Source organism: Ambystoma mexicanum, chromosome 13 (genome assembly GCF_040938575.1).
Source record: "Ambystoma mexicanum isolate Mex_15411 chromosome 13, UKY_AmexF1_1, whole genome shotgun sequence".
Taxonomy (NCBI): Eukaryota; Metazoa; Chordata; class Amphibia; order Caudata; family Ambystomatidae; genus Ambystoma; species Ambystoma mexicanum.
In genome coordinates, this window is record NC_090938.1 from 644409042 (window position 1) to 644697399 (window position 288358).

At 48.0% G+C, this 288358-nt stretch overlaps 7 protein-coding genes and 2 long non-coding RNA genes across 17 annotated transcripts in view; 7 read left to right on the top strand and 2 right to left on the bottom strand.

Moving 5' to 3' along the window:
• Positions 1 to 89400: 89400 nt before the first annotated feature.
• On the bottom strand, positions 89401 to 220182 carry LOC138521640 (uncharacterized). The gene is made up of 2 exons (XR_011283086.1): positions 219965 to 220182; positions 89401 to 89576 (listed from the first exon to the last, which is right to left on the bottom strand). It is a non-coding gene; the product is annotated as an uncharacterized lncRNA (long non-coding RNA).
• On the top strand, positions 216994 to 221654 carry HOXB9 (homeobox B9). The gene is made up of 2 exons (XM_069634610.1): positions 216994 to 217766; positions 220622 to 221654. The coding sequence occupies exons 1-2, from the start codon at positions 217253 to 217255 to the stop codon at positions 220855 to 220857; spliced, it is 750 nt and encodes a 249-aa protein (XP_069490711.1). The 5' UTR covers positions 216994 to 217252; the 3' UTR covers positions 220858 to 221654.
• Positions 221655 to 231921: 10267 nt separating this feature from the next.
• HOXB8 (homeobox B8) lies at positions 231922 to 236964 on the top strand. 2 transcript variants are annotated; one of them, XM_069634612.1, is made up of 2 exons: positions 231922 to 232876; positions 235961 to 236964. In XM_069634612.1, exons 1-2 carry the CDS (start codon positions 232456 to 232458, stop codon positions 236269 to 236271), a joined length of 732 nt encoding a protein of 243 aa, XP_069490713.1. In that variant the 5' UTR covers positions 231922 to 232455; the 3' UTR covers positions 236272 to 236964. The 2 variants fall into 2 exon arrangements, with proteins under 2 accessions (XP_069490713.1, XP_069490712.1); XM_069634611.1 differs by having other exon boundaries at positions 231924 to 232876; positions 235958 to 236964.
• Positions 236965 to 240260: 3296 nt separating this feature from the next.
• On the top strand, positions 240261 to 245635 carry HOXB7 (homeobox B7). The gene is made up of 2 exons (XM_069634614.1): positions 240261 to 240810; positions 244687 to 245635. Exons 1-2 carry the CDS (start codon positions 240387 to 240389, stop codon positions 244926 to 244928), a joined length of 666 nt encoding a protein of 221 aa, XP_069490715.1. The 5' UTR covers positions 240261 to 240386; the 3' UTR covers positions 244929 to 245635.
• LOC138521639 (uncharacterized) lies at positions 243036 to 261621 on the bottom strand. The gene is made up of 2 exons (XR_011283085.1): positions 261512 to 261621; positions 243036 to 244168 (listed from the first exon to the last, which is right to left on the bottom strand). It is a non-coding gene; the product is annotated as an uncharacterized lncRNA (long non-coding RNA).
• Positions 249320 to 288358, top strand: part of HOXB3 (homeobox B3) — a 67458-nt gene continuing 28419 nt past the window's right edge. The window contains exons 1-2 of one of the 8 annotated variants that reach the window (XM_069634602.1): positions 249320 to 249757; positions 286815 to 286962. The gene's annotated coding sequence lies outside the window, so the exon portion shown is untranslated. Of the gene's footprint in view, positions 249758 to 261087; positions 261955 to 267802; positions 276535 to 282644; positions 286963 to 288358 lie in introns of those variants that run through there. The other 7 variants (XM_069634605.1, XM_069634601.1, XM_069634604.1 and 4 more) reach the window with 7 other exon arrangements.
• HOXB6 (homeobox B6) lies at positions 249764 to 257004 on the top strand. The gene is made up of 2 exons (XM_069634615.1): positions 249764 to 255134; positions 256238 to 257004. Exons 1-2 carry the CDS (start codon positions 254732 to 254734, stop codon positions 256498 to 256500), a joined length of 666 nt encoding a protein of 221 aa, XP_069490716.1. The 5' UTR covers positions 249764 to 254731; the 3' UTR covers positions 256501 to 257004.
• HOXB5 (homeobox B5) lies at positions 258401 to 260936 on the top strand. Its single transcript, XM_069634609.1, has 2 exons — positions 258401 to 259401; positions 259882 to 260936. Exons 1-2 carry the CDS (start codon positions 258843 to 258845, stop codon positions 260127 to 260129), a joined length of 807 nt encoding a protein of 268 aa, XP_069490710.1. The 5' UTR covers positions 258401 to 258842; the 3' UTR covers positions 260130 to 260936.
• On the top strand, positions 276685 to 282580 carry HOXB4 (homeobox B4). Its single transcript, XM_069634613.1, has 2 exons — positions 276685 to 280265; positions 281275 to 282580. Exons 1-2 carry the CDS (start codon positions 279869 to 279871, stop codon positions 281562 to 281564), a joined length of 687 nt encoding a protein of 228 aa, XP_069490714.1. The 5' UTR covers positions 276685 to 279868; the 3' UTR covers positions 281565 to 282580.

Sequence of the window (288358 nt, forward strand, 5' to 3'; positions counted from 1 at the left end):
CCCAACTCGGGATTAGATGTCCAGCTAGTTGGTGCCCTAGATGTGTTTCCTGAAGGAAAACTATTTTGGGGCCTAGCCTGTTTATGTATGCTATTATCTTTCTCTTCTTCATGTGGATACCCAAACCGCGTACATTCCAGCTCAATATTTTCAAGCCGTCAGTGTCTGGTCTAGCCATTATCTAGCCATTGATTATGACCATTTCCTTGGATGTGTAACCTAACTGTGTATTTAATAGTTGTAGTGTCGAAGGCTTGTGCGCTTTTCATTTTAACCTCAACTTTTTCATAACTAGTATCCCAAACCATCTGCCCATTCCCTCCCCCCTCCCTCATAGTTCCCCGATCTTTAACTATGCTTATTGATCCCACCCTTCCTCCTCCCAACATTTAACGTGCACCTGCTACAGGGGGGGCTGTAGCGACCACCATTGCCCGGACCTCTCATCGTCATTTCCAATATGACTGGTTCTCAGTTGTTACTCTCATACATGTCGGCACATGCGGGTGGAGCTAGCATATGTGATTGTTCTGTTTAGTCTTAATCTTCCCACATGTGGGCCACCCAATAGGGAGCCTTAGCTGTTTGGAGTCCCTTCTGAATCAGCACCATAGTAGCATTTTGTCTCCCGCATGTTTCATGAGTCTTCCTCGTTTCTAGGCCTCCCGGCAGGGGCAGGGATGTGTGTCTCGACAAAGTTTGCCGCCTCCTCAGGGAACGTAAAGAAGTATGTCTTGTTTTGATGCTGTATCTTAAGCCTTGCCGGATAGAGCATGGCGTATTTTACTTGGCGTTCGCGTAGTAGCTTCTTTACACCCGTGAACAGTTTCCTTTCCTGCTGTACCGCCATAGTGAAGTCTGGGAAGATGCGGATTATGTTGGCCTCCCACCTTAATTCCTGTTTCTCCCTGGCAGTTCTCAATATCAGATCTCTGTCTCTGTAGTTGAGCAGGCTTGCGATAATAGGCCTGGGATATGCCCCAGGCTTCGGTTTGGGTGCCAGTGATCTGTGTGCCCTTTCCCCGATGAACATTGCCGACCAGCCAGGGTCCCCCAGTAGGTTACGGAGGAGGTCTTCCACCGCCTTTTCTATTGACCCCTTTAGAGCTTCCTCTGGAACCCCGATAATGCGGATATTGTTCCGTCTAGACCTGGCCTCCAAATCCTCACACTTAGATTTCACTGTTCCCAGATCGATCGCCATTGTAGACACCGTGGTCTTCAAAGCCTCAAGTGCGTCTTCTGCTCCGGAAATTCTTGTCTCCGCCTCTGTAATACGTGCTGTTGTCTTGTCTAGCTTGGTTTTAATGGATGTAACCTCAGCTGTTATACCATCCAATTTGACATTGAGCGCGGCAAACCCCTGTTGCATAGCTTGGAAGACCGCTTGCGGATCCATCATGGCCGCTTGAGCCGCCGGTTGTTCACGTGGAGGCACGTCTTCAGACATCAAGGGTTGTGCTCCTTTGTCGAGTGCTTTCGTGAATCTTTCAATGGATCCCTTCACTTTCTTTTGACCAGGACGATTGGGCATTGTCTGTACGGAGTCTACTCCTCACCCCCCTCCTCTCGAGGCTCTGGGGATTGTCTAGTGCCCGCAACCCGCTTATGCGTGAAGCTTGTGGTATTTCCTCCAGGCTGATTTATGCAACCGCCGTGGCCAGAGAGCACGTTCCAGTTCCTGCCACCCCACCTATTAGTTGCCTTGTCCTCCGGTACTGGACCTATGTGTCCGCTGTGATCGCTGCGACCACGTTTAGCCCCCAACAGGGAGCATTCCCATCAGCTCCACAACTCCTCTGGCCCCCAATTCTTCTGTACCCTCTCAGCGTGTTGGGGTGTGATGTCTGTGATAGCGGTGAGCCAGGGAAAAAACACTGCAATGCCTTTCAGATCCGCAGCCCACACCGGAGTAATAGGCCCTTATCCTGCACGTGGGGCTGCTGGCTGTTGCAATACTCCCCCACCGCCAGTGACTTCCAGAGCGCCGCAGGCCCGCCGCCTCCGATGACCACCGCCTCCGAGGGCCACTGCCCACCAGCCCCCTCCAAATGTGCCTTAATGTCCGTGCCCAGTTATCGAGCGTCTGCACTCGAACCAGCCGTGGGGTGTCCCTTTGGGGGGTGGGGGGGGGGGGCCTTTCGTCGCCGAGTGTCCACGTTTATTGAAGGGATGTGGTATGGGGCACGCGCCAAGGCGCCTACATGCGTGGGTGGGAAGGGAGAGTACGGGTTTCCTCAGTGTCACCCGATGCGCGCTAGTGCGGGGAGGCCCAATCCCTCGATGCAGACCTCCCACGCGCCCCCGGCCAGACTGCAGACGCGTACCTCCGTTGGCCGCCGGGGAGCAGCAGTCCAGCCAGGCACCCGCGCCCTCCTACCTTGCGGGCCGCGGGCCCTGTCTCCAATCCTGCGGTTTGTCTCGTGCCCGGGCGGGGGTGGGAGGGGGAAGGCCAGCAGGCGCTCGACGGTCTCCGGCGCGCCCGCGTCCCCCACCCGACCCGCTGTGCCTTCTCCGCGTCCCCGGCAGCCCGCGCCACCGTCGCCGGGCTCCTTCCCTCTTCCAGCAGCGTTCTGAGCCGTATGATCTTTCTCACGGCGCGACTCTGTCAATTGAGCGAGTTTCGTCACGGGACTTCGCTTGCAGTTGGATGAGGTGTTGCTTTATAAGTTATTCACGTTTTTCATGCGAACCAAGTCGAATTATTCATCGTATTGGCTTCCAGGCCTTGGTCGTCGCAGGAGCTCACACGAGTGCGACCGTTCCGTCTCGTGCGCAACAGCGCCCCCCGAGGCCAGGTGGACTTTAATAGGTGCATGGGCAAGACCAGCCTTGGCCAGCTAGAGCAGGTACAGGAGGAGCTGTGCAGCAATCACGTGCAGCAGCACAGCGCCTGGCACCACAGTGTGAAGCGCTTCCACTTGTGGCTGTAGCAAGTCAACGTAAAGGGAGCCCTGGCCTGGGCTAGGTTCTTCTTGCATTCCAAGGGCAGCAAATAGTGTGCAAATTCTAAGGCTGCCGGAGCCAGGCCGTGAGGCTCGGTGGCGCTGGGCCATGGTGCAGGATGATCCTACTTTTCTGGAGAGGAGTTTGGAAGTGGAGGCAGTTGGACAGCCGGAATCTCGGATAGATGGAGAAGGTCTGAGTATCTGATCTGCCTCTGCCAAGCCGGTGCAATGAGGATCATTCTGCAGTGGTACAAGAATCAAGAAAGGAAATCAACATAGCCTTGTTCCTTTCCTTTTTGATGCTGAACAGAGAAACAATAGGGCTCCTAATCCAAACACAAGCGTATGACTCCATCATTGGTATCCTTTCTTAGACTTAACCACTTAAGGGGAGCATGGTCCATAACCAATCTGAATTATCGACCTGTCAGGTAGTATTTCAAATATGCTACAGCCCATTTGATGGCAAGGGCTTTCAATTCTAAAGTAGCACAGTTCTTTTCTCAGGCAATCCATTTTCTACTAATGTAGAGGATAGGATGTTCTATACCATCATGATTTTGTGATCATTTGTCATTTTTTTTGTTTGTTTCTTTTTTGTTTTATTGGTTTATTTTTAAACCTTAACAAGTTTGGCCTTTCCCAATCTCATCATACATCATTACATTTCTTACAAAAGAAAGGAAAAGAAAAAAACACAACATAAATAGATAAAACCTAAAGACTACAATCCAAAAACATCAAAAGGGTTTCAGCATTAACTTCTCCCCCCTCTCTACAGTGTCTTGTGGCAGACAAAACCTACATGACAGAGACGATCTTTCTATTTGTTTCTGTGCAGCCTGAACTTCTCTAGTTAAGTAAAGTTTCAACCTGAATCTCATGAATTGATCTCTATATCTTCTGCAGGGAAACTTAACCATATATTTCGGAATAGATCTCATCATCCTATATTCACCATTATGATACAACATCAGTTTACTTTGATTTCTTTTCTCTTGAGTTGTTATCTAATCATCACGTTGTAATTTCACTTTCGCAGCCAAAGCATTAGCGATTAGTTGTTCTACTTCACATTCAACTTCATCAAACATTTCATGCATTTCTCTTTCTGATAGTCTAATGGCCATTCCACACCTTTTCCTGGGACATCTACTAGAATTTCTAGTGGTGGAGCCAATTTTGCAATGAGCGATTTTCAGAACAGTGCTAGCGACTTTCAGAGGTTCACTGCATATAGCGACGGCAACCCCAACACAAACCAAATAAGTGCTAGGGGCAGTCCCCTCGGAAGACAGTGGACCCTTTTCCAAAAAATTCCCTCGAATATTTCCCAGATTTCCCATGGGAGGTTTAACTCTGTCTCTGCGCCATAGCAGAGAATCAGCACCACTTTCATGCAATAGAAAGTCAAGATAGGAACCATTCGAAATCTGCCATATTTGCCATGCAGAATCATACCCTGAGCGGCTAGATTTTTCACTTTTACTCTCAGGCCTGAAAACTACAGAGTCTCAATCAGACTCACTCACACTCCCAAATTCTTAATGGTTTCTATACACTCCAGATCTTCAATTTCAATTTTCGTTTTGAGGTTATGTTTTTGGTTCTTTTTGCCGACATTCAAGATCATAACTTTACATTCTTTAGCATTGGTCCACATATCATTGATCCTGATGTATTCCTGTAGGCAGGTGAGTCTCCTCTGCAGGTCTATAGGAGTTATGTCAATTAGGATCAAATCATCGGCGTATAGAACCCAAGGTATCGGGGTTCCATTAATCTTGGGAGAGTACGCTATAACATGATCCTGATATTTGCCTAAGTCCGATAAATACAGGTTGAACAGGGCTGCCGGTAAAGGGCAGCTCTGCTTAAGACCGCGATATGTCCTGATTTCTTCGGATATTCCACCTTGTTGGTTCAATCGAACTTGCATTGATGTTCCAGAGTAAAGCTCCTTTATGGGCTGGAGCAAATCTGCTGGACATTGCCAACGTTCGGGTTTTTCCTGCAGTCTTCCCTGCTGATACCATTAAAGGCCTGATACAAATCGACAAATGCTACATAGATTTGTATTTTTATTTTGATTGCCTGCAATTTCAGCAGGTTCAGCAGGAAAAGAATGAGCGAAGTTCCTATGCCCCTAATAAAGCCTGTCTGAAGGGGATCTAAAACTCCTGACTCATTTGCCCATCTAGTAAGCTGTGTCAGAACCGGAATAGCAAAGAGTTTGCCCAAGACATCTCAAGGGCGATAGGGAGATAGTTCTTGTGGATCGCCCTATTGCCTCTCTTGAAAATCAGCACTATCACAGCCTTCTTCCAGGAAAGGGGGACCTTCTTTTCCCTCATTATCCTCTGAAATAGTAAATAAACAAATTCAGTTCGCTGCTCCGGGTTTTGCTTCAATACACTATTTGTTAGGCCATCCGGCCATGGAGCTCTAAAAGTCCTCAATTTCATGATCAGCATTAGGATATCATCTTTATCAAAGTACCACGGCCAAGTCTCCCCATCTGATATTCCTGTCCCGATAGCAGGCAATGTAGTGGGGGTGTGGAGTGCACAAAAGTGTTCCACCCACTGTTCTTCAGCTTCAGCCACAATCTGCAAGGCTTTCTGGGTAGTGCCTATGGAGTTAATAAGTTCCCAGGTTAAACATGCATTTTTCTTGCACAAGGTTTTTAGCATGAGTTATGCCTCCTGCTGACATCTTACTTCTTTAAATGACAATTTTCAGTTGTTTTACTGCTGTCTCTGTTATTTTAGCCTCTGCTCTCTAATTATCACAGGGAGCTTCCTCAACTCATGCATCTCCCGTCTAAAGATTTTTCGGGCCTGCACCAAGTCTCTATTGTATCTGATTTTGTATATAGATTCGTGTTGGCTTTTGCTATGACTTTTTACCACAAATTGGGTCAATAGGGGCACGAAGTCCAGGTTTCAAGGTCCCGGGCTAACTCCTCTTTCCATTACTTCGTCAAATTCAAAACATCCTGAATCTTAAGGGATAGTCTGTTCCGGCTTTGGGATACATAAACCTCTCCCATCTGACCCTGATCTAAACTTTTGACCTTTCCTCCCCATGTTAAGGTCAGGAGTGAGTGGTCGCTTGACTCCTTTTGAGTAATATTGAAAGAAAGGATTCGTACAGGACGTTTGAAGAGACAAAGCAATAATCCAGAATGGTCTTGAGGCGGCCACTATGCCAGGTGCACTTGGCTGGTATGTCGCCTCTTGTCTGCCCATTCAGCATGTGTAGTTCTCTGGCTTTCATTTCCAATAACCACTTACTTGTTCTCCCTCCACTTACTGCAGCAAACTTTTCTATCAATCGTAAGGGGACACCACTATTGTCCAAAAGCTTTATGTTTAGATCACCCAATAATATGGTGTACAGATTCTCTGTTTCACCACGAGCAGCGTCTATCAAATTAGTGATACAGTTAACAAAGGTCTCACCCTGAACATTAAACGTGTTCCAGTATAAGTTAAATAATTGGACGCATCTCTTTGGGGACCCCGCCTCTTGGTCGATTTCCAGGATTAGCATCTGGACCCAGGGATTTGGCATGTAATTCTCTAGCATTCTGATTTCTCTGCCTGATTTAATCAAGGTTAGGAGACCTGAATAAGGTCTTCTGGTGAAGCCTTTTTTAGCAGAGTTCAAAAAGCATGTAACTCCATCACACACAGGAGCTTCCCTCAGCCAACACTCCTGAAAACACAGGATATTATAGGTGTTCAAGTCTCTCACCTTATTAATAAACAGAAGCATAAAACCCCTTGTTTTCCAACTTTCTATCAGAATCTCTTCCATGTTCGGTGTGCTTGCACTCTTTTTGTGAGTGCCATGTAAGAGTACCTTCAGCAACCATGAACAGTCCTGACCATGTTCTTCCTGGGGGAGACTCTTGAGTTGCTATTACTGATCGTCAGTCCATTTTTTAACAAGAAAATGTAACTGTCAAGGGACCGACCCTCTTTACTGATGTTTCAGAGGTTCCTTCTTCTTGGGGTTCGATGGATTCCACTCAATGGGTGGAAGGTTTTAGGACCCAGAGACTGAGGGCTTTCTTTAGAGTTCTATGCTCTTCAAACAGTAGACTTTTCTCACCCACAATCAGCCTGTTGAGTCTCCTATCAAGCCTATCTTCCTCTTTGAGTTCAAATCCTTGAGGTAGTAGCATTGCTGATGCCTCCGTCAGACTCTGTTGAACTAGGTTAGATCTCAAATGTAGGATTACCCGATTCATTCTTGTTTCTTTGACAAACTCAACCAGTAAAATGTCCTCCGATATGATATGATATTTTATTTATATCGCGCCTATACACGAGTGGTTCAAGATGCGACGAGGCGAGGGAGCAGAACAAGAGGGAACACAACAACAATCTTACTAGGCCCAGTGACATTGAGATTGTGCAAGTGCAGGGGAGAGGGAAGGGGAGAAGTGGCAGGGGAGGGGGAGGAGGAGCAAGTGCAAGACATAGGATCAAACATTGAAAACAAGAAGTACGGCCAGCAGGGGGCAGTGCAGGGGATTAAGTGCAGAAAAACAGGTAATAGATAAGTGCAAGTATGGGGGGTTGTAGGGTTGCAGATACAGCCCCAAGTGCAGGGTTGCCAGAGGGCAGAGCAGGCGTGCAACTGGGAGGACAGGAACCTGGGACTGTCGTTCAGAGGGTAGCCAGTCAACCAGTGAAGTATCAGACAGGAGATCAGTAAGATAGCGGAAGAGAGAAGGAGGAAGCAAAGAGGAAAGTCTTGAGCTGCTTCTGGAACTGGAGATGGTTCTACTCAAGTTTCAGAGAGGCAGGGAGGCTGTTCCAGAGGGAGGCACCAGCTGAAGAGAGAGCTCTGCCCCCAACTGGTTGCTTGGAAAAGCGACTGACCCCCAAGGAGTTGGAAGGGAAGAAGCTAAGTGCTTGAGTAGGAAGATACTTCAGAAGAGAAAGCTGGAGATATTTTGGTCCCAGGTCCCAGTAGGCCTTGTGGACAATGCAAAGGGTCTTGATTCTTTCAGCCACTGGGAGCCAATGGAGAGATGTCAGTGCTGGAGAGATATGATCCCTGGGATTGAGGCCAAGGACAAGTCTCGCAGTTCTGTTCTGGATGAGTTGCAGAGGACGGAGAGTAGAGGCAGGCAGATTTAAAAGGAGTCTGTTACAGTAGTCAAGCCTAGAGTGAACCAGAGCTCTAGATACAGTGAGCTTCTGGGGGAAGGAGAGGAAAGGAAGAATAGCTCTGAGGAGGTACAGTTGGTAGTTTGGCTTCTTAGAGACATCGGAAATATGAGGAGAGAAGGAAAGAGAGGAGTCAAAGATAACTCTGAGGTTCTTAGCCTCAGAGGTGGGAGCACAAGGAGGGCCAAGGGCGGCAGGTCAGAGAGTGGCGGGAAAGGGGGCTGTGGGGGTGCAGGTGTGCCGATGAGGAGGATCTCCACGTTGCTTGCATTCAGGCAGAGATCATTGGTGGTGCATCACTCTTGTATTGCAGTCAGACATTCCGAGAATGAGAGAGGGGGAAGAGGCAGCAGAGGGGAGCCTGAATGGTGAGCTAGGTGTCATCCGCATAGTACTGGAAATTGGAGCAGAGAGCAGCAATGCTGTGGGTGAGAGGTGCCAGGTATTGGTTGAACAACCAAGGAGAAAGGTTAGACCCCTGGGGAACACCACAGGTGGAGAGAGAGATAGAGGAGAGGAAGGACCCAAGTTGGATCTGGAAGGGTCGGTCAGAGAGGAAAGAAATCAGCCAGGCCAGAGCCTGATCAGTGATACCCAGGTTATCACAGAGCCGGTTTAGCAGGATGGCATGGTTGACTGTGTCAAAGGCAGAAGAGAGATCAAGTGGATGAGGACAGAGGGGAGATTAGACTCAAGGTTAGAGAACAGGTCTTCATAGATGTTCAGGAGAGCAATTTCCATGCTTCTGGCTGTTCTGAAGCCAGACTGATGATCATGGAGAAAACCAACAGATTCAGTGTGAAGATTAAGCTGGGAGATGGCCAGCTTTTCCACGAGTTTGCCCAGGAAGAGAGTGCTTGAGGGGAAGGTCACAGAGGCAAAATAGTGTTTGCACAAGTCAGCCAGGGCTGGAATGAGGGTGTCAATGTGGTCCTTGATGGTTTGGGAAGAGCAGGGATGTTATTGATCGTAGCTTAGAAATGTGGTGGAACAGAATCAAAGCGTTTCTTCTGTTTAAAATTAAGCCATCATTAGAGCTCAACAGGCGTTCCAACGAGAGGGTCACTCCAGCATTAGGCTTAGTCTGAGAATTTCTGTCAGCGTGAGCCAGCTCGTGTGACATTGCTGAGCCATGAATTATCTTTGCCGTCTCTAAACCTGTGGTGAAACACTTGTCCTTTTTGCGCCTAGGTTTGAAAACCATCAACAGGTTTTGTTTCCGATGTTAAGGCCAACAATACTTGGACCCCTATCTCTGGGCTGGAGTCTTGTTCAACTGACTCTACAAGGTTTGAGATTGGTTTCCTCTCCAATTACTCATTAGTTGATTCAACAAAATAAACTGAGTAATCTAAAGTGGTGTCTCTAGGATTATCAGAGTCCTGGGGGTCAACTAAACTCTGATCTGACTCCTCCTCAAATTATGGCTCTGCAACACTCTTTGCTTTTTGAACAGGAGAATTGTTCTTTGGTTTCCTATTTCTCTGAATCAAGTGAGCCCATGGGGGTGGCGAGGGCATTCTCAGGTTGCGTAGGAATCTTCTTCTGCACTAGATTTCTGGGACTTAGCTTGGGGTTTGTTTTTTGATTTTCTTGTTTGTTATGTGCCACAGGTTCTGATTGGTTTGAATCTCTCTCATGAATCAAAAAGATTTTGTTCACAGTGGAGCCACTTTTTCCTTGGGCAGCTGTTCCATTCTCTTTCATAAGATCTAATTGAGTATTGGCTACATCACCCACTTCAAGGACTTCACAAGGTGGTCTCTCGCATGTAGACTGCAAAGTTTGAACTGGGTCCAGAGACACTTTCAAGTTTGTTCCAGGCTTTATGCCAAGAGTTGAAACGGTTTTTGCTTTTGGATTGCACCTCGTGGGGCCATTCGTAGAAAAATCTGTACCAAGGAGTGGCACCACTGGCCTTGTTGGATCACGATCAGAATTGGAATCCCGTACAACTTGGCGCTTCTTTTTTCCAAATCATGATTATGATTTGCATAGAGCCATTTGTGCTATTCCAATATCACTTCCATCATTGAACTTAAATCGGTCCGCTCTTCCCTTGCCAGATCTAACAGGCGATTATGCCATTGCATAGATTGCTCAGCTTCTCCGTATAGTTTTGTTTGCACAGTGGTTGTAAATGATTCCAGATGGCTTATTTCAAAATGGGTCATGGCCAACAAGCTAGCTTGATCTTTAAAGTTCTCATGTATTGACTCATACAATTTCATAAAAGGCACCACAGAAATCGAAAGAGCAAACATTATATTGCCTTGTAGTTTGGCTATTGCGTTTTTCATTCCTTGATCACCTTGGGGCGTCACATTTGGAAAAAAGACTGACTTGTTCAAAGTCGAGTCCATGGAGGGTGATGAAGTAACAGGGAAGACCCCTTGGGTTCTCCACGGTGAGGCCGAATGAGTAGAACCTGAGGAGGTCGGATTGTGTCTCTCTGCATTTACTTCTTCTACTTCAGTTTCTCCAACACATTTGTGGAGCGTGCTTCAAGAGTATTTCAAATAGACTCAACCACAAGCAGCTTGTTCAGATATAATAGGTGAGGCCGTGCTCTTTTTTTCATAAGGGCTTTTAAATCCAAAGTGGCTTGAATCGCAACTATGTCTTTTGAGAGCTGCTGCGCCAATCTTGACGTGGAGGACTCTTTTCTGTCTCTCAGTTTGATTTTTTCATACTCGTCATACGTTGACACCCCGGGGGCCTCCCAATCTTCTCTCTCACGCCTGTAGATGGAGGGAGCGTGGGGGTCATGGAGCCTTCATCAACAAATAGAGGTCCCCTCATAGGGATTGTCAAACAGTTGCTATGTAGAGATTGTTGTGGGGCACTCTTGTCATGTATAGACACAATATTTAAGGTCTTTAGAGTCTGTAAATGAGTGGCCACCGATCGATCTCTCTCCCCTTTTGCTCTTCTCCGTACTTCTCAGAGGAGCACCATGTCGTTCAGTGTTGGGGGGAGGTATGATTTCCTCTACCCGCAGCATTTCTAAATCAGTAACATCTAGCTGCGGGAGAGATTGATTCAGTGGCAAATGGCAAGGAGTAAAGTTAACGGTCAATGTAGGAGAAAGAGGTGTCAGTCTCACCTCGTTATCGGGTTCGGCTTCTGATTCCAATATCCACCTAGTAAGCGGCAGAAGCTCCCGGAGTTTCAGTTGATGCTGTGTTTGAGGCCCTACTAGCTCCAACTTCAGTGGGGGGCACGCACACTTTAGAAGACTCAGTATTATCTCAGTATTGTAGAGAAAGGAATAGGGAAAAAATGGAGTGATGAGAAAAATTAAGAAATGGTAGGGGAAGTTAACAATAGGGAGCACGTTAGATCAAGGTCAGCATCCTCCAGCAGACCACTTCCGCTCTCTCACCTCTCTCCAAACAGCCACTGAGGAAATCTTTTGCCAAGCAAGCACAGCAGAGCACAGAGTCAACCACAGCAGACCACTTCGCTCGACCCCCGCCAATTTTGTGATAACACTGCCCCAAGACCAATATGTGAGGCATCAGTTTGTAAAATAAAAAACAGTCTATTGAAGTCTGACACCTTCAAAATGGGTTCCCTAAACTAAATTTGTTTTAACCGGTCAAAACATGTTTGATCTTCCGGACGCAATTTAAGTCTTTGGGGTTCTGCGTTTTGAAGCTTATCAGTAAGAGGAACAGAAATGGTAGAGAAGAGGCTTGAGAGAGGGTTAATCCGCAGGACAGGGCTCACTGAGGACGACATGATTATGTCTATGAGACAGAGCAGAGTTTGCACAGCGACAATGTACAGCCGGTTGCATAAATTATGAGAGAGTAAGAGACATGAGAGAGGGTGAATCTGCAGGAACAGGGCTCACTGAGGATGACATTATTATGTTTATTTGTCGGAGCCCCTACTACTTATGCCACAATCTGAAGTGGAAAGGAAGAAAGCCAAGAGGAAACCTACAACAAAATATGCTTGTAGACGGAATGCTACACTGAGGGCAAGTGAAACAAACAGACTTTAGCGGGATTTGCCCTTATGCTTGAGATGAGCCCATTTCTTCCCTTTGTATGTTGCTTACTAGGGAGGGCCAGTAACACAGGATTGGGAATATCCACATGAGTCCTCCTATTCGGCGAAGGGGTGCGAGAGTGGAAGATAGACAGGTAGCGAGCATTAGCTCAAATTAACTATGAAGAAATATAGCATGATTTAAACTGAAATAAAGAAATATGTGCAGATAGAGATGAGATATTACATCTAGAATGTATGTTTTGTTGTAGACACTTGGGAATACAACATTACATAAGAGCTGGGCACAATTTAGCCTAACTCCTGCCTAACTCCTGTCCTGAGGAAGGCCGGATCGTAATTGGAGCATCAAATGGCTCATTAAACCGGCTGAAACACGTGTCGACCATATATGTTGAAAGGAATAGAGACATTATTACGACCCAGGCGGTAATTACGCCAACTTTACCACCATGGTGTAAACTACGTTTACACCATGGTGGATGGCGGATTTACCGCCCCATTCCAAGGTGAGTGGGGCGGTAAATCCCCATTTCCCATTTTCCCTTCCCCATTCCCATTTTTGCCCCATAGGGCATAATGGGAGTGGGGAAGGCGCTAATTACGCCACCGTAAATTACGGTGGCGTAATTAGCATCATGGCAGGTTAGCGCCATGGATTTTAACGGCTGCTAAAAGCAGCCGTTAAAATCGGAATCAGGCGTTAAGGGTTCACGACGGCGTTAACCCTTAACGCCCGAGTTGTAATGAGGCCCATTGTGAAATAGGTGGAGGTGTGATTCATTTTGAGTAGTGGATGTTGGTTCTGAGCCCTAATGGTTAGAAATGGGATACTGACTAGTTGTGATTTTGTACACTGTAGTCCTATGTTCATTGATTTATTGTATTAGGTTGTATATGATGAATGCGTATTTCAATTGTTTTGATATGAGTGTCCATTTTGTACACATAGCATACAAGAAATTATCATAAATTCATATATTTTTGTATATCAAACCAGTTTTTTGCCTGAAAATGTTGTATGGCGTCTCTGTCTGACACAGTTGGTCTTGGTCTTTTTGTTCTGTTGAATTGCATTTATTAGCCTGGATGACCAAGATCGTACCAGGTACCCTAGTTTAGTTTCAATAGAATCTATTTACAATTGGTGCTTAGGCTTTGGCAGTTCCTAAATGCCCCCCTGTCAGGAAGAGGTATTGCTGAAAAGTAGCAACACATATACCAACATTACCGGTGCATGTACAATCAATAAAGTGAGAAGGGAGAAAAATAAACAGGGCCCAAGCATCAAAAGAAAATAAATACAATTATTTGCCATCATATAAATATATATGTATGAAACTTGCCTCAGTATAGTGTCCAATATTCCTACAAAGAATGTCTCTTGTTTACAGTAGCATAAACCTTTTCCATTGGTGTGGAACATGACGGCAATAATCGTTTGGAGTTACAAAGGTTACAAAGGGACCCCATATATGCTGACACTTAGTAAATGAGTCAGAAAGGGTTGCTGTAATCCTCTTCATGGCACAGATATACCAGATTTTGGCCCACCACATGATAAGGGAGGGAGCCTCTGTCTTTCTCCAATACTGGGCAATAGTTAGCTTAGCTGCAGTAAGTATTTGAGTAGCCAGTACTGAATGGAAGCCCAAGTTGTAAAGACCTCTTGGTTAACCACGTCCCCCAACAGAAGCACCAGGGGGTCAAAGGGGAGTTAAATGCCTATGATCTGGCGGATTAAGGTAACAACCGCCACCCAGTAGGGCTTAATGACAGGAAAATGCCACCAGATATGGGCCATCGATCTGATTACTGCACACCCTCTCCAGCAATGAGGGGAAACAGACGGATACATTATATGTAAGCGGTCTGGCGTAGGTTACCCACGGTAGAGAGTCTCATAAGTATTTTTCAATATAGTGGTACACATAGATGTCCTAGAGGCCCTATTCCAAATAGTTTTCCATGAAGTGTATGACATTGTACGACCCAGATCCCTCTCCCAGGTTTTCATGTACGTCTCTGACTCTTCACCCTCTTCCGTAGCCAACAACTTATATATTTTGGAGAACTTGTGGCAGGAAAGGCTAAGAGATACCAATTTCTCAAAAGGTTTTTGGTCCCTACCTCCCCTTCCCCTAGTCTCGGGGTGGGACACCCAATGTCTAAGCTGCACATAGTGAAACCTCTCAGATTCTGGCAATGCAAAGGTTGTCTTACATTGATCAAAGGTGAGAGGGATTCCTCCATCATACAATTGACCCAGGTCCCGAAGTCCCCCGCTCCCGCAATGGGAGAAGTCCCTATCAGTGAAACCAGGGGTGAACAGAGGATTGTGAAAGACCGGCCTCAGTGGAGAAGGATAGGTGATGAGTTGATGTTTACGATTCACCTTATCCTAGTAAGCCAATGTGGTTGGATTAGAGGACAGCAGAGAGTGCCTATGAGGCCAACAATGAGATGGGAGCAAGGTAGGGAAGCCAAGGGAACGCTGAGATATGCCTGCTCAAACTCCATCCAACGCTTAGACATTTGGGCATCTGAGAAATAGAGTATAACCGATATTTGTGCCACCAACAAATATTGATGTATTTTAGGCACCGCCATACCTCCCTGCCATTTTGAACGGGTAAGGACTCGCCTAGCTACACAGGGAGGTTTCCCCTGCCAGAAAAAGTCCCAGAGCTGAGACTACAAGGTTCCAATGGCACGATAGAGGAGCAATACCGGAAGAGCCAAGAAAGCGTAAAATAGTCTGGGTAGTACGTTCATCTTAATGGCAGTGCACCTACCAAACCAAGATATCTCAGTATTCTTCCATCGCTCCAAGTCTTGGTAAAGATCACGAAAGAGAGCCGGGTAATTATGCTGAATAAGAATGGCATGTGAGTGAGTAAAATAGACTCCCAAATATTTAAGCTTATTTTGCTCCCATCAAAATGGGTAAGCACCCTGCAAGGAGTTGAGGTCCGCTCAGGGCATCAAGATATTAAGGGCTGCTGATTTCATATAAATAAATATCGTACCTAAAAACCTCCCGGAAAACTTTGAGCTACCTAGTAACCGCTTCCAGAGTGGACCCAGGATCGATCATCAAAAAAAGGATATTGTCAGCACAAAGGGCCAATTTATGCATAGATCCACCAGTACAAATTCCTGCTATTAACAGATTATTTCTTACACTTGCAGTCAGGTGTTCAAGAGCCAAAGCGAAAAGGAATGGGGATAAGGGACAACCTTGGCGTGTACCTTGGTAAATGGGGATCGGGGCAAAAAGCCTGCGGTTCATTTTCATCGAATTAGCCAAAATAAGTTTGACTAAATTAGGGCCAAAACCAGAGGCCTTTAACACTGTAGCCAGATAGGACCAACTAATGCTATCAAAAGCTTTCATTGCGTCAAGTGAGAGGTGAGCCATCAGAACCTTCTTCCTATTACACCAATCCACTGCATTGATCACCCTCCGAATTTTGTCCTGAGCCTGGCGGTCAAGGATGAAACCGGATTGGTCCAGTCCTACTAGCTTATGAAGTAGGTGGGCAAAGCGGGAAGCTAAGACTTTAGAATAAATACGTGCATCCTAATTCAAGACCCCTATAGGTTGATACGCTGACCAATCTTGTGGGTCTTTTCAAGGTTTAAGCAAGAGAGTGAGATGAGAACCCACCATAGGACAGGTCAACGAACCAGTCGAAGAGAAATTGTTAAACAGTCGTGTAAGTGGTGGCACTATCTGAGCTGTAAACTTCTTATAGAAAGCTATGAAAAACCCATCGGGCCAGGTGACTTGCCCAAAGGAAAAGTTCAGATGGCTTGTGTGACTTCCTCCTGCTCAATCTGGTGCTAAAGTTGCTTTCTATCATCCTCTGTAAGTACGGAAAGAGCCAAGTGTTGTAAATGTCGCTGCTGCCGCTCAGGATCTAAATTTTCAGCCTGAAAAAAAGAGGTATAGTAGTCTGTGGGGATATTCAATTTAGTCCTCTCATCAGAACAGAGTTCACCCCCAGGAGCCATGAGACAGCTAATATAATTCCTTGATTGAAGACAGTGCAATTTCCATGCCAAGGCCCTGTCAGCCTTATTACTCTTTGAATACTAAAACTGTTAATAAGCAAAAGAGACTTAGTTGCCTACCCAGTGAGCAGAGTCTCCAGCTCCACTCTAATGTTCCTCAACTGGCGGTAGGTCCTCCGTGAGCCTGTTCGTTTATGCTCTTGCTCCGGAGCTTGGAACCATGCCTCAAGAGCAGAGACTTGTGTATGCAATAGTTTGTGATGTGCAGCGGACAGACTGATAAATTCACCCCCGATCATAGTTTTACATGCTTCCCACAATGCGCACAATGAAACCTTGCCTGTGTCATTAAGCTGGAAATATTGAATAATATGGTCCTTCACCTTCTCTGCTAAAAGGGGGTCCCGCAATAGTACATCATTAATATGCCAATGCAGGGGGTGAGGTAGATGAGCCTGTCCCACCGAGAACACAAGCGTAAACAGAACATGGTCTGAGTGAACCTTACTCCGTCTGGAAGCTTCAGAGACAGTATCCAACATCGAGAGGGGGAAAAACATATAAATCCTAGTGTGACAGCCGTGCACGTGGGACTAAAATGCGTAATCCCCGTCACCAGCGTGGAAATTATGCCATGAATCCTCTAAACCCAAGTCTCAAATCCTTTGAGAGAGGGAAGCTGCTGAATGGATATAGGCAGAGGAGGCTGGCGAGGTGCGGTCCCTTACCGGATCCATCATGGCATTAAAATAATCCCCAAGTAACAATTCCCCACCCGCAAACTGAGCTATCATTTAGAAGAGGCGGTCAAAAAAGGGACGTAGGTAGTCTTTGGGGCCATATATAGAAAAGAAGGTGACAGGGATCCCCCACAACCCCAGACAATGCCACATATTGCACACGCTTCTGGACAAATGGTGTTTTTGCATTTCATAATATTGCTATACCCCTTTGCTTGGTGCCTCCAGTAGCAAAACATTGGCGAGGTAATCTGCAAGAAGTCAGGTGCCATTCTTCTGATTCTTCAGATGGGTTTCTTGCAAAAGAACCACATCAGGATCATAGTGAGCAAGATGATGAAGTAACACTTTCCTCTTAAAGGGAGAATTAAGCCCCTGCATGTTCAAGGAGACAATCTTAACAGACTGTGACATGTATTACAAAGGAATACTTGAGATAGCTAACCCTGGAAACCATCTCGAACCACGCAATTCCACCACATTGCACCCAAAAACAGGTCCTCCCTCTAAAATGAAAGTACCTATCTCCCCTACCAAGAGGAGACCAGCAAAAAGGGCCACCCCGGAGGAACCCACAATAGCTACTTGTAGTATCTCACAGTAATCAGTCCCCGACCCCAGTGCTGCATGCATATATCTCCTTCTCTTCCAAAATATAAAAAAAATGTAACTGTTGAACAAGTGTGACTAAAGAAAGAAAAACAACCATGACCAATGCATGGAAAAAGCCAACATGGCTAGCGAGGCCCCAAAAGGAGGCCAAAATAACTTTAGTAATTTGTACCTAAAAGGAAATTTGATGTGTAAGTTAAGGGGGAATGTGGCCCCCAAGCAAAGGGTGGAGGAACAGCGGCAATTAAAAATCAAACCTATTAGGGACGGAAAGGTGCTGGTCCTCAAATGTCAGAATGATAGGTAGCATCAAGGCCCTCTCAAATGTGTCCCCTGGACAGTGAGACCTCAAGGAGGGTCTCCACCATAGCAAAATGTGTTAGCAGACGAGAGTCACCATGCGATCAAGTGGGGTTCTCCTCATGACGTAGTTCAAGAGATTTCTGCTGCTTTCGTCTTCGCCTTTCGAGGGTTGTAGGCTTGTGTGTTTATCTGGGGAGATCTGCAGCGCCTTGCTCATGGTCATGACCCTCCTCTGTAGAAAAGGAAGTTCTGAGCAGAGTATAGGTGTCTTCAAGTGAAGAAACTTGAAATGGAGCATTTTGATACTCAAAGAGGAGTTTAAAGGGGAACCCTCATCTGTAGGAAATACTGTGATCACATAACCAAGCAGTAACAGGGCGCATCCCTGCCTCCTCTGTAAAGTGAGTTGAGCTAAGTCCTGAAAAATGTACATTTTTGCACCCCTCAAGGAGTATTCAGACAGTCCTCTAGTCTTCTTGATAATATCCTCTTTCACATAAAAAATTGACTCTGGTGAGGTCGTCTGGGAGGAATCCCTTGCTCCTCTGATATGGGGAGAAGACCCGATGAGTGCGGTCAAGAACCATGTCTGCATCCATTGAGAGACCCAGAATCTCCCGGAAGAGATCCCGTACATATGATGCTAATTGGACATTTGGGACCTACTGTGGAACCCACTGCAGACGTACATATTTCTCCGTCTTTATCTATTCTCCCCATCTTCTATCTTCATCAGCATGAAAGCTTGCTGCTCCTCGAGGGAGATCAGACACTTCTCCATGCCCAATTGGTCGTTAGAGACTTCCATAACTGAGAATTCCATGTCGGTCAACATGGCCCCATTGATTCCATGCTCTTGCTGACATCAGATATGGCTCGGGTGAAGTCTGCTTTACATTCTAAGATGTCTTGTCTGAGTTCCGATAGCATCTCACTCTTTAGGGTCTGGAATAAAGAAGCAATATCTGCTTTTGTAGCTAGTGCTGGAGTCTCCTCTTGAACCGCCATTTCCTGTGAGATCCATGGAAGAACGGTCAGTGCCTGCATACGTTGGCCCGAGGTGGTCTAGAATTCCTTAATATCTATGGATTTAGACTTCTTCCACTTACTGGAGGACATATTTATTGTCAAAGAAAGGAAGGAGAGCAATCCCCAGCCTCAACGACACTATGTGGATAAGATCCACATGCTCTGTGAAGGAACAAGGCTGGGGGTCTCTATCCTCCAGTCTGAGAGTGCCCGAAGGAGGGAAGACACACAAAAATGGGCCCAGCAGCCCAATACCAGCATGTCAGTGAGGGGGCCCGCAGTGTGGAAGATGCGTCAAGCGGACTTGTGGAACAATATTAAAGAAAACCTCCAGCATCTGCTATAGGGTCTGCACTGGGCCTGCTAAAAGTGAGGGGGTTGCCCATAAGCGGGATTGTTCATATGTCACATTGAGTATCACTGTCTTCAACTGCACCAGCGCCTGAGCCCGTGCATTGAGCAAATTCCACCAAGCAGCTAAAGGGAGTCACACTGCCAGATGACATGGGTTTAATCGTATTGCTCCCTGCGGCTGCCTGTTAATTCGAGCTCATCAACAGGGGCACTGGTAACAGCTTCCAACCAGCATCATCCTTTTGCTTCCAGTCCATGTAGGGTCTCATAGCATAAGAATTAGGGTCAGAGCAACAGTGTGAGGACAATGTCTGTGTCCGCAGGAACTAATGTCTCCTCAGCGGTAACAATACAACCCCTGCCAGGCGCTCCTGAAGCAGTCCTTGCCCGATTCTGATGTGGCAGATGGGGGGTGTCTACCCAGGGAAACTCCAGTATGATGGGATGCTAACTTGCCACAATAAATGCTCCCAGCAGGGGAGCATGGGCCATTTCTAATATGATATTTTTATGACTTTTGGGAATCACAATTTGGGTTCTAGGTGTACCTGCTGAATCTACATTTCCTCTATGTAATAGTCCAGTTTTCAGAAAAGAAAATGGTCGTTCTTTTTCCTTCCTTCGTCCTCACTTATCACCTGATTAAAGGGTTCTGCTAACAGTGGATCATAATGTTGTGTAAACGCCAAACCAGGATTGACTTCATCTTATCCCTATGTGTTGAGTTTTAACACTGGTTCATGGTCTGCTTCCCCAAAACCCTGAGTTCCCTCTTTCAGTCTGATCGCTATTTTTAATTTATTTTGGTTTTGGAAACATAGCCTTCTCCAGTATTCCTTGGGCAATCCATTCACCAGCCTTAATTTGGTATGCTTTCTTCACATTATTTTGCATTAGTATTTTAACATCTCCTCTGTAGTCAGGGTTAATCACTCCTGTCAGTACGTCTAAGCCATAGTGCCAGGCTAGGCCTGACTTAGAGGCGAGTCAGATATAAGTACTCTTGGGAGGAATGAGGATTAAGTACGTGGGGATCAAGGCCCTGTCACATGGTTGAATTAATTCTCCTCTACTACTATGTATATTGCAACCTATGAACTGCTCAGTAGCTACAGTAGGTGTGGAGGCTCTTTTGCTGAGTTTCTCAAATGTAAGGTTTCCCCAATTTCTGACAATTGATTTACATCCCACTGCTAACACCATATATGAGGGGTTAGAAATGTGAGCCGGGCAACTTTGCGAAGGTTTTTCAAAAGATGCCATTTGATTAACTCTAAAGGTTGGATAAACGCCTCACTATTCCTACCCTGATGAGGATTTCCCTGCTTAAAATAAACTAAAGGAAACACTCTAAGAAAAGGGTTCTGTACCTCACACTTAAACATACACCAACTTAACAAGGTAATATATGGCAGTTCAGCAGCAACAAATGTAATAGTTAAACTCACATCATAACAACAGTTTCTTCTGATCTGGGTGAAATTCCCTTCCCATATTTCAAGCAGGATTTTGTTCAACAGTTCCAAAATTTTTAAGGAAATCCTGTCTCTTAACAAAGTTCCACTTAATTTCTCTTTTTGTTCCAACTTGATAACACAGTTCCAACTTGTATTAAACAAACAGTTTACAAGCATTCAATAAAGTTTTCCTCTTTTCACTTGTGACAAAGTTCTTGAAACAACTTCTTTTCATTAGTCTTAGTCAGGATATTTCTGCATCAGTTCACAAAACCACATGTTTGACAATATTAAATACTTCTGCAGCAGTTCACACAACACTTGCTTCAGTGATATTAATTTGTCAGGATGGTTCTGCATTAACACACAAAAATACTTGAGTGGTTCTTAAACTTATTCTTCAAGACCTTGACCCACACCACAGTACTACAATGGCTTCTACCTGGTCCACTCACCTGCCAGGCCTACTACGAAAAAGCTCTCTGCTCTGGTGTACTCTCCTGCCAGAACAGATCAAAATACTACAACGTTCTCTGACCATGTTGTACTCTCCTGCCAGGCCAGAATAAACTACTACTTGAAAGTACTTCTGTGGGAAAGGTTAAGCGCAAACAGGTTAGCAATGCCTTTTGCTCCATAACCTCAAGTATAAGAAACTCTTCAAGGGCACCAAGAGCCACACCTCGTGTTGTTTTTTACACACGTGTGATTGCCACACTCTGCAGCCTTCCTGCCACTCTTGTTTCTGCCCGTTCGCACTAACCAACTGCTGATAAGGATTCTGTTTCACTTTCACACTTCTTTGGCTTTGGCAATGTGGGTTTAGGCCATTTTCTCGTAGGACCTACTTTTCATATCGGCAATAGTTTTTACCAACACTGGAAGTCTCAAATGCTTTCTTCTGGCTTGGGCAATTCTGGTTCTTCCTTAATTGCCTGGGTATGTTTCTCTTTTGCCTTTGGCAATGATAGTTTGTCTTTTCTCCTATGGATATTGCCTTTTCTTTTTGCCGGCTTTTATTATGCCATACAATGTCATCTCCACACTCTTCTCGTATGATAATCAGGTTTATTTGGCTACCTGCGCCCTTTTAAATCAGCCTAGTTCACAACAGTAGAATTAACCTGCTTTACATTAGTTCGGTATTCAAAATGTTTCTTCTTCTTCAACAGTACTACCTTTACCACATTTCTGAGGTTAAGGCCCCTAGACTTGCCAGAGGGCAGTTAAGGAGCGCTCCGGGGTCACAATCAAAGAGCCAACACACCGGGTCTGGCGTGCATGTCCATTCGCCTCGCTGCCTCCAGGTCCTCTGTTTCTGTTTCCCCATGCAGTCCTCACCTTCGCGGCATCACGCAACCCGCATCTGTCACCAGCAGGGCTCTACTGGCTCCCACTACTCTCCAGTGCTCGCCTGCCACTGGTGCTTTTCTGACAATGGGGAAAACTATTAAATGGCATGCTTTCCGCTGCACAGACTCTGCAGCTGCGATCCTCACAAGGAGAGTCATCACTGTAAGGAAGGCATGGTACCAATAGTAAGACAGACAGACACAAGTGACTACAGTTCAATGGTGTTTATTGAATTTTAACAAGCGTGAGATAAACGCCTATCTAAACCTAAATCTACAGATGGGAGCAAGCTACGATCATTAAATAATAATAATGCAGTCTTCGTGGAGTCTGGTCAAAATAAAAGCGCCTATACTAAAGAAAACTATTAACAATCCCTACCGCTAAACATACATAATGTGGGGAAGTGTTCATGAAAAAGAAAAAAGTCTTCACAAAATGATATGTCAGGATGTTCGGGCCATTGGCCTCCCTTCCCCATGTTTTCAGCATGGCACAAGGCGGTTCACTCGAGCAAAGCACACACTCTGGCTTCTTCGGCACAAGGATGCAGTTCTATTACCAGCATCAGGGCCTCCTGTGCCCAAGTTTCTTTCCTTATTAAAAGTCTCTTGATTCAGAGGACCTGATGTTCAAAAACAAGACACAAAGCTCTTTTCTTATCAGTATTCAATCCGGGTGATTCACCCTGGATCCCCCTAAGCTGGGCTTAGGTCGCTTTTATATCACAATCGTTACTGTGGATCGCCCATTCCGGGCTCAGATCCCCCTTTTTACAATGTTCACAGAATATTCTTTCTCAGGTTACTCCCCGGATACCCCTCTGCCGGGCTCAGATCCTTCCTTTTACACAATTAGTCTCCCCCTCAGCCGGGCTCGGCTCACTTGCAGTTTGCATTAAACTATAGAAGACTATCAAATGTGCACAGTATTTAGCTAGACTCATTGCAGGACCACTTCAATCTCAAAATTCCCTTTTCAACAGTTGCCATTCAGTTGGATACCTAACAGAGACCTTCAAATGAGCACCCACATGGCGCCGGACCACTCGGTCTACGTTATCGTTCATTCACTCCTCTAGTTTTCAATTAGATTTGCATCACTCATCACATACATTTCAAACACTGTACTCTTTAGAGTTCTTCATACAATGTTGCCGCTTGCAAACCTGGTTCTAACACAGGCTGGTTTGCTATCAGTCTCTCTGACTCACCAGCTGTGCTGTCTTTACAGGTGCTGCTTTGTTGTAGGAACCAACGACAGTACCACAGCGGCAAACGCTCCTCCCCGCCTTGGTTATCGACAGAGGAGAGCCCCGGTTACCTCCAATACACAATGCAGAACTGTTCAGCTTTAGTTCACGGTCTTAGGTTTCTTACTTTCCAAGGTTCATGAAAGTAACGGTCAGCAAATGTCAAGGACACTTCCCTCTTTGCAACCCTCTCAGGTCTCACCGTCTTTCTCCTCGTATTTAACTGCCATCTTGGAACTGCTGTTTCCTTATGTGCGTGCTTTGCCTTGCTCAGAGTTTGCTTTCATGCGCCGCCTTTTATTCATGTGGGGAAGTGTGATGGAAGTCGAGTGTGTGGAATGATCAGTAATTGCCTGACCTTGCCTGATCATTGTATTGGGACATATCAGGTATACGTCTCAGGTATTTGTCAGTTTTCGCTCACGGTGAACTTTCTGTGAGAAAGTGTTTGTGTTGGGAAAGGTGTGGGGGTTTGAGTTTCTAGGTATCTTACCTGGTAGGGTGGGGAAAAGGTGTTACAAGTAAGGGGATACCACATCTCACCATCCAGTGTGCCACCTCCACTCCCCGAAACTCTCATCCAGATGATCCTCCCGCACTGGACCACCCCCAGTAACTGAGTCCAATTGCGAAGGCCATGTCCTGGCCACCTGGATGACAGATCCCCAGGGACTAGCAGGTGAGACACCTCCAGGTTTCTCACATCACCTCCAACGCTTCCTGCTGCGCAAGCTCTGAAGTTATGGTCCTGAGCATAAAAGACCCTCTCAGGACCTGCATCCAATATACACAGCACTGTGGTCCCGGCATCTCGGCTCACATCTGACTTCTGCTGCCACATGGAGTTAGGAAAACTACTCCACCTTCTGCTAATGCTCTTCCTCATGGCCTGTACCTGAGGGGGATTTGTATGCCTCCAAGTCCTTCTCAGGTGTGGGTCATTATTCCTAATAGACTGCAACTTGCAGTCTTGTGCCTCTGCAGACCTCTTCTTCATCCCAGTACTTTGGTACTTGTAGGACTTAGAGTCCAGAATATAGTAATTGGCTTTTCTAACAGTTTCAATAGGCTGTTAGAAGGTTAGGGTCTTTGGGGAAGTTATACAAGGGGGTTTCCCATTCTCCCTGCACAGCTCCCCCCATGTGATACTCACGAAGAACACCACCAGGATTAAAAAGCATCTGCCTTTCCCTGGCTACTTGAGAAGGGTCCCAGGCCAGGTTTCCGGGGTGAATCATCTCTGATTCATCACAGTATCTGGAGTACACTCTGGAACCCCGGAGGTGCGCAAGGCACTGGTTCTATTGCGCCTTTGTGTATCCTGGCCTGAATCTCCTGCAGCAGCTGGGAAATGTGTAGTTCTTGTCGCGTGACAGGAGGAATGCAGGGGCATCTGTCTTGAAATTTGAAAGCGTGCCTGTGCTGAAGAACATCCAGCACCCATTTGTCTGCGGAGATCTTTTGCCACTGATCAACAAAGTCTGATAGTCGGCCTCCCAGTCAGGTGCGAAAGTGGGGGCACGGGTCCTGGGAAGGTTTAGGCCTGCTTGGAAGTCTGTGTCCTGGATGGGGGGGTGATGGCGATGTTGGGTACTACTGCTGCATGCCTTGGAACTGTCATGCCTCTGGGGAGGTGGCGCGTCTGGAGTAGATGTAGATGTAGCCTCCATTGATTTCCCCTCCAAGTATTTCTCCACACGTAGGTTTTCGTTCTAGTTGTTTTGCAACATGGCTACCACCAGGGGTTTTTCTATCAGTTCTTCCCCGGCGGTCGGCGCGTTGCAACGTTCCTGGATTTTCTCCTTTGTTGCCAGCGCTCCCAGGTTATATCTCTTAGCGGTGCTCCGCTTCCTGTACTTTTATCATTTTTCCTCTTCTGTCTCTCTCTCGTACTTCTTCTCACTCCGTACCTGTGCTCTTCTAGCTTCCCGCTTTCGTTGTCATTTTCACCTTCGGAGTTCCTCTGCCGCAGCGTTCTGCTCTGCAACTCCTTGCTCGTCTCTGCTATCCTTCTTACCTGTTTTTTTTTCTCTCTCTCCCCTCGTGACTCGGATGTTTATCTGTTCACGCTCCAGGTGCTCTACCCCACAGCTTGCAGACGTCCTACTGCGCTTCTCGCTGGTGTGTTTATCTGCTCGCTTCTCCAGTCTTCAGTCCTGCGTTGCTTGTCTCTTTGACTATACCTGCGAGGGACCTTCTACCATCGTGTGACATCCCCTACCTCATCTTCTCATCTGCCATGGACCTATCATTTCAAGTTGGGGTTTTTTATGCTAGGAGGCTTTTTCCCAACGATATAAGGCTGCTTCGGAAGAGAGGCCGCAGGTCCACTTAGATTGTGGTCACTATGGCATCCTCCCGCGGCAGACCGTATCTCCACAAAAAAAAGGAGCAGCCAGTCAGAAGGAGGCAAAAAAAGGTAGAACAGACATCGGTGTCTTCAGGTGAAGAGCAAAGGGTGGAAAGGGAGACAGAGGGAGACATTGTTGACTATTGTGACAGGAATGACCCTTGTAAGCCTCCTGAGTGGTAGAGTGGGAGGGTTGATCAGAGGGGATGGTCCACTCCTTGGACGATCTGGAGACTCTCCCCTTTGGGGAACAAAAGGACGATGTTCTCTGTTGCAAGGTCTCCCAGAGAATGTGCAGTCTCTGTGTCGATCTTGATGGCCTGGAGGGTGTCATCTACCGCCTTCCCAAACAGGTTGTCCCCATCAAATAGCATGTCGATGACCTTGATCTACACGTCTGTGTGGAAATGAGTGGCCTTTAGCCAACCTTGGCATCTGAGGGCCACACCATTCCCCATCTGGCGGAAGCCCGAGTCCTCTCCTACTTGGAATAGCGCCAAGGCTTCAGTCTTTTTGTTATCATGGAAGAAGTCAAGGATGGGCCCCAGCTTGTGCCACTGCTCCCTGACGTACCTTGACAGGATGGCGAGGGTGTTGGTGGCCTTGATGGTAGAGGCTGCTCTGGTAATGATGCGCTTGCCAGGAGCATCAAGCTTTTTGCCTTCCTCCACTGGCGGCACCATGGATGATGAACATGGATTGGATGACCTCTGACATCACCGAGTCTGGCAAAGGCTGAGATCAGAGGCACCTTGGAGCCAAATCTGGAACCTGGTATTTCTTCTCCAGCCAGTCATGCTTGGCAGGCACGGTATTTGGAGCCTTCATGACTGTCATGCCATCCCCCCATATGTTGTCCAGCAATGGACCGATACAATGGTTTTCTTAGCGGATTCCGACTGCTGAAAAAGGAATCCCTCCTTCTTCTTCTCATCTGGCACCAGGTTGAACATTTTGGCAGCTCTTGATATTATCGGGTGAAAGGAGACGATTTCATCTGGGGGAGAGGCCCTGGCAGGCTCATCAACATCCAGGGCTTCCTCATCTGTGGGAACGTATTCATCAATTTCATCAGTGTGAGTACTGGCAGTGTCAGTGCCTGTGCCAGTGTAGGTGTGAAATGGCTCTTCCGCCATAGGGGGCAGTGCCCCTATCACTGGCCAAAGGGTAGCAGGTGACTTATGAGGCAGAGTCGACAGATGCAGAGGATGCCTTGAAGGACTCCTGACTAGACCAGGCACAGGGGCAGCGGGCAGCCGCTCCCGATCTCTGCCACCAACATATGCAGGTTGGTCAGGATGTTAAGGGACATGTCCCTTCTTACAAGAGCCAGTGTAATCGGTGCAGGAGGGGTAGGATCCGGGCTAGAGCCCCTTGCAGGGCTAAATGGCCAAAAAGGCCAATGGGTCTGTAACCTCCAGTAAGGCATAGGCAAAATGGGGTCAAGTTCCTCATGGTCACCTACCTCATCTAAATACATATCTTCTGGCTGGTCCTCTTTAGAGCTGGTGTAGATGGTTTGGGACCTTCTGAGGGGCCTCATAGGAGCCAGGGCAAAGAGCAGCACAGCTTTGGTGGGCCTGGGTAGAAAATCCAGAGCCGGAGGCAGGTCTCTCACCAGGTGAGAGCCCTTTGGAAAACAGGCTACAACAGGAGCCTGTGGATCCCGAATTGGGCTACCATCGTCGGTACTGTAGTTGGAACCGTTCACGGGGGCCTTGGAGGCAGAGAAACCTTGTGTATAGTGACCATTGATGAGGTAAAGATAACGGTCACTGACAATCCTGTTGTCGCTGATCAAAGACTTGTTTTTTTACTTCGTCAATGGGGTGCTCATTGACAAGGTGCTCGTCGACGGGCAGACGGTCCTGGTGGTCGAAGTTGTAATCAACGGGGCCCCTGTCGATGACGGAGGAACAAATGACAGAGTCTGTGATAGGTTCTTAGAAGATCTGCTCTTCGATGATCTGTGCTCTTGGACGGCATCAGCGATTTCCTTGCGGACAGAGGTGACCCACCAGCCGGTAACCTAACCATCGACGGTGACGCTGACTGACCCTTTCGAGAAACTGGTCCCACAGTCGCAGAGACCGTTGACGAGAATGCCGATGGAGCATGGGATTTCACCTTCTTTTGGATCTTCACAGAGGAAGCATCCTCAAAGGACCTTGATCTCGTCTTACTAGAGGGAGTATGCTCATGGGATCTGCTGGTCCTGGAAGAGGCATAACTGCGCTCAGAGGCCAGGTCAGATGCCTTCTCTTCCTCGATCCAAGCCACTAACCTCTGTTGGCGATCCTTCTTGGTCTTCAATGAAAAGGATTGGCATATGGAGCATCTGTTTACGTAATGGTCGGGGTGAAGACAATTAAGGCACTTGAGGTGCCGGTCCTCGACAAAGATGTTCTTGAGACCACAGCTTTCACAGGCCCTAAAGAGGCTTTTCTTCATGGCATCAGCCATGGTGGAGGTGTCGAGGTGTATGCTCAAACATGGGACTGTTGGTGCCGCAGGTTTGAGATCTGATGGAGGATTGAAGATCTTCGCCGACAATGGGTCCCCGCTGTCGGTTGTTGCCACGTGATAGTTAACAAAGAAGAGATGGAAGATTTCTTTAAAAAAACAGGGAAAACTCCTATCAATTTCGAGGAGTGAAGCACAAAGACTCCCAACACTAAAAACATGTGGTAAAATCTGAAGATGGCCGCCAGGGCTGGAGCTCAGGAGGAAGAGTGTCATTGGCTGGGGGCAATATGACCCAAAGGACATTGATAGGCTATAGAGGAGACAAGCAGTTTCAGTTTAAAGCTGAACTGCTTTCTTTTTACAGAGGATTCCCAGCCTGATGATGGAAATATTCATGAGCATGCGAATACATGCAAGACGCATGCTGGAGAAGTTTTCCTTTGTGGAAATGGCAGTCTTTAGTGTGGACTCCTGACAGCCTTTACCCATGTTTCACATATATGTAATTTGGTGTTTACTGTTGGTTCCGCCTTTACCTATGTTTCAGATATATGTTGCTTGGTGTTTACTGTGGGTTTACAGTATTTATTTTACTTTTCATTTTATATTGTGGGGATCTGTGGAACTCCAGCTAAAACTCCCCCTGTCGTTAAACCTATTCCCAGCCTGGCTACCAGCATTTGCAGCGAGTGTAATCTACAGCTTAGGGCTGGCCCATTACATCTCTTCCTGAGCTAACAATCAGGCCTGCCCTTTCCATCTATTGTCCCGGACTGTGTTTGCCTACACCCTGTCATTTCCATCTCCCCCTTCCCTGGGAACCACACCAAAACCAGTTCTTCCCTGTTGTGGGAATGGGTGGGCTCTAGAAGGATATTTGTCCTTCAACCTGTAATTAACCTCCCCTTTGTCATGTCACCATGCATGGGGGTGGGGATGAGGCAGTTTTTCCCACTTGTTGTCCTACTCCTTGTGATACTCCCTCCCCTTCTGACCACTAAGCCCTGGGAACAGCCAGAAACCAGTTCCACAAGCTGTGTTCCTGAGTATGGGCAGGCTCTGCAGGGGCGGAGCAACAGCCTTACAAGTGGACAGAGGACCTGGACTCGCTCTCTTCTTTGGCTGCTCGCTGTGTGGTGTACTGACTGTGGGGTTTGGGGGCAAAGAGGCCAAGCAGGTCCCTTTTCGCAGGTACCCTTGTTCCCTGTCTGCCCTTCTCCACCTCCCCAACCTGCTCTAGTTCTCCATTAGTAGGCCTACTGGCCTCTCTGCCCTTGCTTCTCCCTCTTTCTTTCCCTCTGTATCTCTCTCTCTCTCTCTGTCTGTCTATCTCTCTCTCTCTCTCTGTCCCTTTCTCTCTCCCCTTCTCTCTCCCTCATTCTCTCCTTCTTTCTCTTCCTCTTTCGCGCCCTCTTTCTCTCCCTTTCTCTGTCTTTAGAGCAGCCTCCCCACTCAGACTTATCCCACTCGACCCCTTCCCTTCCTCCCTTGGTATCCCTTCTCCCCCTGCATCCAAGGGAACTCCCCAAACCCCTGGCTCCCATGCAAGTGGGTGTGCCTAGCTTGTATGCTGAACATCAATGTCCCAGCTTGTGCCCACAGGCCAGTGGAGACATTCATCCATGTCCAGTGTGCCTAACGTTCTCTGCTGGCAGTAAGTCTACTTCTCTGCATGTACTAAATCTGTTCTGCAAAGACTTTGTTGTATTCATTAGTGTTCCAACTATTTGGTGTAGCCTGCCTGTTATTTCCAGAGGGAGTTACCTAGTACATCTGCGTACACAACTCACCCTCACAGGGTCTGATGATCCCCTGTCCCAAAACTGTGGCTCTGCCTGGGGTCTTCAACACGGCCTTCCCAATGATGGCCTGTCTCCCACGTCCACAATTTTCTGGTGCCTGTGACTCAGATCTAGAACCGGATCTAGGTCCCTGATCGCACAAAGAGCCCATTAGTGTCTGCACCTTCTCTGACTAAACTCACCCCTGCTCTGCGGCCTGCGCTCCTCTCCTCTGTACTTGTTATGCCTTCAGCAACAGCCATTTCTATGCACGTGGATTCTAACTTTTCCCCTTTTTCAGAATCTACGCACTAGAGCCCACAGTCCCAGGGATGAGGGAAACCTGCCCTGCAAGTTGCCTGATGTAGCAGTGCCTAGCTGCCTGTCGGCCAGATCAAATAGTAAGATAAGAACTGATGCACCAGTTTCACGCAGTGACATTGCCAACTTGCAGCTTGTGGGGAGGTCTCCTAGTCTCTGATGGGGATGGCAACATTGAGGGTAGGTCAGTGTACCCATCCAGTCCACCCAGGTCCCACTCCCACAGTGGCGAGGCGCTATTGCATTGCCACTGTCAGAGGAGGACCTGCACACCCACACAACATCACACAATCGTACTGGCAAATTGTATGGTGTAGCCAGTGCTGCAGATATGATTTTGTGGTGGGAGTATTTTACTCCCTATTTTTAAACTTGGAGAGTAAATGTGATTTCAAGAGAGTAAAAATGACTTTTCTCCTTTGCAAGAGAGTAAAATGTATGTGACATCCAGCCGACGTGTGCAACAAACTGTATGGAAACCATTAACATGCGGCAGATACACTTTGCATTATTTCTCTAAGGTCTGGCCATTTGATCTTTCCTGTATATATTTAAATGTTGAAAACCCAAAAACATAGCCAATTACATTGTAAAGCAAACATGAATTGTATTGTGTGTTTTGAGGTTAGATAGCATAATTGACTTTTGATGTTTAATGAAAGTCCTCATTAAGACTCCATGCTACATTATATACCTAATCTCATGGACAAATGGTTTTTTATATAGCGCTTTTGGCAAAGCGCTGTACATAGAACATATTTATCAGACTTATCACCAAACCGAAGTTATCAACCTCGAAAGGTTGAAAGGCTGAGATGGCCTTTCCGGGATTCGAACCTGCAACCTACAGAGCACACAGATTGCAGCAACGAGCGCTCAACCGGCTGAGCTATCTTATTGGCTGATATCCTTCAGAGGTCAACAGAGTATCGACTGAGGTATAATATTCACAGTGCCTAGATGCTGGACGAAGCATGTATGAAGCTCTAAATGAAGTTTAATACCTATCTGGATTATCACAGGGACAGGTTTTGCTGAGTTTCTATTTCCATTACAAATGTTACTTTCATTTGTTTGTTTTTTAACACCGCTTGCACTTCCTGGAGAGTCAGGTTTTGGATGTTTAATTGTAGTCTTGAGGATTTAAGAGGCTATAACACCTGTGATTGGTGTAATGACAATCACTCACCCATGAGCAAGGACTCTGTTGCCACTGACCATTTATTTATTTTTAATGTGATATAGTTTTATAAACAAAACCTTTACACATAATTCAACAGATATATACAATTAATCATTACTTAATACCAAAATTCATCATCTTAAAATATGATCATCTGAATAAACTCATAAAAAGAACATATTTCTTGTTCCATATAAATAAATAGATTACTATCTCTGAGATAAAGAAAGAGAACTTCTGAACAAATGAATGAATACATATCCACCAAACATACACAGGAATAAAGGATACATACACTCAACTCTTATTAATATCTTTTACTGCTTTAACTGAATAGATAAAGGCAAGTCCCTACCCCCAAGGTGAGAATTATTTCTGATCAAAACATCAATTCATAGACCTTATTGGATTAATAGGTCACTGTCACTCAATCTTTTGTCAACAATACACCATACTCTATATAGTGCTAGATGAAGACTTGCATTCAAGGTGTTTATACACATATACCAGAACTAATCTTCCTTAATGTAGTTCAGATTGTGGACATAGCTGCCATAATGCTTAATATATGATAAACCCATCTTTGGGCATAACATAAGAGTATGTCTGGCGGTTTCAAGTGAAGCACTGTTTTTATAAATCCGACAGAAACGTTCAGCTTTAGGTATTGCTCATTCAGGGCCAATCACCATCAACACCGGGAGATGATTAATACGTAGTAGCAATAGGAAGAATCTTAGTTTATCTGATGGGCACAGATTTAAATATCCTTGGGATTTTTTATATGTATATAATATATGAGAGATGAATCCATAACTACTCAATCTCTCTAGATGCTCATAGTTGTTTTGTCAGTCTCATAACTTCAAACGCTCCCCCAGCTGAAATTTCAGGTATTCAAAGTCTTTACTCCACTTAGGAGTCCACCCTATTGTCCTGAATAGTGTAGTCATTTCTACCATAAGCTTAGACTGTTTGTTCCCACTGATCTCTTCTCTCATAGTTGCCAACACCAAATTGGTAGAGTTCACATGTATTTTAATGAAGAGTTGCGCACTCTTCTTCAACACCATGCATTTCAGTGAAAACAAACCAAGTTCTAGTCTCAAAACTGCCATCGGTATACCTTGTGTTAATCCCAGAAGCTTCCGCCAAAACTTGTGCTCTATTATCTGGAGCCAATCTAAGTTAGTATTGACCAAGGCCTCTAGTCCATATATCATCATGGGCACCAGACATTGAATATATAATTTGCGTGCAGCCCAAATAAAATACCCGCTATGGTTTCGAGAGAATTGTCAGATCATAGCAGTTAATTGGGCAGCTTTTATTTTACGATTTTGGAAACAGGTTTCAAGGTTTCTTTTAGAATCAAATTCCACTCCCAGATATCTGTATGAATGAGTGTATTGGATTTCATGACCTCTAACAAGCATACAGGGGCGGCTGATTTTCCCATGGGAATGGAGAATTAATTCTGTTTTATTATGGTTTATTACTAAATCATTCAGTTCTGCATATTCCCACAGCTGATCCGCTGATCGTATTAGGCCACTGAAGGTATGGTCAAAAATGACCAGATCGTCCGCATATGCCATTACCAGACAATGCTGGGTGCCCAATTACGGAGGACAATTATGAGCAAATCAGGGATGTCTGATACAAACAAATTGTACAGTGTTGGTGCAGTAGCACATCCCTGCTTCACCCCCCTGAGTTGTTTCATGGGCCTGGTGATAGTTCCACTTCCATCTAGTCTCAGCTGCACTATAGTATTACAAAATAGAAGCTGTAAGTAATGGAGCAACCCATCAGGGCACGGCATTCCTTTCAACTTCCTCCACAGCTTCTCCCTATTTACGACATCAAAGGCCACCTTAAAATCGACGTATAAAGCGTACAGTGGTGGGTTATTAGGTTGAAGAGCTTTATCTCTTAGATTATTCATGATGAGCAAATGATGAGAGGTAGAGTATCCAGCTCTGAACCCACTTTGAAAATGGTCCAGAACCCCTATTCCTTCAGCCCAGATTTGCAATTCCTGCAATAATGAGGAAAACATTTTACCGGAGCAGTCCAACATAGACAATAGTCTATAATTTCCTGGATCCGATTTGTTCCCTTTTTTAAATACAGTCACTAATATTGCAGTTTGCCAAGTCTCGGAGATTCTTCCTTCAGTGAGGACCTTTTCAATTAGGATTTTCAGTAAGTTAGCCCAAAAGATAGGGCTATTTTTCATAACAGTATTTGCAAGGCCATTGGGTCCCGGTGCACAGGAAGCTTTGAGTTTAGAGATTTACTTACTGAGAATGGAGGAGGGACCTGCTTAACTGTAGGTGATGCTTCAATTATCTTCACCGTTTTTCCATTACGCTTCTCGAGGAACCCCACCCATTCCTCTGCATTTATGGGGTTGATTTGGTGGGTTACCCTACTCCCTCTCACCTCTCCAAGCAGTTCCCAGATGTTTTGGGTGTTTCTAAAGCAGATTACTTTAACAGTCTTTTGCCAGCATTCAAGTTTTTTTGTTCTTTTCCATTGTTTAGACCAGGACCTATATTGATTCTTCAATTCTCTTATCTTGATATGGGCTGCAATCATGGACCTAGTAGTGGTCCTTATTTTACGTATTTCACTTCTAAGCGTGCGTTTGGCATCTCTTATTACTTTATCATAGATCGGAATAGGACCCGGATCCCTGATAGTGTATAATGACTTTTTGGTAGCATACTTGCTCGTAAAGATACATATCCATCCCTCCATATCCTCGAGTGACATGGAATTGAATAGATTATAGTGCCTTGTATCCCAGTCTAAACTGTCCTGGTTTGCTCTTATGATGTTCTTTTCGGACCACACTAGTCGTGTGGCTGCTTGGTTAATTAGAGTGTTGCCAGTCAGTATAGCCTGGGATGGGCCAGTAATGTTATCAAAAGTCACCATCAGAGCTTCAAGATCGCTCCAGTCATTATCCAGAACTTTCATGTCTTTAACCAAAGATGTCACTTCGGCACTGGTACAGACATAATCAAGAGTGCAGCACGCTCCTCCAGCCCTCCAGGTATATTTCCCCGGACGGCCACTAAGTGTACACCCATTGATTTCAAGGTCCCAGCTTTTTGGGAAACAAAACCATCTCTCCCCCTCCTCATCACAATAGTTATGTTGCAAGAGCGGGAGCTGATGTAGTGATTTATTGTTGGTAGTTCCACCTCCCCCTTTGATTTGGCAGTTAAAGTCGCCGGCCAGTATAACAAAATTGCTTTTCGTTTCACTTCTCCATTCACTTAGCAATTCATGCAAAGTGTCTTGTATTTGTTCTCTGCCTGTCGCGCCATGGGGATTATATAAATTAACCAATAACAGTTTCACCCAATTATCGTTCATAGATATAACCACCTCCACAGCAGATACAATTGACTTTTCCACCCCAATCATTAGTCCTCCATAAGGTCTTCCAAACTGTCTCTTTTTTGCTAGAGTATGGTATAACATAGATCCATCAATTACAATGGGGGTGAGTAACAAGGTTTCTTGCAGCATAAAGAGATAATGTTCCATGATGAGTGGATGTTTGAAACCCTAGTATTCCAGGTCAGCAGTGAACAAGTTCAAGGTTTATTCATAACCAGGGGTAAGGCATCTGCTAACCACTTAAGGGTATTCTGTAAAAAACTCATTTGTACATGTTTCCCTGTAGTTAGTGTAGGCTTAACGTTTTTGTTATCCTTAAAGGACTTAGGCTTCATGGTAATCAACGGATCATCGTCCTCGGGGTTAACGTCCACCCCCAGCCCCACCTGGGCTAGGCTGTTCTTATGTTTCTGTATAAGTTGCGCAGAAGTCAAAACCTTACAATGTAGTGCAGTCACATTAGGGTTAGAGGTATGGAGAGGTTCTTCAAATGAAAAATCCAAGAGAATTACGGTATTAAATGCAATTTGGCTAGCACGGTCACCCGCGGCAGCCACTTGCCTTTAGTTTTCTGATTGAGGTTCTTCACTATACAGATCTTATTCTCCTCTCTGTTTTCCTCCCTTGACTCCGCCACACTTTCCAAGTCAGAGTCAATACTCTCTTGACTGCATCTTGAGGCATTCCTTTGGGGAGTAGAAAATTGATTGTCTTTAGTGGAGGAATTTTCAGAAGAGGCAGAATCTTGGCTGTCATTACTAACTATGGATATTTCATTAGATTTTTCCAGTAGAATCCAACTCGTTAGCGTCCCAGGGCCTTTTATTTGCCGTTTCTTGGCCTTGATGGCTCTTTTCCTAGCCTTTCTAGATTTTTGCTGTGGGTTGGCCGTATTTGGTAGCAGAGATGCCACCTCTACCGGCACATCTTCCATTGCTGCTCTCTTAGACATCCTTCGCTGTTTCTTAGTGAGGTATATTCTTTGTTCTTCAATAGGAATTACAGGTACCTAGATGTTTGCTGGGGCCTCAGGGGTCTCCTGTTCCTTCTCTTTAGAAGTCTCAGTTTCATACACCAGACCCGGATCGGGTAGATTGAGCTGTAATACTGTGTTCACATGAATTCTCCCACATAGTTTGAGGAGGATTTTTAAAGCAAACTGTATGGAGAATATAGATGCCTGAATATCTGCAATTGCAGCAGCATTCCACTGAGATAAATCATTTGTGGGATCTTCAGCTGGGTTATCCATATCCTCAGTGTCAATCCGCAGGTTAAGGGATTCAGACAAAGGACCAATACTTAAAGCAATAGAAGAGCTGTTTGCCGACTGGAGTACCTGCGCCTCTACCGTAATAGCTACCGCTTTCTGGGGTGACCCCATTGTGTTATTACCAGGGATTGCATTACTTGGGGTCGGCGCCATCGATCTCTGTATGGATAAGCAAGGATCTAGTAATGAGTTGTTGTCAATATCATCTTAAGTTGTCGAATACAGAGGTTGACTCCCATTATGCACAGAGGAATTGCCTCTTCAATAGGCTTGTTCTGATGTACTTGGGCAGTTTTTTTAAATAGAGCTGGGATAGTACCTCTTTCACTCTGATTTAATAATTTCCCCTTCTTTCATTTTGTTTAAATTCATATTTGTTTTTTTGGTGTTTCCTTTTCTCAGATTGTAATTTGTTTTTTCGCTACGTGCTTTTGGGGGCATATTCACTTTATGTATAGTATAAAGTACAAGCTCGACAAATTGAGAATTCTATGCCAAACAAGGTATTGCGTGAACTTGATACCCACCGCTGTTTACAAGCACTGGCCAGAAGAACAATCACATGGGGAAAAATGCACTTATATGTACAGCGGGTTAGGCACTGCAAGCTGAGTTGAATTGACAAGTAGGTACGCCCACCAGGAAAGGCCTCCCCTCAGCGATGTTCGCTACAGTGTAAGCGGGATCAAAGGGGATAATAATCCCCCGCACGTAGCAATACACACACCGAGAGAGGAAAGATCGTGACTCAGTTTCTCCGCTGCTCGCTACTCGCGTACTGCTCACAGGGTTCTGTCAACGGGGGGTGGAGCCTCCCCAGTCCTTTCCACAAGTGACCACAAAGGACCACTTGTCCACCCACTTCTCCACGCGCGCTCAGCGCACCAAATGGGTTGATGTAGTTTCTGCTGGCGAGCCCGGCGTTTTAGCTCCGCCTCCAAATCGATAACAACTGTAGAAATACTGCACAGCACCACAAAGGACCACTTGTCCACCCACTCCTCCGACCATTTATTGTAATGTACCCCATTGACTGCAAGGTTGAATGGATGTAAGTAAACAAGACTGTGCATACTCATCATTTTACACACTATTTTTATTAATAGAGCGTAAATTAAATTCTCAGTGTAACAATGATCTGCCTCTGCATGAGTATGCACACAGCACAGGAACTCTGAAAAATGCAATTGTGCAATAAAGGTTTACTTTCACTGAAATAAATATGCACAATGCTTCTGTTTGCTGGATTTGCATCTACACACAACACAGCAGAAGTTGAATGGAAAGAAACCATTCCTTTTATTACAGTGTGCAGTTTCTTTTTCTGAAAGGCTTTAGATTCTGTTTCACAGGCTTTTCTCCATGGGTTGAAAATACATTCACGCAGCTAGAAATCAAAAGAAGCGTTCTGGTTTCCGTAAAGTAACCTGACCTTTGCACTGCCCTCTGCTCGAAACATGTGTGTAAATGTACACAGGAAAATAATAAAGCTGTCTTGTAAATAAGATTTTCATGGGTATTTTCATTTTCCTTTCTCAAAGGCAGACTCATGAGAGTTTTCTCTGACTCTGCTTGTGCTTCTCCCACCATAATACATGTGGAGTCCCACAGGGCTCATGTACCGCACCTACTCTGTGTAACATCTTCACCCTCCCCCTCTTCAGCAACCTGGATCGCCGTGACATAGCTTACACAAACTATGCCGACGACACACAAGTCATACTCCCCCTAACCGGCATCTACTAACAAGTCGCTGCAGCCCTACCCAAAATCTACACAACCATCCAAACCTGGATGGCTGCCAATGCCCTCTGTCTAAATGGAGACAAAACAGAGATCCTTGTGGTAGGCACCAAAGAAACCCTCAACAAGCTCCCCCCCCAATATAGCACATTCACCATCGACAATACCACTATTACTGCATCCTCAGCAGTAAAATCTCTTGGAGTGTATCTTGACGCTTCCCTGTCCATGAAACGTCAAGTCAGTGCCATAGCCTCTTCCGCTGCCCTCTCCACTAAGATCATCAACACTGTTAAGCCATTCCTCTCAATCAAAAACCGCCTGTGAATTGCTAGAGCCACAGTAGGCTCCAAGCTTGATTACTGCAATGCTCTCTTCCTAGGCACTTCTGCCAAAACATCACTAAGCTCCAAGTTACCCAAAATAATGCCCTCAGAGCAGCTCTGAATATTCCTAAAAGGGAACATATCTCACAGGCAAGGAAAGATGCACACTTGCTGCCAATCAAAGAACGCATTCTCTTTAAAGCCATGGCTATTACACACAAATGCCTGTCTCTAAATGCCCCTCCAACCTTTCGGATAGAATCACCACCAACACTTCCGCCAGACCCATGAGAGCACACCTCTCTAATCTAATCTATGTTCCCACATTCAAAAGAACAAAAGCAGGAGGCTCCAGCTTTCAACACTTAGCCCCCAATAACTGGAATGCCCTCCCTACAGCACTCAGAAACGAAAAATCATACCCTTTCTTCTGCAAAATGCTGAAAACCAAACTGTTCAATTAAGTGTGTACTCTTGCCACCTTCATCTCTCTCCGACTTGATATGATGTTCTTTTGTAACCACAGAACATGCATATCTCGCTCTGCTTCTATTTTCTGTATGCAATGTTGTTGTAACTATGTAAACATGTACAAGTAAGGTTTTCTGTAACATCCGATGTGCGCTATATAAATTTAAATAAATTAAAACAATGTAAAAAAGCCTGGTACAAACCTTATCTGGGGGACTGGGTGTACCTTTCCCAATAATCTACTCAACTATTTCTAGCTTCCAGATCTCTGCCCCTAATTTGATTCAGTGTTTGCCTTTAACCCTGAGCGTTCCTTAGGCGAGGGGATCTCCTATCCATAACAAACTCACCTTCTAGGCCCATACTGGAGGATGAACAAGAGTAGTTTTGGCTCATTGCTCCCCTTAGGGACTGGTCCGCATGGAGCCTCATTTTAGAGCATGCTACCCATTGCTTGATTCAGTTTACTAGTACCAGGGCCACCTAGTCTGTAATAAACACATCTCGTAGACACTCACTAGGAGTGAACAAGGCCAGTAGAGGGCCCAACCTCACCCACTTACCCAGTTTGATTGTATCCTGGTCGTGAGAGCCGTGTATTTCTTTAGGGCCCTGAGAGTGGTCCTCTGGAGATTGTCTTTGCCTAGAACTCATTTGTGCAGAGTGCCTGATCTGACTGGCTGAATCTGAGTAATTTTCCAGGGACAACTTGAAATTGTATCTGCCACTCTTTTTGGAAGTGGACCAGAAACTTGGCATTACTGCGCCCCCTGTCCTGCAACAGTTTATCACCCAACCCCTTCCCTAGTTGTACATCTGTGAGTGCCTGTGAGCGATTGAGAGTGTGCAAGAGTAACCCTGGTTGACAGACTTAAATAGTAGGGACTCTGTGGTTCTGGCCTATGCCCTGTAGTGATTTCATTTTTTGTCCCAAGAAAATTGACAAGAAATTTTAGTTTATGTACGACATCTTTTTGCCTGTCAGAATGGGAAATTATGCAAGACAGGGAATGGGCCTTTCGCCTGATTCCTGTGTGGCACTCATGGCTACAGTGCATGGCCCAGATATTGTCAGATGGATGCCAGTATGGCATATACAGACCATGCGCCATATCCTACTGGGCTGGCTCCTAGAAGGCTCTGTTGATGAGACTCACCTATGTGTAGTGCATGAGGTACTTAAAAGTTAGAAAGGGAGCTCAGCAGTTAGGTAGTAGTCCCATGAAAGTGTGTCTGTGACCAACAAGAAGGGCTGAATCAACAAGTGACCCTAGAGAAAAAGCTAGAACAGCATAATATAGAGAAGATGAGAAATGATGCCAGTTATGGGTGTGAGCCCTGTGTGTTCCCAGTGTTACCTACAGTAACCCCTTCTGCCCCAGAAGAAGTCCTAGGGGTCATTACAAGGTAGGAGGTAACCATGCCGCTATTAGCTCTATTAGCGGCATGGCTACCCCCTTACCGGGTACTGGGTCCGAGTTCCTTGAATGAGGAATTACCGGGCCATTCCGACGCTGGAGGGCCCGGTAATTCCTCATTCAAGGAACCCATCCCCATTCCTATTCGAGCCCCCATAGGGCTCAATGGGAATGGGGAGGGTGCTAACAACGGGCCCGTTAATAACGGGCCCGTTGTTAGCACCCTGGTCTGCTCGCGGGACCTGCTAAGGGCGCCTAGTAAAGCCAGGCGTCCTTATCGGGTTCCCACGAGCAGACTCGTAATGGGGCGGTAAGGGGTTGACGGCTCCGGCACCTTTACTGGTGCCGTTAACCCCTTACCGCCTCACTCGTAATGACCCCCCTAGACATTTCTGCGCTTGCGCTCCCACCCAGCTATTCTGCTCCTTTGCCGCTACCTGCCCCTTGTGCATTTTTCACTGCTGAGTGACTCCATGTGCTTTCTGACCTTGCTGCACTTCCGGCACCTATATTATCCTCCACCCCTGAGGACCCTTCGCTGGCCAGCTAGACCGTGGCTACCAGGTCTACTGACCAGGTCACTGCTTCCCTGGTCCCTACTCTACCCCTAGTGCCAACCTCTAAACAGGTGTGAGCTCTTCAACGGTTGGAGGCGCGTATGTCAGACCTCTTCCCCCCTTGCGTACAAACTAGGAGACCAGATCCACCATTAAAAGGTAAGGGGAGGCGCACCCTGCCAATGAGCGATTTACAGTTAGCAAAGGATGTCCTGGCCCAAGCCCTGTCTTGCCTCAAAGTAAGGGAGGCTGATGTCAATAATAACCTGTTTGACAAGGCCAGGTAGTCTGACACAGACTCTTCCTCCTCTTCTTCTGAGGAAAGGGGGTGGTAGCACCCAAGAGGGCTGTGACTGCCCCTCAGTCATTCACCTTAGCCACGGTCCACCAGCCCTTATCCCCAGCGGAGATACTGAGCCTAAAGGGACAGTTTCCCAGCATTAAGAAGAGCCCTCAGGAGTTTGTAGTCATCTATGTCTCTTCTCTGGCTGACATGTGCCAGTTGCGGAGGACACTCCTGTCCTCAGACCATTTGGCCACCATTATGACCAAGGCTAACTGGACCACAGAAATGGATCTTCAAAATCTGCCGGAGAAGAAATTGCAAAAGCCATAGCAGAACTCTACCCTGCAGTCACTGATTTTTAAAGGTTCAAATCATGTAATCAGCATAAAAATGAGGATGTGGCTAAGTATCTCAAGAGGGTAAAGCAGGTCTTCTAGCAATACACTGGGATGGATGATCCTGCTACGACAGCTAGGCCCCTTATCATCACCCAGTTTGTAGAGGGTCTACTGCCAAAGGCCAGCAAAGACATCAAGCAGATGTGTGTGGGGTGGGTGAGCATGTCCTATTCCAGCATCTTGGCCCAAGCCAGGCCCTGCTAGAGCCAGGATAGAAGAGAGCAGAAGGACACTAAGAGAAAATCATGCAGCTGAAGTTTGCCACTCTGCAGATGCAGGCTGATTAGGCTGCTGCTGCTGCTATGCCTGCAACGCCACACCTGGATGAGGCTACCATCCAAATTGTGCATGCACCCTATGTGGGCCAGTATTGGGCTTCTAGAGGCCAGCATGGATTGGATTTTGCAGGGGAGGTAGAGGAAGAGGAAGGATCATTCGCCACTCCCAGATCGCCCCTGTGAAACCCCAATACTGGAGCTATCATAACCCTCAGTACATGCCTCATCCTGTCCCAGGCCACTGTCCACCCCCAGCCCGGTACCCATCCCAGTTAGGCCCCTCGTACACCAGGACCAGTGCGCCTATTGTAAGGAATGTGGCCACTGAAAGTACAACTGTCCTCAGCGGCTTCAGCATGAGCAGAACCAGGCCACAGTCCTGTCTGCTCAGGGCCAATCCCAGCTACCTGCCCCATACTCGCCTGGTCCCTTTCAGCTCCCTGATCAGACTAGAACACCAGATCAGAATGCTGGTTTTGGCCTACCACCCCAGTCTGGACAACCCCCACCGGATCCCAGACCAATGTCTCTCATCCCCCAGCCCGTAGTCAGAACAGCAACAAGGACAGAGTCCCTTACAGTTCCCTCAAGCTTCATGGGAACTCGACCCAGACGAAGTACCCCCGGCAACCCAACTCCTTGTCATTACCCCCCTTCCCATCTAGTGGCCCCTATGTGATAACCCAGGTAGGTAGGAAGCATGCCAGGATGCTGGTGGATACAGGAGCCACCTTCCACACACTGAGGCTGGGGAAGTTCCCGGATGCCCCAGTGTCTAGCCGGACTATCGCAGCTGCAGGAGTAGAGGGCATCCCCTCTAAGGTGCCCATCACCCTGCCCACTAGGATTGGTCTGGGTCCCCTGACTAGCACACAGGCCTTCATGTTGAGCGCATCCTCCCCTGAAAATCTGTTGGAGATGGATATCCTGTGAATGGTGGCTGTAGTGATCTTTTGCAAAAAGGGTTGAAGTGCTCTCTACGTCCCAGACAATCCTGATGAATTCTTCATGGAGAGCTGAAAATACAAGAGCCCATACTGAGGAATTCAGAAATCTCTGCCATACCTTCTCTGTCATGGTACTGATGATGGTGGATGAGAAGAAGCTGGCAGCAATGCAAGACACCTTGTGGGCCACTCAGAGCACGGAAGCAGGGCTGATCAAATCTGCTCAGCCCCTGCATGTTCAGGTGATCTCTGGGTCCTCCCTAGCCAGGATTTCCCAGTACCCTATGAAGCCTGACGCTGAAAGGGGACTGGTTCCTGTCATTAACATCTTGTTAAGACAGGACATCCTGGATGTGGCACAGTCCCATGCTAATACTGTCATCATGGCAGTGCAGAAGCCCAATTCTATCACTTATCGCCTGGTTCAAGACCTCAGACCCATTCACTTTATAGCAGAACCTCTGACAGTTGTCACCCCAAATCCGGCCACACTCTTAGCTGCCATCCCTGTGACTGCTTCCCACTTCAGTGCCATCAATCTTTGCAGTGGCTTCTTCAGTGTCCCTCTGCATCTGGACTCTTGGCATCTGTTTGACTATTTCTTTAAGGGAGTCCATAGGATTTGCAAAAAATGCTAATGGGGTATATCCATGCTCCTACATTGTTCTCCCAAATTCTCCACCAGTACCTCTCAGAAATAGTGCTGCCCGTTTCCAGCTAGCTTGTGATCTATGAGGACGATCTGCTGATCTGCTCTACAACAGAGGAACTGTGCACTCTTGACACGGTTCATCTGCTCACTGAGCTGGCTAGCAGGGGCTAAATGGCATCAGAGGCAAAGCTGCAGTTCTGCAAAACTCAGGTGAGGTATCTGGGGCATATCATTAGCATATCATTAGCATGGGTTGCAGGTCCCTGGATCCGGGGAGAGTGAAGGCTATGTTAGCCCTACCTCCCCCAGTGACTCAGAGCAACCTGCACTCCTTCCTAGGAATTGTAGGATACTTTCAGCAGTGGATATATGATTATGCCATCTTAGTACAACCACTGCAGAAGGCCATCCTGTCGGATCACCTAGACCCCGTGCCTTTGACCCCTGTGCAGAGGGAAGCCTTAGAATGAGTAAAAGCAGCTCTGTGTAGTGCACCTGCATTGGGCATGCCTGACTATGACAAACATGTTATCCTCTACTGTCAAGAGAGGAAAGGAATAGCTTCAGGGAAACTGCTTCAAGATCATTGTGGTGCACTGAGTCTTCTAGCCTACTACAGCACTCCACTTGCCCCCTTTGCTGATGCCCTACCCTCTTGTGTGTGCGCTGTTGCAAGCTCTGTGTCCCTGGTTCAGAAGAGTACGAATATTGTCCTGACAGTGAGCTTTGTGTCAGGGTACCCCACTCAAAGCATGCTCTCTTGACACAAAGCAGGGCCCAACATCTTTCTCCAGCCCGCAAACTGAGATATGAAGAGGCACTTTTCAACAGTAACATCACTGTAGAGAGGGCTCCTGGTTTCAACATCGCCTCCCTAGTGCCAGCGTGTGATGAGTGCCTCGAAGAACATGACTGTCTCCAGGAAGTACATCAGCAGGTCACCTTTTGCCCTGACCTGTCCAACACTCCAATCCCTGGGGTTCATAAGTCTGCCCAATGGAAAATGTCTGATGGGGCTCTGATACCAGGTTATACCATTGTGTTCTGGGATGAAGTAAACAACAACCTCAATGTTATAGAAACAGAGCACATATCTCGCCCTTGTTCTGCCTAAGTATCAAAGCTTGTGGCCCTCATCAGAGCCTGCATGCTGATCTCAGGGAAGCAGGTTAATATCTTGACTGACAGTAGGTATGCACTAGGTGTGTGCCTAGTTTTTGGCATGATCTGGCGGGAAAGGGGATATCTCACTTCGGCTGGGTCCCAATCAGGAATGCTTCCCATGTCGCGGCTCTTTTAGATGCTTTGATCCTACCTAACAAGATCTCAATCATGCATTGTAAAGCAGACCAGACCAGAACATCCTGGCAGTCAACAGGTAACAACTTGGCAGATCAAACTGGTAAATAGGCTGCCATAACCACTCCTGAGGGGACCCAAGACACAGCTCTCACACTCCCCAATTTGTCAGTACGTGATACTGTCACAGATCTGACAACATTGCTACACACACTGCAGGCTATCCTACGGACACAAGAGCTAGAGGAATTTAGAAGGATAGGGTGCACCCAGGATGCATTATGACTGTGGCACTGCCTGGAAGGGAAACCAGTGCCTACAACTTTTGTCCAGGACTACCTGATTCACCTGGCACATAACACAGCACACATGGGTAGCAATGACATCACTAGCTATATAAGGAGTACCTAGTTTGCCACTGGGGTGAGCGAGAGAGCGAAACACTTTGTTCAGCAGTGTCACATCTGCCAGTTTTATAACATTGGCAAGTTGGTGAAGTTTGCCCCTGGCTCCACCCCCTAGGCCCCTAATGCACCTGGCAGGTGATCCAAATAGATTTTATAACACTGCCACCAGTGGGTATGTACCGGTATGTTCTGGTCCTGGAAATGTTTAGTGGATATCTGGAGGGCTTCCCATGTATCTGTGATGATGCTATCACAGTGGCCTGAAGATTAATTAGGGAAATGTGTCCAAGGTGGCGAGTGGCCTTCTTTTTAGTGACAGAGTTCCACATTTTTGCGAACCATGTGATGACTTACATGTTTGAGGCTCTGGGGATTGACCAGAAGCTACATATACCATACAGAACACAAAGCTCGGGGGGAAATGGGAAGAAAGAATAGGGAGCTAAAAAAAAAAAAAAAAACCGGCAAAAGTGTGCACACAGACAGGACTAAATTGGCCAGACACGTTAGCCCTAGCCCTCATGTACATGCGAGGCATGCCCAGCCGCTTTGCTGGACTCTCTCCATTTGAGATCCTAACGGCAAGACCAATTCTGCTGCAGGCTGCAGCTCCTCCCTCTGTGAACAAGTTGCCTTTGGCACTGACTGATGATTATATTCTGGCGTATTTCAAACACCTTACTTTAGTCATGAGATTGATCTACCGACATATCAGCGAGGCACAACCTGTGCCAGGCCAGCAAAAACTATATTCAATACAGGAGGGAAACCTAGTGATGCTCAATGACCTTGCCTGTGCAAATAGCTTACAGTCCAGATGGAAGGGACCATTTACTGCCCTTATGACCACAGACACTGCTCTAAAGCTGCAAGGTTTAAAGTCCTGGGTTCATACCACCCATAACAAGAATGTGGGGCTCCCTTCTGCTCCTGAAGTAGAACTCCCAGCGTTGCCTACTACAAACCTGGGACCTTGTCCTCTATCTCACTCAGCCCAAGTGTATTACCGCCAGGGCTATTAGCCCTACTGCCAAACCCCGACGCTATTAGCGCCGGATCACGGGTTTGGCGGAACGGAAAGTCCCCACTCCCCATTGGGGCCATTTGGGAATTTTCCATTCCCCATCGAGCCCAATGGGGAATATTCAGCGCTATTACCGCCGGTGGTAATAGTGCCAGAAATTGCCAAAATTGCGCCAGATTTGCACCCAGCTCAGAGCTGGGGGTAAATCCGCCAAGCCCGTGATTTGGCGGATCCTTAAATGCAGCAGTAATAGCGTTACTGCCACATTTAAGGGTTACCGCCAAACTCGTGATGAGGCAGAGGGACTTGACCCAGTGGAATCCTGTTATAACCTGAGACCCAGGAATTAGCCTGGACCCTGTACTACCAAGGACAATGCACCCCTGAGCATGAATTCTATTTTCTCGAAAATCTGCCCTGAGCCCTGCTATTTGTAATACTTTTAATACTTTTGAATTTCAAGCTTTACATTTTTAATTAAAATTTTGAATTTTAAATTTGCTATTCTTGAACTTTAATAGTTTTGAGTTTTAATTTTGTAGTTGGATATTTTGTAATGTACATTTATTTTACTTTGTGTTTCAAAGTTTAGTTACTGGATTTTGGTTTAGAATTATCAATATCGATTTTTGATTTGTACATTTTTAGTTTTATATTTAGATGTATGCATTTTGTTGTTTTTCTTGATATCTCTTTCAAAGCTGATATTTTTTTTAATACAAATATTTTGAACTGGAACATTTGTGAAACACGATGTCTGGATACAGTGTGCCCATCTAACTTTGCATTATGTGCATTTATTTTTCATTTTCGGTTCCAGTGTATCAGCCTTGGCTTTAGTCTTTCCTCATTGCGCTATGCCATCGTTCCGCCTCTATGTACCAGCTTTTTGATTTCTTCCCTGCCTGCTTTCTTGTGAGATCTCTACTTTCCTCTAGATCTTTCATTTGCCCCCCAAAGAACTTGGAGGACAGAGAGACTCTGACTCATCTCCACAAGTTCTGCTCCAACCAGGTGTTTTTGCTCCCATTGGGTCCCCAAAGCCAATCTGTAATATCAAAAATCAGTCAGTTAATACTTGCTCTGCTTCCACTGCTGCTCCCTCCTGCATTAACGGACTACCAAGAGTACTCTTTCCTCCAGATCTGCCATTTGGTGGCATGCAAACTCAATCATACCAAATGCTGCGTCTGTGCCCATATGCCTCCCCATCAGGGCAGAGAGTTTCCATTTCAGGCCGTACCTGTCGGAATTTCAGATTTATTCTTTGGCCATTCAGGGAAGCCCAGTGCACGCCTGGAAAAAGCGGCTTTAACGGTGTGTTTGAAGGCCACTTTCCTTCCCTGTCTGCTTTGAGGTGGGAAAATCAACAAGGGGCAGAAGATGCGGGCACCATCACCAGATGCCAGTCCACAGTGTTCCGGTCACACGAGAGCCCCCTGGTTACAAAGAAACTGGCACAATCTAGCATGAACTGCCCTCTAAACACAGCTAAACAGATATCCTCTCCCTGTGAGAACCCTCCAACTAACTTTTCAACAATACAGACTCCTACACAACATTGCCTGCCAGGTATGGAAGCTATGCTCTCCTGAGTGACAGCCAACAGACACCTGGTTGGCACCTGAAGACCTCTTCTGGATCTGCGGCAGCAAAGCCTACAAGCAGCTGCCTCAACTCCGGAGTGGCAGCTGCACCCTAGGCCCTGTGGTGCCCGCCATCAGGGTCTCCAAAGAAACACCTCTCGGCAAGTTCCGAAATGCTGTGACCTACAACAAGCCTGAGACATAGTAAACAACTACACTCCTCTAACGGATGCACAGCTGTATGGCACTGCATTAGTGCCCGGATCGAGGTGTGACAATGGTCCCCAGCCCAGTTGATGTGGTCCCTTTCTGGACCAGAGGAGGCTGTGGAAATGACAGTCTCTATGGGTGGACCCCTGACAGCCTTTACCTTTGTTTCACATATATATGACTTGGTGTTGCAGTGGGTTTAGCCTTTCCATGTGGTTCAAATATATGCCACTTGGTGTTTACTGTGGGTTTACTGTATTTTTTTTACCTTTCATTTTATATAGTTGGGACCTGTGGTATTCAAGCCAAAAATCCCCCTTTCATTAAACCTGTTCCCAGCACAGCTATGGGCATTTGCAGCAAGTGTAATCTACAGTTTATGGCTGGCTGGCTCATTACATCTCTTCCTGAGCTAACAATCTGTCCTGTCTTTTTCATCTATTGTCCGTGACTGTGTTTGCCTACATGCTGTAATTTCCATCTCCCCCTTCCCTGGGAGCCATACAGAAACAGGTTTCCCCTGTTGTGGGGATGCGTGAGGATGGGCTCTGGAAGGACACTTGTCCATGCACCCTGTAATTAACCCCACCTTTGTCATGTCACAACGCATCATAGGGGTGGGTGTGAGGCAGTTTGCCCACTTGTTCTACACCCTATGATCCTCCCTCCCGTTCCGACCACTAAGTTATGGAAATAGCCAGAAACCAGTTCCACATGTTGTGTTCCTGGGTATGGGCATGGGTGGGCTCTGGAGGGGTGGAGCAACAGCCTTTGTGAAGTCATCATGAAGCAAGACACAGACAACAGATTCAAAGTTCAAACAGAAATTATTTATTAACTCAAATGTCAGGAGCCCAAGAGTTCAACTTAAATGTCTGTCTGTGTCCAACACCTATCCTTGCCCTCACATCTGAAGCTAAACAGGGTTTAGGGGTGTCAATAATAAAAGAAATAGTGATCAACCCAAAGTCCTGAGCCACTTCCAACTCTTAGCTTCCTTTTCAGCTCGCCTTCCACAAGCTCAAGAAGGTTCTACAAAAGTCTCAAGATTACCTTTCCCAGGTTAAAGGCAATGCAGTTCCACACAATCCTCAGGGTTCCCTTCCCCAATCTTCAGGCACCAAAGTTCAAAAAGAAAAGGGTCTTGAGGGTCCATCCTCAAGACAGCATTTGCAGTTCATCAAGTCTCAGTGTTCCCTTGCCCAAGACATCAACGTAGCAACTGGTATTTGTTTCAGTCTTTCAAAGTTCCACACAAATCTAGGTCAACGTGACCCTCCTTCTGGATTGCATCACCAGTTCACTTACAGTGTTTCTCCTCAGTTGGTTTCACAATGTGTCTGACTTTTACAATTTAGGCCTCACTGGTCTAGGCACATTTGTCAGACTCCATGGTCCACCCATAACTGGTCGCACAACCAGGAATCCTAGGCTCTTCACACAACACAGGTTCTTTTGTACTTGCCCATGTGTACAGATTCACATTCACTTAGTTTCTTTTTGTCGGCCTCTTGGCTCTATGTGCATTTTCACATTCTCCTGGCTTCTCCTGATTACCCTATTGGATTTGTCATAATCTGTCACACACCACTTGTCAGTCTTTGGCCTCGCCGCACTGTATCCAGTCATGAGGTTCACTTTGTGGTGGTCTTGTTCATGCATCACCTTACGGTTACACTCTTTCACACTTGTACACTTATCCGGAGATTGCTTTCAAATGGGCACTTTCCCTTTTGCCTTTCATCAGCGCTTTGCCAATAATGTTTTATTTAGTTCAGTGTTCAAGATGCTTAATTTTTCTTAGTTTCAAGTTTTCATTCAGTTCGGCATTCAAGATGCACATTTTGATTCCATTCCGAATTCAATATGCAAGTTTTCATTCATGTGGTACTTTGTTACTTATGCGCAGCCCCCTAGAAGTGCCTGGCATTGAGTGACGTTCCCCGACACTCACCGGTCTTCATTGTGTTCCTCTCTGGCGGCTCCTGTTACTTCCTTTGTGCTTCTCAGGTTGGTGGGCTAACCTCTACAAGCCCTGCTTTCTCTCCGGGTGCTTTCCAGCACATGCTGGCAGTGCTGCTTCCTCAGCATGGACGCAGACAGCATACATCCTTCTTTCTTGCTCACTCACAGCTTTAGCTGCTCTCTGTCTCCACCATGGAGGCTCCCACACCTGTGGCTGCCTAACGGCCCAGCTCCAGCTTGGCTCCACAGGTCCTCTGGGATGTCGGCCGGTGTCCTGGCTTCCTCTCAGGCCCCACCACAGCTGCCTCCTCATGAGAAGGGTCCCCTGCTGGTCTCTCCCACGCAGACCTCCCTGTTCTCTCTGCTGCTTTTTGGCTCTCCCTTTATACACTTGCAACCACTTGACAGGTTGCAGTTGTGGATTCTCAATAGGGCTTTCCTGACAATACTTAAAGGGTCATGCCTCACCTTAAAAGCACTCTACAGGCATGTTCTTCATTCCAGTACTAGACTGGTGAAATGAGGTTTTAGTGTTCATTACTCCCAGCCACCTCTTATCCATCCTAGTACTGCCAGAGGTAAAATGTGGGGAAAGGAGGGTTTCCAATAGCCTATAAAGGCCAGAGGAGGGTTAGGTTGATCTTCAATAGCGAAAGGGGGATACCATGTCTTGCCTGTGGGTGCCCCAATCACAATCCCCAAGGACCCTCCACCCAGGTGGTCCTCCCTTGCTTCTCCAGCCTCAGGGTCAGGATCCCAAAGCAATGGCCTTTCCCTGGCCACCTGAGAAGAGCATCCAGGGGGAGTAGAAATGAGGATACCCTCAGGTTCCTCACACCTTATAAGTGAACAGAGGATTTTGACTTGCTCTTTTTTGTCTGTCGGCAGTGTGGTGTGCTGACCGTGCAGGTTGGGGGAAGAGAAGCTAAGCAGGCTCCTTTTAGCAGATTCCCTTGTTCCCGGTATGTCTTTCTCAACATCCCCCAACCTGCTCTATTTCTCCACCAGAAGGCGTCCTGGCCTATCAGCCCCTGTAGCTCCCTCTTTCTCTCTCTCTCTTTCTGTCTGTCTCTCTCTCTCTCTCTCTCTCTGTCTCACTCTCTGTCTCTCTCTCTCTGTCCATTTCTCTCTTTCCCCTTCTATCTCCATCTTTCTCTTCCTCCCTTTCTCTATCTTTCCGGGCAGCATCCCCACTCAAACTTTTCCCTCTTCAACCCTCCCAGTCCTCCCTTGGTGTCCCTTCTCCCTGCATCCACAGGTGCTCCCCAAGCCCCCGAGTCCCATGTAAATGGGTGTGCCTAGCTTGTATGCCTACCATCAATGCCCTGCCTTGTGCACAAAGACCAGTGCAGACAATCATCCTGCTGATTTTGTTGGCCTTCCATTGAGAGTCTAAAACACCTTATTATAGAGTGTGGGCACTTAGAAATCTTTGGATGTGTATTTTTGGTCGCTTTCTGTACCACCATGCATACATTTTGACTGAATCCCTCTGGGAAAGGATTAATCAATGTAATTCAATAGCCCTTTTGTTTGCCTTGCTCTGATTTTTGTATAGATTGAGTCTAATGTATCTGTGAAATGGGTGAGAGTATGAAGCACTGTTAGCAGGTAACATGACGTAAACATGTACGATGACAAACATAATTAGGCACCCTTTGATCTTATAAACATATGTACTTTATTATGACGAATCTTTTTAATTTTGGCACCACGTCTGCTAGGTGTGGCCCAGGGAGTCTTGGTGGGCCACCTGTCAGGAGGCGGTCCCTCTACTTATATCCAGCCCAGGAGGACTGAAAACATTGAGCGCTCCCCTAATGTGGGGATCACCTGTTATTAGATGTGCCTGGGGGCAGTGACGGTGTTTTGGCCACCTGAGGGGTGGCAGTGCTTTCAGGCTTGTCAGGGGAGCGCCAGCATGAAGGCCCAGGCAGAGGCAGTAACGGGTGCTGAGCGGAGCGCCTCTCAAACCTAGGAGGGTTTTTTTTTCTATAGTAAAGGAACACTCTGTTACCACCTGTGAGGGTCCTTTGCTGTGAATATTTTTTTTCCTGTTTCGGGATCCCTGGCGTGGCTTCACGTGCCGGGGATTCTTTCTTTTATCCCCCACGGGGGTAACACAGGCCTAGGTTGTCAGGTGTATTCTGGCAGGTACAGGACTAGGGCATCAGGTGCATTCTGCTAGTTGCAAAGACATGGCAGGTACAGGCATAGGGCTTCAGGTGTATTCCGCTAGTTACAGAGACATGGCAGGTACAGGCATTGAACGGCAGGTGCATTGTGTTAGTTACAGAGATATGGCAGGTACAGGCTTTGAGCGGCAGGTGTATTCTGCTATTTACAGAGACATGGCAGGTACAGGCCTTGAGCAGCAGCTGAATTCTGCTAGTTACAGAGACATGGCAGGTACAGGCCTTGAGCAGCAGCTGAATTCTGCTAGTTACAGAGACATGGCAGGTACAGGTATAGGGCTCAGGTGCATTCTGCTAGTTACAGAGACATGGCAGGTACAGGCCTTGAGCAGCAGCTGAATTCTGCTAGTTACAGAGACATGGCAGGTACAGGCCTTGAGCAGCAGATGAATTCTGCTAGTTACAGAGACATGGCAGGTACAGGCCTTGAGCAGCAGCTGAATTCTGCTAGTTACAGAGACATGGCAGATACAGGCTTTGAGCGGCAGGTGTATTCTGCTAGTTACAGAGACTTGGCAGGTACAGGTCTAGGGCTCAAGTGCGTTCTGCTAGTTAGAGACTTGGCAGGTACAAGCTTGGGGTGTCAGGTGTATTTTGCTCGTTACGGAGACATTGCAGGTACCGGCCTTGAGCAGCAATTGCATTCTGCTAGTTAAAGATACATAGCGGGTACATGCTTTGGGCATCAGATGTAGCATGCTAGTTACAGACACAAGGCAGGTACAGGCCTTGGACGTCAGATGTATTTTTGCTGCTTGCATAGGCAGGTACATGCCTAGGGCATCAGGTGTATTCTGCTAGTTACAGAGACGTGGCACGTACAGGCCTACGGTGCCAGGTGCATTCTGCGAGTTACAGAGACATGGCAGGTACAGGCCTCGCACGGCAGGTGTATTCTGCTAGTTACTGAGGCCTTGAGCAGTAGGTGCATGCTGCTTGTTGCGTAGACATGGCAAATACAAGCTTTAGGCATCAGATGTATTCAGCTGGTTGCAGATACACTGCACTTTAGAGGCATTGGGCAGTAGATGTGTCCAGCTGATCAGATAGGTACTGCAGGTACAGGCCTTGAGCGACAGGTAGGTGTACTCTGCTGGTTACATGAATGCTCCCCGTACAGGCCCTGGAAGGCACTGATGTTCAGATGTTTATAGATGTAGGATTGCAAATACGAGAGATACTAGTCTCTGCTGTGAAAAGATATGCTGCACGTACAGAATTAAGTTTCTGGCTGCACAGCGTTTAACGTCTATGCCACCCTCTTACATCATCATAGCCTACATTTTGGAATTGTATGGGTTTTACTTAGCAGAGGACCCTGGTTTTATGGGAATTCTTTCACCGTTGTAAACACTCAACTTTGTCCCGCTGAATGCAGCTTTAGCAGAGATTAGGTCAGGAGACATATGTCCAAGTTTATGGCACGCTGTAAACGGGGCTACCTGAGTCCGCCTTCACCTCAAAGTGCGGACGTCGACGGTGATACTGCACAGACCCCGAGCCATAAAGTCTCGTTTGGAGCGCAGACGGGCCTGCGTGGGGTGGCGCAGCGAGCAAGGGCAGTCCTGCAAAGATAAACTGTTTCCCCGGGAGTTGCTGGCTGCAGAGGTACCGGGGCTGGGGAAACCTACACTCAAGAACCCGGGAGGATTTGTACAGACTAATTGCTGCAAAAGAAATGATGCGACGAAACAACCTCACTGCCAAGGCGCTCACGTCTGAGAGCAACCAAGATAGGGCGCATGCGCGCTGCCTGCCGGCAGCGCCAAGATGGAAAGTTACAAAAGGTAACTTAGAACTATCCAGTCTAGGAAGACGAGATAAATGTCCGACTGAAGTCATAGAGGCGCTAATCAACTACAGACCTTGGAGAGACGGTATGCCTTCTTACAGACACAGGGAGACGGATATGCCACCGGGCAGGTATGTATACCGAGAGAGCGTCACTTAACGGGAGAGATCTCACCTTGCAGACAAAGAGAGGTATCCACCAGCAGACACTGAATTAGACCTCACCATCTGCGAACACATAAAATCAAAGATCCCTAGCCACAGAAACAGAGGAGCAGACACCGCCGTCATAGATCGTTATCTACAGACATCTCTATCTGCAGACACAAACCAATGGACCATAAAACAGACCGAAGAACCTACACCTGCAGACAGAGAGAAGCAGACGTCACCCACTATCTACGGATCAGAACGGACATCCCTATCTTCCACGGACTCAGAAGAACAGACATCTTCATCTGCATGGCAATGCTCTCCAGTAGCAGACCCAAGAAGGGGAGAGATGGGTATCTGCAGACACACGGTGGCACAACTAACTTCATCGTGGAGAGATATTTCTGCAAGCACAGACGGATAGGTGGTAGAAGAGATCTCTTCCGACAGGCACAAGTCTCTATCAGCAGACACAGAGATCTCCACACATGCAGACCCAGAAGCAGAGACCTCAGTCCGCAGACAAGGGAACCCCACAGGCAAATCCAGGGATCTCCAGGTGCAGACATGGGAGCAGAGACCTCAGTCCGCAGACAAGGGAACTCCACAGGCAAATCCAGAGATCTCCAGGTGCAGACACGGGAGCAGGGACCTCAGTCCGCAGACAAGGGAACTCCACAGGTAAATCCAGGGATCTCCAGGTGCAGACCCAGAAGCAGAGACCTCAGTCCGCAGACAAGGGAACTCCACAGGCAAATCCAGGGATCTCCAGGTGCAGACACGGGAGCAGAAACCTCAGTCCGCAGACAAGGGAACTCCACAGGTAAATCCAGGGATCTCCAGGTGCAGACCCAGAAGCAGAGACCTCAGTCCGCAGACAAGGGAACTCCACAGGCAAATCCAGGGATCTTAAGGTGCAGACACGGGAGCAGAGACCTCAGTCCGCAGACAAGGGAACTCCACAGGCAAATCCAGAGATCTGCAGGTGCAGACACGGGAGCAGAGACCTCAGTCCGCAGACAAGGGAACTCCACAGGCAAATCCAGGGATCTCCAGGTGCAGACACGGGAGCAGAGACCTCAGTCCGCAGAAAAGGGAACTCCACAGGCAAATCCAGAGATCTCCAGGTGCAGACACGGGAGCAGAGACCTCAGTCCGCAGACAAGGGAACTCCACAGGTAAATCCAGGGATCTCCAGGTGCAGACCCAGAAGCAGAGACCTCAGTCCGCAGACAAGGGAACTCCACAGGCAAATCCAGGGATCTCCAGGTGCAGACACGGGAGCAGAGACCTCAGTCCGCAGACAAGGGACCTCCACAGGCAAATCCAGGGATCTCCAGGGGCAGACACGGGAGCAGAGACCTCAGTCCGCAGACAAGGGAACTCCACAGGTAAATCCAGGGATCTCCAGGTGCAGACACGGGAGCAGAGACCTCAGTCTGCAGACAGGGGAACTCCACAGGCAGATCCAGAGATCTCCAGGTGCAGACGCGGGAGCAGGGGCCCCAGTCTGCAGACAAGGGAACTCCACAGGCAGATCCAGGCATCTCCAGTTGCAGACACAGGAGCAGAGATCTCTGTCTGCGACAAGCAAACTCAACAGGCAGACCTGCAGATCTCCAGGTACAGACACCGGAACATAGATCTCAGTCTGCAGACAAGAGAACTCAACCGGAAAACCCCAATATCTCCACCTGCAGACACATGAGCAAAGATCTTAGTCTGCAGACAAGGAAACTCAATAGGCAGACCCGGAGATCTCCAAGTGCAGACACAGGAGAAGAGATCTCAGTCTACAGGCTAGGAAACTCAGCTGGCAGAGATCTCAGTCTGCAGACAAGGAAACTCAGCAGGCAGACCCAGAGATCTCCAGGTGCAGACATAACAATCTCCACACGCAGACACAGGAGCAGAGACCTCAGTCTGCAGACAAGGAAACTCAGCAGGCAGACCCGGAGAACTCCAGGCACAGACATAACAATCTCCAAATGCAGACACAGGAGCAGAGACCTCAGTCTGCAGAAAAGGAAACTCAGCAGGCAGACCCGGAGATCTCCAGGCGCAGACATAACAATCTCCAAATGCAAACACAGGAGCAGAGACCTCAGTCTGTTGACAAGGACACTCAACATGCAGACCCGGAGATATCCAGGCGCAGACATAACAATCTCCACATGCAGACACAGGAGCAGAGACCTCAGTCTGCAGACAAGGACACTCAACGGGCAGACCCGGAGATCTACAGGTGCAGACAAAACAATCTCCAAATGCAGACACAGGAGCAGAGACCTCAGTCTGCAGACAAGGACACTCAACGGGCAGACCCGGAGATCTCCAGGTGCAGACATAACAATCTCCACACGCATACACAGGAGCAGAGACCTCAGTCTGCAGACAAGGAAACTCAGCAGGCAGACCCGGCGATCTCCAGGTGCAGACATAACAATCTTCACACGCATACACAGGAGCAGAGACCTCAGTCTGCAGACAAGGAAACTCAGCAGGCAGACTCGGAGATATCCAGGTGCAGACATAACAATCTCCATACGCAGACACAGGAGCAGAGACCTCAGTCTGCAGACAAGGAAACTCAGCAGGCAGACCTGGAGAACTCCAGGCACAGACATAACAATCTCCAAATGCAGACACAGGAGCAGAGACCTCAGTCTGCAGAAAAGGAAACTCAGCAGGCAGACCCAGAGATCTCCAGGTGCAGACATAACAATCTCCAAATGCAAACACAGGAGCAGAGACCTAAGTCTGTTGACAAGGACACTCAACATGCAGACCCGGAGATATCCAGGTGCAGACATAACAATCTCCACATGCAGACACAGGAGCAGAGACCTCAGTCTGCAGACAAGGACACTCAACGGGCAGACACTGCCGACACCAAAGACAAATCTCCATCTGAAGACAGAGCTCTGTACTTGCATAGACATAGGTATGTATACACGTGCAAACACAGGAGCAGAGGTTACCGTGTAAAAACAACGAGTCCTCCACCAGCAGACACAGGATAATAGATCACCCTCTGCAGAGGCAAGGCTGTCCACCACAGAGGTCAGGACTGCGCCTCTGCAGACACGGAGGCACAGGTTCCCACCAGCAGGCCGAGAGGTCTCGTACTCGGATACAGGGGCGGGGTGCGTGCGTGGATCTGGGTGTCGAGCATCATCAACTCCCCAGACGGTCGGAACTTTGCATAGTACCTGTGCCGTGCTCATCTGTCAGCCTCCACGCTATGGTCTCTGGGGTAAGTAGCTGCCTGGGCACTCTTTCCGCTGCTCTCAGATATGGGCGACGTTGCTGGGTTGTGCGTCTGTTTTGGGGAAGCTGTCCTGATGTAGCATGCTTGCTCGCCGTGTGAACACAGCTCACTGAGTGCGACATGGATTAATCCCCTTCAGTGGGTGAGTGGTGGGTGGTGCCTTGCTGCAATGAGCCTTTACACGAGGTGCTGATGCCATGTCCTGGATCCCAGAGTGCACAGTCCACTTAATTCGCATACTTTCAGAAGTGGGCGACACAGTCCACTCAGCCCACCTTCTATTGTGTGTCCCTTTAAACATCGGTCGAGTTCGGGTAATAACAGTGGGTGGCGCATACCTCTCTCGACAAGCCATAGAATTGCAATACGTGCAATGTTCTAATCTTGGTAGGTGGGCAAGATGGATGCAGGCGTGACAAAGGCGTGTAGGTACAGCATCTGTCAGGCTAGCCCCCTTCAAACTTAAAGACACAGAATTGTGATCAACGAATCTCAAAAGAAAACACAGGAAATAACAGACAATGTAGTAAGGAATATCAGCGCTTGGAAGCCACCTGATCAATTCTTTGTGCTACATAAACAGATGAACCCAAAATACCGCCATGCATGGGCTAAGTAGTGGATGATGCTTTTTATGGATGCTAACCAGTGCGATCTTGCGCCAGCGTCTCCCAGATGGAAAACATAAATAACACGTGGGGCACCCAGGTCTGACGCTGGGAGCTTGCGTGGGCACGCTGCCATGGGGCCCTAAATGCCATCTAGTGGAGTATGAAGGGGATAGGGGATTGGGGGGAGGGGTCGTAACGCACTGTGACTTTATTTGCCCCTGGACGAGGACATTATGGCGCGGAACGTTAATCCCGATGAATGCAACCCGTACCAAATCCATCTAAAAATAATATCGCCACAGTAAAACCCACAAGTATGTTATGCATGTAGTAATCATATCTCCAGTATGCTATGCATGTAGTAATCATATCTGCGGTATGTTATGCATGTAGTAATCATATCTCCAGTATGTTATGCATGTAGTAATCATATCTCCAGTATGCTATGCATGTAGTAATCATATCTCCAGTATGTTATGCATGTAGTAATCATATCTCCAGTATGCTATGCATGTAGTAATCATATCTGCAGTATGTTATGCATGTAGTAATCATATCTCCAGTATGCTATGCATGTAGTAATCATATCTCCAGTATGTTATGCATGTAGTAATCATATCTGCAGTATGTTATGCATGTAGTAATCATATCTCCAGTATGCTATGCATGTAGTAATCATATCTGCAGTATGTTATGCATGTAGTAATCATATCTCCAGTATGCTATGCATGTAGTAATCATATCTGCAGTATGTTATGCATGTAGTAATCATATCTCCAGTATGCTATGCATGTAGTAATCATAACCAGTATGCTATGCATGTAGTAATCATATCTGCAGTATGCTATGCATGTAGTAATCATATCTCCAGAGAAAATTGTGCATAAAGAATATATTGAGTGCGATCAAACAAAAAGCTCTTGGATCCATGTGTTCTAGTTCTAGTCTCTTCCGGGATAAATGCTGAGTGGGAGCCTTCCCCGACACGTGACTAGCGATGTGTATGTCATGCGATGTTCTCTGCACCTTTTTTTTCCATTGTTACCGATATTTTTCTTGCATTATATTTTGTTATCATGTTCACTAAAGGGTCCTCACTTCTACCCCCTTTGGTTCAAGTACTGTCATGTTGGCGGGCAGCAGGGCTTCGTGTCATTTATTTACATGTATAAAGCGCACAAAGCGGCCCTTGGGCATCGTGGCGCTGTTACAGTGGGCTTACTTAGTTGCGAGGGGAATACAGAATAAGGAAAGTAATGACCAAACAAAAACATGGTTAATAACTACAATGCGAGTTACAGTTCCCAGGTAGGGTTCGACAGCTGTCCCTTGGTTACAATGAGGCCATTTAGGGGTCACTTATGCACTGGTGAAGACTTCAATGCAAGGGGAGAGGCAGGGTAAACAAAAACATTTAAATTACAGTGACAGTAGTGGGGAGTTTCACATAACTGTTCCGTGGTTATGTTGTCTAGCTGTATACTGCGCCAGTCATCAGTGGTTTTAAGGCACCAAGTCATTGTCACTGGGTAAGCGAAGTGTGACCCTCGCCCAGGGTGTACTTGAAAGTGATTATCTAAGAATACTATAGCGCCAGTTCTATGTGTCATCTCACGACATGGGAATTTCCCGCGGAATTGCCTGGGTGGTAGCTCAGCAGGCTATTGTGCTTGCTGCAGAGACGAGTGTGTAACCTGCAGGTCACAGGTTTGAATTTCTGGCAGCGACAGCTCCGCCTTTCATCCTTTGTCAGCAGAGGAGCCATCCGCTCCAGTTCAGTTCAAAGAATTACTTCAACATCAGGCGATTATTTTATCGCTGTGCCCTGCGTAAAAGTTTGATATTATATAAGTATTGTAATTGATTACTTGTGTTCGCTCCATTCTGGCTGTTGGAGAATCCAGCAGGCCCCTTTACCTTAGGCACTGGCGTCTTATGACCGTCCAAGCAGGCCGGGCACCTCAGGTAGAGAGCTTGCTGGACCCGCCATTTACACCCAGTTCGCGGCGGATCTCCCCATGCACAAGGCGTGGCCCGCTGCCCCACCCTTCCCATTCTCCCCAGGAAAGAGGGGCGCAGTTGTTCGTTGGTCTTGAAGAAGCAGGGGGCTTCCCTTTACAGAGCACAAGGGCCATCCGGGGAAAGGCATTTTGCTCTCAGGTGACGGCCTTTCACTGTCAAGCGATAGTCCACTCTCCCTCTCGGCCACTCACTGTTCCCGGCCTGTACCACCCCGGCCACTTATGAGTTATTTGGGAGAGACTGGAAGAGCGTTCTTCACGTGCCACAGAAGTGGTGGGGGAGGGGCGGGAGGCGCGGGAATTGCACCCAAACATTATCTTCTCTGAAGAAAGGGTAGTAAAGGAACGGCCAGCCTTAGGACTGCAAGAATGCAGCGATGGAAAGAATACAGCTGGAGGCCACTTCGGGCCTGTGTGTGAGGCGCGGCAGGGTGTGTGCTGCAGGGGGGGAGGGGGTCGGGGGTCTCTGCATTAGAGTCCCTGCCTCGGCGCTCATCTGCTCCACTATCCAGTAGCACTGAGAAAGCCAGGCTTGCGCTGGAGACCATGCGCCGTCTGCGTAGGCTCGATGGCCTTGCATGTCTCGTTGGGCCGGTCATTCACGCTGTAGAGTCTGTCGCAGGGGGTGTCTGGCCAGGGTCCCTTTTTGAAAACGTGGTATCCCCAAGTTGCTTCTCTTCCTATGTTCATTCGGGCTTCTGTATGAACAGGCGGCGCAGGTGGCCTCAGGGGGTGTCGTGTCAGCAGTGTGCAGAAGACACACCTTAAGTTAAGTTGGGCTGTCACGGAAACACGAGGCCTCGCGACACTGCACGCGCCATCATATGTCAACTATCGCATGCGTAGTACAATCACCACGGCATCATCACATGTGTAGGTAGGCCCAAGATTACGCAGCAAATGTGCAGCAAGCACCCTGGTCCCAAGCCATAAACCACACGTGTGCAAGTACCCTGGCCACAGACCGCACATCCCACCAGCATTACCCCGACCAGGCCCTATTACAAGACATGCAGCACCCTGCCCTGGCCACAGGCCATACATCACATCTGCAGTACCCTGTGCCTGCCCATAGTGCCATATGGGCACTACCTCACGCCATAAGCCACGTGTGTGGTGGCCCAGACTATACATCACATCTGCATTACCCTGACCCACAGCCCTATTACTATAATACCCTGACCCATGCCATGCAGCACATCCACAATACACTGACCCAGGCCCTACTACCACGCGTGGTAATTACCCTGACACCAGACCCCGTGGCGCGTCTGCAGGACCCTGACATGAGCACTATTGCGTCCAGGAGTACAGCATCTGCAATACTCAGAACCAGGCCCCATTAGCGCGCGTGCTGTTCCTGGACCCCAAGTCAAGGAATACCTCATGGCCCAAGCCATACATCACATCTGCAGTGCCCTGACCCAAGCCTTAGTAGCACATGTGCTGTACCATGACCCCACGCCATAAATGACAAGTGTAGTATCCTGGCCACCGGCCATCATCACGTCTGCAGTATTCTGGCCCAGGCCCCACTACCACGTGCAGTAAGTAGCCCGACTCCAGGCCCTGCAGCACATCTGCAGTACCCTGACATGAGCACTATTGCCACACGTGCAGTGCCTGGACCCCAGGGGGTGGACGTCATCTGCAGAGCATGGACCGCAGGCCCTATAAGTGTAGTACCTGGACCCCAGGGGGTGGACATCCTCTGCAGAGAATGTACCACAGGCCCTATTACTATAAGTGCAGTACCTGGACCCCAGGGGGTGGACATCCTCTGCAGAGCATGGACCGCAGGCCCTATTATCACAAGTGCAGTACCTGGATGCCCTATTACCATAAGTGCAGTACCTGGACCCCAGGGGGTGGACATCCTCTGCAGAGCAAGGACCGCAGGCCCTATTATCACAAGTGCAGTACCTGGATGCCCTATTACCATAAGTGCAGTACCTGGACCCCAGGGGGTGGACATCCTCTGCAGAGAATGTACCACAGGCCCTATTACCATAAGTGCAGTACCTGGATGCCCTATTACCATAAGTGCAGTACCTGGACCCCAGGGGGTGGACATCCTCTGCAGAGAATGTACCACAGGCCCTATTACCATAAGTGCAGTACCTGGAATCCCTATTACCATAAGTGCAGTACCTGGACCCCAGGGGGTGGACATCCTCTGCAGAGAATGTACCACAGGCCCCATTACTATAAGTGCAGTACCTGGAATCCCTATTACCATAAGTGCAGTACCTGGACCCCAGGGGGTGGACATCCTCTGCAGAGCAAGGACCGCAGGCCCTATTATCACAAGTGCAGTACCTGGAATCCCTATTACCATAAGTGCAGTACCTGGACTCCAGGGGGTGGACATCCTCTGCAGAGCAAGGACCGCAGGCCCTATTATCACAAGTGCAGTACCTGGATGCCCTATTACCATAAGTGCAGTACCTGGACCCCAGGGGGTGGACATCATCCGCATAGCATGGACCGCAAGCCCTATTACCATACGTGCAGTACCTGGATGCCCTATTACCATAAGTGCAGTACCTGGACCCCGGTGGGTGGACATCCTCTGCAGAGAATGTACCACAGGCCCTATTACCATAAGTGCAGTACCTGGATGCCCTATTACCATAAGTGCAGTACCTGGACCCCAGGGGGTGGACATCCTCTGCAGAGAATGTACCACAGGCCCTATTACCATAAGTGCAGTACCTGGAATCCCTATTACCATAAGTGCAGTACCTGGACCCCAGGGGGTGGACATCCTCTGCACAGAATGTACCACAGGCCCTATTACTATAAGTGCAGTACCTGGAATCCCTATTATCACAAGTGCAGTACCTGGATGCCCTATTACCATAAGTGCAGTACCTGGACCCCAGGGGGTGGACATCATCTGCAGAGCATGGACCGCAAGCCCTATTACCATACGTGCAGTACCTGGATGCCCTATTACCATAAGTGCAGTACCTGGACCCCAGGAGGTGGACATCCTCTGCAGAGAATGTACCACAGGCCCTATTACTATAAGTGCAGAACCTGGACCCCAGGGGGTGGACATCCTCTGCAGAGAATGTACCACAGGCCCTATTACCATAAGTGCAGTACCTGGATGCCCTATTACCATAAGTGCAGTACCTGGACCAGGGGGTGGACATCCTCTGCAGAGAATGTACCACAGGCCCTATTACCATAAGTGCAGTACCTGGAATCCCTATTACCATAAGTGCAGTACCTGGACCCCAGGGGGTGGACATCCTCTGCACAGAATGTACCACAGGCCCTATTACTATAAGTGCAGTACCTGGAATCCCTATTATCACAAGTGCAGTACCTGGATGCCCTATTACCATAAGTGCAGTACCTGGACCCCAGGGGGTGGACATCATCCGCAGAGCATGGACCGCAAGCCCTATTACCATACGTGCAGTACCTGGATGCCCTGTTACCATAAGTGCAGTACCTGGACCCCAGGGGGTGGACATCCTCTGCAGAGAATGTACCACAGGCCCTATTACTATAAGTGCAGTACCTGGACCCCAGGGGGTGGACATCCTCTGCAGAGAATGTACCACAGGCCCTATTACCATAAGTGCAGTACCTGGATGCCCTATTACCATAAGTGCAGTACCTGGACCCCAGGGGGTGGACATCCTCTGCAGAGAATGTACCACAGGCCCTATTACCATAAGTGCAGTACCTGGAATCCCTATTACCATAAGTGCAGTACCTGGACCCCAGGGGGTGGACATCCTCTGCAGAGAATGTACCAAAGGCCCTATTACTATAAGTGCAGTACCTGGAATCCCTATTACCATAAGTGCAGTACCTGGAATCCCTATTACCATAAGTGCAGTACCTGGACCACAGGGGGTGGACATCATCCGCAGAACATGGACCGCAAGCCCTATTACCATACGTGCAGTACCTGGATGCCCTATTACCATAAGTGCAGTACCTGGACACCAGGGGGTGGACATCCTCTGCAGAGAATGTACCACAGGCCCTGTTACCATAAGTGCAGTACCTGGATGCCCTATTACCATAAGTGCAGTACCTGGACACCAGGGGGTGGACATCCTCTGCAGAGAATGTACCACAGGCCCTATTACCATAAGTGCAGTACCTGGATGCCCTATTACCATAAGTGCAGTACCTGGACCCCAGGGGTGGACATCATCCGCAGAACATGGACCGCAAGCCCTATTACCATACGTGCAGTACCTGGATGCCCTATTACCATAAGTGCAGTACCTGGACACCAGGGGGTGGACATCCTCTGAAGAGAATGTACCACAGGCCCTATTACCATAAGTGCAGTGCCATAACCCCAGGCCATATGGTACTGCTGTAGTACTTTTTTCAATGCTTAAAAGAAAAAAAAACGTTTGGTCGCTTGACCTTAGACTAACGCTATTCCCCATTGGGTGTGTAAGGTTTTCTAGGCACAGGTCATAAGGATTGAGGATTCCAATTGGCAGTGAACACAAATAGGTTGCACTGGACCTCTAGGTCACCATTTGACTGTATTTGTATTTGTTTTATTTGTAGAGTGCACCTGGCACAAAGGCATCTAGGCGCATATCTTAGGTTACATTTAAATGGAATACAGCATGGTACATTTACAGAAAAGCATAAGTACACAGTAAGCAAGGAAAGTAAGAGACCATACATATAGAAGCAGATAAGGGAGATAGAAAAATGCAATTTAAATTAGAACAAACAATGCTGACAATCAGAAAAATCTACAGTATATATACAAAGTTAAAGTACAGTGTGGCAAATTTAAGCATCTTGGGTAGCCAACCATATCTAGGCTTTGTGCTTAAATAACTGGAAGGATGGTTCATTCCTGATAAGGTTGGGCAATGAGTTCCATAATTTAGCAGCGAGAACTGGGAAGCTCACCCCGCCAGCTTTCTGCAATTTGTATCTGGGTAAGTTGAGATTGTGTGCTTGGGCAGATCTCAACGGGCGTGTAGATGAATGGTGAGAGAAGCGGTTTACCAAATAGGTGGGGGCCTGATCATTCACACATTTATGTGTGAGGGCAAGCGTTTAGAGTGATATTCTTTGGTTGACCGATAGCTAGTGTAGGCTTTCACTGGTGTCAAAGATGTGCAGGGATCTAGGGAAATTAAGGGACGCCCTGATGGCATTGTTTTGAGTAACCTGGTGTTTGTTTAAGTTGCGTTGACTAGTCCCTAGGTGCAATGCATTGCAGTAATCGAGTTTAGACATAACCAGCGTCCTGGCAAGTGTAGTGCAATTGGCAGTAGTAAGGAAAGGGCGGCAGGCTGAGACAAGTTTTCACGTGTAGGCGGAGGCTGCAATGATAGCATTAGTTTGTCTGTTGAGCGAGAGTATGGAGTTGAGGTAAATTCCTAGGGTTTTGGTATTTTTAGAGACCTGGACGGTGTTGCCATCAATGTTGAAAGCTTTGCAAGCCGGGTCCAGTCTGTTAAGCCGATTTTGGGAACCAAGGATGAGGAGGTCTGTCTTGTCGTCATTGAGACAGAGCTCATGTTGGGCCATTCATGCCTGTATGACTTGATATACCTCATTGAGAGCCTTGTTGTTTGTAGTGTGGTCACCCGTAATACAAATGAGTATCTGTATGTTATCAGCATAGTTGGCGTATGTGACACCCAGATAGTCAAGCATGTCAAAAAGAGGTTTGGTGACCTCATTATAGAGTGTGGGTGAAACACTAGATCCTTGGGGGACCCCACATAGAACTGGTGATGGTTGGGCCGAGGCGGATGGGGAGAAGACCCTCATGGACCTATTGTCCAAGAATGATCTAATCCAGGTGGTGGTTTTGTCTGAGAAGTGGACAGCAGTTTTGAGATGGTGGCAGAGAATGTGGTGGTTGACCAAGTCAAATGCCGCTGATAAGTCAAGGAGAAGTAACATGACTAATTTACCATTATCTTTGAGGTCCTCAATTTGTGTCTTAAGGTCGATGAGTACAGTCTCAGTTCCGTGCCGGAGGCGGAAGCCAGATTGTCTAAGGCCAAGGAGATTATTGGATTCCACGTAGTCCTGTATCTGCAGATAGGCCGCACAGTCTAAGATTTTGAGTAAAAAGGGGACAGTGGTGATGGGCCTATTGTTTGTTGCTATGCTTGAGTCCAGGTTTGGTTTTTTTAGGGGAGGAATGACCCAGGCGTTCTTGAGGTTGTCAGGGACAGTACCAGAATTGAAAGAGGAATTAATGAGGGTTGTGATGAAGGGGGCAAGTTCGTGTGCAGCTTCCTTGATAACAGGAGCAGGACAGGTATCACCCTGACAATTAGAGGGTTTATCAGTTTACTGATAATGCTTTCGACTTCTAGGATGGTGAGTGGTGAGAAGTTGAATGGTGCATGAGTGTGAGCAGATGGGGTGGTTACAAGATTGGGTTGTGGATCATTCTGAAAGCAGTTTTTTTGTTGTTATTAATTTTCACTTGGAGAGTAGCTATCTTGTCAAGGAGTGCCTTTTGGATATTGTTACACCAAGTGCTGTCTTTGCTACAGGTGTCAGGGGGGGGAGGAAGGTGATTCTAACTCCTTCAGGATTTTGAAGAGTTCCTTGGTGTTAGATTCGGCTTGTGTTATGCATGTGTTATAAGTCTCCTTTTTAGCTTGGAAGATAGCTTCCTTGTAGTTGAGGGTAGCAATAATGAGGCTGTCTTTGTTGGCTAGGCAAGTTAGACTTTTTCTACAGGTTTCAGCAGTTTGTTTTTCTTTGCATAGCGCTCTCAGTTGTGGGGTGAACAAAGAGTTAAGGTGCTCTTGCTGTTTAGGTTTCCTGAATTTAAAGGGAGCTATAGTGTTTATGGCTTTGAGCATAGTACAGTTGTAAGCATCAACAAGGGTGGTGGGGTCAGTACATGATTGTGCGATTTTGTTGAGAGTGGGCAGAATGACAGGGAGTAGTTTGTCACGTGTAATGTCCTTTTTGTTTCTTGTAGGTATGGCAGAGGCGATGTCCTGTTTAGTATGTGTGTTATTCGCTGGAATGTTAAAGATGATTATGTTGTGGTCAGACCACGCGCATGGAGAGTTCAGTTCTATATTAATGTTACAGTTAAGGTCGGCTACCCAGTCGAGTGTTCACCCTTTATTGTTCCCAATAAAGCAGTTCCCAGTTCATTATAGTCATTAGGGTCAAGAAGTCCGAGGTTAAGGTCGCCTAGTAAAATGATTTGGGAGTTCATCATAGTTTTCTCAACTAGAATGGAGGTAAGGTCCTCAATGAAGGTAGTAAGAGGGCCTGGAGGTCTGTAGACAAGGTGCAAAGTGACTTGTTGGGAGAGATAGCAATGTGACGGATAATAACTCAGCTGAAGGGATTTGTACATTAGAGGTGATTCTAATGTTGACACTGTCTTTATGTATAAAGGCGACATCACCGCCTTTAGCCTGGCCCAAATTGCGGTCCCAACTAATAATGGAATAACCATTGGGTATAGCGAGGGAGAGGAGTGGACCGGACGCTGCATGAAGCCATGTCTCAGTGACGGCGATGAAGTCGAGGTCATGGGTGGTAATAAGATCTGCAATGTCAAGTGTGTGAGCCAGGAGGGACCTGGCATTGATGAGAGCACGCTTGATCTTCATTTCTTTAAAGGTATTTTACTGAGCTACAAGCATCTATGGCCGCTATGCAATTTGCTTTAAAAATATTACTGAAGTTATGTGGGAGAATACATGTTAATACAGTTTTACACCTGGGTCTACCTGATCCTACAACTATGGTGCAAGAGACAGAATCCCCAGAAAAGATTCCTTCAACTCAGGAACAGGAGGCTGATCCCTTTATAAGTAACAACAAACCTAAAATGGGTCCTAATGAAGATTCGGCCATCTTTTTCTCTAGAAAACAGCGTCGGATGGACAAACGAGCAGCTAACAAAACAGTACTGGTGATCATTGCCTCTCCCTTGCCAGTCACATTAGTCCCTGCGATAAAATCGAAGAGAGCAAGGAAAAGAGCTGGAAGGCCAAGAAGAATCCGACTAAAACAGCAGGGACTCGGACTAGTTGGATTCTTCTGGAGAAATCTAATGAGATCACCTATTTGAGTAGTAACGGCCAAGACTCAGACTCTTAGGTTTATACCGACAGTGAAACCAATAAATATTCTACCCCCCAGAGGAAGCACAATTTGCAGGCTCTGGAAGACATTTGTCAGAAGGAGATGAAGGATGGCAGTAACTGCTCTGAGAATAAAATCTGGATAATCAAAAAACTAAATCAGAAAAAAAGGGACAAATGGTTGACCAGAAGTGAGGAGCTAACTAAACTGCATGTAATACCTCAATTACGAGTGATTCGCTCGTAAGATTTCTTTTTTGTTGAACCTTTGGTGGCACGCAATCCGGATGTGTCAGCTTTGCATTGCAGCGTTTTGGCCACAGCCCAACTGATTCGCATCAACAAAAATAGTTTAATACAAGTTGGTGTAGGGGTGGTTGTTGCTAAGGAAGAAGATCAGGAACTGCCGAGCCATTCTCAGACAATGGGCAATGATATATCGTCCAAACCGGACCTTACCAAAGGAAACCAGGTTGAGATGATTGACATCCAAAATACTCTGAAGTGGTTAGCAGACTCATTACCGATTGTCCTACAGAAGCCCTGAGCTTGTTCCCTGTTGAGTTGGAACACGCAGGGTTTTAGCCATTTACTAACTACTAATGGATCATTATCCCTGATCAATAAACACTCGTTTTTTCTACTTCAAGAAAATTGGTTATTAGCACTGATTGTTATGGATGAATATGCCCTTTTCCATACCCTTACAAAGAAGGGGAATAGGGGATGGCCATTTGGAGGGTTACTGATTGGTGTTCCCAATTCAGTGACAAGCAGGACATTAGCGACCGTATGTGAAGATCATATAAGTGCTGTTGAAGTAGAATTAAGGCTGATTGGAAAATTGGAAAAAGTAATGCTGGTCAATGTATATAATCCACCAGGTGCTACTCGTAGGGAAGAGATACAGGAGACATTGCATGAGTTATTGGGTCATTGGAAGTTTAACACTAACAGTTACCATATTATTCTGACGGGAGATCATAATTGCCATATTAAAGGGGGAGGAGGTATTGCTAATAACCCTCAGTTACACCAATACACCCTCATGGAACATAGAATAGAATATATAGAGGGTGATTGTTGGCTGAGCTTCTTCGAGAGTTGGGAGCTGGAAATAGGCGTACCAACAGTGATAGGCCGGGTAAATATACTTGGCGTAAGGATTCTTATAGAAGCACGCTTGATTACATTTATACCAGCCCCGAGGTGGCTACTATAGTGACTGATATGATTATTGTTGAAAGTACGTGGAGTGATCATGACCCACTCATTATGAATCTTGATTTCATCTGTTCTCCTGGTGAGAAAATAAGCACAGGGGAATTAAGTATAAACCATACTGCCAATCGTATTATATGGTCAGAAAAGAACATTGAAAAGGCGGTTAAAGCAATGGGGGAATGGAATCTGAGTGATGCATGCAAGTTTGGATCTATGACCCCTGAGGAAATTGAAAAATGGGTCCATAGTTTTTCAGGCAAGAATGCCACTGATAGAATCCCTATGGTGACTAAGCAGTCACTAAAGCTCCCTTTGATAAAGAGATACGGGATGCTAAGAAAACGCTTAGAAAGGATATATGCAACGCTAGATACACCGGGCACTCTTTGCTCACAATATGCAATAATGTTGGAAAATTGAAAAATAAATATTGTGCCTGGGTTAAAAGATGGAAAAAAGGGAAAAAAACTTGAATGTTGGCAATGCACGGTGAAGATCCTCTGCACCAGAAATTCATGTAACATATGGCCACTTTTGAGGGAGGCTAAGGGAAATAGGAATGGTCTTATGATTTATCCCATCGGTGCTCAGGTATGGACAACCTTCCTTGAGAAGCGTAACAGTACGAATTCTATTTCAATACCTGGGAAGAGTGCTCCTAATTTAACTGCCCCCCCCCATTTGCAATTTCTGCTGATGATCTCCTTGGGAAAATTGGTAAATTGAAGTAATCTCGAGCAGGGGCCCTAACGACCTATCTAAAGCAGTCTTGAAAGCCAACCCTGTATTTTGGGTGAATCTTATGAAAATCTTATTTGAAAAGGTACTGGCAGAAGGGAGAATCCCTGAGTCTTGACAAAAGGCGATCTTGATACCAGTGTTTAAAAAAGGTAATAGGACAGACCCCGGTAATTATCGCCTACTCTCTATGTTAGATAGTATGGGCACATTTTTTGCATCATTACTATTAAGCAAATTACAAATTTGGGCAGATAAACAAGGAATCTTAGATTGTTTCCAGAGTGGTTTCCGGGCTGGTTATTCTACTTCATATAACCTGCTCATAATGGATACACTCAGGAATAAAGCAAAGTGCCCCAATCGCCCCCCTCTGTATGCACTATATATTGACTTTAGGGCGCGATTTGACTCCGTCAATAGAGAGAAATTATGGCAAAAACTTTAAAATGTGTCATGTCCGGAGGGTGTGATGCATTACCTGGAGCTTCTGCATACTAATACCTCAGTACAGTTGAGACTGTACAACCAGGGCCACATGACAAACTCAATTGTGCAACTGAGAGGAGTAAAACAGGGATGCGTAACGGCTCCACTGCTTTATAATTTCTTTATGTCTGATATTCCTGAGTATTTACGGGGAGTACATAATTGTCCCCCTAAAATTGGTTCATCTCACTGTGTGATCTTGGCCTACGCAGACGATCTGGTATTACTCGATCACACATTTAGTGGAATACTCAGATCCGCCCAATGACTTTGGCGATATGCAGAAGCTAATTAACTGGTTATTAACCATAATAAGATGGAGTTGATCTTATATACTGCTGGCAAAGTCGCGCGTCCCAGTATGCACATGGGATTAGTTGAGATAAGATATACAGATTCCTACAAATATCTGGATCTGGAATTTGATAGTAATGGTAGCTATCTCCAGTGCAAACAGGTTCGCAAATCTAGGGCAGCGCAGGTAACAACTATGATATATAATTTCACACAAAATCAGAGTGGATTTTCAATTTGGGGTGAACTTTAACTCTATATCCAATGTTTTTTTACCCATGGTAATCTATGGATTAGAGTCCTTGATGAATATGAATCTTGACTGGTTACAGATTTTGGAGTGGGAAATTTTGGCGGCGTCTCCTGGGACTCGCGCAATGTATTCCAATGGCCATTTTAAGATTAGAACTGGGAATCTTCTCTTTAAAAGCTATGGTACTTCGGAAAAGAGCGGAGTTGTATATTAAAATCCATAATAACCCCACGAACCCCGTATTAATGTCTGTAAACGAAGATTTGGGGAGTAATATCCAGTCTAGTTTCGAGAAAGATATGAAAGCACTGTTTGAACAGATTAGCTGGACTTCCCAGTGGGGAAAAGATAATGAATTTATGTTTTACCATCTACACAAACGCCTATATTTATGAGATTGGCAGAATAATTATGTACATTTAGCAACTTTAAAAACGTATCAGTTTGTGACAATTGTACTGTTCACTTACAAGAAGGCTCAAATGTACTTGGATTTGTGCCCATCGCCTATACTTAGGCGATTCATACTTTTGTTGTGCATTAACCATTTACCAACATTAGAGAATACCAGATTGGGGCAAACTTTGTCCAAAACAGAGCTATTCTGTAGAATCTGTGACAATCGCTCTGAGGTGGAAACGGCAAGACATATACTTTCTCAGTGTCCGAAGATAAGTATTAGTTATGGTAAAAATCTTGATAAGTTTGTACATTCTTTTGCAATGTCTTAATACTCTCAATCCTGGATTGCATCTAGCCCTTTTTAGAATCTGGACGGAAGCCGAAAAAATATTTACCATCAAAGGCCTCGAAAAGTCATTTGCTGCACAGCCTGAGAAGCCCAAAATCGATGTCCCTTTAAGTGGAATAACCAACTGAGTATTAAGACACTGTGCTTAGAAAGGCAATGCCCTAATGGTTAGACGAGCTTAGTTCCGAACGATGTATTAGATCTTGACGATATCATTTTGTTGATTGCTATCGATTAGGGAAGATTGATTCCTTTTTGTTGATTTGATGAAATGATTAGAACTTGGCTTACCCTGTTTTATGATTAAAGTTTCATGATTCTATGACAAGACAGGAGGCTCATATTATGCATTACAATCTTTACTCTGAAACCACAGCAGCAAAGAAAAAAACTTTTACAAACAAAAAAGTTGTAAAGAACAGAACTAAATAAGAGTTCAATGGCAATGTATGGGAGCTCCCCAATCCATCATGGAGGACAGGTCATGCCCTGCAGTCGACCAATGAGCAGGGACCCTTCCTCATATAAGTCCATTACTCCAATCCCAACCCCTCTTTCTTTGCTGCTGACACCACAGTTAAGTCACTCCTTTCAGTTTGTGTCTTACATGTTGTCAGTAGAAGTTAAACCTTAATTGGTTATATTATGGGGAAAATATTGTATGCTTGTAGCATTTCTTTGTGATACATTTAAGATATATATTAGTCCTTTATATTTTAAAGTACTGTTTGTTTAACTTTACAACGCTCGCAGCGCTGGTTTGCCTCTGGGCATTATGTTTAAGTGTGTACTGTTTTCTTTATCCCGTGCGCACTGGTCTGAGTGGAAGCTTTCTTTATGTAAAGATTTATTGGCTAACAGAAGCTAATGCTTTGTGCAGGTGTGCGCGCACGTGAGTTTTCTTGTGTTTATTTATGGTTTACGGCCGGACTGAAGCTGATAAGCTTCAAGGCCAGCGCACACAAGCCTCTCTTTTGTTTGTTTAAACCCTCCGTTTTTGTTACATTAGCTTCAGGGCCTGCACTGCTGGCAACCTGTTTATGAAGCCCTTTGGTGGGCTGCAGTGTTCATTTGGATAACACAGCCTCCAGTGGCTCAACAGCTAAGTGCTTGGTGTTGGGAGGCTTGGTGCCAGGGTTCTAATACAATGTCCGGAACATCATGGATATTTTAAAAAATGTATGTATGGTTAATTTGCGCCTCTTTTTTTCTTTGAATTACACCTGGAACTGCCAGGTGCTGCGGGCATGCTTGGTCCTAAATATTTCCTATGTTACCTTCTTTTCTATTATTTTGAAGCCAGTCTCTAGCACAGGCAGTAGGGGTTGTCAGTGGTACCTGGAAGGTTCCAGGTTCGAACCAATCCTCCAACTTTTAAATTCGGAACGTGTTGGGGTAAATAATTATAATTTTATTTTCCATACCGCCCAACCATGCAAATCCCAGAGGGGTTTCTCAAATGGAATCCGGGTTGCCTGTTCACCCTAGTTATGCGAGACCACTTGAGACAGCCCAGTCCGCATTTTTCCACTTTAACAAGATTATATGTAATTTTAATTACTTTTGAATATGAATATTTATGTATATATATATATATGTATATATATATATATATATTTAAAAATTGATATTTTATTTTGTGTTTATATTGATATTTCAACTTATATTAACACTGGTTCGCAGAGCCTCATACACTGCCAATTCTGCAGTTTTTATTTTATTGTTTATTTATTTACTTATTTCTTAAGTTAGGTGATTTGCCTTCACTGAGGTGCCATCTGTTCGGTTTCAGGTTCAGCCTGAATTCTATTGCGAGGTTACCCCCTCGTGTACTGCAGATTATCACGCCCTGCTCGGGCGAGCAGTTGGAGGTGCACTTGCTCAGTGTTTCCTACCTTAAACTTGACAGTTTTCTTTTGTTTGGGGGCTGCTGGTGGCAGATGTCATTATCTTCCCTGGAAAGGTGCAGTCACCTGCTCGGTGGCAAGGTTGCCTGTGTTTTCTGCGAGGGGTCCCCTCGTATACTGCTGGGTCCACGCCCTGCTAGGGTGAGCAGTTTGAGGTACACTTGCTCAGTGTTTCCTCCCTTAAAGTCGGCAACTTGGGTAATTACCTTAACTGGCATGCACCATAACCTGCTCGGTTTCTGGCTCTGCCTGAGTTCTAATGCGAGGTTACCCCCTCGTATACTGCTGATTATCACGCCCTGCTCGGGCGAGCAGTTGGAGATGCACTTGCTCAGTGTGTTACTCCCTTAAGGTCGGCAGCTTTGTTTAAGTGCTGCATATGGCTGACGCCATTGTTTGTTCTGGTAGGCGTGCAGTAACCGTCGGTTTCAGGCTTTGCCTGGTTTATACTGCGAGGTGCTCCCTCGTGTTCTATTAGTTGCCACACCCTGCTGGGGTGAGCAGTTGAGGTGCACTTGCTCAGTGTACGCTTTTGATAAACAATATGTTTAAGTGTTGACTGGAGCACATTTGCGTTTTTCAGAATTGTCAGTGGCCCGGATAGCTCAGTGAGTATCAGCTTATGTAAGGGCCTGGGGTTCGGACCCCTGTGAGGGCGTAACCCTCTTCGTTGGATATATTTTATATATTATTTATTTATTAAGTACTTTGAAGAAAAGAGAGTGTGGAAGTGGTTGTAAACAGACCCATATGGAGGGGTTGTACCTTCCTCTCTAACCATCTCTCTGGTATTATCCTTCGTCTTTTAGTTAAAAATTCTGTCGCCCTTTACCTTAGTTAGTTCAGGACAACTCAGTACTTTCCTTAGGTTTGCTTCCCCAACCTCAATTGCTCCACCCAATACCCGTGCTGATTAAGCTACAGTATTTTCTCTCAACATGAGGAGAAAAGAGTGTCTCTAGTGAGGTCTGCAGGGCTTAAGGCTCTTTAGTGGGGACATGTTTTTCTCCCCTACTTTTGTTCCATTGGACATTCATTATTCTATTGAATTTTGGTGGAGACAGGGTCAGCTCGAGGGCAACTGTTCAGTTTTTTGTTGCATGACAAGTTGAGAAACCATGTTTTACTTGGATGGAATGTTTGGAAACACTTGATGGAAACACTTGATGGAATCTAATAGATGAGTTGCCAAGTAATAACTTTATGGCGCCTGCCCCATGGTTTTCCTCCCAAAGCTTAGCCTATGGTTGAGCTTTCTGTCTAATAGTATATTGCAACTTCTCCTCTGCTCGAGGAGTACAAGTAGGCTTCTGTACCCTCATGAGCGTTGCTTAACCTCTTTATGCATATATATTTTTCTATAGTGCACCAAATAGAGTGCTGTTTTCATTTCTATGCTGGCTCTCCTGATGCAGGTTCCTAAATTTGGAAAGGTCTAAATCTGTCTTTTATCCTGCTGAGATCGATAAGTAAGCACCTCTCGTATACCTGAGGGTTCGTCGTACTGTATAAGTACTGGTTTGCTATGGACAATGTGCTTAGTTTTTCATTCCCTGATTCCTTTAGTGGCCAGTCAGCCTCGCATGAATACAGTGATTCAGTCCTCAGGGTTTGAGGGGACAGTGGTCCCAGTTTCTTTCTCAACCTTACATTTACAGGGCATTGTTAATTATCCAGAGTCCTTTCCCCCTCATTCCCTTCCCGCCATCCTTGGGGGAGATTGCATCATATTATTACACCTCTGAGGGTAACACCCGATGGTTTTCCGTTTTCCTTTTTTACAGGAGTTCTGACGTGTGACCAGTGCAGACTCGCACTGAGCATTTCCCTCCTGTCAGTTACTTTCCTTTCTGCTAATATCTGGTATTTCAAGAAGTTAAGCTGATCCTGTCCATGGTCAGGGGTTGGTTAGAGGTGCTATAGTGTATTTATTTCTCTTAAGGGTGTAAAGCGGTGCTTTAATGGGGTCCTCAGGGTAGCTTTCTTCTGGGTTGCAAGGTTTCCCTTGGATAAGTGGGGGAGGTTTCTCCTCTTTTGGGAGGACTCAATATCCTTTGGTGGGATAGAGGCGTCTGGGAGTGATACTAATTCCCCATCCACGTTCTCATGACCCTCTATTGATGTGTTCTAGTGTCTATACATTCACTATCAGAAGGTGTCTGCCGCTACGATTCCCAGAGGGCTGGGATATTTATATTTAGTTACTGACGTGGTTCTCATAATCGCCTGCATGGCAGGTGGTCCTTTGGGTTCTTTCACAAGAGTTCGTTTTTACAGTAAGGTGCCAGCTCAAGGTGCTTTAAGCTTCAAGGATCTGCAAGTTGGCTGAAATATTTGCTGGACCTATTCTGGTGTGCAACTTCAGTTTAACTGTTTAGTGATTAGTTATTTGCAGTTTAGAGTCTTGCTAAGACTTTGGAATGTTGGTGTCCTCCTTCGGTTAGTTTTGATCCTCTAGGGGGTTTATCTCCAGGGAGGAGAGATCAAGGTTCAAACACCGGGCATATCTACAAGGGGGTTTACATATCACTATAATGGTGGCAATTGGATGTCAGATACATTTTTTCTCCTTGCCAAGTTTGCCCTCTTATGGATCAGGTTTGTTAATATCTGCCTTTTGTCATGTAGCAGAGTCCTTCTGCAAGAGTTAGGGAGGTCTGAAGGTCTCTGTGTTGGCGGTTTGATGGGTTTAGCTTCTCAGGTGGTGCTCCTCTCTTCCATTCTGTTTCTGCCTCCAGAAGACATCCCTCCTTAGTATACATATATGTCTGAAGACAATTGTGGGTTAATTCTATTGCTTTTCAGCTCTGCTCAGGATGGGTTGTCCTATTACAAAATGTACTCCCATTTTACCTTTTGAAGATTTGTCTTTCCCCCTTGGTTCCCAGTGTAGTTCTGCGACATGCCCTATTTCTAATGCGATATCTTCCTTTAATGCATGGGATGGAACCTACAAGACTTTCACCCCTATGGGGTACTTTTCTTTTCTTTATCTCCAGGAGAGCTAGGTGCTTATTTTCTTTGGTTTGCTTTCTAGGTTCCCAAAAAGGGTATGCATTTAAGTGTTTTAAATGTTTGATTGGACAACAGAGGTGTTTATTTCAGATGAGTTTTGTCCTAACCTATTAGTATAGGAGAACTTTGTTCAATGTTTTCCCCTCTTTTAACCAGTTGGTTTTGGTGGCTGGTAAGGAACACAGGAATTGACACATTTTCCTGTTTTCTTGCAGTGGATTTGTCTATGCCTTATAAGACAGTTTTTCGGGCATCCTAGTCTTGGGCAATTCTCTTGCGGTCAGCTGATTATTTAATGAAAATATTTAAGGTTTCCTTTCCTATTATTTTATTATTCATTATATTGGCTCTATTATGGATCATGTTGTACTAATGAGATGCAAGGGCTTTGAACTTGCATAATATGAGCCTCCTGTCTTGTCATAGAATGACTAATCCCCCACACTAACGTGAGATGGGGGTTTAGATTCTATTAAAGACAAGGAGGCGATTATTATCCCACCCTGGATATGATATGCATGTACATAGGTGGTTCAAGTGAAAACATTCTTTGGTTTGTTGTTCTGCCCAACCATCCACCCTTCTTGCTTGTTATTTTTTACAGCTATGGTTTAAGGTCCTGATCAGGAGTGTGGCTCGCAGTTACAAGTTATGGAGTGCGTGGTACGAGAGCTTCACTGGATTGGCCTTCATCGTTTATCGTCTGATCTGTGCAGTGGAAGTCTGGTTCAAGACAGCTACAGAAAGAGGGGTTGGAGTAATGGACTTATATGAGGAAGGGTCCCTGCTCATTGGTCGACTGCAGGGCATGACCTGTCCTCCATGATGGATTGGGGAGCTCCCATACATTGCCATTGAACTCTTATTTAGTTCTGTTCTTTACAACTTTTTTGTTTGTAAAAGTTTTTTTCTTTGCTGCTGTGGTTTCAGAGTAAAGATTGTAATGCATAATAATCGCCTCCTTGTCTTTAATAGAATCTAAACCCCCATCTCACGTTAGTGTGGGGGATTAGTCATTAAGTTATGAATGTTCTTTGTGTAATTCTGAGTATTTCTGTACTTTTTTTTAAAAACATTGGATTGATATGTTGTGTCAAATGTGTAAAGTTTTATTTGGTTTATAAAACTGTATCACATTAAATAAATAATTAAAGGTATTTTTAGGTCCAGTGGTAAGGTGGGAGCTAGTGGTAGGGTAGCTTTTGTTGTTTGGTGAGAATTGCGCGTTTGGAGAGGTAAAGGACCAGAATATCACACATGAACTTTGTGGTACCACCAGGTCACCACCAATGACTGAACAGCCTCTCACCAGTTAAAATACAGGCGGAATGGAGGGTGGGAGAGCTTGCTTCAAGTGACCCCTCCCCCCTGCCTGCTGTCACATGGCGACGGTTCGTGTAGGTTCCAGTAGGATGTACTATATAAATGAGCAAATTAGTGCTGTTACTGTTCCAGTCCGCCTACCACTCAAGTGTCATTTACAAATAGTAAACATTCGTGGAGGAGCACGATGGAAGCACTATATGGAAAATGCCATCATTGTTATTATTGGAGTTTGTAAATTACGTTAATTCTTAAATTGAATTAATGGAGCTATTAAAAATGCACCCGGTATTTTACTCACGGGCCGCAAAATACTTAACGAATAATCCGATCTTGTGCTTTCCATGCACCGCTTGCCAAAAAACTGGCATTGTAACTCAGAGGAACGAAATATAAAGCGTCATTAAACTTCGGAAGTTTGAACCCCCGCCGCCAAAGAGCCAAGTTCTGAAGCTGCCGGCGAGTTAAAAAAAAACAATGAAAACATGGAAATAAGTTATTTCAGCAGCCCTCCTCCTTTCTGCCACTTGCGCGCCGCTGTCAGGCAGGAGATTTTGAGGCGCGGCACCTAAACAAAATGGCGCCCGTCCCTGCTCGCGTTTGAGACTTTAAAAACGCCCCTTTCAAACAATTGGGGTCTCGGATATTTTACCGAAGGTATGAGATGGTTGTTTTCCGTTAATTATTGTATGTTTGCAAGAAAATGCTTCTGTGACAAGCCAGTCATCGTTGATTTGGAAGTTCTTTTCTTAGACCCCTTTTCGGTATATTCTGAACAGTTTTTCTTGTTTCTTACACTGAATTTCGCAGTAAGCTCGACGCGTTGATGACTTGATGGCATAATATATTTCTCTGTCCATTAGAACGAAGTGAACCCAGCGCAAGCGTCGTGCTGTGGGAGGCCCTCGCGCGCGCCATAATAATAAGGGGTGAGACTGCCAGTTTTAAGGCGATTGTGTGTGTGCGCGAGTCCCTCCCCGCCCGCACAACCTGAAATGCCACCTACTTCAGTATACGTTAAGGGAAAATACACGTGTTCTAGTTTCTCCCATCTTTTTGTGTGTTACCAGCGGACCGCTACAATTTTGAGTGTCCGCAGATGTTGGCATCGAGGTTAAACCTTGTGAGCACCCTGTAAGCGGGACATATTTATACGTGGGCCTGGTTTACAAACGCGCTTTTCAATGGGAATCTCCTTTTGAAAAACGCGTCTGTAAATCAGCGCCTAAAAGACCCAAAGGCGTTTTTCAAAAGCAAACTCGTATTGAAAAAACGATTTGTAAATCAGTTAAATATACCCCGCTTAGAGCAGTGTGCTTTGCATATGAGACTTTGCTACACAACTTTGCAAAAAACACAAGAATCGTTATTAACTCGCAACGAACCGGAGCACCTCGAAGTTTAACTGCACCAGGGTGACATTACAATGAACAAAGAGGCGCTTTGTCCAATAACCAAACTAGGCCCCACCTTTTAAGCGCCAAGAGACCATGCAAATGACAGCGGAGCGCGGTACACATCTTTGTACAAGAACAGAACAGCGCAAAAGGTGGCCCTGCCGGTCGCCTCTGAGAAGATGGCACGTGAGAAATCATGTCCTGGCTGGTTCGGGTCGTGCCAATTGAAACTGCGTCAGGCGTGTGGGCAATAGATGATTTACCTCAAAGGAAGGGGAGCAGCTTACTTGTGCAGAGACCTTATCTTAACCTTATTTTAGTAAGTACTATCGGACCCAGAGAATACACAATTTTAGAAATATTACACGGTATGAATAGAAAAGAACCCGTTTGAATTCAAACAAATCCAAAAGAAGAAATGGTTAAAATAATCCGAAACCTGTTTTGTCAAAAACGAATGCTGACCCGTACACGGAGTTATAGAAATATGCATGTTATAGTTAATGCCTTATTGGACATGTGTGTGCAGTGTGGACAGGTCCAGCTTCTTGAATGTTTTAAGTGTTGTATATATGTTTAAAACGTGGATTACAAATATCAGTCGACGTTTCGATTTCCCCTCGGTTACTCGCAAAACGGAACGATATACATTACTTCGCGGTAATTTACTTTTTCAGAATTACTTAATACCCCCATAAAACCCTCACCGCCCCTACACCCCTGATCCGATCCTTCCTAAACCGCCGTGTAGGCCCTAACGCTTAAAAACATGGATACATTTTCTCCGTCGCGAGGTAATTCCGGCGAAGTACAGTGTATTGAAACCACGCATGCGGCCCAAACATCGGCTTGCTTTTTTGATAAACCGCAATTTACTCTGGAAGTCTTGGGTCTGTATTTGCGCATCTGCTAGAGTTTGTTTTAAGACGCTGAGCATTTCTTTCTCTTTGGGCAAGAAAACGACGTCGCAGTTTGAAAAGTTGCTGTGATTTCTGGAAGTGCGTGTGGGGTGGTTTCGGGGTTGGCGCATAGCGTGGTTTTCGGCGGGGGCTGAGATGGTGTTTTGGGGCTAAACACATGGCGTTTGATCTGTATTTAAATGATTTAAATGTAGACTTCTCTGCTTCGTTCTCCTCCTGGGTGGCTGTGCGGTAGTTGGCGTTCTAGGAGTGCAGTCGGTGTCTCGGGGTGATATGCCTTTTGTGCCAGCGGACTCTATAGCCAAGCCTGTGAGAAAGCCCCAAGGCCGTGCACTTCCCAGGGCTCAATGCACTCTTGGGGGGATTGTGGCCACATTTCCACTCACTCGAGGCACCGCCTCTATTCAGATTTATATGGGGGCATGTCCCTCCATCTTGCTGCACACGCCGGCCTCGATGGTCTGTACCACTCATCTAGTTTGTAAAGCAAAGTCCTCCTTTTTCTTGGTCGATAAACGGCGTTGACACACGTTTACAGAGGGAGTCACTGCTCCCCCAAATCAACCCAGTGACAACGCGTGTGTGCTTTAATCGCACGTTCTGGTGGCTGATGGCCGCTATAAAGGTGGCAATCAACCTTTTGAATTGCAATGTTCAGTCTTCTTTTCCAGAAACGATTTTAAGAAGAAGACCAACCCCAGGCTACTGCTGTGCCCCAACCCACATTCTTACCCCTTCGCTCTGAGGTCACGTCTGGGGCAGATTCTGAGCCAGCCGAACAGGGCAGGAGTAGTTCCACCCACTGAAGACTTTAGAGGGAAAACTTGAGAGGCTAGGAGGCCACTGTAGCAAGAAGGAATGGCCAGGTCCAGTGTCCTTGTGGAATGGCTGCCCTTCCGGTTCTAATGCCAATAATGATTGTCCATTCATTCCTCTGTAGTTCCCTAGCTCCATGACTGCACTTCCGGTTCTAGTGGCAAGAATGATTGTCTGTACATTTGTTTCTAGCTCCCTAGCTGCATGGCTGCACTTCCAGGTATAGTGGGGAGAATGGACCTCATTCCGAGTACGGCGCTAACCAATGGCGCTATTAACGCCTTGGTTGACGCCGTACCCGGACCGGCAGCGCCTTGGTGGTTGGCGGAATTACCGCCCCATTCCAAGGTTGGCGGGGCGGTAATTCCCCAATCCCCATTTACCCTTCCCCATTCCCATTCTTGCCCCATAGGGCATAATGGGAGTGGGGAAGGCGTCAATTACGCCACCGTAAATTACGGTGGCGTAATTAACATCAAGGTCCCTTAGCGCCATGGTATTTAACACCTGCTAAAAGCAGGTGTTAAAAGCACCATGGCGCTAAGGGAACTCGGAGTATGGCGGTAAGGGATTACCGCCACCGCTCTCGTTAGCGGTGGCCGCTATCCCTTACCGCCATACTCGGAATGAGGCCCAATGATTGTACATTCGTCTGTAGCTCCCTAGCTGCATGGCTGCACTTCCGGATACAGTGGTAAGATTGATTGTATATTCGTCTGTGTCTCCTTAGCTGCATGGCTACCTTTCCACGTATAGTGGCAAACATGATTTTCTGTACATTCGTCTGTAGCTCCCTGGCTGCACTTTCGGGTATAGTGGGAAGAATGATAGTACATTCGCCTGTAGCTGCATGGCTGCCCTCATGGTTCTCATGTCAAGAATGATTGTACATTGGTCTGTAGCTCCTTAGCTGCATGGCTGCACTTCCGTGTATAGTGGGAAAAATGATTGCACATTTGTCTGTAGCGCCCTAGCTGCATGACTGCCCTTCTGGTTCTCGTGCCAAGAATGATTATCTGTACATTCGTCTGTAGCTCTTTGGCTGGATGGCTACTGTTCCGGGTATTGTTGCAAGAATGAGTGGATGTACATTTGTCTGTAGTTCCCTAGCTGTATGACTGCTCTTCTGGGTATAGTGGCAAGAATGATTGTCCATACATTCATCTCCCTATCTGCATGCCTGCCCTTCCAGTCCTGTTGGCAGGAATGATTGTCTGTGCATTCATCTGTAGTGTAACAGTTTACTGAGAGGCCTCCCTCAACACAGGGAGCTCCTTCCCGCCCCAATCTAGATGTCACACCATAATCGGTTTAATGTCAGTTCTTTATTCAGCCCTATTTCTGAAACATATCATACCCCTTGGATCCCTCCCCCTGATCTACACATGAGCCAAGAACCAGGCCAGTGTACAGGAAATATATTTGTATTTATTTGGCGGATAGGTAATAGAAAAATTGCACTAAAATGTCACACACAACTTTATCGGTAGCACAGCACAATAATCCTCTACATAAATCTCACACAATTTGGTTGGGAAAACACAGGTCACAATATTTTACTTTACACAGATTTCAAATTAAATTATAATCAACATTGGTCCATCAATAAAATCACTTTACATTTGCAATGCTGTTCATTTTCGATTTTCCTGCACGCTTAAAAGGCTAGCAGTAAATAAACACAGGGGGATTTAGCAGTGAGTTTTTCAGAACCCCCATCCCTCTACTTTGGTCTGCTTTGCGGAAGCCGGACAGAAAAATTGGAATGATTGAAGAATTTGGGATTTCCGACCCCCTCCACTTAAAAGCCTTTGTTGTGGAAGCTGAATGGTAAACATTGGGATGATTTTAGAATTTTTGATTTCAGACTCCCCTCCAATTAAAGGTCTGTGTTGGGGAAGCTGGATGGTAAAAATTGAGCTGATTTGAGAATTTTAGATTTCTGACCCCGCTTCCACTTAAAGGCCTTTCTAGGGGAAGCTGAACATAAAAATTGTGAAATTAAATTACAGGCTATAGTTTTCAGCACACCCTGGGAATGAGCTTTCTTAACTTCAAATTTTAACAAAAATCATCCGGTGGTGTTCCGCCAAATGGGGGATTAATTAAATTAATATTTTTAGTTAAATAGGCTAAGGATCTACACAGTTCTGCCTCCTTCCCCCACTGTAAAGGCAAATGATTTAAGGCAAGCAGACTCCCCCACCTTTTGTATTCAAATGGCACAATTCTACTGACATTTAAAACCTCTGTTTAAAGTTTAGGAAAGCCAGCTGCATTTCAGGACCCTCTGGGAGGACAGGGCAGGGTCGGGTCACTCCACTCTGAATGATGGCCCCCAGCTCTTCACCATAGGACCTAGTCAGCTTTCAGGCCTTCCCAACAATTGACCACTCCACCCAGATGCAATTTCAGTAAATCTCCTTTTGGGGTTGTTTCCCTGCGGCTGTCAGATTGTATTTTAGTATTCGTCCATTTTTTACTTGGGAAGTTTTGTGTTGGAATTCATTAAATAATCCGAATGATAGGCTGCTAATTAACATAATTAATTTACTGAAGTTGCTTTTATCATTGTATGAAATTAATTTGTGTTAGATGTGTTTTATCCTGTATCATTGATCGTTGTTTGCATGTGTGTAAAGTTTGTTTTAACTAAATCACACAATAAATAACATTGTAAATTTCAGCAGCTCTCTCCCTTCCTCATAGTGCGTCCACTTTATGTACTAGTGATGACACCATCAAGTTTACAGTCTTGGGCAATACCCTGAAAGACTTCTCACAAATAGGATTGGACAGTTACCCTTCTCTCTCCTTCCAAATCCAGCCCCTCTGTAACAATTGGTTTAGGAGTCTGGAGCCGACATGGCAACTTTCCTTTGAAATCCCCTTTTGCTTCTATGACAGCTTTTTGGCAAAACTTAATTTTGTAGCAAAACACAAGGTCTGCACCATGTTGGATGGCCGTATGGCACTTTTCCGCCGTTTACACCAAAAGCATAATAATTATGTACATGTAATTTACTCTCCACATTCCTAATTGTATCCTCAGTCCGTTAGCCAATTCTTGAATCTGGGACATGTTCACAGCAGCCAGGAACATCTTTTAGCTCACCATTACAATTCTCTAAGTCACAGGTGGATGCATTTTATTTAAACAAAAATGTCTATAGAAATTACCTAAGAAATGACACATCAATCAAGGAAGTATGACCTATGGCTGCTGAGAAAAATGCTTATATGATAATAGTCCCTTTAAATTAATAGCAAAGCTTTAGGCCATGCAAATTGGAGATCTCCTGTCTACAGCGCCATTTGTCACTCTTTGCCAGTGTTTTTATTAGTCTCTTTGTTGTTTGAAGTATAGAGTTCAGCCTTGATTGCAGCCCATGTTTTCACACCTCCACCCCACATTCCGGTCATGCACCGGCTACAACATTTGCCGTGCACAGAAATTAGCTTTCAGAGAGACCACAGGCCTCATTACAACTCAGGCGTTAAGGGTTAACGCCACCGTTAACCCTTAACGCCTGATTCTGATTTTAACGCCTGCTTTTAGCAGGCGTTAAAATCCATGGCGCTAACCTGCCATGGTGCTAATTACGCCGCCGTAATTTACGGCGGCGTAATTAGCGCCTTCCCCACTCCCATTATGCCCTATGGGGCAAAAATGGGAATGGGGAAGGGAAAATGGGAAATGGGGATTTACCGCCCCACTCACCTTGGAATCGGGCGGTAAATCCGCCATCCACCATGGTGTAAACGGAGTTTACACCGTGGTGGTAAAGTTGGTGCACTTAGCACCAAGGTTGTAATGAGGCCCCACGTCTGAGGAAAATGTGTTTTCAAAACCTCTTAGCAGGCCACAATTTATTGCAGTTGCAAACAGCTGGGATGCAAGCCAGGCTTTCAGTGGGGGAGTCCTTTGTGAAGTTTGCCCATCAATGAGCCAAAAGGGTCTGCTTCAGGCCTACAGGAAATACACATGTGACCCATGGAAACAAAGTTTTTCTTTTCACTTGTTGCTGGTATTTTGCATGTGAAGCATAATATACATTACATCTTGTCAACGCACACCAAGTCTCTTCCCTGACATCTTTATGTTGGAAGGGGAACATTTTTCTCATGTCTTGCTTTAAAATGTAAACACACATGCAAAACCGTTTTGTTGTAAATGTTTGAAAATCCTCTTTTTCATGTGAAAGAGACCTTTGAATGTCTTCTGCCTTTGTGAATTAAAATGCTGCTTTTCCATTTCTAATGACAGGTAGGCCTTTTTCACATGGCTCTTCCTGCAGAAACCCCACAGTTTGCCTTAATAGGCCAGTTTTCAATGTGAAGATTTTGTTATAAATGCTGGAAGGTCATTTAGTTCAGTGCGGCCATCAGCTCCATTGGTTTTGGGCCTTTTATTACACCCCACAGTAATTCTCTGGCTGCATGACTGTGCTTCTGGTTCTAGTGGCAAGAATGATTGCCTGTACATTTGTCTGTAGCTCCCTAGCTGCATGGCTGCACTTCCGGGCAAAGTCGCAAAAATGACTGTACAATTGTATGCAGCTCCCTAGTTGCATGACTGCACTTGCAGGTATAGTGGCAAGAATGATTGTCTGTACATTTGTCTGTAGTTCCCTATCTGCACGGCTGCACTTCCGGGCAAAGTGGAAAAAATGACTGTCTGTACATTTGTATGCAGCTCCCTAGTTGCATGACTGAACTTGCAGGTATAGTGGCAAGAATGATTGTCTGTACATTCATCTGTAGATCGCTAGCTGCATGGCTGCACTTCCAGGTATAATGGCAAGAACGATTGCCTGTACATTGTCTGTAACTTCCTAGCTACATGGTTGCACTTCCGGTTTTCATGCCAAGAATGATTATATGCATATTCGTCTGTAGCTCCTTAACTGCATGGCTGACCTTACGGGTATAGTGGTTGGCAAGAATAATTGTCTGTACATTTGTCTGGAGCTCCCTATCTGCATTGCTGCCCTCCCAGTTCTAGTGGCAAACACCATTGTTTGTACATTCGTCGGTAGCTGCCTAGCTGCATGGCTGCACTTCTGGGTATAGTAGCAATAATGATTGTCTGTACATTCGTCTGTAGTTCCCTAGCTGCATGGCTGCACTTCGGGGCAAAGTGGTAAAAATGAGTGGTTGTACATTCGTCTGTAGCTCCCTAGCGGGGTGGCTGCACTTCTGGGTATGGTGGCAAGAATTATTGTCTGTACAATCATCTGTAACTCCCTAGCGGCCTGGCTGTACTTCTGGGTATAGTGGTTGGCAAGAATAATTGTCTGTACATTCGCCTGGAGCTCCCTTTCTGCATGGCTGCCCTTCCGGTTCTAGTGGCAAAAATTATTGTTTGTACATTTGTCGGTAGCTGCCTAGCTGCATGGCTGCACTTCTGGGTATAGTAGCAACAATGATTGTCTTTACATTCGTCTGTAGCTCCCTAGCTGCATGGCTGCACTTCGGGGCAAAGTGGCAAAAATGAGTGGTTGTACATTCGTCTGTAGCTCCCTAGCGGGGTGGCTGCACTTCTGGGTATGGTGGCAAGAATTATTGTCTGTACAATCATCTGTAACTCCCTAGCGGCCTGGCTGTACTTCTGGGTATAGTGGTTGGCAAGAATAATTGTCTGTACATTCGCCTGGAGCTCCCTTTCTGCATGGCTGCCCTTCCGGTTCTAGTGGCAAAAATTATTGTTTGTACATTCGTCGGTAGCTGCCTAGCTGCATGGCTGCACTTCTGGGTATAGTAGCAACAATGATTGTCTTTACATTCGTCTGTAGCTCCCTAGCTGCATGGCTGCACTTGCAGGTATCGTTCAAGAATGATTGTCTGTACATTCGTCTGTAGCTCCTCAGCTGCACTGTTGCACTTCCGGGTATAGTGGCAAGAATGATTGTCTGTACATTTGTCTGTAGTTCCCTAGCTGCATAGCTGCACTTCGGGTAACGTGGCAAGAATAATGGTCTGTACATTCATCTGTAGCTCCCTAGCAGCATGGCTGCCCTTCCGATTCTAGTGGCAAGAATGATTGTCTATACATTCATCTATAGCTCCCAAGCTGCATGGCTGCACTTCCAGGTACAGTGGCACGAGTGAGTGGATGTACATAAGCCTGTAATTCGCTCACTGCATGGCTGCCCTTGCATTCTAGTGCCTAGTATGATTATATATTCGTCTGTAGCTTCCTAGTTGCATGGTTGCCCTTCTGGTTCTAGTGGCAAGAAATATTGTGCGTACATTCGGTTGTAACTCCCTAGCAGCATGGCTGCACTTCTGGGTTTAGTGGCAAGAATGATTGTCTGTACAGTAATCTGTAGCTTCCTAGCTGCATGGCTGTACATCTGGGTATAGTAGCAAGAATGATTGTCTGTACATTTATCCGCAGCTACCTAGCTGCATGGCTGCCCTTCCGATTCTCATGCAAGAATGATTGTCTGTACAGTTGTTTCTAGCTCCTGCAAGGACGGCATAGTATCGAGCAGTAGACACAGACACAATGGATAAACGTTTTCTAATCTTTTATTTAGTATTTTGGTTGGCTTGGTAGAATTCCTAACTGGCCCTAACTCTAGAATGGGAGTAGTTGCGACCATTAAACAAATAACAAGCAAGTCTAAGTCAGTCTAGTCAAAATAAAAAAGGCCTATACTAAGAAAACCTAACCTTGCCCTCCTTCTCAAAATGACAAATGTGTCAAGGGAATACAAAACGAAAGTAGTGTCTCAAAAGAAATGTCAGAATGGCTTAAGTAACATCTCTCTTCCCCACGTTCAGCCCCACAAGGTCTAGGGAGTTTCTGAAAAAGGATAGGTGGATGGTACAGTTATACCAGTCTTGCACACTTTGGCTTACTGGTACAATTCAACAGTTCAGTCCTGGGCTTTAAACTCCTGGTATTTCAATTACCTCCTCAGGCTTCGTCCGCCTTGTCATCAATACTCTGTTCACATTCACTTTCTCAGTTTCTCACAATTCTGCACAGGTTTCCCTCTGCCGGGTCTGTGCCTGTCCATTCACTTTATCACACCGTTCTGCATAGGCTTCCCTCTGTCAAGCCTGTCTTCTTTGTTGGGGTTCCCTTTCTCACGTTTTATCTTGGGTATCTTTTCACTGTCGAAGATTTTCAAAACTGCAAGGATTTTACATAGACCTTTGCATGACCACTTCAACCTCTCTTTCAACAATTCTGCAATTCGTAATCTTCCTCATCTTGTAACACCAATGTCCCTTGATACTTGTAGTTCTTATTCTCTTTAGTTTGCGCTCTTAGATTTTTTCAAAGTTCATATACTTTGCCCTCTTGGCATATTCAAAGTTCACATACTTCCCTATCCTTTTATTAAACTTTCTTTCCTTATCGCAGTTACTTTCTTTCCTTTGGCTCCCACTGTAATATCTTTCAACTTTCATAACATTTCATAGAGACTTTGGAATGTCCGACTTCGCCTCGGAGGACAACTCTGTTGCTTCGTACCCTTTCCTTTTACAATTCGGCAATTGTCCTTTCCATTCGTGTTTTATCAGCACACGCGAAACCTTCAACTTTCAAATCACAGTTACTTTTGCTTTTAACACAAACCGGACTTTTGTTGCCTTCGATAACTCACTGGTCGCAGTAATTGGTTTTCTTTCATCCTATTCATGTAGCACTGAAGGCCGTTACCAGCGCCTCTTCCCCAACTCTGCCATTCACTTGGGAGGGTTGCAAGCCGCTTTAATGAAACTTGAAGGTTTCTTATCTACGCTCACTCAGTTTCATTCTTGCAACACTTATGGCTTCCCGAAAGTGTGGATTTCTTGCCTAGCTCTCCCTAGATCCTTGCAACTGCTGATCAGCCCATTGGCTTTCCGACCCCCACAGTCTGGTTCGCATCAGCCCCAAAACAGCTTTTCCTTCTTGTGCCCAGACCCGCTCAGAGTGTGCCTGTGCGTGCCACCTTTTATTCTCACAGGGATTGTTAACAAGTGGCAGGTGTGCATTGTTCAGACTACATGCCTGACTCTGCATGGATTCATTACAGGGACAGAGCCAATGCAAGTAAGAGTGACCTCACTCCTCATCTTCCTCGGCTCAGTAATGTTGTCAATGTAAAGTGCAGAGGAATTATGGGAGCTGTAGTTTCCCATAAAATAAGCATGGATAGGGGCTAGGTGGGTTATGGAAAAAGGGGGAAACCATGTCTCACAATTTGGTGCTTCTCCCCCACTCCCTGAGGACCCCTTACCCAGGTTATCATACCTCGCTTGTCCACCCCCAGGGTCGGGATGGAAAAGCGATGGCCTTTCCCTGGCCACCTCAGTACAGAATCCCCGGGCACTAGGTTGTGAAACACCCTCTGGTTTTTCACACTCCTTAGCTGCATGGCTGCCCTTCCGGTTATAGTGGAACAAAAAATAAGTTCCCAATTGAGGAACCTAAGTCCCCTGCACACTTTCTAATATCTGGAAAACCAGACCAAGGTTTCTAGTGAAGCTAGTAAAGAAACTTTATGCATTAGAGTCTTAATACAAGTCGTTTTAGTATATAAGTAACACATTCTCAAAGAAAGACAACATTCAGTGATTTAAGGTCACAAGAACCAGTCTTCATTTTTCATTCTTGGTGATGGAGCTGTGATAGGCCCAACGCGTTTCGAGTGCAACATACACTCTTCACCAGGGGCAAAAACAATGATTCTAGGAAAAAATATACATAATATTTAAATTAGAGTATTGTGCAAATACAAATGGAAACATTAACCAACTGTCATAGTAACTAAACACAGAGAGAGGTCCTGTACACTTATTACACAATTCAATCTCTAGGGCGTTTAACATGTATGAGAGTTACTGAGTACAGATGAAAAACTAGAAAACAAACATATATTCATTCATATATCTTTTAAGTGAGAAGGCAGATATTCATTGTTTAGTAAAAATAAATCTAGCCCGGAGGGGGTGCTGATGAAAACAGAGGTTAACATACCTTTTCATTCCAGCAGAGCTGTCTGAAAGATGTCTACGCACCATGCCAATAGACCAGTGGTTTTCAAACTTATTTGGCCTGGGCCCCCCTGAGCAACATTTGGGCAGGCCGGGCCCCCCAAAAAGGCCAAATGGACAGTATGTATTACGCACTGTCACTGCACCCTACTTCCAGTATAGCCCCTGGTTACCCCCACCTGCTCCCATCACAGTCGCTGGGCTCCCTCATCCCACTCCTAACCAGTCCCTGGGTTCTCCCCACCCCATCACACACCCTAGGCTCGCCCCACCCTGCTCCCACAACTATCCCATGGTCACTGCCCATGCTGCTCCCACCACAGTCCCTGGGCTCCCCCATCCCTTTCCCAACGCAGTCCGAGGGCCAGTGCCGGCTGGTGAATTTTTTAAGTGGAGGGTCATAACGATTTCCCCCAAAAATGCCACAGCGACCGAGCGCAGTGAGGATCCCAAACCAAACATGGGGGCCTTGGGGGGATTTCCCCCGTGAATTTAAAACAAAATAATGGGTTAAAATGTTGCACTGTAGAGCATACTTTAAAAATAAATGGGTAAATAGCCAGTTTGCAATATGTGCTGGGGGGGCACAGGGGGCAGGCATGACATTTTATACTGGACATCTAGTAAAAAGATACTATCCATGCATGACATTTTATACTGGACATCTAGTAAAAAGATACTATCCATGTCCCCTGGGCCCCACTGGGCCTAAAACAATCAACATGAATATGTGTGTATGCTAGGGTGCCAAGGGGGATGCATGGTATTTTTGACTGGACATCTATGATAGAAATCCAGTAAAAAAATACCATCACTGTCCGCTGGGCTCCACAGCGCCACAGAAGGAGAGCTGATTTTGGCAGGTGGGTAGGGGGATTGTGCAACAAAGGCATTTAGGCATTTTTAAAATGCCTTTGTTGTACAACCTTCCTCCCCCCCTGTCAATCCACCACTTGCCAAAATCATGTGCCCAACTGAACTGTCAAAGGGAAATAGTGTTTCCCTTTGACAGTTCAGCCAGCTGAGGGAGTGCTCATTGTTTCACTCGGCTGACTCCTTAGCGCCTCCATATTGGGTGAGGGGGCCACTGGGTGGGCGCCCCCTCGCCATTATGGATGAGCCGCCAGGCTCGGACTGGGCTACAGGGCTATAGGGCAATGCCTGTATCAAAACTTCAAAATGCTAGTGTGGGCCAGTCAAAATGGGCCACTTTTTTGGCCAATGTGGGCCAGTTTGATAAGTTACATCACTATGCAGTTAGTAATTTTGACCATTGTTGCTGAATAAATATTCTTTAAATATCACAATTTACTTAAATTTTAACACAAACGACCCCCTTGGGTATCATTCAAACAGGCTGTTACTAAAGAAATTAATATCCATTTAGAACTGCGCGCCACTTTTTCATTGGTGCCTGAGATAGTTTCATTCTTCAGCCCGACCATGTGAGCTGCCCCTGCCCATTTCTTCCAATGTAAAAAAAAAAAATGTTGTCAAAAGTTTTTAAAGTTTCATGCTGGGCTCTCACGGCTCCCTAGGGATCTGGCCGCGGCCACCGTTGGGGCGCGCCCCACAGTTTGAATACTGCTGCAATAGACTCTTCAAGGGCTTCTGAGAATGCGTGTCATAACGCACAGGTATCCCAGCGGTGGAAAATCCCCAAGCACCCTAAACAAAGAGTATGAGGATCCAACGCTCAAAACAACTGTGACCTCTCGGTGCACACTGTGAACCCCACCTTACATGACAAGCACGGTAGGAAGCGAGGAGAAATAGAGGGAGCATAAATAAATCAAATTTAAAAAGAAAAAGAAAACGGGGCTGCGTCAGGCGTCTGACACGGAGAAAGGGACGGAGTTGAAGGAGCGTGAGCCACAGAGACCACGGTCTGGCTGTGCTGCGTGTATGCGGGCCATCTCGGCTTATCGATTTCTTAATGGAGATGGGTGCCAGGGCTTCCCAAAGTTCCAGAACTCTCATAAATATGGAGGAAAGGGGATGTGTTACCCTAGGGAACTAAATCTATAGAAAGTTGTATGAGTTTTCGACCTCATTATTTTCTCATATATTAGGCTCTAAAATGCCAATTTTCAACATATTATTTTAAACATGTTCTTGTGAGGAGAACCTCATCAAGCCCTGTACTAGGCCCAGGGTACCCTCACTGGGCTCAGTAGCTCATGCTAATTTGGGGCAAATGTTAATGCCCCGCCATTAAAAATATTCACCAACCACCACTGACCTCGAATTGTTTACAATGCCGACCTCAGGAGATACCTGCCCCCAGCATAAAACACTGCCTCCACTAGTGGTCAGACCATACCTCTCTACAAAGCAGCAGAGCTGCATCCACCTCAGGTCAGCATTAGTTTGGGATAGTCAGCTAGAGAGAGAGGTCCAATGAATTCTACTTAGTGATTTGATGTGGGTCACAAGGCGAGGATGGACCAGGGAGGGATTTGGAGTCTAGTTTCTACCTTTGCCTTGTCTAGTAACATATGTCACCTTCATTAATCCTGCCACCTTGCTCTGTCCCTCCACAGTCTTGAGTGTGGATCAGCAAACCACTGCCACATTTCCCACTCCGTATGGGACACGTACAGGGCAAGGTTAAGGACCCTCTATGCCTGGGGGGAATTGGCATGCTTGGTGCCTCCAGACAGCAATTTGGGACTTGCATGGTTGCTCCAATTCTGCCACCTGGCCACACAACTGGACTGCATATATGTTGTGGGTATGGCTCAAAACGGCCCTCCCCACTATACGCGTCATCCTCCATGTGCATGAGTGAGACCGTACGATATATGGTTTCAGTGGCTAGCTACTTCACTGAAGCCATGCACTATGCTACTAATTGGCCTCTTGCTTCTTTGCTTCAGACTCTTTCTGATCTGTTTGGTACCTGCTAAAGTGAATCTGCTTAGAAGTTATGGTGTATTAGTTCTGGAGTGAGTAGCTTTGAAGGGACCTGGGTGTGGTTATTTCACTGACTTTGGTCATATTGATCCTTATCATTTTCATACAATGCCTGACTTTCCAGAGCTGCGTAAGATAAAGAGCCAGGTCTTGAGTGATTTCTTGAAGGTGAGGTAGTCCTGCAACATTCAAAATCTTTTCTTACTCTTTAAGTTCCAAAGTCTGATGGTCATGACTGTGAATAAGGAGGCTTGATGGCGTTTCATGTAGTGAGGCGCTGTCAGTGCGTGTTGCTGGGTCTAGCTCACTTCTCGGATTGTAGGATGTGATTTTCTCTTGAATGCATTCTGCCCTCCCCTGCCATATACGGCCCAGTAAGCGATGCAGAGTGGCTTAATTTGCATTTTTAAGCTGGTGTACGTGCAGTGTACGGCTCATTGCAATAGAGTGATTGAAACGTTTTCGTCCAGATTCACTGATGTATTTGTATACCTTGTATCTTCTTCAACAGATGTTCTGATACCCAGGTGAATGCTGTTCACACAATTCAGCCTTCGTATGAACAGGAGGACGAGTTCAACTATGCAGAAAGGTAAAGCAAGCCAGAATCCGTCTGATAGATCATACATGAAAAAGCATTTCCTTACTATTGTCTTAGGCTTAGCTGGCTTCCCATCATGAGTCGGAGTTCCTTAACCACTCTGTGTGTTTGCAGGCAGTTTCACATTTCCTCTGGCCAGAGGATCAATTTAGGAAATGTTGGTTCATTAAGTCAAATCATGATATGCATTTTGTTGGGTCTGAGTTTCAGCTTGTAATTGAGACATCTGGCCAGGGGATGGTTTGCAGTTGTCAGTGGATACCTTGAATATGGGTGTTGGCTATGTAGTTATAGCATGTGAAGCCATGTTCTTTAATAAGTCTCATCCGTGTCTCAACCGTGCAACCATGAAGTACACTTGTGCAGCATTGTTTGAAAATGTGGCAGAGAGGCCATTTCTATTCTTTAACGAGGAATAGCATTATCCAATCTAGTTCTGTACTCAGGCTGGCTTCCTTTAGTCTTTCAGTGAGCATGGAAGAGCTTACTGTGGTTGATATGTCAAATAGCTTGAGGGCATAGGTTTTGCTTGTCTTTATCAGGCTTCCGGTCAACCCAGAAAATAGTTCTGACTTGGTTTCACTCGGAGATCAGAAACCCAGTTGTGACTGATTATTATGATTATAATTGTTAATTTATAATGCGCTTAATAACAACAAGTGGTTTCTAAGCGTGGGATCAAGATAAGCGTGGGATCAGGATTTGGACCTTTGTTGCACTGCGTTGTCTTGCTTCCAAGACAAACGCGTTGCTCCTGAGCTATCCTTCCTCCCCTGGATCCTTGATCCTGGATGCTGTTAGTTTCCACAGGGTCCAGGAGCTGATTCTCATAATTGCTAAACAAATTAGAAGGGTTTATTAAAACATAGGCCTCATTACCAGGTGGGCGGTAAGGGATTACCGGCACCGGTAAGGGCACCGGTATGAGGCCCATAGACATTCTTTTAATTCAGTTCTTCTCTCAATTTGCTGGGATCTCTTAGAAGAGATTTTCAGAACCAATACTATTGTGGGTTTTTGTAAAGTAAACCTAGTAGAACTTGTGATGGAAAAATAGGCCACTCACTTATTCCGGTGGATTAGTGAACAATTTATTACTAAAAATCAATAACAAAACAGAGCCACTGACAGCACAAGACTTCGGCTCAAGTGAATAAAACCTCCTTCTTTGCACCATTCTCTTACACCCAAAAGAGCACATTTATTTCAATGGAAGGGATTGGAAGGGATGGTCCAAACTGGGCAAGGAATTATACTGAAACAATTTTTCAGGCAGAGAACAAAGTCTCATTATACAAGCCTTTGATACCAGCTCTGCTCTTTCATGATGTTAGTTAGTGTTATCAGGGAGGACAACATATCATGATACTTTTAGTCAAGGTGAATATATTCCTTAAAGATTCACACTTGCTGTCTACTAACGCTGCTTTTCCTAAAAAGGTGTGTTTACATATGCCAAAAGGGAAGTACGTCAGAAGCGAGAGAAATTAAAGCCAGCATTCCTACAACCTGGGCAAGCAGCCTTTGTTACAAGGACATGCGCAGTAAAATCAAAGGTCTTGCATAGTACAAGCAGGAAACCATTGCTTATAATGCAGGAATAGTCAGGATGGGTACATGTTTCAATTCCCAATCTTTACCCCACAGTCCCTGCCTATGAGACTGTCACTCTTGTCTCATTACAAACATCGCTAGGGGAACAAATGTCACATCCTGGCATATCATAACAAACAGTCTCTTCGGTAGTATGACAATAAAGCAATTGAACAGTTTGGAAAGCTTCAGAAAAGATATTGCATAGCCGATAAAAGAGACACTTACAAACCATCAACAGACACGACAGACCTAGAATTATAACCATTGTTATAAGTAAAATCTGACTAAGATATGCACCCAGGGTCTCAATAAACCTACAATCCTTGACCCAAAGGTCCATGAAGCCTCCGGACTTTTACAAAGGAGGCTTACATTGTGACAAATATGAGTCACAATATCAGTAATATTGCTTGTGTAACTTGGTCTAAAAGTACAGCACTCGCTCTTAACGACTGCACAGACGTCTCCTTGTGAGCCAGAACAATGTCTATGGCCATACGATTCTGAAATACAATGGTTCGAATGGCCACTTGTTCTTGGGATAATAAAGTCAAAGAAGACGCAGTAGCATTAGCAATATCCTCACCAACCGTGACAGTTAAGTCAGATGATCTCTATTTATTTTAATCCCAATGGCTGGTATCAAATATTCCAACCCTGCAACAAGGTGTTCCCTTCTCCCAGCATAGTACTGAGCGGGAAATGTTGGAGTATGATGGACTGCAGGCCGAATATACCCCTTATAACCACTCCCTGCCCAATTAATGGGTGACCAGGGATAAGTGTCAAAGTCTCTTCCTTTCTCACCTGTCTTTCCTTGCTTGTGACCTTCTTTGAAGATTACTTTTGCACAGTCCGGGGTTTGTAGAGACTCGTGTGCTGGTCGTCTGCTTCCAGCGTGGGATAGCGGTCCTACTCCAGGAGGCGGTCGGATGTCCAGCACCAGGAACCAGGAAGGAGATTAAGTCCGAGCTCGGAGGCACGGAACGCCATGACTCGAGCGCAGGCGGGGATCCCGGAAGAATAGTACGGTAAGTTCGAAGAAAGGAAAAAGAGGAAGTAGATTCAAGGAATCAGGGAAACAGGACTAGGATGGAAGTTTGGAGCGAACTTCGGAAACACACATCAGACTGCTCCGAGCGGTAGCGTTGAGACGCGCAGAGCCGCAGGGTGTGTCTGCTTTGTACAATGTCGAACGTAGCGCGTAAAGACTGGCAGGCTGCATTCCGCACCACTCAGCCATGTTGGAAGGATCACGGAATTCAGTCCTTTATGGGTCAGGGACCACAAAGTCCAGAATGGACGCAGGCGGTGGTTCATGACAGTATGCCTCCTCCGAAACCCAGCTCCTCTGGGTTTGCCTGGATGGATGAGATGGTATCTTCGTATCAGCTTTGTGGCATTCATATTTGACATGGGTTCCCAGGTGCGCTCTCTGGGAGGATACCCTTTCCACTCGACCAAATACTGTAGTTGACCTCGTCAGTACCTCGAGTCACAAATTCTGGAGACCTCATATTCGAGTTGGTCATTGATAATCACTGGGGTGGATCTTGAAGCAGTCGAGAGGGCTGAACATAAAGTTTTAACAAAGAAGTGTGGAAGACTGGATGAATCCTTTTTCATGACTCTGGTAGTCGGAGTCGAAAAGCCACTGGATTAACAATTTCCTTTATAGAAAAGGGTCCATAATACCTGGGAGCCAATTTATTTGGTCGTAGGTGCAGAGGAAGTAGTTTTGAGGATAACCAGACTGTCATGACCCTCGCCCAAAACCCCCTCTGGCAAACCCATTGGCCAGGTGGAGTCAGGACTCGGGCCTCTAGAGTCTGACATCCTCTTCAAAAGCACTCATGGGGCCAGTCCTGGCGCCTATGGCGCCAGGCTCATACACCATGAACAACAATGTGTTTGGGAACTACTTTATTGTATTGTCAGCCAAAATGGAGGCATCCACTTAGCTTGGTTCCTAAGAACCAAGCTATGCGGTCTAGTTTTTTGGGTGTGGCAGCCCTGGAACTACTTTCCCTGGTACTACTTTACCTGGGCTATATAAACCACACCCTGACTGCAGAACATGCTTCGTGTTACTTTGCAGCTTGCAACGTGACGCTCACCGTGTCCAGCTATTCCCTCGAACCTCGGAGAAGCAGAACCTGCAAGGAGACAAAAGGAACGTCATTAGCAGCAGCATCTTACCTGCAGTCTTCATCTTTAAACACTCGTCTTATCATACCTGAGTGGTAGTGCAGCAGATTGGTCGGTGCCGTTGGTAACCCATGACGATCCTCTATTACATGACTTTGGGGGGTTCCAGAGAGAAATGGAAAAACATTTCGCTCGCCATACCCAGGAACAAGCAGTAGACAATGAACTCTTGTCACTCCGACAGGGGAATCAGGACTTGTTAACGTACATTGCTACATTCAACAGATTGGTTGCTGAAGCTAGGTGGCCAGAAAACAAAAGAACCACATTATTCCATCGAGGCTTACGAGGCGAATTAAAGGACGTCTTAGCCCAGGTGGTTGATCCACCCAGAGTCTGTGCATAATTCATAAATCTGGTCGTGCAGCTAGACCACCGGTTGCAGGACCGAAAGGCAGACCGGTCTAAGACAGACCCTCGGACATGTATGTTCGACCAAGGGAAAATACACCCCGTGTACCTGAAAATGCTGTAGAACCCATGCAGATTGGAGGGATATGGCCTCCATTAACAAAACAAGAGTGGGACAAAAGAAGACAACAGCAGCTTTGTTTGTATTTTGGGAAACCAGGACATTCCCTGAAGGACTGTCCAGTAAAACCCCCAAGAAGAACAGTCGGGGCCACAGAGAAGGATGAAGCTAAGGAATTGGGGACGTAGAGGTCAGTTTGTCGAGTGAGAAGAAAGAGTTGCTGACCTCGCACTTTGCAATACCAGTGATCTTAATTAACCACCAACAGTCGTCAAGAATGCATGCCGTTGAAGCATACATCGATAGCGGAGCAGTTGGAAATTATATTGATCAAGAACTGGCAGCAGAGATGGGGCTTCCTTTGTGTTCTAAACCAACTATGGATAAGGTAACCACCGTGGATGGGACAGAAATCGCTTCCGGACCAGTAACCCAGTGCACAGCCAGGGTGACCTTGCTGTATCAGGACAGACATCGGGAGTCTATTTCATTCAATCTCATCAAGGCATCTCAGTTCAGGTTAATACTAGGGATGCCATGGTTGATTGCTCACAACCCTTTGATAGACTGGCAGGCACGAAAATTAACCTTCCCCGGTGACTGCTCCCCTGCCTGCTATTACCAAGAGGAGAAACCCGACGTCTGTATCCCCATGACTCCCGGAGCGACAGTACCAACCCTGGAAGCAACTAATACCTTGCCAAGTGAATACCATGATTTCCAGGATGTTTTCCGAAAGGACCAAGCCAATACATTGCCGCCGCACAGGCCCTATGACTGTCAGATCGACCTTGTTCCTGGTGCACAAATCCCTTGCGGCAGGATCTACGCTCTCACAGAACCAGAAAACCTTCATTTGAAATCCTATTTAGACCAGTACCTTGCAAACGGATTTGTCCGTCCTTCGAAGTCCCCCGCAGCCAGTCATTTGTTCTTCATACCGAAAAAGGAAGGAGACTTGAGAACCTGTATTGACTAACGCGCATTGAACCAGATCACCCTGAAGAACCGCTACCGCTTGCCACTTATCCCTAAGATGCTAGTCCAAGTTAAAGATGCCCAGATTTATACCAAATTGGACCTTCCAGGAGCGTACCACCTGGTCCGAGTCAGAAAAGGAGATGAATGGAAAACCGCCTTCCGTACTAAGTATGGCTTGTTTGAATAGCAAGTCATGCCCTTCGGGTTATGCAACGCTCCTGCGGCATTCCAATATTTCATGAATGACGTCTTAAGGGAGTTAATTGAGGTGTGCGCCTTAGTGTACATAGACGACATCTTAGTATACTCAGCCTCGGAACAAGATCATGTCAGGCACGTTCGTTCAGACCTCACCAAGCACCATAAAACATCACTAGTTTTCAAAGCTTGAAAAATGCTTTTTTCACGTCACCGAAGTAGAATTTCTTGGTTTTATCCTTACTCCAGGAGGCATCAGAATGAACGTGCACAAGGTAGATGCCATTCTGAAATGGCCTTCACTGACGTCTCTGAAAGGGGTACAAAGCATGCTGGGCTTTGCGAACTTCTACCGCCGGTTCATCCCAGACTTCTCTCAGGTTGTGCACCCAATCACAGTACTATTACGAAAAAAAAAAAAGGTTGCTTGGACCGAAGAAGCAGAAGAAGCCTTTCAGGAACTTAAACAAAGGTTTACCTCCGCTCTAATCCTGTGACATCCTCGTCCAGACCTACCTTGTGTCGTTGAAACTGATGGGTCCAGTCTCGCAATGGGGGCTGTCCTTTCACAGAGAGACCCGGAAACCGGCCAGCTACATCCTGTGGCCTTCTGGTCGAAAAAGTTCTCACCTCCAGAGATTAATTATGCCATCACGGACAAGGAACTCCTGGCTATCAAATCCACCTTTAAAGCCTGGAGGCACTACCTTCTGGGGGCCAGACACACCATTACAGTCATCACAGACCACCGAAACCTGCAATACCTCAAAACAGCCAAGGCCCGTCCTCGTGCCAATTACGGTGGGCCCTTTTCTTCGCTGAGTATGATTATGTAATCACATTTCGACCCATGTGCATAGATGAAATAGTATATAAAACTCCAGACCCAGTACTTATTATACCTGAAGACAAACTCTTGGGTATCATGACAGCCTTAACACAAGCAGAACTACGAAAAGAAATCCAACGGACAATGAATCCTGATGCCTACCTCGCATGGCAAGCTCATGGAGAACAATATACCATCAAGGACCACCTACCCTTTTTTAGGGATAGCCTACATGTACCCAAGAAGGAATTACAACAGCATATTATTTCAAACTATCACGATACACTGATCGAAGGGCATCCTGGGATCGCCAAAACCCTAGCTAAGGTGAAAGAGAACTTTTGGTGGCCTACCTGGCGTAAGGACATCATTCAGTATATTCAGTCCTGCGGTGTCTGTGCACAAAATAAATCACAGAAACAAAAACCATCTGGTTTCCTACAACCATTGGACATTCCTCCAGTTCCATGGCACACTCTTTCCCGTGACTTCATCACTGATCTACCTCCAAGCCAAGGGTTCAACACCATCCTTGTAGTTGTGGACTTATTCTCGAAGATAATGAAGCTCGGGGAACTTTTTGTGCAGTCACTCTTGGATCTCCGCGACTTGATGCAGCATAAAAGTGTTAGTGTCGCACCGTGGGAGCAGAGAACGGAGACATAGAGTTCCCCCACTCCGTTTGCAAAAAGTGAAAAAGGGTTTCTGCGCCCATCTATTACTGCGCCACAGTGAAGTTCAGGTATCAACCAAAACCAGCTTTTCTTAATTCATCTTATATTTATTGATAGCCCATAAGGATGACACGTGTTTCGGCACCCTAAGTGTGCCTTTTTCAAATGTGGGCATTAAGGGTTGCTTGATATACTATATACAAGATAGCAGAATTTAAATAAAATAAAAATTAAAAGGCAATTTTTGTGATGTATAGATAAAACAGATTCCCTGGGGTTCCCAAAAGACAAAATGCATATCAATCATATTATCCAGCATATGACCCGAACAGATCAGCATTTTTGTTAAAAACACAAAACAAAATATATCACCAGTTTGTTTCCACACCATTATGATTCCGAGAAAACATGTGTAAATCCATCAAAACATAAAAACATAGAACATACCATCATGGCACCTAAATGTGGTGACGGGACATGAGAAAATGTCGTGGCATGAGCGATTACCGTGGGAGAGGAAGGGGAGGGAGGGAAAGATCATTGGTAGAGCAGGAAAAAAAATAACAGAAAAGAACCAGAGATTAGTTTATATTTCACTTGCTAGTTAAATTTAAAATAGATCTGTCTCCAGATAGGGCTTACCTATCGTCGGAATGCGTGCACTGATCTCGTGTTGTCAGAGAGAGTCCCCTCAGACTCATAAGCGCTGCGAGCACTTCAACAAGAAAAAAGAGCACAGTGGGAGATTATGTTAATTTCCCCTGCTTGATACCGTGTCGAAGTTTTATTTTTGTGTTAAAGTTTTATTTCTATCAGGATTCGGGTATCTGACAATCCTACTGTTTATTATAAAATGAATGATTAATTATTCATACTAAAGCACCCGACCTGGAGATGTTGCATTTAAATCTTAACTAGGTTCCATTTTCTCCAGGTTTCTAATAGGAGCAGAAACTCCAGCATAAAGATTAGACTTGGTCATTAAATGAAACGTATATTCGTAAAGCATGCATGTCCTGTATTCCTCATTCAGATGGATGAGCGTTCGTGAAGTAAATGAACACCAGGACTTTTAAAGAGTGTTCCGTGCGCATGCATATCGTATCTTCCACAAAACAAAGCGGCATGTGTAAACCCGCCTGTTTAATTTCGGACCTGTTTGTGATTGGGAGGCTATTTGGGTGGGCTTCCGCTGCCTTTCAGTGCTTACCCTAACAATCTGGTTTCCTGCTTCACGCGTCAGGTTCTGCTAAGAGCCCTCTCTGGCAGCCGCGGAGCGTATATGTAGTTTTGCCTAGGCAACTGAGTTGTCCTACTTTAATTTCTGTCTCGGTAGGTCTGTCGGCCATGTTTTGGGATAAAAGGCTCAGTGAGAGTCTAAATTGTCGTTTGTGTTAAAGTTTTATTTCTATCAGGATTCGGGTATCTGACAATCCTACTGTTTATTATAAAATTATTAATTAATTATTCATACTTAAAGACCCGACCTGGAGATGTTGCATTTAAATCTTAACTAGGTTCCGTTTTCTCCAGGTTTCTAATAGCAGAAACTCCAGCATAAAGATTAGACTTGGTCATTAAATGAAACGTATATTCATAAAGCATGCATGTCCTGTATTCCTCATTCAGATGGATGAGCGTTTGTGAAGTAAATGAACACCAGGGGCCTAATTAGGACTCCGGCGCTAAACCATGGTGCTATTAGCACCATGGTCCATGCCGCAGCCCGCCATGGCGGAATGGGCAATTGCCACCCCATTCCGAGGTTGGTGGGGCGGTAATTCCCCATGCCGCCATGGCCCTTCTCCATTCCCATTTTTGCCCCATAGGGCTCAATGGGAACGGGGAAGGCGCTAATTACGGTACGGCAAATTCCGGTACCGTAATTAGCACCAAGGTCCCTTTGCGGGTCCCTACTTTAACGGCTGGTAAAACCAGCCGTTAAGGTCGGGTCCCGCAAAGGGACCTCGTAATTAGGCGCTAGGTGTTTAACGGCGCTGCAGCCTTTTACAGCGCCGTTAAACACTTAGCGCCTGGGTCATAATGCGGCCCCAGGACTTTTAAAGAGTGTTCCGTGCGCATGCATATCATATCGTCCACAAAACAAAGCAGCATGTGTAAACCCGCCTGTTTAACTGCGGACCTGTTTGTGATTTGGAGGCTATTTGGGTGGGCTTCCGCTGCCTTTCAGCGCTTAACTTAACAATCTGGTTTCCTGCTTCACGCGTTGGGTTCTGCTAAGAGCCCTCTCTGGCAGCCGCGGAGCGTATATGTTGTGTTGCCTAGGCAACTGAGTTGTCCTACTTTCATTTCTGTCTCGGTAACTCTGTCGGCCATGTTTTGGGATAAAAGGCTCAGTGAGAGTCTAAATTACGTTAAGTCACAATCTATTCTTTACCATTTAAGCATACACTTGTCCTTTTGATAGTTAAAGGAAAAGGATGAACCATTGGTGTACGGGTGAGAAATGGGCTCCTGTAATTTTACTGCCAGTGCCACGTGTATTTAGGAAGGCATGCTCCCAGAGATACATGGGAAATGTAGTTTTCCACTGAGGGGGAGACAAATTAAGCTGATAACAAACCGTATATCTGACTCTAGATATGACCTCCTAGTCTACTTAACATTTATTATGTGTGCTCCTTTCTGAGGTTTTTTATCCACTTTTTCATTTTTAATTCATTTAAATGTGCACATTATGTTTGTTGTCCTACTATTCACTGCTCCATGCCTTGTGGTAGAAGTAGTGTCATATATATAAATACAGGCAAGGCTGGTACCCCCTTGGGGCACTTGGGTTTTATCAGATGACGAATTGGTGGTTCTAATATTATTGCCTAATGCCTTCTGGGAAACGGTAAAATACAGAATTAACCCCAACAACAGGGTACCTTCCAAACGTGTTAGATTATTATTTCCATATTTTAAGTCAAAATCTTGAAATGCATGTCATGTCATGTGTATGTATATAATGCAACTATGACCATGGGGTACTTGTATTCTCATATGTACATTACAGTTGGTCTAAATCAGTTTGGACATTCCATTTCATAGTTCAAACATTTTTTACAGAAAATTCGACATTTCATTGTCCGTGTTCAAACCAGTTTCTATACATCTAAAATAGTTTATGAGTTTAGCTTCTTCCTGACGGAGTCGCAATTCTTGATTTCCCCCCCTGCGTCCCAGGGTCACCTTTTTGAGTCCAATAAATTTAACGTTTTGCTTGCGTTCCATCTGGTGATGCCTCTGCCAGTGTTCAGCTAGTGGCATATTTCTGTCTTTACTTCCGATAGCTGCTAAGTGTTCCCGAATCCTGGTATGAGTTCTCGAATCGTACTTCCAATGTACATTTTCCCGCAGGTGCATATGATAGCATATATCACGTACTTGGTACGACAATTGATCTGTTCTCTTATTTGCATCTGAATTCCATTCTTGTTTTTGAAGTTATCTGTCATAGTAACCGCATGTTTACACATGGAGCACATTCCACATTTCCTGAAACCCCGTTGAGATTCCTGAAGCCAGGTACCTGGCGTTTCTTTGTTGTCGTTGGGTAATAGTGAAGGGCTAAGGCTCCTCTTCAAAGTTCTTGCCCTTCTGTAAACTAATGAAGGATAGACATGGATAAATGGTCCTATATGAGGATCCAGTTTAAGCAGATCCCAATGTATTTTAAGGGTTTTCCTAATCACATGGTTATCAGCAGAGTAGGTGGTAATAAATTGAACCTTATTTTCTTGGGTTGGTCTGTCTTGCTGGCTAAGTGTTTGTAACCTAGGTGTCTGTTTCGCTTTGTTGTAGGCTGTTAGACTGCTTGTTCTGGAATAGCCTCTGGCTTCAAATCTTGTAGACAAAGTTTCACATTCCTTCTTGAAGCTCCTTTGATCATAACAGTTCCTCCTTGCTCTGATATACTCCCCTTTGGGGATGTTCCGAATTATGGGTTCATAATGTTAACTAGTGGCATGTAATGTTGAACTCCCTTCCGTACTCTTCCGGTGCATTCTGGGTTCGAGATGATCTCCTGATACATAGATTGTCAAATCCAAAAAGTTAATCTCTGCATTCTCCTGAAAATTCAATACCTAAGTCATTATTGTTGATTTGTTGCAGTTCTTGTGGTGTGCCTTTCCATATGAACAGGACATCGTCAATATAGCGGGTCCATTTTACAACATGTTGACTGTATGTTTCTTTAGTATAAATTTGTAAGTCCTCGAGCATGCCCATCACCAGGTTTGCTAAGGCTGGTGCATACTTCACACCCATGGCTATTCCACGTTTTTGCTTGAAGAAGGTGTTATTAAACGTAAAAATACTGTTGTCCAATGTAGCCATGAGCATTTCTTTAAGCATACAAGCGAACAGGAAATGTGATGCCGGTTCTTGTTTGAATGAATAGCCAATTGTGTCCAGGGCAAGGTCGTGGCCGATGGAGGTATACAGGGCCCTGACGTCCCATGTTGCTAAATAATAAGACGGATGCCATTGTATACTTTCAATAATGTTGATTGCTGAGGTTGAATCCTTAAGGTAGCCTGTACCATTTTTACATTGGGTCTCAGTATATTATCTATATACTCTGAAATGGATTCCGTGGCCCAGCCTATTCCACTCAGTATGGGTCTGCCTTCTGGGATGGTTATGAATGGTTTATGCATTTTAGGAAGAAAATAGATCATTGGTAATATTGGTTTTGGTATAATCAGGAACCTTTTTTCCTCATCCTCCAATTTCTTTAAAGCAGTTTTCTCCTGAGCTGTTAGATTTTCCGTTCGTTTTTTCTGCCCATCCTCTTCTGATTTGCCTCTATTTTTTGTAGATCTTTCGTCAATGATTTATAGACGGCATCAATCATGTTATCCGGCGAAAATTGAGGTAGGAATTTAGAAGTTGGTTTGAGTTCTTTTTGGGTTAAGCTGATCGGTGCAATTGTTAGTTCTTGCATTGATTGGTGAATTGGAAAGGTTTCTGTCTCTTGAATATTGCCTTGTTCTTCTATTGTGACTTCACTCCTTGTGGCTACATGTCTTGCTTGTTTATATGCGGTTATTTGAGTCGCAAAGAACTTTTTAAGTTTAAGTTTGCGCACAAATTGATCAATCAATATTGTATGCTGTAGGAGCAAATGATAATCCTTTATTCAGCAGACCGATTTCATCTTGATTTAGTTCAACGTCTGATAAGTTCATCACTAGGTTAGTTATTGACTCTTCTTGGCTGCTTCCCTTGTTGCTGCCCTTGTTAATCTTCAGTAATCTTCTAAGGCATCTGGGTTGCCGGAGTCTACCCGACCCCCTCCTTCCTCTTCTCCAAGTAAAGGTTGTTACTTGCTAGGTAGGTTCGTTACTTGAAAATGGACTTGTTTGGGTGTTTGGATCTATTTCCTTTTTTATATCTACGTATCTGATTGAGGAAGCCTTTACCAGTTCTAATTCCGTCTTCTTCTGTGTTTGGTTCTCCTTCTGCTGTTTCTTCTGCATCTGAGCTTGGTGCTGAGCTGGCAGGTGATGTATTTGGTGTACTCTCCTTAGATTGTGATTTAGGAAATGTGTTATATTTCTCCTGAAATGTGTACACTCAGTCTTCATTATAGTCTCTTTCGTCCCTGAACATTTTTCGTAATTTGCGCTGTTTGATATCATCTTGGTATTCTTTTAGTACCTCGTACATCTTGAGGTAGTTTTTCTCTTTCGTTACCTCTAGTGCCTTGGCGTCTGCAATTTCCTTTTTAATTATTTCTATTTGTTCACTAGCTCTCTTTTGCTCGCGAGTTGCGTGTTCCACCAACATCTCTAACATCCGTGTGGAACATGCTCCTAGATTTCTTTCCCAGTCTTCCGCAAGGTCTTGGTCATCGTCTTTATCAAAATCAGGAAAGATCAAGATCCGTAAACCTCTGGGTATTTGTTTTTTGCTGAGGTAATTATTCAGTGAGACGATTTCCCAGTATTTATCTTATCTCCTTCCTGGAGATCCTTTCCAGCTTGATAAACTTATATCTCAGGTCCTCACGTTTCGGTGTGCTGTTTCCAAAAGCATGGACATTGCTTCCTTTAGGCGTGAACAGGTTACTTGCTTCCTCTTCGGTTTTCTAGATATTCAGCCATTATACTTGGCACAGATCTTTAGTCAGCACGGTGAGTGATTTATTCAAATTAATGAAGCTTGGGGAACTTTTTGTGCAGTCACTCTTGGACCTCCGCAACTTGATGCAGCATAAAAGTGTTAGTGTCGCACCGGTGGGAGCAGAGAACGGAGACATAGAGTTCCCCCACTCCGTTTGCAAAAAGTGAAAAACGGTTTCTGCGCCCATCTATAAGTTCAGGCATCAACCAAAACCAGTTTTTCTTAATTCATGTTATATTTATTGATAGCCCATAAGGATGACCCGTGTTTAGGCACCCTACATGTGCCTTTTTCAAATCTGGGCATTAAGGATTGCTTGATATACTATATACAAGATAGCAAAATTTAAATAAAATTAAAATTAAAAGGCAATTTTTGTACCTGGCTTCAGGAATCACGACCGGGTTTCAGGAAATGTGGAATGTGCTCCATGTGTAAACATGCAGTTACTATGACAGATAACTTCAAAAACAAGAATGGAATTCAGATGCAAATAAGAGAACAGATCAATTGTTGTACCAAGTACGTGATAAATGCTATCATATGCACCTGTGGGAAAATGTACATTGGAAGTACGATTCGAGAACTCCATACCAGGATTCGGGAGCACTTAGCAGCTATCGGAAGTCAAGACAGAAATATGCCACTAGCTGAACAATGGCAGAGGCATCACCAGATGGAACTCGAGCAAAACGTTAAATTTATTGGACTCAAAAAGGTGACCCTGGGACGCAGGGGGGGAAATCAAGAATTCCGACTCAGTCAGGAAGAAGCTAAACTCATAAACTATTTTAGATGTATAGAAACTGGTTTGAACACGGACAATGAAATGTCCAATTATCTGTAAAAATTGTTTTGAACTATGAAATGGAATGTCCAAACTGATTTGCACCAACTGTAATGTGCATATGAGAATACAAGTACCCCATGGTCATAGTTGCATTAATATACATACACATGACAAGACATGCATTTCAATATTTTGACTTAAAATATGGAAATAATAATCTGACACGTTTGGAAGGTACCCCGTTGTTGGGGTTAATTCTGTATTTTACCGTTTCCCAGAAGGCATTAGGCAATAATATTAGAACCACCAATTCGTCATCTGATAAAAACCCAAGTGCCCCAAGGGGGTACCAGCCTTGCCTGTATTTATATATATGACACTACCACAAGGCATGGAGCAGTGACTAGTAGGACAACGAACATAATGTGCACATTTAAATGAGTTAAATATGAAAAAGTGGATAAAAAACCTCAGAAAGGAGCACACATAATAAATGTTAAGTAGACTTAGAGGACATATCTAGAGTCGGATACACGGTTTGTTATCGGCTTAATTTGTCTCCCCCTTGGTGGAAAACTACATTTCCCATTTATCTCTGGGAGCATGTCTTCCTAAATACACGTGGCACTGGCAGTAAAAATATGGGAGCCCATTTCTCACCCGTGCACCCATGGTTCATCCTTTTCCTTTAAATATCAAAAAGGACAAGTGTATGCTTAAATGGTAAAGAATAGATTGTGACTTAACATAATTTAGACTCTCACTGAGCCTTTTATCCCAAAACATGGCCGACAGACCTACCGAGACAGAAATTAAAGTAGGACAACTCAGTTGCCTAGGCAACACTACATATACGCTCCGCGGCTGCCAGAGAGGGCTCTTAGCAGAACCTGACGCGTGAAGCAGGAAACCAGATTGTTAAGGTAAGCACTGAAAGGCAGCGGAAGCCCACCCAAATAGCCTCCCAATCACAAACAGGTCCGAAATTAAACAGGCGGGTTTACACATGCCGCTTTGTTTTGTGGACGATACGATATGCATGCGCACGGAACACTCTTTAAAAGTCCTGGTGTTCATTTACTTCACGAACGCTCATCCATCTGAATGAGGAATACAGGACATGCATGCTTTACGAATATACGTTTCATTTAATGACCAAGTCTAATCTTTATGCTGGAGTTTCTGCTCCTATTAGAAACCTGGAGAAAATGGAACCTAGTTAAGATTTAAATGCAACATCTCCAGGTCGGGTGCTTTAGTATGAATAATTAATTAATCATTTTATAATAAACAGTAGGATTGTCAGATACCCGAATCCTGATAGAAATAAAACTTTAACACAAAAATAAAACTTCGACACGGTATCAAGCAGGGGAAATTAACATAATCTCCCACTGTGCTCTTTTTTCTTGTTGAAGTGCTCGCAGCGCTTAAGTGTCTGATGGGACTCCTCTCTGACAACACGAGATCAGTGCACGCATTCCGACGATAGGTAAGCCCTATCTGGAGACAGATCTATTTTAAATTTAACTAGCAAGTGAAATATAAACTAATCTCTAGTTCTTTTCTGTTATTTTTTTTTCCTGCTCTACCTGTGATGTTTCCCTCCCTCCCCTTCCTCTCCCATGGTAATCGCTCATGCCACAACATTTTCTTATGTCCCATCACCACATTTGGGCGCCATGATGGTATGTTCTATGTTTTTATGTTTTGATGGATTTACACATGTTTTCTCGGAATCATAATGGTGTGGAAACAAACTGTTGATATATTTTGTTTTGTGTTTTTAACAAAAATGCTGATCTGTTCGGGTCATATGCTAGATAATATGATTGATATGCATTTGGTCTTTTGGGAACCCCTGCGAATCTGTTTTATATATACATCACAAAAATTGCCTTTTAATTTTATTAAAATTCTGCTTTCTTGTATATAGTATATCAAGCAACCCTTCATGCACAGATTTGAAAAAGGCACACTTAGGGTGCCGAAACACGTGTCATCCTTATGGGCTATCAATAAATATAAGATGAATTAAGAAAAACTGGTTTTGGTTGATACCTGAACTTCACTGTGGCGCAGTAATAGATGGGCGCAGAAACCCTTTTTCACTTTATTCTCAAAGATGGCCCATTTTATTCCTCTCAAAGGCCTCCCAGACGCAGCCACTTTAGTAAAAGTGTTCCTGGAGGGCGCGGTTAAGCTACATGGCTTCCCTCCGGTTCTGGTCTCTGATCGAGGCAGCAAGTTTCAAACTTCTGGAAAAAATGCTGTGCAATGGCGCAGATCGACGTTCGGTTATCTACCAGTCACCATCCCCAAATGGACGGCCAAACCGAGAGAACCAATCAGACACTCGAGCAATATTTACGGTGTATGCTGCACCATGAACAAAGGAATTGGAAAGACTTACTATGGATAGCCGAATATGCATATAACAATTCTTTGCATTCAAGCACGGGACAAACACCCTTCTATACCCTTCATGGCAGACATCCACGTACCTCTGAACTAGACCTTCCAGCCAGCTTGGAAATGCCAGCGGTAAAGACTCTACACACAACAATTACTCAAACTTTCAAAAGGGCAAAAGAACACCTTATTCATGCCAAAGAAAAACAAAAGAGATTCGCCGACTAACACCGGAAAAGGCCCCTGATTATCAATTAGGAGACAAAGTTTGGTTAGCCGCTAAATTCGTACCCATCAAGGGAACCCGGAACTTTCATCCCAGATTCTTAGGACCCTATACAATTAAGGCAATTATCAACCCAGCAGCCGTGAAACTGGATTTACCACCTAATCTACACATCCACCCGGTATTCCATGTGTCCCTCCTGAAACCAATGCAACCCGGCACACAGATTGGGACACCACCTAAGCCCATACTTGTTGACGGAGAACCAGAATTCGAAGTCAAAGATATCTTGGACTCTAAATACTCTAGGACCAAGCTATTTTATTTGACCGATTGGAAAGGATTTGGACCACAAGATAGATCTTCGTAGCCCAGTGAGAATATCCATGCACCACGTCTAATCAGGAAATTCCATCGGAACTTCCCAACCAAACCTGGGCCAGACAGAAGGAACACCATGGGAGGGGCCTTAGGGGGAGTGCTGTCACGACCCTCACCCAAAACCCCCTCTGGCAAACCCCTTGGCCAGGTGGAGTCAGGACTCGGGCCTCTAGAGCCTGGCATCCTCTTCAAAAGCCCTCATGGGGCCAGTTCTGGCACCTATGGCGCCAGGCTCATACACCATGAACAACAATGTGCTTGGGAACTACTTTATTGTATTGTCAGCCAACATGGAGGCATCCACATAGCTTGGTTCTTAAGAACCAAGCTATGCGGTCTAGTGTTTTCGGTGTGGCAGGCTTGGAACTACTTTCCCTGGTAGGACTTTACCTGGGCTATATAAACCACACCCTGACTGCAGAACATGCTTCGTGTTACTTTGCAGCTTGCAAAGTGACGCTCCCCGTGTCCAGCTATTCCCTCGAACCTCGGAGAAGCAGAACCTGCAAGGAGACAAAAGGAACATCATTAGCAGCAGCATATTACCTGCAGTCTTCATCTTTAAACACTCGTAGCTACTGAGAACAGCTTCCTTGAATCTGCATGCCTCCCGGACAGAACGACCTGAAAGAGGAAGATAGAGGCAACATTAACCTCTTTAGTGCCAAGGACGAGGTATCTCGTCCTTGGAAGTGCATGTGCAGTGCCAAGGATGAGATAGCTTGTCCTTTTCGGCACGTTGTTTTGAGCGATCCCTGCAAAGCAGGGATGGCTCAAAACAGTAATCCAACCCCCGGGCTATGTGAGGGGGAGGTCCCCCCTCACTGCCAGGGGGCTGGATTACCTTCATTTTCACGTCGGCGTGCGTAACGCACGTCGGCGTGAAACTGAAAGTAAATCTACCGCAGCAGCCATTTTCGGCTGCTGCGCTGGAGAGAGAAGGTAAGAGCCCTTTGTAAGCCTCGATCTCCGGCTGTATTTCAAGCCGGAGATCGAGGCGGGTATCGCTGGAAAGGGGAGATTGTCCCCTTTCCAGCGATACCCATTGTGTGGCATTGCTGCCCACGGATCTGGCGCAGGGCGCGCGATCCGTGGGCAGCAATGTCACCGGATCAACGCAGATCCGTTTGTGACGCGGGGGGGGGGATGCTTACTAGGTAAGCGGCCCCCTTCCCCCTGTGGCCCCAAAGCATGGGGCCACAGTGCCAGAGACCCCTGGGGGCAGATAATCACTGCCCCAGGGATGAAAATAAAAAAAAAAAGAAAATCGAGCGGAGGTGGGAGGGGGTTTGGGGCCTTGGGGCCCACTAGGCCACCAGGGATTGAGCAAAAAGTGGTGTCCCTGGAAAGGGGACTTTCTCCCCTTTCCAAGGACACCACATATGAGGCATTGCTGGTCACGGATCGGCGCAGAGCACTCAATCCGTGACCAGCAACCCACTAGACCACCATGGATCCGTTTGTGGGGTGGGGGGGAAGGGGGCTGCTTCAAGTAAGCAGCCCTCTCCCGGCCCCCAAAGCATGGCGGCACATGCATGTGAACCCTGGGGCAAATGGCTGACCATCTGCCCCAAGGGAATGTAAAACAAAAAAATTGAAATGATGGGGAAAGGGGGTGGGGGAAGGGGTGGGGGGCCACAAGCCACCATGGATTTTTTTTACTGAATGAAAGGGGGGGAGGGATCCCCCCGCAACCGAAGTAGAAAGGAGGCACCCCTTGTTACCCTCCCTGGGGGCAGATATCTGCTCCTAGGAAGGGGCATCTGACCCCAGGGAGGGATGCATGAGGTGGGCCCCCCTATCTGCCCCCAGGGAGGGTTGCATGAGGTGGGGCCCTCCATTTGGGGTGGGGGGGTTGAGGGCCACCCCCCGTTGCAGTACATCATTCGCTGCCAATTTAGGGTGGCCCTCAGCCCCCCCTTAAAAGCAGCCTGTGAATTTGTATTTTTGTTTTGTTTACCCAACTTCGCTTGGTGCAGATGGCCACATTAGTGTGGCAATCTGCCCCCAGGGTGCCCAAACCCTACTGCCCCATCTATTGGGGGTCCTGCCCCACCTTTTGTGGTGGCCCTCTCCTCCCTCACCCCAAATGGAGGTGGGGTGTACCTCACGCAGCCATTTGTAGGAGGCCCAGGGAGGCCTGCATGAGGTGTGTCCCCCAGCCATTGGGGGGGGGAGGGGAGGGCCACCACAAAAGGTGGGGCAGGACCCCCAATAGATGGGGCAGTAGGGTTTGGGTACCCTGGGGGCGGATTGCCACACTAATGTGGCCATCTGCACCAAGCGAAGTTGGGTAAACAAAAAAAATAATACAAATTCACAGGCTGCTTTTTAGGGGGGGCTGAGGGGCACCCTAAATTGGCAGCGAATGATGTACTGCAACGGGGGTGGCCTCAACCCCTCCCCCCACCCAAAATGGAGGGCCCCACCTCATGCAACCCTCCCTGGGGGCAGATATCTGCTCCTAGGAAGGGGCATCTGACCCCAGGGAGGGATGCATGAGGTGGGGCCCCCCTATCTGCCCCCAGGGAGGGTTGCATGAGGTGGAGCCCTCCATTTTGGGTGGGGGGTTGAGGGCCACCCCCCGTTGCAGTACATCATTCGCTGCCAATTTAGGGTGGCCCTCAGCCCCCCCTAAAACGCAGCCTGTGAATTTGTATTTTTTTGTTTTGTTTACCCAACTTCGCTTGGTGCAGATGGCCACATTAGTGTGGCAATCCGCCCCCAGGGTGCCCAAACCCTACTGCCCCATCTATTGGGGGTTCTGCCCCACCTTTTGTGGTGGCCCTCTCCCCCCTCAACCCAAATGGAGGTGGGGTGTACCTCACACAGCCGTTTGTAGGAGGCCCAGGGAGGCCTGCATGAGGTGTGTCCCCCAGCCATTGGGGGTGCGGGGGCCACCGCAAAAGGTGGGGCAGGAACCCCAATAGATGGGGCAGTAGGGTTTGGGCACCCTAGGGACAGATTGCCACACTAATGTGGCCATCTGCACCAAGCGAAGTTGGGTATACAAAAAAATAATACAAATTCACAGGCTGCTTTTTAGGGGGGGGCTGAGGGGCACCCTAAATTGGCAGCGAATGATGTACTGCAACGGGGGGTGGCCCTCAACCCCCCCCCCCACCCCAAATGGAGGGCCCCACCTCATGCAACCCTCCCTGGGGGCTGATATCTGCTCCTAGGAAGGGGCACCTGACCCCAGAAAGGGATGCATGAGGTGGGGCCCCCCTATCTGCCCCCAGGGAGGGTTGCATGAGGAGGGGCCCTCCATTTGGGGTGGGGGGGTTGAGGGCCACCCCTGTTGCAGTACATCATTCGCTGCCCATTTAGGGTGCCCCTCAGCCCCCCCTAAAAAGCAGCCTATGAATTTGTATTATTGTTTTTGTTTACCCAACTTCGCTTGCCTGCCCCCAGGGTGCCCAAACCCTACTGCCCCATCTATTGAGGGTCCTGCCCCACCTTTTGTGGTGGCCCTCTCCCCCTCACCCCAAATGGCTGGGGGGGACATCTCATGCTGCCCTCCCTGAGCCTCCTAGGAAGGGCTGCATGATGTGCCCCCCCCCTCTGTTCGGTGTGGGTGAGGAGAGGGCTGCCACAAATGGTGGGACAGGCCCCCCAGTGGGTGGGGCAGTAAGGTTTGGCCACCCCAGGGCCAGATTGGCACACCAATGTGCCCCTCTGCACCAGGGCAAGTTTCGTAAACAAAGAAAAAATGGAAAATGGTGGAACGCTTTTTAGGGGGGGGGGCTGTGGGGCACCCCAAAAGGTCTGGGAAGTTTCTAATGGGATGGGGCATTGACCCCCTCCCCCCCAACGGCAATGGAGTGGGTGCCATGTCATGCAGCCCTGCCTGGAACCAGATATCTGCTCCTAGGAACGGACGCCTGAGCCCAGGAAGGAGTGCAGGACAGCCCTGCGCTTTATCTGCCCCTGGGGAGGGCTACATGAGATGGGCCGCCACTCCAATTTGGCCATGTGTGGGTTCCCACGGGTGTCTTCTTTTGGAAAATGCATGGGGTTCCCTGTTTTTCTTGCTGGGTTTGACACCCTAGGCCCAAATCTGTAGGTTGCCCACATGAACAATGGGCAGTGGCGAAAGGCTTGGGGTGACCAGTGGGTTACCCTTTTCCTTTTGCGCCCTGGTAGGTGCACCCACACATGTGAGGTACCGTTTTCATTGGGACACCTGTGGGAACGCGGGACGGTAGGCCATGTGCTGTTGGCGGTGTGTTTCGGTGAGTGGCCAGAGGGAAATGTCTGAGAATTGTCTGCATTTCCAGCCAATTTCGGAGACATTTCCCTGTGCCCACTCACCGAAACACGTCGCCACCAACAGATGTCATACCTTCTCGCGTTCCCACAGGTGTCCTGACAAAAAAGGTACCTCACATGTGTGGATGCACCTACCGGGGGCGCAAAAGGAAAAGGGTAACCCGCTGCTAGCCCCAAGCCTTTCGCCACAGCACAATTTGTTCATGTGGGCAACCTACAGATTTGGGCCTAGGGTGTCGAAGCCAGCAAGGAAAACGGGGAACCCCATGCATTTCCCAAAAGAGGACACCCGTGGGAATGCACAGAGGTCTGACTTGCGCGAAGCGGCCCGGAATTTATTACCCAGAACCCCAGACAAAGTGAACATTGTGTTTTTTCCCCACCAAATATCACACTTTGTCGGGGATTGTGGCTAATAAAAACTGGGGCAATTTGCGCAAGGCAGACCTCTGTGGATTCCCAGGGGTGTCCTCTTTCGGAAAATGCATGGGGTTCCCTGTTTTCCTTGCTGGCTTCGACACCTTAGGCCCAAATCTGTAGGTTGCCCACATGAACACAATGGTCAGTGGCGAAAGGCTTGGGGTGACCAGTGGGTTACCCTTTTCCTTTTGCGCCCCCGGTAGGTGCACCCACACATGTGAGGTACCGTTTTCATCGGGACACCTGTGGGAACGCGGGACGGTAGGCCATGTGCTGTTGGCGGTGTGTTTCGGTGAGTGGCCAGAGGGAAATGTCTGAGAATTGTCTGCATTTCCAGCCAATTTTCGGAGACATTTCCCTGTGTCCACTCACCGAAACACGTCGCCACCAACAGATGTCATACCTTCTCGCGTTCCCACAGGTGTCCCGACGAAAAAGGTACCTCACATGTGTGGGTGCATCTACCAGGGGCGCAAAAGGGAAATGGTAACCCGCTGGTAAACCCAAGCCTTTCGCCACAGCACAATTTGTTCATGTGGGCAACCTACAGATTTGGGCCTTGGGTGTCGAAGCCAGCAAGGAAAACGGGGAACCCCATGCATTTCCCAAAAGAGGACACCCGTGGGAATGCGCAGAGGTCTGACTTGCGCGAAGCGGCCCAGAATTTATTGCCCAGAACCCCAGACAAAGTGAACATTGTGTTTTTTCCCCACCAAATATTACACTTTGTCGGGGATTGTGGCTAATAAAAACTGGGGCAATTTGCGCAAGGCAGACCTCTGTGGATTCCCAGGGGTGTCCTCCTTTGGAAAATGCATGGGGTTCCCTGTTTTCCTTACTGGATTCGACACCCTAGGCCCAAATCTGTAGGTTGCCCACATGAACACAATGGGCAGTGGCAAAAGGCTTGGGGTGACCAGTGGGTTACCCTTTCCTTTTGTGCCCCCGGTAGGTGCACCCACACATGTGAGGTACCGTTTTCATCGAGACACCTGTGGGAACACGGGACAGTAGGCCATGTGTTGTTGGGGGCGTGTTTCGATGGGTGCGCCGAGCGAAATGTGCTGAAAAAGTGTTCATTTTCCCCACATTTCGGACTTTGCGGGCCTGTCTGGGTTCTGGGGCGATGTGCGCAAATCATACCTCTGCGGATTCCCACGGGTGTCCTCTTTTTGGAAATGCATGGGGTTCCCTGTTTTCCTCGGTGGCTTGGACACCCGAGGCCCATATCTGTATGTTGTGCCGGTTGGCAGAATGTCTGAGATTTCGCTCTGAAAACAGACTTGGGGTTACTTGTGTTTTAGGCTTTCCCCTTGGCGGCCAGGTAGGTGCACCCACACATGTGAGGTACCGTTTTCATCGGGACACCTGTGGGAACGCGGGACGGTAGGCCATGTGTTGTTGGGGGCGTGTTTCGATGGGTGCGCCGAGCGAAATGTGCTGAAAAAGCATTCATTTCCCCCACATTTCGGACTTTGTGGGCCTGTCTGGGTAATAAATTCTGGGGGGAATGTGCGCAAATCATACCTCTGCGGATTCCCACGGGTGTCTTCTTTTCGGAAATGCATGGGGGTCCCTGTTTTTCTTGGTGGCTGAAACACCCCAGGCCTAAATCTGTAGGTTGCCTTCCCAAACCCTTTGGGGGGGATAGCAGTGGTTTAGCCTTATTCCTTCGCGGCCAGGTTGGTGCACCCACACATGTGAGGTACCGTTGTCATCGGGACACCTGTGGGAACGCAGGACGGTAGGCCATGTGTTGTGTTTGTGTGGTTTTCATAACGTTTTGACCCATTTGCTGGTGCCCTTTGTCTCACAACTCTTTCATTTCCCAAATGTGACCTACATTTAGTCGCCGCTTTAGCCACCATACACTTTTGTAACCTGCACAAGTCACCTATCCTTGAAAAGGCCTGCCTGTGCTCTTTCAAAAAATGTATGCTTGCCGTTCCTCACCACATTGTTTTCCCGATTTACACATGCTAAGTGCGTCTGGTCAGGCCGTGAGCGTAAAACTCCTGTGTACCATGGCTCAGTGTTTGGATTGTGGTATTGCTTGTTTTGTAAAACACTAAAAAAATGTATGCTTTCCTAACTGCAAGAGTCGGGGGAATGTAGCGGATCATTGCTTTTCTCAAAATTCATAGAAGCCATTGCCGTACCAAGCCAACCATGTCCAACACATACCTTTTTTTCAGTCATTTTCCCCCTTTTCCCCCATTCGATGGCAGTTTCCCCTACCTAGTGGTTGCCTGACCTATGCAAATCACCCCTTCCTAAACTTGGAATTTTGTCTACTTTTCAGAAATGTATGCCTTTCTGTCCTCCAATTTGGCTTTCCTGCCCTTTTCTTCCATTGTGTTCATGCATGTCCAATTGGCAAAAATGGCCAAAATCGCCTACCTCTCACAAAACGGTTGATAACCACATCAAAATAATTTTTTTCCATTTCCACTCAACCTGTTCCTGAAAGCCAGGAAATTGGGGAACTCAGCACAGCAAACCATTTGTTCCTAGCTCTTACAAGGAAAAAAAACACAGGCTTCTTTGTCCATCATTTTTTTTGGCATTTTTTGAAAAAACCCTAAATTTTCGCTTATTTTCTCTCACCCCCCTACAGCAACCTGGGATTCCTGGGTGGCGTTACGACCGCCTACATGTGGGAAAAAAAGGAGCCAAATTTGGCCGAGATACCTCATGTAACAAAAAAGTTACAAGCCATTGAATGGCCACATACCAAAATCACCAAAAAAGGCCCTGGCACTGGGGAGAAATACCCATGGCACTTAAAGGGTTAAAGAAAGCAGTAGGTACATTTACAAATTACGAACTGCTCAAAAGGCTTACCTGGCTGGTCGCCTCTCGGCTGGCACCACTCCGGACATTCCACCCGTGCTGAAGAACACCGCGACCTACAAGGAAGGAAAACACAGGTTAGCAAAGGCAAGACTTCGCAGCGCTGCGCATAGCGTTTACTTACCACATCATAGCGCTCTTAATGCGCTATCATTTACCAGCGGGGCTCAACCAAGCCAGTTCACCGCGCTGAAGCTCTGCATATGTAAGGGAGAAAAAGGAGACATTTTAAACAAAGAAAGGCATGCAGGATAGCAACAAAACTAAAGAACAGCAATAAGACCTACCTGAACAATATCAAACGGGCCGGCGTCAGTGAAGTAACTGGACCGCACTCGCCCATGAAAGACAACGCGCCCCTGCAAAGAAGGCAGGACGGAGAGCACGCCTAATTCTACCACAAGGTGAGGAGAGGGCGTCAGAGGGACTGAAAGCATACAGTGGTGGAGGGAGGATACTTACCCCAGTTGGTCAGTCTTGAACACAGTCCTCCTGTATTTTCAGGCACAACCTTCCCCGCAGACCACATCAGGGCAAAGCTGAGAAGCATACCAGCGAGTAACCCAGCTGGGTGGCGTCCCTGTGGATACCAGGTGAGCGTAACACAGACCTTATTGCCAATTGACTAGGAAGGCCCAGGCCTCCTTTTGGAATCTGCATATTGTTTCACATCTCAGGCGTTTTCTAGGTGTTCCTTTGATTCTTTGTGCACATTGATTAGTGTTTCAATCCAGGAATTAACCACCGGAACTGGGGTAGGATGCGGGAGAACGGACGGTAGGACTGAAGGATGAAATCCTTGACTACAGAAGAAAGGACTGTTCTTGATAGCAGAATGATCCGAATTGTTGTATGCAAACTCGGCCACAGGTATTAAGAGTGACCAATCATCCTGGACTTTGGTGGCTAAACAACGAAGATACTGTTCCAGGGTTTGGTTTACTCGTTCAGTAGCACCATTGGTCTGTGGGTGATAACCCGAGGACAATGCACACTGAATTCCCAATATACAACATAGCTGTTTTCAGAACTGGGATATGTACTGGGGTCCTCTAACGGAAATGATTTTGAAACGTAATCCATGAAGCCGGAATATGTGTTCTAGGAAAATCCCGGCGAGTTCAGATGAGGATGGTAGTTTGTATAGAGGCGTAAAATGAGCCATATGTGTGAACAAATCAATGGTAACCATTATAGTCGTGTAGCCTCTGGAAGAAGGTAGTTCTACAATAAAGTCTGTGGCAATTAATTCCCAGGGTCTTGTTGGTAGTGCTGGTTGGTGTAGGAGACCTGCTGGTCTTTTATTGTCATGTTTGTTCTGATTACAGACTGCACAAGTCTGGACATGGATCTTGATGTCATCCTTCATCCTTGGCCACCAAAACTGTCTTTGTGTAAAATGGACGGTGTCGGTTATGCCACGGTATCCTGAATGAAGAGTATCATGGCATAGGCTTGTGATCTTTTGTCTCAGTCCAGGAGTAGGGATGACCAGTCGATTGTCCTTGAAGAGATATCCATCCTTTGATGTGAGATTCCACCAATTGTTCTTCTTAAACTCCTTCCAGGGGTCAGAAGACTGAGTTTGGGCCCAAATATCCTCCAGGAGAGTGATTGCTTGAGCAACAAATATCGAGTTGGGAAACATTTTTAGGAACGGTCCGGTCCTCAAGGGTTTCGTAATCAGGATGTCTGGATAAGGCATCAGCAATAATGTTATGTGTTCCAGGAAAAGGATGAATTTGAAATTGGTATTGGACAAAAAAGGAGGCCTAACGGGCTTGGCAACTGTTTCGACATTCCAGGGATTGTAGGACTGGAAGATTCCGATGGTCCGTGCAGACATGTACCGGGTGTTTGGCTCCCAGAAGGAGATGACGACATTCAGTGAAAGCTTGACAAATGGCTAACAATTCCTTCTCCAGGACGGAATAATGAGGTTCACTGGGAGTCAAGGTGCAGGAGAGATAGGTCATGGGGTGTTCCAATTTGTCGCCAAGCTCCTGTTTCAACACTGCCCCAATGGCGTAGTTGGAGGCATCAGTTTCAACAAGAAAGGGTCGGTCAGTGTCAGGTTGAGCTAGGATGGGATCTTGTGTGAACTCCGACTTCAACTGTTGAAATGCCGAATCTTGGGCTGAGGTCCACTGAAAGGGAGTATCTTTCTTTAATAGTGTGACAATGGGATGCACAATCTCAGAGAACGCGGGTATATATTTCCTGTAGAAGTTAGCAAGCCCCAGGAAGGACTGGATTTGTTTTACAGTGGTCGGAACAGGCCACGATAGAATGGAGTCAACCTTGGAAGAATCCATCCCTATCCCCTCTGGGCTAAGAACGAATCCGAGAGAGTGAACAGTTGATACATGGAAAAGACATTTCTTGGGTTTAGCCAGGAGCTTGTGTTCTCGTAAACGTTGTAAGACTGCCCTTACATGCTCTTTGTGTTTCAGATGGTCCTTGGAGTAGATCAGTATGTCGTCTAAGTAAACAATGACGAAGAGGAACAACATATCAGAAAAGACCCGATCCATGAAACGTTGGAAAATTGCAGGGGCATTAGCAAGTCCAAAGGGCATGACCAAGTATTCAAAATGGCCGAAGGGTGTTCTAAAGGCTGTTTTCCATTTGTCACCTTCTTTTATATGAATAAGATGGTAGGCACCCCTGAAATCAAGTTTTGTGAAGATGACTGCACCTCTCACTGCTTCCAGGATATCCGAGATGAGAGGGTAACGATCCTTGAGAGTGCATTGGTTAAGGCCATGGTAATCCAAACACGGCCTAAGTTCCTTGGAATCCTTCTTAGGAACGAAGAAAAGGGAAGCGCCCGCTGGGGACTTGGATGGTCAAATAGTTCCATTTTCCAAGTTGGTGTCCAGGTATTCCCAGAGGGCCCTTTTTTCTGGTTCTGACAAAATAAACATTCTTCTGAAAGGGACCACGGCTGAAGGTTCAGTGTCATTGGCACAATCCTCTGGTCTGTGGGGTGGCAAAGCTTGAACAATTGCTGTTGAGAATACATCTGCGTATGCCTGGTAGGCCCTGGGAATACGGATAATGTTAGAGACAGTGACTGGAATTTGCTGAGTTTCTTGAGAGTCTTCAGAGGAACCTGGTAAAGTGATTGGGGAAAAACAGTGGGACATACAATGTTCTGAACCAAGAAATAAGGAGCCTGCCGCCCAGTTGATATAAGGGTTATGCTTCTGCAACCAGGGCATGCCTAGAACCATAGGATAGTGAGCAGATCTTATGATATCAAATGTAATCGTTTCTTGATGGTGATTTATAGAAAGAAGAATCTCTTTGGTTTGAAGGGTTATGGGTCCTGAAGATAAGGGTCTCTCATCAATAGCTTCAATAGGTTGCGTAGTCTCTCGTGTTTCGTGGGGGATGTTGTGACTAGTGACCCAATCATGATCTATGAATATGCCCATGGCTCCGCAATCCACTAGTGCCAAGATGGGGTAGGATTCTTTCTTGGAAGGCGATAGGAATGCCTGTAGAATCACAAGATTGTTTTGTCCAGGAGAGTTCAAGGAAGGAATTGATTAGGAGCAGGCACCTTTCTCCCGCAACTGTGCCCCATCTAGGATCGGGAGCTGGTGTTTCCCGAACGCTGTGGTGGAGCGATAGGGCACTTTCTCACAAGGTGTTTATCGGAGGCGCAGTACATGCACAGTCCAGTGTGAATCCAGCGCATCCTTTCTTGTGGAGTAATGGGTCCACGGAAGGCCCCAAGTTGCATGGGTTCAGGTTATGGGGTTGGAGAAGCTGCGGGCTCTGGTCTGTATGGTCTGTGGCAGCCTTTTGAGATGTTGACTTAGACTTTCTTTTCTTTGCCTTTCTTTCCTGGATTCGAAAGTCAATTTGTAGGGATATGTCCATGAGGGCCTGGAAAGAGCTTGGGCGAGCTACCCTGGCTAGCTCGTCCTTTATTTCTGCATTTAGGCCTCTTCGAAAGAGGGTGAAGCTGGCTTCTTGGGACCAATCAGCCTCTTTTACAAGTTGTTTAAAGCGGATCACATAGGTAAGCATATCCTGGGATCCTTGTTGAAATTCAAGTAGTCGTTCCTGAGTGCTGTAAACAAGCTCTGGGCGATCAAACATGGCTTTTAGGGCTTTCACAAATCCATCATAATCATCTAGGAGGGCGTCGCCCGAATTGACTAGGGGGGTTGCCCAGGTTAAGGCGTTACCAGTGAAGTGTGAGATCATAACCCCCACCTTGGCTCTTGGGGTGGAAAAGTAGTAGGGCATGAAGGTGAAATGCACCAAACATGAGTTAAGGAAGGCACGAAGGTTCTTTGAAGAGCCATCATATTTGTCCACCACTCCTCCCAATATGACACTTTCCTTAGTAGCAGAGTCACGAGACAAGACTAGCTGCTTTAAAGCAGCATTCTCTGCCTTAAGGTTCTGGACTTCAGTGGTTAATTCCTGCATACCTCGCATGAGGTCTTGAACCGCGGCTTTCATCTCTGTATTTGTAACGTTTTTTAGGTGTCTCAATCTGTCACAAGTCTCTCCCCTTCTCACCTGTCTTTCCTTGTTTGTGACCTTCTTTGAAGATTTCTTTCGCACGGTCTGGGATTTGTAGAGACTTGTGTGCTGGTCGTCTGGTTCCAGCGTGGGATAGCGGTCCTACTCCAGGAGGCGGTTGGATGTCCAGTACCAGGAACCAGGAAGGAGATTAAGTCCGAGCTCGGAGGCACGGAACGCCGTGACTCGAGCGCAGGCGAGGATCCCGGAAGAATAGTAAGGTCAGTTTGAGGAAAGGAAAAGGAGGAAGTAGATTCAAGGAATCGGGGAAACAGGACTAGGATGGAAGTTCGGAGCGAACTTCGGAAACACACGTCAGACTGCTCCGAGCGATAGTGTTGAGACACGTAGAGCCGTGGGGGTGTGTCTGCTTTGTAGAATGTCGAACGTAGCGCATAAAGACTGGTAGGCTGCGTTCCGCACCAAACGGCCATGATGGAAGGATCACGGAATTCAGTCCTCTATGGGTCAGGGACCACGAAGTCCAGAATGGGCGCAGGCGGTGGTTCATTACAATAAGCCTTGTCCACACAGATAAAGTAAGTTCCAAAATATGTAGTGTACCCGGACTGGGAGAATGAAAAATGACATTTGAATGCAAATGTAACATTATTAATCATGACACTGAACTCGGTGGACAGGTAATAATGACATCTGCTAGTTCCCATGAACAAAGAGCCTTTGTTAGTATAACATATGAGACCAATGGCTGAGGAGGAAAGATGGAGTGCTGCTGGTTTAGTGCGTAACTGATCTGGGGTGCGACAATTTGGATGACAGGTAATACCCAAATGGGAGTGAGCTTCACTACATGGGACTGGGTAACCAACTTGATATTCAGATAGACACCTCCCACCCCCCCACTGAAAAGGGATGGTGCAATAGGAAACCTGTAAAATAAATCATGTGTCAAATGGGCACAAACCCAACAATCAGTAAGATTAAAGATGCAGGCATACTAAATAGGTGTTTTCATTGTGAACCCAGGGATGTGCAGAGGTACCCTCAATTCTCATGTTAACTGGTATGGAAAGTATCTGTCACGCTGAAACAAGAATTTATTAATATTTTAACAATAACAACTATCACAGTCAGGTAACCAGACATTCTGCACGCCAGATCTGATCCTTGAATGTCCAAGTGCTGAAATGGAATTGTACCCTCAGGACAAAGGTTTGTGGCTTGCAGACAATAGTTCAATTTTGTTCATCCAAGCAGGTAGGACTCAGAATACCAGCAAAGAAGTCCACTAGACCAGACTTCTAGTTTAAAGATGTTATACTCTGTGAAGATGCAGCAAAGTAAGTATCAATGTTGCAAAATTCCACAAAGACTCATGTGCTTGACAAACATCTGTGGCCCACAGTTCATGAGCAAATGTTCCATCTAAGCGCCAAAACGACAAGTGTCTGAAATGCCTGAGTCACGCAAATATAAGAGTCATGGTAACAAAAAGAATGACCAACAGATAATAGCAACAAGGGCCATAACTTGCAGAGGCAGGTGAATCAATGGCAGTGGCCTCTACTTTTGGCCAACGCACTGCCACATCAGGGGGATTCATTGTTGCTGAGGGGACAAATTCTGGGGTGAGTGACTCGGCCAGTTGCAACTTTTTTCAGAACTACTGGCTCTCATGTACTTTTCTGCGGAATCACAAATTGTACCTTTTGCAGTTGCGTTGTGAGGTCCAGAGGGGTCAAACACAGAAGATGGTACACCATCAGTGAGGTCTGAAGTGAAGTCGTTTCTTCATGACCTTCGACCACCTGATGAAGGAGCCTTAGCAATAACTCTTATAGAGAGCTCACTCTATGGAAGAGATTCAGCAGCTGTGGATCCTGATTCAGCACGTGAACATACTGGCTTATCGGAATTGTGTGCCCTCGCCTTCTGATACGGGCCGCTCTGTTCTAGTGACACTGGAAGTGTCTGACATCAGCAAACAATCTGAGATGTTACTAATGGTGGTGTCAGTGATTGTGGTAGAACTGGAGCAAAGCAGAGCAAGATTGATTGTCTTTGAGGTGATGTCGTCTGTTGGGGCTGCTACTTTACGGCAACACGCCGCATGGATCCACACGAGTATGTTGGTGCACTTCACTGCGGAATTCATGGTCAAGGGACCACACCACCTCATTTGGAGGGCAGACTTCCACTGTTGGACCTTCACCAGGACCCAGTCTCCTGGCCATACAGGGTGACCAGTTTCAGTAGCCAGTTCAGATGAAGCTTCGTGGGTCTGGGCATGACGAGATCAAGCAGTTTCAATCAACATGTAACAATATTTAATTAAGGTATCGTCTCCTAAGGACAGACTTTGAATGTGGGGAACTGCTGGGGGTGCAGTTCCTGTTCTCATGGGCTGGCCTGTGAGGATTTCATGAGCAGACAGTTTGTGTTTGCACTGGGGATTATTGTACATGGCAAACAAAACCAGGGGCAATGCTTGGGGCCATTTCAACCCTGTCTCTTTACACACTTTAGGCAGCCTCAACTTAAGGCCACCATTCTGGCATTCTACATGCACGCTAGATAAAGGTTGATAAGCACAATGGAACTGTTGGCCTATTCCTAAAGGTTTGCACACCTCACTAATAACCTGACCATTATAGTAGGTGCCTCTGTCTCTGTCTAAGCTTAGGCGCAATCCAAATGAGATATAAACTCAGCTAACTAAATCTTGGCCACTGTGACGGCATCTGCATTTCTACAAGGGTATGCCTCCACCTACCTGTGAGCTATAAGTGAATTTAGCATAACATAACACCCAGAAAACACACCTACAAAACTAAACAATACACGTATGTCATACAGACAGGTAGCTGTATGAAATCTGATGGCACGTGCAAAAATGTACCTTCCGGTACAGGATATGCAGGCAGCTTGGTGGGCACCACACTCCCAATATTATACTATAAGCATATAACACAATTTTCAGTTACGCTGGGCCATAGATGCTAAACCAGGCGCTATCCAGTCTCCCTGTAAAAAAGTAATCAAGGCCTTTTTAGCTGGATGTGCCACACCTTGAGCTTCACGGACCAGATAGGGGAGACGCACCTTGGGGGCCACCATGTGGCTGGGGGGACGCCACAGGGAATCCAGTCCCAGCTTACAATTACATTGATTCTAGGTCACCTTTTCAACTTTTGGTGCTTCATCTTTAAGAATTGCCAGACTGGAAAGGGAAAGGATAGGTGACCATGGAACTGCAACACAAATGAGAAATTCCTTAGGAGCCAGGGGCCCTTTCAAGGCTGCTGAGTGAGCTGCACCATCAGCTACAGCATTTGTTTGGGCAGTAAATCACTGTGCGGGATCATGTCCCTTACATTTCACTATGGCTATAGCTGCAGGAAGTAACAATGCATTCAATAAAGCTGAGAAATATTTTCCATTTAATAGTAGGGTACCCCCAGAAGTTGATATTCCTGTTGCTTTCAAAGAATTCTGAAGTCTTGGGCCACCCTGTGAGCGGACCAGGAGTCTGTATAGATTGTAACCGATCTATCTCGGGCCAGAGTACATGCACGGCAGAGCCATGCGTTCGACGACTTGGACTCATTTTGCCATAGGAAATCAATGAGATTTTAGAACAGGATGGGGGGGTGCATACAATTAGATCTCCCCAATTACAATTAGATACTGTGGATAGAGACTGTCAAACTGACTTCTGTTCAGATTACCCCATGGTACAGGCCTCTAATAAACATGTAGAGGTCAGTTGTCAAACATATCTGAATGTGGATGTTAGCTCACTGGTCACAAATGATCTGCCCTTCAAAGATATTGGCAGGCAGCAGACTCCACTCTCTGACCTTGCTATGCCAGACGGGTCCATCGTCCCAGTACACAAGGTGACGTTACATCAACCCCCTTCGTTGATCCCTAGATGCTCCCTGTTAAAGTTCAATGGAGCGCTCGAGAATAAAGTTTTACATGCCAGAAAATCACAAATGCCAGAAATCATGGACCCGTACCTAAAAGGATTGGTTGCAGACCAAAGAAATGTTGTACTCATGAATGTGAACAAACCTATAAGACATTAACCGCGAGACGCCCTCCAGAATGAAGTCCTGGCCTGGTTGCATCTTAAAGTTGGACAAAGTTGTGTTATGTCCTATGATCGTAGATTCCTGCAGAGGGTCCATATCAAGGAATGGTCTCTTACACATGACCTAGACTGCATTGTTATTGGCTGTGGATGGAGCAACTTTCCTTCTTTTTTGAGTCGCTTTCGTAAATTGGGAAAGATGAAAGCTACTAAGAATTTACAAATTATAACTGACTGAATTAAAAAATAAAATCTGAATCTCTTCTGAATTTCTTTTGAGTTTGTATTCTCCTTTCCTTGATATTGCACTGCAACGCCCGTCTCTTTGTTGTATGTTATTCATGTTTTGTCTTAGCGCCTCCATGCCTCAGGGCCAGTGTTTCACACTTTACAAATAAATTAAATAAAAATACAAAAATACAAAATACCCAGAAACCATTTCTCACATTTCAGGAACACAGATATAAGATCTGTCTACAAAAATAATCAAATAAGGGTTACATAAATGTACATCTGATAGATAAACACTGGGTGACGAGAGTGTCTCCACAACAACCTAGAAGTCATGGGACTCCCCGTCCTCGGGAGTTGGTAATAGGGAGGCAGGGTTCAGAACTGAACAAGGACTCAGGGTTACGTTGACAATAGAAATGAGCAACTTTTCTAGTTTATTGAGGCGGGAGTACGACACATGATATGTCTTCCCCTTAAGTAATAATGACAATACCGCATGGGAAACCAAAATTGTGACAGGATGCCCCTTTACCAGAGAATCTGTTTTCTCTACCAACAATGCAGCAGCAGTGATGGCTCGTCGACAAACTGGGATCCCGCAGCCATTGGATCTAAAGCTGCACTATGATATGATATAGGCAGATGCTTATCACCATGTAACTCAGTCAACACACCTTGAGCAAACCTGTTGTGCTCATCACAAAATAGCGCAACAGGCTTACTATAATCCGGCAAACCTGAAGCCGGAGCCATTGCTAGTGCTTGCTTAATGGTGACAAAGGCATCTTCTGGTTCGTGGGACCATGGCAGGGCCTTGTGAGTTGAATCATTTGTTCATTTCTGAAGGGGCTTAACTATGGATATACAAATCCCAGGACCCACTGCCTACAGAAATGTACCATGCCAAGGAACCCCATCATCCGCTTCTTGGTCTCGGGTTTAGGGACTTACTGAATTGCTGCCTTCCGATCCTGGGACAAATGTCAGATACTGCTTGTGAGGCAGACACAACTGAAATTTGTCTTTAGATGCCTTGTGATCATTTTCATCAAGTGCTGTCAACAGAATGAGTGAGGTTTCCTCACACACTTCCATGAAGGGGGAGGCTAGGAGCATATCATCTACATACTGCACCAAATTTGGGAAAACAGGGTATCCCTTTCTATGTGAGCATAGTGAATGTATGCAGTGTTGATTTATGGGTAAATGTGAATAGATATTGGCTGTTATGATGTATGGGTATGGAGAAAAATGCTGAACATAAATCTACTACAGTAAAGTATTTAGCAGTGAGGGGAATTCATGATAACATTGTAGCTGGAGTGGGGGGCAACAAGAAAAGTCAGCAACACAGCAACATTAACTGCACTCAAATCCTGGATAAAATGATAAACCTCTTTAACTGGCTTCTTTGTAGTCAGGGTTTGCAGGGACTGTGGGTTGGTACAATAATGCCTTGATGGAAAAGGGATTCTATCATAGGACGGATACCTTCTTCAGCCTGTCAGGAAATAAGATACTGAGTTACACATCGCAGAGGCTTGGCAGGAATCAAAGTCATTTTAACTGGCTCAGCATTAACCATATATCCAGTGTAATTTGCATGGGTTGATTATAATTTGGCTGTAACTCGGTCCAACAGCCCCTGCTGCGGACAGGAGATGTCAGCTCGGCCCCCAGAGTTCGAATGGGTAATGCCCTGTAAAACTGCCAGCATCTTGTCAAGGTATACACCATTAGGCCAAAAGTAAATAGAACTCAATTCACACAATATATGTAGTCCAAACAGATTCACAAGCGAACAGGGACTCCACAAAAATACATGTTGATCAGTAATTGGACCTATTGTGGCCATAAGCGGTGTGGACACATGATTAGTTATTAGAGTGTCCCCTACCCCAAAAGCATTTACATCATCATCACCATGCATCGCTTGTGGAAATGCAGAGGCTTTTTATGTGGAGTGTGATACCCGGGTGTCAATCAAACAGGAAATCTTTTAACCAGCAACAACACAGTCAACATACGGGGCAGCAAGTTCAATCAATATAAAGGGTGCAGAAAGTTAAGGGACCTCTAGGCATCGGTCTGAAGTAATGGCAGAGGAGGCGGAACTCTTGCCATTCCACTTGACGCGGTTGGCTGACAGCCTCGATCGTCATACTGAAGCCGATGTGGGCACTCAACTTTCCAGTGGCAAAACTCTTTACAGTGCTTTACAGCACATGTGCTTGTAATACCTGTCAGCAGTTTGCCCTGGCTTATACAATTGGGGTACTCCACTCCCTCTTCCCCAACCATGCCCTTGCCCACTGGGGCTTGGAGCTAATCCCCTACCCCCCCTTCCCTGGGGCGGTTGCAACTTCTGTATTTGCAGCACCATGCGTGTGGCTTCAGTGGTTTACTTTGGTCATTCATTTTCTCATGAAAATGCTATGCGGCTAATAAAACTTCGACCAAACCCTTTCCTTCCCATCCTTGTAATACTGCCTTAGTTCCTCCAGACACCTTGGGTTGTAAAAGCTTGACAAACTGAGCAACAATGGATTGAGGCACTATAAGCACTGTACCAACAATCCCAGAATATTGTTCAAAGCATTGTTTCAAATGCTCAAGATATTCTGCAGCGTTTTCACCTTTATCTTGCTTACATGCATTGATCTTAGACCAATTCGTCTTCCTGGGACAAATATCAATAATAGTTTTTACCAATCTATCAGTAAACATTTTTAAATCTCGGGCTGTAGCAGGTTCTTCACCTGGCCAATTAGTATGCACTTTAATCAAGGTAAATGTATCTGTAGGCAACACTGCTCACAACAACGAATTTAAATCAACACATGTGGGTTGAAACCAACCGATGATGATAATGTGAAGTTCCCCCTGGAACATCACAGGATCTTCTTGTATCTTTGGGACTATCTGAACAATATTAAACAAATCATTAGCACACTGTGGTGAATGTACAGTAACTGAAGTATTGCCTCTTCCCAGAAATTAGCAATGCACCAGTGCTAGTACTAAGCATTGTATTTGGCAATACTTCAAATGTGGCTGAAGAAGGCAAAAAAATAATTTAGAAATCTGTGCTCGTATTTCAGGAGTGAACGAACCAACCATATGATTTATTGGAGTGGACTGATGATAAGTAGGCCGTTGGGTAGAATCTGGACTAACCAACTGTTGTACAGGTTTTCCATTAAATATAGTAGGATTGTAAGTGTTCAAAATAGCTTCCGAACAGGGGCTTCACTTGGATAACAGAATATAATCGTTTGTACCCGGCTTTATGGTTTGGTACCTGCAGGTAAGAGTACACGGTTTTCAGGGATTTAACTTGCTGCTGGAGCTTTTTTGCCCCGTTGGTGTTGGTGTACCCATGTGCCTTTCTTTTCTAACACTTTACATACATCTTTTATCCTAAGTCAAATGTACCTTGCTAATGAAAATGTCTAGGCGACTCACTCTGTGTATATTTGTGTCCTTTATCCAGGCACTTACATGCTTTGGGTGAGTAGTGAATGAACATGAAATGAGCTGGACTTCCTTTAGGAGAAAGTATGATATGACATATGGCATTTATAACATGCCTATACACAAGTGTTTCAAGGCGCAATGAGGCAAGGGAGGGGGAACAGAGGGAAGACAGAGACAACGATTTTACTAGGCCAGGTGACATTGAGATCGCGCAAGTGCAAGGGAGCGGGGAAGGGAAAAGTGCGGGGGCAAGAGGGAGGGGGAAGTGCAGTACAAAGGATAACAGTAAAATATAAAGACAATAAATAAAAAGTGTGGCCTGCTGATGGCAAGTGTGAGGCTAAGTACGGACATCAGGTGTCAAGTGCTGGTAGGAGGCTGCAGGGATACAGAAACAGTCCCCAAGTGTAAGGGTTGCCAAGGGGGCAGTGCAGGTGTGCAACTGGCAGAGAGGGGACCTGGGCCCGAGATCAGAGCGTAGCCAGGTAACCAGTGCAGTTTCAGCCAGGAGATCCGCAGGGGAGAGGAGGAGAGAAATTACAAGTTACTCGCCGTAGTGACTAACATACTCTTAGTCCATAGTCCCCTTTCCTCCATACTGTATGGGCGTCCCTCGCTAGGGACGGGAGACGGAACCTTTTTCACCAGAAAAAACCTTCTTCCCCTTTAAATCTAGAGGCCTGTGGGGATGCTGCCCTAGGGGCATGGGCTCCCGTGACTCCGCCCACCGGCGCCACTCCTCAGTCCCCCTTGAGGCATCGACAATATTATAATTGCCTAAGTGACACCAATTTTATTAGGGGGGAGGATGGCGGGACGTATGGAGGAAAGGGAACTATGGACTAAGAGTACGTTAGTCACTATGGTGAGTAACTTGTAATTACTCTTACGTCCCGCCCCCTTTCCTCCATACTGTATGGGCGATTACAACTGAATGTAGCCCCAGGGTGGAGAGGTGACCCTCCTTAAGAAAACAAGTTCCTTAATGCTGCCTGCTAGAATGCTGCATCTGACCTGGCACTGGCATCCCAACAGTAGTGCTTTCAAAGAGCAGAGGGGTTGGCATCAGTGGCCGCCCTGCTAATGACCCGCCATGGTACGTGTCTCTGAAGGACGACCGCCGTGGCCTTGGCTCTGAATGTGTGGGCATGCATGTTTGCCGGAGGCGGCTTGCGTTGCCCCTCCTAGGATTCCTTCAGGAGGCCACCATCCACCTAAATGTGGAGGCCTTGGAAGTCTGATATCCTGGCCCTGACCCTCCAAGGGTGATAAACAGAGCCTCAGACTTGCAGAAACTCTTAGTCCTGTCCAGATAGAACTTTGGTGCTCGTCTAGCATGAAGAAAGTGCAGAACCGCCTGAGCAAATAGGGAGTACTAACTCCTCATTTAGATGGAACGCAGAGACTGCCCCAGGTAAGTACACTGGATGCGTTCTGAGGACCACTCTGTCCTGTGGAAGGTAGTGTATGGCTGGGTGGCATCGGAGCTTGGATTTCGCTGACACAGCGTGCAGACGTAAGGCCCACCAGGAGAGCTGTCTTAATGGTGGCTAGCCTGATGTCCGCAGACGCCATTGGCCCAAAGGGCTTATGCGCCAAGGCGCCCAACATTATGCTTAGGTCCCACAAGAGGTGTGGCTTCTTGATGGGAGGGTAGAGCCTGGAGAGGCCCGTCAAATGTCTTGACCACCGGATTGGAGGATGAGAAAAAAACATCCTCCTTGGAGTTCCGGTAGGCTCCGGTTGCCGCCAGATAGGCTTTGAAGGCGTGCCAGATGTCCACCCACTCAAACCAGTCGATGAGGGCCGCCTGCTCCTGATAGAACCCTCTCTGTGGACCCTGTGGCTGTCCAAGGTAGCTTCCCATCCTGCTAGGGATGAGTCCGTGGGGATGGTAACCTGCGGAGCTGGCTGACGAAGGGGCCTGCCTATTCGTAAGTTGCTGTCCGTGCTCCACCAGACTAGGTCATGACAGAGATGAGTGGAATGCTGACCGGCTCCGCCTGGGAAACCTTCTCCCGATTCCAGTAGGCTGGCAGTGTAACTGCAATTTAGGCATCGGTACCACCATGCTGAGGTCACTGTTCTGCTGAGAAAATGCCCCTGTGGCCTCTGATGGCTGTGATCTAGCCCTGTGAGGGGAAAATTCTCTCGGAGCTCATATCCCAGATGAGGCCCAGGAACGTTACAGTGCCGGGGCTTCAGCTGTGACTTCTTGAGATTGATGGGAAATCCCAACTCCTGTAGTGGGAGCATAGGGGCAGAGGCGGTGTGGAGGACTGCCTCTGGAGACCTTGACCTGATGAGCCATTCGGCTTGGTGACCCTGGGCCCCAATTGGGGCTGCCATATGATCATCCATCCTGTACAGACCCTGGGGGCCGGATTGAGGCCAAAAGGTAGAAAATTGCATAGGAAATGGAAGCCCATGATCCCGACATACGAAAGTACTGATGGGGCTGCTGATCGATACGTGAAGGTAAACATCCTTCAGATCCAGGGAGCACATGCAGTCTCCCCTGCACAATAGCTCCGCAATACGTGCTGGGGGAACCATTGTATGGTGAAAATCCTTGAATAGGCTACCAGACCCCGCTGGGAGGCTGGGCCTTCCTCCACAACCTGCCTCTCTACGTGCAAGCAGATTTCCGCCCACAGTGTTATTGTCCGAATCTGTGGGAGCGGGGGGGGGGGAGAGAAGCAGAGGAGGGATCGGTAGTCAGAAGCCCGAGGACACTGCGTGGAGGATCCAAGGGTCTGCGAACCTTGTGCGCCCGCCTGGGCACACGTCTGGCTACATGTCCTAGGGGTGGCTTTAGTGAGGATGGATAAGGATTCAGCAGTCTGGGGACTGTTCCTCCTCTTATGAAGTTCCTAATCCGTAGTGGAACGGAACAGGTGCCCCCCGCCCCCAAGGGAAGGGTGTGTATGCGGTTCTGGGTGTCCGGGTTGAATTTGGTCACCTGTAGCCTGGTAGGGCTTCTTCTCCTGCGAGTAACAGTGCAAACGGCACTGACTGAGGTGTCAATGCACGCCACAGAGGGCTCCATGCAACTATCTTTGGCTGCCGCCAGCCTTGCCTTGAAGGCCGAAGAGTGTGGCTGTGGGAGTGTCAACAGCAAGGGGGGCCCTCCTACTGCCTCAACTTGGCGTCAGGGTGCCTGTTGGTAGGCTGCGCCGATTGGGGTTCAGCTGTGACGTGCTGATCCAAGCCGGCTGCTGAGAAAGAGACAGTGGGGCTGCTAAGACTGTTGGAGGTGCGGGAGCCGGTGTTGTGGGTACTGGCATGGGCAGCTGGAGCTGCACGGGAGCCGGAGGCGCTGGAACCAAGGGCAGAGTGGCCGGGGGGGCTAGCGACAGAACCAGAGGGAGTATGTCCCTGAGGGCAAGGCTTTTAAAGAAAACCCGTCTTCACAGGCCAGTGGAGCGCTTTTGATATTGATATTTTATTTATATTGCGCTCGTACACGTGTTTCAGAGCGCGACAAGGCAAGGGAGGGGAACAGGGGAGAACAAAACAGCAATCTTGGAGGCGCAGGCATGGGCGCGGGGCCCTGGGGGTGCTGCACTCATGTTGGGATTGTGGGGCTCTGGATCACCGAATGGGTGACCCTAAGTGTAAGGGTAAGGCACTTGGAGTCCAGGCTGCCAGCCGGACCTATCCCTACTCCGTACCTGAGGTGGAGGCCACGGTCCTCCCCTCCTCTACTGGGATCACCTTTGGTTCTCCCGTAGAGATTTACTTAGTGTCCCTTGGGGCCTGGGACCAGTACGCAGAAGTACTGGCGACTATCCCACAGAACCCTCGTAGGTTTTTGAGAAGTGTCCTCTTGAATGGCCAGCCTTCTACTGGTTTGAGAGACACTGGGGCAAGCATGACAGTGGTGGACAGGACCCTGCTCAAGCCAGAGGACTATGTAGGTGCTGCTCTGAGAACCACCAGGTTAGCTGGTGGGCCTCCCAAATTATTGCCTGTAGCCTTAGTCAACATTACGATGGGAGACAAGACAGCGAAGCTTCCGCTCCTGGTTCAGGACAACGTGCCTGCGAACATTTTGTTGGGAAACAATTTGGTCGAGTTGGGGATGATCACGGATGGTCTACCCATGGCTGCTGTGGCAGTCACCCGAGCAGGTCACACAGGGTCCGGCTGCGAGCCCGGTACACTTGCCAATGGGGAAAACCAAGGCGCGAAGGAAACGGAAGAGTAAGAAGGCCACCTCTGTGGAGGGAGCCCCTGCTCTTCCTGCTGTTGCGACAGCACCCATTGGGATCCATGCTCCGGACGGGCTGGCTCCAGTGGTGAATCCCGTCTCAACTCCTGTGGGAGAAGAGCCAGAAGACTTTCCTGTGGGAGAGGTACTCAACCCGGAGGATCACCCCGACCTTCAATGCTTGTTAGCTGAAGGGGGACCCTCCCGGACAGACTTCTGTAAGTGACAGAGAGAGTGCCACTCTCTCGAGGGTCTGAGGAAAAAGGCCCTGTCCCAGGCACAAGGAGAAGTGCCTAGGACATTCCAGATTTATTGGAAGGGTAAGCTCCTTGTTAGTGAGCCCACTAAGCCTCAACCTGGTGCCCTCAAGAGGTTGGTGGTGCCCCAGGTTTACAGGCCCTTCCTGCTGCAGTTGGCGCATGAGGTGCCCTTGGCTGGTCATCTTGGTACCAAGAAGACTAAGCAGAGGCTCTCTGCCCATTTCTACTGGCCCTGGATGGGAGTAGAAGTGGAGTCCAACTGCAGGACCTGCCCAACTTGTCAGTTGTCTGGCAAGGCTGGAGGCAGTTTCATTGCCCCACTGCAACCATTGCCAGTGGTGGGCACACCGTTTGAGAGGGTGGGCATCGACATCGTTGGCCCCCTTGACCCTCCCACATCAGGTGGACATTGGTTCATCCTGGTCTTGGTAGATCATGCCACCGGGTACCCTGAGGCTATACCCCTTCGGACGGTTACTGCCAAGGTGGTTGCCAGGGCTCTCGTGGGCATTTTCACCCGTGTTGGATTCCCTAAGGAGATTGTCTCTGACAGAGGATCCAACTTCATGTCTAGTTACATGAAAACCATGTGGAAAGAGTGTGGGGTAACCTATAAGTTCTCCACCTCTTACCATCCCCAGACCAATGGTCTGGTTGAGAGAGTTAATAAAACTCTCAAAGGCATGTAAGGCGCTTTGGAAGAGCCCCTACGGAGGAAATGGGATCTCCTCCTGTCATGCCTGCTGTTTGCTTACAGAGAGGTACCTCAAGAGGGTGTTGGTTTCAGCCCCTTTGAGTTACTCTTTGGACATACGGTGAGGGGGCCTCTTGCCTTAATCAGAGAAGATTTGGAGGCCACCCCTCCAGGTCCCGCCAAGCAAGTGGGGGACTATAAGTTAGGCCTCAGACGGAGGATGACACAGATGATGGGTCAGGCAACAGCAAATCTCAAGGCCAGCCAGGAATTGAATAAGTACTGGCATGACCTTAAAGCTTCGCAAGTGGATTGGACCCCTGGACAGGAGGTCCTCGTGATGGAGCCTACCAAGCCTTGGGCTTTGGCAGATAAATGGACTGGACACTTCAGGATAATCTCCAAGATGGGCGAGGTCAATTATCTGGTTGACATGGGAGCCTCTGGGGTAGCCCCACAGGTATTCCATATTAACAGGCTCAAGCCTTTCCACGGGCGAGCAGAAGTCTCATGTCTCTTGCTAGCTTCAGAGCAAGAAGAGGATGTGAGTGAGCCCCTTCCTGATTTGCTGCATAGCAACCCTCAGGATGGCTCAGTGGAGGGAGTGCATCTCCAATTGTGACGACAGAGCAGCAGAAGGCCTGCAGGGCATTGTTCCGGCAGTATGCCTCTCTGTTTTCACTGACACCAGGCCTTACACCGTGGTGTAGGCATGAGATTGACACTGGTGACAGTGTGCCTGTCAAAAGCAGGTGCTACCGTATGTCAGATACAGTTAAGAACCACATCCAGGCTGAGGTTGCCAAGATGTTGGATCTGGGTGTTATTGAACCTTCAACCAGTCCCTGGTCCAGTCCTGTGGTCCGTGTCCCCAAGGCAAGTTCCCAGGCAGGTACCAAGGATTCGAGGTTCTGTGTGGACTACCGAGGAGTCAATGCTGTCACCAAAACTGACGTGCACCCATTGCCCAGGGCTGATGAGCTCGTGGATACCTTAGGTGCTGCCAAATTTGTGAGCACCTTTGACGTTACCTCAGGCTATTGTCAAATAGCTCTGACGGACCATGCCAAGGAAAAGACGGCGTTCTCAACACCAGAGGGACTGTACCAGTTTAGGGTTATGCCTTTTGGGTTGAAGAATGCCCCTGCCACCTTCCAGAGGTTGGTCAATCATACGCTCAGTGGGCTGGAGGCCTTTTGTGTGGCCTACCTAGACGACATTGCTGTCTACAGTTCCACCTGGGAAGAGCATTTGACACACCTGGATAAGGTGTTGCAGGCCTTGAAAAGGGCTAACCTCACTATCAAGGCCACCATGTGCCAGATAGCTCAGGGGAAAGTTACGTATCTTGGTCATGAGGTAGGAGGGGGTCAAATCCAACCTCTCCCCAGTAAAGTACAGGACGTACATGACTGGCAGACTCCCACTACTCAAACCCAGGTGAGAGCCTTTTTGGGCCTCACTGGGTATTATCGCAATTTCATGGCAGACCATGGAACCATAGCTGCATCTCTGACAGCTCTGACTTCACCCAAACAGCCTAGGGAGGTTAATTGGACTGAAGACTTTCAGAGGGCCTTTGATGGCTTGAAAGGAAGTCTGTGTAGGGCATCTGTGTTCTGTGCGCCCGATTACAGCAAGCCCTTTATTGTTCAAACTGACGCCTGCGACACCGGAATTGGAGCTGTCTTGTCCCAGTTAGATGACAAAGGGAGGGAACATCCTATCATATTCCTCAGAGAACTCAAGGGTAGAGAATTTAGGCGGGCTACTGTTGAAAAGGAATGTTTTAGCATAGTTTGGAGCCTTAGGCGTTGTAGGCCCTACCTTACAGGGTCTACCTTCGAGGTCCAAACAGATCATAAGCCCCTGAAGTGGCTTATGCAGATGAAGGGTGAGAACCTGAAACTGCTCAGGTGGTCTATTAGCCTGCAAGGGCTAGACTTCACCATAGAGCATAGACCAGGGAAGAGTCACGATAATGCCAATGGCCTTTCCAGAAGGTATGTTGACCGTCTGGATGAGGGTGTCTATCTTGTGGAAGATTAGACACCCTAACCTCAGTCTGGGGCGGGTGGGGCCCTGTGATGCTGGAAATGCATCGGAGGGACAGGGCCTCCATATCCTTGTCCTTTACTGCTTTTTATCGTGTGTTCTGTCGTGTTTTCTGTGCAGGAGTTCATGTGGGACTCCTGGCGGTGCAGCTCTCGCCTTTGGTTTTGGTGAACAGACCCATGGGATACCCTTATGGCACCCATGGGTAGGGGTGCAACCCTGTGCCCCTAATTTATGTTTTTGGGCACCTGTGTGCGACCCACTGAGCAGGGTACGGGCTGGTAGCAGCTCCGTGCTGAAATGACTGGTGCCCTGCGCGTCCTCCATTTTGGGATGCCAAGGCTCTGTTATTGGAATTAGTAGATTCCTGATGGAGACAAGATGGCCCCCGTGGCCTCTTGCGTTCCATCACCTGTTACCTTGATCTTCCCGAAGTCCCGGGAAGCCCTGACTCTGTCCCTTTCCCCTGATTGGCTGTTGGGTGGAAGTTCCATATATGGTAGTCTGGGGAAGTGCTGACCAGACTGCCTGGAGCCTTCTCAACAACCGTATGTTGTGGATACGCCTGTGGGTGGGACCTGGGTGAATAGAGTGTGTGACGAATACGCATTCTGTGTTGTGGGAGTCTAGTATCTGGTGTTTGACATAATGACTGAGACAGCCCTGCCCAAAACAGATATGAATGCATTGTGGAGTGTTGAATGGCTGGGTACTTGTCCCAATACGCATAACTTGTTGTGAGTGTCTGGAGAGGAGTGAATGGCCTGAATGCACTATGCACCTGATTGGCTGCCTGCCTGCATGAATACCCTTCTGACCGATTGGTTGCCTGAGTGTGACCCAGCAGAATGAATGGGAGATCAACTAGTATATCTGGGGGCCTCTCACTGCTAGAATTCGTGTTCAGAAGCTGAAGTCCACTACGACGAGTAACTGGAGTAACTGAAGCTTGACCGTGAAGCCCTGCTGGACGAGAAGAATTGCTGTTGCTCTCCTTCACAATCTGTGTGTCTCCAAGGACTGACCCAGAGAGGACCTGGTAAGGCGCCCTCTTCCCAAGCTATGAGGGACCATCGTGCACCAGCTGATCTTTGCCAAAGCTCACTGGTAGACAGACCTTCGAAAGGCTGCCGACCTGAGACGGGGACCGCCGCGGAATCACAAGGGGAAGCGCACGGACTGTTGTCCGCCACTGTCGTCGATCGCCGACTGGAGCCGCCGTGCTCCCGTTTGCTAAGAACTTCATTTGATCCAAGGACGCTCTCGTCCGCATCGTCGCCGCTGTATCCTGCTGCAGAAGGCCTGACCGTCGACGTGCCAAGGAGCATCCGCTGGTGGGTTTCCCGCCACCCAAAGACCACAGAGACGCCGACGACTCGACGCCCTTGCTGGGACACAGTTCTTCAAACTCTTTGAGGTCCAGAACTATCGACACTGAGGTGCCCCACATGCCTCTTCCTTGCAGGACGTTTACGCTTCCCCGTCAACGAGCACCGCTAGGAACAAAGCTGCCACTTCACCGTCATAGCTCACCCTGTTCTCTGTCAGACATTCGACGACCCATGACTCCTGCCTTAAAGGGAGGGCACTCAAGAAGGGCGATCGATTCCCCGGTGAGGAACGCTACAGCGCCAGGTACTTTTGGGTTGCAGAACTATTGGGAAGTCTCTTGTGAAAAGTATATGAACTGGGCTTGTATCTTTATTCTACAGGTTGCCCAGGTAGGGGGGATCTCCACACAGAGCCGTGTTTAACGGTAGTGACCAGTATTTCTGCCAACTGTTCTTATCAACTGTTTCCCTCTTTTCTCTACTGTTGGTTTCCTATACGACTTGATTTGTGTGCCATTTAACCATACAGTTCATGTACTTTAAAGAGATCTAATTGTAATTGTGGTACCACGTAGAAGTGTATATATTTGCCATTATAGATAACCGAGTACAAAGCGCATTATCGTGATATTGTATATAACCTTGAATATTAATTATTTAAAGACTGTGTTTTAACCGATACTGTGTGCAGATATTCCTTTGTGGGTGGTTGGGGACTACACTGTACTTAAGAACCAGCCCGCATCACCTTCCTGAGAAGCTAGGCCTTGATTGCTCGACCACGTACCAATAATGGCTGGGGTCCTCTGTGCCTCTCCTCTACCATATAGAGAGCAGAAGTACAGACACCCCCCTCCAGTCTTTACAGGCATGTCCAAGACTTTGTAATGTACCTCTGGCCAAAAGTCTGTGCACTTCAGCCAGGCTTGTCGACGTAGTACCACACCATTATTAATCTGTTTGAAACCAGATTCTGCTAAATCTACAGCGATGTTAATGCTGTGATTCGACGCCTCCTCACCTTATGCAGCAACAGCATGGCAGCTTTTTGATGTTCTTCTGGCAGGTGTTCCAACAGAGGGGCCAGCCGATGCCACATATCCCGATAATAGCGACCCATGATCGCCAATGAGTTGGCCACCTTTACCGTCTTCGCTCCCACAGTCAAAACCTTCTTTTCGAAGGCATCCTGTCTTCTGGCGTCGCTGTCAGGAGGTGTAGTACACTTGTGCTGGGTTCTGGCTTTTCGGCTAGCCGCCGCCGACACCACCGACTCGGGTGGGCTGTGAAACCAAGCACTTCAGCGTAGAGTCCGGGGCCTTAAATTTCTTCTCTAGCCTCCCTTTAACTGCTTGTTCTGAGAAGGGATGGCGCATTGTGCGTAGGCCCTGCTGCCAGACATGATCCAAGATAGGAACGGAGAACACCACCTTTCGTCTCTTGCCCATGTGGTCAAATAGGAAACATTCCTTCCGTTCCTCCTCCGGAGTCAGACCAAATTCAATACAGGCTTTTGCCATCATGGCATGGAACGCCCCCACATCATCAGAAGGAGACTGGTGATCTGTACTACGAGGCGTTTCCATTTCCACATCCGAATTCCATGCCTGCCGAGGCCCATCGGATTCACCACTAGCTCCCGTTCCTTCTCCACCGATGACACTGAAAGGGCCGCCTCATGCTGTAGAAGAGTGTCAGGCAGAAGGGCGTCCAAAGCAGAAGGCTGCCACGCCCCACCCGTTGGTAGCAAATTGTCCATCGACGAAAACCTTGGGCCCTCTTGAACCACAGCTAATGGAGCCGAAGACACAATCATGGAGGCAGACACTGTAGCCGGCAGTGAAACCGTCGACAACGGGACTCCCGTCGATGACGTTGTAGCTGATACCGCTACTTGTGGCGTAGTTTTTGCAGGCGATGCCTTCCGTTTGGCCCCACCTGATCGATGCTCCGATGACTCTCTAATGGAGGATGACCTACAATGGTCTCCTGAAGAGGAGCGTTTCGAAGAGTCTCTCTTTTCTTTCACTAATGAAGATGTTTTGTCGGGCCTTCCCTCCGACCCACGGGACTGGTCCGTACGACCATGCTTGGAGGACGACAGCCCCTTTCGGCAGGTGTTTGCCCGAAGAGGAGCAACCACTTTTCTCTGTACTGGAAGGCCGAGACTTCTTAGCCGGTGGTTCAGCTGACACCGACCGGGGAGGGACGGGTTGAACAGTTTTCTCAGCCGCCAGACTACGAACCGACCCCACCTCAAATGAAGGGTAAGTGCCCTCATTCATCCAACACACCAACCGCCGATTGCGGTCCTTAATTAAGCATTTTCTTAGAGAATCCTTTACAGATGTCACAGGAATCGACGGAGTGATGAGAATAGAGGCAATAAAGGCAATCCATGTGCCCATCTCCCTCAATCACCTTCAGACCGCAAGTCGCGCAGGGCCAAAACAAAGCTTTTCCCGAAGACATTGCGAAAAAAAACCACAACACGCCAACACATGTAGAATCTGAACGAGCATGAGGTAATCCCAACACTTTGGAGACGGTTGAAAATCTGAAGGGAAGCCGCGGAGGCGGGGCAATTTATACCCCACATCCTATTGGTGGTGGCTAAAGCACCCAAAGAAGACGTTGATAGGACACTAAAGTGTCAAGTATTCCATAGGAAAACGCTAGTTTAAAAATGACCGAGGTTCCCAGCCTGACGACAGGGAATATTCACAGCACGTGAACCCTTGAAAGATCCAATGCTGGAGAAGGGAACTATTTATTAGTAAAAAGCAATAACAAGAGAGCCAACGACAGCACGAGACTTCGGCACAAGTGAAAAATCCCCTCCCTCCGTGCACCTTTCTCTTATACCCAAAAGAAGACATGTATTTCAATGGAAGGTGTGGTCCAAACAGGGCAAGGAATCATACTGAAACAATGGTATTGGCAGAGAACAAAGCCTCATTATACAAACCTGTGATATCAGCTTGTTATGTTATGGTTATTTATAGAGCACACGTTCACCCGAAGGCATCTTAGCGCTGGGAGGAGGAAAGAGCTAAAAGCATGAGGGCACAGAAAAGCTTGGGGAAACAACATAGTTCAAAAAGATAGGTCTTAAGAGCCTTCCGAAAGGTTTGTGATTGGACAGCGACTTCAGATTCAGTGGGAGACTGTTCCATTGTTGAGTCGCTGCAACAGAGAAGGCCCGTCCGCCCAGTTGCGCATGGCAAAAGGGGGGCACCGAGAGTAGACCTGCAGAAGCTGAGCGCAATGGGGGGTTAGTAACGCACCACTCAAATTTAATGCAAAGATACTCTTCCCTGTGGCCATGCAGGTCCCTGTGAACATTGCACAGCACCTTGAATTGCCACCAGGAGCCAATGTAGAGAACGGAGTACAGGGGATATGTGGGATCCATAAGGATTGCCCGTTGCCAGCCTGGCTGCCAGATTCTGGAAGGGCTGTAATCTGCCAATCAGCCCCTTATGCTGTGCAAGGTACAAAGAATTACAGTAGTCCAACCTGTTGAGAATCATCGCTGCTACTACAGGTGGACACAGCAAGGGAGGAATCAAGTGGAGCACTTTCCTAATAATTATTTGCTGGAAATGCCCCTGCTGGCATACCGAGGAGACTTGGAGACCCAGAGACAGACTGGCTGACATGACAACGCCAAGATTGTTTACCTTTGTGGAAGGAGCCGGGAGCGGGCGCAGAGAAGAAGGCCAAAAAGAAGAGATCCATATTGAGGGATTGGGTGGGGGAACCCACCACCAACACCTGGGTTTTGTCCCCATTCAGTTTCAGCCAATTTTGCCCCATCCACTGTCCAACGGCAGTTAGGCACTTATTCAGGCATGCCGACACCTGAGCCTTATCCAGATCAAGACGGACCAGTAACTGGGTATCGTCCGCATATGAGTAGCTCTTAAGTGTTAGTGTTATCAAGGAGGACAGCATATCGTTATACTTTAAGTTAAGGTGAAGATTTACACTCGCTCTGAGGCAGGCGAGAATGCTCGCATTATGATGACTTCCGTCTACTATTGCTGATTTCCTAAGAAAGCGAGAGCTGAAAATACACTTATGTATCCCAAAAGTGAAATACGTCAGAGAGAAATGAAAGTGATGATTCCTACACCCTATGTGAGAAGCTTTCGTTACAAAGTTTTGCCTCGCACAAACAGGAAACCATTGCTTAAACATGGCAGTTTGCAGCATCTACTCAATATTATAATGCAGTAATGTGTAGGAGGAATACATAACATTTTCCAATTCCTAATCTTTCCCTAAGAGTTTCCAAGGGCATGTCACACTTGGGTCTTACCAAACTCTCTGGGTAGCATAGGCTGAGCAGTAAGGCTTAGAATTACAAATCAGGGGATTGCTAGCAGGTAAAGTTAACATTGAATATAGCTGCCAAGTTGATTGAATGTCCACACATATGTATAAAATATTGTATGTATTAAGAAAAGCACACATGCATTAAAATTCAACACTAATAACTGAGAAGAAGCAGAATCTACATACAAACATGCAACATTGGTAACCCCCGAAGGGGCTACTCCCCATTTTAGTAAACTCTGATACTCAGTAACACAAAGCACAGTCAGTATTAATCCAACTGAGGTGGGAGGGAACATTTAATAAATGTTGTTAAAAAGTAAAAATCATGTACTGTGGCATTCTGGAGTGAGGAGTCGGAGACAGCGGAGGCATTTCAGTATGATTTTTATTTTAAAAAAGAAGAAAACACATACCCTTCCCTAATTCTAGAGGGTGGTCTCTACCTAACCAAGGAATAACGTTGGTGTTTGTCGTCAGCGAGGAAGTCCAAATGTCTTCTGTCCAAACATTTCCTCTACTCTAGCCCTACCTCTAAACAACAGAAAGAAACCTAAATAGTACCAGGAGAATGGAGGGATCAGCCCTAGGGGCAATTCTCAAGATCACGAGCCGAGCCTGGGAAATGGACACACGAAACAGGGGAGGGTCCTCGTTGTTGGGGCAAGAAAAGGGGGTGGAGCAAGAAATTAGCTAAGGGGTTTGGGGAGACAACAAAAAGGGCTAAAGGGACAGGAAAAGGCTCAAATGGACTGGGGCAAGAAAAGGGGCTAAAGACGGCAAGAACAGGGGCCATGGAAAGAATAGGAACTAAAAGGGACAGGCGTAAGAAAAGGGGCTAAAGAGGAATGGGGGGCAACAAAAGGGGCTAACGGTACTAGAGGATCAAAAAAAGGGCCCTGGGGCAACTTAAGAGGTTAAGGGGCAAGAAAAGGGGATAAAGGGTTCTGGGAGGGGCAAGAAAAGGAGCTAGTGGGCAACAAAGGGGATTTATTTATTTAACGTGCCTAATACCATATCTGTGTATGGTTTGTAAGTGCAGATTTGGGATTCGAACCTCTGTTGTTCTGCGTGGTCTTGTTTCCAAGACCTGCGCGTTGCCCCTGTGCTATCATTTACCTGTTGGAATTCGTTGCTGCCTCACAGCACCACCAGGCGTGTTCCACTCCTGCCCCAGCCAATCAATGAGTGGCTGGAACGGGATAAAAAAAAAGAAGACACGGTCCTAGTGTGCCGGCAGCACTTACATGAGCGTATCTGCCTGACTTACTGTCCTGGCCGCCTGACTTCCTGACCTGCCCCAGTCACTCAATGAGTGCCTAGTGAAAGACCGGCAGACAGGCAGACGCACTCCTGTATGTGCTATCAGCACACCAGTAGTGTATCATTGTTTTTCTTTCTTTTTAAATTGAAGGACTGGGTGGGCACTCTGTGGGGCTTGTGGCTGGCCCCTGCTCTGGGCAGGCACTGATCCGAGAGGTGGTTCAGGTCAGAGCATTAAGTGGGGCTAGGGCAATCCAAGCCCTGCCAAGCTTGCCCACCTCTATTCCCGAGGCTCTTTTCACTTTGGTTGCTGTTAGAACAGTGATTGAAATGAAGGAGGTTCCTTCCAAGGCGTTCTTTCTTAGTGCAATTGCTGGGATGAGGGAGATCACTCCTGAGGCTTTCTTTTCAACTTCTATTCTCAATGTGTTTACTAAGAAGAGGGAGATCACTCCCTAGGCGTTCTTCACAGTTTTTATTCTCACTTTGTTTACTGAGACCAGGGAGATCACTCCTGATGGCTTCTTTACAGTTCTTATTCTCAATGCAATTACTTAGACGAGGGAGCTCATTCCTGAGGCTTTCTTCACAATTCTTATTCTCGATGCAATTACTAAGACGAGGGAGATCACTCCTGAGACTTTCTTCAAATGCCCTCAAACCCCTACCAGGTCTCCCATAGCTCCTATTACCTTTACTTTGGTCTGAGCACATAAATGGTTCTTCCTGGGGTGTTAGGCTTCTGCGTTCCCAGTGAATGCTTGTTCGGCTTCGCTCTTCTCTCTCTGCGGTACTGCTGTGCCTGTGCGAGCATTCCGGGAAGTTGTATTGGCGTAGTGGTGGGACCACTTGGTCCACCTCCACGAAGGTCACTGTCTCCCAGATTCCAGCTCCCAGTTCGGCTTGCTCTCGCTCAGCCATAGAAGTACTCTTCTGGTCTGCGCCCAGTATCCTCCCCGCGTCTGGGTTACTCCTGCAACGTCCCATCTTCTGTCCCTGTTCAAATTTCACAGGCTGTCCAGGCTTCGCACCTGTTGCTCCCTTTACTGGGCCCTTTTTTGCATTTTATCTTGGTGGGCTATGAGCTCCCCATCGGAGTGCCAAAGTCAGTTGTGTACTCCTCTTGTCTCCTTGGGGCCCCTGCATCTAAGAATCTTTCACATGAGTGTTCTGCATAACTCTGTGAATGTTCTTCTTCTTAGTATCTTCATAGTACAAATCCTGTTTAGACCGAGTGTTCATATTGATGGTGTTTAATCCGTACAGGAAGAAGAGGAGCATCACAATAGTACACAGTATTACTGTCAGCCTGAACCTCGACACATCTTAAAGGATAGTTCCGGGACTTTTTTTTTATTGTTCCTATGGTTCGGCCATGTGTTTTTAAGCATAAATCGGTAGATCGTAGAAAACTTTCCTATGGACCTTACCCGACTTTTCGTCCATTAACGCACTCGAAAACATCCGCCATTTTATGATAATCCTATCATTTCCCCCCATCGCCCTGGCTCACCTGCTTTTGCGGCACTAAATGAAATCCCCCGCCCCTGAGCCTGACATCAGCAGACGCGTACCGCCCATTTCCCGTTTCGTGTCAACAATCGCTGCGCCTCAGCTAATGAAGTGTCGCCATGGAAATGGCAGGACGCCTCTTTCCTCAAACAGACCGTTTCACAACACACAGCAGCAGATTTTCGAATCCATTCCTCTCTCTGTGTTATTGAGTATTCTGTGACTCGTTTCTGTGCTCTGGTCAGCTACCTTCGTTGATTGTAGCCCGTGTGAACAGATACCAGTACCACCGCTATAAATTATTTTACTTTCTTTACCACATAATGGCTACAATAATGCCGTATATGTACGAGCCCGAGTACACCGAGGAAGAACTACTGGAAAGGCAAGCACGCGAAAACGATGGGGATTCGGACGGCAGTTGGGAGGACCAGTCAATGGATGAAGAGCCTGGACCATGTCGCATGGACGGCGTCTCCACCTGGTGCACGTGCAATCGGTGCGAGCTAATGCCAACTGAGGAGGAGAACTGCTGCTGCCGAGAAAACTCGGGATGCCTGGCCTACATTTCGGAAGGCGAGCCAAGTCCGCAATGCATCACTGAGCTGCCAGAGTTCAGGGAAGCCTGCCTCTCACGGACCGTGTTGAGGATGATGATGGTGCTTATGCACGAACTTCGCGGCACTGTTCGTCCGCGTAATCCGAGTAACGAGTAAGTATACTCTGGTTGTGATGTCAGTGATGCCACTACTATGTCATGGTCGTCTCCCACATATAAAATTACATCTACATATCATTCGAATGCATGTAAATTGGTTCCATATTGTGCATTTTCTAGATAGAATTTTTTTCAAAGCAGAATGACATTTTTTACCTGAATCGACAGTGATAAGAAAGTTTTGTCATTTTAATACAGTTTGCATCTTTCATTTTCACAGGTGGTACAGGCTGGTGGCCTATCGTTGCTTCACTTGGTGGCTTCACGGGAGGCTCGGACACCGCGTTCGGAGAGTAATACCTGCCTGTGCGGTACTTGCCATTAGACAACATTTCCCCAGCGACAGTGGACAATACCGCGGATTTTCCCTGGATGTGCTGCAACCGCAAATTTACAATGTGTAATGTTTATTATTTATGTTCAATTGAAATTAAGATCCAAAATAAAACCCAATATATATTTTAACAATGGTTGTTTTGATTTGTTCAAGCGTTGGCAATAAAAGGAAGGCCGTTGTATTTTATTGATACAAAACATGGTTATAGGTAAATATGGTTGATCATAATAAATCATCCTTTTGGGCACCGGGTACAGAGATGACCACCTCTGGCCCGTGCCGCCTTGCCACCACAGGCCAGCCTGCTGCTGACTAACTGCCTAGGCATCCAGGGTCTCCAGGGTGAACTGCACCCATATATTCTCCTGGGAGGGTGAGGTATTTATAAACTCACCCCCCTGCCTTCCATGTACTAGATCCTGCAGCCAGCCTCTTACATGCAGTTAGATGGCCTCTCCTTGGTGAGGCCTTGCGGCAAACGAGTCTTGTCTGCACGACCACCGCCCCAATCCACCCCCCGCCCTATCAAAGGCAGTTCGCACCGGGGTACTTGTGCTGGCAACTGGAGCAGTCAGGGAGCGATAAAGGCCAAGAGGTGCCAAAGACCATGTACACTTCAAAGTGGTCTATAGAGCATGGGTTGTTGTTCCCATGTCTACCTCCAGACCCCGTGTCTCCTGCCAAGCATCCCCCCTCACGCTGGACGGCCCCCTGCAATCCACATAAGTGTGTCTCCATTCACGAGTCTTCCTGTGTCTTGTCTGCACGACCACCGCCCCAATCCACCCCCCGCCCTATCAAAGGCAGTTCGCACCGGGGTACTTTGGCTGGCAACTGGAGCAGTCAGGGAGCGATAAAGGCCAAGAGGTGCCAAAGACCATGTACACTTCAAAGTGGTCTATAGAGCATGGGTTGTTGTTCCCATGTCTACCTCCAGACCCCGTGTCTCCTGCCAAGCATCCCCCCTCACGCTGGACGGCCCCCTGCAATCCACATAAGTGTGTCTCCATTCACGAGTCTTCCTGTGTCTTGTCTGCACGACCACCGCCCCAATCCACCCCCCGCCCTATCAAAGGCAGTTCGCACCGGGGTACTTGTGCTGGCAACTGGAGCAGTCAGGGAGCGATAAAGGCCAAGAGGTGCCAAAGACCATGTACACTTCAAAGTGGTCTATAGAGCATGGGTTGTTGTTCCCATGTCTACCTCCAGACCCCGTGTCTCCTGCCAAGCATCCCCCCTCACGCTGGACAGCCCCCTGCAATCCACATAATGCCACGACATATACACGTCATTCATTCACAAACACACCCCTGTTTCGAATTCTTTATAACCCACTTCATATTTCTAATGAGCACTTCTTTGCGCTTTGCTAGTCAACCCGTGAAGGTGCTGGTTATCTGCTCTTCGTCTCTGTGAACTTCCGTGACCACTTCGAGGAAACTCGTCAGTTTGCAACCTGTGAACTGCTCCCTGTTCTACGACAAGAAACTACTCTGATCCCTGCATCTAACTGTTTGTTCGTCAAGGTAAGGCCATGTACCATAATCATTTTGCGTCCAATTTCTTTTCGTTCAAGACAGTACATGCAAGGAACTAGTCACATGTTCTGAGTTTACATTGGTATTCATAGAGAATTGTTGATCTTTACTTTTCAGAACTTTCCACAATGCCTGCCTGTTCCATTGGCGGTTGCCCTTCGAAGACCCATAATAAATCTGAAGGTACTATAATGCATGTTTTCCCTAAGACAATAGATCAGATAAGAGAATGGGTCCGATATTGCGGATATCCACCGTCTGAGCTTGAAAGTAGAGTCCTAGAGGTCTTTGCGGACAAGAGGGGTGATCGATACCGCATCTGCAGCAGGCACTTTACCTCTGACATGTACTCCACATCATTGCTAATAAAGAAGAACACACCGCGAGCGAGGCGAAAATTGCTCTCAACCGCTATTCCCACTCTATTCGTCCACATCCCTCCACTAGTGAGTCAAGTTTACGTATTTATCTCTTGGCCTTGCGGTAGTGTGTAGCATTAGCTAACAATAATTTCCCCATTTATGTATCCACTCAATATGAAGGCGGAAGATTCTCCATCCGTGTCGTTATTGCAGTCTCAGCCACTTCAAGCGCCTATCGGGTAATCTTACTTGGCTATTCTGCCACTGACTTGTTTTAGGCATGTAAATCAATAGTTTTAATTTATCGTGTAATTATGTTACCTAATGGTACACCCTTGTACTCGTCCTCTAGTCTTTGTTTTCAGTTATAATTATTGTTATCCAAAATAATGCAAGTACTGTCTTTCAGGGAGATGCTGAGGAGTCCAACGTATTGACGACTACCGTTGATGTCACTCAGATGCTCGAGGTACGTTTCAGGACAGTTCCGTCGCCCTCCTATGTGTCTTCTTTTTTCAATTTTGTGTTCATTACTAATGAAAGTCCTATGTTTCAGGGAGTCGATGGAGCATTAGTCCAAGAAGAAGGGGGAGCATGCAGTTACGGGTCGGCGCAACAGCTTGCAGAAGTGTGCACCGCAGTTACATCGTCCCTTGATGTTCTTATGCATTTCGAGGTATGGATACTGACAGTTCGATCAAGCGAAATCATATGACGTGATTACATCCGCTATACTTCCTTCTTTATTAACGCAAGTACTATGTTTCAGGGAGATGACGGAGCTTCTTCTACAAGAACATCACCCCTAGTAGTTGATGCAGATCTCTGGGTGGTGACACTTCCAACGATCAAGCAAATCGAATCATATTTACATATCCATTATTTATTTTAGACAACTGATCATTTGTGCAGGTCTATTTAGATGAGCCGTTCACGCCTGCACAAAGTTTCTGTTCTTTTTATCAAAATAGAAAACTATACTAATGCAATTACTGTGTTTCAGGGAGTCACTGAAGCATCATCTTCAATAATATCATCAATGGAAGTCTATGAGGAGCCCGAGGTATGGATCTTGACAGTTCCATCTAACTAGATCAACAATGCGTGAATAATTGTCGTTTGAATGTTCTACACAAAGCGTTCATTCGTGTTTTGCTATTGAGATGTACGTGGGTATTGGTCCCCAAGTACATTTTGTGTTTTCGATATTATTATACATACTAATGAAAGTTCTATGTTTCAGGGAGTCGATGGAGCGTCAGTGCGTGATGGATGTGCTTATCATGAAAATGTAGTCGTTGCAGCGCAAGAGGAAGTGGAGACATGCACACACGAGTCGGAGCAACAGCGTCCTGATGTTGAAGTTCGAGGCAAGAAAGTTTCAAAGAAAAGAAAGCAAAAGAAGGTTAGTGTCCTGGTCACTATATTATGTTGTTTTTCACTGTTAATAGTTCAAAACTGTAAGTTGTGTTTAAACTGAACATCCCTTTTCCAATCTGTCCTCTAGTTGCGAATGGGTGTACGAACTAGATCTACACAGACAGTGAAGCGAATGAGAGATGTTGCTTGTCAAACCTTTTGGCAGGGACTTGAGACTGGAGATGCATCGTGCCAATGGGAAGAATATGAAGTGATTGACAACGGAGCTATACCACATGCAGCCATTGATAGTGAATGTCCTCCTGGTAGTTCGGATGCAGTTGGAGATAAATTCACAGAATCCACACCCGCAAAAACTATGACCGCGAGAAAGTTGAAGAAATTGTCCTATTCACCCATTGCCGGAGAAGGAACAGATGTTGCAATGGAAGAGAATGAAGTGGACTACAATGAAACACCTTCAATATCACTGAACATAGCGGAAGACGATATCAGAGATTCTACCTTTCATGTGAGTGACATGTCCTCAACGTTACAGGCCGAACCAGCTGGGATGCAGAGTGACAGTATAAGGAAAGAGGCCAAATTCATTGTATTCGATAGTTGTTTGATTGATATTATTATTCGGTTGAAATGTGGGCATTCGGTAGGTGAGGAAGTATGTGGGGAGCCATTGATCAATGTGACTCGTGCAATTCGAGGCACTAACCTTAAAATACATGCCACCTGTACAAAATATCATCCTTTCTCATGGTCTGCACAACCCATGCTGGGACAACTGCCAGCAGGCAATCTACTTTGTGCAGCGGCTGCACTTTTTAGTGGTTCAAGTTTTAAAAAATTAGAGTCTTTCTTTCAGTTTGTGGGAATCCATTCCATTGCGAAAACTCAGTTCTACAAATACCAAACCGATTATCTATTTCCAGCCATTAGCGAAGCTTGGAGAATGGAAAAAATGTCTATTGATAGTACATTCGCGGGCAAACGGTTCAGGCTAGCCGGTGATGGACAGTGCGACAGCCCAGGATTTTCAGCCAGGTACTGCACCTACCACTTTCAGGACATGGAAAGTAAGAAAATTGTGAGTTCGGTGGTCGTGCAGGTGTCACAAAGTACATCCTCAGTGGCCATGGAGAAAGTTGGCTTTGTAGCATCATTGCAAGAACTACAATCGCGGGGAATGGTGATCGACCTGATAGCCACGGACAGACACGTTTCAATTGCCAAGACAATGAGAGAAGAGTACAAAAATATAAATCACCAATTTGACGTTTGGCATCTTGCAAAAACAATCAATAAAAAATTGTCGGCTGCAGGTAAAAAAAAAGATATGCAAGGTATTTCACAGTGGTCCAAGTCAATCAGCAACCATCTTTGGTGGAGCTCAAAAACATGTGGAGGGTCGTTGGAAATTCTACTGGAAAAATGGCGGTCAGTAATGCTACACTGTACAAACGTGCACAGCTGGAACACGAACCAACATTTCCACAATTGTGAACATGGCCATTTGTCCACAGAGGAGGCACGGAAGAAGAAGTGGTTGATTCCTTCATCACCCACTCACAAAGCCATTGAAAAGATTGTATTTGATAAAACTATAACAAAAGCTTTGAGGGGACTCACGGAATTCTGCCACACAGGAGATTTGGAGGTGTTCCACAATATGTGCCTAAAGTACAGGCCAAAACGATTGAATTTTGGCATGGAGGGCATGATAAATCGGACTCTTTTAGCGGTCTTGGCACATAACCATAATGTCGGCCGTCAACAAAGTAGGACGACCGGAACTTTAGGGACGCTTCGCTACAATAAGGCCTTCACTAAAAGAAGTAAACAATGGGTGATCAAACCAGTGTTTGAGGATATGCAATATGGGTTTATTGAGAGACTTATTGTTGACGTCCTAGATAGGCACATAAATGGAGTTGTGAACGAACCTGTGCAGGTGACAACTGCATTGCCACCCAACATTGCCTCTGTTCCATGTCCACCTAAAGAAGAGCTCATTGAGAAATACACATCACGGTTTAAATGATTGTAATTTGATTGTCTGTTCTCTCGAGTCTCCTCATGTCGCAGGCCCATTGAATATGTTTATCTATCCAACCTTGTTCATTTGCGCATTAAATTAAACCAAACAGTAATATAAATGATTTTTCAAAAAATATAGAATGTCTCCGTATTTATGGTTCTGTGGGGCTGCAAAGCACGCAGACAAAATGCAAAGATGGAGTGTAAATTTCAAGTCCTGTAAGACGGCCTTACACTGAATGTAGCTAACTAGGAATGTGTGTTCGTTCAAAGTGAAGGCCAACTGCTTTGATTTTTTCTCGGGTGCCAGAATGGCCCACGACTCAGTATAAGGTTCTATTGTTATTTGACCTTGACAGGCCGGGACCACATAAGAAACGATAATGAATATAATTTCAGAAACGAAAGCCATTTCATGTTCGTTCATTAGAAGAAATAAAACGTCGGCATAGAAGGAGTGGTATTTCGGGGCTGCCCTACGCACAGACACAATGGAAAATGCAAATATAATGTAAGTAACTCTTTAGATGAGTTTATACCGCAATTTAATTACTATACAGTAGCTTTAAAGACGGGTTAAGTTGTACTTGTTCATTCTATGTGGCATATTGTTTTGTACCGCGCACTATCTTGGGGAGAACCGTCTCCTCTCCCCTGCTACAACTGGTCCACTGTCCGCGACCTCGGTCCTGGGCCCTTCCACTCTCCACCTGCACTCCCTGTCAACCCCTGCACTGGGGGACTGTCTCAGTATCCTACAGCCCCCCCTTGACGTATAAAACCCAGTTGCACTGTCCTAGCTATGAAATAATTTCCAGACCTAATATATAAAATGAATAATTTTAATAAAGATCTGATGGTGAGACTAATTTCCTTTTTTTATGTTTTTCAAATAGATACATCATCCATTATTGTCTGTGTCACGAGTACCAGACACCGGCGGATGGCTTCTATAATCGCCAATTGCTTCTCCGCGTGAACAACGTTAGCACCCTGACCATTTTGTGGGACGATCGCCAAGTACAAGTATGCCCTTACGCGGTACTAACGGCTAGATGCAACATACAGACCGTTGTGGTGGCCTAGTGCCTCGTTGTTGGAACAGCCATGCGATTATCAGTGCGACCGAAGAGCTTATTTTATCGTAAACCAACACCCTGTCTACTGCACACGAACATCGCTTGCCTCAAGACGAAATATTTTGGATCGAGAGCAAATAAAAATTCATTGATCTAAGACCCTGTGTACAGCAAAGGAACATTGTGTGCCTCGAAACGAACTTTTCGGAACTTGAGCAAATAAAAATGCAAATCGCTGAATATTCTCAAAACATTTGATGTCAAATAAATGTACTTTGCCAAATGTACAATCTTGCCGTTTGCTTTTAAACCACAGTTTCATATTCCGAATTGTGGCGCTGTATTGTGAGATGATCTAAGACCCTGTGTACAGCAAAGGAACATCGTGTGCCTCGAAACGAACTTTTTGAACGTGAGCAAATAAAAATGCAAATCGCTGAATATTCTCAAAACATTTGATGTCAAATAAATGTACTTTACCAAATTTACAATCTTGCGGTTTAATTTAAAAGTACAGTTTCATATTCCCAATTGTGGCGCGCTGTGTTGTGTGAGCTCATCTGTGTTGATTTCCTGGTTCTGTGTGGAGTCGCGTAGAAGACGCCTGGGCGCGTTTGCCTACGCAGCTCAGTCACGTCACGGATAGAGGCGGGGAATATGAATGTTTTGATCAAGTCTGTTTCAGGGGCGGGGGATTTGATTTAGTGCCGCAAAAGCAGGTGAGCCAGGGCGATGGGGGGGAAATGATAGGATTATCATAAAATGGCGGATGTTTTCGAGTGCGTTAATGGACGAAAAGTCGGGTAAGGTCCATAGGAAAGTTTTCTACGATCTACCGATTTATGCTTAAAAACACATGGCCGAACCATAGGAACAATAAAAAAAAAGTCCCGGAACTATCCTTTAAGGGTTTCATAGTTTAGGAAAGGAGGATTAGGGAGTTCCACCATGAATGGGTGTCTTTGTCCCCATAGGGGGATTATCTCCCTGTGAGGTCCTCCCAATTTGTTCCACCCTTAGGGGGACTATTGCGTAGCGGCCTCACCTCCGTAGCCTCACAGGGAAGGGGCACCCCTGGGGAGAAGTGACGAGATCCTGTGAATCGTCACAGTACTATATAATCATAAGGAATGTACATAAGATGTATAAGTCCTTCCCTACTTATTCAATACAGAAAACAAAGTTACAATGAGAATGAATCGCTTATTAACTGGAGAGAGTGGGTAAAAGCAGTCACAAAGCCAACCAAAGGAAATAATGATTTCACTGCATACAATATGCCGAAACTGCTCTTTTGTATGCCACAGAAGTCCATAACTCCTTTCCTTCTCTGTGTATTTTTCTTGAGATGTCTGCTGCTTTTGACATGGTTGATCATTATACAATCTATACATTTTTCACCTTTTCGTCCACTAAAATGCTCTTTCTCGCTTTGTTCTACACTCAGTATATCCTTAATTCTCATCTTCTATGTTGCTTTTCTGGTCATTCCCATATTGCTCCTTCACTGACTTCTCCCTGCTGGGTCTTTTTTTTTTGTATTTCAAATTTACTTTCGTGCTAGCCCTACCGAGAGGGTCTCGGAGCACCTCACTTGGGTCAAAGTTTGAAAAGGTGAGAGTTGAAAAAATTATTTAAAAATGATTTTCAGGAAAGGATAGGAAGATTAGGATATACAAGTGATAGCAGTGGAGGAGGGCAAGGACATGCATGGGAAAGAGAAATGTTTAGAGGCTCTTTCTGAAAGTGGGGATAGAGGATGCAGTGCATATGTGAAGAGAAAGGTTTTCCATGCCATGGGTGCCCGGTGGGTAAATGCTTGTTTTTGGGTTCATGTGAGTTTGCAGAGTGGAATGTGTAATAGGTTTTGGCTGCATTGTCTGGTGTGTGTGAGTGATGGGTTTTGCCATCTGTCTGCAGTTGTGTTACCTTTGTTTTGTTTCTGCAATTATGTCTATGGTTTTACTCCTTCATATCTTTCTTAACCAGTGTTGCTTTATACCCCTAATCATACACATCATTTCTCCTCTTTGTTTCTTTTGTCTGTCCCATGCACTCCGTGTGTTCAGTCTTGCGTTCTCTCATTTGCACTTCTTGCTCCGAAAACCTTGGAGCACTTTGTCTCTGCCTGTACACTCTACTTTTTCTCATTTATCTGTACGCGCTTCTAAAAAATGTCATCTTTGTGATACCCCCTGAATGAAATTGTAACTCCATGTTGGGTGCTTCTTTTATTACATATAGTTTTGTTACTGTTATTGCAAGCATTTTGTACAGTGATTTGTATAAATCACTATATAAATCTAACTAAATAAAAAAAACATATTAGAAAGGCTTAACAAGAATTCAGGGTTTTGCTAGAACAAGAGTGTTTCTTATTACAGCTGCAAACATGAGAATATTTCTCCGTATTTCCTTGTTACACAATGCCAGCAACTTCAAACATGTCCCTGGGTCTCTCTAATGTGTAAGAGACACCAACATGAAAATTAATTTGTAGTCTCTCTGTATTGCAATAGCTGCAACCACAACTGTCTCTTGAGGTATCCCTGTGTGAGGAATTCGACCATCCACACGGTGGGCATGCGCTCGCCTGGGCTTTTTAGAAATGTGTAATTAAATGGAATGCTGGTAGACAGACCTCAGGAAAATGTGTGGGATAATCCACACACATTTTCTTATCCTCAAACCACGACAAAGGTATAGCCCTATGTATTCTGGCCTGGACACCTCCAACAGGCACTGTCTTCCCCTGTAATATTTTGTTGAAATGTGACAGCCTAGGAGGATACAATGTCATCCAAGAAATGGGGAGACCAAACTTTCACCCTGCCATGGTCTCCCTGATTAACTGACAACGGATCCATGGATCCGCCCTGCTCTTTTGTTAGCATCTGCAGCTGGTGGCAGCAATTATACCAACAGGGGGTACTTCAAACAGGCCCGCACAGGACCTGGCTGCAGAGGATAACAAAGGAGGCAGGAAGCCTGACAAGCCCTCTGTCAACCTGAAGCCATCTTCTGCCCTCAGTATCAATGACAAGTGAACTGTCATGTCTGGGTCTGTTGTTTACAGTAGGCCACCCTACTAGCGGGAACCCCATTCATAAGGTATGCAAATGTGGTTTGAGGAGCCAGAGAGTCTGGTCTCACCACAGCTTCAAGGGAGACATGCTGCTTGAACAGGCTCCACACAGGGAGTACCATTAACCAGAGAGACTATTTGAAAACAACAGACAGGAAGGTGGGTGGGATTAGTAGCACAAGGGAGTGAGCCCAGAGCTCTTTCTGTTGAGAGAAGGGTTCAGCCATTTTAGTTCTGGGGACCATCTTGTTCCTGTTTTCACCCCTTTACCATTTCTGTTGCAAAGCACTCTGGTTATGACCTCAAGCATACAGGAGATTGTTGGCAGGTACCCCGGGATTGGTTTATTAAGGTAGGCTATGGCCCACTTGGTTAAAAAGAGGGCCTAGCCCCTCTTTTGGCAGATCATTTGAAGACTTCACAAGGAATAAGAAAGAAGAACTCAACCTTGGACCCTGGTTGAAGGTAGTCTGACTTGCATCTTCTGCCAGTGAAAGAAGGCCAGAATATCCAAAGAGGGAAGCACGAAACATTCCCTAAACTTCTCCCAGAGAACAGAGGGAAATAAAAACAATGCCTAGGACCCTCCAGCCGCTCTAGAACTGGTAACCAGCCTGCAGCAAGCTTCCTAGATAGGAAGTGCCAGAAGGTCTAAGAGCCTACAACCAAGGACAAGGCAGCAGCCGGCAACACGCTCCACAGCTTTGTGCCGTCCGCGTTAAACGATGACATGAGCCCAGTGAAGAAGCTCTGAGAAGTGCCTCAAAAAGCCCCTACCGCTGTACGCCTTAAAGGACATTTTCAAGCCAGTCAAGTTCCTCAATCTGCAACCGACTGCAATGCTGACCGTTGTCAAGCTGCAGTCGCTTAATGAAACCGAGATGTCTTGACCAGTGCTTCAGAACCCCGATCAGCACTGAGACAATGATTCCTGACCCCAAGCCACCGTGCAGGCCAGCCTGCAGTTGTCGATCCAGCTTCGATCACCGAAGTGTTTGCCGCCTGATACTTGCAGCTGTCTCCCGCTTTAACTCTGTTGCAGAAGCGGCAAAGCTCCCTGAAACCGACTCAACCCTATCAAGCATCAAGAACACCTACAAGCACAAGGTACATTGTGATTCTGTCCCCCTGGTCCTTCTCTGAAGGCCCCTATAGACATTTTAAGACCCATTTCTCCCTTTTGTGCTGAAAACAAGTAACTTTGAACTATTGCTATTATTTACTATACCGACTACCCTCATTTCAGTATCCAGAGTGCATCCCATTTCCTTCATTGAAACTGTCTGTCCTCTGCATTCCTTTACTGGGTGGGTTGTATTTTGTAGTTTGCTAGAACTGTCTGTTATGATAATAGTGTTACTCACCGGAGTGACTAACATACTCCTAGTCCATAGTCCCCTTTCCTCCATCCTGTATGGGTGTCCCTCAAGAGGCACGGGAACTGAACCCTTTTTCACCAGAAAAATCACGTTCCCTTTAAATGTACAGCCACGCGGGGGCCCAGCCCTAGGAGCATGGCCCCAGGAGTACAGGCTTTCTTTACCCTGCCCATCGGTAACCTACCTCAATCCCCTTTGAGGCGTCAGCTGTGTTATGCTGAACAACCTTGCTGCTCTTTTTAGCGGTAAGGATGGTGGGACGTATGGAGGAAAGGGGACAATGAACTAGGAGTATGTTAGTCTCTCTGGTGAGTAACACTTAATTACTCTAATGTCCCGTCCCCTTTTCTCCATCCTATATGGGTGATTACCACTGATACAACCACCCTGGGTAGAGCTTGCCATTCTAGGTGAACATATTACGCAGGACTGCTTGGCCGAATGCTGCGGCAACCCTTGCACTGGTATCCAGGCAGTAATGTTTGCAAAAGTCTGATTGGGTGGCCCATGGCGCTGCCCTGCAAATCACCTGCCACGGCACATGGTACTGAAAAGAAATTGCTGCTGCCTTGCCCCAGATGGCATTAGCATGCATGCCCCTTGGCAGATCCTTATCCTGCACCTTGTATAGCTCCTGGATCGCTGCAGTCATCCATCTAGCTATGGAAGCTTCGGATGCTTGCTGACCCATCTTTGAACCGCCGAAAGTGACAAGCACGGCGTCCGTCTTGCGGAAGCCTTTGTTCTGTCCAGATAGAATTTTAGTGCTCTTCTGACATCTAGGCAGTGAAGCACCCTGTCTGCCTCTTCCTTGGGGTCTGGAAAGAAAGTGGGGAGCACAATCTCCTTGTTTATGTGGAAAGAGGAAACCACCTTTGGGAGGAACTTGGGGTGCGTGCAGAGCACAACTTTGTCCTGATGAAAACCAGTATAGGGCTCTAAAGCCACTAAGGCTTGGATCTCGCTGACTCTGTGAGATGAAGTAAGTCCCACTAGGAGTGCTGTCTTTAGCGTGACCAGTTTGATATCTACCGTGACCATGGGCTTGAAAGGTTTGTGCGCCAGGGCACTGAGCACCTCGTTAAGATCCCAGAGTGGGTGCAGCGTTTGACCGGTGGGTACAGCCTGATCAGGCCTGTCAGATGCCACTTCACGACAGGATTGGCAGACGAGAAAGTAAACGTGTCCGTGTTCCTGGATGCGCCAATGTCGCTAGGTAGGTCCAGCAGGTGTCGACCTGGACCCCTTATCTAGCCAGGTGGACAGAGAAGGATAACACCTGGTCCAGTGTGCAGGCCAGTGGATCAACACCATTTTCCTTTGGCCATAGGCAGAACCTGGTCCATGTGCTTTTGTACTGCTTTCGTGTAAAAAGTTGTTGTGAGACAGCTGGAGATGTTGAAGAGTTACCTGCTCAAGTACCAGGCTGCTAGGACTAGCCTCTCCGGATAGGGGTGCAGGACTCTGCCCCATTGCTGTGCCAGAAAAGGTCCATTCCGGAGCAGTAGGGCCATTTCTAGCTGGGCTGACATCTGATAAAGGTTGGAGAACCACGGCATTTCCGGCCACCAAGGTGCTATGAGGATGAGGTGGAACCGCTGGGATTTGTAAGATTAGGGAAAAGTGTGTGGAATTACAAGGCTTGAGGCCTCACCCAAGAATGCTGCTGAAACCGGTCCGCTCCTGTCAATGCGGAAAAAAGAGCACCGCGGCGTGGGCGGGATTAAGGGAGCCCATGCTTCTAGGGCTGTGCCCAACCGCGCCTGTAAATTTAAAGGGAAAGAGATTTTTCTGGTGAAAAAGAGTTCCATTCCCGTCCCTCGCGAGGGACGCCCATACAGGATGGAGGAAAGGGGATGGGACCTTGGAGTGATAAAGTAGATATTTTTATACAACCAAACTGTACCTTCAGCCAGAGTCCAGTTATGCGTTCTTCTTGCTACTCCTTTCAAAGTCTTCAGACGATCTGCTAAAAGAGGGTCTCTGCCCTCTTTTAAAGCCAAATGGACCACAGGGATTGGTGTAGGCTAAGCCTACCTTAATGAGCGAATCCTTGGTCCCCACCAACAATCTCCTGTATGTGTGAGGTCATAAGGAGAGTGCTTTGCAACAAAAAATGTAAAGGGGTGAAAACAAGTAATACTAAGTCCCACCATCTCCCTGTCTGTTGTGAATCAAAGGGTCCTCTGGTTAATGGAGCTCTGTCGTTCTTGATTAAAGTGGCAGGTCTCCCTTGAAGCTGCGGTGAGACCAGACTTTCTGGTTCCTGAAAACAACATACTCGTACCTTATGAATGGGGTCCCCCTGCAGAGATGACTGCTATAAACATGCAGTCCCAGACATGACATTTTACTGTCAATCGATACTGAGGGCTGGAGCTGGCTTCAGGTTGACACAGTAAACCCCAACACCCTTTGATATGCACTGTCTCCTTTGTTAGCCTGGGCATACAGGCCCCATGCCACATGTGGGACTGTTTGATTTACTCTCTGATTAGTATGTGAATTGCTGTCACCAGCTACAGGGCCCAACAAAAGGACAGGGCGGATCCACAGAGCCTGTGTTAGTCAATTATGCTGGACATGGCAGGGGGAAGGTTTGGCCTTCCCCCTTCTGGAGATGCATTGTGTACTCCTCCTGTCATATGCCAAATAAATTTGACAGCAGGGACTGCGTCTGTAGGCTGTGTCCACCGAGAGTACACAGGGCTATTTGTATGTTGGGCAGTGAGCATAGGAAAATGTGTGCAAATTAGCTTGATACATTTTCTGGAGTTTGATCTACCATCATTCAAATTTATTTAAAATTTCAAAAAAAGCCCAGGCAAGCACACACCAACTGTGCGGATGATCTAATACCTCACATGCCTTTGGGCCTCAACATATGAATCACCACCCTACTGAGGATCTGGTTCATCGTCAAGGCGAAAGTGCCAGCTGTGGCCATCAGCATTTCCGCGCTGGGAGCCTGGCTTGTGCTGGGTGTCTATATCTAATCCCTATAGGGAAATGGCCCAACGCAAAAGGTTAGGGTTCTCCCCTTTCATGGCCATTGACCATCATAGAAGCTGGTGGTCTGTCTAAATCATAAAGTGTGACCCATAGATGTAGGGTTTCAGCGTCTTTGTGGGCCATACAATCGCATAGACTCTTTTTTCAATGACGGCCCAGTTCCTTTTTCTTTTTGTCAATCACCTGCTAATGTAGGCAACAGGTTGCCCTACCCCTTGAGAGTTCAGCTGCTCTAACACAGCTCTAATCCCAAAATCACAGGCGTCTATCTGTATAATGAACTCCTGTCCAGTCTGGCACTTTCAGAACTGGGACGCTGCACAATCCATCCTTCAAATCCTGAAAAGAGGTTTGGCAGGCGAGGGTCCAAGTTACCTTATTTGGCCTTTTCTTGGAAGTTACATCATTCAGGGGCATGGCAATGGTCCCATAACTCTTGATGAACAACCGGTAGTATCCGGTGAGACCTGGAAAGGCTCTGCCCTGCATCTGTATGTTGGGGATGTCCCAATCCTTCACAGCCTGTTACTTTGCTTCGAACAATTGTTTCTTACCTCCACCGACTAGGTGGCCAAGGGAAGTCCCTGTACCCTGCGCTATCTGGCACTTCGTGGCCTTGATAGTCAGACCTGCGTACTACAGTGCCTGAAGCACTTGTTTAAGGTGGGATAAGTGATCCTCCCAGGTGTGGCTGAACACAGCAGTGTCATCTAAATAGGCAACACTAAACCTTTCCAGACCAGACAAAACCTGGTTATCCATCCACTGGAAAGTGCAGGGACAGTCTTCAATCTGAACTGATAATGTCCTTTTGGGCTTGAGAATGCTGCCCTTTCTCTTGCTCCATCTATCAAGCCGACCTGCCAATACCCTGCAATGAGGTCAAAGGTACTCATGTACTTGGAAGTACTGAGCTTGTCAATTAGCTCATCTGCCAGAGGAATGGGGTGAGCATCTGTGTTCGTGACAGTATTGAGCTCCCTGTAGTCCCCACAAAAGTGGGCTTCAGTCTTCCCACCACTGGTCAAATTCCTCAGACTCTCTTCCCACAGCCCCCATCCTTGTCTTCCTCCACCATCACTGGCAAGGACAAGGAAATCTGGAGGTCTACTGCTAGTCACCTATCCACAGAGCGGTCAAACTACTTTCCAACCACAGAGCTAGGACACCTGCCTGCACTGTTTCCAAAGCTCCACCCTACCCCCACTGGTCAAGGTAAGCCATATGCTGCCCATGAATACCCTAACTGTAGCTTGGAATGTATGCTCATGACTACGAAATGCCTGCACCTCACATGTGCTCTCTACATCCCCACCACTAATGCTACCCACTTCCTCCCCCCAGCCTCACACCCTAAGCCCAATTCAACTCCAAAAGATACTGAGCAGACACATGATGTCTTTATAAATGCCCTACTGACCAGAGCGCCAACTGGCCATTGTGGGCTCATTCAACAAGCGAGCTCATGCCCAACACCCTGCGCCCCACATTGACCCAACATAAGCACCCCAGCTCAAACGGGAGCAAAACCACACTCACGATCTGTGCATAATGCCCCCAAACAACAACAGCTTACCTATTATGCTAGACATATTGTGCCACAAATGTCTACGACAACCCCGTCACACAGCATAGTCTGTATGCGCCCACACTGGCCGCTCCGTCCCTCTCACATCCAGAACCTTAAATCCAGGAACTCTGAACTGGGACAGCGCAATGCCACAATGCACGGCTGGCACTCAAAACAGCCTTCCCCTTCTGTTACCTCCACTACTCCAAACCCCATTCAAAAATCTCCCACCTCTTGTGCTGCGAACCGCACCACTGAGGCTAGAAACCTCTGCCTAGGAGAGCGCACCCGAGGATCGCCACACTCAAAAGTACAAGAGTCCTACCCATCTGAGGACACCCTTGCAGCATCATCCTTCCCCCGCACCCTAAAATGGCCCCTTCAAGCTCACAAGAAATCCCAAGCACCTCCAATTACAGAGCCCTAAACCTGTCAATATTGCTAATACTATGGCCTCTCCTTCATTAAGGGAACCCACTCCCAAAGTTTGCCCAGTAATTGCCCTCACTAATGCCACACGCACTTCCAATAAACCTAAATCTCTTCCCTCTCCCCTCAAGAATGAGGACACAGAATAGCAGACATGGCTCTACACACACTGGATGTACGACTATCGGCCATGTTCCATTCACACCAATTCTTGGACTCACTATGGCTGATGTCAGCCAATAACCAAGGCTAACCTCTCTAGATGGATGTATTCAACTTCACTACCATCCGGGCCGTGCAGGTGAGTGGGTGAGCCCCCAGCCCCCTTCGGCCTCAAATCCTTCCCCGTTTCCACTTAGAGCCCCCAGCCCCCCACGTGTCGCCACCGCAGGCCACGTCCTTCCCTGCCTCCCCTAGTGCCCGCCCTCGCTCCCGCCCACCAGCCCTGATAGGCCTCCTCCCCCCTGTGCACATCTCCCACCTCGACCTGCACGCCAGTACCAGCAGGTGAGTGGGTCAGCCCCCTTAGGCTCGAGTCCTTGCCCATTTCCACTTAGAGCCCCCCACACCCCCCCGCGTGTCCCCGCGCAGGCTGCGTACTTCCCTGCCTCCCCTAGTGCCCGCCCTCGTTCCCTCCCACCAGCCCTGATAGGCCGCCTTCCCCCCGTGCATATCTCCCACCTCGACCTGCACGCCACTACCATCCGGGCCGTGCAGGTGAGTGGGTGAGCCGCCTTAGGCCTCGAGTCATTGCCCGTTCCCACTCCCACCTGGTGACTGGCTCCTGTATCACTGAGCCCTGTAGGCCAACAGTAGTATCTCCCTCCCTGGCCTTTCACTTAATTACTGCCTCTGTGTGCCACCCCCTGCCGAGTGTACCCCACTGACTTCCTCCTCGCCAACTTAACCACTCCCGTCCCCTCACCCACCCCCTCCAGTGATTACCTTCCCACGCAGCCAGGGACAAAGGTGGCTCCACCAGAGGCGCTCCGGGAAGGGTCAGTGGTGTCCTCCAGTGACCAGCCATCAACAATCAACTACAAGGACGAGTAAGGGAGGAGTGGCCTGGTGTAGGGGAGAGATCCAACTCTACCCAGAACCCTAGCCACTTAGCAAATCAACATTACACAGGGGGATTAGGCCTTCTACCTCTATACAGTGCTCTCAAGCGCAGCATGGGTTTGGGGTCATAATTGCATTGTGATATTTGGATTTCATTGATAGGCCTCTCTCCCAATATACAGGTCTCTAATTCTGTATGGGTTCTGGGTACATATGATTGCTTTGTGATATTTGGATTGCATTGATAGGCCTCTCTGCCACTATACAGGTCTCTCTAATTCTGTATGGGTTCTGGGTCCATATGACATTATGTGATATTCAGATTACATAGATAGACCTCTCTCCCACTATAAAGGTCTCTCCAAGGAGGTTCTGGGGCCACATTGCACTCTGTGATGTTGTGATTGCTATATAGGTCTCTCCAATTCTGTATGGGTTCTGGGTCCATATGGCATCATGTGATATTCAGATTACATAGATAGACCTCTCTCCCACTATACAGGTCTCTCCATGTTCATAGAGGTTCTGGGGCCACATTGCACTTTGTGATGTTGTGATTGCATTGATCTCTCCCCCAGTATATAGGTCTCTCAGATTTGATAGGGGCGCTGTTTCTATGCTGCATTGTATGATATTCAGATTACAGTGATAGGCCTCTCTCCCACTATACGGGTCTCTCTAATTCTTTTTGAACGGGATTCTAGATTCATATTGCTTTGTGTGATGCTGTGATAGTGTTGACAGGCCTCTCTCCCACCGTATAGGTCTCTCTAATGGGACAGGGGTTCTGGGTCCACGTTGCATTGTGTGATGTGAGTGTATTGATGGGCCTCTCTCCCACTATACAGGTCTCTCAAATTGAATAAGGGTACTATTTCCGGGCTGCATTGGTAGTGGTATTTGCATGGACGGGCCTCTCTCCTGCTGTATAGGTCTCTCAGATTTGATAAGGGCTTTGTCCCCAGGCTGCATTGTATGATATTCAGACCACATTGATAGGCCACTCTCCCACTATACAGGTCTCTCTAATTTTTCTTTTAACCGGGGTTCTAGGTTCGTATTGCATTGTGGGATGCTGTGATTACAGGTGTTAGATTACAGTGCTAGGACTCTCTCCCAATATACAGGTTCTAATCTTGTAACAGGGTTCTAGGTTCATATTGCATTGTGAGATGCTGTGATTACAGGTGTTAGATTACGGTGCTAGGGCTCTCTCCCAATATACATGTTCTAATCTTCTAACAGGGGTTCTAGGTTCATAATGCATTGTGTGATGCGGTGATAGTATTGATAGGCTTCTCTCCCATTGTACAGGTCCCTACAATTGGACAGGGGTTCTAGGCCGAAGTTGCACTGTGTGATGTTGTGAGTGTATTGATAGGCCTCTCTCCCACTATACAGGTCTCTCTAATCTTAAACAGGGGTTCTAGGTTCACAGTACATTGTGTGATGCTGTGATAGCCCTGTTTCCAGGCTGCATTGGATGATATTCAGATTACATTGATAGGCGTCTCTCCAATTGGACAGGGGTTCTGGGCCCACGTGGCATCGTGTGATGTTGTGAGTGTACTGATAGGCCTCTCTCCCACTATACAGGTCTCTCATACTTAACAGGGATTCTAGCTCCAGGGTGAACTGAGTATTGTTCAGATCGAATACACAGCTCTCTCAAGTCTGGTAAGGGTTTGGTTTCCTGGCTGCATCGTGTGATATCCAGACTGCATTGATAGGCCTCCCTCCCACCATACAGGTCCCTCAAATCCTGTAGGGGCTCTTGGTCCATACTGCATTAAGGGCCTCTCTCCCAGTGTGCGGGTCTTTAAATTCAAAAAGGGTTCTGTCCCCAGACTGCATTCTGTGACAGTTAGAATGCATCATTAGACCCCTTCCCCACTATACATCTCTCCCAAATCTAGGTAGCGTCCGGGGTTCATTCTGCATTGTGTGATATTTAGATTGCACTGATAGGCCTCCCTCCGACTATACAGTTCTCTCTAACTCTATAAGGGTTCTGGGTTCATATTGCATTGTGTGATATTTAGATTGCTCTGGTGGGCCTCCCACAACACAATACAGGTCTCTCTTATTCTATAGGGGCTCTGAGTCCACACTGCCTTTTATGATACTGGGATTGCATTGGTGGGCCTCTCTCCCACTATACAGGTCTCAGGTTGGTAGGGGTTCTGTCTCCAAGCTGCATAGCGACATTCAGATTGCAGCGATAGACTCCTCTCCCACTGTGCAGGACTCCAACAGTAAAAGGGATTCTGTCCCCACACTGCATCGTGTGATATTTAGATCGCACAGATAGGCCCTAAACCACAATACAGGTCTCTCAATTATTAGTAAGGGTTCTACTTCCGTGCCGCATAGTACGATATTCAAATCTCATAGACCTCTAGACAAGTCTCCCAATCCTACTAACCAATTCACCCCTGAAGTGAGACAGAACCAACCAGCGAATCGCTGGGGAGCAACACCCTGATTAGGAACTCTCGCCTCTTCAGGATTAAGCTGTAGCTGCTCACCCAAAAATCAGTCTCAACTATTAGAAATCCTTCATAAACCGACACTGCCTGTCCATTACAATGAATTGCGTACAGGGTAACTGACACCATTGAGAGCCACCTATAAAAACCAACGATATAACTCCCAACCACCTCCCCTACCCCTTCAAGGCGGCGACTGAACGAGTCGGCTACATCAGCCAGAAATACCACCCACAGACAGGACCCAATTGTTAGCGGACGGCCTCCACTCCCCTACAACACCACAAGACAACCCGGACCAAAGCAGAACCAACCGGACATCAACAAAGACTAAACAACTCTCTATCTATAATGCCCCTCGAATGACCCATTCCAGGGGAAAGAAAGAGAAGAAAGAACAAACACTCCGAAACAGCAACAAAGAACCACAACTACAGAACACAACCCTGCAGTCAAGAACAAGAATCGAACCATCACTGAGAGAAGAGAAAAATCCCTCTACTTAACTCCTTACCTCGGTGACAAGTGGTCACCAGTACAAACCAGCCCAACACTGGAAGCAGCAACATCAAACTACCCATCACAAACGCGTAGAAGAAGAAAGAACAACGCAAGAAACAACAAACACACGACCGATGCGATAACACCTTACATCACCAAAGCTGTCATGACCCTTGCCCAAAACCCCCTCTGGCAAACCCATTGGCCAGGTGGAGTCAGGACACGGGCCTCTAGAGCCTGGCATCCCCTTGAAAAGCCCTCATTGGGCCAGTCCTGGCGCCTATGGCGCCAGGCTCATACACCATGAAAAACAATGTGCTTGGGAACTACTTTATTGTATTGTCAGCCAACATGGAGGCATCCACATAGCTTGGTTCCTGAGAACCAAGCTATGCGGTCTAGTGTTTTGGGTGTGGTAGCCTAGGGACTACTTTACCTGGACTATTTTGTTGGGGCTATTTAAACCACACCCGAGCAAGACAATACGCTTTGCGTTACTTTGCAGCTTGCAACGTGACGCTCACTGTGTCCAGCTATTCCCTCGAACCTCGGAGAAGCAGAACCTGCAAGGAGACAAAAGGAACATCATTAGCAGCAGCATCTTACCTGCAGTCTTCATCTTTAAACACTCGACGCTACTGAGAACAGCTTCCTCGAATCTGCACGCCTCCCGGACAGAACGACCTGAAAGAGGAAGATAGAGGCAACATTAAAGAAAGCAGTAGAGACATTTACAAATTACAAACTGCTCAAAAGGCTTACTTGGCTGGTCGCCTCTCGGCTGGCACCACTCTGGACATTCCACTCACGCTGAAGAACACCACTACCTACAAGGAAGGAAAACACAGGTTAGCAAAGGCAAGACTTTGCAGCGCTGCGCATAGCACTTACTTACCGCATCATAGCGCTCTTAATGCGCCATCATTTACCAGCGGGGCTCAACCAAGCCAGTTCGCCGCGCTGAAGCTCCGCATACCTTAGGGAGAAAAAAGAGACATTTTAAACAAAAAAAGGCATGCAGGATAGCAACAAAACTAAAGAACAGCAATAAGACCTACTTGAACAATATCAAACGGGCCGGCGTCAGTGAAGTAACTGGACCGCACTCGCCCATGAAAGACAACGCGCCCCTGCAAAGAAGGCAGGATGGAGAACACGCCTAATTGTACCACAAGGCAGAACCTTCCCCGCAGACCACATCAGGGCAAAGCTGATAAGCATGCCAGCGAGTAACCAGGCTGGGTGGCGTCCCTGTGGATACCAGGTGAGCGTAACAAAAGCAAGAAGAACTTCCAATCGACAACCACAACTCATGGAAGACGAACCCGATGAAAACAAGAACCCAAGACAAAACCTAGAAGAACTCTTCGAAGACGCTGATACCCCAAAACCTACACCTCAACAAGAGATCGACCAGGAAGGAAACCCCAACATCGATCCATAGATGACCTCAACAAGAAAGTCCAAACCAAACAACACCCCCAAACTCCATTGCTATCTCATAAACGCAAGATTCATGTCAAAACACTCAACAGAGATCTTCGATCTACTTGATGAGGGTGGCATTGACATCCTGTTCATCACAGAAACATGGCTGGACGACAACTACAAAATCACACGCCAGGGCTGCCCCCCAAACAACTTCAAATGCCTCCAAATAAACAGAAAAACAAAAAAGGAGGAGGAATCGCAATAGCGTTCAAATGACACCTGAAAATAAAAACAGACAAACCGCTCAAAATCCTCAACTGCGAAACCATGATAAAACACCTGACAGCAAGCCCAAAAACCAACATCACATTCATCCTGGTTTACAGACCACCGACATATGATGCAACCTTCATCGACAACTTCGTTGAAGCCATCACCAACATAGCCATCAACCACGAACACCTAATCATCCTGGGGGACTTCAACATCTGGTTTGAAGACAGTCACGCCAACTCCCAAAACTCACTGATCAAACAAATCAATATCATGAAATTATGAAAACGAGTCAAAGGGGCAACACACTCGGAAGGACACAGCCTTGATGCAATTTTCGCCAAAAATAAACTCATCACCATGGCACCGCCGATACAAATACTTTGGTGTGACCGTCTCATTATCCCATTCGTGATCACTCTGCCTACTCAAGTCCACATCCAACCTCACAAACTCACAACCACCACAAAAAGAAATTGGAAACAAGTCAAAGAAAGCGACCTATTCAAACAACTCGAGTTAACCAAACCCTCAACTACAGAGCTAGAGCTGGCGAACCTAAATGAGAAAGCGGAACTTCACACAAATGGATTACAGACACAATCGAGAAGAGCGCCCCAGAGAGCTGGCAAACCTAGACGAGAAAGCGGAACTGCCACACAAATGGATTACAGACACAATCGAGAAGATTGCCACAGAAAAACCATTCACCCCATCAAAAAAGAGCAATGGCAACATGGTTCACTCCATTATTAAGCACCATGAAAAAGGAAAACAAAAAGATGGAACTGGAATGGAGGAAAGAATACAACCCAGACAAAAAAACAATGTACCAGAGACAAATCCCTGCATACAAGAAGGAAATTCAAAAGGCAGAGAAGGCATTATGATGACAGAATCACCAATGCCACCAACACTCAAAAAGAAATGTATAACATGATCAAAGAGATGAGAAACCCACTAGGCTGTGACAACATCCCAAGCCCCTCAAAGAAACTATGCAACGACGTGGCAGACCACTTCCAAAAAAAATCAATGAAATTCGACAAACCATACAGAAAATACCTATCGACCACAACACACCACCGAGCGATCTTATCTTAGAACCTCAACACAAACTCCAAAACTTTCCGGAAATATCAGCATTCGCAATGCTGGTAACACACAGCAAGAAAGCTGGATCACCCATGGATCCCCGTCCCCCGGACATCTACAAATCAATCCTCGCTCAAGGAATGCCAGCAGAATACTATAGAAACCTTTTGAACCAATCACTAGCAACAGGAAATGTACCGAGGATCTTCAAATCGGCATATATCAAACCACTTCTGAAAAACACAAGTGGCAACATAGAAGACCTCTCCAACTACAGGCCGATCTCCAACATACCCTATCCGGCAAAACTCTTGGAAACCTACGTGTATAAATTAACACGAACACGTAGAAAAACATCACCTGCTAGACCAAGCTCAAGTCGGTTTCAGACCTGCAAGAGGAACGGAAACAGCACTGCTATGAATTTCGACGACCTAAAAACTAAAGCAGACTCAAATATAACCTCAGCCCTTATCCTACTCGACCTCTCCGCAGCCTTCGACACAGTTAGTCATGACACCCTAACCAAAAGACTAGAAGACATAGGCATAACTGACACAGCATTACTCTGGACTAAATCATTCCTAGCGGACAGAACAGAAACCTTTTGGATCAGACCCTTCAAATCCACTCCAAGAGTTAAAGACCTCTGGGTGCCGTAAGGATCTTAGCTATCACCACTGTACTTCAACATCTACCAGACACCGGTTATCAGAATCTTCAAAAAATACATCATCACCTGCTACAACTACGCGGACTATATTCAATTCATCTACAAAATCAAAGACACCAAGCCGATCACGCAACTCTAATCGAATATCTAAAAGAAGTCTTCAACTGGATGACTGCCAACAACCTGAAAATCGACCCAGGAAAGACAGAAATCATGATCATATCCAAAGACCAAGAAACCGAAACCGCCATCCCGTGGCCAACTGAAATGGGAACTGCACTATCACCATCTAAGGTAGTAAAAAATCTGGGGGTCCTCTGGGACAACTTCCTAACCTTAGAACCACAAATAAATGTAACTGTCAAATGTTTTTTCCTCCTCCACACGGCAAGAAGAATCCTACCTTTCCTCTCCTTCACGCACAAAACGCTCACTATCGTCGCCCTCATCATGTGAAAAGTCGTCTATGCAAACAGCCTCTACCTCAGAATACCAGAATGCCTCCTGAAGAAACTACAACACATCCAAAATACAGCTGCAAGACTAATCCTCAAACTATCAAGAAGAGAACACATCACTCCTGCCCTAAAAACTCTACACTGGCTCCCAATAAAACATTGCATCACCTTCAAAACAATGTGCATAACGCACAGGGCAATCAGCGGACAAGGAACACAATTCCTACAAAAGAAAATAACAATCTACAAGCTTACTAGATCCTTCAGGTCATGCAACGAAATCCGTCTGGAACCAAAACCATACCTCAAGAAATAATTTGGAGGCACTTCCTTCTACCACCTAGCTGCAAAATCCTGGAACAACATCCCAAAAGAAATAAGAAATACCAAAGATCACCTAAAATTTAGGAAACTACTAAAAACCTGGCTATTCAACAACACAGACTCAAACTGAAAACAGAAACAGAAAAATAAAATAAAAAAAAGGGTGACTAGACTAAACCAGACTGGGAAGCTCCCACGGCACCCGGACGAGTCTCACCGGGTAAAGTGTAACACAGGTGACACCCACAGAGATGAAATCAACAAACCCTTAGTTCCCACCGGGTACCACAGTGGTTGCAATTGTCAGGATACGTAGTCATAGGCAGGTGCAAAGGCTGTATGAGTGGGAAGGGAAGATAGGTAGCGCTGCGAGGCAGGTGAGAGGAGGAGGGGGCTAGATGTAAAAGGGACCTTGAAGGCTTTATGGACTCATATTATGACAGATGCGGAGAGGTGCTACCGAAACCGATCTGGGGAGGAAACAGAAACCCACTGCCTGAAGTCAGGATAGAGATGCCAACTAATGAACTGCACTAACAATTTCCCCATCTGCATACATCTCTCAAACTCCAAACCAAACACAACCACAAACCTACAGCACAGCAAACCGCACAAACTTCACTACATGGCAACAACAAAACAAAAACACACATAGACTCGCACAACAGTACACAACAACTACCGGCTGCAAAACACCCTAGGCCCAGCCAACGGACCCACCGGGCTGAGGCCACCAACAGCACATCACTGCTCTCTTGCACTTTTCCAGCTCCTTCTCACTAACCAACCCTCCCTTCCCTTTTCAGAGCCGCCATAGCGCCAGGGGACCACTTTGGTGGTGATAGTGCACGGTACAAATGTCCTTTAACATTAACATCAATTGCACATCGATCAACGCTAGGTCCCACCCAGCACATGCACTTGACATCAATGACCTCCTTACTAGGAACAATCTTGACTTCCTCACAGTCAATGAAACATGGCTCCAGGCAGCTTCAGGCCCAGCCCTGTCCTTAGCCATTCTCACTGGCTATACTATCTTCCGGAAGTGACAGGCACGATGCTGGGGGTGGTGGAGTGGCATTGATAGCCAAGGACTCGCTTGCCATCAAAGAAATATGCACCCCCCTGGGATGGTAATGTTGATATACTCTCTGCCAAACTGAGCATCTCCTACACTGACACAATCACCTTCCACGTCACCTATCGCCCCACAGGTTCAAACCAAACCTTTGAAGAAGTCCTTCTTCAAATCCTGAGGGCCCACACAAAGCCTTCCTCCAAAATAATCCTACTATGGGACTTCAACCTGGGGTACAATGACCCATGTGACCCGACAGCCACTGCAGTAGCAAACTCACTCAAAGAATTGGGGTTCACCCTTTGCATGAATGCCCCCACCCATATCAAAGGGTGTATGCTTGATTGGATTGTGGACCTCAACTGCCAGGTCTTTGTCCATTCTTACCACCCCATGCATGTGGTCAGACCACCATATTCTGCTCTTCACAGCAGCGCCCACCGGCCATGCTACCACAGCGCCCCTATCATTGTCTGCTACCCTTGGCCGTAGTGCCAGGAACCTTGCGAAAGGACGCTTGTCCCCGCTGCTTAGCACACTCCAAACAGGATCCCCTCAGTCTACAGAACCCAACGTTCTGGCAGACTTATACACCAAAACATTGACAGCCGTCATTGACACCATATCCCCGTTAAGGCCACATAAACCCTCACTCCACATCAACGCATGGTTCACCCCTGACCTAAAAAAACGGAGAACTGAAAAGCAGTTGGCACAGTCCAGCTGGACCAAATCTCCCACAGACCATATGAAGCTTCTTTTTACTAAAGCTTTGAAACACTATAAACTGGCTATCCTTTTGGCCAAACCCATGTTTTACGATGCCAAGTCTGACTCACATGAAATATTTGCCATCCTCAAGGAATTAGAAGTCCCGACCAACCCACCTGCCATTATCACCAAAGACGAGATATGGGGCCTCATTACGACCCAGGCGGTAAGTTACCGCCTGGGTCGTACCCTTACCACCATGGTGCAAACTACGTTTACACCATGTTGGATGGCGGATTTACCGCCCGATTCCAAGGTGAGTGGGGCGGTAAATCCCCATTTCCCATTTTACCCTTCCCCATTCCCATTTTTGCCCCATAGGGCATAATTGGAATGGGGAAAGGCGGTAATTACGCCACCGTAAATTACGGTGGCGTAATTAGCACCAAGGTCCCTTTGCGGCATGTGTTTTAACGCCTGCAAAAAGCAGGCGTTAAAATCACCATCCCGCAAAGGGACCTTGGAATCAGGCGTTAAGGGTTGGCGCCGTTTACGGCGCTGTAAACCCCTTAACGCCTGGGTCCTAATGAGGGCCATGGTGTACTAACATCAAATTGCCATGCTAGCCAAAATAGACTCCCTTCACAAGAAAATCAAACTCAAGGAATCTACCTTGAATTCCATGCAGCAACCCCTGCCAGCCACCCTTCCCATCCCAGCCTCCCAACAGGATCTCCCTAGCTTCCACTTTACAAATGTATCGGAAACTGAGGTCATAACCATCCTAAAAGGCTTGAAGCCTTCAAGGTGTAAAGGGGACATCTGCCTGGCTGCTCTTATCAAAGACTGCTCCGAAGCCCTTACCCCCTTTTTTGCCTCCTTTATCATTGCCTCATTCTCATCAGGAGTAGTCCCCACCAGCCTTAAAAAAGCCTTGGTTCTCCTTTTCTAAAAAAGAAATCCAGCCCTTGACCTCACAGTCCCAAACAACTACAGCTTTATCATCACTGTCCCTTTCACTATTGAAAATTCTGGATAGAGCAGCCTACCTGCAAATCCAGCATTACCTTAAAACAAACCACATACTTCGAGTGCGCCAGTCGGGATTTCTTCCTGGCCATGGCACAGAATCAGCTTTGCTTGACCTTAAGAATCATTTGGATGACATCAGAGATGAGGGCAAACTGGCTCTCCTGCTCCTCCTTGACCTTTCAGCTGCGTTTGACCTGGTCGACCACAAAATCCTGTGTCACAACCTTACAGCAGCAGCTAACTTCTCTGCAGCAGCAGCGTCAAGTATCTCTTCCTTCTTGCAAAACTGATCCATGAGAGTCTTTCAAAGCATGCTAATGCTCCTCCAATACCTATTGCCTGCGGCATCCCGCAAGGCTCCTGTGTCTTCCTGACTCTCTATAACATCTTATTTCTCCAGCATGTGGTCTGGCATGGATTCACATGCTCATGAATATTCCCCGTCGTCAGGCTGGGAGTCCTCGGTAAAGAAAAAATCAGTATCACTTTCGTTTCTGATCTGTCTTTCGTAATAGTAACCAATCACTGATCTCTGCGTCATACTGACCACAGCCAATGACTGCCCTCTACCTAAGCCCCGCCTCTGGCAGCCATCTTCAGATTTTTACCGCACGTTCAAGTGTTGGGAGTCCTTGTGCTTAGCTCTCGAGCTTTTACTGCGTGTTTCGCGCTTTTTCAGGTGAATTTTCACATTTTTTCAGTTAATCGAGCCTCAAACTCCACCGTTTCTACTCCCGTTAACGGCTACCCGTTGTGGGATTTTCCTACGCCGCTCAAGGGTGAAGATTTCGTCGAATCAACTTCTTGGAGGATTCCAGAAGATTCGCGGCCTACTTCGAGATGGCCCAGGATGCCAGTTTGTCGCCCGGACCCAAGCTGTTTCGCAGCTGCCCTGGATGTGGGCTGCAGAATGTGTTTAAGGAAGACGAACATTTGCGATGCCTCTACTGTCTTCATGGGGACAAGACTCATGTAGAGAAGGACTGCCAGTTCTGCAAGAACTTGTCAGAGCGGACCATGAGGGACCGTCGATCCCGTCTCGCCAGCTGGTTGGAGAAGGGCTCAACGGGTGAGAAGAAGAAGAAAGGTTCCGAGCATGCTTCTAAGTCCTGTGCGGGCGCCCCGGCGATGGGGGCCCAACACCAGGCCAAGCGCCGCGAGTCCGCTGGCTCCGGGAGCGCCGAAAGGTCGGGCTCTTCGGTCGCCAGGCAGGGCACACCTTCCCCGGCACCGTCAACCACGAGCCAGCGCTCCGGTTCGGGGAAGAGGAAGTCCGAGACCCCGGGTAAGCTTCGGGATTAGCCTCGTCCGATCTCGGAAGAGGGGGAGCGAGGCGTCGCCCCTCCCCCAAAGGAGAAGGCCGGGGACGCACCTAAGGTGGTGAAGGCCCCTACCCAGCAGGCAAAGGCCTCTATCGAGGCGATCGCAGCGACTCTGGCCAAGCCGGCAGAGACCCCGCCAGCGGAGACTGCCTCCGGGACTAGAGTTTCCCTGCCACCAAGGAGGCAATCCTCTTTTCAGCCCATCGTCGTGGCCGCCATGATGGAAGAAGCGAGGGGGGGCACGGTAGCCTCCTCGAGCTCGGAGTCAGCCTCGGAGGAGGAACTGACCGAGGCCGTGAGGAACCTCGAAGTCCAATTCGAGAAGGTTCGATCCCGTAAGGAAGATCCTCGGGAGATAACCGAGGAAGACGACGATGGCGAGGAAGAGCAGCCTTCCCTTCCGGCACGGCCGGAACCTAGGCCTCAGGGTGGCTCAGCGGCCATTTTGTCTGTGATCCAGTCCTTATGCTCTGAGATAAGGACGAGATTCCCACGGCCCGGCCGGAGGACCCGCAACCTGGCCCGTCGGGAAGTCCTCAGAACAAACGACGGAGGACCCATCCCTCTCCTCCTCTCGCCCCCGTAAGGCCTACATTTCCCTCATCCTCCCACGAGTCGGGAGATGACGGTGCGTTGGGCTCGACGACGGGTTCTGAGGGCGACGACGACGGAACGGGTCTCCCGTCGCACGGGCCTCGCCGCCCGACGAGATTGGCTCATTCCACGCCATGATCGCCAGGGCGTCCGAATTGTTCCAGCTCTGCCCGGAGGAGCAGAAAAAGGAAGGTTTCCTCTATCAGCGCCGGGAGGCCAAGAGGAAGACTGTCATCGCGGTGCCTCTAATCGATGACATCTGGGAGGAGGGCCTGTCGGTTCTCAAAAACCCCTCCACGGCACCAGCCAAATGGGACCGGTACGAGAAGAAGTACCGGGTCCCCGAAACCGCTCCCCTGTGCCTCAGGGCCCAGCCAACGCCGGACTCGGTCGTTTCGGCGGCGGCGAAGAAGAAAGCGGCGGGGTCAGGAGCCTCGACGTCGAATTCCCCGCCGGACGGCGAGGGAAAGAAGTTGGACGCCATGGGGCGGCGGGTCATTTCGTCGGCGGCGACGACGATCAAAGCGGCCAACGCCCTGGCGATCGTGGCCCGTTACGACAGGGAGCTCTGGTTTAAGCTGGCCCCCATATTGGACTTCCTGCCGGACGACAAGAGGTCCGAGGCCCTGGAAATACTGCAAGAGGGCGAGGTGGCGTCGGACCACGCCATAACGGTGGCAACCGATATTGCCGATACCAGGTTCCGCCAGCTGGGCAACGGTGTTTGCTTACACGACGGGGTTGGCTCCGGGCGACCGACTTCCGTCAGGACGCCCAGACCAGAGTGTTGGACATGCCGTTCGACGGCAGCAACTTGTTTGGGAAGGCGGTGGACGAATCCCTCCAAGCCATAAAAACGGAGATGGCCCGCGCCCTAGGAGCCCTTCAGCAACGACGGCCCTTTCGGAGCTCCGGAGGCAGACAGGGTGCATCCAAGGGATCCAGCGGTGGCTCATCGTCTTACCGCCAGGCGGCACGCTCCTTGTCTCAGGAGGCCTACAGGGGTCGCGGCAAGCAGGGAGCGCCTCGCCGCCATCGGCAAGGTGGCCAGGGCAGCAAGGCCACCACCTCCAAGCAGGACTGAACCGGCCGTGGTCTCGGGCCCCCACCGAAGCACCCCGGTGGGAGGCCGGCTGACGAATTTCTTCGGCGTGTGGAAGTCCATCTCCACCGACCGTTGGGTGCTGGATACCCTGGCAAGAGGACACTCTATCGAATTCCTGAAGAAGTGCCCTCACGTTTTTTTCCTTCCTGTGGCCAGGAAGGAAAATCACATCCCGCAACTGCTGTTGGAAGTACGGGCGATGCTCAGGAAAGGCGCCATCAAGCTTGTCCCGAAGAGGATCTGGGGCTCTGGGGTGTACTCAAGGTACTTCCTCGTCAGGAAGAAGACGGGCGGCTGGCGCCCCATCCTGGACCTTCGTCGTTTGAACAAATACATCAGATCACAAAAGTTCAGGATGGTCACCCTCCAGCACGTACTGGGACAGCTGGAGGAAGGCGACTTTCTATCGTCGTTGGACCTGGAGGACTGCATACCACGTTCCCATCCTCAAAAGTCACCGAAAGTTCCTCAGGTTCGTCGTCCAGGGACGCCACTACCAATTCAGAGCACTGCCGTTCGGATTGAAGTCGGCCCCAAGGGTCTTTACCAAGTGCCTAGCACCAGTGGCGGCGCGGCTGCGCCTGCAGGGGATTCACGTCTACCCCTACCTGGACGACTGGCTCATCCGCTCAAGGACGAGGGAGCTCGCCGTCGAACACACTGCGAGGACCGTCCAGCTACTCACAGACCTGGGATTCGCCATAAACTACCCAAAGTCCCACCTGGTTCCGTCGCAGGTGGCCCTGTTTCTGGGAGCGAAGCTCGATACAGTGAGGCACCTGGCGGCCCCGTCGGAAGAACGGACGAAGACCATTCTGTGCAAAGTGCAGCGCCTGCTAGCCACGGACGTGGCCAGGGTGAGGTCCATCAAGTCCCTCCTGGAGATGATGTCCTCTTGCATCTACCAGGTGCGCCTCTGCAGACTACGGATGCGCCCTCTTCAAGAATTTCTCGACGCCCGTTGGATGCAGGCGACGGGCACCTTCGAGGACAGGGTCCCCCTCAACGAGGTGTTCCGGCGGGCGATTCAGTGGTGGGGCGTTCGAGCGCACCTCACGGCGGGCAAGGACTTTCAGACGCCGGTGTACCAGGAGACGGTGACGACAGACGCCTCCCTGGAAGGTTGGGGCGCCCACACCAGAGATCTCCAGGCAAGAGGCCTCTGGCTCCCGGAGGAGAGGCTCCTGCACATCAACGTCCTGGAACTCCGAGCCGTGTTCTGGGCTCTCAAATCGTTCCTCCCGTCGCTCAAGGGCAAGGTGGTGCGGATCTTCACGGACAACACCACGACAATGTTTTACATACAGAAGCAGGGAGGCACCAGATCCCCAGCCCTATCCAAGGAGGCACAGGATCTGTGGCACTGGGCGGTTGCCCAGGGGATGTTCCTGGTTCCCTTCCATCTGGCAGGAGAAAGCAACACCATCGCCGACTCGCTCAGCAGGGAGCTGCGCGCGTGTCACGAGTGGGAACTGCGCCAGGATCAGGTGGATCAACTCTTCCGACGATGGGGCAAACCCCAAATCGACCTGTTCGCAACAGCGATGAACTCGAAGTGCAAGAGGTTCGCCAGCAGGTTTCCCCAGCCGAGAAGCATGGGCGATGCGTTCTCGTTTCCCTGGGACGGCCTATACCTGTATGCGTTCCCTCCGTTGCCGTTGCTGCTTCGACTCATCACCCAGCTCAAGAGGTCCCGGTGCAGGATGATCCTCGTCGCACCGGCGTGGCCGAGGCAGATCTGGTTCCCGGACCTTCTGGACTTGTCAACATCCCCTCCCATCAAGCTGTCGGCAGATGTAGACCTTCTCTCCAGAGAAGGAGGCGCCATCTTCCACCACGACCCGGCGTCGCTGAACCTGCAGGCTTGGCTCCTGCAGCGCTAGAGTTTGGAGGCTACGATATACCGGCCGATTGCAGAGAGGTTCTTGCAAAGGCCAGGGTGTCCTCGGCTCTCAAATGCTACGGTCATAAGTGGAAGAGGTTCTCAATCTGGTGCCGAGCACAGAAGATCAACCCCCTACGGATTACGGCCCCTTAAGTGCTGCCGTACCTGCTATCGCTGGCAAAGGCTGGGCTAGCCCATGCCTCCATTAAGATTCATCTGGCGGCGATCTCCAGATATACCAGAACCACAGGACGGACGTCCCTGTGGTCCCATCGACTGGTAGAAGAGTTTATGAAAGCACTGTTCCGGTCGTTCCCGCCGGTGAAGGCCCCGGCCCCGGCGTGGGAACTTAACATGGTGCTGACCAGGCTCATGGGGCCCCCATTCGAGCCGATGCACTCCGCACCGATGAAGTTTGTGTCGTGGAAGACTGCATTCCTGGTGGCCATTACCTCCGCACGACGAGTGGGAGAGATCCAGGCCCTATCCTTCAAAGCACCGTACTTGACTTTCCATGCCTCGAGGGTGGTGCTTAGGACGCACCCCTCCTTTATGCCCAAGGTGCCGTCGGACTTCCATCTTAACGAGCCCTTGGTGTTACCTGTTTTCTTCCCGTCTCCTTCGTCGCCGGCCGAGAGGACTTTGCACTCGCTGGATGTGGCTAGAGCGCTGAAGTTCTACGTGGACCGCACGAAGAGTTTCCGGAGGACATCACAGCTGTTCGTGAACTTTGGACCTGTGAATCAAGGGAAGGCTCTCTCAAAGTCTTCTATTTCCAGATGGCTCTCCGGCTGCATCATGCACTGCCACCGGTTGGCTAACCGACCGCTGCCAGGCCGTCCGAGAGCCCATTCGACCAGAGCGATCGCTGCTACCACGGCGTTCTTATCTGGTGTGCCCCTGCTGGACATCTGCAGGGCTGCTACGTGGAGGTCGGCGCACACCTTCACGAGATTCCACTGCGTCGATCAGGATTCCAGGGAGGAGTCCAGGGTCGGCCAAGCAGTGCTGCGCAACCTGTTCGCTTAAGGTGAGCCTGGTGAGGAGGTAAGAGATGCTTAATGTTGAGTTTTTTTTTTTTTATTACTTAATGTTGAGCCTTTTGCCACCCCCCGTGGTTGTGCATGTGTGTACTGCTATTTATTCTTATATTCATGAGCATGTGAATCCATGCCAGACCCCATGCTGGAGAAGGAACAAGTTACTTACCTGTAACTATTGTTCTCCAGCATGGGTCTGGCATGGATTCACATGTGAACCCTCCCGCCTACCCCTCTGCGGCTCTTCACTTGGTCATACTGCCTCTTCACGTGCTACCAAATCTGAAGATGGCTGCCAGAGGAGGGGCTTAGGAAGAGGGCAGTCATTGGCTGTGGTCAGTATGACGCAGAGATCAGTGATTGGTTACTACTACGAAAGACAGATCAGAAACAAAAGTGATACTGATTTTTTCTTTACCGAGGATTCCCAGCCTGACGACGGGGAATATTCATGAGCATGTGAATCCATGCCAGACCCATGCTGGAGAACAACAGTTACAGGTAAGTAACTTGTTCCTTACACTACTAGATTGCATTGGCATCACTTATACCCACTGTGCCGTTGACACCCAAATTCTACTCCCCCTCACCAGCATGTACCAGGCAGACTCTGCTAGGCTAAATGCTGTCTACTTGACCATAGAAACGTGGATGGTCGCTCACCGACTGTGTCTCAACAATGAGAAAATGGAGATCCTCACAGTGGGCCCGGATGCCATGATCAAGAAGCTGGACGCCCTGTACACTTCCTTCAAAATTGTCAGCACCCCAATCACGGTCTCCCCCTCAGTGAAGACACTGGGAGTATGCCTGGATGCCGCCCTCTCACTGACCCGACGAACCCCATCTCCTCCTATGCGGCCTACTCCGCATACGTGCTGTTGAGGACGCCGGCAGGCGGAAATGCAGCCCTGCCGAGTAAAGCCCACAGGAGAAGGCCCTGTTTGCCCTATGAGCCTAGTCACTTGCTGTTCACCTCACTGTGGAGAGGGTTGGAGCCCTCTCCCCCTGCAGGAGTTGACTGCATCCGCTTCACCCCGAAGAAGCTCCGTGTCTCCCGACCACAAGAGACATCCGTCGATCAACGTGCTGCATGGATGCCAACCACTGTCTGTACTGGTAATATTATATCAAATGCCTACTTTCTAAGGCATACCATGGTCCAAATTTGCTGATTTCTGCTTTCTGAGGCATAATATATCCTGAATTTTCTGCCTGCCTGCAAAAAGGCCAGCGAGCACCCCAGCTGATCCGGAGGCTGGTCTCCGGTCGCCTAGCAACTAGCGTCCTCATCATCCAAATGGCAGGGAGAAACGCTGGCCCTGCCGAGTGAGGCACACAGAAGAAGGCTCTGTTTGCAACGGTGAGCCACGTACAATCCTAATCAGGCGAGCCCCATCACATTCATCAGATCCAGTCAGGTAACTTGGACAAGGCATGTCAAGTCAACTTTCAAAAAGAGATGCTAGAGAAGGCTGTGCAATCGGACCCTTGTAGCAGGCAAATCCCGGCACTTGATAAACCCCCCGCCTGACTATTAAAAAAAAGTACTATAACCACTAAACCCAACACTGTTAGTTCTACCTTGGACCTGTCTGTCTCCATTCCAGCATCTGCGCAGAAATTGGGCCAAGAGGCGTACAAACTCTCTACACAGATGAATACCCTGACCAAGTTGGGATCTTCTCAGAACTTGTGTGTAAGAAAGTGTTATATGCCCACAATAGAAGACATGAGCACTAAGGACCTGGTTTTGGACCAGAGAAACTTTATTATTACTAATATCAGCAAGGTTAATGGTCAGGAACCCAAAGAAGCCTTGCGGTTTAAGGTCCTAGCCTGGCTAAAACAGAGAAGTGGGCCGGGTGTGGTCAAACTATCGGATCCTAGAATTCTCTGTAGGCTGGATCTGAAAGACTGGAGCCCGCAAAGCAACTATGATTGCGTCCTAGTGGGTTGTGGGACTAGTACCCTAGTTGCGTTTCTAAAACTGTGCAGATACATCCCGAGGGGATCCTCAAGATGTAATCTGATCATCTGATCACCTACACTGTTTAAGGAGACTTCTCTTTCCCGGTCCATAGGTATATTTGATTTATCGGGTCTCCATTATTCCCTGTTTTTTCCAGTTGTGTGCTCTTGTGTATTGTTGTTGATATTTCCTGCCTGTTTCTGTCTCATGTAAGGCATGTTTTGTATTTTTTGTCTTTGTTTGTCTGCGCCCTTAAGCCTTTGGGTACCTTGGAGTGCAATATAAATAATAAACATAAACACGACGACATCGCTGTCTAGGGTCAGCCCCTAATGTACGTACCATTCTGACTCTTACCCCACCTACTGGCCACCTTCACCATACTCCAGTCTATTATGTTGGCCTCCTGTGTCCGGAGCCTACCCTACCAACTGACTGCTATCCACGTAACTAACATGCAGTTTCGCAATTTCTGTGCAAGGTGCTTTTTTTTTTCTTCAATGCCACACCATGCCTGACTGCCTCCTTAGCTGGCAATCTACAATATTATATCACCGCCTGCTAAGTATTAACTTCTAACCTACCTGAATGAATATCTATGCGTAGCCTTTGCAATATCATAGTCACTGATGCCGCTTTCCACCACATGACTCTACTGTCTGACATGTAAAGTAACTCTGCCTTGTGCTTGCTAGCCGCTTTACCATTGTAGCGTGAACTAATAATCTCTGTTCACCGTACCTCTCAAATCGCTCTAGGTGCCATTAGGGAATAGTTTCTTACCTGTAACTCCATTTCGAGGGGATTGGGTCCTCTGACGTATTCCATATCTTTGACAGTAATCACCACAGCTGTGCTGCTTCGGAAACTTTTTCGGCATCTGCGTCCTGCGTCGATGACGTCGATACGCTGTCCTCGAGGACGTCCTCCGACGGCTGACGTCAACCGATGTGATAAGTAGGACGCACGACGCCCGTAGCCTCAGTTCTGTTTTTTCCGCAAACGTGTTCGCTTCGTGAATCTCGGTATGCCTCGACTCTTTGGAGTTCTGTTATATTCTGTCTCGGTTCTTTGAACCTGTTCGGTTTTTGTGAAAAGCCTGTTCGTGACGATCTCTACCTCGTCTTCAACCCCGCGTCCGGGTTTCAAGAAATGCGGGGACTGTGGGTCCAAGATGTCGGTAACGGACTCGCACGACGCCTGCCTCTGGTGCCTCGGGGAGGCCCACGACACGGACGACTGTGTCGACTGCCAGTCGCTCACGGCCAAGGCCTTGCGGGAGCGCAAGAAGAAGTTGTCAGTAGGTAGGGTGTCTAAGCCCGGGGAGTCGAGGTCTGCAGGGCTTTCGACAGATGATTCGAGAGATGACTCTCCGTGTCATCGTCGGAGGTCCGGTGGGTCTCCTTCCAGGAGTCGGTCTCGCCACTCCTCTGCCTCTTCGAGGCATTCCCGGAAGCACCGGCATCGGTCGCCTTCCCCGTCCTCTTCCGAGGACTCCCCCCGTCGGCAGGTCGCTTATCCCACCATGCAAGCGACACCGGAGGAATGGGCTTCCTTCGGGAAGAAGATGTTGGCGATTCTTGAATCGCAGTGCACCGGTCCGTCCGTGCCTCCGAGTGGGGTCGGTCGTGATCGATCGAGAGACACCGCTCGCATGCCTTCGGGCTCGAGTGGTCAGCACAGTTCGCGGGAGAGGTCCCGCTCAGACAAGGGTAACCGTTCTCGCCATGCCCGTTCCAGGTCCCGGTCCTCGACGCGCTCGAGACCGCGTGATCCTGTGCAGTCTTTGAGGAAGACGTCGACGCCTGTGGCGCCGAGGTCGTCGACGATCTCTCCCGAGGCTCTGCCTCCGAGGGGGTTGTCGGCGCCTAGGTCGTCGAAGGACACGCTCGGAGCCCTGGCTTCGAGGCCTGTGTCGATGCTGCCGGTGCTGGCGGCGCTGCGGCTGACATCGACGCCGATTCGCTCGTCATCGATGCCGATTCTCTCGACGCGGGCGCCGACTTGTTTCGGCGCCCTCGACGCCTTTTGAGGCGGTGGTGTCGGAGGGGCCCCGTGGCACGCGGGTAGCCCCTAGAAAGGCTCTGGCTAAGGTCAGGCATAGCTTTGGTCCCCAGGTGTCTTCCTCTCACCGCCTGGTGTACATTTCAGAGGGTGATGAGGGGTCTGATGAGGGCTTGGTTCCAGTTACGGTGCCTGATGAGCTTCTCTCGGGCCATAGCCAATTTGATGACCTGAGGCAGTCACTGTATGATGCCAGTGGACTGGAAACCTCTCCGGAGGTGGAGTTTTGTAGGCCGGAGCCTGCCACTCATGCCGATTCTTCGTACCGGCGCCTTATGTCTCGGGTCACTGAGTACTTGGGATGGTCAGCTCCCCCAGGGGAGTTTGTTCAGGATGATCTCACGGACATCCTTGATCTTGGTCCCCCCACTGACCCGGTACTGCCGTTTCATATGGCTCTGCAGAGAAGGGTGGCGGCAGCTTGGACTGCTCCGGAGAGTCTCTCGTTGCGAAAATACCGTCCAGCCAGTAGCAACCCCTGCTACTTGTCCAGGCACCCCACTCCGGAGAGTTTGGTGGTGCAGGCGGCTACAGCCCCGGCAAAGCAGGCGTCGTATCCTACAATCCCTCCGGATAGGGACGACAAACGTTTTGATGGCTGGGCGAAGAAAGTGTTTTCTTCAGGCGGTATGGCGCTTCAGGCGGCCAACTACGTATGTGCCTTGTCTCATTTCACACACACTCTTTGGAACTGTGTTGCATTAGCGGCTGAACATATTCCCGAAGGGGTCGAACAGGATGGTTTCCTTGCTATGGTTCAGGATGGCAAGGATGCCATGTCTGAGGCCGTTCAGTCGGGTTTGGACATGGCAGATTGTGTCAGCCGGTCCATGGTGGCGAGCACCGTAATACGCAGGTTTGCGTGGTTGCGGAAGTCGGGGTTTGCTCCTGATGTGCAGTCCCGGCTTCTCAACATGCCCTTTGACGGTGAACATCTTTTTGGCAGCAAGGCTGACGAGAGCCTTAAGAGGTTGCAGACCTCCAAAGCTGCAGCGAAGTCGTTGGGCGCTGCAGTTTGACAACCTCTGCCTTTTTGTCCTAGGGGACAACAATGGAGGGGAGGTTCCTTTCGCTATTACTCGTCCTTCAATAAAGCGAGAGGAGCTGTCAGTCAAAGAGGCCACCGTAAGAGTGCCAGAGGTGGAATACAGGGTACTCGAGGTTCCAAGGCCGCTCGGGCAGTTGCCTCTTTGCCCTCAGGCAACGTCGCAGCCGCTACCGCTCAGTCATGAGGCCAGGTCCCATCGTTCGCCGGTTGGGGAAAGGCTGGCGCAGCATCTTGTAGAGTGGCATGCCATTACTTCAGATGTGTGTGTTCTGGAGATCATAACCCACGGCTACTGTCTTCCCTTTCGGCAGAGGCCTCACGACAATCCACCTGGGAACCTCTCTTTGAAGAGTCCGGATCCGCTCCTTGCGCAGGAATATCAAGCCCTGCTGGAGAAAGGCGCCATAGAACTGGTGCCTGTAGCGGAGAGGAACAAGGGATGGTATTCCCCTTATTTTTTGATTTCGTAGAAAGACGGGGGATTGAGACCCATCATGGACTTGCGCGGTTTGAACAAACTCCTCAGGAAGGACAAGTTCAAGATGATTACTCGCTCTCAAGTACTCCAGGCCCTTCAACTTCAGGACTGGTTGGTGTTTCTCGACATCAAGGATGCTTACTTCCATGTGCCGATCCATCCCAAGGACAAGAAGTACCAGAGGTTTGCGGTTGGCGACTCGCACTTTCAGTTTCGGGTCATGCCGTTCGGATTGACCTCCGCCCGAGCGTTTTCACCAAGCTCATGGTGGTGGTGGCAGCGCATCTCAGGAAAGGGGTGATTCACGTCTACCCCTACCTGGACGATTGGTCCCCCTGAGCAAGTCCTGGATCATCTGTCCGTCACCTGCCACTCCCTTCACAAGCTGGGCTTCTCCCTCAATTTAAAGAAGTCCCATTTGATGCCAACACAGCGGCTCCAGTACATCGGAGCAGTGCTCGACACATCCCTGGGACTGTGTTTTCCTCCCCAGGTGAGGGCTCTTCACATTCAGCAGAAGGTGCACAAGTTTCAACTTGCCCAGATGCTCCCGGCGTTCGAGTTCTCGGCCTCATGGCATCCTGCATTCTTCTGGTGCCAGAGGCTCGTCTGCGGATGAGATCTTTGCAGTGGGCACTCAAGCTCCAGTGGTCTCAGTCCTCTGGCAGGATGTCGGACCCTGTTCAGGTGCCGCCCTCGGTCGCCCAGGACCTTCTGTGGTGGGCCGTCGAAGGCAATCTGATGAAGGGGGCCCCATTTTGGCTGCCCTGGCCGGAGGTGACGATCGTCATGGACGCATCCCTCACGGGATGGGGAGCTCATGCCAACGAGTTGACAGTCAGCGGTCGTTGGTCTCCGTCCAGACTCCATATCAGTCTGTTGGAGCTGAGAGTCATCAGGCTAGCCCTGAAGGCTTTTCTGCCGACTGTGTGAGGAAAGAGTGTCCTGATTCTAACGGACAACACGGTGGCCATGCACTACCTCAACAAAAAGGGGGGGCAGGGTCACTTCCTCTGTGCAGGGAGGCGATGCAGCTCGAGTTCTGGGCCATCCAGCAGGAAGTTTCGATCTCGGCTGTTCATCTGGCCGGAGACGACAACGAGACGGCGGACGCTCTGAGCAGGCAGAGCACGATCTCTCACGAGTGGGAGCTGGCTCAGGAGATTCTCCTGGAGATCTTCGCCCTTTGGGGGACCCCTCAAGTGGATCTCTTCACCTCGAGTGTCAACCGGAAGTGCGAAAGGTTCTGCTTGCGGGAATTTCCTCCAAAAGGAGCCTTAGGAGACGCGTTTGTGGTGGAGTGGTCATTCCCACTGCTGTACGTGTTTCCTCCAGTCCCCGTCATCCCGCAAGTACTACGGAGGTTCGGTTCCCGGATGATCCTCATTGCTCCGGCGTGGGCCCGGAGGACGTGGTACCCAGACCTTCTCGACTTGTCCATCTGCCCTCCACGTCGTCTTCCCTACCGAGACGATCTGCTCTCATAGGAGGGGGGTCAGGTTCTCCATCCAGAGGTCAGATCCCTCAACCTTCACGCTTGGCTTCTGAAAGGTTGAGGCATAAGGATTGGGACCTCCCTGAAGACGTGTTGGAGGTGTTGCTATCGGCCAGACGGCCGGCAACAAAGTCTCTGTACCGTTGCCGTTGGCGTAAATTCTGCGACTGGTGCAGAGTTAAGAATGTGGATCCTTTTGAATGTGACATTCCCATGGTTCTGTCTTTTTTGCTTTCTTTGGCCCACAGGGGCTTGCAAGTGGGGACCATTAAAGGTTACCTGGCGGCGATGTCCATATTTAAGCGCTCGTCCGAAGAATGTTCCTATTTTAAGGTTCCTTTAATTTCTCAGTTTTTGAAAGGGCTCACTAATGTGTTTCCTCTTGTCACCTTTTCTGGTGCCAGGTTGGGATTTGAATCTTGTTCTTAAGTTTCTTATGGGTGCTCCGTTTGAGCCTTTGCATTCTTGCCCTTTGAGACTGTTAACTCTGAAAACTGTGTTTTTGGTTGCGGTTACTTCCGCTCGCAGAGTGAGTGAGTTACAGGCACTTTCAGTTAAGCCACCCTTCAATGTGTTTCATAAGGACAGGGTTGTCCTTCGAGTTCGTCCTTCCTTTCTTCCGAAGGTGGTTTGGGAATTTCATTTGGGCCAGAAGGTTGTTCTTCCGGCATTCTATCCTCCTCCACATCCTGGTAAGGAAGAGGAGAGGCTCCATAGGCTTGATCCTAGGAGAGCGTTGAGCTTTTATATTTCACGCATGTCCCGGGTCAGAGTGGACGATCAACTCTTCATTGGTTACGCTGGAAAGCGTTTGGGACAAGCTGTGACGAAACAGACTTTGTCTCGTCTGATTATTTTGGCTATCTCTGAGTGTTACTGCTTGGCGGGAAAGAACCCACCGGCTGGCTTGCGGGCCCATTCTACCAGGGGTTTGGCTGCATCTACTGAAGGGGTGTTCTTATTCGTAACATCTGTGATGCAGCCACCTGGGCTTCGGTACATACTTTTGTACGTCACTACTCCCTCGATTCCATCCGCAGACAGGATATGGCCTTTGGAAAGGCAGTCCTTTATTCCGCAATTTGATTGGGTATGCTAAATTTGTATTCTAAATTCTTTCCCCACCTCCTTGCTTTGGTACTGCTTTGGGAGTCTGTCAAAGATATGGAATACGTTGGAGGACCCATCCCCTCGAAGAACAAGTTACTCTCTTAACTGGTAACGTTCTTTCGATGGGAGGGTCCGACGACGTATTCCATATCGCTCCCTCCCTAGCTTCCCCGCTGCAGAATTTCTTATGCGATTGCAGCTTACGTTTCCGCATGGCCTTGTGTGTCTGACTGGCAGCAGACTGGTGTCACACATTCTGGGGGAAAAAACTACAACTGAGGCTGCGGGCGTCGTGCGTCCTACTTATCACATTGGGTGACGTCGGCCGTCGGAGGAGGTCCTCTGGGACGGCGTATCGACGTCATCGATGCAGGATGCAGACGCCTAACAAAATTCCGAAGCAGCACAGCTGTGGTGATTACTGTCAAAGATATGGAATACGTCGTCGGACCCTCCCATCGAAAGAACGTTACCAGGTAAGAGAGTAACTTGTTCTTCTCCAGCATTGGTATCGTTCATGGATTCACATGCTTAGAATATTCCCCATCGTTGGACTGGGAACCCTCGGTATATTTATAAAGACGTTTTGCATAGGAAAACATTTTGACACTTCTGAGTCCTATCTACATCGTTTTGGGCAGTTTATGCCTGCCCCAATAGGACGTAGCGGTATAAATAGCCCCGCCCCCGTGGCTCCCTTCAGATTTTAACCCCCAAAGTAGTATAGGGTATGTATGTGTGTGTGTATATATATATATAGTTTGCATGCAGGGGAGGCCGGCGGGCGCATGTGAATCCATGAAAGATACCAATGCTGGAGAAATAGATGGAGTTGCAGGTAAGAAACTATTCCCTTCTCCAGCATTGGATCTTTCATGGATTCACATGCTTAGAATAGATTGTATAGCAGTACCCCTAATTTGGAGGTGTGCAATGTAAACCAGTACCATCATAGCCACACATGCCTTTAGCCATGGAAAAAAATATCCAAACATGGTACATTAACAGTAAAAACCAATTAAGATACATTGATAGAAGGAAAACACCCCTCTATGGGACTTACCTTATTGAAACAGGTATCGAAGGACTGCTCGTCCCATCTGTATATCCTCTGCATGTTGCTGCTCGAGGCAATAATGTCAGGTAAATGTATGCGGCACCGACCAGGGTGTCGCTTGACAGATATCCCCCAGCGGGATTCCGGGCCACAATGCCGCCGATGACGAAGTGGATCTCGTTCAATGGGCCTTTGGGCGCTTCTCCAGCGGCTTCCCTGCTTTCGAGTGGCAAAAAGCAATCGTCGACGATACCCAGCGGGCAAGTCCTTGCTTTGAGATCGCTTTTCCCTTTGCTGAAGGGCCATAAGCCACAAATAGTTATCTTGTACCTCTAAAGTCTTGAGTACGATTTAGGTAAAACTTTAGAGCTCTTTTTACATCAAATGTATGGAGAGCTTTTTCTGCGAAAGACGCGGGTGTTGGGAAGAATGTCGGCAGTACAATAGAAGAATGTTTGTGAAATATAGTTGGAACTTTTGGTATAAAATGAGGATTGGATCGATAACTAACGCCTGTAGTTCCGAAAGTCGTCTTGCCGAAGTAATAGCCACCAAAAAGGCTAATTTCCACAATAAGAATTTTAAAGATGACGACGACATAGGTTCGAAAGGCGCCTTCATTAGTCCCGCTAGTACCAGGTTGAGACTCCAGTTTGAAGGAAACTTTTTTGTTGGAGGAAAAGTTTGAAATAAGCCTTTTAGGAAATGTTTAACTAATCAATTACTAAACTGTGGTGTTGAATGTCTTTTACGAGTGAATCTCGAAATGGCTGCCAGGTGAACCTTTATCGAAGAAAAAGATAAACCACTTTCTGCTAAGTGCAGCAAGTATGGAAGAATCTGCTCTGCCGCAATATTCAGGGGATCTAATCCTGGTTGATCCTTGCACCACATGCAGAATCTCTTCCACTTACATGCATACGAAGTATTCGTGGACGGAGCCCGCGCTGCTTGCAAAATTCGACGACAGTCTGATGAAATTGTCAGAGCCCCAAATTCTGAGAAGTCAGGAGCCAGGCTGTGGCCTTCCGGGTTGTGATGCCAAACTGCTCCCTTGTCCTGAGATACAAGATTCGGAATCCTCTGTAACCTCACTGGTTGCGTTATCGACAGCTGGAGTAGGTCGGAGAACCACGACTGCCACGCCCAGTAAGGGGCCACTAGGATCACACAACATGGGTATTTGTGAATCGATTGTAGAGTCCGTCAGATGAATGGAAACGGAGGAAACGCATACACTAACTTGCCCGTTCACGGGAAGGAGAATGCTTCCCCCAGTGAGTCGGGTTGTGGCCATCTGCTCGCATACTGTGTGCACTTCTTGTTCTCTCTCGTCGCAAAGAGATCTAGGGACGGATGGCCCCATTTTCTGAAAGCTTTCGTCAGTTGTTGGTCGTTCAACTCCCATTCATGCAGTCGATTCATCTCCCTGCTGAGTGCATCCGTCTGTACATTTTTTACTCCTGGCAGGTGGTAAGCCAATATGCTTATTTTCTGTTCGAGAGCCCAATGTCATATTTTCTGAGCTTCGGTCGAGAGAGTTCTGGAACGAGTACCTCCCTGTTTCCTCAGGTAGAACATTGTTGTGTATTGTCCGTCAATATTCTTACGATCGATCTCTTTATGCGTGGCAAGAATGATTTTAGGGCCCAACGTACCGCCCTCAACTCCAGTACATTGATATGAAGGTTCGACTCTTCCGGTGACCACTGACCTTGCACTTGCAGGGACTCCAGATGGGCTCCCCATCCGGTCAGAGATGCATCCGTCACCACCGTCATCTGAAACTCTGGTTCCTGCAGGGACATCCCTCTCGTTAGATTGTCTAAGAGCTGCCACCACCGAAGCACTTGCAGAAGCTTGTTGTTGATAGTCAATTTGTCTGACCACAATCCCAGAATTTGGGACCATCGGTCTGCCAGACATTCTTGTATTGGTCTCATGAAGAGACGACAGTTGTTTACTAATGGGATACACAACGCCATGGCCCCTAGCAGTGACATGTATTTTCTTACCGACACCTTGGTGTTGGCTTTCCACTCCTTTGCTTTGTGCCTGAGTTTGTGAACTCTTTCCTAAGATGGTTACCAGTCCTGACTGTGTCAGGAACTCTGCACCCAAAAACACAAAGTTCCTTGAGGGAGTTAAGGAGGACTTCTCGAAGTTGATCGCAAAGCCTAACCGTTGCAGAAGTCGCATAACGGCTTTTAGACTTGCTTGTGCTATTATCGGAGACGACCCCCTTATCAACCAATCGTCCAGATAAGGGTACACATGATGACCTTTTCTTCTTAGCCAAGCTGTTACTAGAGCCAAGCACTTTGTGAACATCCTGGGAGATGACTTTAGCCCGAATGGGAGTACTTTGAACTGATAGTGGGTTCGTCCCACTACTAACCTTAGAAATCTTCTGTGTCGTTGACGCATTGGTATATGAAAATATGCGTCTTGCGGGTCTAACAACACCAGAAAATCCCCCGGCTGTATAGAACGGATAACCTCCTGAAGCGTAAGCATTTTGAACTTCAGACTTTTCAGTGTCTTGTTGAGATCTCAGAGATCTAGAATGGGTCGCCACTTGCCGTTGGGTTTTTTGACAACGAAGTAACGGGAGTAAACTCCCTGACCTTTCTCGGCCACCGGGACCAATTCTATAGCCCTTTTTGCAGCATAGCACCATTTCTTGTTGTAATATTTGAAGATGGGGTTGTGCCAAAAACACAGGTGGAATGTGCAGTGGCATGTTTTTGAACTGCAAAGAGTGACCCAGTTTTACTGTGTCTAACACCCAACGGTCCAATGTTATTTTCTCCCACTCGTCGATGCGGCGAGACACTCTTCCTCCCAAGACGTCTTGAAGCTTGTCATTGTTGGGTCTTCAATTGCTTGTCTTTCGTGGACGATGAATAACCTCCCCTTCTTCTAGAAGCCTGATAGACTTGGCCTCTTCTAGTCACCTGGGCTGCTCGCCTATAGCCTTGAGAGGAGTATGATGGCCTGCTAAAACCCTGGATGACACAAATCGGGAATTTCCTGATGCTCCTCTGAAGGGGCGAAAAGATCGAAAACTTCTGCCGCTCTGTAGGGCTCCAAGAGAGCGTGCTGTGTCCGAGTCTTCTTTCATGCCTTTTAAGGCCTCGTCCACCTTCTCCCCAAATAATTGCTCCCCCTCACAGGGCATATCAAGCACTTTGTACTGTACCTCTGGCCTAAAGTTTGTACACTTAAGCCAGGCTTGCTTTCTCAAAACCACTCCGTTGTTTATTTGTTTGAAACCTGCTTCCGCCATGTCTACGGCGATGTTAATTAAGTGGTTTGACGCCTCTTCCCCCTCTCGCACCAGCAACATAGCAGATTTTCTGTGCCTATCCGGCAGATGTTCCAGGATGGGGGCTAAACAGTGCCACATTTCTCTGTCGTATCTCGCCATTATAGCCAGAGAGTTAGCTGCCTTCACCGTCGTCGCTCCTACCGACAACACTTTCTTGCCAAAGGCATCCTGCCTCCTGGCCTCGTTGTCGGGGGGGTTGTGCATTTATGCTGCGACCTCGCCTTTCTTGCAGCAGCTGCCGATACCACCAATTCCGGGGAGGGCTGCGAAGACAAACATTTTGGAGTAGACTCCGGGGCTTTAAACTTCTTTTCCAGTCTGCCTTTTACCGCAAGCTCTGAAAACGGATGGCGCATTGGTTCGTAACCCTTCTTGCAAAGCGTGGTCTAGAATGGGGACCGAGAATACCGACTTCCTCCTCTTCCCCATATGATCAGACAAGAAGCAGTCTTTCTTTTCCTCTTCCGGGGTCAGGCCAAACTCTATACATGCTTTACCCATCATTGCGTGGAAGGAACCGATGTCATCCGGCTTTGATGGTTGCGCCGGACTTCTTAGAGCTTCCACCTCAGCCTCCGATTCTCATGTCGGATCTCTTGAAGGGGACGATGATATGTTTGAAAAAGATTCTCCATGTTCTGAATCGGAATCCGGTAACTCTCCTTCCTCCGGGTGTGAGCGTGGAGGATCCTCGCTAACAGGACGAGCTGTTGGTACCCTGGCCATTGACCGCGGGGCAGGACCTGGTTCGTCGTCGGCCAGCGTAGTAGGTACCCCCGCAGGTGCACCAATGTGAGGCAACTTTGCATCCAACCGGCTCAATAGAGTCTGCAATGTGGATAACACTTCCAAGGACAACAACGCCTGTGGGTTCAGTAACGACGATTTAACTGGGATACTTTGCCCACTCGAGACCGTCAACGTATTGACACTCTGTAATCCCAGATCCGTTGGGCCTGCCACCGGTTCACGGTCACAGATAGGGCCTCTTCCTGTTGTAACAGGGCCTCTGGTAAGATCGGATCGTACACCTCCGGTTGCCGGCCCTCCGGAGGGGCCACCGTTGATGATGCACCTTTTCAATCGTCGTCGTCTGAATCGACTAAACGATTGTAGGGATAATCTGCGCTGATGGTAATGAAGGTGTCGACGACAGAACCCCCGTCAACGACAGCGGTGGCTGTGGCCCAGGTTCCTGAGGCGGTCCCACCATTTTTGAGCTTGATTTATGCTTCGACGAATCTCGACTCGAGGATGACCTGTGATGGTCTCCTGAGGAGGTCTTAAACAGATCTTTCTTATCCTTTTTTGACGAAGAAGTAGAAGAAGATTTTCCTTTTGATGACGATTCCCTCGCAGAATGTTTCTCAGAGGAACGCTTCTCCGTCGAACATGGCTTCTTCGCCGGTGGCTCCGCAGATACAGAGCGGCGGGGAGCTACCGGAGATTTTGATGTTGAGGCTAAACCATGTGTAGAGCCTACCTCCGAAGGAAGGTACGCTCCTGCGCCGTCATTCAGCCACGTCACCAGACGTCTATTTCGGTCTCTCAGGGTCTTCTGTGAGAAGCCTTTACAAATCTCACAACTGTCTGCAGAATGATGAGGATGAAGACAATACAGGCAATCCATATGCCCATCTGCCTCGTGAACCTTTTTCAATCCGCATGTAGCACACGGACGAAACAACGCCTTCCGAGACATTGGAAAGAAACAAAATCAACCTTGGAAAATAGCAGATAACACAAGGTGATCCCTCTACTTTGGTAGACGGTTAAAATCTGAAGGGAGCCGCGGGGCGGAGTTATTTATACCGCTACATCCTATTGGGGCAGGTTTAATCGGCCCAAAACGATGTAGATAGGACACAGAAGTGTCGAAATATTTTCTTATGGAAAACGTCTTTAGAAATATACCAAGGGTTCCCAGTCCGACGACGGGGAATATTCTAAGCATGTGAATCCATGAAAGATCCAATGCTGGAGAAGTAATGTTCTCTGTTTTATATATGTTTTGGAGGTGGTAAATATTTACTGTTGGGATTATAATATGCGTGCCTATATTTGATGCCTAGATATATATGCTAGCAACCTTTATAGTGCCAATCACCTATACTCACTACCACATTAGTCGCAATGGGAATGTATGCAACAGTTACTAATTACTAATAGATGTGTTTTATACCCACTGCCATATATATATGCACCTTAGTATTTAACTTGGCCTTTAACTCGGGGCGTCTAGTGTGATCCCCTTGCATTGAATGTCTATGGACTGCCTTAGTTCACCTATTTGCTAACAAATATGTACGCAACTATCATTGATATAAGTGTTAGTATTCTGATTATCAGCCTAGATGTTGTTATCGCCCACCAGCTGATGTCTCTTGGCAACTATAGACCCAGTTCTCACTTACCAAGACTCAGACCCAAATAAATAGAGGGCTATCCACCATGACTACTCAGGCTAACAGCGTGGGCTGGATTAAGCCTACTAAATTCCTGTCACCCCTGAACATACCGGACAGAATTAAGCCTAGCATATTCCTGCCCCCCTTGAAGCCTATGACTATACCAACTCCTATCAAAGCCACTAAATCTCTGCAGGAATCCTATGCCTTAATCAACCACACTAACTTTAATGTCTACCCACCAGGGGCAATGCTCAGCAGACTAGCCACTACCTTAGCGACTGAGAGGGACTCCCCTACACAGTTCTCTAACCTCCCATGTCCTACTTCAGTTAGAAACGTCAGACTGGGCTCAAGATTAGGCAAAACATACATAATATCTACTAGCCTACCTCCTACTAATAGCCAACCACAAGGTTTGAAGAAATCTGCCCCTAAAATCTACAAAGTTCATAACAGAGCAAGCATGAAATCCAAATCACCTGACACTAAACAGCACTTGTATGCTAATCAAAGGGACATTGATCAATGCTAAATCTCTGGCTGCTCATGCAGCAGACATTTAATTATTGATAAAAAATTGGATTTCCTAGCAATAACAGAAAACCTGGCTACATGCAGCTGCAGGCCCATCCCTTTCAATTGCTAACCCGGATAACTATATGATCCTCAGATCTGATAGAGAATCATCTAGAGGCGGTGGGATCGCCTTTATCGCCAAATCCACTTTGGGATTTAGAATCTCCACACGCTCCCCTGTCACATCATGCAAACTACTGACACTAAAACTTCCACTCACCAACTCTCGTACTATATCGGCGCACTTGATATACAGACCGCCTGGACCTATCAGTTCTTTTGAGGAAGATATCATCACCTTAGTATCTACTAACACTAAGCCGTCCTTGCAAATCCTAATATTGGGAGATTTTAATCTCAGCTTCAACGAGCCTAATGAGCAACATGCCTTGGCTCTGGCTAACTCTCAACTAGGCCTTACGCAAGAGTTCTTCACCCTAACCATGAAAAGGGTAGAACCCTAGATTGGGTAGCCGACCTTAATTGTGAGACAACTATTACCTCTATTGAACCATACCCTTGGACTGACCACCTTCTACTCCTTCACTATCCAAGTCTATGCACTTCCTAATAAAAAATAACCTGATGGCTCCTCCAATTCCTACTATAAACAAACAGAACATCACAGTGGACAAACTTAGGCCCCTTCTCCGACCCATACTAAATCCTTTGCCTGCATCCTCTGATCCGGCAGTGTTAGTGGAACTAATACAACAAAACTATCACCCAAACCTTAGCCAAAATTGCACCTCAAAAATTGCGCAAAGGCAAAACAAGAGCCCACCCGAACACATGCTTTACACCCAAACTTAAAGCCCTGCGGAATGAAAAAAGGAAATATGAAACCACTTGGAAAAATAACCTGGCTGCATCTAACAAAGATAACATACTCAAAATAATAGCTAACTACAAATCGGAAATTCTTCAAGCCAGACGCTACACCTATAACGATAGGATCAACAAAGCCAGCTCTAGCATTACAGAACTCTTTGTCATTTTAAGAGAGCTAGAATCTCCTAGCCCTCCACCAGACAATTGTAATCAAGACAAAATGTGGTGCACTAAGATCCAAAATGCATTAACTAACAAGATCTCTCTTCTCCAAAATAAAATAGCTACAAAAAAACTCAACCTCTCCACTCAAGGAATCGCCTTGAAATCCGCTCCTAACCCGCCTAAACCGCTGCAGCGATTCAGATTCACCCTAGTATCCACCCTAGAAGTGGAAAATATGATAGCCTCGCTTAAACCTTCCAGATGCCAGGGAGACACCTGCGTGGCATCTACAATCAAAGAAACGGCCAGTGATCTAGGCCCCTTCATCACCACTCTTATTAACTCGTCTTCTCGCACATGCACTGTCCCCACTAACTTAAAGAACTCATGGGTACTCCCACTATTAAAGAAACCCTCCTTGGACCAAAGTATCCCAACAAACTACAGACCTATCACTACAGTCCCCTTTCTATTGAAGATCATTGATAAAGCAGCCTATATCCAGATAAAGCTGTACCTGGAGACCAACAATCTACAAGGACTTCGACAATCTGGCTTCAGACCCCCAACATGGCACCAAAACAGCCTTGATTGACCTGAAGAACCGGATTGATGACCTGAAAGACAAAGGGAAATCTGCCCTCTTACTCCTATTAGATTTGCCAGCTGCTTTTGATCTGGTTGATCATAAAGTGCTATGCAAACATTTGTCTACAGAGGCCCATTTCCTCACGGAAGCAACAACATGGATCCAATCTTTCTTGAATAACAAATCTATGAGAGTTTTCTCTCCTTCAGCAGCAGCTGACCCAATCCCTATAACATGCGCAGTACCGCACAGATCCTGTGTATCGCCAACGATGTATAATGTGTGTACCAAACCATTGTTTGATGACTTAGACCTTCTGGTTGTCACCTACACTAATTATGCAGATGACACCCAGATCCTCATCCCTTTGACAGGTGATTACGACAAAGGGCCTCATTACACGGTAGGCGTTAACCATGGCGTACCGAGTCCGCCTTGGTGGATGGCGGAATTACCGCCCTACTCCAAGGTGAGTGGGGGCGGTAATTCCCCATTCACCAAGGCACTTCCCCCTTCCCATTTTTGCCCCATAGGGCATAATGGGGATGGGGAAGGAGCTAATTACGGTGCCGCAAATTGCGGTACCGTAATTAGCACCAAGGTCCCTTTGCGGGTCCCGTCCTTAACGCCTGGAAAAACCAGGCGTTAAGGGAGGACCCGCAAAGGGACCTCGTAGTAAGGCGGTAAGGGTTTACCGGTACCAGTGCCCTTACCGGTAACGGTAAACCCTTACCGCCTACCGTGTAATGAGGCCCAAAGACTTGGCACTGGTTAACATTATCTATCTCATCATTTAGGCCTGGATGGCCTGTGCCTGAATGATGAGAAGACTGAGCTACTGCTCCTAGGGGCACCAGCCATTCTGAAGAAAAACATCACTTCAGCCAGTAAAAAGGCCTATTGGATACTATCCGGGAACTGATCCTGTCAATAACACACAGATGCCTGTCCATGGCAGCTCCTCCCTTTCTCTCACAGAAATTTAAGAAAGTGATCTCTTCCAGACCTACCAGAACTGCATATGCCAATCGACTGTTCCAACCCCAAATGCAAACGGGCTAAGGTAGGCGGTGCAAGCTTTCTGACCATTGCAGCCACCCAATGGAACTTACTTCTGCCAGCCCTGCGGGTTGAGCAATCATACTCGACATTCTGGAAATAGCTGAAAACTTTGCATAACACCATAGCCTGGTCCTCTCTATATCTATGCTCTCTGTAATTAATGGCCCAATTAATTAAATTAATTGCGTGCCATCATACATGCAAATCCCTGTTTGACAAATGTCACACAAATCCCTGTTTTACACGCAAATAATTCCATGAATCAGGGCCTTTGGATTTAACATGTAATCTGAAACCTAATAGAGCCCTGATGCCCACGGGTTTGGTGCACTCCACAAATGTGAAAATAAATAAATAAATAAATAAATGAAATTAATAGCTGCTCCAATATCCACTACCTCTTTCATCCAGAGTCAAAATGATCTCAAAGAGATGTTGCATGATTTTTGTTATCTATCTCTAGAGAAAATCTTGCAAAATCACAGCAGGGAAGTGGTTAGCATTAAAAGTTGCATGGAGGTGGATAAGGGAAGGGGTACAATAAAGGTTTATTTGTTGGGGTGGTCGTAGGTGAAGAGGGCAAAGGAAATGTTTTTTAAAAAATGCTAATGAGGTGTGTCCAAACGGTTTCCACAAAGTATGTTAATAATTATGTATACATTGTTTCGTTTTTGTGTTCCTTTTTGTGTCTAGTGGTATGGTGTGCTAAGAAAAGTCTTTAAAAAATAGTTGTGTAAGGGTGTCTCATAAAACAAAGGGTTCCTTTTTTCTTTTCCTTGTGGAAGGAAGAAGCAGAATGTGATAGACAAATTGCAAAGGGGCTCATGTTTGTCAGGGGCATAACCTAAATGAAAGGTGTAAAAGCCTTGCCTAAGGCTTTAACGCCTCCCACGACACATTGTTATTCATTTGTGTGGTGGAGAGGAGGGGCGGAACGCAATGCAATCACGTTTCTGCCACGTCTCTTGCTCTCCGCCATACAAATGCCCCAGCATTTGCTCTGGCAAGCATGTCGGTTTATGTGCCAGCATAAAGCAGGCGGATTCCATAGGGATGAATTGTACACACTGCCTGCCATGCAAGCTATGGTAGGCAGCCTTTACAAGTAGAATTAAATGCTACCTGTCATGCAGGGCCTCTCTCAACTGCTGACTGTAAAGCCTCTTTGAAAGTGAGTGTTGCTGGGCCTCTCAAACTAAGATCTGCAGGGCATCCTTCAAACTGGTGACTGCAATGTCTGTCTCTCTAACAAAGAGCCACTGAGACTCTGTGAAAATGAGGGCCCCAGGAACTCACTGAAAGTGAGGATTATAGGGCTTTTCAGAAACGTTATCAAAAGGTGGACTGCAGAACATCTTTCGAACCTAAGCCTGCTGGGCCCCTCTCTTCAAATGGGCACTACAGGGACTCTCCGAAACTTAAACCTGCAGCAAGGAATGCAGGCCGGTCTCAAACTAAGAACCTCGCGGACTCTGTCCAAATGTGGACTGCGGACTGGTCAGAAAAGCAGGGTTGCTCTCCAGTCGAGGGCCTCGAGAACGCTCTCAAAATGAAAGCTGCCGGGCCTCAAATGGGCAAGGGGGGGGCACCGGTGGGCTCCGCAGGAATTCGCTCAAGCAGAGGAAACGCAGGACCCTTTCTCTAAATGAGGAATGTCAAATCCTGCACCAAAGTGGGAGTTATGATTTCTTTAGGGAGAGCACGTCTGGAGTTTACGGTTTCCGCAAACGATACACACGAGAAATGTGTTCATGCTGTCACTAGGTGGAAGGTTGTAAATAGCTTGGGCCGTCCATGCATTGAATGGGGTAGCGCCAGTTCTACATGAATGGGCCAGGGGATGTGTGGGGGCGGGGCACCATCCAGGAGGTGGAGAGTAAACTTTACTGCCGGGCATGGCACCAGCGTCCTCTGGGAACAGGAAAGGGCGAGAGAGTCACAGGCTCGGAGCAGGTAATTTCCACAGACCCCTGAAAGGCCGGCTGAGGCCAGTGAACAATGGCCTGTGTTAGGGCCCAGGATTTACAGCCTCTATTCCCGGCCTGAATTAGAACCAGAGAGCTGCTGTAGTGGAAGATCAAAACCCCGGAAGAGTCCCTTTATGGCCGGCCAGGTTGTAAAGGCCGGGACCGGGCCGGGCAGACAGAAGAGATGGCTTTAGAAGTGGCCAGGCCTTTCTTCTCAGGACATAATGGGGGTCTGGTCTGGGAGGATGTGGGCAATAAAGAGGCAGAGGATGTGCCGCGCTTCTGATGGCACCCATCGCGTCGCTGACTCCCACAGCTCTCAGCGTGCAGGGGGTACACCGGGCACTCGTGACCATTCGGAACACTGCACACCACATCCGTCTGGTGTCTGCATGACTGCCTGATGTGTGGAACGTCCATAATGGGATTGGACGTGAAGGGAGTGGCAGCGATGCATGGACTTACCTTTTGAAATGTGTGAACATGTGGAGGAGGCCTGTGTCCTTAATTATATGTGTGCATTATATGTATGAGTGCCCTGGTGTGAAGATGGATGGGTTCGTGTGCGGGCATAGATGGGTGGGTGATGGTGGATTGGTATGGGTGGATGAATGGATGGATTGGTGTCAATGGATTGATGGATTTGTGTTGATAGATGGGTGGGTGATGGTGGATTGGAATGGATGGGTGGGTGGCATGGGCGTAATTTTAGGGGGGACAGTGGTGTTTGTCGCCCCCCCCCCGCCAACTTTCACAGTACACCATTTTGTCCCCATTCATTTGGCTGGGGCACCTTTTCTTCAGATGTAATGTCCCCCCCAAACATTTTAAGCAAAGTTACTCCATTGGTGGATGGGTGGATGAATGGATGGATTGGTGTCGATGGATGGATGGGTGGATGGATGGATTGGTGTCGATGGATGGATGGATTGGTGTTGATAGATGGATGGGTGATGGTGGATTGGTATGGATGAATGGATGGATTGGTGTTAGATGGAATGATGGATGGGTGGATAATGAGTGGATGAATGAATGGATGGATTGGTGTCGATGGATGGATGGATTGGTGTTGATAGATGGATGGGTGATGGTGGATTGGTATGGATGGGTGGATGAATGGATGGATTGGTCTTAGATGGAATGATGGATGGGTGGATAATGAGTGGATGAATGAATGGATGGATTGGTGTCGATGGATGGATTGGTGTTGATAGATGGATGGATTGGTGTTGATGGATGGGTGATGGTGGATTGGGATGGATGGATGGATTGGTGTTAGATGGATGGGTGGGTGGATAATGGGTGGATGAATGAATGGATGGATTGGTGTCGATAGATGGATGTATTGGTGTTGATAGATGGATGGGTGATGGTGGATTGGGATGGATGGATGGATTGGTGTTAGATGGATGGGTGGGTGGATAATGGGTGGATGAATGAATGGATGGATTGGTGTCGATGGATGGATGGATTGGTGTTGATAGATGGGTGGATTGGTGTTGATAGATGGATGGGTGATGGTGGATTGGGATGGATGGATGAATGGATGGATTGGTGTTAGATGGATGGGTGGGTGGATAATGGGTGGATGAATGAATGGATGGATTGGTGTTGATGGATGGATGGATGGATTGGTGTTGATAGATGGATGGATTGGTGTTGATAGATGGATGGGTGATGGTGGATTGGGATGGATGGATGAATGGATGGATTGGTGTTAGATGGATGGGTGGGTGGATAATGGGTGGATGAATGAATGGATGGATTGGTGTCGATGGATGGATGGATTGGTGTCGATGGATGGATGGATTGGTGTTGATAGATGGGTGGATTGGTGTTGATAGATGGGTGGGTGATGGTGGATTGGAATGGATGGGTGGGTGGCATGGGCGTAATTTTAGGGGGGACAGTGGTGTTTGTCGCCCCCCCCCCCCCGCCAACTTTCACAGTACACCATTTTGTCCCCATTCATTTGGCTGGGGCACCTTTTCTTCAGATGTAATGTCCCCCCCAAACATTTTAAGCAAAGTTACTCCATTGGTGGATGGGTGGATAATGGGTGGATGGATGGATTGGTGTTAGATGGATGGGTGTCGATGGATGGATGGGTGGATGGATGGATTGGTGTTGATAGATGGATGGGTGATGGTGGATTGGTATGGATGAATGGATGGATTGGTGTTAGATGGAATGATGGGTGGGTGGATAATGGGCGGATGAATGGATGGATTGGTGTCGATGGATGGATGGATTGGTGTTGATAGATGGATGGGTGATGGTGGATTGGTATGGATGGGTGGATGAATGGATGGATTGGTGTTAGATGGAATGATGGATGGGTGGATCATGGGTGGATGAATGAATGGATGGATTGGTGTCGATGGATGGATTGGTGTTGATAGATGGATGGATTGGTGTTGATGGATGGGTGATGGTGGATTGGGATGGATGGATGGATTGGTGTTAGATGGATGGGTGGGTGGATAAAGGGTGGATGAATGAATGGATGGATTGGTGTTGATAGATGGGTGGATTGGTGTTGATAGATGGATGGGTGATGGTGGATTGGGATGGATTGGTGTTAGATGGATGGGTGGGTGGATAATGGGTGGATGAATGAATGGATGGATTGGTGTCGATGGATGGATGGATTGGTGTTGATAGATGGATGGATTGGTGTTGATAGATGGATGGGTGATGGTGGATTGGGATGGATGGATGAATGGATGGATTGGTGTTAGATGGATGGGTGGGTGGATAATGGGTGGATGAATGAATGGATGGATTGGTGTTGATGGATGGATGGATTGGTGTTGATAGATGGGTGGATTGGTGTTGATAGATGGATGGGTGATGGTGGATTGGGATGGATGGATGAATGGATGGATTGGTGTTAGATGGATGGGTGGGTGGATAATGGGTGGATGAATGAATGGATGGATTGGTGTCGATGGATGGATGGATTGGTGTTGATAGATGGATGGATTGCTGTGGATAAATGGATGAGTGACGGTGGATTGATAAAAGGCTGAGGCTTTGTGCAGCGTTCTTTTGTGTAATATGTGCATTCGCTGTGTGGCAATAAGAGAGAGAGCAGAAGAACGTGTGAGCTTGTCTTGGTGCGAGACTGTTCGTGATCTCGTTGTGTGATGCGTATGATATACACGTGTGTATGTGTGTGTTTATATGGTCTGTGCGTGTTAAGAGAGGTCTGATTGTGTATGTATATATTTGCAGACACACACACACGTGGATGCCTAAGTTCAAAAGTGCACGAGTGCGTTTGCGGGCATCGTGTGCCTGATTTGTGTCTAGTTTGGATCACATTGGGGTAATTTGCAATCAGATGGCGCGTTTCTTCCTCGTCTCCAGCTTGCATGGGGGGCGGGCGAGGGCGTCCTCTGGGTTTATATCAGAACGTCTAATTGAGAACGCGCGGCATTACTCTGCCTCCTGCCACGAACCTCCCCAGCGTGACGCCCCGCGGCGCTAGGCGGGGAATGGGGGGCTCGGCTTCGGCGCCATTACCCAAAAGCACACGTCCCGGTAAACGTCGCGTTTATGGCTGGAACTACCGGAGTTCGGAAAGGCGTTTAGTGGATGTTTCGCTTCTGCCGGGCTGCTTTTTACTGCCTATCATGTACTTGTAAAATTTTACAGAAATGCAATATTTAAAGAACACATTATGGAAGCGATCGAGCAAACAGCACATGTAACAAACCTACAGCTGTTCTGTAAGACACGATTCGTTTCCGGCACCGAGAATGGACGTGCGAGGTTAAACATTAAGCGAATTGTATTTCGAATATTCGGCCAGTCCGTAGGGTCGATGGTGTGCTAAGGTGAGGAACCCGCATACAAACGGGTTTGAAATGGCAAAAAATGGGGCCACCTAACTTTTATTAAACTCAGCTCCGTTCTCACGCCTGCATCCGCGGCGGACATCTTCGGCTGTAAAGCCTCCATCCATGGCCTTAATATGCTGCGCTTCCGCGCCGTTCAGCACCCTCGTTTTATTCGGACAATGTGAGTGAGGGTCGCGTTATCGCCTGGGTCGCATCCCAGAGGCTGCAATAGCAGAGGTGGCACGGGGCCCATTCCTGTGCTGGTTCTGCCGGGCCCCGCTGCCTGGCATCAGATTCAGCAAGGGAATCGGAAATACGCGTGTTATTAGCTGTACGGCGTCCGTGTGATCCTTCTTAACCTTTATACGAACGCCCTGAATCATGCAATTATTGGCGTGTAAAGTGGGGAGTTGCGTGCCATTCTGCCCGCAAATCCCTGTTTGACGAATGGAGATTTGCGGGCAGAAAGCATGCAAATCCCCGTTTTACACGCAAATAATCCCGTGGATCGGGGCGGGGGGGGGGAGGGCGGGCGTGCGTGCGTGTGTGCACAACACGCTACATGTGTGCTTTACTAAACAGCATACCGTGGCCTATTGCAGGCAAGGTGACATTTGCGGCTATTTCGAGTCACCGTCCAGCTACCCTGGTTTAAACGGCGGTGCATGTTTGGGTCTGGGTATTCGGACTTTGGCAGGGAAGTTGGGGGGCTGGGGGTGTTTGCCAGTGCACGCCCTTCCGCCCCCCAGAATCGGGCGTTTCACGCGCAACGGAGACGAGGGCGCTCATGCGTTATTGCCCTGCAGCTGCTCACGCACGTGTGCAGAGCAGAGGCGCTGGGTCTTTGCGTGTATAAGGGGGCAAACTTGAATTCCAGGGGGGCCGTGGCTTCGTTATATTAACATGATACGCAAGAGCCCAAGCGAGATGGCTGGACCTTACTGGAAAGAAGAGGCCAACGCACAGCGCCGGGGCTGCGTGGGTGGAATGGGCGCGCTATACAGTGGGACCTTGCCGCCCGTTTCCAAGTCGCACCCGGGCCAATCGTCCGCTGTGCTTAGGTCAGTGATGGGCATGCATAGTTGGTACATGACCAGAGCCCCTGTAACCACACCCGCCTCCCCTGAAGCCCTCTCTCTTTACCTCCGTTTATTGGTTATTTCCCGAGCCACACACACCGCTCCGCACGGTCTCTACGCTTGGGTGGCATCTAAACTTCCATGCGTTCCAGCCTGCCCTGCCACGATGCCAGGAGCAGCTCATCGATATATGTGCCCGGCTGGCACCCTGTGCTGTTGGGAGATCAGAAATAACTCCCGGGCTGGCAAGTGCACACGAGCCGCATTGAGCGAGGGCGAGGGTACTTCACCCACGGGGCACATGCACGACTCTGTTGCCAAGCCCCTGCCATGTTAACAAGCGGGTCTAGGCCGTGGTGTGGGGCTAAGACGCTCCCCGTTTTAAGAGGCCCCATTGCTTCCTTGGGGCATCGAGCGTGGTGTGGGGGCTACTGTGCTCAAGCAATGGAAGCCCAAGCTCTCTGGCACTTGGAGGGAAGTGGAACATGCCTAGGGGTGACGCCCCCACCTTCAGTGTCCCGTTCATGCCACGGGGCTGACTTGAGACGAGGTGAGTCGCCGCTGTGCTGGTACACGTCGGGGCAGCTCGACCCAGTCTGCAATTACAGGGAAGGCTCTGATCCCCTGATTTTCGAAAAAAATGTTTTGCAGATGTTTTCTTATAATCCAAATGCTCGATTTTCGAACCCCCGCAGAGCGCAAACTGCTGGACGAATGTTCGCTACATTCGTTTTGAAAGCTCGAGGGAGTGCAGGAACTCGTTCCTTCCTTGCTTTTGCTGAAATCCACGTCTCGGAACCAAACTGTTAATCTCCTTTGGTGCTATTCAGGAGCACTGAGAACCCCATAATTTACATCGGAATGTTTTTTAAAATAACTTCATGAAGTTTGTAAATTAAAACATGCTTAAAAAATACACGAAGGGCTGGGGCAAGACTATGTTTGCCCCGGGAAGGATCTAGACGAGGCCGCGAACATGATTCTTGAAGTTTGCTGGTTATAGGCAGCCTAGAAAATATTTGTCAGCAATCTTTCCTAAAACTTTGCAAAGTTTTTCTAACTTCATGTTACTAAACACATGTTCCAGTATTGAGAATAAAAAAGTCTGCCCTTTAAGTAAACCAATATGATTAAGGTGGCACACATGGTGTCAGGGAATTTAGTGCCCAGAGCCCTTGGCGTGGTGCGCTGTTGGCATGGGCTAGATTGCAGAAGGCATTCTCTGCACACATGAGTCTGGGGTTATGTGCTGGGCAGCCTTTCGGGTTTGCACAAAGTTTGATAACTGGTCTGTGCGACGCTAACACGAGCGCCACTGGCCGCTGCGCTCGATTCCCATGAAGGCATTGCGAGTGCACGAGCGGGGATGCCAAAGCTAGCTGGCAGGCACGCTCGGAATTCTGGGATTGTTTAGAGCCTCATATGGCTTTTTCTAAACTGCTAATTTAAAAATAAAATAAATAAAAATGTTTACAAATATGTTTAGGTATATATTTGGGGATTCCTAAAACATATCGCGTTTTCGTACTCTTTAATTGAATAGTTCGATATGAACTGTATCGCAATGACGCATCTTTGTTCCATTGCATGTTACAAAGTGTTGTATTGTTTAGCAGATATTGTTCAGGAACACACCATTGCCAGTATGGGTCAGGCGGGCACCGTCTTTACAATATGGAAGTGCCATGAGCTATTGGATGAGCGCATTGAAATCCAACCCATTCAAAGGTCAACGGCAAACCCAGAGTCCACTTAGTTCCCATTTCTTGATTACTTTTCAATTTTAAGACAAAAACTCTTCAAATGTAGGCAAACGCTGGAATTGGTTGGGAGTTTTTTGAGATTTGGTGTAAAAACCACTGGCGTAATTTTAGAGGGGGGCATGGGTGTTTGTCCCCCCCAACTTTTGTGAAACCCCTTTTTGTCCCATTCATTTGGCAGGGGCCCCTTTCATTTGGATGTCATGCCAGCCCCCCCACCCAACCCCATCATTTTCAGCAAAGTTACTCCACTGGTAAAAACGTACATACAATTGTGGTTTCAGTTTTGTTTAGCACAACAACCAAATCCCAGAAATGTGGTCATTGTTGTGTAGCTTGTGAACACAGTCATCACATTGCGATGTTCACATTGCGTTGACAACACTGGTGGCATCATTTATAATATCACATGAAAGAACTACAGTAGATATGGAATAACAAAGCCCTTAAAATTCGAAGAAAAATACTGACTTAAGAGACAGTTAAACTGAAAGAGTTCAGATCAACAAAACCTTGTTATTCCATTAAAAATATTTGAAGCGACATTAAGGCTCTGGTTTAAGGTAACAGTTTAGGTGAAACACTTCATCACAACAAAAACCCTTAAAATTCACTGAACACGCGTTTGTTAGTTTGAAGTGAAGGTTCTGGTTCTACTCGACAAAACCCTACACTTTCAGCCGCAGCTGAAAGCTATACCACCTTACCGCCAAGCTGCCATTTGCACAGCTCACAAGCACACTGATGACATCACAGATGACCATGTTGGACTGTTTGAACCTGAACTGATTTGGATTCATTAGTGCGGTCAGAGAACTGTTGAATGTTAATGTCAGGAGCTGACAAGTCTCCGTGGTTAAGTAAGTTTAGCATGACCCTAGTTCATCACAGATCACATTGCAAAACTCTTCATTCTAAACATTCTTGATAATCACTTTTGAGAAATACTTTAAAAGAAAAAAACTCATACATTTTCAAAAGAATATTTAATTATTGATAATTAAGTTATGATTGCATTATTCTGTTGTGAAAAGTGTGCCTTGAAAACGAATCTAAAGGCAAGAAGCACTGTTGGCAGGTTGCTTTTTCTGCGCCACCGGTAATGGCGTTTTCTAGTGTTTCAAGACTGCCCAGGTGTGTTTTTTTGTGAGGGAGCAGTGGTTGCCGATCCAGGTTGAGTGAACTGCTGTAGATCAGCAGGCATCGATCAAACCATTTAGAGAAAATGTGACGCAAGATGTGAGTTATATTTACTGAACATCTTAAAAGCCTGTCTGGAACCTAATAGGACAATCACTTCAAGTAGACCGTTCTCTCTCTCTCTCTCTCTCTCTCTCTCTCTCTCTCTCTCTCTCTCTCTCTCTCTCTCTCTCTCTCTCTCTTCGTGTTCATTAAATGACGTGCATTATAACAACGCGTGGTTTCGTTCCCGTTTGGACTTACAAAGGAAAGGAGAGTAAATAAAAAACTAAAACAATGTATTGTATGTATATATATATATACACCCTTCACACACACCCCAAGAAAGATATGGAGGGTTTTAAAAGGCATGAAAAAAAAAATCACCTGAAATGTTGAAGTAAGTTAGTCCATTTGAGCCAAGTCACACATTCCACAACACCACCTAGTAGCCATCACTGGAAGTTCATCTCCAGTTCCTAGCCACGTCAGCAAGACATTGTGGGTATGCAAATTAGCGACAAAGCAAACATCTTACTCTGGAAAATTGTCTTTGTTGTAATGAGCAGTGCTACTTTATACATAGCTTAATCAACCCAAGACAGGCTTTTTGCAAGGCAGTCAGGCAAACCGCATACCTGCTTTCACCCTTATTAGGGATCATCAGTGCAGTACAGGCCTGACAGCCTTGTGGTAGGAGCAGAGCATTGGGCCAATTGTACAATGCATCAAGAACGTTATAATTTTATATGAGACCTGGCTGCTAGTAACAGGGAGAGCAGTACACTGCAAAGCCTGTAGTCTGACCAAAGAGCGCCACCTGGTGGGTATGTACAGAATACACTTTACAGCTCCACTGGACTCCAGGATTTCCTGAAAGTGTGCTGTGCTTCTTGGTTCTAAACTGTGCTCTGCGTTTGGAAATGCTAGGCTGCAGATAAACTACAGAAGGATATGGGAATCGGAATCGTGCTGTGGCTATGAAACTATTAGTGTAACTTGGAGCTACTTCTCACAGAGAAATGATGCCATATTGTTTCAGCGCTATTTTTTGCCCCAGGTGTTGGTTTAATTTTTTCCTGCAGTGGAATGTTTCCGCGGCTGTAGTCAGAAGTGGCGCCGGGCTTTGAGCATAGTACCCAGCAGTTTTTATATGAAAAAGAAACCGTTACGTAATGGTTTCGTTTTTAAATAAAAGTGTAGGAAGAAGTTGAAACGTGCACGGAACGTTCCCCTAAACAGCAGGCGCATGTGTTTGGGGGTTTGTATTATGCGTGGGAGGGAGCGTGGCAATGGGGTGTGTGGGGTGCAGGGGTCGGCCAGTAGGGAACATAGTTCCACTGCTTTCTGTACACTTTGACCACTGCCTGTAGTGTTGCCTTGTCCATCAGTGAGGGCGCCATCCTGGCTACACATGGCAGAGGTACTGATATCTGTTCATAAACAGAAACAAGTATTCAAACATGTCGAGCATACACAGTAGCTTTAGATTATACATGCAGAAGCAGTAGAGGGGCAGAAGTGCTCCGAGGTAGGGGTGCCTACCAATCGCAGGGTCCGCGAGGGATACCTGGCTCTGCGGCCCGGAAGCTGCGCCGATTCATGGCTGCGCTCGGGCCCCGCTGGCGCACCTCGCCTGATTTACAGGGCCCGAAGTTCACCCACAGGCTGGCTTTTATTGTATTTCCGGCGCGCCGGAGTTATATATGGCGGCAGAGTCTGGCTCTGAAAGTCTGCAGCACCGGAGCCTGCCGCGCTCGCCTCCCACTGCCCGGCTGCCGGGACCGCGGCGTCCGATGCGTTTCACGCCCCTCCTGGTTTCCAGCTCCATCTTTTACCGACTGTGGCGGCTCGGGAGCCAGGGTAAGCCGCCTGACTTGCCCCCCCCTCCCCATACTCCACCCCCTGTGTGATGGTCTTCCGCGGAGTGCGAGAGACACATTAAGAACGAGCCCGGCCTTTGGTTATTTTTGGATGCACCTGGCGAGGCGAGTCCGTGTCTCGCTTTTATTGTTCGTCCAGTCCATTAATCTGACCGCATCGATTTATCACCGTGACGCCATTATCGGCACCCGACCACCTGGATTTTAAGAGCAGTGCTCATTTCCCCGATTGACACTGAAAATGCTAATCTGACGCATCAAATCCACGCTTTTCCAAACACAGAGGTGGAGTTTATGTCAAGTTTACATTTCTAGTGGGGGCTGTGATTTTCAGTATAGTTCTTCGTTAAAACAAAAGTCGAGCATGTTTTGAATTGTACCACAACATGCGGGATGCCCCGTTCCACGGGGCAAATGATCGCACACGCGTGGCCTTTCGGACATGGAGCTGAGGGTTAACATGTTAATGTCTCCAGTGTAATCCAGATCCGATTGCTGATGATTTTTCTGTGGGATTTTGCGAGGATCGGTGTCTGACCCCTGTTTTCCTTCTTGCAGGCCTGGCGCTGCTGGGATGGAGGGGCACAAAATGGCGGCCTGCGCCGGTGCTGAGCGCGAGCTGGCCGTGCAGTAGGTAGTTGTATGCTGTTGGGCGTTATCTTAGGACAGGAGCATTCAACTACCTGCTGGACCGCCAGGCCAGTCCACGGCGGCGTCTGACTGCGCGGGATCCGGCCCGTCCCGGTGCTGGGAGCTGAAGCCCTGTCCTGGACGGAATCTGACGGCCGGGCCGTTCATGCCCAGGGGTCGAGTAAAATACCCACACACTCCCTCGCTTACAAATGATGCCTGTACTTAGATATCGAAACATGTGTGATAGAAATGCAGTGCGTGCTGCGTCCAGGGTTTCATTTGCCTGCCGTTTTTCAGTGGGGGTTTCATATCGAGAAACGCCTTTATAAACCAGGCCTACTTTGTTTTTATATAATATGAGTTTACGCATATTATATATATATATATATATATATATATATATATATGTATACACTTGTATATATTTGTATGTATGTTTATATTTAGTTATATATACAGATGATAAAAATGAGTGAGTGTACGTAACATGTATTTATATGTATATATATATATGATTTTTTTTAACGACAGCATTCGAAGGCATAGCTTTCCTGGCACTAGCCAGATACATGTGTATAGTGCGTTGGGTCATGTTGCAACGAACACAGGAAAAGTCGATGCGCGCTGTTTGGGGTCCGTTTCGACATGAACACAGAGAACTACTCACAGGGTAAATTCGATGGTTGTGGACAGACGCGATATTTGTTTGGTTAGTCCTGAGAATCTAAACTGATGCTTTTCCAAAGCGATGATCCATAGGGACCGCAAATATGCCCTGGCCCCCGATTCCAAGGCAGTCCCGGCGCCTTGTGCGTGGTTGCACAGCACACAACGAATGAAGTGAGGACCTGGCTACAGGGGGAGGGAAGCGCCGCGTTATTGTGGCGCTTCCTTTTAGCCCGGGCCGTCCGTTGTTTAGGAGGGTAGCAATTCAGTATGCATCATTTCTTGGTCAGTGTGTTGCGGGCACACCATGTGCTAACCCTTTTCGTGGTGAGTTCACTTTAAGAATGGACGAATGTATCTTGCGTTCAAATGTAACGTTTCTGTGGAGAATTTGCATGGCAATAACATGAAATCCTTGATCGGGAATAATCTCGTGCACAGTTATTATGTATGGCCCGGGGGCTTCGAGTTCGCTCGTAGTATTCCTGCATAGAATGTTTTCTGTTGCAAACGCAACACACTTACTTGCCACCCAACCCACAAGCCCACAATGAGGTAACATTAAGAAGAAAAAGGGCAAACTTCGGGCAAAGGTCTGATTTATGCATTAACAACTGCAGCCTATGGTGTGTATCATCTCGACGAACTGCTCCATACTCCTGGAGTGCACTTGTGCCATGCAGAACTGTGAAGACGTTATCTGGCCGTGCCGCGAGGAACACACGTGCTCCTACCGCCGGTGCAGGAACACCCAAAAGGCGCTTCCGCCTCCTGGATTGGATCCCCTTTCATTGTGTCCTGCACTAAATTGCTCCCCCTGAGCGAGAATCACCCCTTAGCCCAGAACACTTGTATTCCGCCTGCATTTGAATATATCTTGGACTCATGAAGGCTCGAGGAATTCGGCCTCGCGTGCCCAGCAAATTAATATGCATTTAAAATATATATTTACATTTATTTATATATATATATGTGTGTGTGAGAGAGAGCGAGAGACATAACGGTGCCCAAGGTGTGTGTGTGTGTACACACGTGCGTACACACATATAATAATAGAGAGGGGGGATTGGGCTCTCATTCTTACACACACACGCCCACCGCTGGCAGGATTTGATGCCTTTATAATGCGCAAACTGAGTGCCATTCACTGCATCTGGGCGCAGCGGATATTTGAATCAGCACCAGAGAGGCTTGGCCCAGTGCCCTGAGCCAGCCCATTACACCCCGTGGAGAGGATACACTGTGCGGCATACACCGTGCGGTTATACTTTACATTTCAAACTTTTATTTACTCTCCGAGCTCATTTTAGCATAAGGCTGGACTCCTCGTCTTGTTTCTTTATTTGCCAAAGGCCACTCACTTCATAAACCTGGCATACTGCTCGCCAAGTCTAAACAGGTAACGCGTATACCCCACTTTCCCCACACCCCAGAAGGTGGTCATTTGTGCGCATGGCAGAGTCGTTTTATAGGAGTGTAGAAGCATAATGCAAGTCTCCCCTATAGAGAGAGATCGGGGCGATGAGCCCCTTAATTCATCGTCCCTGGGCCACGGTGGTGCAGTCTTTCTTCTCTTTCCATTGTCTTTTGTTTTTCCATCCGCACTTGTGATGCGTCTGCAATGTATCTGTTATTTATGCTGGCTGTCCTTGGCTGTAACCTCCGGAGACCCAGGAGGTGTGTGGCAGGCCCTTCCTAACGCTGGGCCCCTTTCCTCTTGAGTGTGGTTCTCCTTGCACCTCCCCCCACCGCCCCAGACAGACATTGGATACACAGAGATGGAAGGACTCAGAGACACAAACACTCCCACTAGAGAGAAGCACAGGCACACACAACATAACACATCAACACGGGTGTAACCAAATTCACACAGTGGGGCAGTGTCCCACACACAACACAGCAAAGTGGCGAGCGCAGAAAACAACACACGCCCAAAAAAAGAAACACAAACAGCCAGAAAAACGGACACAAACCAAGAACGCCAATCGTACGTATGAACCTAGCATACGGGCACTTGAAAGTACACTCAAACGCTGGACACACAGAGACACAGCAGCGCACCGAACCATATCGGTCGTCAACACAAACATTGACTAAATACATAGAGATTGGTGGTTACATAACTGCCTATGTAGACAGACATGCCCACACACAAGTGCATGCGGAAAAAAACACAGACATGCAAGAAAAACACAGCGGACATCCTTCCACAAAATATACAGATACACGGATAGCCACTGAAATGTATGCACAGCAACCCCGAAAAATAAAAGCACGACCACGGACATATAGACGCAGATACACAGTCATTAGTGAAATACAAACACTACCATTCGCACATGCAGCCATATATAGAGGTGGCGCATACAGGCAATTCACAAAAGCGTTTTTCGATGGGAAATGTCTCTGGAAAAACGTGTAGTGAATCTGGCCATGGGAAGTAAGCCTAACACGAACACACCCCACACACACACCCGCGTCCCCCCCCCCGCCGCCCCCACCCCCCATTACCTAGCGGCAGATCGCTCTCATACCTTGTGTTTTTATTTGTGTTTGGCCCTTTATAGCTCATTGAAAGCAAAATATCCTCAGCAATTTAAAAATAAATAACAAAAAAAGATGTCCAGAAAGGTGTTCGGAATGGGGGTTACAGCCAGGACCCTAGTGGTGGCGTGGGGGTTACAGCTAGGACCTTAGAGTTCATGGGCCATGCAGTGCATACAGGCCAGACACGGAGGGAAGGGGGCGGCGTGTGGGTTACAGCCAGGACACTAGTGGCGGCATGGGGGTTACAGCCAGGACCCTAGTGGCGGCGTGGGGGTTACAGCCAGGACCCTAGTGGCAGCGTGGGGGTTACAGGCAGGACCCTAGTGGCGGTGTGGGGTTACAACCAGGACCCTAGTGGCAGCGTGGGGGTTACAGCCAGGGCCTTAATGTTCATGGCCATGCAGTGTATATAGGCCAGACTCGGAGGGAAGGGGGCGGCGTGTGGGTTACAGCCAGGACACTAGTGGCGGTGTGGGGGTTACAGCCAGGACCCTACTGGCGGCGTGGGGGTTACAACCAGGACCCTGGTGGCGGCGTGGGGGTTACAGCCAGGACCCTATTGTTCATGGGCCATGCAGTGCACACAGGCAAGACTCGGAGGGAAGGGGGCGGCGTGTGGGTTACAGCCAGGACACTAGTGGTGGAGTGGGGGTTACAGCCAGGACACTAATGGCGGCGTGGGGGTTACAACCAGGACCCTAGTGGCGGCGTGGGGGTTACTGCCAGGACCCTAGTGTTCATGGGCCATGCAGTGTAAATAGGCCAGACTCGGAGGGAAGGGGGCGGCGTGTGGGTTACAGCCAGGACACTAGTGGTGGAGTGGGGGTTACAGCCAGGACACTAGTGGCGGCGTGGGGGTTACAACCAGGACCCTAGTGGCGGCCTGGGGGTTACAGCCAGGACCCTAGTGTTCATGGGCCATGCAGCGCATACATACATGTCCTGGGAGGATAGCTCAGAGTCAATGTGCTTGTCCTTGGAAACAAGACCACACGAATCAACACAGGTTCAATCTCTGGGTCTGCGCTTACAAACCTCTGGGTATTAAGCGCGTTATAAATACGCAACTAAGCCATATTCCTGTAACAGCGCCTGATGCCCCCTGGCTGTGTGAGTGCTTTAAAAATGCAAATAAACAAAATAAATAAATAAAATACAGGCCAGACTCGGAGGAGGCCGATGGATCGGCCACTCTTCCCACGCCACGGCCGCCGTGCTCCGTGGAAAGTGCACTCAGGTGTTCGTCGCATGTGTCCGCAGCTCGTGAAGTACCATCCACGCTTCGGGACCCCAGCTCACACTCCGGGCGCAAGGGAGGGAGACTACAGGCAGCAGGGTTGGACTGGAAACCAAAAGTTGCCCTGGAAATAAAATGGCCCCAATTTACATATTTTCTGGAATCCCAACACTTTTCCTATGAGAAAAATGTGGAAATAAAATAGGTTACCAGACAAAAAAGGCCCAGTTTGCAGAGGCCTAGCGGGAAATCTCCAGAGTTCTCCATAGGCCAGTCCAGCCCTCACAGGCACATAGAAAAAGGGGGACAGCACCCCCGCGCTGGGTTCTGCCGTGGGGAGAAGGCCAGGGCCCCAAGTGGGTTTTTCGAGCCCTCCTTTCGGCCTTCAAAATACCATTTCAGCAGATGAAAACACCCTCAAGGTCTGCTCAGAGAACTGTTTTGGGGGTGCAATGAGAGTTGGGTCGACTCGTTCCAACGTATCCGGTTTTTTACAATACGTGATAAACTCCCCGATACAAACATTTACCTTTCTTTTAAAAACTCTCAGCGAGAAAGGTTTTTTTTTTTAATGTTGATAGGACGCAGTTTCTCTGGCTGTTGCACTTAGAAAGTAGGGAGCCGGGAGAATGTGGCCGTGCTTGTATTGTAAAAGCTCCGGGAACACACGGGGAGGGAGGAACACGCATTCGTGTGTCTGCTGCTCCTGGGCCGATACCGGAGTTGCTGGAGTTCAGCGTTTCCGCCCAACTCGTCAAGCTTAACATTAAATGGTTCGGAAAGGGAATGAATCAGAAGCGTTTTATAATGGTGCAATGCCATTAGGGAAAGGCCCTAAAGCGCTGTGAGGGGGAGCGCTGTGAGCGCAGCGCGCACGAGGCTACTATTCCCGGCAGATCGTAAGCGAATGCCCCTCGAACGGGAGGGGAGGCTGCATTTCAGAGGTCGCCGTCCATTCTCCACGAGGCTCGGTCTAGAAAGGGCATCTGCTCAATATGGGGGTGCAGCCAAGAATAATAACAGTGTGGTGCGCCCTGGAAACTTCCCGCGGTATAATCGTCGGCTAATGACATCGCAATCTAGTCAAAAACAGAATCAACGTGTTTTAAAGACAAATACGTACTGCGCGGAGTATGCCATTTAGGGCGCAATTTACCGCGTCTTTCATTGGGTTTTTTTTCCATTATAAAACGCTTCTGTGATTTTGGCTCATTATCTCATTCCACACCTGAAATATCTATAGCCTGGTTTATTTGAGCTGAATGTGTAATTTGCGTAATTTCATTATTTAAACAAAAACGAATATTGTGTATATTCTGGTATTGTCATATAACTGTAAATAGCCCCTCCCCCATTGATTTTTGTTCAGGGTCGTCCAATGTCGCTGGCACCTTGTGTACCGAAATGGGGCGCGCCGCATGCCCCCCACCCGCCTCCACACTCACGTAAGCCTGGCTTCTGCTGAACTTGCTGTTTCTCGTCAGAGGCCGAATGAAAACGTCTGCAGGAAGATGGAAACTAACCCGAATGTGGCGCAGGGATTTTTTTTTAAACTTTCGCTTCCACAGGCTGTAAATCGCAGCCTATAAAAATCAAAGAAACCTAATGTAAGTTTTATTAAAGTATTTAACCGTCACGAGCTCGGCGCTTTCGCGGGCGTTTGCGGGAGGGGAGTTATTCGATATGTTTACGAGGCTGTAAATCGAGGGCAGCTTCTGATTTGCACAGAGTGTAATTGACTATTTGGGAAACAGAAGTCAGGCCTGCACCCTCCTGCCCCCAACCACCGGTACTACATACACACATTAGCGCACGTGTGTGTGTGTGTGTACATGCATAGTCCCCTAAACTCTTGGTAAACGTGTAATCCCCAGAATAGAAATGGCAGCGCTCTTCTCTTTGTCCGTTTGTCTGGAGCCATAGACACACTTTTAGGATAGTTATTTTAGGGTAATGCTATATGGACTCTTTTTTGAAGTTGAATGTTGAGGTTTTTGAAATTTGGGGTCAAGGCCCCTCCCACTGCCCCCCCAGCACATGAAAGCTGGTGGGTGGGGCCTAGCAGCCAGGCCTCCCCCCAGGGCATTATCGGATCATAGAGGCACAGAGCGTGGGGTCTGGGGGAGCCCTGACTTTTTTTGTGCGTGTGCAGCCTCCGAGCCCAGGCGCTGCTCTGGCTGGAATGCAGGAGGGGGTGGGGGTGACAGCCTAGCGCAGCCCCTTCTGCGCCGGTGATTTACGCCTTCGCTGACGCTTTATCAGGCACTGGGAAAAAGTTTGACCAATCATTGTGCACGGAGCTCACAACACCGCAGCCCAACTGTACTTTTGTTAGCAGGGGGAAGTTGAGCCGGAGTCGGGCGAGCAGCAGCCCCCCTCGTCTCGGGCAGCCTCCATGGCGTCTCCTCTCTTCCCACCCAGCCGCGGTGTATGATGTCTGAGAATGGCTATTTCTGGAACTCTTAGCACTTACTATGTGGACTCGATCATAAGTCACGAGGCCGAGGACGCCCCGGCCGCCAAGTTCGCCTCGGGCCAGTATGGGGCCGGCAGGGCGCCTGGGCAGGTGGAGCCGCACCTGGACTTCCCTTCCTGCAGCTTCCAGCCCAAGCCTCCGGTCTTCAGCGCCTCGTGGAGCCCGCACCCCGGGGGAGCCCTGCCCGCCTCCGTCTACCACCCCTACCTGCAGCACCCCGGCGTCCAGGCGCCCGACAGCCGCTACTTGCGGAGCTGGCTGGAGCCCGTGGCCCGGCCCGAGCCCCCGGTGGCCGGCCAGACGTCGGCGGTCAAGGCGGAGCCGCTGCTGGGCCACCCCGGGGAGCTGCAGAAGCTGCCGGGAGCCCCGGACTACACTTTGGACACTTCTGCCGGGCCCGAGCGGGGCACCCCCAGGCCCAGCTACCAGGACAGTAAAGGCTGCGACGAGGGCAGCGAAGACAAAGGGGCCGCGGATCAAAGTAAGTTCTAGAAAGAGGAAGTCGCCGGGCGGCGGGGGCCACAGACGGCCGTCCCGGGAGCCGGGCGGCCACTTTAGGGGGTCCAGGGGAACAGCTCTGTCTGCCACCTGCAACCCCCCCCCCCGCCCCCCCCCCACGCCGCCATTCCCTACACATATACAGGGCTGTCATGGTGGGCGATCCATGAGCTATGGGTGAATCAGGAGGAGAGAAAAATAGGCGTGTGTGTGTCTAAAAGGACCGGGACAAAGGCCGAGTGCATGTGTACACGGGGAGGGAGCAGTGTCCCATCAATGGGCACGCTGCCCACGCGCGTGCGTGTACACACAACAGAGAGGAAGACGTGTTTGTAACAGAAATGAGGGGGTTTGCGCAACAGAAATACATGTGTGTGTGTGTAACAGAAATAAATATGTGTGTGTAACAGAAATACATGTGTGTGTTGGACAGAAAAAGGCGTGTGTGTGACAGAAATGAAGGCGTTTGTGCAACATAAATAAAGGTGTGTGGGTAACAGAAATGAAGGCGCGCGTGTGTGTAACAGTGACAGAAAAAAGGCGTGTGTGCAACAGAAATGAAGGCGTTTGTGCAACAGAAATGAAGGCGTTTGTGAAACAGAAATAAAGGCGTTTGTGCAACAGAAATGAAGGCGTTTGTGCAACAGAAATAAAGGCGTTTGTGCAACAGAAATGAAGGCGTTTGTGCAACATAAAGTCGTTTGTGCAACAGAAATGAAGGCGTTTGTGCAACAGAAATAAATGTGCGTGTGTAACAGAAATAAAGTTGTGTGTGTAACAGAAATAAAGTTGTGTGTGTAACAGAAATAAATGTGTGTGTTGGACAGAAAAAGGCGTGTGTGTGACAGAAATGAAGGCGTTTGTGAAACAGAAATAAAGTTGTTTAAGCAACAGAAATACGTGTGTGTAACAGAAATAAATGAAGGCGTTTGTGTAACAGAAATAAAGGCTTTTGTGCAACAGAAATGAAGGCGTTTGTGCAACATAAATAAAGTCGTTTGTGCAACAGAAATGAAGGCGTTTGTGCAACAGAAATAAATGGGCGTTTGTGCAACAGAAATAAATCTAACACCTGTGCAACAGAAATAAAGGCGTGTGTGCAACAGAAACGAGGGCGCGCGTGTATGCGCGCACCTGTATTCATGTATGTCCATACAGGGGATAGGGCTACGCATAAACGAAGCTGCGTGAAATGCCAGTTTGATGGATACGCACATACGGGACATGTGATAAACAGCCGCCCCACCCCAGCGAGGCTCCTTAGCAATCTACCTGTAAGCTAGGGGGTAGTATGCATTGTGTGGAGTGCAGATGCTTCTGTGGCGTGTTACCACCCTTACCCTATCTCCGCCCCCTTGCCCGGTGCAGCTGCACAGTGCTGGCTCGGTGTCCACTGCGAGTAACTGCACGCTGGCCCCCGGCAGATGTGAAGGGGGGAAGGACCCCACTCACATAACAGCCTTCCGTGCAAAACTGTTAACTTGAAAAACAAAATTGCGTATGATTGCATTCTGTAAAAACGGCCAACTAATGATCGGAACGCACATATGCACGGGCTGCGTGGCCCTGGGGCCGGGAACGTACCGCACATAAGAGCACCCACAGCACTTACCTCACGCACGCACTTACACGCACACACACACACTCCCCGTGGGGTGTCACACAGACAGAGCTGGCTGGGTTAGCTGGGCGACATCCAGTGCAAACCGCACCACGAAGTGAAGGGCTCGCCTCTAGGCCACTGCACGCACCTTGTGAGTGTGGGCGAGCCACATGAATGGGCCTGTTCACTGCGGGCTCCCAAGAGTTGTGGTTTCGGCGTGTGTTGTGCTTGCCACAGTAGCATAGTATTTTCCTCTTTGGAGGGGCGGGGTGCTAGTTCCCACAGGCCAGGGAAGAGGAGCAAGGAGTCGAGCAGTAAAGAATCCATGCTATCTAGGCCAGGCGCGCTGTAATAAAAAGCGCGCAGCGCAACAATTTATGGGGGGTTCCGAGATATCAACAGACAGATCTGTTATAAGGAAGAAAACCTCCATTCGTATTACGCCTATCAATTATTAACGCTCCCTCTCCTGCGTTTAATATTTCATTTGGCGGAGTCTGGTAGCCTGCCATCGGCAGCGCGGCCAACCCTTGCTCACACAGGAAAATGAAGAACGCCGCATTGGAAAGATCACTCACTTCATGTGTGTAAAGAAGAGGTTCTGGGGGAGCCGGCGAGCCTCCAGAGGTCTGCGGGCCTGGGCGCTCCTGCGCTGCGCAGGCCCTTGCGCGCATCTGCGTGGCGCCCGCGGCCGGGCTTGTCACAGGGCCACTGCTTCGAGATACAGCCCGGCAGCAATTTCGATCGCTCCCGAAACCCCAGCTCGCCAAAAGCACAATGTGCTGCACGTGTAATCCAAGACCGTCTGGGTCCTAAAATACGCGTCCCAATCAACGATCGCCCTTTTTATTTTTAGGCGCAATGAGCAAGAAAGGATAAAACCCAATTATGGGCCTGGTTTATTATGTGTTTATGAGTTAAGGCACATTTAAGGACCCGAGAGGCGAGCGTGCCCTCACTGTATATTAAAAGCGGCAGTAACCCTGTCGGGAAAATGTATGGGCAATTCCTGCAAACCCCATAGATACGCCAAGCCGCGCTCAGGCTGCGCCGCGAGTCTGCTCGGCCGTGGCAGAAATATCGCGACCGATTATAACGGTACCAAGTCATCGACGACATCGAGCATTGTCTGGAGGGCTTGTGTGCATGTGCTGCTTCCCTGGGGGGTTCGTGGGGCGCTGGGGGTGGGAGTGGCGCCTGATACTCACGCTGCTTCTCTCTCCCTTGCCTTGCAGTCAACCCGGCGGCCAACTGGATGCACGCCCGCTCCTCCCGCAAGAAGAGGTGCCCCTACACCAAGTACCAGACCCTGGAGCTGGAGAAAGAGTTCCTCTTCAACATGTACCTGACCCGGGACCGCAGGCACGAGGTGGCCCGGCTGCTCAACCTGAGCGAGCGGCAGGTCAAGATCTGGTTCCAGAACCGACGCATGAAAATGAAGAAGATGAACAAGGAGCAGGGCAAGGAGTAGGGCAAACAGACTGACGCCGCAATTCATCAACCTGCATGCCAGCTCAGACCTTTAATCTCCCCTTTGCCAGTTGATATGGTTTGAGAAACATGCTATTGTCGTTGTTTATATAATGTACAGGCTTTTGTAGGTTTTGCCTCCTTTTTTCCAGCAGGTTGGTGCGTTGATGAAGACGCTCTAAACTGCGAGTCCCAAACGAGAGGCTCTATTCTGGCCGAGTCCTCGTCTTCAAAGCTGTGAAAAGGGACACGCCTGTTCTGTGCGAAAGAACTCGAGCGCTCCCAGAACTGCACGACGAAATCGTGCTCTTTTCCATTCCCAAGGCCACCACAACTCCAGACTCTTTTTGAACGTTTGTAAATGAGACTCTTTAAGTAACTAAAAATCGCACAATTAACTTTTTCTACTGCCCCCCGCGACCTCTCCGGATGCTGGGGCTATAGGGACGTTGAAACGGAGCACGCAGGTCGCTTTTTCTATTGAAAACAACGTGTTCGTGGAAGTGATTGAAGAAGTGAACTTTTCCTATACGTGTTAGACTATTTATAATTTATTGTGAAATGACTTGTTGCTAAACTCTAGTATGTTCCGCGCAGCTGTCATGTGCCAAGTCACGAGTGTTTGTCCGTTTTCTTTGTCTATGGTTTCCGCAGAGAAAGGTATACTTGAATGACCCCGTGACCTGTTAGACGCGAGTTATTCTCATGCGCTGCATTTTGAACTTTGTTTACATTTTTTAATGAAACTACATTACACGATGTTGTGGTTATTTTCACATTAAAGTGAGTATTGTTATGGATCTTCGTGAGGCGACGTTTTGTTGTATATTTGTCCTCTTCCAGTCAGAAAAAAGGAAGATGTCCACGGTCACGAGTGCTTCGGCTGCAGAATGCTCAGCAGTGTGTCACAGCCAGTTCAGAGCACCCAGCAGGCACCCGTCTCTGGCCCACACCAACAGAGCAGGCAACAGGGCAGGCAAGGCGCACCCTCCAGGGGAACTGCCATCTACTGGAGCTTTTTCAGAAATTAAAGCAATCGATGAAAAATGCCATTGTTATTTTGCAACGTTCCTTCTCAATGTAACCCGATGATTTGTGTGTGCACGCGTTGGCGTGGGCGCATGTATACACACTCATAGGACTATGTGTTATTTGTAAACACACACGCGTCTATGTATTTACTCCTTTTCAGTTAGACTAGAGTGTGTGTGGGTCTACACACACCAACCTACATAATATATATATTATATATATGTGTATGTATTACTACATATAAGTAGCGCTCTCTCTCTCTTGTATCTGCACACCTGTGTAAGAAGCCCCTTTGCGCACAGCCTTTTTGCCAGACGTGAAACTGCTCGGGGCGTCTGACTGGGTGCGCAGCGATGCCTCCACGCTGGGCCAGGTAATCCCATTACAGTACGCGGCAGCAGGCTGTGCTGGTTCAGAGCTTTAATAGGCTAAATATTCGGCAATCCATGGGAGCAGGGTGCTTGGTGAGCAAGAGTATGTGAGGGGCCTGTCTGGAAGCTGAATGCCGCCCAGCACACCACCGCGAGCCCAGAGTGTGCATACAGTCCTCGTTGAGCTGGACATCACGCCGCAAAGGACCCTAGTCACCCTTCAGTGGTGCTACGGGCACAGGTCTGCATCACATATCGATATTGGACATCAACTCTTGAACACACAGGACAGAGCATCGAGGTGGATGCATAGACTCCAGCTGCATTCACTGCAACAGTGAACATGGAAAAGGAAAGGAAGGAACATGACATCCGTCACATGGGTCTGCTGCACAGGAGCGACAGAAAGACATGCAAATGGATATGTAGGCAGGTCAGTGAAGCTAGGTAGACTGGTATAGGCAGGTAAATGGCTATAACTAGGTCCAGGGTTAGGTAGACACATACATCTAGGTACATACACATAGGTATGCATAGCTAGATATCGCGAGATATACAGCGAGAATAGATAGCCATAGACAGATGGCTAGAACAAGAAAACAGCTACACATTGTGAATGGGGCACCATGGTTGGATAAATGGCCATTGCCTTTAATAACTGAGAGTTGTCACTCTAAACAGACATAATTATAAAGAGGGAGGGGGGGAGTACGCAGGCAAATTGTTACAGAAAGACAAAGAGTGCTTGGTAGGTAGGCAGGTAGGTAAAGCTTTGAGATGGATATGTACAGTTATACCTGGGTAGATAGAGCTATTTACATGGATAGATATTGTTAGGTAGAGAGAACTATTTAGATGGGTATAGTTATGCAGAAAGATAGAACCTGCTTGATAGATCAGTAGATAGATAACTATTTAGAGGGATAGATATAGCTAGATAACTAGGTAGAGAGAACTATTTAGATGGGTACATACAGCTAGATAGGTAGGTAGGTAGATAGAACTATGTAGATGGTAGGTTTAGTTATGCAGAAGGCTGTATACTGCTGGATAGATTTGTTGATAACTATAGCTAGCTAGATATCGCTATTTAGATTGATATAGCTAGGTAGCTAGAGCTACTTATGTTATGTTAAAGGTTTTTTATATTGCGCACTATCACCACCTGAGTGCTCCCTTGGTGCTCTGGCACAACTGAACATCAAGAGTAAGGTGGGGGGTAAGTTAGTAGGAATGAGCAAGAGGAAAAAGCATGGGAGCTGTGATGTGCTGTTGGCAGCTTCAGTTCGGTTTATACCATTCGCTGAGCTAGGTGTGTTTTTCGGTTGATAGACGGCATGTGCTGTTGAGCAAGACTATGCGTGGTTTGTTTTGTAGCTGCAGTGTAGTGAAGTGCGTGTGGTTTGTTGTGCTTTAGAGGTATGGTTGCGTTTAGTTAGTTTGAGATGTGTATGCAGAGATGAATAGATATAGCTAGATAGCTAGGTAGATAGAAGTACTTAGAATGAGATAGCTTGATGGCTAGGTAGATAGAGCTGTTTAGATGAATAGATATAGCTAGATAGCTAGGTAGATAGAAGTACTTAGAATGAGATGGCTTGATGGCTAGGTAGATAGAGCTGTTTAGATGAATAGATATAGCTAGATAGCTAGGTAGATAGAAGTACTTAGAATGAGATAGCTTGATGGCTAGGTAGATGAGCTGTTTAGATGAATAGATATAGCTAGATAGCTAGGTAGATAGAAGTACTTAGAATGAGATAGCTTGATGGCTAAATAGATAGAGCTGTTTAGATGAATAGATATAGCTAGATAGCTAGGTAGATAGAAGTACTTAGAATGAGATAGCTTGATGGCTAGGTAGATAGAGCTGTTTAGATGAATAGATATATCTAGATAGCTAGGTAGATAGAAGTACTTAGAATGAGATAGCTTGATGGCTAGGTAGATAGAGCTGTTTAGATGAATAGATATAGCTAGATAGCTAGGTAGATAGAAGTACTTAGAATGAGATAGCTTGATGGCTAAATAGATAGAGCTGTTTAGAGGAATAGATATAGCTAGATAGCTAGGTAGATAGAAGTATTTAGAATGGGATAGCTTGATGGCTAGGTAGATAGAGCTGTTTAGATGAATAGATATAGCTAGATAGCTAGGTAGATAGAAGTACTTAGAATGAGATAGCTTGATGGCTAGGTAGATAGAGCTGTTTAGATGAATAGATATAGCTAGATAGCTAGGTAGATAGAAGTACTTAGAATGAGATAGCTTGATGGCTAAATAGATAGAGCTGTTTAGATGAATAGATATAGCTAGATAGCTAGGTAGATAGAAGTACTTAGAATGAGATAGCTTGATGGCTAGGTAGATAGAGCTGTTTAGATTGTCACTCTATACAAATAAACAAATGTAAAGAGGGAGAGGAGGTAGGTAGGAAGGCAAATTGTTACAGAAATACAGAGTGCTTGGTAGATGGGTTCCATGTGATAATATCGCCGCAAAAATATTGGCATACAAAAATCTTGCCATATTTTTCCTGCGATATTACTCCATGGAACCTGCGGGGGACACCCCCCGCAACCCCCATATATTTTAAAAGGGAGCGGGGGACATCCCCGCAACCCCCCCATCCATTTACCCCATAAATTATCCCCACCAAAAATATCGCCTATGGCCGTTCGACGACCATATGTACGACGATATTTTTGGTGGGGATAATATTACCTGATACCGGTAGATGGATGAGTAGATACAGCTATACATATATACAGTTATTTATAAGGATATATATAGCTAGACTGATGGGTAGATAACTATAGGTAGTTGATAGAGCTATTTAGATGGAATGATATAGCTTGATACTTAGGCAGATAGAGCTACTGAGATGGACAGATATAGCTAGATAGATAGAGGTACTTTGAAGGATATAGCTTGGTGGCTAGGTAGATAGAGCTACTTAGATAGAGATAGAGCTATTTAGATGGATAGATATAACTAGGCAGATAGAACTACTTAGACGAATAAATATATATAGCTATATAGAGCTATTTATATGGGTATAGCTTGGTAGATAGAGCTACTTAGAAAGATGTAGCTATATAGAGCTAGTTAGATAGATATAGCTAGGTAGAAAGAGCTACTTCGAAGGATAGAGCTTGCTATCTAGGGTTAGAGGTACTTGGATAGATATAGCTAGGTGGCTGAGTAGATATAAATATCTAGATAGAGCTATTTAGATGGATCAATATAGCTAGACATACTTGGATGCATATAGCTTGATAGCTAGGTATATAGCTCAATTTAGATGGATAGATATTGGTAGATAGCAAGGTAGATATAGCTACATAGATAGAGCTACTTAGAAGGATAGATAGCGCTTGCTAGTTAGGTAGATAGAACTACTTGGGTGGATAGATATAACTAGATGGCTGGTAGAAATATCTAGATAGAACTATTTAGATGGATAGATATAGCTAGAACTACTTGGATGTAGCTTGATAGCTAGGTGGATAGCTCGAGATAGATGGATAGATATAGCTAGGTAGATAGAACTATTTACATGGACAGATATAGCTAGATAGAGCTATTTGGGTGGATATAGATAGATAGCTAGGTCAATAGAACGATTTAGACGGACAGATATAGCTAGGTAGATAGCTAGCTAGAGCTATTTAGATGGATAGATATAGCTAGGTAGATAGAGCTATTTAGAATGGGATAGCTTGATGGCAAGGTAGATGGAGCTATTTAGATGGATAGATATAGCTAGGTAGATAGCTATTTAGAATGAGATAGCTTGATGGCTAGGTAGAAGGAGCTATTTAGATGAATAGATATAGCTAGGTAGATAGAAGTACTTAGAATGAGATAGCTTGAGAGATAGCGCTATTTAGATGAATAGATATAGCTAGCTAGGTAGATAGAGCTATTTAGATTGTCACTACAAATAAACAGACAGAAATATAAAGAGGGGGTAGGTAGGAAGGCAAATTGTTACTCAGAGTGCTTGGTAGATGGACGAGTAGATAAAGCTATACATATATACAATCATGTAGAAGGATGTATATAGCTAGACTGATGGGTAGATAACTATAGGTAGTTGATAAGAGCTATTTAGATGGAATTATATAGCTTGATACTTAGGTAGATAGCGCTACTGAGATGGACAGATATAGCTAGATAGATGGTTACTTAGATGGACAAGTATAGCTAGGTAGATAGAGCTATTTTGATGGATAGAAAGAGCTAGCTAGGTAGATAGAACTACTTAGATGAATAGATGTAGCTAGAAATCTAGGTAGACAGAGCTATTTAGATGGATAGACAAATAGCTAGATAGCTAGAGCAAAATTGATATAGCTGAATAGCTAGGTAGACAGCAATTTAAATGGTATACATATCTAGATAGCTAGAGCTATTTAGATGGATATAGCTAGCTAGGTAGACAGTTATTTATATGGATAGAGATAGCTAGACAGCTGGGTAGATAGATATATTTTGATGGATAGAAATAGCTAGGTAGCTATGGAGATAGAACTACTTAGTAGGATAGAGACAGCTAGATAGCGAGAGCTATTTAGATGGTAAGTAATGCAGAATGATATATACAGCTGGATAAATGGGTAGATAACTAGCTAGCTATATAGAGCTATTCAGGTGGATAAATATAGCTAGGTAGATTATATATAGTTGTGTGTATAGCCGGGTAGTTTGAAAAATCTAGACAGACGGATAGAAGCAGAAACAGCTGGACTAGCTGAGTGGGTGAATGTCAGAGATAAAGTAGTGAGAATGAGAAATGCCATCTTTACAATTCTAAAACAGAAAACAGACAGAAACATAGCAAAAGAGGGAGGGTAGAGATAGGTAGGTAGAGAAATTGTTAAAGTCGGGGTGGTTGCTGGAAAGATGGGTAGGGCGGACCCACTCGGCGAAATGCAATGCACACATTTATCCAACCCACTTGGGGTTCAAAGGAGTTCGCCCCTAACGTGTCCAGCGGGCATTCGGGGGTGTGAACATGTGGCCGAATTGCGCTACGTGTCTGCCTTTCATTACTGAAAAGAAGCGGCGTTTCTGCCTCCGGTGTTTACACAAGGCCCGAGGCCGCGAAGCAGGCGACAAGCAGGACTACTTTGGCCCCCAAAGGCGGCAGGAAATTCTTTTTTAAGACAGGGGTCACGTGCGATGTACACACCCTTTCCCATCTGTTCACCAAACGGCGGCTGCACATGTGTCCTTAAAATAATCCTGGCAGCGGAACCTGCCCAGATGAAAGGTGTCTGGACTGGACTGGGCCGGAGGAAAGGCACCGATGACCCGCATTCCAGTGAAATGTTCCATGAGGGAGGGGACAGCTTTCCAAGCACCCGTTTCCTTTGTAGGCCAGTTCTGTGACCACGGCTCTGAAAGGGAAGCGAAATGTGAGGCTCGGCTGTCAGGGAGGAGACGGGGAAGTCGCGGCACATAAAAGGGGAGCCAACAGCCTCAATAAAACAATATGGCGCCTGTAAAAGTTTATAGGGGCCGCATTTTCTGAAGGTTAGGGAATGAAAAGGCTGTGAAGCAAACAAGGCAGAGGCACCCGGACTGCTAGCGACCAAACGTGTGCACCCTAGCATTTCAACTTTGAAGCCCCCTCTTTTTGTGTTTGTGTGAAGGGGTGGTGGGGGGTGGCTCTGGAAAGGGAAAGGAAGCTGAGACCCTGGTAATTTATCCTTCCGCTGCAGATGCATTGAAACAGCAGCACGGGGAATTCCTCGCTTTGTTCTGCACAATTGCAGGCGACCAGAAGCCCGGGCCATAAACTTCACAACAACAACAACCCCCAATAAAACAAAGTTCAGGCGGGAAGTCTGGCGTGGAAGCCAGTATTGCTGAATACTCTGGACTGTCCGTCACACGCAGAAAGCTTAAACAAAGCAGCTCCCCCCGAGAGCCGAGCCAGCCCGTCCTGGTGTGCTCTCATGATTGATGCTGTGCACAGCGAGGTGTGTGGTGGGGGCTCATTTTTTTGCCTGCTAAATTTAAATGCCTTTTTCTGAATTCGGTGCTTTTTCCTGTGATGAAAGTTTCATGGCCCTGCTTACAAGCCCCTAATAAATCCCATCCATGGTCTTTATGCCGAATGGTCGCTAGATGGCGGTGTTGCTCTATCTCCCAAAGCGTTACATGCCACATTTCCAGGACCGGAGCTCCTTCACGCGCACCTTGTTTCCATTGGCAATAGCTTACCAAATGCTGTTAAAAGTTAACAATCGCTCTCCTAAATGTAACTAGGTTTAATTGTGATGGCTGTGTCGATATTATTGATCGGGTATACCTGCAAATGTCTGCTGCCGTGAGATAACACTGCGCCTAATTTCGCGCCCTCAAACATACAACTTGCAGCTTGAGTTGAGCTGCTTTTATTTTCCTTGTATTTTTTGGGAACGAGCATTATTGGGATGTTAGAGTTTGATTTTGAAACATGGCGTTCTCGGAATTGTTTGCTTTTTCTTTGAAGAATAGAATTGGGCCTTTGCGTGTTTTTTTCACAACGCGACTGCGCACTAAATGCTCAAGGTATATCCAGCGATAGCCGCTTCCCCGCCTTTCCCTGCTCCTCTCTACACTCGACCTTGAAAGTCTTTCAAATAGTTTAAGATCATCAGAGTAAGACAACCCTTTGCACCGAAGGAACCGCGTAGGCATTTTACGCAATGCGCTTGATAATTCTAAGCGGCGTTCAAGTGTCTAAAACCAACCCCTTCTGCAAAGTATTGCTAATACCCAGGGAACGAGAAAACTAGGACCACGCCGCAGTCTTCAAATGCATGTAATATAAAATGACACGCACACCTAAGATTGGGGTAAATGCATCTTTATTTTGTTTTGTGGCCGGCGTGTGTCCTGTAATCTTTGCACTTCCGCCAGCCGAGGCATGCACGTTAAGGCGCCGCGGTCAGTAATGAATATTAGTCTTTCTTGTTCCATTTCCCCCACGCGCTTTTCGGCACTTTACGCTTCGCCATTTCAATGATTGTTTTGTAGGTTACGCTTACTCCGGGCAGCGGCGGTTTGCCCCTTTCGCGAGGGTAATTCGATTGTGAGGCGGATCTGAGCAAGTTTATTCGCTGCCACCTTTGCAATGAATGTGTCTGCGTCCTTTTATCTTGGGCTGGCGGCTTGGCACCGGCGTGCCTGCCGTGTATACGAGCAGGGCGGCCTCGCCACACTGCCCCCAATGCACAGTTCCCCTTTGGTCGCGTCCTGCTGCAAGGGGACGAAGCGGGAGACTTAAGATTCGTTGCAAGCTCTGCTTTCCACTGGGTGTATGTGGAAAAAGGGGTCCCCAGTTTTTTCAAAGGCTTCTCTCATATGAAGACACCACTTATTTTTTCTTTTGTGGGATGTTTATTGCTGTCTATAAAATGTATCAACTATCAAATGTATAAAAAGCTTATGAGTTGGCTTCAAGTTCGCTGTGCAGCACTCAGGCCTGCGGCGGCATAATATATATTACATATACACACACACACACACACACACACACACACACACACACACACACACACACAACACACACACAACACACACGCCTATATATATATATATATATATATATATATATATATATATATATATATATATATATATATATTAGGATGCGCATTTGTATATAACAAAGAACATATTATGCAATATAAATGTGCGAGGATGAGCGGTCCGTGGTAGCCTCCACCATGGACCGCTCATCCTCGCACATTTATATATGGTGCAACCGAGAACCCCTTTATATGTGTTACCAAGCTGGCTAAGTGTATATATATATGTGTGTGCGTGCGTGTTGAGACTCGGGCGGCCGTGCTTGTGCACACCACACACCTCCGGTAGGCACACTTTGGAAGAGTTGCTCGCTATGAATTCTCACGTTACTGGGGCGGCCTGGAGGGCAGAGGCTTGGAGAGGCCGGGGGAGTGAGGCTAGTAGCCTCGTGCTTGGGCCGCAGACCGTGCACTTGCCTTTCTTTATCCGCGTGTAAACGCAGTCGCGTTTAGCAGTCACCGGGCCGCAGAGCTCAGCACCCGACACGGCCCTAAAGGGAGCGAAGTAGCAGTTAACAACTAATAAGGGTCTGATTTCTGTAACCATACCCCATTGCACCGACCCAGGGCCTGTGCAGACTCTATCTGCTCCCTCTTGCTGCGCGTTAACATCGCGCTATATTAAAATGTACCGCCCAGTGGATTTCGGAGGCCTGGCGGGGTCTGCAGTCTGCTTCGTGGATCGTACATGCCCCAATAAGCACATTTACATGTAAGGAGAGCAACAATCGGTTCCCCGAATCACTCTTGCTGCTGCTAAAGTCGTCTTTACCCCGTCCCTAAAACTAAGCTCATTTTTTGCAAAAAACAGGGCCCGGGGAAAGCGAGGACACACCATAAGGACTGCCCAGGATTGTACCTCAAATAAGAACCCCTTTCCTCCCCAATCTTCCGGATCCGATCCCACGGCCGCCTCAAGGCCAGACAATAAAGCGCCGGTGCTCATATGTATTCTGAGACCGAGAGCCCCCCACGCCCCCGGCCCTACAATGCCCGGGAGAGGCCCAGCCTTTCACCCCCAGCACCCGGTTATTCTCAGCTAAACCGCGCCGCTGCAGCTCGCTTCCAAGCGGCTAGTGCCCGGCTCCAGCATCCCCTGCCAACTTTTATAGGCGCTGTAAAACGGGAGTGTTTATGTAAAGGAAGAACTTTTCACATTTCAATAAAATGAAAGTTTAAGTCTCCATTTGTCTGTGTGGGCTCTAAAGGAGCCGCCTTCCCGGCGAGCCCTTAAAGGCCCAGTAAAACCCGCGATTAAAGGGAAGAAGCGGGCCCTTGCACCCGCCAGCCCCGCCGGACCCGGGGCTCGGGCGCGAGTGTCTCGGGCTGGGGTAAGGGGCGAGGAAGGAGCAAGTTCCGCGGCCGGCGGTAATGATGTGCGCGGAATATGGGCGGCCCGGAGCGCGGGCCTCGGAGCGCCACGATCGAAGCCTCGCTTTAATCGCAGCAGAGGAGGCGCGTCATAAAAACCCTAACAGCTTTTATGGGATGCGGGACACACAACAACAACATCTCGGCTTTATGGCGTTTTATCGTTTGTTAAACAGTCTGCAGCCGCCTCGCCTCTTTTTTGGGGGGTTGTTACAAAGCGCAATTCCCTTCATGGCGACAGTTAAACCTTTATCAATAACGCGGAAATTGATCATTAAAACGTTAAATATGACTGCCTCGTTTGTTTTTAAAATATGTTTGGGATAAAGAAGCTGTATGATTTGATAACTTGTATTAAAATAGCAATTACATTTATAGGACCTTTTAAAACGGGTGGCAATTAAATCGTGTACTTTTACAGGTTTCCAAAGCGACCCTGACATTTAAAAAGGCTCAAACTGCCTCGTTAAAATTTCGAAATTAACGACTAAAGATGTCAGTCTGTAATTTCCAATCCTGCCCCCAAATCCCCCCCACCCCCCACGCACACACACACATGTACACGCTCCTTCCCAAAAATCAATCTTTTGGGTGGTCCCGGATTTCTGATTTGTTGTGAGGGGGAGAGAGAGGGCGCGCGCGGGAGAGGGGAGGGGGGCGTGCTCATTAATGGGCGCAGTTAAACATATTTAATCGGTATATTTCTGCGGCGGCGGCGACTTGGCCCCCCTCCGCTGCCTGCCTGCCTGCTGCCTCTCTCCACCCCTCCTGCTCTCCTCTCACTCGCTGCCTCTCCCGAGCAGGCAGCTCAGGGGTCCGTGTGGAGTAGAGCGCAGGCCAAGCCAATGGGAGGCGGACCTGCCTAATGCATGCAAATGATCGTGAAAAGACGCCGCAAAATATGAAAGAACTCATTTGCGCCCGAGTAAATCACCGAAAACTGTTTATGAACTGGCACCCCTTCTTGGAAATGTAAAGCGACGAGTCCTTTTAAGTGGCGCTGTTATTGGTGATTTTTCCCTTCTGTGTGTGTGTGTATTTTCCCCCTGAAGGAGGAAGTGGGCAGCATGCAGGATTAGGACTTTTTTTGCCCTGCACTCGGCATCCTGCGCTGCTTGAGAACCCGGGGACGCGCCTTCTCCGGGGCTGGCATCGCGGCGGCTGCTGCTCCTGGACACCCGGTCAGCGGCACGAAGAGCTCGCAGCTGCTTCTCTCGTGCCCGCCCAGAGGCAGCCGGGATGAGTTCCTATTTTGTCAACTCGCTTTTCTCCAAGTACAAGGCGGGGGACAGCCTGCGCCCCAATTACTATGACTGTGGCTTCGGCCAGGACCTGGGCGGGAGACCGACGGTGGTGTACGGACCGGGCAGCGGGGGTTCCTTCCAGCACCCCGGGCAGATCCAGGACTTCTACCACGGCGCCTCGTCGCTCTCCGCCTCCCCTTACCAGCAGAGCCCCTGCGCCGTCACCTGCCACGGGGACCCCGGCAACTTCTACGGCTACGACCCCCTGCAGAGGCAGGGCGCCCTCTTCGGCAGCAGCGCCAGCGGCCAGGAGCCCGAGCTGGTGCAGTACCCCGACTGCAAGCTGGGCGACGACGGGGAGACCTCGGAGCAGAGCCCGTCGCCCACCCAGCTCTTCCCGTGGATGCGACCCCAAGGTGAGGAGCAGCTCTGGCGCCACTTCCTGGACCCATCAGGGCACCGCGTACTATTTTATGGGGGGGCTGGCTCTGCTTTATAGTTTAATTGCCCCGAATGTCCTGCTCACGGCCCTCTCTCCTCTTCAAAGCGCCTTTATGGCACTTTTCATAGCTCCAGTTGGCCTTCTGCTCGCCACACAATACATGCAGCCTGGGACTCTCACTTCCCACGAGATGCAGAGGCACGTGAATAGAGGTGCGGGCTCAAAAGCCGCTGTAAAAGGGGGGCATTAGGCTTACCGGTAAAATTCACTTTTCACCCCACTGACTGTGCAGTATTCTCGCGAAGACAGCCGGGACAGTGTCCCCACAAAGGCTGGCGGGCGAACAATGGGCGTAGGGAGGGAGGACCCGGCACATACAATGGGCCCCCCTCTTTTGTTGTTTAACGGTGCTTCGCCTTTATAGCCATCTTTAGGTGTCCACTAAGTTGAGGCGACTCAGCCCACCGCTCTCGCCGGCTGGAATATACGCCAGAGGGGTCAGTTGGGGTTACTCCTCTGCACCCCGTCCCTGCGCTCATTCCAGCCACCTTGCACATGCCCAGGAGTGTGTGTGCATGCCACCGGCAGATTTCTCTGATATACATATATGCACGCACGTGAACACAGCCCCGCTATCCTCTCTGTATTCCTTCGGGGAGCATAGGCGCCCCTCACACGCTACTTCTTCCATGTCAGTGAATGGGTGGAGACCAACATTCATTCAGACATACACACAGCCAGACTAGGAGACGCCACACCACAGACGCACGCAGACTGAGGAACAGACAGAGCTCGCAGCCCGCCAACATGTTTCTGCCATGCCTGCATCTATCTGGCAGTCTGTTTACATCTTATCTGGTCCCCTATAGGGCCCACCGTAATCCTTAAATCCATGTATACGCACGCACGCACGTGCTGCCTGACTGAGCTTCTGTCTCCCCCTGTGCCTCTGAACAATAGTCCAGGTGTGTCGCTGTGTGTATGTGTTCTCCTATCTATTCCTACACTGCATCCCCGTGTGACTAGTTTCATGCAGGTGTGGGTATGCCTCTATCCCTACGCGCAGAGCGATTCTCTGTACACAGCTATCCGCGGCCCGCCTGTGTGTGTGTTTGCCTTTGTGTGGGTGACTAGCTAAGGGCACACCTGCATATTGAGCTTGCTTCCATGTGCGTACCACCGCAGCTCGCGTGCTGCAGTGTACAGTGTGTGAGGTCTCAGGCCACCCTTTCATCCGCCCGGACCCTGGATGCTTACCTGCCCTTTTGGCATTGATCTGTTATCCCCAGGGGATGACTGAGTGTGTGACACCATATCCGTTGACCCCACTTATATCAGATTCTGCATACACACCTCTCCCACCTAAAAAGCCTCACCCTACTGGCTGTGTGTACCTACGCCTTCCACCTATTTTCCTGCCTTGCTTTTTCTTGTGCAAACCGCCAGCTGCCCCATGACCACACAAAAAACTCGCCCACGCATCTATGATATGATATGGCATTTACAACGCGCCCATACACAAGTATGCACACTGCCTCCTCATGGCACACTCTTCCGTCAGACTCACGCGCAACGTGTTTGTTTGTCTACCCTTAAAAGCACACCTCTACTCTCCCGCGTCCATATATCTATATGCCTCTTGTCTTTCTCTGCCTGCATGTGCGTGTCTCAAACTCTGCCTCTTCATGCATGCACACGCTGTGTGTCTGTCGGTGTGCTGCCTGGATACTGCATCTGTAATGCTACATCACAGACGCATGGCAGTTGCATTAATTGCAAACATACACACGCTGCATGCTTTTCGAGTGGCATCTAGCTGGATGCTGCCTCGCTCTCTGTCTCTACGCACCTATGCATGCGCAGTTGTGCTAACTTGGTCTTTCTATCTCTAGATACATGCACGCATGCTCCCCCGCCTGCCTGTCTTGCTGCCTTGCTCTATCTAAAGACGCATGCACACGTTTCCCCTGCCTGTCTTGTGTCTAAACACATGCCCACCTACAAGCCCTGCCTGTCTGTCATGTTGCCCTGCTCTATCGCTTGATGGTGCACACTTGCATCCCATGTCTGCCTATGTGTTGCCTTGCTCTGTCTATCTCTAGATGCATATGCATGCGCAGCCCCTGCTTGTTGCTGCCCAGCTCCATCACTAGATGCATACACATGTGCAGGCCCTGCCTGCTTGTGCTCAATCTATCTCTAGATTTTAGCACACATGCATACCTGCCTGTCATGATGACTTGCTCTGACTAGCACTAGACGCATGCACACCCCATGCCCTACTTGTCTCTTGTACTGCCTTGATCTGTCTATCACTAGACGCATGCACATGTGCTTCCCCTGCCTGTCTATCATGCTGCCTTACTCTATCTCTAGATGCATACACGTGCACACCCTTTGGCTGCTTGTCATGCTGCCTTACTATCTATCTCTAGAACACATGCACACACGCATCCCCAACTGTCTGTCGTGATGCCTCGCTTTTTCATCTGTAGATGCATACACATGTGCAGCCCCTGCCTATCTGTCGTGCTGCCGTGCTCTAGCTGCTCACGCATGCACAGCCCCTGCCTGCTTGTCCTGCTGCCTGGCTCTATCGGTAGATGTATACACATGTGCATATCCCTAGGTGCACACACATGTGCAGCCCCTGCCTGCTTGTCCTGCTGCCTTGCTCTATCACATGGTGCATAAACGTGCGCAGCCCCTGCCTGCTTGTCCTGCTGCCTTGCTCTTTCTATCCCATGGTGCACACACATGCGCAGCCCCTGCCTGCTTGTCCTGCTGCCTTGCTCTTTCTATCCCATGGTGCACACACATGCGCAGCCCCTGCCTGCTTGTCCTGCTGCCATGCTCTTTCTATCCCATGGTGCACACACATGCGCAGCCCCTGCCTGCTTGTCCTGCTGCCTTGCTCTTTCTATCCCATGGCGCACACACATGCGCAGCCCCTGCCTGCTTGTGCTGCTGCCTTGCTCTGTCTCTTTCTAGAGAAGCATGCACATAGGCTGCCTGCGCGGCCTTCTCTCACCCTCTTTGATCTCTGTCTCCCCAGCAGCCGCCGGCCGCAGAAGAGGACGACAGACATACAGCCGCTACCAGACCCTGGAGCTGGAGAAAGAGTTCCTCTTCAACCCCTACCTGACCCGCAAGCGGCGCATCGAGGTGTCGCACGCCCTGGGCCTGACCGAGCGCCAGGTCAAGATCTGGTTCCAGAACCGGCGCATGAAGTGGAAGAAGGAGAACAACAAGGACAAGTTCCCGAGCAGCAAATGCGAACAGGAGGAGCTGGAAAAGGAGAAGCTGCAGCGGGCCCAAGAACCCCAGGAGGGGGCCGATGGACACAAGGGGGACCCCAAAGTCAACTAACAATGACTAGTGGACATGAAAGAAGCACATTGGCAAGGCACTGGTCTGCAGCAAATCACAGGAGCAAAAGTGCTGGCAGACCGCAGACGAGTAGCAGTGATGCCCCCCACCTTAGGCCCCCCTCCGCCCCCCTGGGAGTAGTCATGAGAGACAGCAACCCCAAACTGGATTATGCAACAGGAAAAGCAAACACACTCTTTCTAGCTACGTTGACAGTTCCTTTCTTTGGTGTGTAGCGTATAACACGATAGCTGGTGTAAAGCATTGCTGTGATTTCGGTTCTCATTTGACTCCATTTTTATAATTGATTTTCGATCTAGTTTAGAGATGGGCATTTGCTGGGACCTAGATCCAAATGTATTACCGATTTTTATGTTTGTAAGTATACATGGTTGCACTTTTTCTGAACTTCTTTTTTCAACGTGGTGTCTGTAATGAGAAAAAAGCTAGCTTTTTCTGATGTGTATATGTAAATATATATATATATAAAAAAAAACAATCCGACATCCCAACAACATGAAACTGCCTATTTATGCTCTAGTCCTCCCGTCTGTTTATTCCCAGAGTTCAGTTGTGCTGGGCATTCTTTTTCTGAATTTGCCATGAGTGTTTCCCTGCCCTGATGTCACACTTTGTTGCTTTTCACTTTCGTTAAATTAGCATGCGCACGGTAGAAATAAAATTTGAAACCAAGTTTTGAAGTGATGCTAGGTTTGTGAAAAGGAATGTGTCCCGTGTGCGTGAATTGCTTTATTGGGGGTGGGGGGGGGGGGGGGGGTGCTGTGTTGTTTCCCAAGTGCTTTGTTCTGTTTTCTAAAGCGGGAGGCGCCGGAAGAGCGAGCGGCCGGCCATAAAGTTTACAACGGGAATCGTGACATCATTCGGGCTCTCAGCCTGGGAGGGGGTAACCCCTGGCAGGAAACGAAGCTTCTGCTACATCAGGGTGGCAGACAGTGGGGATGAAAGGACTCTTTGCTGGTCTGGGGCTCTGTTTAGGGGTGAGAACGGGCAAGGACTGGGACGACATCCCACGCGCTGGCGGACACTTCCAGGTAACTGTTACCCTGCTTCCAGTACTCTACATTTTCCATGAACGGTCTGGGATTAACCGAATTGTTTTCCTCTTAATACTGGGAACAATCTGTTCACCGGTTGGAGGGTTAAGAATATATTTAAATATAATGGGACTTGCTTGACGGTGACAATTTTGCCGCTGGCGCTGAGTTTTGTGTGTGTGGAAGGGTACAGCGGCTGTGGGGGCAGGAGACTGGGCAGATCAAAGACTTTGCCTCCTGGCTCCAAGGCCAGGCATGGTTGTGAGACATGAGTGTTAGCATGGCTGTCTCGGGGGCCTGGCCCCTGTGCCTCCCGGTTTCAAGGCCAGGCATGGTTTCGAGACATGAGTGTTGTTCATAGGGCTGTCTGCGGGGCCTGTTCGCAGGGCTGTCTGCGGGTCCTGGCCGCTGTGCCTCTCGGTTCCAAGGCCAGGCACGGTTTGAGACATGAGTGCTGTTCGTAGGGCTGTCTGCAAGGCCTGGTCCCTGTGTCTCCTGGCAAGGCCAGGCATGGTTTGTACCCATGAGTGCTGTTTGCCGGGCTGTCTGCGGGGCCTGGTCTCTGTGCCTCCCGGTTCCATGGTCAGGCATGGTTTGAGACATGAGTGCTGTCCGTAGGGCTGTCTGCAAGGCCTTTCCCCTTTGCCGCCCGGTTCCAATGCCAGGCATGGTTTTTAGACATGAGTGCTGTTTGCAGGGCTGTCTGCGGGGCCTGGTCCCCATGCCTCCCGGCTCAAGGCCAGGCATGGTTTTTAGACATGAGTGCTGTTTGCTGGGCTGTCTGCGGGGCCTGGACCGTGTGCCTCCAGCTGCCAAGGCCAGGCATGGTTTTGAGACATGAGTGCTGTTCGCCAAGCTGTCTGCGGGGCCTGGTCCCCATGCCTCCCGGCTCAAGGCCAGGCATGGTTTTCAGAGATGAGTGCTGTTCGCCGGGCTGTCTGCGGGGCCTGGTCCCCATGCCTCCCGGCTCAAGGACAGGCATAGTTTCCAGACATGAGTGCTGTTCACCGGGCTGTCTGCAGGGCCTGGTCCCCGTGCCTCCCTGCTCAAGGCCAGGCATGGTTTTCAGATATGGATGCTGTTCGCCGGGCTGTCTGCGGGGCCTGGTCCCCGTGCCTCCCAGCTCAAGGCCAGGCATGGTTTTCAGAGATGAGTGCTGTTCGCCGGGGCTGTCTGTGGGGCCCGGTCCCCCTGCCTCCCGGCTCAAGGCCAGGCATGGTTTTCAGAGATGAGTACTGTTTGCTGGGCTGTCTGCTGGGCCTGTTCCCCGTGCCTCCCGGCTCAAGGCCAGGCATGGTTTTCAGAGATGAGTGCTGTTCGCCGGGCTGTCTGCAGGGCCTGTTCCCGTGCCTCCCGGCTCCAAGGCCAGGCATGGTTTTCATAGATGAGTGCTGTTGAGTGGGCTGTCTTCGGGGCTTGGTCCCCATGTCTCCCGGCTCAAGGACAGGCATGGTTTCGAGACATGAGTGCTGTTCACCGGGCTGTCTGCAGGGCCTGGTCCCCGTGCCTCCCGACTCAAGGCCAGGCATGTTTTTCAGAGATGAGTGCTGTTGGCTGGGCTGTCTGCGGGGCCTGGTCCCCGTGCCTCCCGGCTCAAGGCCAGCCATGGTTTTCAGAGATGAGTGCTGTTCGCCGGGCTGTCTGCGGGGCCTGTTCCCGTGCCTCCCGGCTCCAAGGCCAGGCATGGTTTTCAGAGATGAGCGCTGTTCGCCGGGCTGTCTGCGAGGCCTGTTCCCCGTGCTTCCCGGCTCGAAGGCCAGATATGGTTTTGAGAGATGAGTGATGGCCCCATTCTTCTGTGCCTTCTGGAAAGGATATCTTAATTGTTCATTGAAACTCTGACTTTGGTAACTTTCACAAAAGAGTGGCCACAGCTCTCTCTGAAGCCCCAGTTCCGGTCGATCTATGGAGAAGGAGTGCACTTAGGGGAGCTGTGTGGGATCACACGAGTTTGTGGGGAGGGATCTTGGTCAGTGGTGGTATGCCTGTACAGGAAAAATATAGATCGTCTGGACTGGAGCCTCTTGCTTGGGACAATGCAAAGTGCATTGCTACGTGGGGCTGGGTTGGCAGAGGACCCTCGGTTGAGCTAAATGAATTGGCGTTTGAGGTGTGGGGATAAGAAGTGTTTATTATAGAACAGTGGACGATGCCCTTTAAAAGTATACATGACAAGTCTTTGGCAGAGTGCACTCAAGAGAAGCTGCGTGGAATACCGGTGACGCAGAGGAGTACACTTTGATGTTAAAGAAAGCAATTATAGCATGTCCAGTGCAGTGGCCTTCTGTGGCGTGCAATAGCGGTTGTGGCAGTGGCCGAGTGCACTCAAGGGAGCTGTTGGGTTCATGGCAGAGTCTTGCCTCGACGGACGGAACTGCTACCGGTCTATGGCTATCCTATCCAATGGGCGCCTGTGTGTCGCACTCGGAGGAGCTTTAGTCCCCTAACCTGGGCTCTAGATTCGCCGACATTAACGGTAGCGCCATGTGAAGCCCAGGCAGGCGCCTAGGATGAGGGAGAGCAAGTTGCGATACAGCCGGCAGAGTGCACTCGGAGGAGCGAGACGGCATCTCCACTAGATAAGAGGGTGGGTGTCAGACTGTCCCCTCCAGAACGAATGGCAGCATCGGGGAAATTGTGTAAGCAGGCAGGAAGAATTCTTCCGCTAGATCAATAGGAAAATAAATAGAGACGAGGAGGAGGAAGGTGGGGGGAGGGGGAGCGCACAGACCCCCCCCCCACCGGACGGGACTCTGATCACGGGGTACTGCTATCGATCCTCCAGGGCGCCCCCCTCCGGACGCCCCCACCCCCAGTCCCTCCTGGGCTCGGTTCAAGTCCTTGCCTATTTTCTTGGCACCATGTTTTCCACATTACAGGAGCAGTGGGAGCTCCGCGCTGATTGGTCCTGGGCCGGGCACGTGCCCCTGAGTCACATGGTCCGGGAGGAAAAAGGGGGTCCTTTTTGGTGTAAATCTGGACTCTTAATTCCGTAATATATCACGGTACCTCGTAAAACCGACACTAACACGTCCCCGCCACAAATCACCCGGCCGGATTATGAGTTCACTGTATTATGCCAATGCGCTCTTCTCCAAGTACCAGGCTGCAGGGTCCGTCTTCCCGTCCGGGGTCTTCCCAGAGCAAACTTCTTGCGCCTTCGCCTCCAGCCCCCAGCGGCCGGGCACTTATGCGCCGGGCTCCTCCGGGGCGCCCTCCTACGGCGCCTCCATCTCCGGCCTCTACAGCAATGGGAGCAGCCTGCACCCCCAGACGCCCCCGGGGCTCTACCCCGCCGGCTACGGTCTGGAGGCGGCGTCGTTCAACATGCACTGCTCGCCCTTCGAGCAGAACCTGTCCATGATGTGTCCGGGGGGCGACCCCTCCAAGCAGGGCGGCGGAGGCAGCAAGGACCACCCGAGCCGGGAGCAGGAGCTGCAGGGGGACAGCAGCCTGCGGATCTACCCCTGGATGCGAAGCACAGGTAAGGATCCTCGCCCGGGAGCGAGGGAGGATGGGAGGGGGGCGTCTCGTGTCCGGGGAGACCAAGGCAAAGAGGGGGCGAGAGGGGCACGAGAGAATAGCTGCAAGGGGAAACATCTGGGCGTGTGGTAGTATTCGTTCAAGGCACCCGTAGGGGACGATGCCATTCTAACGCAGGAGAAAAGGAAAGCCCACCTCTCACTGGTGGGGACGCCTCCTGGGCGCCATTCTCCCGGGCAGAGTCTGTGGACTCTGGCATGCAGGAAATAGTCCTGGTAGGCACAGAAGAGTGCAACTCTAGCTGGCATAGATAAACATGACCGGGGCATATAAAGCGGGCAGGGAGTGACTAGTGCGCGCCAAGGTGACTTCTGCGGGACGACCATATAGGACAGGGCGACTGGCTGAGGCCAGTGCGGTGCGAGGACAGGGCCCCATGGTAGCAAGCTGGGCCTCTGGAGGGCACCCTCGGGTAACTAGCACCGGCCGCTCGAGCCCTCCACGGTGAGACTTATGCGGAACAGAGAGCGGTGTACCTCGGAGGCAGAGAGTATTCTAGCAGGAGAAGTAGGCCCCTCCCCTCAAACCTTGCCCCCCGCCCAGGTTATGTCCCCTATCGCAAGCAGGGACCCCCCTAAAGCCTGGAATATTCATTAGCGCCCCTGCCGTTCGTCTTCCGGCAAATGCAGCCCGCCAAAATAATAGCCGGTGGGTTTACAATATTAGCAGCTTTATTATTTCATTTCAGGGGAAATATTTATTGTGCGTAGGGATTTATTCCTGCCGAGGCTGTTTGCCAGGCGAAGGCGTCGCACGTGTTTTTATGGGAGACTCCCGTCCAATCCCGTCTCTGTTGCCTCAGAGCGCTTTTTGGGGGGGCTTTCCACTAGACGGCAGGCAACGGAACGCCCGTCAGACCCCGACGCATGGGCCCAGGCCAGGTTTCTGAAGTCATCGGCCCATGCACCTTAATTTGGGGCACGTGGCCCCCAAAGACCCCACTGAAATGCCAGCTGGAAACTAACTGGCCTGCTGCATGCAATGGGCCTCAGCGAGTCCCATTCTGGCAGGTTAGGGTCCTTTCTGCCCAGCTCTCGATCCAAGCTGCAGAAGCAGAAAGGGGGAGGATGTGAGCTGTGGGGTCTTGCCCCTCCCACCATACCCCCCCCCCCCACCCCAATGCAGATATATACTCCAATACCGTTAAAAGCAACAAAAGGCGCCAGAAAACTGCGGCCGTGCAAAAAAACAAGTGTTTGCGAAGTGATTCATTCAGAGAAGGACAACAGGGGAGACGCGCGCGCGTGTGTGTGAAAGAGAGACAGTATGATATGGTCGCTCCAAGGCGGGGTAGAGAACACGGGAAAATACAATGACATTCTTACAGGCCAAGAACAACAAGAATGTGAAATGAACTATCGTACAGAGTAGAAGCACGCAGGCATGCAATAACAGAATGGGTTCCGCATGCTTTCAGTGCCTGGCAGCTACACACACGGACACACGTGTAGCTGCACACCGGAGCTAGTCCCTGGCTTGCACAGCCCCCTCTAGTGTGTGTACGGGCCTCCACGCTGCACCCCCTGCTGATTTATTCCACGGCAAATAGCTCTGGAGGTAATCGTTTCCTGCGCCCTTTGTTCTGTCCTAGTAAATGAGGCTCGTGTTTTGCACAAGCTCTGCCTGGCCGCATGTGCTGGCTGTTGATGGGGTGCAAGCACACTGGAATGGGGTGTCGACAGGGCCGCAGTGGAGTGTTTGTGTGATGATTTGTCACTGCACAGAGCAGGCTTCGGGCCTGGCCGGCTGCTCCACACGAACTTGTGGCCTGAAAGTTTGCCCCGGACTCAGTGCTTATGGCTCCCCTGTTTTTATAGCCTCACAGTCCAGAGCCCCCTCGCCCCCCTGAGCTCAACATTGGCCAGGGCTGTCCAAGAAGCCCACTTCCCAGGCTTTTGCGTACCCCCAAAAGCCAGGCAATAACTAGAACTGTCCTTACTCCCAGCGAGCGATCAATGCGTGTGGGATTCAGACCAGTGAACTCCTGTTTTTCCAAATTGCATTTCTTTTAAAAGCCTCTGGCAGAAAAAGCCCCCTGGCCCACTTTGATCGCCAGCGCCAACCCTCGCGCATCACTGACCTGTGAGAGTTACTGCAGGCAGACTCGGCAAGTCTTTCGGCTTTCATTTCATTTGTTTCAACACCCAAGAAATGACACGGGACACGTTTACCAGAAAACACCACTTTTATTAAGGACAACAATCAGCTTTAATGGCACTAACACACGGGAGGGGGGAGGGGGCAGCGCACATTCTCGCGAGGAAGGGACAGCCAGGCCATCGGAGCAAGTCCCTGTAAACAAAAGGCAGGCGGAAGTTTTATCGTTACATAGCCAATCAAAAGGGTTCTTGTTAAATATAAAATCAGGGTGGTATGTAGAAGGCACTCCGCGTGTACACAGAAGTTTAAATAGTGGCTGTTTCGCAGTTCAAGTGACAGTGCATCGGTCCAATACTTTCAATTAATAACGGCGAGGCGAAGTTTAAAGAAATGACATTTACTGTAAACATGTTCACCCGAGCGTGTTCCGTGGTAAAGGATTCTCTGCCTGGCAAAGCACGGCCGCTTTCCCAGTGCATTCTGCATTTTCAGCTGCTCTGTCCAACGCGAAGATGTTGTTTCTTACGGGCAATGCGGAGACAGGTGACATGTTTCACACGCATCTATGGCCGTGCACCACCATTTTTTATGTTAACACTGATATCTAACTGGGTTAGGAGCAGCAACCCGGGGGGCTCCCAGAATCATTATACGCCCCCCGCCTAAGGAGGATTTGCTGCCAGGAGAGCGCTATTCGAATACTGAAGAAACTGAAAGCACAGGAGCAAGCGGCAGGCAGGACCCCCATGTTGGACTGTTGCACGTGATTCGAGCCAGTTTACACATGAAATAACATGCTTACGGTGTGCATACATGTTCGGGCCCCACGGCAAGAAGTGGAATCGCTGTGTGTCGTCGTGCGAGTTTGTGTCGTCGTGCGAGTTTCGTTCAGGGCCAGACACACGGCACTGCACACATTTTGGCCCACGATCTCCCTCAAACTCTCAACAGGGGGGCCCACAAAGTATGTGTTCTGGCGCCCACCAGTGACCCCCGCCATTTTATCAAGAACCCCAATCGCGCGGGCACTAAAGCAGCGCCCGGGTCACGATGTCACCGATGTAGTGTCTTGGGAGGCCCCACCACGAGACAGGGGATACAGACAGCGGGTTTGCCCTACTCCGCAGGCCGCGCTCGTCCAGCGTGGTTCGGTTCAGCAAAGGGGCAAGTCAGGAGTAGCGACTGGCACATGGATGGTTCTGTTGAATTAAAAAAAAAACAATTGTTATGAAATGCGACTTCCATGCACAATAAAGCAACACAAATACTGCAGTACATCTCGCCCACATATCTGAGCACCAGCAATCACAGCTCACGCGGTGCCATGTAGTTCAGAACTTATTAATCTGTGGCATTCTGGCCCGCTCCCTTTGCCGCTTTATGGGATGAGTTGGTGTGCTTTCGTTTTTAATTTAACGCGGGAGCAGGCCAACAATTAAATGCACCATCCACAATGCATACATGCACATTTTCCAAAAATACTCAGCTCCTAAGCCTGCTAACTTCGAGCTTTATTGAGGCCGGGCATGAGGCATTTTTAAGCAACTGTATGCTTTGTGGCTTCCCATTAGTTATTGCGGGCAGCTAAAGTGCGCTTTGCTATTTGCACAACATCGCGCCAGTTAATGTGTTGCTGTAAGCCTACGTTATGGCGTTTTGTGGTACTGATCAAATGCAGTGCCTTTCCGAGCATTAATTGCGTTGTTGCTCTTTGCAGGCACAGACCGGAAGCGAGGCCGGCAGACCTACACCCGCTACCAGACCCTGGAGCTGGAGAAGGAGTTCCACTACAACCGCTACCTGACCCGGCGGCGGCGGATAGAGATCGCCCACGCCCTGTGCCTGACCGAGCGCCAGATCAAGATCTGGTTCCAGAACCGGCGCATGAAGTGGAAGAAGGAGAACAAGACGTCGGGGACTTCCAACCACCCGGAAAAGACCGAGGACGAGGAGGACTGAGGGCGGCCGCGTAATGCCAAGGACACAGGGAACCTGGAACCCCCTCTCCCCCGCCCCCAAAAAAACCTTTAAAGACCTGTGTCATCGCCCTGTGTCCTGACGCTGAAATTAAAAATGCTACCTATGATTTAGTCTTTTGTACCATAGAACGGAGAAATAAATCTAGCTACCTACCTACCTACCTACATCTGACTGTAAGAAAATAGAAGCGTTTTTTCTATGTGGTTCTTTGAATAGTATTTGTAAACTTTCCCTGTTGGGATCTCCGCCCCTGGAAGTGTTTTTCTTTCAGTATGACACGTTACGTGTGTGTTCTGTTTCCGCACTTAGAGGATATGTGGTGTAAACATGTATGAAGGAAATGAAACTGTACTTTAGCGTAAAAACTAGTGGAATGTACATAATGACGTGAATTGTATCTAGTACCGCTCGTGCATCTTGCGTCTCCCCACGTTGCTGTGTTTGCCAGGTGTTTACAATTTAGAAAGTGTAAAAAAAAAACTTTGGACCACTTTATTGTTAAACATATCCATAAATGTATTTGTTGTGTTAAGTATGAATTTGTTGTATATCGAGTTGTGTCGAATTATTTAATGGTAGTTTACTCAATTGTTTTTAATTATGTGTGTTACATTTACTTGAATTTAAATTTACTTACATTGTTGATGTCTGTAAATAGCACTCCGAATAAAAGAAAAAAAAATCGATTTGGGCTGATTTTTCCAAACACATATATAAAATCAAATGCACTTGGAATCTACAATTTTGGCATATTGCTCTAAATAAATGAAGCGGCGTGCGACACATTATGCGGGGCCATTTGAGCGGCGAACTCCTGCACTGTAGCGCACATGAAAGGCCGGAAAAAGCGCTTTACCCCTCAGAGACCAGGAATGCGGATTTTAATGTACTTTTTACATAGAATTAGAGTTAATTTCCCAAAAATATTCAACTCATAAATGTAAAGAAATATTCAAGTATTTCAAAAGAAGAAGAATTCTCGGTCACATTGGAGCAATGTATATTTTTTCGATAGCTCGTTGGCAAATAAATAGGAAGCAGCCCTATTTGAAGTCAAAACAGAACGATGTATATAACTCTAAGGTATATATAAATCGCGCAGGCAAAGCAAATAAATAAATAGAGTGCGTGCGAACACCTTTATGTGCATATACGTCTCTACGTCTGTGCGCCTCCTACGCACACTCATTAATTATAGATATATAATTATATACCTTCTACTTCTGTGCGCCTCCTATGTATGCCAGAGACTCACTGATTAAATATATATATATATATATATATACACCTTCTCCATTATATACCTTGTACTTCTGTGCGCCTCCTATGTATGCCAGAGACTCACTGATTAAATATATATATATATATATATACACCTTCTCCATTATATACCTTGTACTTCTGTGCGCCTCCTATGTATGCCACGCAGACTCACTAATCATATATATATATACACCTTCTCCATTATATACCTTGTACTTCTGTGCGCCTCCTATGTATGCCAGAGACTCACTGATTAAATATATATATATATATATATATACACCTTCTCCATTATATACCTTGTACTTCTGTGCGCCTCCTATGTATGCCACGCAATTATATATATATATATATATATACACCTTCTCCATTATATACCTTGTACTTCTGTGCGCCTCCTATGTATGCCAGAGACTCACTGATTAAATATATATATATATATATACACCTTCTCCATTATATACCTTGTACTTCTGTGCGCCTCCTATGTATGCCACGCAATTATATATATATATATATATATACACCTTCTCCATTATATACCTTGTACTTCTGTGCGCCTCCTATGTATGCCACGCAGACTCACTGATTAAATATATATATATATATATATATACACCTTCTCCATTATATACCTTGTACTTCTGTGCGCCTCCTATGTATGCCACGCAATTATATATATATATACACCTTCTCCATTATATACCTTGTACTTCTGTGCGCCTCCTATGTGTGCCACGCAGACTCACTAATCATATATATATATACACCTTCTCCATTATATACCTTGTACTTCTGTGCGCCTCCTATGTATGCCAGAGACTCACTGATTAAATATATATATATATATATATATACACCTTCTCCATTATATACCTTGTACTTCTGTGCGCCTCCTATGTATGCCACGCAGACTCACTAATCATATATATATATACACCTTCTCCATTATATACCTTGTACTTCTGTGCGCCTCCTATGTATGCCAGAGACTCACTGATTAAATATATATATATATATATATATACACCTTCTCCATTATATACCTTGTACTTCTGTGCGCCTCCTATGTATGCCACGCAATTATATATATATATACACCTCCATTATATACCTTGTACTTCTGTGCGCCTCCTATGTATGCCACGCAATTATATATATATATACACCTCCATTATATACCTTGTACTTCTGTGCGCCTCCTATGTATGCCACGCAGACTCACTAATCATATATATATATACACCTTCTCCATTATATACCTTGTACTTCTGTGCGCCTCCTATGTATGCCAGAGACTCACTGATTAAATATATATATATATATATATATACACCTTCTCCATTATATACCTTGTACTTCTGTGCGCCTCCTATGTATGCCACGCAGACTCACTAATCATATATATATATACACCTTCTCCATTATATACCTTGTACTTCTGTGCGCCTCCTATGTATGCCAGAGACTCACTAATTATAGCTATAGAAGCTTATTAGCATTTACGTATGAGCGCGTCTCAGGTCTTGTGAACTCAAACGCAGGCATATAGGGGTGGCTTAAGGCTCTGCCTTTGACCCACAGGCTAGGTTTTTTATATATATATATTAAAGGCGCCAAAGGAATTTTCCATGGCAATCTGACGTTTTGGATTCGGCCGATTCCCGATAGCGAGTGGGCCCTGTACCTACCTTGCACACTGGCCGGGTAAGTGTCCCGTATTTAATTATTATGCACACCCGTATTTTGTTCATACGCCTAATATCGTACTTTCATGTCCGTGTTGGTGGCCGAGCTGCGTCATTTCTGAGTCCACTGGCGCCATTTTGTGTGCACAGTCACTCTACGCAGCTGGCACTGTGGGCCCAAATTAGTCCTTCCTCCTACTCGCCCCTATGCCACACAGCAGTGCCCAGGCATTGGTACGACGAAAGTGTCCCCATCTCTGTCTCACGACCGAGATAGCCCCCTCCGAGAAATGTACACAACCTCCAAAGTGTCGCAGCGATGGCGGCTCTGCGGCACTTCTTCCAGAATGTTCCAGACGCAGCACCCTGTTTATTTCCGCAGAGCACCTCAAATTTGGCTTTGGCCCTCACTGTCTCGCAGCAGGCTTGAAATAATAAGAATTCACAGGCAGAGCCTCTGCCTTGCTCTCCTCCAAACACTGTAGCGAAAATGTTCATATTAAACAATAATATCGCATGTTCGACGAATATCGGGGAAATGGACACGAGTTATCTGTGCGCCTCCACTGAGCCCCGTTTGTGAAATCAAGACATCTCGCCATATCTCCCGCCACTCTACGTGAATAAGCACCCCACTTGTGAATTCAAGGCATCTCGCCATATCCCCAACCCCTGTACGTGAATAAATACCCCGTTTGTGAAATCAAGGCTTCTCGCCATATCTCCCATCTATTGAATACCCCTGTACGTGAATAAGCACCCCACTTGTGAAGTCAAGGCTTCTCGCCATATCTCCCATCTATTGAATACCCCTCTACGCTAATAAGCACCCCACTTGTGAAAGTAAAATGCTGCACGCTATCCCTCACCTATTGAGTACCGCTTTATGTGAATAAAAACCCCCACTTGTGAAAGGAAAACATTTCGCCATATCCTCGATCTATGGGATACCCCTTAAAGCAAATAAGCCCCCGGTTATGAAATGAGAAATGTTGCGCTCTCCCGCGCCAAGAAAATACCCCTTTCGCGTAAAGGAGCCCGCTTTGTGTTCCTCCATTTCACGTGTGTGCTCTCGGTACACACACACACACACGAGCCGGCCCATCTCCGCATTTCTTATAATTTCGCAATCCGTGCAAGGTGCTCAGAAATGCCCCCAAAATAGGCTTTTGCCGTGCTTGCAATGTACCGTTCCGTTGTGTTTTTTAAGGAAAGATGGCGCCTGTGAAAAGGGCTGCCGCTGAAGCAGTCATGAAGAAACGCCATAAATTCCTTGTTGTTTTATGAAAATTTACAACTTTGTGCTAGAACTTTATGAGTGGCTGCGAGCTGGGATTGGCCAGGGCCGGTCATGTGGACGGGCAGCCGTGAACATGAACTTTTTATGATTTCCCATGTGGGTAGATTGCAGCAGTCTTTTGGCCACTGCACCTGGGGTCGGAGCACTGTCCTCCTTCAGGGCTCTCCCCTTTCCAGTGCCTGCCACCGGGTAGGGCACCGTGGGGCTGAAAGGGGGGACGGAGGGGCAGAGAGGCACCCAGGAAAGCGGCTGCTGCTGGGGAGGAAGGCAGACTGGCGCTCTCTCCCCCCTCTCTCTCTCCCACTCTCTCTCCTTCCTTCCTTCTTGCCTGCCTGCCTGCTGGTGTGGGATTTCAGCAGCCATGGCAGGGTGGCGGTGGCAGCTCCTGCAGGCACGGGAAGTCACTCCATTTCGCCATGCAAATGACAGCAGCGCGAGCAGCCACCCTGAAGACAGACAGGACAGCAATGGCGGTCAGGTTGGGACCTTATTTGTCACTGTAATGCCCCGCTTCTCTTATTTTCCCCCCTTTCCTCCCGCGAGCCTGCAAATGAAAGGTAAGAAACAACATTCCGCCTATTTTCAATTGCATTTATTTCTAGAATGCTGCACATTTCATTATTGACACGTACATCTAGCGATACTGGTTTCTATGCATTCGCGGGGCTTTACGTGTACATGTATTCGCGCGATCCACGTGACGCAACACCTGCTGACATCACTGTGGACGGCTGTTTTCTGAGCAGTTGGTTATTTTGCGTCCTTGTCCCACTGCTGAAGGGCATTCCCCCCTGGATTGGCTGCGTGGGGGGGGGGGGGCACGGCCGTGCCTGGTCTCCCTCTGCTTTTCTGGACGCGCCTTGGCAGCAGACACACCTCGTCTCGGCGCTAGGGAGGGGGGGGCGCAGACACTGTAATTAAACAAGGAAAGATGCGTGTTATTTCGCAAGGACGATGCAGCAGCAACACGCCACTGACAGAGAGGCCTGGACGCAATTTATGGGGCGGGCGGCAGCCTGTGGCCAAGTGGGGCGCCTACAGAGCTAAGGCTTTCCAGTCTTCGCCTTTTTATTTACTCATGCGCAATTAAACAATGTGCACTGCCACAAGGGCGGATTGGGTTAGTAACAATATTTTGATTTGAAGTGTGATGGTTTTACGCCGTGCTGCGCACGCAGGTACACGCCACTTTCGTACACCTCTGGCATATATTCCAGCAGCACTCGCTCCGCACCTGGCGCTGGGAGGGCGTGCCTCACCATTAGCGCCTGAGGAGTGCTAATGGCCGCACGTAGAAACCCGCCCCTGTCCATGTGCGACCCATCTCCTTCGGCAGGGCGCACATGCTACTGCTAATGCGTAATAGAAGACTTGTGTAGGCGGAGATGTGGAATGATTCGTCTTAGCCCCTTGTATAGGACACAGAGTGGAGAGAGGTTCTTACAATCACTTTCACTCCCTCTTAGGCAAGGGAGGAGTGAACGCCCTCCAGTCCCGGCAAAAAAGTTTGCCTTTTAAAAAAAATGGAGATGGATTACTGGGTAATTTAGGAATTCCTGTAGTGTAAACATGGGGTCTTGTTTATTTTGGTTTTTAAAATGAAAGTCCATTTTTCTGCGCCTCTGCGTTTATAAATGGCCTTCAAACATCCACGTCCAAACCATGCTATTTGCTGCCATCTACCGGTGAAGTTTTCACTGCCGCTGTTTTTGGAGTTGCCAAATTCCAACGCTGCCCGCTGCGCTTCCCGAGATTCCGTTTTCTGCTGGTTAGTGATGCTTTGGTCCGGGAATACCTATTTCTATAACTAAGGGAAATACATTACACTGCACACAAAAAGCTATTTTGTGATGTTTAAAGTATGTTGAAACGTGCATTGTTGGAAAGAGAATGAATGGGCTGCTCGCGGACGGACAGAAGAAGTGGCCCCTGTGAGTTTGGTTCTGTTGGCATCTCGCGCTCGGGCTAGAAGATGCGTGCTCGTGCCAGTTTTACACCGATCGAGGGCGATTCCTGCTGCTAGTCGCAGTTCATTATTTGACACTCGTTTGTTCGTTGTTTTCATGCAGAAACAAACCAAACGCGTTTTTGAAATAATACGTACGCTCTGGCCGAGAGGGAAAAACATGTCTAATTCTGTAAAACCATTGAATGAAGTAATTGAATTGTGCACATGTAAACGCTCATTAGGGGACCGGATACTTTTTGGGTCTCAAAGCACATTTTAGAAAATAAGGAAGGCGCTCTGGCGAACCTAGGCTGGCTTTTTTTGTCCGCATGTGTTAATTATTAGCTGCGCTTTAAGAAGGCACTGGTTTGGCAGGTTCGTGTGCTGGCCGTGGCATTCCATGCACGGTGCGTGGCGCTGGAAGCCGCCGCAGGGACGGCAGCAGGCAGTGCGGCGTTGCACCAGAGAGTGAGTGAGTGAGTGAGTGAGTGAGTCTTCATACAGATGTGCATCGATGCTGTCTTTAAATGCCGATCTACTGGTTATGACGGAGGACATGTGCAGGTGGCAGTGTGTGCACATTTCAAGACGCTTGCACACCTTTTAAATTAGAGCCACAATATCAGGTGTGCGTGCAAGTTCACGCATATTCCTATTAATGCACGATTGTATTATTAAAAATATGATTCATTAATGCTCATTAACAAGAGGCACAATCCTATACGTATTAACCATGTGTTGTGTGTGCACAGTATTTTACATCGTGTTTGTACTGTGTGTGCGCGTGCCAATTTTATAATTATATCTTTACACATAAATAATAATAAATGAGTATTTACTGTGTGTGTCTTTGTGTATGTATGCACACAGAGACACAATCCTATACGTGTTGTGTGTGTGCGCGCAATGTTATATTTTTGAATGTGTGGGGTGTGCGTTTGTGCGTACACATACACACTAAGGTGTGTGTATACTGCGCTTGAATCAGAAGACTTTCCAATTGAAAAAAAAGCTTTGTGAATCAGTCCCATTGTGTCACCTCAATACATATTCAATAAGTGTGTCTGCACGAGTCAGGGACAGCACGCACACAGACCCTGGCACATGCATAACATACACGTAAGCACACACATCACTTGGTTTCTGTGGGTGGGTCTGTCTCTGGTCTGGTGCATGTTGCCATGGAATGTCCTGTCAATCTCCACGTTTTATTGCCCCCAATAAGATCCCAGGCCGTAGCACCCTGCAAAGAATTCCTGCAGCCCGGGGATGAAAGCGTCCCATTTTTTGTCTGGAAACCAAATTAGCTGTTCGACAAACTTTTGAAGTGCTCATGTTTCCAAGAGCGCTCTCTTAACAACAGTGGGGCTGGCAGGCGCCTTTCTCGCCCTGCTTTATACATTATGCTAAAATGCTTTTGTGCCGTGCGTGCGTGTGTGCATGTGAATTCATTTTATAGCATGATTCCGAAGGCCGTCCATACATGGGCACGCATGCCGTCTGCCTTTCCACAGTAACAGGCTGGGACTCGTGAAACTGCAGCGCTGCGTATCATCACATTATTCAGTAAACACCAGAGGAACTGTTTGCCTTAACATATCATAAAAAGAATCACTTTATCAGAATCACAACTGGAGAGAACTGGAAGTGGCCAAGATGAAGGCACACTCGGATGTCAGGGGGCGAGTGTCCTCCGTGTAAATCTCGGCGCAGGCGGCAGTCGGGGGTTCGGTGGCATCGCACGACACCCGGGTTAGCAGACTCCGGCCTCAAGTTAAAGCGGATAGAAACCACACAGGAGAAAGTTGGGCGCCTGCGGGGCGGGTAGCGACATCCAGTCAACAATGTGGCCAGCATTACCACAGATGTCCCCCGAACCCTCGCATCAGATCTCCCCGTATTTCGGCCTATACGCACATACATGCACTTCAGAACCCACCTTTTAGAAAAGTCACTCGGGGCAGGGGGGCGTTCACGCTCATGGTTACAGTATGTTGCTTGGGGGGGGGGGGGGGGGGGGGGGCAATCCTGCAATTCCCTAGACTGGCCCCAATGTCCACGGTGAAAAGTTTGAGAGCGAATGGCACCCTCTTATCCGTGGGGCGCTGGAGCCAGGTCTCGGAGCTAACGGGAGGGGGCGCCTGGACGGGCATCGCTCCTGGTCCGATGGGAGGCGACGCGGATCTACGCAGTTCTGGGTCCCGGCCCGTCACACAAAGGAAGGCAAAGGTCGGCAGAAAGCGCCTATAACGGGGGCGGCCGGCTATGGCACTTCCTCTGCGCCGCAGCCGTTTCCGCGCGTTCTGGCCGGCTGGCGTGCGCCGGGGCGGGGGCGGTTTCGCAGGCATCCTGCGCTTCCCCCGGCCCCACGCCGAGCTCTATGGAATAATTAGCACTCACTTAATACCCTGGAAGTCGCCCCGTCCGGTGTGTATTTTAGGGGCTGGAGGCGGAGGGCGGGGCAGCTTCAAAGGTGCGTGATAAAGGAACTTCCCGAATTCCAACATACATGTATAGATGTCTGCACACTAGGGGCCTGATTTACCGAAAATCTAATTGAAAAATGTTTTGATGAATCAGGCCCTTTGACTTTTCGCAAACTTTTTTTTAGCCCCTTATGGTGCAGGGTGGCACGGAGATGCTGGGAGCACTCCAGCGCACTGAGGGGCAGGGAGGGTCGGCGGGGTCCCTCGCATGGGTGGGGGCGGGCAGGCGTCCGCATAAAGCGCCTGTTTATTGCCCAGCCCGGCCGCTTTAATCGATGCCCCCATTCGTCACCCGTTGACTAGAGCCCAGTTCGGATTTTATGGATCCGGCAAATGATCGGCGCAGGGGCTTCGCACTGCTGGCCCACCCAAACACCGGGGCAGGGGCGGGGTGTAATAAAACAAAGGCTTCCCCCTGCAGCCCTTGCTCCCCCAAAAGAGGGGAAATAAAGCAAAAAGCGGAATATAATCAGATCCATGTGCTTTGGGGGTGTGGGGAGGGTATTTTGGGAGATGCGCCGACTGGTTTCATGCGGGGAAGGTGTATTAAACAGATGCGAACCTTGCGCTAGCCCGATATTAGAAATAATAAATATATTTTAATTGTAGTGATTATTGCAGCTGGTGACACCTCCGTGATTTTTATGTGGGAGCTGGAATGACTCGGGGGGGGGGGGGGTTCACTTTCCAGACAAGACCATTTACTTTTCTTGCCCATCCCCCACGGCCCCGCCTCTGGTCCAGACACTGAGTCCAAACCCCTTGAACGCTTTGAGATGTACGTCTGGCAGATAGCAGATATTTGGATAACAGCATTTCTGCTGGGGGGGGGGGGGGTGCGTGCGTGCGTGCGCGCGTGTGCGGCTGCTGCCGTGATCCGGGGGGTCCCCGGTGCCCTGCAGCTCCCCTCATGGGTGCTGTTTTGCTATGACGGGCTCTCGCGATTGGTCAGCTGGCTGATCAGATGGTGCGGTTTCCTTCTGTCCCTCACTGGCAAGCGGCCACCCCCCTTCAGCTAAAACCCAGTCTCCGATAAACTACTAATAGCCGAGCACTTGCCCTATAAAACACACAAATCATAACGCTCCGTCCTCCCCATGAGCTCTTTCATCGTGAACTCTGCCTTCCCGGTGTCTCTGCCCGGTGGGCAGGAGTCCTTTCTCGGGCAGATCCCCCTCTACTCCAGCTCGGGATATGGGGACCCCCTCCGGCACTTCCCGGCCGGTGTGCCGGAGAAGGGCTTCCCGGCCCCCGCTTACTACCAGCCGCCCAGCTCAGTCTACAGCCGCCAGGCTGCCTGCGAGTATGGGGCGGCCGCCTTCTACCGGGACAAGGAGCCCCCCTGCTACCTCCCCAGCCTGGACGAGCAGCAGCCTCACTTCACCCAGGACCCTCGCAAGCCCGACTGCGCCCAGAGCAAGACCCTGTTCGGGGACCCGGACGACGACAAGTGCCCCACGCCCGTCTATCCGTGGATGCAGAGGATGAACTCCTGCAACAGTGAGTCTCCCCTTCCCGCTCCCCCCCCCCCCACCGCCCGCGACTCCCCCAGAAAGTTTGCTTCTAAGAGTTCCAACTTCTGGCTGCCTCACTTCAACTCTCCCCTGCCACGTTCATGGGAGCACGAGCCCCACAGCAGCAGTGTGCGGGGATGCATGCACGCGTGCATGCTGCCAGATTCGCGTGCATTTTGACACTGCATAAGCACTGCACTCGCGCACCTGCTGCCCCGCACGGGCGGCTCCAGAGATGCACAGATAAGCGCCTCGCGGGCAGGTGTAGGCAGCCCGGGGGTGCATTGACAGGCGGGCAGATGCACGGGGAGGGAGGTCAGATTTTAGACTTCATTTAAGGCACTAGGAAGGATAAGATGCATCGCTTTAATTATGCTCGTGCATGTAATGAAAAGCCTCTCCTTAGAGTGACGCATGGCTTCTTGTAAGTGCTGGCTCGTCCATTAGACAGGTGGCCGTGCCCGGGCTGCGCTCGCTTCTTTCTCAGCTTTGGAAATGCAGATGGATGTCCATTAGGCCGAGGAGGCCGTGCAGTGTTGGCTCAGTTAGTGCAGAGGCAGGGTATTCTGCACTCTCGGTCCGATCGATCCCCCCCCCCATCATTCACAGCGACCAGGGATGTTCACATCACACGTGGGGGTCCTGCGATAGGGCACAAGGGGGCAGAATGCTCCCAAACTGGGCGAGGCATAGAAGGGGCTCCGGGGCAGGGACACCCCAGAATACTGTACACAGCTTCCGATCCCGGGCTAGGTCAGCGACAGGAAGTGGGACAAGCAGAAATAATTGGGGGGTCGGGGGGGGGGCGTGTCCTTCGATTAAACACTGGAGAGGAGAACACATTTTGCAGGAAATTATATAAATGGCTTCCGAAGCAGATCCACTTGTAAGGATTAGCGTTAGCAAGTTTCAGAAAGTGCAATGGTGCAAAGGATGGGCTGAATAGGGAGGGTGGGGGCTCCTCTTAATCGGACATCGTGTCCAAATGAGACCATATGAAGCGCTTTCCGAGGCCGAGCTCCGGCTCTCCTAGGCACCCTCGCACGTTCATTTCCTAACCCAGGCTGCACTTTCTGTCTGTCCCCACAGGTTCAGCGTTCGGGCCCAGCGGCCGGAGGGGCCGGCAGACCTACACCCGCTACCAGACCCTGGAGCTGGAGAAGGAGTTCCACTACAACCGCTACCTGACCCGGCGGCGGCGGATAGAGATCGCCCACGCCCTGTGCCTGACCGAGCGCCAGATCAAGATCTGGTTCCAGAACCGGCGCATGAAGTGGAAGAAGGAGAACAAACTTTTAAATTCCTCCCAACTGAGCCCAGAGGAGGAGGGGGCCAAGCAGCCCTCGCAGTGAAGAAGCAACATAAACTGGAGCAAACGTACAAAAAGCACAAAGTGCTGCTGTGGCTTTGTAAAAAATAAAAATACAAAAAATAATAGACTGGGAAGATTCATGAAAAGGACTGGCTCTTAACAAGAAAAGTCTGCACCTGGTGCTTTCCTGAATTATATATATATATATATATATGTCTTGTGCCATGAGGAACTTGTTTTGTTTTATACTTTTATTCTTGGACTTTTTCTGGTGTGGCTGGTCGGGAACCGCAACCCAATTATTTAAAGGCAGTGCTGCGATGTGTGCCCTTTTTCCCCGTGCACGCCGGGCGTATTGATTTTGTTTGGGGGGAGGGGGGTGGTTCTGTCACTGGAATGTCCCACTGGACCAGCACTTCCGAAGAGGACCCGGCAGGTGGCCGCTTCTCAGAATTCTGTTTGTGTTGTATTTGTTTGTAGTGTGTACGGAGTACAATGAACCCATGAGTGGTGCAATAAATCGGAAAACATGCATCGGAAGTGATTTACGGTGTCGAGTCTGTCTCTTATGGGGAAGATATGCCTTTTTGGGGTGGGGCGGCTGGGGGGCATAACCCTAATTTTGCAAACACGGAAGTTGCACTGAAAAGTAAAAGCACTCGACTCTCCGCTGCTCGAAGCGCTGTGTATTCATTCTCACCCCCACTCCTCCGTTCTCTCGCTGGGGGCGGGGCGGGAGAAATCCCCAACTAAGCTCTGTACCCTGAACCCCAATTCATATTTCACACGTACGCGAAACACAAGGCCGAGGTCGCGCATGCATTGCACGCATTTCTTTTTTAATGCATAATCTGGTGTGTTGGGAACACTCTCAGGCCGAAGAGTCTATTGGTAGTCCCTTATTGTGCCTGGGCTATGGGGTCTCCTCGCCGCCCCCAGCCCCACAGCCACCGCACAGAATCGCCGCAAGGCCCTTTCCCAGCGTCCCGTAGCCCGTCGCCGGAAAGCCGTCAGTAGCTTTCATTTTAGAGGGGTGGTGGGACCCCCCCTGCCGGAGCTGAGCTGCGGCACTTTCGCCCTTGGTCTCATCACTTCCTCCAGGGGCCCCGCACCCCGGGGGTATGTCCCCTCCGGAGCAGCAGAGCATAAGCCAGGCAGGGCTGCAGGAGCCCCCCCCCCCCGCCGGCCATTATCAGAGCCATAAACACACATGGCCGCGCGACTTAAAAGGGGCGAGAGCGGCCAGATCCCCGCATGGCCGCATCTCCATCTCACAGATAAGGGCCACGGCAGGAAGGGAAACTGCACTCAGGGCCCCCGAGAATGCCCGGCGCGGCCCCGGCCCCCAAGAGCACTCGACATGAGCGTGGGCGTGCGTGTGGCTCGGGGTTCAGGAGGTGAGCCCTAGCCCCCCGCCCTGGAAGGCCTGCGAGGGCGGTGGCCTTCCCAGGGCACCCCGGGTTTCTCTCAGCCTACTCCATATTGCACACCTCTTACGTGGTGTGCGGGTCATTTGCGAGTGGACGTCACGTTAGGGTGCCTTAAATACCTTTTACTAAGTATAAGAAGAAGAATAACACGAGCGTGCACTCGCGATCCAGTCTAGGGGGGCAGGTCAAAGGAAGTGAATGGCTGCGTGCTGACAGCCGCGTCACCTGGCTAAATCGCAGCTCTGTGTGTCCGCACACACGGGTGTGAATGCACGCACCTGCATGCCACACGTATGCAGATCGCTATAGATACTTCTACACACACATAGACCTTCCATTTCTACACATATATACATTCCGTGGGATTATCTCGATACGCGATAGAATATATATATATATATATATATATATATATATATATATATATATATATATATATATATATATATATATATATATATATATATATATATATATATATATATATATATATATATATATATATATATATATATATATATATATATATATGCATACTACACATGAAGAGGCATATATATATATACATGTCCACGGTGGGAACTGCCAGTCTCCTCGGCACGTGTCCTTCCTCTTTCCCCCGGTAGGTGGCGCGCTTCGCCAAGAAGGCGGCCCATTCCTCTCTCTCTTTTTTTGGAAATCTCGCAGTGACTGGGGCCTAACGATTCTCAGATCGTCACTATTTGTAACCATAGAGCATGAATTACCTCTTGAGGTCATCAGTGAGAATTTACGACTGGTCAACAAAGGCACGTGACTCGGCGGCGCGCACCCCCCACCCCCCATATCTGGCCGCATACATAGCAAAACGAAGTACAGTGCTAGGCTATAATTCACGAATTCATCATAAATCCCGAAGCAGAAGGGTTATAACGACCACGATCCACAAATCAAGGCCTCCAAAATCCCCTAAATGAGCTCTTATTTTGTGAACTCGCTCTCGGGGCGCTACCCGAATGGCCCCGAATACCAGTTGCTGAATTATGGGACTGGCAGCGCCATGAACGGCTCTTACAGGGACGCGGCGGGCAGCATGCACTCCGGCTCCTACGGGTACAACTACAATGGGATGGACCTGACCGTCAACCGGCAAGCCTCTCCGGGCCACTTTGGGGCGGTGGGCGAGAGCTCCCGCGGCTTCCCGCCGGCGCCCCCGTCCGCCCAGGAGGGCAGGTTCCGGCAGGCGCCCAGCTGCTCCATGGCCTCCCCCGAGCCCCTGCCCTGCGCCAGCAAGCCGCCCTCCTCCGCGTCCCCCGCCTCCGAGCAGGCGACCCCCGGCAGCTCCAGCCACTTCACGGAGCTGGAGGAGACGAGCGCCTCGTCGGAGGCGGAGGAGGGCGCTCCCCGGAGCAGCGGCAGCAGCCTCCTGCCCAGGGCTCCGCCAGAGCTCCCCGGCAACCCCTCGGCTGCCTCCCCGGACGGGCAGGCGCCCCAGATCTTCCCCTGGATGCGGAAACTGCACATCAGCCACGGTACTGCCCTCTTTTTTCTTGTAAAACGTATACAATGTCATATTTCCCCCTTCTGAGTTTGAACCGACGTGGGGCACCCCTGTATTTTTCGTAGATGGCGGCGGATAGGAGGGAGGCTTGACAGTTTTTTTTAGAACGCTTAAAGCACATAGCAATTGCCCCGTAGTGTAAAACATTATAAGCAAACCTCGGGAGTGGACGCTGCTGTCCAATCTGTATGTAGGGATTCATTGTATTTAATTGTAATGTCTAGGGGTGCAGAGCTACAATCTGTCAAGGGGGCTGTGCAGTTAAAAGCGTTACCACCTTTAAATCTAGATTTAAAAAGGATGTGGGGTGCGCATTTCCAAGTGCAGCAAAAGGCGCACTTTTCCTGCCAGGCTTTCACGTGTAAATATGAAAGAGCTGCACTTTATTGGAAATAAAGAGAGCGCTGAGCGCCCGGCCAGGTGCCTGAAAGTGCCACTGTTTGTGTTGCAGATATGACCGGGCCGGACGGCAAGAGGGCGCGCACCGCCTACACGCGCTACCAGACCCTGGAGCTGGAGAAGGAGTTCCACTTCAACCGCTACCTGACCCGGCGGCGGCGGATAGAGATCGCCCACGCCCTGTGCCTGACCGAGCGCCAGATCAAGATCTGGTTCCAGAACCGGCGCATGAAGTGGAAGAAGGACAACAAGCTGAAAAGCATGAGCCTGGCCACCGCGAGCAGCGCCTTCCAGCCCTAGGGGGCCCGACGGGGGACCCTCCTTCCACTCCCGGCGCTGCTGCGGCTGTCTGGCATGATCCTCTTATGTTTGGGACAACAATGTGCTACTGCCAACACAGGTTATTGTTTGAATGTTATATTTTTATATCATTTTGACCCCCCCCCACCCCTCCAGACCCTCAAGATGCCTTCCCACAGGCTCCTAAAATGCCCGTGATTGTCCTCAGTGTTTGTGTTAGTGTCTATGTTCGATGGCCTCCGGAGAGCTAGCATGTTTATCCGAAACTCTTAAATGTGATAACTTATTTATACGACTGGTAACAAAATGCGTTCTTTAAAAAAATGTTATTTAAGTTTACAGCTTCTGACTTCTCTTGCCTCCCATGTAAACGTTGGTGGGTGCCGAGGGAGGTCTCTGCACTACTCTAGCAAAGAAAAAAATGACTTCAAAAAGCTCTTGTCCTTTTCTTTTGTCCTCTCAATTAATTGTCTAGTCTGTGAATTTAGTCCCAACTGCAGCCCAGGCTTTTGTTGTGTCTCAGACTGCTTGTCAGTCCTGTTCATGGACGTGGATGCATTTCACTTAAAGGAAAAACACACAAAAAACGAAAACGATGGATCATCTTTGCTGGGTTCAAGGTTTGTAAATATTCGAAGAAATTCCAAGTGGCCAAGAACTGAAAAGGACGTGGAGAAGAGCGAAGAACACGATACGTGTAATTAGGGGACATATGTCATGTCTGTTTGCCAAATCGCTTTTGTATTTGTTTGTAGTTTTACTGGAAGTAAAGAAAACCATAATGATAATAAAAAAATGAATATATAAGCTCGGTGCCTGTTGATAATTCTTGCTGCCCTGGGCGCGTGTGTGTTGAAAATTGTCCCTTGACGTGCTGCTGGCCCTGGGTCCAGTCCCCGTCCAGGTAAGAGGGCGGCTGCTGTGCCGAGTCCAAACGAACTGATTTGCCGAATGCTGCCCATTAGGAAAACGTACCAATTCCCTGGGCCCGGAAAAAAGAGACAAAACGCATGAAAGGGGTCCACGAGGCGGGGTGCATGTCCGAGGACGGACGCCCCGTGCAAGTCCAGAGGCTTCAGGCGACCCAGCCCGTGCTTGCGGGAGGCCAAAGTGTCAGGGGGCACCCCCAAACTGATGATGCTTGCGCGGGGCCCCTGGTCGCCTTCTTGAGCATTCAAGTGTGCGAAGAAGGCAAGTTGTACAACTGTGTATCCAAGTTGTACAAGCATAGACCACCCTCCCACGCTCATCACCACCCTTCCGTGGGCCCCCACACCCACCAAAGTGCAGTACCACCCAGCTTTTTCAAGGAGAGTGCACCTCACAAAACCCCAATTCTGTCCGAATAACAGAGAGCTTAGGTTGGAATGGAGGAAACTTACCAACGTTGAGGTCCGAAGTAGGCCCTGGCGCGGCTCCGCGGAGCTCTGTCGCGCCCAGGCCCGCAACGCCCGCGCCCTCCTGATATTTAGCAACGCCAAACTCTTGGAAAAGTAGCTGTGACATTTAGATGTCAAATGGATAGGGTTTTATCGAGAAGTTAGCTCGTAAAAAGCGGCCAGGGCGCCGGCAGATACCCCTCACTGGCTCGCAAAAGTCACGTGAGGACCATAAAGTTAGTTTTATGGTTTTGGGGAGTTGACATTGTACAATATATTTCACATTCTCTAGAATGTTAAGTGACACTTTAACTGCCTGCTTTGGCGTGTAAAGGGGCAGGGACGGGTGAGCTCTTTCCCAGATGAGGAGTACTCCTGCAGACGCCGCTCCTGCTCCTCACAGCTCCTCGCAGCCGGTTCGGATGGGCCCGGCACCGGTACCCCACGTAAGTCCAGCAGATATATGCTTCTTACCCCTGTGCAAGGCTGGTGCCCACAGCTGGGCTGTGCGGCGGAGGGGCAGAATGATATCTTTATAGAAGATGCTTTTTCACGGGTTTTGGGTTCGCGAGTCTGGCGTGACTGCGTGCTATATGCGCTAGGATGGGTTCTTTCTGTGTAAAGGGGTGGCGTATGGACCGAAAGCTCTGGGTGTCATTTGTGGTTAGTGCTTCCCAGGCCCCCTTCGACGGGGCACCCACTTTTTGAGTGTAATTATTTTTGGGGTTTTGCCACGGTTGAGGAATGGTGGAAACCCGTCGCTGGGTTCTAGAATGGGCTTCTTTCTATAGGGCGGGGTCTTTTGGGGTTTAGCGCCTGCTCTGGCGGGTATCGACAGCAAGCAAGGACTTTTTAAAGGGCGTTTCAGATGAAGACTTGTGCCCCTAGTCCAGTGATCAGTGACACATGAATGATTCAAAAATACGAACTTTATGAAACTTCGCAATACGCTGTCGCATTGCACTGTTGAACTTTTACGCACCTGAATACAAGTTCCACTTTAGAAAGTGGAGTAAATTCGCCTAACGTGCTACAGTTCGTTCGCATTTGTCCCCGTCTTTGAGTCCTGCGCAGTAACTGTTTTCACCTTAATTTCTCGATACGCGGCTCACACACACGTCCGATTACACCACACCCTCCACGCATGACTGCAGTGCGCAATTTAATATGCATTGCAGGGGCTTTTTTTAGATGTGTTTCTCTGGTAATGTTCGTTCATGGCGGGGGGGGGGGCATATGTAGAGGAGTGTAAAAGTGGAGTTTTCTGTCGTTTCTCTCGCGCTGCTTCTAGGCGGGCAGGTCCTTTGGAACAGGCGCACACTTTACAGTTTACTTTGGTGGAGGGCAGGTTGCTTGGAGCCGGCAAGACACACTATTCTACAGCGGGGAAGCAGGGGTTGGCAGGGAGACCTGTAGAGGCCCATTGCTTCGGGCCGTCGGGTGCCTGCACTGTAATGATGGAGCACTGCGGGGAATCTGGGGGTGGTGCAGGCCACGCAGAGTCCCGGCCGGGGCTCGCAGGCAGGCCACGGACCTGTGTGGTCTGCGATAGTTCCCATCAGAAGCCCTCGGCATGACCTTGCCTTTGCCCGGCCTGAGCCGGGCTCGGCGCAGAATAGGGAGCGCAGGACTCAATAGCAGCGCACGGTTCAGCCAGAGTTCATGGAGGCGCGGGGGGGGGGGGGGAGGGATGCTGCAGCCATCGCTCCCATTCTCAGCCTCTTGCCAACTTAACGACATCTCTGAAAGGGGCAGGCGCTGGGGTGCTGGCTATTGCGGGGGGGGGGTCGCACATTCATTAAACACCGAGAGCAAGGTGGCGAACATAACTTCTATCCGCCGAAGAGATCGGGGGAGTAGTCTGCAGAGAAGCCAGGAACCGCGGGGGGGTATGGGGGGGACTGGAGAACAAAGCGGGGCTACAGGCAGAACGGGGCTACAGGCAGAACCGCATTGGGCGCGTAGAAGAGGCGAACATTGCTATACGAGACAGAAAAGTAAGGGATAGGAAGAGGAGGAGGAAGAGATAAACCCAGAGTGACAAGGTGAACGCGATAGACAGGTGGGTGGAGACGAGCAAGCGAGAGCGCAAGGTAAGATAGAGGATAGGAGGGAGACAGATGTGGAGATGAGGGGAAAGAGAGATAGGAGATGGGCCGATAGAAGATGGGTGCCTACATAGACACATAAAGATGGGCAGGCAGGTGGCAGATAGGGAGATAGCGGAAGAGAGATGGGTAGATATATAAATATATAGGACATGGCTATATCAAGAAAACTAGATAGATAGGAGGGATAGCGATGGGTAGATACAGATAACGCTGGGAGATAAAGAGAGAGGAAGATACGTCTGGGTAGATAGATGGATGCTAGAGATATACAGCTGGGTAATAGAGATAGATAGAGATGGGTAGATAGAGAGCGATACATCTGAGCAAATAGATGAGGAGATGGAGGTAAACCTGTGTAGATAGAGAGACAGACACAGATGGGTAGATAGAGAGATAAAAAGGTATATAGAGATCAAGCTGGGTAGAGAGAGATAACGCTGGGAGATAAAGAGAGAGGAAGATACGTCTGGGTAGATAGAGAGATGGATGCTAGATAGAGATATACAGCTGGGTAATAGAGATGGGTAGATAGAGAGCGATACATCTGAGCAAATAGATGAGGAGATGGAGGTAAACCTGTGTAGATAGAGAGACAGACAAAGATGGGTAGATAGAGAGATAAAAAGGTAGATAGAGATCAAGCTGGGTAGAGAGAGATAACGCTGGGAGATAAAGAGAGAGGAAGATACGTCTGGGTAGATAGAGAGATGGATGCTAGGTAGAGAAGATACAGCTGGGTAATAGAGATAGATAGATGGGTAGATAGAGAGAGATACATCTGAGCAAATAGATGAGGAGATGGAGATAAAGCTGGGTAGATAGAGAGACAGATAAAGATGGGTAGCTAGAGAGATAAAAAGGTAGATAGAGATCAAGCTGGGTAGATAGGGAGAGAGATTGGAAGATAGAGTACACCTGGGTGGAAAGAGAGATAGAAAACGCTGGGTAGATAGAGAGATGGGTGGGTAGATAGATAGGGGGTGGGTTTATGGAATACGGGTAGGTGCTGGGTGGTGGACAGAAGACGCAGGGCCGGGATAGGGAAAGGGAAGTGGGGGCGGACAGGTTGATGTTAAAGCACGCATTCACCACGTAGAAAGCCACTATTTGCTTACACATACGAACGGCTTACTGCGCCTTGGAAGACACGTCAGACAGACGGACAGGTGCGCAGAGCACCTGTGTGATAGCAAGTGTACTGGGGCGCTTGCATCTCCGCCTATTCCCTCTACACCAACGTGTACCCGTAATGAGGCAACATTCTGCCACTCCACCACGGCAGCACCGCCACCAAAATGGCTCTCGAAAAAAGAGCGTGATAATGCGGGAAAGGCCATTGAGGCCGTGGGTGCCATTTGAGTAGTTAAGATTGTGTGTGCGTATGTGGGATGGAGATGGGGGTATCAGTACTACTAGAGGGGACAGAAGCTTGCCGATACCTGCCCTTAATTCCCCACCCATCCCCACGTGTAAAGGGAAAGGAGGCAGGGGTCAGCTCCACTGTGTCGATATAAGAAGCAGGGTTTTATTACTAAAAGGGTTTCTCCGAAGCATCTGCTGCTTCTTTTGTTAACAGTCGCTCTTTCACCCGGGCAGGAGTTGGGATTAAATGTACTGAAACAGGCCTGCCCTGCGGTTCCTGTGCGCAACCTAATACACGGCAGCTTCAATTGCATCTGGGAAGAGCGCACCCCCGAAAGGAGCCCGGCCTTCTGGTAAAGCAGAGGACTTCCCCGAACCGCCCGACACCGGGCGCCCGGCTTCCTCGGGTTACAGGGGCCGGAGCCCGGCCATGGGCAGCGATCGATGCGGAGACGAATGTCCTGCGTCTCCCCTAATGACTGCAGGCGCACCCCGCGCCGTGCCCCAGATATCTGGCCGCGTGCACGCTAGAGACCTGGTCCTGGTCCGAGGCACAGAGGAGAGCTGAAAAAAGCAAAACAGGGCCTACAAAGCAGATGTGTATTAGCACCAATCTATATCTAGATCTTAAATATGTATCTCCAAAAAGCGCGCGGATCCATTCCCGCACAATGCATAGACACGCGCGCGGACGGACGGTGAGATCCACAGAGCGCGGGAGAGCGGGACTCTAAATGCATGGACACGTCGAGACGCAGCCAGCACTCCAGGCCCAGAGAAGAGAACATGCATGTCATGGGCTGCGCTAGTGAAACATACAGTCGCTGTGTCCGTTTCTGCCAAAGTTCCCAATACGGCCGTGTAGAAGAGTCGCCCTAAATGCCGCCCGGGATGGAAACCATCGGTGTTTTCGTTTGTGTTTCAGCTGAAAGCCAGTTTTATGTGTGTTATTTATAAATGCCTAGATATATAATATATATGTGATTTGTCGCTAATGTATTGTGAGCGGGAGGCTGCTGATGTGGTCGGTGCTTTTCTGTAGCTCTGCAAAAAGTGATTACAATCTGCTAAATGATTTAATTAGGGGAATCAAATGAAATGCAGGGGGCACAAACGAGTTGGAAAAAAGCCGAGCTCTTGTGAGCGATTAAATCGCCATTTTCCCGGTATAATGGGGTTTGCACGCGGAGGCGCGTCTCATCAATAATTCATAGGCGGGGGGATCAGCGCGAGGTCAGCAGTCTAGGTGCATGCCCCCTCCCCCCGCACAATGCCCACCCTCGGCCTGAACCCATGTCCGAAGGTCGCCGCTCGGTGTGCAGAACACACATGCACAGAGCAGGGCGCAAGATGGGCAATGGGCGTCTCTGCAAGGGGTGCATGTCCTGCGTGTGGGTGTAGGACCCAGGCCGGGGGTCGGTCGGTCGGTCGGTCGGTCGGTCGGTCGGTCCCGGTGTGGAACCCTGCGTTTCTTCCTGGGGCAGAAGCTGCACGTGATGTGCTTTGGGGCTGGTTCGGGTGTAAATTCGTGTGGCTGCCTTCTGAACGCGAGCAATGAGTCCACATCCGGAATTCGCTCCAATCTGCCCCACTTATGAGGGGAATGTGTGCACTTTTGGGGGGAGGAGGGGATCTGATTTTGGGGACGTTGTCTCTAAACCTGGATGCCCTTCGAAGAGTCGGGCACAGCATTTTTCTGTACTACAGGGTGTTATTTTAAACCCATACTCCCAAGTCCCGGGAGAAGGGGTGCAATATACTCATATGCCGCCCTCGCTGAAACGCCCACATCACGCCAAATGCCTTCAGCTATAAAAAACAATGTCTAATATATAACGCTGGGTCGCGTATCATTGCTATGGTGTGGGCAATGCTTTGTCACCATTCCCATGGTAATGTTATTTTGGCCATATTGCCCGGCTGCCATTGCTGGCTTATATATATATATATATATATATAACTGTTTGCGATTGTTTCCACTGAAGGCCCCCGGCCGAGGCGCCGCCTCTCGGGTCGCCCGGTTCTTTATATTTGCAATTCTTTGCATTTCTGCGCCATGAAGTCATTGGTTTGCGAGGAGCGTGTAAGTGCGGCGTTTGGCCAGCAGAGCCCGCCTCGCACCAGCCACGGGCTTAGGATCCTCAGGCTGCCCGCCCGCCTCCCCTCCATCCCCGAGCAAGGCTTCGGTTTTTGCTCCCCAGCCGGATCCACCAACACAGCACCCCGCAACTCACCTATGTAACATTAAACAAATGAGCCGAATCCCGCCGAGGCCTTAGAGGGGGGTCTCGTTCTTCTGGAAGGGTGAAAGTTAAGAGGGGAAACACAGTCTAGGAAGGAGATCTCCGCCCGTGGGAGGACATGGAGGGGGCGGCTAAGTGAGGCTATCTGCTCTGCAAGTGCCCCAGGTGCGGGGCGTGCGGCCTTCGGGGGGCTTGTTAGTGCTGCGCTGGAGCGCGAGAGGTCAAGAAGCGGAGGGTCAAAAGTTGAAGCTGTGCGTGTGCGTTAGACAGAGAGCCAGGGCCCTTACTTCACGCACGGCCGCCGGGAGGGAGGGCACGCACAGGGCGGGCGGGCGGGAGCGAAAGAAAGGAAACGGGGCCGTGAATAGTTAAGTACAAATAAAGCGACCTGACCAGCCCCGTCCTCTGCTGCGAAGATAACCTACGGAAGACTGAAGAGAATTTAATTAAAAGACTACCACAGCAAAAATACATTTATTAAATACAATTACAAGGCAGTCCCCACAGAGCAAGGGCAGGCGCTGCTACACCGCTTGAGCGGCACAGAGGGAGTGTTGGGGGGGGGGGGGGCAGTGTTACCTCTGGATGAACCCGGCGGAATATCTGGGTTTAGTGTCTGATGCGCTTGTTGCGCCGAGGAGAAATCCATTTATCCGGGCATTTCTTAAGGGCTGGACTTCGACTTTTCCCACTAATGACCAGAGCTGGCTGCACTCCATGGCGGGGGGCGTCAAGATAGGCGAATTCTTTTCATTCTCTGTCCACCTGCAGGGTGCCGTGTTTATTTTAGCAGGTGATCACTCCTATAAGTGATGCCTGGGATAAAGTGTCCTCTCGTGTACTTAGAAGGATGTGCTTAGTGCTCCCAGGTGGCCAGATTACCTGCGCCCCATTACTGTATGGTGTCTTTTCTCGTTTCGTTTAAATCCAGGTGAAATCGGGGAAATTACAAATGTTCTCGCTGTTTCTATGGTTATGGGTGACCCTTCGGGCACTGACTGCAGTGTTCCAAAAGATGGCGACTGCCTTTCCTCCAAGATAACAAAGCGTCACTAGCGTCCGGGACATTCCACTGGAAAATCAAGGACGGGTCATGAAATCCAGGTGTACCTTCAGTAGGAAAATCAAGAATATTGTCGTGAAATCCAGGAGTACCTTCAGCAGAAAAATCAAGAATATTGTCGTGAAATCCAGGAGTACCTTCAGCAGAAAAATCAAGAATATTGTCGTGAAATACAGGTGTACCTTTAGCAGAAAAATCAAGAATATTGTCGTGAAATACAGGTGTACCTTTAGCAGAAAAATCAAGGATATGTTGTGAAATACAGGTGTACCTTTAGCAGAAAAATCAAGAATATTGTCGTGAAATACAGGTGTACCTTCAGCAGAAAAATCAAGAATATTGTCGTGAAATACAGGTGTACCTTTAGCAGAAAAATCAAGGATATGTTGTGAAATCCAGGTGTACCTTCAGCAGAAAAATCAAGAATATTGTTGTGAAATACAGGTGTACCTTCAGCAGAAAAATTAAGGATGTGTCATGAAATCCAGGTGTACCTTTAGCAGAAAAATCAAGGATATGTTGTGCAATCCAGGTGTACCTTCAGCAGAAAAATGAAGGATGGGCCATGAAATCCAGGAGTACCTTCAGTAGGAAAATCAAGGATGTGTCATGAAATCCAGATGTACCTTTAGCAGAAAAATCAAGGATATGTTGTGAAATCCAGGTGTACCTTCAGCAGAAAAATCAAGAATATTGTCGTGAAATACAGGTGTACCTTCAGCAGAAAAATGAAGGATGTGTCATGAAATCCAGGTGTACCTTTAGCAGAAAAATCAAGGATATGCTGTGAAATCCAGGTGTACCTTCAGCAGAAAAATTAAGAATATTGTCGTGAAATCCAGGTGTACCTTCAGCAGAAAAATGAAGGATGTGTCATGAAATTCAGGTGTACCTTTAGCAGAAAAATCAAGGATATGTTGTGCAATCCAGGTGTACCTTCAGCAGAAAAATCAATGATGGGCCATGAAATCCAGGAGTACCTTCAGTAGGAAAATCAAGGATGTGTCATGAAATCCAGGTGTACCTTCAGCAGAAAAATCAAGGATATGTTGTGAAATCCAGGTGTACCTTCAGCAGAAAAATCAAGGATTTGTCATGAAATCCAGGTGTACCTTTAGCAGAAAAATCAAGGATAATGTTGTGAAATCCAGGTGTACCTTTAGCAGAAAAATCAAGGATGTGTTCTGAAATCCAGGTGTACCTTCAGTCGAAAAAAAGAGAATGTGTCATGAAATCCAGGTGTACCTTTAGCAGGAAAATTAGAGACATGTCTTGAAATCCAGGGGTACCTTCAGTAGGAAAATCAAGACAGTGTCTTGAAATCCAGGTGTACCTTTAGCAGAAAAATCAAGGATATGTTGTGAAATCCAGGTGTACCTTAAGGAAGAAAATGAAGGCCATGTTGCGAAATTTAGGTGTACATTCAGCAGAAAAATCAAGGCCGTGTCATGAAATCCAGGTGTACATTCAGCAGAAAAATCAAGGATGGGACTGCAGACAAGATCATAGATGTATCACGACATCTTCAGCAGGAAAATCAAGGATGTGTCATAAAATCCAGGGTTAACTTCTGCAGAAAAATTAGGAACATGTCATGAAATCCAAGGGTACCTTCAATAGGAAAGTCAAGGGAATGTCATGAAATGCAGGGGTACCTTCAATAGGAAAGTCAAGGGCATGTCATGAAATCCAGGGGAACCTTCAGGAGGAGCATTAGGGATTCGCACTCTGAATACTGCAGTCATTGATGAGAATTCAGAATATGAGGGTCAGAGATATACACCTAAAAGGCTAAAACAGGGACGTGCGTCTTCAACAGCACAATCAGGGATTAGCGATAAAAGAAGGGGTGTGTGCATTCATCAGTAAAATCAAAAACCGTTAACTCATGAAGGTGCACCCGGAACAGTGAAACCGGGTTTTGCTGCATGATCAGTGAACTGAGAAGTGTTCACCTAGCACAGAAATTGATGGTGTCTATTATTGAAGGCCTACTTAAAATCAAAGGAGCTTTGTCAAATTGTACAATTTGTCATAGAAAACACATACTCCCCGGTAGTACAATCATGGCTGTGCACCCTGAGCGGTGCAATAAGGGATGAACCCATGGAGTACAGTTAGGGAGTGCAGAAAGACACCAGTAGAGAACAGTGCATTTCAGATGTGTAATGGTAGGGTGTGTGAAGCTTGCATTCAGCACAACTACCTGGCCACCTCTAGTGGGGCGCAGAAACAATCCCCAGATCAGTAGTGTGACCCTCCAGAGAGAGCAAGTTGAGATTTCTGAAGCCAGGATACTCTGAAACAAGGATGCGTACCTTGGAAGGTAGGATCAGGGATATACAAATCGAGCAGTTACACTGAAGAGGATGCACGATGAGCTGTACAGTCAGGGGTGGTTGCCTGGAAGGAGAACATCAGTGATGGGGACTCGAGGGGTGCCATACACAGTGAGAGCACAGATCTGCGCCATAGACAGTAAGCATGTCCACCCATGGCAGTAGCCTGTAACCTCAAGGGTGTGACCCCTGAAAAGCAACATTAGAATTGCAGCAGTACAATCAAGAATCTAAACCTTGAACCATAAAATCACAGAAGGGTTCTATGCGATTGCATCAAGTTTTTTCCCTCGCAGGAGAATTCATCGAATTATTTTTTCTTTTAGGCTATTTTGAGGCAAAAGCATGCGGTGGAAAAACCCAGCTGCACCCCTCCCCAAAGCCCCCTCTACTTTTTTTTACCCTACCCCACCATCACACATACATTTGCGGCAAAACCTGATACAAAATAATGCAATGGATGTTCCTTCGATGGCAAATCCATCGATGGACCCTCCCTATCCCTATTTGACGGATGAAATGGAGCTTTCAATCGGCACCTTCCCATCTATAAAGGCCTCCCATGGACTCTCTCGTCCACCTCCAAATTCACGCGCACCTGTACCGCAGCTATATTTTGGGGGTCTTTTCGTAAAAGGGAGTTCTGACAAATGTACTAATATGTGAAAGACAACACATACCTCCGACTCAAAGCAGTAAAAACAGGGATGGGTGACCAGAAAAGTGAAATCAATGATGCGACCGTCAACAGCCAAAGTAGGTAGTGCCACCACTAACATCAGGGATATGCAGCTGGCACAGCAAAATGAGGGATCTCTACATTCTGAACAGGAACACCACGGGTGTGCACCCAGAGCAGTCATATCGGGGATCTGCACCCCCTTTCCCTCAAAGATTGGACATTTGGATCCACGCCTTCCTTTTCTATTAATGCTCCGGGTTACCCCCTCTGCCCACCTGCCACTGTACTCACGTTGTATTCTTTGGGCATTTGCCTAATTGATCATGAAATGCAAGCTTGAATTCAAGGAAGGAGTGTGCTCAGTATTCCCCCCTGTGAGCAGTAAAATCAGCGGTGTGGTGTGTCCACGGAGAGGACTCTCAGGGATGGGCAGCATCAGTCAAATCAAGGTTCTGCAGTGCCGGAGCTCAGGAGCTCTGTCTTTTTTTTAACAAATATTGCGTGTTTTGAGTGAAAGAATGGAGCTTTTTGCAACACTGTCACATGTATGTACAACTCCCAGGGGCTCTCTCTCCCTCCTGCCTCTACACCCATGTGCTGGCACATATCCCACCCTGAGCCGTCAAATCAGATATATGCTATGTGTGGTTTCTACTGCACTCATCGCCAGCCCTAGGTGGCATCCAGATTGTGGTCTTTGGGGTTAAAAGGCAAGGTGGCCAAGGAGAGTGGAGAAAGTCATGAGACAGAAATGACGGCCCTAACTCACAACATGTAGCGAGATGAGAACATAAGGGAGAGTGATAGTGGGCATTGACATGCATGTATAGTTCTCATTGTACTGAGCAGAAGAAGGGGCAAGGACTTTCCTTATTGGCGAGCAGAACTTCCACAGAGGCAATTACCAGTGCGGAGGTCATGCTATGGATGCGTAATGGCATCAAGAGGTCTTGGGAATTGAAGGGGCTACTAACTAGATCATAATGTTGATTCCCCTCCTGCTGATGGCTGGATAGAGTTCTGGTAAAGCAGATGGAAGAGTCAATACCAGGAATTGGTTGTGTGCAGAATGAGTGCTGGGACACGGATGGAGAGGATCTGCCCCACCCCAAGCCATACCAAATTGGCCTTGGGGAAAGGGTAGTGAAAGAGAGAACGAGTGTAGCCCTTGTTTGTAGCGAATTGGTAAATAAGCAACTGGAAAGCAGCAGGGGAGAATTAACTTGGAGGTAAGATTCTCCTATAATGCATTGCAGGCTAGCTGAGTCAAAGGGGACATCGTAAGGCCCAATGAAGAGGCTGTCCAGCACCTTATGCACAGGCGTTGAGACCTTCCTGTATTGGCTAGGTTTATTCAAGTGATTCCCATAGGAGCAGGAGAGAGCACACCTTCTTCCGGTCTCTATGGATGGAAAAGCTTAGAGAAGCCACACACACTCTTTACTGAGGGTAACTTTTGGTCTGTGGCTCTACTTGGAGCAAGGCCCTGGACCAGGCTGCCTGGAAGTTGTTGAAGCCTGCTTTCAGCTTTATGGAGATGGTAATGGTAGGAGAGAAGGTTGCATTGCACTTCACTTTAGGCTGAACTCTTCTGGCACTTAATTGGCGTAATCGAGCCCTGATTCCCCTTCTGGATCTGGGCTGCAGTTACCATGCATTATTAACATAAGGCAGAAGGGAAATACTAGTTACAGAAGGGATGAGGAGTCTGCCTTTGCGTGTGTACTGTGGGCGATGTGACCCTTTACCTGAAATGAGGGCTACTAATGTTTACTTTTTCATTATTATATGGGTGGGGGTAGTGATATATACATTTGACCTTCCTGCTGCTTCACAGCCATCGTTGTCCTTGTACAAACTGACATTGTAAATACAATTTAACAAAACATGATATAATATGCCAAGACATAGCACAATGCATTATAATGGCTCCTATAACAATACTGTCCTTCTGACAAAAAATTGAAGGGGGTGAGCCAATATGCAGTAGATGCAAAAACATGAAAGAAACTCACTTAAATAAGGAACAGTGACTGGAAGATTTAAAATAAAACACAAGGACGGAAAAAAGAGGACTTTTAATAGGAGTGTGTGTGTGTATGGGAGTTGGAAACAGGTATACATTAAAAACAATAGGGGTAAAACATGATGGCTGTCACTATTCTGCATCCAGAGCAGTATAATCAGGGCTGTGGACCCAGCAAAACAATCAATACTGTGTACCCTGAACAGTACATTCAGGGGGTGTGCACCGAGAGCAGCAACATCAGAGGGTGCATGCACAGAGCTGTAGGCTGAGCAGAACGACTAGAGATGTGCACCATAAACAGTACACTCATGGATGTACACAGAGAACAGATCAACGAGGGCGGTGGGGTGCTTGCAACCTAGGGATTCCTACACATATGTGTTATCGCCCCTTGCCATCTCCTACTACACTTCCCAGGCCCTCTCTCCTAAGTACACACAGCTACGTACTGTTGCTCTATGTGTGTGTGGGGTGGGGGGGGGCTAAGCAGTAGAACCAGGAATGCACGTCCCCCGAGGAGCCAGGAGTTCCCAACGCATACTGAGCATTATGAATTGCGCAAGGCGTTGCTTTCACCAGCCTCATCTCTATGTATACAGCCCATAGACTCTATTTCCCCTACACCCCAGGCCCCAGCCCACTCGCCCCTGTACTCTTGCTGTCTTTGTAGGTCTTTTTCACAACTGATTATCAGAATGTGTCAAAGAAAACACATACTCCACAGAGAGCAATCAAATCAGAGACATGCACCCAGAAAAGTACAATCCATGATAAATATCCCGAGCAGCAAAACAAGGTGCGAACACCCAAACAGTAAAATAAGGGCTGAGCACCCTGAACAAGGACTGTGCACCATGAACTTAAAAATCGGGGCTGTGCACCCTGAACATTAAAATCAGGGCTGCGTACCATCCACATTAAAATCAGGGCTGTGCACCCTGAACAAGGACTGTGCACCATGAACTTAAAAATCAGGGCTGTGCACCCATGAACTTAAAAATCAGGGCTGTGCACCCTGAACAAGGACTGTGCACCATGAACTTAAAAATCAGGGCTGTGCACCCTGAACATTAAAATCAGGGCTGCGTACCATCCACATTAAAATCAGGGCTGTGCACCCTGAACAAGGACTGTGCACCATGAACTTAAAAATCAGGGCTGTGCACCCTGAAGAAGGACTGTGCACCATGAACTTAAAAATCCGGGCTGTGCACCCTGAATCTTAAAATCAGGGCTGCGTACCATCCACATTAAAATCAGGGCTGTGCACCATGAACTTAAAAATCCGGGCTGTGCACCCTGAATCTTAAAATCAGGGCTGCGTACCATCCACATTAAAATCAGGGCTGTGCACCATGAACTTAAAAATCAGGGCTGTGCATCCTGAACATTAAAATCAGGGCTGCGCACAAGGAACATTAAAATCGGGGTTGTGCACCCTGAACATTAAAGTGAGGGTTGTGCACCCTGAACATTAAAACCAGGGCTGTCCGCCGTGTACCCGTGCACAGGATGTGCACCCTGGAAAGTAAAATCCGGGATACACCGCACCTTGCACGGTGCAGTAAGAATCCCAGGTTTTTGCCCGGAGCGGTAACATTAAGGATGTGCCCGTTCATTCTTTCCAATCCTGGGGTTCGGGGCAATATAGAAAGACTGGCTCCGCAACACCCACTGGACGCATTTAGACCGTGGAACTCGGTCGTGTGTTATTTGTTGTGAACCGAATTGCGGAGATAGAAATGGCGACTCTGGGCGGCAGAGAGCTGTCCCAGCCAGCAGCAGTGCGGCAGTTACAGCTTTCAGGACCTGCACCTTCCTGCCACGCCCAGGCGTAGGGAACCCGCGGACACCGTGCACAGCTCGGCGGCCACTCATTTCGTTTTGTTTTTATACTTTTTGAAAAAAAACAGAGGCCTGAGAGGCAAACAATCAATCGCTTATAATCCCATAATAATGATTTTATTGTAGCCAAGTACACCAAATGCCGGTGTTGAAAATGACCAATAACGCAAATAATTCTATTGTGTGTGTATGTTTTGGGGCATCTCCTGGAGTTTGTGTGCACTGTTTTTAATGGTCCCCAGGTGTTTGAAGCACCTTGATGTCAGCAGTGTAAAGCATCAGCAAACCAGAATAGTTGTTACAGAACCTGTTGACGTAGAACCCCAATCCCAAATGAGCATCAGGGCCTGGTTTACAAAAGGGTTTTCAATGGGACTTTCCCTCATTTAAACATGTTTGTAATTCAGGCCCTCGGTGTCTATTTATTTTTTATTATTTATCTACTGCAGAAATTCAAGTCCTAATCCCAAGCAATATTTTAGCCGCTCAGGGGCCTGCCTGGCATTATGCAGCGTGTGCCCTCACTCTCGGCAGCAACCTATGGCGAAGGGAATCGAGGTGTGTGTAAAGTGGCACACCCTGGCCCCGGTGTTCGTTCGCAGCACGAACTGTCCGCGCTCTTCTCGTACTCCCGAATTACTGTGCCTGTTTTATTTCGTTTCTCCATGACTTGTGTTTCTAGACACATGGGAAATTGTGCTGGTTGTGCCTGTAACCTCTCTTTGGTGAAATATTCGCGCTGCGTTTTCAAGCGCCCCAGCAATACCCGGCGAATTGTGGAAACCGGAGGACTAGCAAGCAAAGCGCACTGAGCCCGCGGAATGTTGCTGGCAGGCGCTGCAGAACGAGAGAAATAAAGCACCGCGACACGACGCCTAGACGGGTTCGCTCGGCGTCCGGTGAGCGGCACGAGGGAACCGGCCGGGGGCTGGCTTGCAGGAAGGGTGTCACGGTCGGGTGAGGTCCATTTTTCTCGCCCCTAATGGCCGGGTCGGGTCGCATGCAGGGTGACCGAGGCAGAGGGGGCCGATCCCTGGCCGGGGTGAAACGCAGGTCAGCGCGTCTCGATATGAAAATCTTCCAGCGAGGCACGACACGCCTAGCTGTTTAACAAAGACTGCCAAACTAGGGAGATTAATACCTCCACCGAAAAAAATCTTGTTTGGGAAGCGGGGAGGGGTGGGGGGCAGTCACCTAAAAAAAGCTCACTTGGGCCAGTGGCAGGGAGCAGAGAGCAGTTCCGTTTTCGGATTAAAGACAATAGTGTTGAGCCTGGGCGAGGGCGGCTGGAGGAGACGGCACCGAGGAACAGGCGAGGAGCCGTGGAGCAGAGCAAGCGCCGAGTGGGTAAGGTAGGGATGGCCTGCACCTATAAATGCGGGGGGAGAGTGGGGGCAGAGGGGTCTCCGCGGGGTCACACTGACAACCTGTGGAATGAGAACAAAGCAGGGCAAACCGACCCTTGCAGGTCATGAGCAGTGCGGGGGGGGGGGGGGGGGGCATCCCCAACCTTTAGCGATAGAGGGGGCATCGCTTAGGCGTAGATTTGGCTGGCAGGTGTTTAGAGTGGGTGCAAAAGGCCCGAGGAAGCCACCCGCCCCTGCGCCACACTCCAGTCCTACACCCGTTTCTCTGGCTCTTTACAAAGCTTTCGTTGCTGGACATAAGCCACATTTTAAAATGACGGGACACAGAGTGAAGCACTCTACCCCCACCCGCCCAGCCTGGCATAGCCCCCCCTTCTGTCACCTTCTCTGTTTGAAGTGCAGTTTGGGGCCCCCATAAACCGATCTGTCTCTGGGCTTCCGAAATCCAGACGTTTTTACTGCAGCCATAAAATAGGGCGAGCAAGAGAGTCCTTTTGGTAGCTCTTGGGGTGCAGGAGGGGGCCACTGGATGTCGCTAGGGATGGTGCTGGGTGGCAGGGCCAGGCCTAAACATTTTAGAAATGCAAACCATTTATTCGGGGGGGGGGGGTCCACGTGCGAGCCTTAACGGCCCGGCCCCCTCGTTAGGAAGCGGACCGAGGGGTGCAGGAGTTCGCAGTTGCTGTCTGGGGTCGGGTTTTTATTTTAGAAAGTGTGTTTTTTGCATGTATTGCTGCTCCCACCCACACGGCGAGAAACTAAGCCAGGGCCATTGTCTCTAGTTTGTTTTGTCCATGGTTTGCTAATATATATATATATATATGAGGCGCGTCTGTATTAAAATGAATGGGCTTTCTTTTTTTTCGTCTTTGGCAATTGTGAATGGCCTCGCGATAGATAATGGGTTTGCCATTGCGCCTCAAGGTTGCCAGCAAGAAGGAAGGGCAGAGGCGAGCATTTCTGGTTTGGAAGCTGTGGCTTGCTGCGTATAGAACTATTGCATCGAATATACGCCCAAATGAATGCCACGCGCTCCTCCTCGCCCCTTGAAACGCACTGCCCAATGCTGAGTTTTGTTTAGGAATAGCTGGAGGGGCAACGCTTTCTAAACACTGTTATGTTTTTCCTCCTGTAAATGTGAATTCTGCTCCGCCATTTTGAAACGGGTCTGCATGAAAACACAGCTACTGTGAGCTTATAGGATGAATTCGCCAGAAACCGATTATCCAAGGCTGTACATGCACGCGTGTTGTATTTAATAAGCACGCTCTTTCCTTCACTTGGGTCCCACTGCGGGTGATCGCAATATGCTAACACCTTACTGCCCCCTTTGTTTTTAACTACCCCGTTCAGTGTTAATTTGAGCCACGAGGCGTGTCTGGTCGAGACACAATTCCCGATCCGTTCCCCGTGGTCCTCGTTTCCTCCACTCCGCAGAGCCTTAACACAACTGTTGTGTGCTGTATTTATTTTAGAGAAACGAACATTGTTGTGTAGGCTTTGTTTAGATTATAGGGGATGGCTGGTCCACCTTACGGTTCAGTTCTGATACTCTCAGCCTCACTGTGTTCACAATGTGTTACTGCTGTTTCCAGGGGAAAGGGTCCCGCAATATTCAGTGGCTAGAATGCAGGGCCGGCAGCCGTATTGTTTGTGTTATCGATGTGGTTATTTCTGCAATGGTTTTCTTGTGGGGTATTTAGTGAGCTGTATTATTCCAATGGCTGTCTTGTGCAATATTAGTGGGTGCTCGGGGGTTGTTTACTGGGTGCCAGCCTGCCAACCAGCAAGAATTCACTCTGCAAACAACGGCCCGCGTCCTGGCGATCTGAAGCCCACGGCCTGAGCCTGGATCTGAATGAAGGGCGATGTTCTGTCTTCTGTATGTACCCTGTAGATCCGAATTTGTGTGAGAAAAGTCGAAGTCACAAATTCGTGTCTAGGGGAATATGTAGTGGACACAATCACTACAGAGAGTGGCGGGAACCGGAAGAAGGTGTGCAGGCGCCAGAGAAGAGGCGCGCAGAAGGGTCACCTGGAGAACTGGCTGGCTCCCATGCCAACCCTTCACCAAGTATTCCACCTCCCATCCTTTGAGGGTTCAAAACATTAAGCAAATGCTCTGAGGGCAATGTGTGTTTTGGGTTCTTTTAAGATTCTTCAATATGCTAAAATATGACCCCCCCCCTTACTTACCACACCACACCCCCTTTTTTTCAGGACCAATGTAATCGCATGGCGTGTGAAGTGTTGCTCACTTTCCAAGGTACCTATTTTCTATAGGGTGGGGCAAAGGGGGCGTCATATTGTCACACGTGAGTGGGGGGGGTGGGTAATGTACACAATTCAAGGTGTCTATTCGTACTGTTGGGGACCGTCTGAAGCCGGCGCTGCCAGGGCAAGTGTTCATTGTGCTTGTGTTGTTGTCTTATTGTGTGACCTTCCAACTGTTGTGACGTCTCCCCCTACGCCACCCATTCCATGGCCTTCTCCCAGCTCCGTCCCAATCCTGCCTGCACTGCACACTCTCGAGCCACATCTAAATGTGATTTAGTAACCTGGGTACCCCCAAATTACTTGATGAATTTCCTATCGATTCGGAGCCTGCCCGATTCATCTCTGCCAGTGGCCGGCGTGGAGGGGGTGGGGGGCGCGCTCTTCTCGCAGCAGCGGGGCCGAGCAGGCGGCGAGGACAGCAGCGTTGCTCCGCCCTGGCGTTGCTTTGTTTTTAAACCTCTTCCTGAACTGCAGGACAAGGGGGACGCCCCGATTGTGCAGCCAGGGGGCATCCTGTGTTCGGACAGAGGGGTTTCAGCGGCCTGCTTCCTGAGTCCTGTCGTGTCCGGCTCCCGCCCACCGCCCTTCAGCAGAACAGTTTGCAAATAAGGAGAACGTCAAGGCAGGATCCTTTGCCTGGCACAAGCCCCTTATCGGAGTGCTGTGGCAAGGGGGGGCTAGCAGAGGGGGGGGGGGGGGCTCTTGGTACCTGTCTGCCAGTGAGGCAGCCCCTGCACGGAGTTGGTCCAGCCCACCTCCCCTGGACTTCCAGCAGCTTGGAAATATGTAAATATTGCAGAGGAGAAAAGGATGAGCCGTGCCTGCTGCTGGTGTGGGACCTGTGGGGTGCACGAGCACGCTTCCTGATCCGGGACTGCAGGGAGGCGGCCATTGGCTCCCGCTGTCACATGCCGAGCTAACTTTGTTCACTTGACAGTGCGGGAGGAGGGTTTTCGGGGAAACAGGAAAACGAGTCAGGGGCTTGGAATACGTTTTAGTATCTTTTTTTTGGCTAGTGTGTGTGCAATTGCAAGGGGAATTAATGGCCATGAGCTCGTTTCTGGTGAACTCCACGTACGTGGACCCCAAGTTCCCCCCCTGCGAGGAATACTGCCAGACGGATTACCTTCCCAGCAGCCAGAGCCCGGACCTGTACAGCGGCGAGAGGCGAGACTCGGGCAGGTTCCCGCAGCAGCTCCTCGAGGCGCCCTTCCGTCCAGCCTGCCCGGAGCCGCCCTACTCCTCCTGCCGGGGCTCCGGCCAGCCTGCAGCCACGGCTCTGCTCAGCCCCCGCGGGGGCCGGGCCGCGCTCTGCCACCCGCGGACCCCCAGCCCGCCGCCGCCGCCCTCCTGCAGCCAGAACGCACTGCTGCAGCAGAGCCCCCCCTGCAAGGAGCCGGTGGTCTATGCCTGGATGAGGAAGGTCCATGTCACCACAAGTAAGTGCGGCCGCAGGACTCAGCACGGACCCCCTTTGCAGGCACTTGTTAGATTTACGAGCTGCTGTTTGCAGGGCGCTAATAATTACATCCGCCATAAATGTTTATTGCACTGCTGCCCAAGTTGCCTTTGAAGTATTTCCAGCCCCATCTAGAGTCCCCCATCGGGTACTTTTTTACGACCCCATCCCCCCACCCGCCGCCCAAGTGAAGCATGTTAAAGTGTTTTCTTAACTCGTCTTCGTGGAAGTGGCCAAGCTGTACAAAAGTTGGAGTTTTTCCGCCACTTGGCTTTTTTGTGCTGTACTTGCTGGTCCTCTAGAAACAATTTGAGGGTGGGGGTTCTTTTGCTAGGCGCGGACATCGAGGGAGCGTGCTCACTATGGTGGGAGACCTGCAAAGGGGGCTCAGACTTCGGGACGACGGGGTTCCAATGAGAAGTAAAACGGGTGTTCTGCCTATAGCTACTCTCAAGAGCACACAGGGTCTGATTCACACAAGTGTTTCTCAGTGGGAAAGTCCCTATAAAAAACGCTTTGTAAATCAGGCCCAAAGTACAAAGGGGTCGCAGGGGGGTTAATTCCCACAAGCAAAGCAGACATTTAGGGCCTGATTTACAAAGCCGTTTTACAATGGGTCAATCCCATTGAAAAACGCCCTTTTAAACCAGGCCCGTAGCCTCGATATAGCAGAGCTGTCTTTCTGATTTCACTAATACTGCAGAATGTGCTGTGTGCACAGCCCTGGTAACGGGCTCGCCCTGAGCTAGGCAGCTGGCTGTGTGGGTGCATGGGCACCCAGATGAAGACACGGATAGATAGATAGATAGATAGATAGATAGATAGATAGATAGATAGATAGATAGATAGATAGATCGATCGGTGGGCCCTGTCTACGCGGATCTAGATAGCCAGGCACGTGGGGGAGGAGGGGGCTGCATGGCGGTGGCGGGTTCCTCTATGCACGTTGTAAGCCTTGATGTGTTGTTGTTCTTTGCCTCTTTGTTCAGTTAACCCCAACTACTCGGGAGGGGAGCCCAAGCGGTCCCGTACGGCCTACACTCGCCAGCAAGTCCTGGAGCTGGAGAAGGAGTTCCACTACAACCGCTACCTGACCCGGCGGCGGCGGATAGAGATCGCCCACGCCCTGTGCCTGACCGAGCGCCAGATCAAGATCTGGTTCCAGAACCGGCGCATGAAGTGGAAGAAGGACCACAAGCTGCCCAACACCAAGATCCGCTCCAACGCACCCCCCGGGAGCCTGCAGAGCCGGGCCAGCGGCCCCCCCAGCATCCTCTAACCGGCCCTGGAGAGCACTGGATATTGCTTTTGGGGTTTTGAATTATTCTTTTTTAGTTAGGGGTTCCTGGAGATGTTCCTCTGGCTGCAAAGCATACTTCTTTATTTATATAGGTGGGGGGGCGGACACAAAGGACACCATTTGTGTCGTTGCCTCGAGACGGCCGTAGACTAGAAGGGGCTTTTTTTTCTTCACATGTGTGCGAGGTGGATCCTTGTTTCATCTTTAATCACGCCAAAGCCCGGGCCATTTGTCATGTTTACTCTGTGCTACAATGGCTGAACCGTATGCCTGCCATTACCTCGACAAACCAACGCTCGCTGTAATAAATGAGACGCCCCCCAGCCCCCCTTCTACAAAGAAAAGCTGCCCTTTCACATCTCCTCGCTGGCTAGTGTGCCTCCAAACGCAGAGAGAAAGCAGATAAAGCATAATATATATTATGTATAGCGTCATAGAAGGGGGGTGGGGGGTGTGCTGAGATGCAACTGTGAATTGTTCAGTATTGTTGTTGCGATGTTGGCCTAAATTGATGTTAAATATTGTTTAAAAAAATCTCTGTACACTGAGAGATCCAAAGCAAGATAAGCCGGGACTTACAAACAATGACCATCATCTTCCCTCTCCGAGTTTGCAAACTAACACCCCAACATCCCACCATGGGAGCAGCGGGGTACACACGGCCATTCCGTTTGAGGAGTGCCGCGTGGACTGTTCGGCGAGGGGAGGGGGGGGGGGCTCAGAAATGGCCGATGCACCCCTCTTTGTTCGGAGAACTCTCGTTATGCTGCTGAGCAAGGGAACAAAGGGGGCACCTCGTTTTACTTGGACATGGGAAAATGGATGCCTGGTAGGGTAGAAGGGGGGGGGCGTGGACTTTGCACTTTTTCTCCTGTCCATAGTCTCTGTACCCCACATTCCTAGCATTATGAACGTGGCACCCACCCTTTGCAGGGTTGCCTGCTGTGAGACGTGTACATAGTGAAGCTATGGAAATAAACCCTTTCCATTGTGAAGAGCGGCATGCGGTGTGTTTTCTGGGGCTGGGTGGGTGGGGGCCCTCGTCCGGCACGCCGCCTCCTTGGAAGGTTATTTCGCCGCATTAATGAGTGTAATTTCGGCACAGATGTTCCTCGGCGTTTGCAGCTCCTCCGTGTACCTTGATTTTTACAAAGGAGCCTCGGCGCTGCTGCAATTGCTCACCCCCTGACAAGCAAACAGATAAGGGCGAAGATAAATGGCCGTCTTTCTGAGGGACGGGCCTGTATTAATTTTCATTTTGTTTCTCAAAGGCAACTTAGAAAATAGAGCGCAGGACGAAATAGCAGTTCCAGTTAAGAGTCACAGAAAAGAATGTGCACAATAGCGAAGCCAGGCCTCCCAGCTCTGCTATGATTGCCCGCCTCAAAGAGAAAAAAAATCCATGTTTACACCTTGCAGTGTAAAAAGACCTTAGTAAGGGATTCTGCCCCGACTGCGTCACCCCCAGGAGAAGAAAATGCGGTTATTAGCCTAGCATAAATATGATTATTATCCTATAGCCAGGTGAAAATGTGGTTATTGTGAAGGAGGGTATACTATAGCCAGGTACAAATGTGGTTATTACGATCGAGGGTATCCTATAGCCAGGTGAAAATGTGGTTATTATGAACGAGGCTATCATAAACCCAGGTGAAAATGTGGCTATTATGAACGAGGGGATCCTCTAGCCAGATGAAAATGTGGTTATTATGAACGAGGTTATCCTGCAGCCAGGCAAACGTGGTTATTATGAACAAGCGCATCCTCTAGCCAGGCAAAAATGTGGTTATTATGACGAGTATATCATATAACTAGGTGAAAATGTGGTTATTATGAACGAGGGTATCCTATGGCCAGGCAAAAATGTGGTTATTATGAACGAGGGTATCCTATAGCTAGGTACAAATGTGGTTATTATGAAAGAGGGTATCCTATAGCCAGGTACTAATGTGGTTATTATGAACGAGGCTATCCTATAGCCAGGTGAACATGTGGTTATTGTGAATGAGGGTATCCTATAGCCAGGTACAAATGTGGGCATTATGAACGAGGGTATCCTAAACCCAGGTGAAAATGTGGTTATTATGAACGAGGTTATCCTGCAGCCAGGCAAACGTGGTTATTATGAACAAGCGCATCCTCTAGCCAGGAAAAAATGTGGTTATTATGACGAGTATATCATATAACTAGGTGAAAATGTGGTTATTATGAACGAGGGTATCCTATGGCCAGGCAAAAATGTGGTTATTATGAACGAGGGTATCCTCTAGCCATGCAAAATGTGGTTATTATGAAAGAGGGTATCCTATAGCCAGGTACAATTGTGGTTATTATGAACGAGGGTATCCTATAGCCAGATGAAAATGTGGTTATTATGAACGAGGTTATCCTGTAGCCAGGCAAACGTGGTTATTATGAACAAGCGCATCCTCTAGCCAGGAAAAAATGTGGTTATTATGACGAGTATATCATATAACTAGGTGAAAATGTGGTTATTATGAACGAGGGTATCCTATGGCCAGGCAAAAATGTGGTTATTATGAACGAGGGTATCCTATAGCTAGGTACAAATGTGGTTATTATGAACGAGGGTATCCTATTGCCAGGCAAAAATATATTATTAAATAGTATATCCTATCATATAACTAGGTGAAAATGTGGTTATTATGAACGAGGGTATCCTATGGCCAGGCAAAAATGTGGTTATTATGAACGAGGGTATCCTATAGCCAGGTACAAATGTGGTTATTATGAACGAGGGTATCCTATTGCCAGGAAAAAATATATTATTAAATAGTATATCCTATCATATAACTAGGTGAAAATGTGGTTATTATGAACGAGGGTATTCTGTAGCCAGGTACAAATGTGGTTATTATGAACGAGGGTATCGTATAGCCAGGCAGAAATATGATTATTATTAAATAGTATATCCTACAGTCTGGTAAAAATGTGGTTATTATGACGAGTATACATATAGCTAGGTGAAAATATGGTTATTATGAACGAAGGTATCCGATAGCCAGGCAAAATATGATTGTTATGAACGAGGGTATCATATAGCCAGGCAAAAATGTGGTTATTTTGAAATAGTGTATCCTACAGCCAGGTAAAAATGTGGTTGTTATGAACGAGTATATCCTATAGCCAGGTAGAAATGTGGTTATTATGAGTGAGTATATCATATAGCCAGGTAAAAATGTGGTTATTATGTCCGAGTATATCATATAGCCAGGTAAAAATGTGGTTATTATGTAGTTATGAAATAGTGTATCCTACAGCCAGGCAAAAATGTGGATATTATGAACGAGGGTATCCAATAGCCAAGCAAACATGTGGTTATTATGACATCGTGTAAACATGTGGTTATTATGAAATAGTGTATCCTACCACCAGGTAAAAATGTGGTTATTATGAGCGAGTATATCATATAGCCAGGTAAAAATGTGGCTATTATGTGATTATGAAATAGTGTATCCTACATCCAGGCAAAAATGTGGTTATTATGAAATCGTGTAAACATGTGGTTATTATGAAATGGTGTATCCTACCATCAGGTAAAAATGTGGTTATTATGAGCGAGTATATCATACAGCCAGGTAAACAGGTGGTTATTGTGAACGAGCACATCCTATAGCCAGGCAAAAATGTGGTTATTGTGAAATCGTGTAAACATGTGGTTATTATGAAATAGCGTATCCTACAGCCAGGTAAACATGTGGTTATTATGAGCGAGTAGATCATGTAGCCAGGTAAAATGTGGTTATTATGTGGTTACGAAATAGGGTATACTACAGCGAGGTAAAAATGTAGTTATTATTAACGAGTGTATCCTATAGCCTGGTAAAAATGCCGTTTTTATGAACGAGGGTATCCTATAGCCAGGCAAAATGCAGTTATTATGAACGAGGGTATCCTATAGCCAGGTAAAAATGCAGTTAGCATGAACAAGGGTATGCTATAGCCAGGTAAAAATGTGGTTATTAGGAAAGAGTGTGCACATGTGGTTATTACGAAATAGTGTGACCTACAGTCAGGTAAAAATGTGGTTATTATGAACGAGAATATCCAATAACAAGGCGAAAATTGTTTTTTTATGAAATAGTGTACAGATGTAGTTAATATGAAATTGTGTATCCTATAGCCAGGCAAAAATGTGGTTATTAGGAAATAATGTAATAATTTGGTTATTATGAAATAGTGTATAATATGGTCTGGTAAAAATGTGGTTATTATGAACGAGTATATCCTATAGCCAGGCACAAATGTGGTTCTTATGATCGAGGGTATTCTATAGCCAGGTACAAATGTGGTTCTTATGAACGAGTATATACCATAGCCAGGTAGAAATGTAGTTATTATGAGTTAGGGTATCTTATAGCGTGGTAAAAATGCTGTTATTAGGAACGAGGGTATCCTATAGCCAGTCAAAAATATGGTTATTATGAAATAATGTAAACATGTGGTTATTATGTAATAGTATATCCTATAGCCAGACCAAAAAAAGTAGTTCTTTGGAACCAGTGTATCTTCTAGCCAGGTAAAAATGTGGTTCCTTATGTACGAGTATATCCTCTAAACAGGTAAACATTTGGTTATGATGAACGATGGTATTATCCTATAGCCAGGGAAACATGTGGTTATTATGAAATAGTGTATCCTACAGCCAGGTAAAAATGTGGTTCTTATGAAAGAGTATATGCCATGGCCACTGAATTGTGTGTTTATGTGATGGGAAAGGCTGTGAGGGCGCTCAAGTTGGAATGGCTTTAATGTATAGCTTAGAATGTGTACAATAAATGTGCGAAGTGGGGTTTTGAACGCATGGGTGCAGTCGGCTGGCGTAAATCGGGCTTTAATGCAACCCACTGTGGGCCTCAGAAGAAAAGCAGGGGGTTGCAGCATATGTCCCCCTATCTTTATGAACATTCCCCGATGTCTAAACAAAGAAAGAAAAAAGAAAAAACAAAGCGCCCATTTCAGATGCGTGACCTTAAATTATAGCAACACAAACATGGCATTTAAAGCGCATATGCCGCCAGGAATGCGTGCCCGTGGAGGCCAATGGGAGGCTGGCCTTCCAAGCAGGGCCCGCATTGAGAAGAAGAGCCTTCCAGTTCACAGCTATTATTTGGGAGACAGAGGCAAGAGAAATGTGAGAATTATACAGAATGCATTAATCATTTGCAGTCCCTAAATACTTATGTTCTCCCCTTTGTCATTGAGCAGCGAATCTGCGGAGCCCGTCTGCTGTTCCGCAGGGGGGTGGAGGAACTGGGAGTCCTGCAGGAGGCAGCGCCAAAGTTTGCAACTTTTTCTGAGTTTCCGAAAATGGCAAGCAACATGTCCAGGACTTCAAGCCGAGGCCCACCTCAAGGTAATGGATACGCCCGAGGTTGTGTGTTCATTTCTTCTCCGGCAGCCCGCGAAGAGTCTAGCACCTGGTTGCTCTACTCAATTGCCTATGTGCCCTTTTTAAAAATGATACTTTCATTGTATGTGGCTAAGAAGTCAACACAACGTGAACTGTGTGATGAGGGAAAAGGGGAGGCGCGGGTCTTGTCTGGCCTTCGCAAGGCTGGGCCGGCATTCCACCGCCACAGCCTCCGGCGCTGAAAGACAAATGCTGTTTATATGTGTCTTCCCACTACCAACGTTTTTCTTTTCCAGTTTGTGTTTTTTTAAGCTCTTGATGGTTAAAAATAAAGTGTGCGTGTGTGTGTCTGAGAGAGAGACACACACATAGAAAGAATGAGTCTTCGTTGTCTTTGAAGGAATATGAAAATCTGGAGCAGCGCCTGCTCTGTGCAGAGCTTTAAAAAGTAAAGTATGTTTGTATTTCCTCCACATTTGCTTGGTCTTGGTTTGAAGGGTGCGAGAGAGACGGATCTGGGGTCCCGTCCAGTTTCAGGGGCTTCTTGGCGGCGGCGTCCGTCCGGTGGGTTCACCCAGAGGACACGGGCGGCCTCTGAGCGATGAGTTGGGCCTGGCAGCCAGTGAATGACCCCGGGAGCTGCTTGACCTTTCCGAGGCATTCTCGGCCGTGCTCAGCCTCAGAACTCGGGGCCAGCCCTGCCCGGCCACAGAGGGCCTGGTCAGGGGAGATAAGTGGGGGCCAGGCCCCTCTGGTTAGTCCTGTTGTCCTGCCCGCGGGATATCTCTTATCTCCTTGTCACACCCCAGGGGTCCTTGTTCCCCTGCCCCTGCATTGCTCCCAATACACTGCTTTCTCTCCCTAAAGCTGAGCCGCTCTTCCTCTCGCAGCTGTGTCCTCGGCGTGTTGGGTGATTTTACTCAATGTGAGATACACGCGTAGCAAGGGCACTCTCCCGCTGTTATCCACAGAGCTGTGCTTTGGCTGTGGAGAAAGGGTGGCGCGCAGAGAGTTCGCTTGCATCAAACACTGCCTTTTCTATCGAAAATATTCTGTGCGAAAATCCGGAGACCCTGAATTACAGAAGCGTTTGGCAATGGCGCATTCCCATTGAAAAACGCTTTCTAAAGCATGTCGAGTGTGTTCTCTTACCCCCGGGTCCCAAACCTATCTCGCATATAAAGCCACACACCCATTTAAAAGAGGTGGGGGATGGTCACAGTATGGGGAACAAAGAACCCCCCCACCCCCCATACGCACACATATTCTAGCGCTTTCTCCGTGGCCTGAGAGGTGGTATTGTTTCTGTGACTGAACGAGCAGTGCATTTTATCTGAAAAAATTGTCAGTAAAAAATAAATGCTATTACCATTGTGTGTGTAGGGGGGTGTAGGGTGTG

Excerpts from the sequence above, each read along its gene's own strand:
- HOXB9 (XM_069634610.1), top strand. The coding sequence starts at position 217,253 with ATGGCTATTTCTGGAACTCTTAGCACTTACTATGTGGACTCGATCATA. Across the intron at positions 217,767-220,621 it reads CAAAGGGGCCGCGGATCAAA|TCAACCCGGCGGCCAACTGG; the intron begins GTAAGTTCTAGA and ends CTTGCCTTGCAG.
- HOXB8 (XM_069634611.1), top strand. The coding sequence starts at position 232,456 with ATGAGTTCCTATTTTGTCAACTCGCTTTTCTCCAAGTACAAGGCGGGG. Across the intron at positions 232,877-235,957 it reads CCCGTGGATGCGACCCCAAG|CAGCCGCCGGCCGCAGAAGA; the intron begins GTGAGGAGCAGC and ends CTGTCTCCCCAG.
- HOXB7 (XM_069634614.1), top strand. The coding sequence starts at position 240,387 with ATGAGTTCACTGTATTATGCCAATGCGCTCTTCTCCAAGTACCAGGCT. Across the intron at positions 240,811-244,686 it reads CCCCTGGATGCGAAGCACAG|GCACAGACCGGAAGCGAGGC; the intron begins GTAAGGATCCTC and ends TGCTCTTTGCAG.
- HOXB6 (XM_069634615.1), top strand. The coding sequence starts at position 254,732 with ATGAGCTCTTTCATCGTGAACTCTGCCTTCCCGGTGTCTCTGCCCGGT. Across the intron at positions 255,135-256,237 it reads GAGGATGAACTCCTGCAACA|GTTCAGCGTTCGGGCCCAGC; the intron begins GTGAGTCTCCCC and ends CTGTCCCCACAG.
- HOXB5 (XM_069634609.1), top strand. The coding sequence starts at position 258,843 with ATGAGCTCTTATTTTGTGAACTCGCTCTCGGGGCGCTACCCGAATGGC. Across the intron at positions 259,402-259,881 it reads GAAACTGCACATCAGCCACG|ATATGACCGGGCCGGACGGC; the intron begins GTACTGCCCTCT and ends TTTGTGTTGCAG.
- HOXB4 (XM_069634613.1), top strand. The coding sequence starts at position 279,869 with ATGGCCATGAGCTCGTTTCTGGTGAACTCCACGTACGTGGACCCCAAG. Across the intron at positions 280,266-281,274 it reads GAAGGTCCATGTCACCACAA|TTAACCCCAACTACTCGGGA; the intron begins GTAAGTGCGGCC and ends CTCTTTGTTCAG.